This window comes from Oncorhynchus keta, chromosome 12 (genome assembly GCF_023373465.1).
Source record: "Oncorhynchus keta strain PuntledgeMale-10-30-2019 chromosome 12, Oket_V2, whole genome shotgun sequence".
Taxonomy (NCBI): Eukaryota; Metazoa; Chordata; class Actinopteri; order Salmoniformes; family Salmonidae; genus Oncorhynchus; species Oncorhynchus keta.
In genome coordinates, this window is record NC_068432.1 from 26853558 (window position 1) to 27136405 (window position 282848).

The 282848-nt window shown below is 42.6% G+C and overlaps 5 protein-coding genes, 1 long non-coding RNA gene and 2 pseudogenes across 11 annotated transcripts; 6 read left to right on the forward strand and 2 right to left on the reverse strand.

Annotated features, from left to right (window-relative positions):
* Positions 1-14421: 14421 nt before the first annotated feature.
* Positions 14422-16048, reverse strand: LOC118391186 (uncharacterized). The gene is made up of 2 exons (XR_004827091.2): positions 15655-16048; positions 14422-14784 (listed from the first exon to the last, which is right to left on the reverse strand). It is a non-coding gene; the product is annotated as an uncharacterized LOC118391186 (long non-coding RNA).
* A 45135-nt stretch (positions 16049-61183) lies between these two features.
* Positions 61184-81125, forward strand: LOC118391187 (SAM domain-containing protein SAMSN-1-like; annotated as a pseudogene).
* Positions 77498-139595, reverse strand: LOC118391188 (glycerophosphodiester phosphodiesterase domain-containing protein 5-like). Of its 5 annotated transcripts, XM_052457919.1 has the most exons (17): positions 139440-139595; positions 138451-138533; positions 117681-117858; positions 97203-97306; positions 96902-96995; positions 96732-96791; positions 96524-96622; positions 96336-96429; positions 95988-96133; positions 94477-94559; positions 93951-94101; positions 93560-93781; positions 93294-93439; positions 92966-93113; positions 84308-84390; positions 83369-83481; positions 77498-83237 (listed from the first exon to the last, which is right to left on the reverse strand). In XM_052457919.1, exons 3-17 carry the CDS (start codon positions 117798-117800, stop codon positions 83161-83163), a joined length of 1740 nt encoding a protein of 579 aa, XP_052313879.1. In that variant the 5' UTR covers positions 117801-117858; positions 138451-138533; positions 139440-139595; the 3' UTR covers positions 77498-83160. The 5 variants fall into 5 exon arrangements, with proteins under 5 accessions (XP_052313879.1, XP_035638200.1, XP_035638198.1 ...); XM_035782307.2 differs by lacking the exon at positions 138451-138533 and having other exon boundaries at positions 139440-139594; XM_035782305.2 differs by lacking the exon at positions 139440-139595 and having other exon boundaries at positions 138451-138840.
* Positions 139596-139761: 166 nt separating this feature from the next.
* On the forward strand, positions 139762-156425 carry LOC118391190 (serpin H1-like). 2 transcript variants are annotated; one of them, XM_035782308.2, is made up of 6 exons: positions 139762-139877; positions 149201-149286; positions 152800-153420; positions 153540-153638; positions 153773-154005; positions 154454-156425. In XM_035782308.2, the coding sequence occupies exons 3-6, from the start codon at positions 152811-152813 to the stop codon at positions 154754-154756; spliced, it is 1245 nt and encodes a 414-aa protein (XP_035638201.1). In that variant the 5' UTR covers positions 139762-139877; positions 149201-149286; positions 152800-152810; the 3' UTR covers positions 154757-156425. The 2 variants fall into 2 exon arrangements, with proteins under 2 accessions (XP_035638201.1, XP_052313881.1); XM_052457921.1 differs by lacking the exon at positions 139762-139877 and having other exon boundaries at positions 149123-149286.
* Positions 156426-173802: 17377 nt separating this feature from the next.
* On the forward strand, positions 173803-181443 carry LOC118391191 (tsukushi-like). Its single transcript, XM_035782309.2, has 2 exons — positions 173803-174345; positions 179708-181443. The coding sequence occupies exon 2, from the start codon at positions 179716-179718 to the stop codon at positions 180781-180783; it is 1068 nt and encodes a 355-aa protein (XP_035638202.1). The 5' UTR covers positions 173803-174345; positions 179708-179715; the 3' UTR covers positions 180784-181443.
* A 5323-nt stretch (positions 181444-186766) lies between these two features.
* Positions 186767-210579, forward strand: LOC118391683 (alkaline ceramidase 3-like). Its single transcript, XM_035783190.2, has 11 exons — positions 186767-187030; positions 193447-193557; positions 202760-202812; positions 203057-203109; positions 203476-203557; positions 203657-203692; positions 204719-204777; positions 205022-205123; positions 205232-205336; positions 205555-205600; positions 205711-210579. The coding sequence occupies exons 1-11, from the start codon at positions 186928-186930 to the stop codon at positions 205762-205764; spliced, it is 804 nt and encodes a 267-aa protein (XP_035639083.1). The 5' UTR covers positions 186767-186927; the 3' UTR covers positions 205765-210579.
* A 3686-nt stretch (positions 210580-214265) lies between these two features.
* Positions 214266-221039, forward strand: LOC118391790 (protein BTG3-like; annotated as a pseudogene).
* A 13507-nt stretch (positions 221040-234546) lies between these two features.
* Positions 234547-270971, forward strand: LOC118391192 (uncharacterized). Its single transcript, XM_035782311.2, has 21 exons — positions 234547-234698; positions 234889-235133; positions 235506-235654; positions 240032-240160; positions 240477-240638; positions 240814-240949; positions 241113-241246; positions 241442-241601; positions 241734-241837; positions 242057-242152; positions 244229-244242; positions 262244-262375; positions 262638-262897; positions 266684-266832; positions 266958-267083; positions 267205-267366; positions 267674-267833; positions 268337-268467; positions 268755-268914; positions 269042-269145; positions 269237-270971. Exons 1-21 carry the CDS (start codon positions 234597-234599, stop codon positions 269338-269340), a joined length of 2919 nt encoding a protein of 972 aa, XP_035638204.2. The 5' UTR covers positions 234547-234596; the 3' UTR covers positions 269341-270971.
* Positions 270972-282848: the final 11877 nt, after the last annotated feature.

Consider the following 282848-nt stretch of genomic DNA (forward strand, 5'->3'; position numbering starts at 1 on the left):
CATCCCCTCTCCCTGCCTATCTCTCACTGCTTCTCATTCCCCTCTCCCTGCCTATCTCTCACTGCTTCTCATCCCCCTCTCACTGCCTGTCTCTCACACGTTCTCATCCACCACACCCTGCCTATCTCTCACTTCTTCTCATCCCCCTCTCCCTGCCTATCTCTCACTGCTTCTCATCCCCCTCTCACTGCTTCTCATCCCCCTCTCCCTGCATATCTCTCACTGCTTCTCATCCCCCTCTCCCTGCCTGTCTCTCACTCCTTCTCATCCCCCTCTCCCTGCCCATCTCTCACACCTTCTCATCCCCCTCTCCCTGCCCGTCTCTCACACCTTCTCATCCCCTCTCACCCCTTCTCATCCCCCTCTCCCTGCCCATCTCTCACACATTCTCATCCCCCTCTCACTGCCTGTCTCTCACACGTTCTCATCCACCACACCCTGCCTGTCTCTCACTGCTTTATTATCCCTGTCTTTCTCTCTCTTCCTCCTTTCAATTGTCTATCCTTAATCTACAGCATTTGTCTCCCTTAGTGTCTCTCAATCTCTCAATTTTCTTCTCTCTATTTCTCTACTGCCTACTAGCTCTATTTTTCTGCCTTCCCCCCCTCTTCCTCTCTATGCACTACAGTCTATGTCTACATGTGCCACTAAAAAAAAGAACGCGGGAGCAACATTTACTCAACAACCTTTGATACCTCTGTCATCCTTTCATGGCAGGCTCCTTGAACACGTTAGTCTGCTAGTGTTATTTAAAGCCGTGTGCCTGTGTGCGTTCCTCATGACAACATCGTGATGGCACTGATGTGTCTGATACCCCAATGTGTTCAAAGCCCAGAGAATGCCAGAGACACAGAGCAGACATTACAGTCACATTAAACACTTCCCAGACTCTTTGAGCTGTGAAATATCTGACGCTAAAGAAGGCAGCAGCTAAAACAGCGTAGCCTTGCCAGGTGAGCAGCACAAGCCCCTTGATGTATAGGATGCCTCAGGAGTTGCTGCATTTGCTGAAAATTACAAGAGTGTCAGCAAGTTCCAGATGTCAGTTACGCAATGTCTAATTACGTGCATTAACAGTCCAAAACTCGCTGTGTGTATGTATGTGTGTGTGTTTGTGTGTGATTGCGTATGCATTGTCAACTCCATGGAGATGGGATTTCAAACTGACATATTTTTTTGTTTATGGGAAAATAAGTCCTGCTAAATCACCACCGACGAGATGTTTGGGAAATTGGTTTACATTGCACTATTTGCTTTAACATACAGCAAGTCATCTCTCAAGACAGTGTGTTGTGTTGTGTGTTGGTCCTAAACACCCTGTGCACTGTTAACCAACTGCTAGGTTCTCCTTGCTCAAGGGTAGGCCAACTACTACCATCTGGACAGCATTGTCAGCCCCTACTAATCTAACCTACTGTACTGCTGGAGTTCCTACTGCTCGATCAATAATAACAGTGAATAAATGAGAGCTGAGGAAAATAACAAGATTGACAAACATCCTATCTTCTATATAGTATGAGAGGATTTGATCAAGTGTCAGTGGTTAACCGGGGTAAACAAGTCACATGGTTAAGCTCTAGAATATTACTAACACCTACTGGAGCGAGAGGATTAGAACACAATGATACAGAAGATAAACAACCTATAGATACAGTATGAAATCCCATAAATATATAATGAATACAATATTATACATAACTATAGTAAAGAGACATTTAAATAAATTAAAATGGCCCATGCATAGAGAACATGTGTGAGGAATTTACAGGGCAGGACAGAACATCATAAAAGTGAAATGCACAAAGATCTATTACTGACCTTGCTGTGTTGATGACCAAAACCTTTACTTTTGAAATACTGAGTATATGCACAGCCCCAGCGATCGGTTAAACGTCCAGACAGATTTCCAGTAATTGGGGATTGACATCAATAAGGGTGGGAGGTAGCATAGCACTTAAGCACATTGTGCCAGTAACTGAAAGGTTGCTGGTTTGAATCCCTGAGCGACTAGGTGAAAAATCTGTTGATATGCCCTTGAGCAAGGCACTTAACCCTACTTGCTACTGTAAGTTGCTCTGGATAAGAGCATCTGGTAAACGACTAAAGTGTGAATGACTTTATCTCAGAATAAATGCCTGGCTTGGTTCCCAGTTTTCTTTTTCTAACCCTGACCTTTAGCCGTGATGGCTATACCTCCTGCACACAGGAATAGCCTGTGTGGATGATCACAAACAGGATACAACCACCACTTTGAAATGGTAATGGAGAGATAAGTCATCATAATTCATTAACCTCTAAAAGTCTAAGCATATGGAATTGTTTTAAGATGGTCATACCCTGGATAATTGAGTTATTTGATTTGGAATTTTAGGACCCCTTTTTATAAAAAATATATATTTGAAAATGATTTGTTAAAATAATGCATTTGTCCTTTGCTACTTACTATAGCCCATAGAAATGCATTGAATAATACAAATTCATGAATGGTAAAAAATAAATTATAAGAAATCATATTTAGAAGAGTCTGTCCTTTATCTAGGAGATATAAGAAAGCACAAAACTACCTCCATACTTCTATTAGTTTGTACGGGTTTCCCTCAGACGAGTCCCGTGACACTTGTGGGAGTCGTAGAGCAAAACGGAGACCATTGTGTTTCTGAGAGTCTCCCCTTTCCATAATAGTTTGTAGTCCACACTGTTCAGACGCTACAGATGTTTTCGTAAGAAGAACAATTTTCGGGATGTTTCAAGGTCTGGCAAACACCTCTGTAGCTCGGCCACCTTCCACTGCAGATGCGGAAGACATAGGCGGATTGAGACGCAGACCAAGCAAAACTGCTATCTCTAACTTAAACTGACAGATATTGATGGGGATGTTTTTAGTATGTTACTTAGATTGACGCATGGGTGTGTCAATAGACTCTTAAGGATTGAATAGATGTGATAATTTAGTGATAGCATTATGTCTGGTGTAATGAAAACTGTAAATGTCCATAATGATTTTGAAACTGCCTTTTGAGAAGTACATAGAATGCCTCGGATCGGTATCTGTTGTCATAAATTGAAAGGGGAAAAAAGTTTCATAACAGTTTTCAAAAGCACGCCTGCTCTGATCCTATTGTGAAGGCTCTGGTCAACTCTCACGCACACACACACACACAAACACACATGCTGACACTGAAACAGACACAGGATGACGGATCGATTGCGGAGTGACAGCGGTGAGGAAATAGAGAGAGATTCAGGATTTACATCGTCCTCTAACACGCTCATATAAACCCCCCAATGATAAAGAGACTGCACTCTGACAAGGACACACACCCAGCCCTCGTTTGGACACTGAGGAGTTAAAAGATTTGCTGTCTTCTTTTTCCCCCTCTCTCTTCGCTCTTTTTAAAAAAAAGCATATTTCAGCGCAAAGCGAATAACCTTTGTGAATTATTTAGTTTATTGACCTCTTCAGGGATTTAATATGAAGGTCGTTTCCTGATGGCAGAGTGAGTGCCGACGGGGTCCTCAGGTGACACTGGCAAGGTCGCCCGTCTCCCTCCAGTTAATAATATATTTGTCACACGGAGTGTGTTAGCCCCTGACACAGTGCTACTCCCTTTCACTTGATTAGCAGGACCAATAAGGGCTGCCAAAGATAATAAAGGATACACGGGCTTAAGGAGATGTGTTAAATGTCCCCAGCATCTCTCTCTATCTCACACACACCAGATACCTACACACCCACACACCTCTCTCCCCTCCCTCCCCTCCTCTCTGTTCTTGTTTTATTGTTTCCCAGATGAAGGTTAAAGGGAGATGCTGAACAGACAGAACAGCCTTGGGGCCTTGGAGGTACGGCTGAGCCATGGCGCTGGGGTGCGGCTGTGGGCAGGAGGAAATACCCACACTAGCTCAGCCCCTTCAACTCTCTGCTCTCTTCTCCTGTGTGGTGGTGTGTGTGTCAGAGGGGTGAGGCTGCTCTGCCACAGGGCCAAGGGGCCTCAGCATCCCACGCACACAGGGCCAGCAGAGGGGTGCTGGTTCCTGACCGAGCAGTCACTGATAATAATCAAGGAGAGCTATCGAGCCTTATTAGCCCTGCCATTTGGCCAGGATGAAGCGCAGGAGCGAGCCCAGGTGAATTATGGGTGAATGGTGAAATGGTGAAATGGTTTGGGGTAGCAAATATTTTGTGGCACAGTGTCGTAATTAAGTTGGTGCAGATTGAGAGGATGGAGGTGGCGGTAATGGAGGTTTTAAATCTTTTGGGGCGTTTCTGTCTTATGTGCTACATTATTGATTTGATTGTATGAAATCCCAGTGATAATGGAGGATGGGTTTGTGTGTGTGTGTGTGTGTGTGTGTGTGTGTGTGTGTGTGTGTGTGTGTGTGTGTGTGTGTGTGTGTGTGTGTGTGTGTGTGTGTGTGTGTTTGGTTAGGGGACGACAGAGATGCGGGTAGCAGGCTGTGTGCTGCTGTGTGTCTCCTGTTTGTCCTCTGACTGACTGAACTAATTTGCATGACGAGGTCAGACAAAGGTAATGTTTACAGCCATATATGGTTAACACAATGTCTGAAAGGGGGTTCAGGGGGATACAAAACCTAGACGAGATAACTTCAACATAATCATTCTGCAATATTTGACAAAATACATAAGCATGGTTTAATCTTTAAACATAAATAACATGACTAATATTTCCATAAAATTGCATCACACATTTTTATCAGATTAAAGGCATTGTGCTATGACACATAATTAGATGAAATAGCATTAGAAATGGACACTGCAAAATACCTATACTGTTCTATGTTACAGTACGTCAGTGAAAGCATGGGAATGGTATCGATAGCACCCCAAAATACAATTTGGAGACGGTAAGACTAGAATCGAGGTGAGATCTGCATTAGCAAGAGGAACATTAGCATGATCAACTGTATGATCACACTGCAGAAAGACACAGTACATTCTCATTAAACCAGTATGTTTGGAGAGTCTATAACGACCTTCTATTCTTGACCTTCTGTCTATTATCGCAACTACCCACCATCCACAAATCTGTTGATTTCTATCTATAAGTCATTGTTCCTCCCGCAATCATGTCTCTAGCACTACAATTAGGCTCTTAATACTGGACATCATGTTTGCTAAATCCAGATGAACTCAAACCACCAACGCTTGCATAGAACATTTAAAGATGATTAATGAAGACAATAGTGGCAATTATATTAAATACTTTCTTGGTGTCTGGGATAATTAACACTGCTACAGTAGATGTTAAGTACTACAGTACAGTAAGTTGCCTACTGTTCATAGCTATAAAAATGCTTATAGAAATAGTGGTCACACTACCACCAGGGTAGCCTAGTTTAGTTTAGTTTAGTTTATTTTATTTTTACAGGGACAGTGCACATTAATCAACGTTTCAGTAAAAGTGCCGGTTTTAGCCAGCCGGCTAATTTTCAACCGCAGTCCCTGGGCAGGTTATTAAAAACAATTACAATATAGACAATAGCACCATAGACATAGCAACATAGCAACATAGGACAAGCAAGACATAGCATACAGACAGAGCAACATAGAACAAAAAGCAGCAAGACAAAATTCATAAAAGCAACAAAGTGTTTCCATACCTCACAAGCTACAGACAACATGGAAAGCGGCAACACACAGCTAGGGACCATGTTCACAAATCTGATTGACCTTTAGCCATGTCTTCAAGCATTTTGTGAAAGTGTGATATGTGGTGCAGTTATGTGTGTCTGATGGCAGTGTATTCCAGACATGGGAAGCTCTCACAGAGAATGCAGATTTACTAAAGGTGCTTTTCCTTAGGGGAACTATACAGTCACCTCTCATGGCAGACCTTGTGGATCTGCTGCCATATGTCTGGGTTTTCTGTTTAACAAAAATATTGAGTGGAGGGGGAGCCAGGCCATTAAGGATCTTGAATACGAGACATGCGTCGGTGGATTGCACAAGATTTTCCCAACTCAAGAGCTCATGTTTTCTAAGGATGTGACAATGATGATGGCTATTGGGCTTCCTATCAAGCACTTTGAGAGCCTGTTTGTAGACAGACTGAATAGGTTTTAATGTTGTACAGCAAGCTTGGGCCCAACTAGTCAAGCAGTATGTTAAGTGGGGGAGTATCATAGATTTGAAGTACAGTTTTGCTACCTCTGTAGTCAAACAATTTCGTATAAATCGGAAATTAGCTAGATTGAATTTAGTTATTTGAATTACCTTTTTCACATGCTTTTTAAAAGAGAGGTTGGAATCAAGTATGATGCCACGGTACTTAAAATCGGATACCACCTGGAGCTTCTCCCCTGACACATAGACATCTGGCTCAGTAGCATCTGTTGCCCTCTTTGTGAAGAACATGCAAACAGTTTTTTTCACATTGAGATGCAAACACGAGTCACAGAGCCACTTTGTAACCTGGACCATTACAGTAGTGAGTTCTTGTGCAGCTTGTTGTTTGCTCTTTGCATGCACATATATCACTGTATCATCTGCATACATTTGAACTTCAGACCCAGTACATACAGAAGGCAAATCATTAATGTACAGGCTGAACAGGAGGGGCCCCAGTATTGACCCTTGGGGCACGCCCACATCATAGCTACGAGTGGGCGACAGCTCATTGCTCACTCTGACACACTGAGTTCTGCCTTCAAGGTATGATTTCATCCATCTCAAGGCATCAGGGGAAAAGTTGAACTTGGACAATTTTGTGATGAGAATCTCATGGTTAACAGTATCAAAAGCCTTCCTTAGGTCCAGAAACACAGCCCCAACAGCACCCCCTTTGTCCATCTTGGCCTTCACATTTTCCAGAAGAAAGCAGTTGGCCGTTTCTGTGGAGTGTTTCGCTCTGAAGCCAAACTGCATGGAGTGTAATGTGTAGTGGTTAGAGTGTTGGACTAATAACCAAAAGGTTGGAAGTTCAAATCCCCGAGCTGACAAGGTACAAATCTGTTGTTCTGCCCCTGAACAGGCATTTAACTCACTGTTCCTAGGCCGTCATTGAAAATAAGAATTTGTTCTTAACTGACTTGCCTAGTAAAATAAAGTTTTTTTAAACACCTCACTTGACCCTGGCTGACATTAGAACAAAGATGTCTGGTACTACATGTAAAACAAGTATGATAACTATGAGTATGCACGCATAGCCCTACTATTGCATAATTTTGAAGATGAATAATTACATGTCTGGTCAAGCCAACGCAGAGGAAGGATGGTGAGCATGTTTGTCTGTAGTCTATAGACCAGTCATATGCCCTCACTCCTCTCTCTTCTGGGTAACCCCTGCAGTATAGTGGGGCTGGTGAGGCTGGAGAGACTAGAGAGAGGTCACCTGTACCTCAGCAGTGGGCTAGAGAAAGGACACTAATGTAGACAATCACGGACCTCTTCATTAAAGCGGACTGGGGCAGACCTCTAGGGTATGGGTTCCACTTCCAAAGTAGCTCTGCGACTCAAACATTATTTGCAACCAGACAAGCCTATTGTAACAACAAATAAAACAATATTGATTTTGCGGGTGGCAACAGTGACGTGCGTCTTATTGATCAGGACCAAGCACTTATCACTCTCCAGACCTAGAGTGTGCCGGTGTTAAGCGCAGGTCCCAGGTCTTAATTACGACAGTGGCCTTCACAGGGTTCCTGCCCTAATGATGGCCCAATAATACTATTGTGTTTGACCTTATCTATCACCTGCATGGCTAACGCATGGGATCGGATTATTCTCACCCTGCCTGCCTAAGCTGAGATGTTTCTCTTTAACGCTGAACAACTTATCTACCATTTATCCTACTCTGTCCATATGATGGGATTTAATTGTAAGGCTGTGGGTGCTATTGGTCAATGGTGAGAAGTTCACTTGGTGTGTTGTCCACATACCATACGCAGAAACAATATCGTACTATGGAAGCTCTATGGAAAAGTGAAGACATGGTTCTTCTGACATGCATTTTAGGCGTACTGTATATACTGTATTATGCATGCATTTTATTTGCCTCCAACTCATTCAAGGATTTGTCTTTATTTTGAACATTTATTACATTGCTGAATAATAGTGAAGACATCAACACTATGAAAAAACACATGGAATCATGTAGTAACCGAAAAAGTGTTAAACAAATCAAAATATATTTTATATTTGAGATTCTTCAAATAGCAACCTTTTGCCTTGACGACAGCTTTGCACACTCTTGGCATTCTCTCAACCAGCTTCACCTGGAATGCTTTTCCAACAGTCTTGAAAGAGTTCCGACATATGCTCGGCACTTGTTGGCTGCTTTTCCTTGACTCTTTCGGTCCGACTCATCCCAAACAATCTCAGCTGGGTTGAGGTTGGGGAATTGTGGAGGCCAGGTCATCTGATGAAGCACTTGAAGCAATTTGGACTCCAAACCAAAGGACAAATTTCCACCGGTCTAATGTCCATTGTTCGTATTTCTTGGCCCAAGCAAGTCTCTTTTTAGTATTGGTGTCCTTTAGTAGTGGATTCTTTGCAGCAATTCTACCATGAAGCCCTGATTCACATAGTCTCCTCTGAACAGTTGATGTTGAGATGTGTCCGTTATTTGAACTCTGTGAAGCATTTATTTGGGCTGCAATTTCTGAGGCTGGTAACTGTCATGAACTTATCCCTATGCAGCAGAGGTAACTCTCGGTCTCACATTCCTGTGGCGGTCCTCATGAGAGCCAGTTTCATCATAGCGCTTGATGGTTTTTTGAGCCTGCACTTGAATAAACTTCTTGAAATGTTCCATATTGACTGACATTCATGTCTTTTAAAGTAATTATGGACTGTCGTTTCTCTTTGCTTATTTGAGCTGTTCTTGACAAAATATGGACTTGGTCTTTTAACAAATAGGGTAATATCTTCTGTATGCCCCCCCCTACCTTGTCACAACACAACTGATTGGCTCAAACACATTAAGAAGGATAGAAATTCCACAAATGAACTTTTACGAAGGCACACCTGTTAATTAAAATGCATTCCAGATTACTACCTCATGAAGCTCGTTGAGAGATTGCCAAGAGTATGCAAAGCTGTCATCAAGGCAAAGGTTGGCTATTTGAAGAATCTGAAATCTAAAATATATTTTGATTTGTTTAACACTTTTTTGGTTACTACATGATTCCATATGTGGTATTCATAGTTTTGATGTCTTCCCTATTATTTTACAATGTAGAGAATAGCACAAATAAAGAAAGACCCTGGAATGAGTAGGTGTTCTAAAACTTGTGTCAAGGTCACTAGACCTTATGGGAAATAATACTAAGCACACACCATGCATACAACCATTACGTGAAATGAGAAGAAGATATTAGTATGAATTGAACATATTAGATGTGCTTAAATTATTCTTAATGTTCTATTCAAAATTGTACCTATGGGTAATTTCCTATTTTACGTGCATCACAGTATGTTTGTCTAGGAAAACATCATTTGAAGGGATTTGTGAAACAGAGCTACTGGTAGAAGCAGGATGTTGGTCATAAAGGCTAGCTATCACACTAAGAGGAGCATATTGTATGTTAAGGTTCTGCTGTCAATCGCTGAACCTCAGGACCATGCAGGTCAATCAATTTGACCTGCATGGTTCTCTCTCTCTCTCTCGTCCCAGATCACTGGAGGAGTGGAGAAAAAAATCTATAGAGTAAAGTAATCAGTGGGCGGAAGATACAGGGAAGGCCTCAGGGCCGCTTGGCTACCTGAGTTCCATTTCACGCATCAGCAGCTGCAACACAAACACACCACGCTCTCCTCGCCTGTCCTCCCATCTTAAACAACACAAGCAGCCCAGTGCTCTGCCATGCTCCTCACCCCTGTGACCTACTCCTCCCCAGAGGAATCTCCCAGAGCGCACTGCAGCACACCAGAGTCTACCTGTCCCGACGCCCGGTGCCTGTTATTGATCTCCAGTCGAACACACCACACACCCAATACGACAGGCCTCTCTCTATAGTGTACTATAGCACCAAAATCCTGTAACGTCAGAGAGGCCGTGATGCAATACAACTGCCCATCTCCTCTCCTCTCCCACTCCACTGCTGACATCATCAGCTAATGTACATGAGACAATGACTCATCGCATTCAGTTCAATGATGCCTGGTACATCCATGATACCAGAGGTGGGACCAAGTCATTGTTTTACAAGTAAGTTTCAAGTCTTAGCACTCAAGTCCCAAGTCAAGACAGGCAAGTCCGAGTCAAGTCTCAAGTCAAGACCGTCAAGTATCAAGTCAAGTGTCAAGTCCTAAACTTTGAGTTTCGAGTCCTAAACAAGTCATAATGTGCTCTTCGCCAAATGTAATACCATTTCATATTTTTAACAAGGGTAATAGTATATTACATTTACACAAATCATGAATGCTTTTAAAAAGATCTATATATTTATTACTTTCCAAATAAACGTTATATTTCCATGGAAGTACATGGGAGGCCATAAGAAAGACACCCCCCCAATAGTGATTGACATTCGAGGATCGCTAAGGGGCGCAATCAGGCGATGTAGGCTTGTACACAATTGCCCAACCTTACACACTTACACGCTTACACACACACACTCTCTCTCTCTCTTTCTCTCTCTCTGTGTGTGGTTACAGTAGGCTAACGTATGTCAATGGTTTTAGGAAGAGCAGTAACATCAGGCAGGATTTAGGCTACCAACTGCCTAGCCAGTTGTAGCTCAATCTTGGGTGCGATGATCACATTCCCGCACTGACTGAATGTGTTAATACGTTAGCCTACATATTACGCCGGTAAAGTAATAAAATATATAGCTGTCGGCTATATTAGCCACGACTTACCTTTCTTTGTGCAGCTTCAAATGTCGAACAAAGTTGGAAATTGTTGCACCTCCGTCTATAATTTTCTTCCCGCATGTTTTGCAAGTTACAATCCGTTTTTTTGTTGATACAGTGTCATCTTTATATCCAAAAATAATAATTTGGGGTATCATTCTTTCCAAGGGCTCCATCTGAATTCACCCACCGACGTTCCTCTGCACTGCCACGCACAACTTTTTCTCATATGACACAATTTGATTGACTGCTGTCCGATTCAAACTGTAATCCGTTAAATGAAGAGTTGATGCGCTGCAGACTTTTTTAAATAGCACCATTTTTTATGTTTGGGCTTGGGGAGGGTATCAAGTCAGTCATAAGGCTCAAGTCCAAGTCAAGTCACGAGTCATTGGTGTTAAAGTCAAAGTCGAGTTGCAAGTCATCATATTTGTGACTCGAGTCTGACTCGAGTCCACACCTCTGCATGATACTATGAAGGATTGATCTGTGTTCAGTCGTAGAATGTATGCACACATGACTGTAAGTCGCTTTGGATAAAAGCGTCTGCTAAATGGCATATATTATTATTATTGATCACTGAAAATACAGTACTTTAGCACAGAGGCCTCTTAAATTTTTTCTTACCCAGGGACCCGCTCCCAGGTAAACCGGCAACCCAGGTACCCCCATCATATGTTAGTATGTCTTGTACAGAAAGTCTTATCTTCAGGTGAATGCAGACATCATTATACGCACGATAGAACAGCAACATTTTTTAGCGACGTTACTGTTGAGAGAATCTGTCGCACACCCGACAGTTGCTGAGGGGCAGGTGATAAAGAGTAACACTGAAATTAAAAGAAGTCTTCGCACACTCAGGATCTATGCACACTATTTAAAATAAAAAGCTAAGCTTTTGGTCGTCAGACTTTCATCAGAGCTTTTACCATGCTGCACAAAAACAAAGGGACTGGGGGTGAACAGTGGTGCTGTTTCCCCTAATGCAAATTCCATCTTTAAAGTATCACTTGTGGTTTTGAGTGTATTCCTTCTTTCTTGTAGTAAGTTTTACAGTGTGCCTGGTTTTACATTTAGATGACCTAGAAGACCAATGGTGGGTGCAGGGTCACGTTGGGTGGGAGAAGAGGGAGCAATGGCTGGGTATTTGTTTAACAATTGTAAAATGCAAATGACAGTATATCCTGAAGCACTGCTGTACTAACAAAAGACCAAAGGGAGAGGTCAGAAGTGTTTACAAGGGGCCAAGGGAGGAAGAAGGATTGTAGATGGCTTTGCCATTACATCTCAATGAGATGGATTTAAACATGAGGTGAGAGAACCTCAAGATGGGATGGGTCTGTCAATGGATCCTGTGGAACAACAACACACATTGTCTGGCTAGACTGTAAACTCTCCTTCCAGACTCATGTAAAACATCTCCAATCCAAAATAAAATCTAGAATCGGCTTTCTATTTCGCAAACAAAGCCTCCTTCACTCACGCCGCCAAACTTACCCTAGTAAAACTGACTATCCTACCGATCCTCGACTTTGGCGATTTCATCTACAAAATAGCTTTCAACACTCTACTCTGGATGTAGTCAATCACAGTGCCATCCATTTTGTTACCAAATCACCTTATACCACCCACCACTGCGACCTGTATGCTCTAGTCGGCTGGCCCTCGCTACATATTCGTCGCCAATGGCTCCAGGTCATCTATAAGTCTATTCTAGGTAAAGCTCCGCCTTATCTCAGTTCACTGGTCACGATAACAACACCCACCCGTAGCACACGTTCCAGCAGGTATATCTCACTGATCCTCCCCAAAGCCAATACATCATTTGGCCACCTTTCCTTCCAGTTCTCTGCTGCCAGTGACTGGAACGAATTGCAAAAATCGCTGAAGTTAGAGACTTATTTCCCTCACCAACTTTAAACATCAACTATCTGAGCAGCTAACCGATCGCTGCAGCTGAACATATTCCATCTATAAATAGCCACCCAATCTACCTACCTCATCCCCATACTGTTTTTATTTTATTTACTTTTCTGCTCTTTTGCACACCAGTATCTCTACTTGCACATCATCATCTGCTCATTTATCACTCCAGTGTTAATCTGCTAAATTGTAATTATTTGCTCCTATGGCCTATTTATTGCCTACCTCCTCATGCCTTTTGCACACACTGTATATAGACTTTCTTTTTTTCTACTGTGTCATTGACTTGTTTATTGTGTTATTGGCTTGTTTATTGTTTACTCCATGTGTAACTCTGTGTTGTTGTCTGTGTCACACTGCTTTGCATTATCTTGGCCAGGTCGCAGTTGCAAATTAGAACTTGTTCTCAACTAGCCTACCTGGTTAAAAATAAATAAACATGATCTCACAGTTAAGCCTGTTTTTATGTATCTAGACAGAAACTGCCAATAAAATGTAATCAACTGAGCGAATACAATACAAGGGCTGATACGAGGTCGAATTTGGAATGAACTTTAAATAGAACAGTGGAAACCAGGGTTGGGGTCAATTCCCTTTCAATTCAGGCAATTCAGGAAGTAAACTGAAATTCCAATGTTCCTCATTGAAGTGGAATTGACCCCAACCCTGGTGGAAACATCACATGGTAAAGGGGAACTTCACCGCTAGACACTATTTGGGGTGTTTTTCCAGTCTCCTTACATAATTATGAGTGATGAGAGGGTGTTTCAGACATAATTATGCAATACAGCTGTATTTCTGAATTTTTGTGCCCGGATAGCTGTGACAATGACACACCATTGGTTGATTGAGCCTGCTGCCTGATCTAAAAATGAATGGATTCATGTTTTGCTAACTGTCTTTGCTATAGCTAAAATGTACTGTAGTCTAACGTTATAGCTAGTCAGCTAACTAACCGAGCTAGCCTCAGTGCCTTTCATTAGGAGCAAAACTGGAGAAATGTTTGATGGCGGAGAGTAAAGGAATGACTTTGGCTTTATGACTCATATTAGTCTTGGAGTAACTATACCTGTGTGTTGTATCCATCTAGCTAGCTAATGTGTGTCTGTGGGATACCTCATATTTCTACACCAAGCTGCAACAGTAGGAATACAGACAGTACACAACGATTGCCCATGAATGTCTGATAGCGTTTTCATCTTTCTCTTGCAGAAAATATCACTTGGATACAAAGAAGTTGATGACTCTCAAAAGATGTGAAAGGTCCCATAACAACAATCTCCCCTTATATCAAAGTGACTCCGAACACCTCACTGCACCATCCACATACATCATATGAAAGTATTCACTTGGTAGAACTATAATATTCATTATAAGCGTTAGTGGTATATTTTTCTACTACTGTATATAGTGTATGTCATATATTGCCATAACTGTTCCTGCATACTGCTGTGTAAACGCACCTAGGTCTCCAGAGCAAATACACGTCTTGAATACAAGCCTCGGGTACTTATTTTCTATATCGACAGACTAATCTACTGTTTTATTAAAACATGTTTCCTTGGCAACAAATTAAAGATTAAATGATACACCAACCCCTTGCATGATTTGTTTTATCAGGAAGATTGAAGCTAGTTTAACCAAATACATGTCATGAATATCACAATGAATTCATCCAGAAGTGGAAGTCAACACTTTATTGGTTTCTGATGCACCTGGAATTGTTTACTCACTGAATCTAATACATTCAAAAATATTATATAACACCATTATATACATATGTACAAGAGCTAGAAATATCTATACCACAATGCAGTTGTGAGCATACTGGGCATTCTATATTATACTACAACATCAGTCTAACTGAATATGTACGTTGTGTTGCCTGAATGTTCCAGGCAGGGTCCTGAATGTTCTTCAGCTGGTGAACCTCTTCTTGTGTTGGGTAATGGCATTTGGTTTAGCAGGCATTGGCGCGGTGGCGGTGTTCTTCACCACCCACTGCTTCGACCTCTTGCAGAAGCTTTGTATGTACTCCAAGTCTCCTTGAAAGACATGAAGACTTATCATGGGGGTGTGTAATCATACAATAAACCATGTTCATCTCTAAACAAAAAAGGGTACAGTAGACTGGTATGTGTTTTGTTACACACAGTCAATAATGGGGCATTGAGATGGGCTGTTGGCAAAGATGTGAAAAGGTTGAGGGGGGGCTTGACTTGTAGACCATCTAGTCATGTATAGTTGTGTATGAGCACCTACAGTTGTGCTGTTGGGTAGACGAGCACTGCCAACAATAGAGTGAATAGTCTATAAGAGTATACTAACAGCCCCTCTCCCTCATACCAAAGAACTGAATGCAAGGGTGTAAAAAGTTGGAGGGACACTTGTCTTGTAGACAGTTTAGCGTATTGGTAATTTTGTTTTCTCAAGAGGGTATTGTGCTTTCATAAATACCTTTGGCTGTCCTGGCTTGTTTCAAAGTCAGATGATGTTGAGTTTGAGCTTATTCCAGCCTGAAAGTGTTTATCTATCCAACGGGTCCCCCTAATGTCAATAATAATAACAGTAGGGGGGTGTGCTTATTTTTGCCTTGTTTGCATATCCCAACCCCCCTGAGCTTGATGTTATTGCCGCTGCAGATGTTTGATGGGGTGGGACGCTAAATAAAACCCATAATGCTAGTCATGTTAGCCTCTGCGGTAGTTAGCTAGCTAGACAGCTAACGTAACCTAAACGAAGCTAATGTTAGCTTGCAAAGTTTCAAATAACATTGCCAGTTAGCAGCTGGCTAGTTACATTATTATGCTTTGGAATGTCTAGCTAGCGCATTGTGAAAGCTACCGAGCTAGATTTTAGTTTAGATAAACAAATGTAGTTCGATGGTAGTTAACTAGTTAGCTAGATAACGTTACCTCAGCTTGCCTTCTTTTCTGCTGCACTGATGTCGGCTGATCGGATGCCTTCCTCTTTGAAGTGAAGGGGAAATTCACTGGAATAGCATCACGTTTCAATGTTTGACGACATAGCAACCCCATCAGTTGTGACTTCAGTTCCGTTTAGAACTGGCTGAAAGTGCTGGCTACAAAATCAGACATTTTGATTTTTCACCCATCAATTGGATACCCTACTCCTCCACCGGGCGGTCCTCCACGTCCTGAAATCGCTATGAATTCTGGATATTGTGGTTTGCTTACAACCAGTAAATGTAGCTGGCCCGTTTCTACCGGTGAGATGCAGAAATGCTCGTATTTATGTGTAGTGAGGAAATTCAACATTTTCATGACACATCTGATATTTTAAAAACATATCTATGGATTTGATATATAGTGAAATAGAGCAGCGGTGAAATTTCCCTTGAATCATCTACTGACCCTTTAAACCAGCCCATCATCACAGGTGTGACAGAAAGACAGTGGGTCTTTGATCGTGGTTGTCTAAGTGTTTTCTCCTACCTTCTCCTTACAATGTCCTAATGGGGCCTTTATGAGAGGGCAGGTGGACATGACAGGGAGCCCTGTCAATTTAATCCCACTGACTGTTGTCAGGTCAGAATGGAGTTGGTGCTGCTTTTATGAGCAGTTTGACCGCGTGGCTCCTCAGAGTCAGTCATCCCATTCCTCTGTGCTATGGGACTGGGTGACTGGGAGAGCAGCGTAGCCCTGTTCCATGGAGAGGGGTCGGTTGGCGTCAAGACTGTTTCCCAGGATTTGTGTCTGTGGTGGTGAGATTACTACTTGGTGTAGTTTAGTTTAGGCCTTTCTCCGGCTTCAGCAGAACATGTTCCCAAGCGGCTGGCACGGGGTCACCCTGATCCCTGCTCGCCCATTCTCCCCTCCTCCTCCTTCTGCCTTGTTCTCCTCTCCTTTTCTTGTCTCTGTGTTTTTTTGTGATGTTATCTTTTCACTCTCCTCCCACTCACTGCTGTTCCCTGAAGCTGTCTCGGGCTGAACAGCTCATTGTTTTTGTCCTTGTCCTGGTTTAAAACATGGCATGACTAGTCAGGGTGCTTAGCTGTTTCCTACACAGCCCCCTTTGAAAGGAGGATGGGTCAGAAGAAGGCCAATGCCGACATAAAGACAATTCATCCTCTCGCAGCAACACTCAGACTGTATCCTACATGTCCGTGTTCATTCTCATATCAGGACTGAACAATACTGAGCCCTGTTAGCGTGTGATTTATTTGGATCCATTCACTATACATGATTAATCTTCTTACTGTTTGTAAAATCAACAAAACATCCTCCTTTTTATGGATGAGACGCAACATAATGAAACATCTGAGCGTGTGAACACAGAATGGTGATGCAGCTCAATAGCATTTCTTTTTGTATTACTAACGCAGGCAGGCAGCGAGTACTGCGCAGGCATTGCCATGACAAAATTAAACAATCCTCCTTTCAGCTTTGTCTGTTTACATAAGTTGTGTCTCCTTTCAGATGTATTTTTATTCTGATCATGCACATGATCACGTTACACAAATCAAGAAGGAACTCCTTGCAGATGGGGTGATGAAAGCTGTTCTCTCTGCTCCATGGGGGGTGGAGGGGGGCTGAGTGATTGAGGAGAAGACATGTTGTTCTGTTCATCATGAGGGCTCTAAAATTGATGTGCCCTTTTGGCTCTGCCGGCGTGACCTTAAAAATCTGAAACTCTCGACGAGAGGCACGGCCACTGTCTCAGCACTGATCAATCTCCATCCTCTGCTACCCTCAGTTCCCCCTCTGTGCCATTCACACACAGACATCACTACTCAAATAATACAGTTTGTTGGTAAAGCTGGTGGCATGTCATCAATAACAGGTTATAGCAGCTGTCATGAGATCTGTGGAATCAAATTAGCAAGCTTGTTGGAAAGCTATCTAGCTAGGCTGAATTGCCAAATAGCATTATGTTACCTTTGTGTGAAGGTATATCACCATTCCATTAAACATCGAAACGACCCCACTCCTGAGATTGACTGGCAATGGGGATCTGACATTGCAATTTGCAATGACCACATAGGAAGGAGCCGGCTGGAGAAGTATTTGGGGAAATAGAATCTTTTAGGTCATTTCTCTCTCCGGAAAGGAGGAAATGAAACCCTTTATCTACTACGTGCCCAAGAATAATTATATTTTTTTCTCTCTGGCCTTGCATTGCATTGTTACTCGATAATTACCGTGGTCCTTGGAGGATTCTCATTAGGGTGTTGACCTTGAGGAGGCTCATGCAACATTGACATCTTAACTAAAGACCGGAACACTTTTCATTCCATTCCACAACACACAGCGCAGGCAGGGACACTCCGATCACATTGTCCGCCGTGAGCCAACTGGAGCGGAAAAGCCAGTGGAAGTTCAGGAAGCATGGATAAAAAACTCTGAATGTGATGAGGTGCTGCAAGGGCAAGATGTCTTTAACGAGCCCCCCTCCCCCTCCTTCCCCTCAGCCCATTACTTCAACCCCCCTTCACTCCCTGACAGTCCCTAGCTCCACCTCCACACACTCCACATTACTCCCTCAGAACCCATATCTAGCCATTCCTTCAACCTCTGCACCTGTTCCTACCCCCACCTCTATTTCTCTTCTCCTATCCCCCCTCCTTCCACAAATGTGTTGTTCTGTTGTTGCTTTGGCGAGGAGGGACACAGCAGGGGGAGTAATTCTCCCGCTGATACTACCTCCTGACCTTTCATTACACCTAAGGAAAAAAGGGATTTTTCCTTCCCTCAGAAGCGTCACTCCTCATCCGCCATGACGGCTCCTGGTGCATTGTGGATCTGGGGCTGTGTGTGCCCCAGGAGTCGGGGGGGAGGGGTCTGTCCTGTCACAGTGTGGAGCGTCAGGCAGTGGGGGCTGAGGCTGGGGCCAGAGACCTAGGGTGGCCTACAGGCTGACAGCAGACAGACCTGCTACTTGTTAGCTGTAACACCTCTAAGCTGAGAAAGTTGTCAGCCAACAGACAGCATCACAACCGTCAGGCATATCACCTTTCCACTCATCCGACCCCCATACCTAACCCCCTGCAGCATTTGGATGTGCTCCTGCCTAAAATGCGATTAACATCTTCAATGCTGTATGACAATAAACACAGGTGTGATACTCAGTGTTGGGGAAGCTACTCTGAAATCATAGTTACCAAACCAATAATTACTTCACACTGGAACAAGCAACACTAAATCTATCCTTAATTAAAAATATAGTTTACTTAACTAAAGCTACTCTGAAAAAGTAGTTCACCACATCCAAGCTACAAATTGTAAGAACAGATCACTATGAAATCAGAATGTGTAATTTTGCCTATTAAACACAAAAAAATATGTTTCAAGTGAGAATTAGGAAGGTCTGATTCAGAAAAATAAAGGAATTCAGCCATGTTTTATTTTATTTGAGCAAAAAAAGTAGTGTGTAGTTTCAGTAGTTAGCAACATTGCCAAAAAAGTAATTAACTACTGAAAACACTACCTAGATTTGAATTTAGTTCAACTACGACCAAGCTACTACAAAATGTAGTTGAATTACTAGTTGAACTACTTAACTCCTTTTAACAGTATGGCTCTTTGGACACTGAACATGACTGGTCCACTGTACAACACCAATGCAATAAAGAAAGAAAGAACATGATACAATTAACATACCACATCCATGGTGAAATCAAAGTCCAGAGAGTAACCTAACAGTGATATTATTTCATATTCCTATTGTCCAGTAGGAATAGTCCGGTCAGTGAGGGCTGTGGTGAGTTAGATCTTTAAAAGTTTCCTGTGTTCTGTGGTTCATTATGAGTGGATAGGGGGGTCTTGTCAAGTCACAACAACCAACCACAAAGCCTTCACGTGGAAACAGTCAGGCAGCTAATTCCTTAGACCCAACAGAGCACATACAGAATATACTATTTCGCTAGCTCAAAAAACAAAAAGGAGATATATGAATAGACTGTGCAGAGAGACACAAAGGGAAGAGATTGGTAGTAGGACTGACTGGCAAGACAGAAAGTGGCTAGCTAAGAGCATTTGGAGGAGTGCGTGGGCCGTGGGCGAATCAACAGAGCCTGAAATGAGCCAAGGCTGTATATACAGTATGTCACAGTAACAAAAGGGAAGCAACTTCTTCATTTGAGACCCTGTGTACGTAACCCCCCACCCCCTTCCACTGTAGCTTTTACAAAGCCTCTTTTCTGCAGCTTTTCCTAATTTACACCGATCCAGAAGAATGGGTAATTGCTGACCAGAAAACAGGTTTATTTTGCTATCCTATTAAAACATACATGTTGACAATGCTCCACTTTCTGGAGAGAGATGAGCAGGGAGGCAGCACTAATGCTGCAGGCTTCACACATCTCAAAACCACAACGCAACACACAGGGGTGGGACACTCAAAATTAGAACTGGGATCACATCCACATCCGTGGCACAACAAACAGCACTTTGTTTTTGGAGGGAATTGGGCGCTGTACCCCGTGCTCTGGAGTCCTAATTTCCTCCCGGTCCCATAGTAACAAACTCCTTTGTCAGTGATGGAAGCTTTGTAGATATTTACGTGCCAGGGGAAATATAATTCATTTTTTTATTATTCCAAACAATGGGGCTCACGCTGAGTCTGAAATAGGTCACAAATGGATTATCATTTTTTTGTTTGTTTGTTTTTTGACACTACTTTCATTCTTTATTTTTAGATGTAGTAAGGAGAGAGTGTTTCATTATTTTATCTATGACAGAAGAGGCAGCATTGGCCATCAATAAACATTGTTGTTTCAGTTTTTAAATTATACCCGTGGAAAGTCTCTTGAATACATTTGCAACTAAAAAGGTTGCTAATTCCAAACCATATGTGTACATACTGTGTGTGAAAGTGAAGATATTGACAGAGCATTATATTAACCTGGCTTATGCTGATAATTACAAAATATCAACACCTAGCCATATCCCCTCCCACATGGTGATTAAAAAAAATGTTTCCTACTTGACAGCAATGTGGTAATTTTCTAGAGAGTAATAATGAAGGTTTTGAATTTGTCATTTTAAAAATATAAGATGTTACGCTTTTAGTTTGGCACACGCACACATTGAGGTATTCATTGGAACACCACTAACAGAACACTAGACATTAAAGAGGTTGAACGGGATCTTAAGTACAATTAATTGGATTCGAAACATATCATCCGAATTGCAAAAAATAAAAAAGCATGAACATTGAGTGAAATAAAAAGAATACAAATTGTAATAAAAAAGTAAGAATAATATACATATTAACAACTGCAACAGTGATGAATGTCATTGTGGTGGGGGTGGAGTAAAGGTCTGAGTAACGTGGAGGGGGGTCAGCAGGAGAAAGAATGTCAATAGAGGGAGCAGCATGTAAGGCAAGTGAGAGTTGAGGGTGTGGGGGAAGCAGGTAGCTGACTAGTGGTGGCTATTCAGCAGTCCAATGGTCTGAGGGTAGAAAGTATTGGTCAGTCTTTCAGTTTTTTGTCCAGCCTGGTTCCTTCTGAAGTCCCCAATCAGCTTGTTTGTTTTGCTAATGTTGAGGGAGAGGTTGTCAACCTGGCACCACACCGTCAGAGTGCTTACCTCCTCCCTGTAGGCTGTCTCGTCATTGTTGGTGTTGTCAGCAAACTTCATGGTGGAGTTGGAACTGTGGGAGGCCATGCAGTTGTGGGTATACAGGGAATACATGAGCGGTTTGAGGACGCACCCTTGTGGGGCCCCTGTATTAAGGATCAGTGCTGCAGAGGTAATATGGCCTACCTTCACCACCTGGGGACAGCCTGTCAGGAAGTCCAGGACCCAGTTGCATAGGGAGGAGTTTAGACACAGGGCCGTAAGTTTGTAATGAGCTTATATGGCACTATGGTATTAAAGGCCGAGCTGTAGTCGATGAACAGCTTCCTCACATATGAATTCCTTTTGGGTAAGGGCAGTGTGTACTGCAATAGCGATTGAGTCGTCCGTTGATCTGTCAGGGCGGTATGCGAATTGGAGAGGATCGAGTGTGTCGGGGAGGGAGGAGGCGATATGGTCTTTGACTAGCCTCTCGAAGAACTTCATGATGTCGGAAGTGAGTGCTACCGGTTGGTAGTCATTCAGTTCATTTACTTTCCATTTCTTGGGCACAGGGATGATAGTGGGCATCATGAAGCAGGAGGGCTTAGACACCTGAGCTAAGAAGAGATTGAAAATGTCAGAGGACACAACAGCCAGCTGGTCTGCACATGCTCTGAGGGCACGGCTATCGATGCCGTCTGGGCCGGCAGCCTTGCGAGGGTTAACACGTTTGAATGACTTACATACGTCCTCAGTGGAGACTGAGTGTGTAGCCCACGTTGTCATCAGGGGCTCTCCTCGGCAGCACAGGATCCTTTTGCTGTAATCTTGAATAAAAGGTATTTAGCTTGTCCTGTAGAGTGGCGTTGGTGACTGTGATATGGCTGGCTTTCTTTATGTAATCCATGATCGATGGGGGCTCATCCACTTTGTCCCTATACTTGTGTTTTACCATCTTGATCGATCTGTGTAAGTCATATTTGTATTGTTTAACCAAACTATTGTCCCCTTGCCCTGTTTATTAGCAGCATCTCTCTCTTTCAGTTTTCCTACAAGTCTGCTATCAATCCACGTTTTTTGATTAAAGTATGTTTGAAAGATACTATCGGTATAGTGTCATCTATGCATTTTTTGATGAATCCTGTGACTGAGTCGACGTATTCATTGACGTTATCTCCAGAGGCGACCCGGAATATATTCCATATTAGACGTGATCAAACACTTTTCCATGACAACAGAAGTCAAACGGCATCATCTGCTAATCAAAGTTAGCTTACTAAAACACGGACAACATTTTCACAGGACAAATAGCTCACAGTGTAGCAAGCTTTGCTCTTTGTAATTTCTTAAAAGTTTGATTCCCAGGTGAGATAGGATTTCAGCATGTTGTTAATAATGGAAGTGCAGCCACACATTAAAAATGAAGATTAAGAATACAGAGCATTCGGAAAGTATTCAGACCCCTTGACCTTTTCACATTTTCTTACATTGCAGCCTTATTATAAAATGGATGAAATTATATTTTTTTCTCATGAAAATGTATTCAAAGTAAAAAACAGAAATACCTTATTTGCATAAGTATTCATACCCTTTGCTATGAGACTCAAAATTGAGCTCAGGTGCATCCTGTTTCCATTGATCATCCTTGAGATGTTTCTACAACTTGATTGGAGTCCACATGCGGTAATTCAATTGATTAGACATAATTTGGAAAGACACAAACATGTCTCTATAAGATCCCAATGTTGACAGTGCATGTCAGAGCAAAAACCAAGCTGTGAGGTCAAACCAGTTTTCCGTAGAGCTCCGAGACAGGATTGTGTCGAGGCACGGATCTGGGGAAGGGTACCAAAATATGCCTGCAGCATTGAAGGTGCCCAAGAACAACATGGCCTCCATCATCCTTAAATGGAAGAAGTTTGGAACCATCAAGACTCTTCCTAGAGCTGGCAGCCCAGCCAAACTGAGCAATTGGGAGAGAAGGGCCTTGGTCAGGGTGATGACCAAGATCCCGATTGGTCCCTCTGACAGAGTTCCAGAGTTCCTCTGTGGAGATGGGAGAACCTTCCAGAAGGACAACCATCTCAGTAAAAGGCACATGACAGCCCACTTTGAGTTTGCCAAAAGGCACCTAAAGATTTTCTTGTCTGTTGAAACCAAGATTAAACTCTTTGGCCTGAATGCCATGCATCACATCTGGAGGAAACCTGGCACCATCTCTACAGTGAAGAATGGTGGTGGCAGCATCATTCAGTGGGGATGTTTTTCAGCAGCAGCAAATAGGCCGACAGAAAATGCGCTGTACATTCAGAGATGGGGTAACAATCTTTTGACAAGGGGTGTGGGTTTAATTTCCTTGAGTCTATTGATGCACCTGTGATGTGCCAACACACCGGTGATGTAACAACAGTTTGTCTGTAGCGTCCAAACTGTTTGGGCTACAAACTAATAGGACCTCACTGTAGAAAGGGGAGACGCTCACGAACATGATAGTCTTCGTTTTGCTCTATGACCCCCACAAATGTCCAGGGACTCGTCTAAAGGTAAGAGAGTTTTGTGCCAACAGAAATAAGGGGTTAAATATGTGTAAAAAATATATATTTATTTCCTGATTTTTCTTATATCGCTTAGACACTTCAAAACCATATTTGTTATGATCCATTTTTTGACTGTCCTTTTTGGCATTTATGAATGTGTTATTCAATGAGTTTCTATGGGTCATGTTAGTATAGGCCAAATGCTATATTTTATCACATTTTTATTTTTGGGATACCTAAAGGGGTCCTAAAATTTGAAATCAAATAGCTAAATGATCCATTGTATGACATTCTTAAAATAATTCCATATGTTAGCTTAGACCCCCCCCCCCAGCTTGGACTTGTAGGATTTTTTAAAAGCCTAACTTAAATATATTTTTTCTTATAATTTCGGACATTTTGCTAGGTTATTTGTTAGTCAACTTGTCTTAGATACATGCAGCTTCTCTTCTGTCAATACTGCCCTAGAAGACTACAGTACATAAACCATTGCACACCAGAATAATGACATAAATTGATGAATACTTCAAGTTCTCTTTCATCTCTGCAATACCTTTCATCCCCCCCCTAAAAAAAAACGGGAATGATTTTCCATGCAAAATTTCCAAATGACATCAGTTTGAATGGTTTTAAGGAAATTAAAAGCTGTTGGTGGAAGAAGGTGAGGACCAAAGTGCAGCGTGGTACGTGTTCATATTTCCTTTAATTAACTGAACACTACATACAAAATAATAAATGGAAACCGAAACAGTCCCATATGGTGCAAACACTGAAACGGAAAACAACTACCCACAACGGCAGGGTAGCCTAGTGGGAGGCAGGGTAGCCTAGTGGGCGGCAGGGTAGCCTAGTGGGCGGCAGGGTAGCCTAGTGGGCGGCAGGGTAGCCTAGTGGGCGGCAGGGTAGCCTAGTGGTTAGAGTGTTGGACTAGTAACCGGAAGTTCAAATCCCCAAGCTGACAAGGTACAAATCTGTCGTTCTGCTCCTGAACAGGCAGTTAACCCACTGTTCCTAGGCCGTCATTGAAAATAAGAATTTGTTCTTAACTGACTTGCCTAGTTAAATAAAGGTAAAATAAAATAAAATAAAAAACAACCCATAGTGGGAAAACAGGCTGCCTAAGTGTGGTTCTCAATCAGAGACAACGATTGACAGCTGCCTCTGATTGGGAACCATACCAGGCCAAACACCTAGAAATATAACACACAGAACAAAACGTAGAATGCCCACCCCAACTCACACCCTGACCAAACTAAAATAGAGACATAAACAATGAACCAAGGTCAGGATGTGACAGTACCAAGGTGCGGACTCCGGCCGCAAAACCTAAACCCATAGGGGAGGGTCTGGGTGGGCACCTGTCCGCGGTGGCGGCTCTGGAGCGGGAAATAGACCCCACTCCACCTTAGTCTTGGCCCACTTAGGTGTCGCCTTTGGAGCGGCGACACTCGCCACAGACAACAGCCTGGGGACCCTTGCAGCGGGCCCTGAATAGACGGGAGACTCTGGCAGCGTCGGAGTGAAGGGCGACTCTGGCAGCTCCTGACTGACGTGCGGCTCTGGCAGCTCCTGACTGATGGGCGGCTCTGGCAGCTCCTGACTGACGGGCGGCTTTGGCAGCTCCTAACTGACGGGCGGCTCTGGCAGCTCTTGACTGACGGGCGGCTTTGGCAGCTCCGGACAGGAGGGAGAACCTGGAGGGAGGAGACGGAGAGACAGCCTGGTCCTGGGAGAAGGCACAGGATAGACCGGGCCATGGAGGCGCACTGGAGGTCTCGAAATAAGGGCCTGCACAATCTGTCCTGGCTGGATGGTGATTTTAGCCCGGCACGTGCAGGGCGCAGGCACAGGACGCACTGGGCTGTGCAGACACACGGGAGACACAGTGTGCAGAGCCGACGCAGGATATCCTGGCCCGAGGAGATGCACTGGCTGTCTGGAGAGCAGGGCTGGCACCATCCGACCTTGCTGGATGCGGGGAGCTGAGATGTAGCGCACCGGGCTAAGAACGCGTACTGGAGACACTGTGCGCTCCACCGTATAACACGGTGCCTGACCAGTACGATGCCCGCCACGGTAAGCACGGGGAGTTGGCTCAGGTCTCCAACCTGACTCTGCCACACTCCCCGTGTCTCCAAATTGTTTTGGACCTGCCTCTCGGGCTTCCTTGCCAGCCGTGTTTGTGTCGCCAACTCCATTCTCCGGTATCCCTCCTCGCACTGTTCTAGGGAATCCCAGACGGGCTCTGGCACTCTCCCTGGGTCGACCGACCACCTCTCTATCTCCTCCCAGGTTGTCTCATACTCCAGATAGCGCTGCTCACCTGTCCAGGAGTCCCTTTCACCATGCTGCTTGGTCCTTTGGTGGTCGGTAGTTCTGTAACGACCGTTGGTGGAAGAAGGTGAGGACCAAAGCGCAGCGTGGTACGTGTACATATTTCCTTTAATTAACTGAACACTAAATACAAAAGAGCAAGAGAATAAATGAAAACCAAAACAGTCCCGTATGGTGCAAACACTTAAACAAAAAACAACTACCCACTACCCATAGTGGGAAAACAGGCTGCCTAAGTGTGGTTCTCAATCAGAGACAACGATTGATAGCTGCCTCTGATTGGGAACCATACCAGGCCAAACACCTAGAAATATAACACACAGAACAAAACATAGAATGCCCACCCCAACTCACACCCTGACCAAACTAAAATAGAGACATAAAAAGGGGAACTAAGGTCAGGACGTGACAGCTGTGAAACGGCCCAACATGTTTATGATAAGATTTCAGTTTGGCTTGGAAGCATATTTTATGTGGTTGAAATACTAATCAGCTTTTATGATGCTGATTTTATGACACAAGTTTAGGATGACACCGACAGATATGGCAGCTCTGCTTCTAGCTCCTAAGCAACTTCGTAGTATTTTGTTTTCTTTGTGTGTTATTTCTTACATTATTAGCCCTGAAAATGTTTTGTGTTATTACATACAGCAGGAAATAACTTTTGGATATCAGAGCGGCGGTACCTCTCCAGCATTATGACCAGGAGTACTACTTTCCCGAATTGGATCCTTTGTTTGTACCCCCAGGGCAATTGAACTTATCCAGAGGCTACTCCAAAACACAGCCTGCAGAGAAGAGGTATTTGGAGTGGACATCTAGCCCGATTCAGGTGGCGTGCACACCATCCACTGCTTCTGAGTATATTACTCACTAATGTTCAGCCTCTGGATAATAAAGTAGACGAGCTCAGGGCGAGGATCTCCTTCCAGAGAGACATCAGGGATTGTAAAAATACTATTTTTCACAGAAACATGGCTCTCTCGGGATATACTGTCCCCGTCCATACAGCCAGCTGGGTTCTCAGTACATCGCGCAGACAGGAAGAAAGAACTCCCCCAGTAGAATATATATATATAGTAGAAGAAAGGCATGGGTGTATGTTTCATGATTAACTACTCATTGTGATAGCAATGTGATAACAATTGTTCCAGTACGCAAGAAAGCAAAAGTAACCTAACAAAATGACTATCGCCCTGTAGCACTCACTTCTGTCATCATGAAGTGCTTTGCTAGTTAAGGATCATATCACCTCTATCTTACCTGACACACTAGACCCACTTCAATTTGCTTACTGCCCCAATAGATCCACAGACATTGCAATTACCATCGCAGAGCACAATGCCCTACCCCATCTGGACAAGAGGAATACCTATGTACGAATGCTGTTCATTGACTATAGCTCAGCATTCAACACCATAGTACCCTCCAAGCTCATCATTACGCTCGGGGCCCTGGGTCTGAACCCCACCCTGTGCAACTGGGTCATGGACTTCCTGAAGGGCCGCCCCAAGGTGTTGAAGGTAGAAAACAACACCTTCACTTTGCTGATCCTTAGCACAGGGGTCCCACAAGGGTGCGTGCTCAGCCCCCTCCCGTACTCCCTGTTCACCCACGACTGCATGGCCACTCATGCCTCCTACTTAATCAATACGTTTGCAGACAACACAACAGTAGTAGGCCTGATTACCAACAATGACGGGACAACCTACAGGGAGGAGGTGAGGGCCCTGGGAAAGTGGTGCCAGGAAAATAACCTCTCACTCAATGTAAACTAAACAAAGGAGCTGATCGTGGACATCAGGAAACAGCAGTGGGAGTTCGTCCCTATCCACATCAACGGCACTGCAGTGGATCAAATTCCTGACGATCTGAAATGGTCCACCCACACAGACAGTGTGGTGTTCAGGAGGCTGAATACATTTGGCTTGGCCACTAAAACCCTCACAATTATTTGTTACAGATGCACAATTGAGAGCATCCTGTTGGATTGTATCACCGCCTGGTACAGCAACTGCAATTGCAGGGCTCTCCAGAGGGTGGTGCGGTCCTCCCCACGCATCACCAGGGGCATATTACCTGCCCTCCAGGACACCAACAGCACCCAATGTCACACGAAGACCAACAAGATCATCAAGGACATCAACCACCCGAGCCACACCTGTTCACGCTGCTATCATCCAGAAGGCGAGGTCAGTACAGGTGCATCACAGCTGGCACCGAAAGACTGAAAAACAGCTTCTATCTCAAGGCCATCAGACTGTTAAATAGCAACCACTCGTTGGCTTCTCCCCAGTTATGCAAACCTGCACCTTAAGAGGCTGCTGCCCTATATACATAGACTTGGAATCACTGGCCACTTTAATAATGGAACACTAGTCACTTTAATCATGTTTCTATAATGTTTACATATTGTTTTACTCAGTACATAGGTATATACAGTATTCTATTCTACTGTATTTTAGTCAATGCCACTCCGACATTGCTCGATCTAATATTTACTTTTAGATTTGTGTGTATTGTTGTGAATTATTAGATACTAGTGCACTGTTGGAGCTAGGAACACAAGCATTTCGCTACACCCACAATAACATCTGCTAAGTATGTGTATGTGACCAATATAATTTGATTTGATTTGATTGGATGAAGATAGAACCTTTACAGACGGTCCCTAACACGTATTCATTCTCTCAAGATGCTGAAATAAATTAATCATATTCATATTTCTCCACTGTGTTCTGAATCAAAATGTATATTTGGTGTATCATTTTACTGCACGAAATGCTTAATTCTGCGGGAGTTAATATTATATTAGGAGAGATTAGTAGAGTTATGTGAGACGTTATAGACCTACAATCAGTGTACAGATTTCTGTTAACCTAATATTCCATTTAACCCATCTGAACAGTAGGCTACAGTTCCCTTAACGTGCCATATTTGATGTACCCTTGTTGTGACTCTTAAATGTATATAGCGCCTCACTATACTCACACATAACATAGCCAAAACTGGTATCATCCTCTTTTACCACTTCACAAAATCTTTCCCAAACATTACTGTTCTGGCCCTACCTTCTCTTTATTTTCAACACTCCATTTCACAGCTTTCCTCTTACTGAATTCAACGGCATTTCCCTTTTTGCCTCCGTGGATCAAAATGAACTTTTTCTGCCCAAGTTCCCAAAAACATTTGGCTATTGGTGTGTATTTGGTGAGCATACAGTTAGGTCCTGAAGCATAGGCTCACACACTAATGGTAGATACAAATAAATAATGATGTAGCCTAATATTGCCTATAAATAGAAATTGGACAAGAATAATACATATCTGGATTTTGAATGCATTGTTTTCTATTTATTCAACCCGTCCACCCCCCACCAGCCCTTCATCCACACAATATATATGATTTATTATCATTCATGGACTATGTTATAAATGCTCATAAAAGCTTGGTAAATTTGTAGATTTTCCTGTTTCAGAAATATATTGTTCAAAACAAGCTGTTCAGTTACTTGCAGTACTCCCCTCAGTGACGGCCATCAATAGCAGTTCCATCGTCATGGCCGCATAGGCCGTGCGAACATTGATTGGAATGTTTTGCCAGCTATTTGGTGTGAGGAGAAACAGCTCCAATGAAATCGCAGGATTTCATAGCATAAATTATAACAGCACAAATTAACTGGACCGTCAAATGTGTGTCCGTTCAGTCAGAACTTCTGGGTCTCCTCTAGTCTCCCTCCAAATGAGTCTCTCGCACCAGACGGCTTACTTCCGCACGTGAGACTAGATGTGCTCTATCAGGTACTGATGGTGCTAAAGCAAAAAGCTAATTCTAATGAATTTAGAAATAAATGATCTTAATAACAGTCATGGGAGCCTGGGACCTGATAAACAACTATAACTATATCAAACAACAGTCGAAGGACAAAGGGATACACTAGCTAGAATTGGCATGGCAAATTTGGTTGTTTCTCCCCATGCTGTTCATCAGGTTCTACTCTAGGTGACAGGGCGACATTTTGTGTGGACTAAAAAAGCATAAAACAGGATCAAATCAAATCAAATCAAATGTGTGTGTACCAAACTCACTAAAAGTGGCAGTAATAAAGCCTCTCTTGAAAAAGCCAAACCTTGACCCAGAAAATATAAAAAACTATCGGCCTATATCGAATCTTCCATTCCTCTCAAAGATTTTAGAGAAGGCTGTTGCGCAGCAACTCACTGCCTTCCTGAAGACAAACAATGTATACGAAATGCTTCAGTCTGGTTTTAGACCCCATCATAGCACTGAGACGGCACTTGTGAAGGTGGTAAATGACATTTTAATGGCATCGGACCGAGGCTCTGCATCTGTCCTCGTGCTCCTAGACCTTAGTGCTGCTTTTGATACCATCGATCACCACATTCTTTTGGAGAGATTGGAAACCCAAATTGGTCTACACGGACATGTTCTGGCCTGGTTTAGGTCTTATCTGTCGGAAAGATATCAGTTTGTCTCTGTGAATGGTTTGCCCTCTGACAAATCAACTGTAAATTTCGGTGTTCCTCAAGGTTCTGTTTTAGGACCACTATTGTTTTCACTATATATTTTACCTCTTGGGGATGTTATTCGAAAACATAATGTAAACTTTCACTGCTATGCGGATGACACACAGCTGTACATTTCAATGAAACATGGTGAAGCCCCAAAATTGCCCTCGCTAGAAGCATGTGTTTCAGACATAAGGAAGTGGATGGCTGCAAACTTTCTACTATTAAACTCGGACAAAACAGAGATGCTTGTTCTAGGTCCCAAGAAACAAAGAGATCTTCTGTTGAATCTGACAATTAATCTTAATGGTTGTACAGTCGTCTCAAATAAAACTGTGAAGGACCTCGGCGTTACTCTGGACCCTGATCTCTCTTTTGAAGAACATATCAAGACCATTTTGAGGACAGCTTTTTTCCATCTACGTAACATTGCAAAAATCAGAAACTTTCTGTCCAAAAATGATGCAGAAAAATTAATCCATGCTTTTGTCACTTCTAGGTTAGACTACTGCAATGCTCTATTTTCCGGCTACCCGGATAAAGCACTAAATAAACTTCAGTTAGTGCTAAATACGGCTGCTAGAATCCTGACTAGAACCAAAAAATTTGATCATATTACTCCAGTGCTAGCCTCTCTACACTGGCTTCCTGTCAAAGCAAGGGCTGATTTCAAGGTTTTACTGCTAACCTACAAAGCATTACATGGGCTTGCTCCTACCTACCTCTCTGATTTGGTCCTGCCGTACATACCTACACGTACGCTACGGTCACAAGACGCAGGCCTCCTAATTGTCCCTAGAATTTCTAAGCAAACAGCTGGAGGCAGGGCTTTCTCCTATAGAGCTCCATTTTTATGGAACGGTCTGCCTACCCATGTCAGAGACGCAAACTCGGTCTCAACCTTTAAGTCTTTACTGAAGACTCATCTCTTCAGTGGGTCATATGATTGAGTGTAGTCTGGCCCAGGAGTGGGAAGGTGAACGGAAAGGCTCTGGAGCAACGAACCGCCCTTGCTGTCTCTGCCTGGCCGGTTGCCCTCTTTCCACTGGGATTCTCTGCCTCTAACCCTGTTACTGGGGCTGAGTCACTGGCTTGCTGGGGCTCTCTCGTGCCGTCCCTGGGGGGGGCGTCACCTGGGTGGGTTGATCCACTGTTGTGGTCGGCCTGTCTGGGTTGGCGCCCCCCCCCCCTTGGGTTGTACCGTGGCGGAGATCTTTGTGGGCTATACTCGGCCTTGTCTCAGGATGGTAAGTTGGTGGTTGAAGATATCCCTCTAGTGGTGTGGGGGCTGTGCTTTGGCAAAGTGGGTGGGGTTATATCCTTCCTGTTTGGCCCTGTCCGGGGTGTCCTCGGATGGGGCCACAGTGTCTCCTGACCCCTCCTGTCTCAGCCTCCAGTATTTATGCTGCAGTAGTTTATGTGTCGGGGGCTAGGGTCAGTTTGTTATATCTGGAGTACTTCTCCTGTCCTATTCGGTGTCCTGTGTGAATCTAAGTGTGCGTTCTCTAATTCTCTCCTCTCTTTCTTTCTCTCTCTCGGAGGACCTGAGCCCTAGGACCATGCCCCAGGACTACCTGACATGATGACTCCTTGCTGTCCCCAGTCCACCTGGCCATGCTGCTGCTCCAGTTTCAACTGGCCTGGGCCCTAGGACCATGTCCCAGGATTACCTGACATGATGACTCCTTGCTGTCCCCAGTCCACCTGGCCATGCTGCTGGTCCAGTTTCAACTGTTCTGCCTTACTATTATTCAACCATGCTGGTCATTTATGAACATTTGAACATCTTGGCCACGTTCTGTTATAATCTCCACCCGGCACAGCCAGAAGAGGACTGGCCACCCCACATATGCTCTCTCTAATTCTCTCTTTCTTTCTCTCTCTCGGAGGACCTGAGCCCTAGGACCGTGCCCCAGGACTACCTGACATGATGGCTCCTTGCTGTCCCCAGTCCACCTGACTGTGCTGCTGCTCCAGTTTCAACTGTTCTGCCTTATTATTATTCGACCATGCTGGTCATTTATGAACATTTGAACATCTTGGTCATGTTCTGTTATAATCTCTACCCGGCACAGCCAGAAGAGGACTGGCCACCCCACATAGCCCGGTTCCTCTCTAGGTTTCTTCCTAGGTTTTGGCCTTTCTAGGGAGTTTTTCCTAGCCACCGTGCTTTTACACCTGCATTGTTTGCTGTTTGGGGTTTTAGGCTGGGTTTCTGTACAGCACTTTGAGATATCAGCTGATGTACGAAGGGCTATATAAATAAATTTGATTTGATTAAAACAGGATGTATCACAAAGCACGACCAAATTAATTAGCCAGTACAGTAATTTTGAGATACATTAAGAAAGAGTTTGGTCAAATATTTGGTCAAATTAACCAGTTATCTATTTCTAATAAGCTTTCTAGCTAGTTAGCTCCCATGCTAATTTCAAGTCTTTTAAAAAAATATCTGACTAAGTTATTTCAGAATGAAAGTTAACTGGCTAGCGCATCATGCTTTGTGACATTATGTTAGCTAGCTATCCCCAGTTAGCTAAATAATGTGTTTTCACTTATTGCATCTGCATGCTTGTTGCATTCTCACTGGTGCATTTGTTCATTTGTGACATGAGCTAACTGCTAGTTCTAAATAGTATAATCTAATCTGTTCAAAACAGTGGCAGCATGTGCAGCATTGGTCACAGATCGCTTTATGTATCTTCTCAACGAAATGACCAATAGTTCAAAAACTTGGCATCATATTTCTGTCATGCTGCTTTGTTGACAACTCTAACCACCTTGCGCCCCTGATATTGAGTCAATCAGTGGCCGGCACTGCCTGGCAGTGATTGTAATGGCGGTACATGACAGCTATTTGACAAAACCATGAGGCTCTTTAACTTTTTTAAATGACGTACAATACACTTAAATGTTGTATAGACGTCCTTTATCTTTTTCCTGTAAAAGCACATGGATGTGTGTGAAACATATGTGCATGGGATTTTGTCATGTATGTGAAAACGTGCTTCTTGAATTTAATCTAACATTAGTAGCTAGTAGCCTAGTCAAGGTTGCATCATGCAATATTGGCACACTTCAATTGTGACAGACCAAGTGGAACAAAAGTAAACCTTGAATTTGAAGGTTTAAAATATCCCTCTGGTGGCCAAGTTGACCTATTTTAAGAAATTGTTGGTAGATATAAAGTCTAAGATCTTTGATATGCTGATGCGGAATTTGTTACAGAAAATATTCATTACCAGCTGGTCAAGTTATTATAGGGCTAAATGTGCCAGGTTATCTAATGGGAACAGCTTACATGTAGAGTTTTATCACTACCTCAACAATATTATTTGGCTGTTGTGCATTTTGAGACTGAGAAAAAGTTTCAACTTAAATGTCAACTTTTTCTAATGTTCGCAAGTATGTACCCTGTGTTTCTGAGATCACAATGTGCAGAACAAGTGAAGGTGCTTATTTTTCTGCTGCCATAGCGAATACCACTGCATTTCTAACAGCATGGGAACAAAACAAGCAAAACACTGAATTACAATGGCGGGAGAAGGCATTCGCATCTACTGATAGCCTCACAGTATCAACAGACTACAAAATCCAATTACCTTATTCATACATGGATGTAACATTCAAATGGTCAACTCCAATATAACTCTTCCAATAAAAAGTTGCCATAAGAAAAAGTTTTCCCCCAAAAGCTTATCATAAACTGTGGCTATATTTTCCAGGGGATCTGTTTTGAGTCCTACATAAGTCATCTGAACTACAACTCCCAAGGAGAACGGGGATCAGATACAGAGGTCCGGCATCAAAGACGGTGACGCGATTTAAAGAATGCCAATCTATCTTCCCAGTGCTTGCTATATCTCCGTGCCTCATCTTTCATCCTTCTCTCTCCCTACCCTGCTGTTTTAGGCATTCCCTCCATCTCCCTTTCTCTCTCTCCCTCTCTCTCTTTTCGCGTTTCCATGTACCCCACCCTATCCCTACCTCCCTCCCCCCCTTCTTTCTCTTACATGCTGATGAGGCAGCTGTGAGGAAGCAGTGTAATAAAAAGAAGAGCTAATGAAAGGTTGTGAGGGGTCAGCATGCTCACATACCTTCACCAGACAAGGGAATGATAGGTTGACCATTCTAAGGGGACAAACTGTTTCACTTTTTGACTATCCACGTTCAAAAGGTTGCAAGTAAAGGCGCAGGGTCATAACCCCTGGGTTTAGATTCCGAGTGCCCTGTGGTTCAGAGGGGGGTCTCCATCCTGTGTTTGGATGGGTGAACAAAGGCTGCGGGTGTAAATTAACATTTAATCCTCCTTGTTTAACCTCAGTCTCAGGCTCCAGACTCACCAACGACAGTACAGACCATTTGGGACAACAACATTTGATATGATGAATTTTTAATTCTAATTAAATATTGCAATCATGTACAGTAGACAGTTCATGGCCATATTGCAAGTACCAATATACTGAAATATTTCCAAATCACAAGGAATATTTCATTGAATTTTAAGTAGCAAGGGAATAGTAAGAGAACGAATGAAAGCTATCTTGGTTTAGTACTTCAATAGAGATGTAGTGATCCCTAAGACATTAGTAGAGAGCTTAGTTGATTCTTACTACAGCGGCCCAAATAATTAAGCAATATTAAAATTTCATCCACTTAACATCCAACAAAAATCTCACCTGACAGCAAAAATTATTGTTATTATTATTATTTTTCCTGTGAAGTGATTGATATGAACAGATGTTTTTGATTTTAAACTAAACTACTTCTTACAGTAACACAAGTGTCAATGTGTTTTGCAAGTCACAAGACGTGTGTTACATCAGTCATAGTGAGTGGAGTATTGAAAACAGTATGACATTAACCCCATTTCTTCCTGGGTTTTCTTGTGTATATGAGAACTGTGACAGTTCATGCAGAGCTCTACTGAAAAACAGTAGGAGTAACACTGCCATCTTGAGGAAAACAGTGGACTCTGTCCCAAATGCAGCGTGGGTAATGACTTAGAACTCCCAGTAGAGGGCCCAGCAATGCAAACTATCCAGTCCAATATTATATTATGATACTAACAACAGCATGAAATCCATTTTAAATGTAAAGTTATTTTAATAAATCATATGTATAAGACGTCACATGAACAGTACAAACACACAAGAGAAGTCTGTAAGAAAAGCCACTTGGGTTAAATCAATAGACTTGATATACAGTTGAATTAATGTCATAATTCATAGCATTTGTGAATTCATATCTTCTGGCCAGCTGGTTGGATCTCAACTGGAGAGAATAAGTGGATAAAGCAGTAGAGACATGATATATCTGTGTGTTTCCAGTAGTAGAGTAGCCTTCCCCTCCTCCTCTTCCTCCATCTCCTCCACCACCTCAGGATCACGAGTTTGTATTCTAGCAACCCGGATCAAGTTATACACCCTGTGCCAGGGATCAGTCTGACTGAAACAATGGCAGATAACTGCAGGACAGCAGCACACCGTCAGTCTGCAATGCTCAGAGTGTGACGTTGCAGGAATGGATGGGTTTTAACGACTATCCTACAACATTAACTGTAATCCTGAACTGTATTCTAGGCCACTCAGTAGTCACATAGCCAGAAAACATAGCCAATATTGGGTTTATAACTTGGATTTTGCAGTAACTGTTATCTGAACAATGGATGGGTGTATTTATTATATATTTATCCCATTGATCGGGTTCCCGCCTACAAATATCTGGGCATCTGGATTGACAAAGATTTATGGTTTAAAAACATACGGATAAACTAGTTAAAAAGCTAAGATTTAAAGTGGGCTTATTTAAAAAAAAATAGATCTTGCCTCTCCTTTAATTGCAGGAAGTAGATTGTACAGTCAACTTTCCTGACAGTTCTTGATTATGGTGACACAATATACCAGATTGCAGCAGCAACTACTCTTAAACCTTTGGATGCCGTCTACCATAGCGCCATTCGTTTTATCACTGGTGGCAGTTTTAATACTCACCACTGCATTCTGTATCAATAGGTTGGCTGGTCCTCATTAAAGTCCCGTATATCAATTCATTACTCCCTCTTTGTTTACAAAGCCCTACTACACAAGCTCCCAACTTACCTAACTTTGTTGCTAACGTATAAAAGAATGAGCTACCAAACCATTTCACAGGGTTGGTTAACTCTTCAGATTCCCCGGGTCTCCACGGAATTAGGTAAATCCGCTTTTAGTTTTCACGCTCTACATTTTGGAATCCCTTTCAAAATTCATTACATTTGGTTTCCCTGGTGCCACAAGATAATTTTTAAACACCGATGATAAGTTCAACGAGGTGTGCAATTGTTTTGATTGATTGATTTAATAACTTGTTTATGAAGGTCGTGATGTTAGTGATGTTCTAATGTAAATTACTTGTTATTGTATCTTGTTATATATATTTATTTTATTTTACTTTATGATCTAAGGGTACAATTGAAAATGAGACCCTGGTCTCAACTGGGCTCCGCTGACTAAATAAAAGTTAATACATTTACGATGTACATGACATGGAAAACAAATTGCACCTATTCTATTCGAAACTACTTTTAAACCATTAACGTTATACTATGTTATGTGATAGACAGTATATTGTACAGTATATTGCCATGCAGAGAACAAGGCTGCTGCTATGCGTATTGGAGTGAGAGTGATGACAAGGAAGTTTGAGTCTTGCTCCAGTGGACTAATCTAAATCCCCCCCCCCAGTAGGAGCCGAGCGTGAAGGCCAGGACACACAGATAGACATGCAATGCTCAGCTGGAGTCACACACACACACACACACACACACACACACACACACACACACACACACACAGCTCTAATGAATTGACATGCAAGCCAAGCGATACGCCTATCCCTCTGAACCCTGACAAATGCAAGCCTCATACATAACTGGAGAAAAGGTGACATAAGGTGTTTATAACAACTTCATAACTTGCTACATGACACGTGACGTTAGCCCTTTGAGCTAAAGCGTAGGCATCAGCTCTGGGAGCTACGACAAGTCTTCAGGTCTGAAGCGACATATCACACACATAATGTGGTATCAGTGCTGACAAAAGCAAGACGTGTTGTTCTAAATCAGGGATACGCAATCCTAGCGGCGCCTCTCGTGACAGTGAAAAGAAAAAACAATGTTTTAAAGTTAATTTCTTGCAATTCTGCCAATTTTGCCATGGCGTGCAAAGACAATGTTGTGGTCGTTTTTAATGCACGTTTGTTGCAATTCTACATCATTTTACTATGGGACGAAGAGATGATTTTGCAATTTTATAACTCATTTCATGCAATTCTACTCATTTTGCCATGGTGTGGAGAGAAAAGAATTGCAGTTTTACTGCCAATTTCCTGCAATTCTACATATTTTGGGTAAGATTTAAGTGCATTTGAACAGGGTATGGTAGTAAGTGCTAGGCACACCAGTTTGATTGTGTCAAGAACTAGCGTTGAAGTTGGGGTCTTCACGCTCAACAGTTTCCCGTGTGTATCAAGAATGTCCACCACCCAAAGGACATCCAATCAACTTGACACAACTGTGGGAAACATGGGCCAGCATCCCTGTGGAATGCTTTCGGCACCTTGTAGTCCATTCCCAGATGAATTGAGGCTGTTCTGAGGGCAATAGGGGGTGCAACTCAATATCAGGAAGGTGTTCCTAAGGTTTTTTCAACTGTGTATTTTTGCAGTAAAATTACAGACCAAATGTTAATTATGTCTTGGGAACAGGAGTGGATTTCTTTATTTCTTTCATCTTGAGAAAATGAGAATGCATGTGGTGTAGCCCCAAAAAAGTATAGATTGTTCATGATGCATTAATTCTATTGATTTATGACATTATTTTGATGAGCAAGGCTTTATTTAGTATTCTAGAGCATCAAGGAATGACAGAAGAGACGCTGCATGTGTCTAATTATTAACAAGTTTATTAACAAATAGTCTACTTAATGTTGGAAATTATATGCAGAAAAATAACTAGACGCACCCTGTCAAAAGATCTTTCCACCATCCCTGGACAAATTAGGAATAATCTGGATGCTGATTTATTATTCCTCCTTTGTCTTTCATCCAGATGTTGACACTGGTTTTTATCTGGCTATGATAGTGTCTCTGCAACAGAATTAGGTCATGTCTGAGAGAGTTAGAATTATCAGGAATCAAGGTAAGACCCAAGTGCAGACTGTGTGAAGTAACAATGTTTATTGTAACCACAGGGGCAGGCAAACTACAGGTCAAGGCAGGCAGGGGTTGATAATCCAGAGCAGAGGCCAAGGTACAAGACGGCAGGCAGGCTCAGGGTCAGGTCAGGCAGAGTTCGGAAATCCACAGGTTTAGCAAAGGTACAGGACGGCAGGCAGGCTCAGGGTCAGAAACAGACAGTGGTCAGGCGGGCGGGTACAGGGTCAGGACAGGCAAAGGTCAAAAACCAGGAGGATTAGAAAAAGAGAGATGAGGGAAAACGAGCTGAGACTAAATGCTGGTAGGCTTGAACAAACAAGACGAACTGGCAACCGACAGACAGAAAACACAGGTATATATACACAGGGGAAGATAAGCAACACCTGGGGAGGGGGGGGACCAGCACAAGGACAGGTGAAACAGATCAGGGCGTGACAAGAACAGGGATGGGCAACTGGCGGCCAGAGGGCTGCATGGGTTCTCAACTTACTGTTGACAGTTCCAATAATAGAATACACAAGGTGCCATTTCAACATTTGGTATTGTATCAGCAGTCACACAATTAGCCCATGTCAGCAAAATGTATTAGTAAGTTACTCTAGCAGCCAGCTATCTGAACTTGTAGTAGGGATGGTTAAATTACCGACCCTAGTGGGGCCCATTGATCATCAGTAGGCTACATGTGAGGCCTACAGTCCGTACCCAGACTTCAATTCCTATTCCAACTTTTACTGTTTCCATCTGAACTTCAACGGTGATAGGCATACAATGCGAAACTGAGCCTGTGCAGAATGCAAAAAACAACATAAAATGGGATAAGATGTTTACATGCCACAGTACCAGTCTTAGATCAGCATATCCGAGGCTTCTTATTTGGGTTTCTCAACACCAGAATAGAGCTCATTCGGGTTATTGCAAACGGAATATGATGTTTATACGTATCAACTAAATGAATGATACTTGAGTACCCTGAATAATAACGGCATATTGGTGTGCATGTAAACATGGTCAATGATGCTGACTTGAGGCAGATCTGGATGAGAGAATAGGAGGGATGCAGACCAGAAATTCAACACACATGTGCCCACCATATGAGAAATATGCTGAAGTAGTGGGTGATGGAGCAGAACTACAGTTAGAGGACAAGGAGAGGAAGGACTACACAGGGGATAAACACTGAGCCTCACATCTATAATAATACTAATGTTATTTTTCTGAGGCCAACCCTCTCTGGGACCTCTGCTTAGAGCAAATGAGCAATATAGCCTGGTGATTGAAAACAAATATGAGTCCTTGGAATGGAGAAATAATACTGTATTATAAACAATCATATTTAGAGATAGATGGGATTTGTGTAATAAAGATATGGACAATATGGTTGTTTATCTGAGTTTCTGCTGCTCTGGTCAATGGTCCTGCGAATCCCCTCTGAAACAAATAATACTTCAGGACAGAGGCTGAGCCAATGAAGTTTCTTGAATAGTATTTGTGGATAGAAAATAGGTACATTTTTAAATGTAACCTTTATTTAACTAAGCAAGTCAGTTAAAATTAGGAACAACTTCTTATTTACAATGACAGCCTATCCCGGACGACGCTGGGCCAATTGTGCGCCGCCCTATGGGACTCCCATTCACGGCCGGATGTGATACAGCCTGGATTCGAACCAGGGAGTTGTTGTGACGCCTCTTGCACTGAGCTGCAAGTGACTTAGACCGCTGCGCTACTTGGGAGCCCTACTTTGGCAATATGTCCATAACACATTTATTACACATCTATAAGCATTTCATGAACATGTCCCAAACACATTATTAAAGTTGAATTAAATATATCCATAGTGTATATGTGGTGCATTCATGTTATTCTGTGTAAGAGTTCATATTTAGCTATCTTAATAGATGCAATATTAAGATGACAGCGTAGTGTCATCATTATGGCTGTTCTCAAAAGTGTGCTTCTGCCATAACATTGTTAGTTGGTAAATATGCCAAAAGGCCAAATTAAGTTAGAAAAATTATTCTTATACTGTATATAGCCTGTACAGGCCTGTGACTTACATTGTAATTCTTCTCACTGAGGTCAACGGTGCATGAAGATCCCACAGGGTTGTACAAATTAAATGGTGTAATTGAGGGTTGTACGATAACTCTTTCGTAACTCATTAACGGCCCTCCTCCACATCACAGTTAGGTTGGTCATACTGGTCTGTAACGCCAACGTGGTCTAAAGGCAATTTGTATAATTCCTCTACGTAAATCTGTGACACTACATTTAGTATGATATGTTACGTTATGTTACATTATGAATGGAATAGCAGCCATGCAATATCATATGAATAAGAGGATATATAGTATCACAAGTCTTATCTGGTTGTGCAATAGCATACAAATTGGACCACGTAACTTAGCATTGGTCTTGGAGGATGTGTAGTATTGCATGTCTTTATTTGAGACGAGATTGCTTGTTGCACTGTAACAACAAAGAAGAATTACGGATATAATCTACGTTGGCGGTTAGAGGATCTAAAGACAAATGTTAGGAGAACTAAAATAATAAAGGTTAGTTGAAATGGATTAAGTTTAGGGGAAAGGTTTACTAAAAAGTTAGCTAAAATGCTACAGTTGACCCAAACATGCAACTTTTAGATGGCTAGACTGTCCTGTATTACGCCCACCCATCCTCACCGACCAACCTACTTTCATTTCTGTCTCAAGTAAATAGACCATTAATAGGTATCACATGTCTTGGAGGTGCTCAGAAATACGTAAAGTATATTGTAAGGCTGATAACGCACACATGAAGGGTTTATGTATGAATTCTAAGCAGTCAATGTAATGTCATTTATATTTTCCCATTCATAAAGCACACATATACTTACTATGCCAAACATTAGGAACACCTTCCTAATAAAGTTTTCCACAGGGATGCTGGCCCATGTTGACTCTAATGCTTCACGCAGTTGTGTCAAGTTGGCTGGATGTCCTTTGGGTGGTGGACCATTCTTGAAACACACAGGGAACTATTGAGAGTGAAAAATGCATCAGCGTTGCATATCTTGACACGAACCAGTGCACCTGGTACCTACTACTATATCCTGTTTTAAGGCACTTAAATATTTTGTCTTGCCCATTCCCCCTCTGAGTGGCACACATACACAATCCATGTCTCAGTTGTCTCAAAGCTTAACAATCCTTATTAAACCTGTCTCCTTCCCTTCATCTACACTGATTGAAGTGGGTTTAACAGGTGATATCAATAATGGATCATAGCTTTTCATGTCATGGAAAGAGCTGTTTTGCATTTCTGTGTCAATGCAGCATTTAGAAACATGCCTCACTTATCAAAAGGAATATGGGCACAACACAGAATGTTAAAGGAAATATGAATGGCCTTACTGAAGAGCTCAGTGACTTTCCAACAAGTCAGTTTGTCAAATGTCTGCCCTGCTAGAGCTGCCCCAGTCAACTGTAAGTGCTGTTAGGTGAAGTGGAAACATCTAGAAGCAACAATGGCTCAACCGCGAAGTGGTAGGCCACACAAGCTCACAGAACGGGACCACCGAGTGCTGAAGAGCATAGCGTGTGAAAATTGTCTGTCCTAGGTTGCAACACTTACTACCAAGTTCAAAACTGCCTCTGGAAGCAATGTCAAAACTAGAACTGTTCGTCTGGAGCTTCATGAATTGGGTTTCGATGGCCGAGCAGCCGCTCACAAGCCTAAGATCACCATGCGCAATGCCAAGTGTCTGTTTGCTTAAGGCGGAATACAGCTCCTTCAGTGCGGTTTTGGTGCCAGCATCAGTCTGTGGTGGTATGTAAGACAGCTACGAAAAATACAGATGAAATCTCTGAAGGTAGATAGTGTGGTAAACAGCTTATCATGAGATACTCTACCTCAGGCGAGCAAAACCTCGAAACTTCCTTAGATATCGTGCACCAGCAGTTATTAACAAAAATACATAGTCCGCCGCCCCTTATCTTAAAAGACACCGCTGTTCTATTCAGCCGGTACAGCGTATAACCAGCCAGCTGTATGTTCATTATGTCGTCGTTCAGCCACGACTCCGCGAAGCATAAGGTATTGCAGTTTTGAATGTCCCGTTGGTAGTTTAATCTTCCGCGTAGGTCATCCATTTTATTTTCCAAAAATCGCATGTTTGCTAGCAGAATGGAAGGAAGTGGGGGTTTATTTAATTGCCTACTAATTCTCATAAGGTAGCCCAACCTCTGGCCCCTTTTTCTCCACCTTCTCTTCACGCAAATGATGGGGATCTGGGCCTGTTCCCGGGAAAGCAGTATATTATTCACATCGGGCTCGTCGGACTCGTTAAAGGAAAAAAAGGATTCTGCCAGTCCGTGGTGAGTTATTTTCGGTCATAAGAGACAGTAGCAGCAACATTATGTACAAAATGAGTCAAAAAAAAAGTTACAAACAACGCATAGAAACAAACAAAAAAACACAATTGGTTAGGAATACGTAAAATGTCAGCCTTGTTCTCCGGTGCCATCTTCAACTTGTGGCTGAATGGAAGTGAGACCCAATAGCAATGTTCCAACATCTAGTGGAAAGCCTTTCCAGAAGAGTGGAGGCTTCTATCTCAAGGCCATCAGACTGTTAAACAGCCACCACTAACATTGAGTGGCTGCTGCCAACACACTGTCATTGACACTGACCCAACTCCAGCCACTTTAATAATGGGAATTGATGGGAAATTATGTAAATATATCACTAGCCACTTTAAACAATGCTACCTTATATAATGTTACTTACCCGACATTATTAATCTCATGTGCATACGTATATACTGTACTCTATATCATCGACTGCATCCTTATGTAATACATGTATCACTAGCCACTTTAACTATGCCACTTTGTTTACTTTGTCTACATACTCATCTCATATGTATATACTGTACTCGATACCATCTACTGTATGCTGCCCTGTTCCATCACTCATTCATATATCCTTTTGTACATATTCTTTATCCCCTTACACTGTGTATAAGACAGTAGTTTTGGAATTGTTAGTTAGATTACTTGTTGGTTATCACTGCATTGTCGGAACTAGAAGCACAAGCATTTCACTACACTCGCATTAACATCTGCTAACCATGTGTATGTGACAAATAACATTTGATTTGATTTGATTTGATTTGAAGAGTGGAGACTGTTATAGCAGCAAAGAGTTGACCAACTCCATATTAGTGCCCATGATTTTGGAATGAGATGTTCGACGAGCTGGTGTCCACATACTGTTCGTCGTGTAGTGTAGCTAGCATTTCCTCCTTATGACAAAATCGTCATACAACTCATTGTCTATTAACTATTGAAAAGCTGTGATCTAAACATGAATAATTAACATTAGGGTTTATAAGAAATTATACAAATTATGGATTTAATGTCCGTATTTTTAGGGCCCTCATTAATGGTATCATATTGCAACTCATATCAGAATTATGAAAATATTGTATTTTTTCTATAAATTGTCAAATATAATTTCCCCTCCCCAAAAAATAGCCTAAGCGTTAATTGAAACAATAAGGCCCGAAGAGGTGTGATATATGGGCAATATACCACGGCTAAGGGCAATGCAGAGTGCCTGGACACAGCCCTTAGCCGTGGTATACTGGCCATATATCACATACCCAGAGGTGCCTCATTACTATTATAAACTGGTTACCAAGTAATTAGAGCAGTAATGATAAATTGTGGTATACGATCTGATATACCACGGCTGTCAGCCAATCAGCATTCAGGGCTCGAACCACTCTGTATATAGCCTCGTTATTGTTATTTATTGTGTTACTTGTTATTTAATTTTTTACTTTAGTTTATTTAGTAATTATTTTCTTAACTCTATTTCTTGAACTGCCTTGTTGGTTAAGTGCTTTTGTATTTGACGCATGTGACTAATACAATTATATTATATTTTATTTTGTATTTTATTTAACCTTTATTCAACCAGGCAAGTCAGTTAAGAACAAATTCTTATTTTCAATGAAGGCCTAGGAACAGTGGGTTAACTTCCTGTTCAGGGGCAGAACGACAGATTTGTACCTTGTCAGTTCGGGGGTTTGAACTTGCAACCTTCCGGTTTAAATAAATGTTTGGAGAAAAACATCTGCAAAAGTAACCATTTAAACACTTTATCACATATCTTATTATTATCTTATTAAAGTTTGACCAGAAGATCACGACCCCCAAAAATAGCTTAAGCGTTAATTTAAATAATAATAATTAAAAAAAAATCCCCATAACAAAAGCAGCATGAGCTGGAGCGTTCCTTTTTTATGTCTCTATTTTAGTTTGTACTGAACATTATGAAGAGATATTTGTGTATTGTCAGTCCCCGCCTGTACACCCTGTTCACTCATGACTGCAAGGCCAGGCACAACTCCAACACCATCATTACGTTTGCTGATGACACTACAGTGGTCGGCCTGATCACCGACAACGATGAGACAGCCTATAGGGAAGACAACAACCTCTCCCTCAACGTGATCAAGACAAAGGAGATTGTGGACTACAGGAAAAGGAGGACCGAGCATGCCCCCATTCTCATCAATGGGGCTGTAGTGGAGCAGGTTGAGAGCTTCAAGTTCCTTGGCGCCCACATCACCAACAAACTAACATGGTCTAAGCACACCAAGACAGTCGTGAAGAGGGTACGACAAAACCTATTCCCCCCTCAAGAGACTGAAAAGATTTGGCATGGGTCCTCAGATCCTCAAAAGATTTTACAGCTGCACCATCGAAAGCATCCTGACGGGTTGCATCACTGCCTGGTACGGCAACTGCTCGGGCCCCCTGACCGCAAGGCACTACAGAGGGCAGTGCTTACGGCCCAGTACATCACGGGGTCAAGCTTCCTATACCAGGCGGTGTCAGAGGAAGGCCTGAAATTGTCAAAGACCCCAGCCACCCAGGTCATAGACTGTTCTCTCTGCTACCGCATGGCAAGCAGTACCGGAGCGCCAAATCTAGGTCCGAGAGGCTCCTAAATAGCTACCCCCAAGCCATAAGACCCCTGAACAGCTAATCAATTGGCTACCCAGAATATTTGCATTGCCCCCTCCCCCTCTGGAATGCTGCTGCTACTCTCTGTTATTATCTATGCATTGTCACTTTAATAACTACCTACACGCACATATTACCTCAATTACCTCGACACCGGTACCCCCTGTACATAGCCCCATTATTGTTATTTACTGATGCTCTTTAATACTCTCTAATACTTTATTCTTATCTTACTTTTTTGGGGGTATATTCTTAAGAACAAAATCTTAGTTTTCAATGACGGCCTAGGAACAGTGGGTTAACTGCCTTGTTCAGGAGCAGAAAGACAGCTTTTTGTCAACTTGGGGATTCAATCTTGCATCCTTTTGGTTACTAGTCCAACACTCTGTAAATCTACACACAATTATGGGGTATTGTATAAGGATGTATAAGGATGTATAGTATAAGGATGTAATGTAACAAAATGTCGAAAAAGTAAATGAGTCTGAATTTTTTCCGAATGCACAGTAGATATAGGCAAAGAGGCACACAAGACACTACCATGCTTTTGAACTCAGCAAAGCTAAAATATTCATTTTAATTACACAATTAGACAGTCAATTTACCCTATTCACATCCCGGCCGACCCCACAATATCGATTAGCAAAAAAAATGAAAAAAGCATAACTTGTAAATTTGTAAAATACCTTAAAATGAGAGAAAGCTGATGTTTTTTTTTGCCTGTTTGGGTTTACTGGGTGAATTAAATTGACTTGGAGCTCCATACAACAGATCACAAGGTTATGTAGAGAGGAACGTGTCCTATTCATGAATTAGGCCAAAGTAATCGGACAAGCGTCAACATTTAATCCCCTATGCTCACTGTGTAAAGTGTCAATACAGCTACTTCATTACTTGTCACATACACTACACACTTCAGGACATTACTTTTACAGCAGGTTTGACTGTAACCCAAGGTAGGATTTAAGGAGGGGAAAGGGGCTACTTAGTCAGTTGCACAACTGGATGCATTCAACTGAAATGTGTCTACCACATTTAACCCAACCCCTCAATCAGAGGTGAGGGGGTCTGCCTTAATCAACATACACATCATCAGCACCCAGGGAGCAGTTGTGGTTGGGGGTTAACTGCCTTTCTCAATGGCAGAATGGCAGATCTTTCCACCTTGCTTGGGGATTCAACCAGCGACCTTTCTGTTACTGTCCCAACGCTCTTAACCGCTTTGCTATTTGGTAACTGAGAAACTGGTTTTTATATGGGCATTTATAACAGACTTTAGGGGTTTCTGATACTAACCAACCCCAAATATACAGAAATAAATGGTAATACTGGAAAGATCATGCCATTCCAATCACTCAACACAGATTTGACTGAGCACAGAACTCATGGACTGTGTATACAGGAAGCCCAATTCTGATATTTTTTCCACATAAGGCCTTTGTAGTCTGTATGATTTTAGACGTCTTATACTAGGATTTTGCCATTCCAGACAAGTGTCCAAGTCATGGGCAAATTCTTAGGTCGTAAATGATTGTAGGACATCTTGGCTCATTCAGTGTGACAGGGTCTAGGTCTGCGGATTAAGTACCGCTATGTGCAGTTGTAGGCTCAGACCAAGTTCTGGCAGTGTCCGTGCATTATGGCTAGTGTTACGAGCCAATCCCGGTGACTGACCAATAGGAACACGGCCAGCACTGAGTATGCACACAATAATACGACTATTTTGAATAGTCAGATTTACATAATTGTTAGATTTAAACATTTACATGCTGTGCAAGAAGAACGATTTCCCTAATAATCTTGTTCATATGACACATCTCTAATACCTGATGGGATTTTGATAAATGCACAAAATTGCTAATCAAAGTAAATGTTCTACCACAATTACCATTTTATTTTGGGGAAGCCTATTTGATTTTGATTTCCGAAAAGTTTGTATGTGAAAACTTTCTAAAATGCATACTTTCAGTTTTTCCCAACTCGCGTCACTTACGCATTAACAGAGTGAGGCTTGCGCTGCAGGTGCTGGCACAAATACACTGCTGCAGTTGACATAGCCTACGTTGGATAATGCAGCTTCGCAAGCCAATCGCAGAGAACTGAAGGAAATTGTACAATCTGGCCAGGTTGATATCGAGATTTTTAATTTGGTAACATTGCACAGTGTGACATGTAATAATCATACATCTGAATCCGACATAATCCGAGTCTGCAAAGGCCTTAATTGGTCTTTTGACCAATCAGAGCAGCTCAAAAAAATATCTGCTGTAAAAAGATCTGATGTGATTGGTCAAAAGACCATTAGTGGAAAAATGTACCTGCCTTTGTAAATGCAGCCATGTTGATTTATCTATCCGATCTGACCTCAGCAATCCTTGGCCCACAACAGAGATCACATGGTCAAGGAGCAGCACTTAAACCCACTCATGGGTCAAGAAGGACTGTGGTTGGATGGCTTGTAAGCTCCTTCAGACCTCTTTCTAATGGGGTCATGCTGTAATGTGTGCCCCTCCACATCAGAAAGGATCTATGTGGTCACATGTGGACAATTCCATTTTTAGAGCTGATCAGATGCAAAGTTTGATAACAGAATTACAGTTTTGTGCTGTCATTCGGTTACCAAACTTTGCTTCTGCACTGTTCAAGTAAATGTGTTTTTGTAAAATGTTCTGTTAAAATGGTTAACAGTAGTCTTTGTGCATAGAGTTGTATGGTTTGTTTAATTGTGTAATCATTGTCTCAGCATCAAGTCTCAGCATCAATCTGTTACTGTGGAATTTCCAATGGGCATAGCTTTGAACAGGAAACTAGGGTGCATCGTTCTGTTCCTTTATTTAATGAGTACTTGAGAACAGATTTCAGTCTCCTGGCCTGACCTGGCGAGCCGCATCACCCCTAATTGAAAGATTCCAGCACATAACCAAATAACACATCTAGAACTTGCTACCAGACAGTGTACTTTTCTAGCATTACCACATATTTTTGACAACCAATATAACACAGCAACGAGTCATGAAACTTGGCAAATCTTGAATTTTGACCTTGGAATAAATCAGTAATACCCTATGGAATAATCAATAAACCCCAGCATTCAGTGTGTTTACAGTATTGTATCCTTCCAGTCCCTGATCATGTTGCTCTCTTTCCTCTGGTCTAGGAAGGCTCGACAGAGAGCCTGTATGAGCCTGCCCTCAACAAACACCCAGTCATCCATGAAAACAGTAGTAGACACAGTAGCCCATCTTTGAGGGACAGTGTCAAGTGGAGAGGCTCAGATCCATGAACACCCACTGTGAGTTCAACCAGATGTTTAACAAACTATCAATACACTAACTAACTATTGTAACCCAAACCCTAGGCAAGTTGTTGCATATCAATACACTTGCAAGTTTGAGAAAAAAAGACCACCTGTAGTTGACTTTCCAAATAAAGAGGGACCTAAAGTAGTATATAATACCTCAAATCAGGCCAATAGCTTCCAACACACTGACGTTATGGTCTCCAACAACAAAAAACCAGTCAGACACTGCTCGTGACCTGTGACTGCAGTCTGCTGCTAAAGCTTCAGGTCACTGGATGGGTGCCTGAAGACCAACCTTTCTGTGTTAGCCTATATGAACCTCTAGGTTCATCAGGGTATTCTGAAATTATTTCAGCAGACCTACTTGTGTAACACATTATGTGTGCCAAATCTATGCAAAGTTTAAAATCATAAAAAATCCTACAATGTGATTTTCTGGATTTTTTTTCTCATTTTGTCTGTCATAGTTGAAGTGTACCTATGGTGAAAATGACAGGCCTCATCTTTTTAAGTGGGAGAACTTGCACAATTGGTGGCTGACTAAATACTTTTTTGCCCCACTGTATGATGCACCAGATAGATAGATCACCACCCTCCGGTAAGACGGTATATTTGTAAACCACAGCTGGTGCATGAAATCTAAGGAAGACTCAAGATTTTGCTCACTTGAAGTAGAGTATCTCATGATAAGCTGTAGACCACACTATTTGCCAAGAGATTTCATGATTTTTTTTTAGTGTCTGTTTATTTACCACCACAGACAGATGCTGGCACTAAGACCGCACTCAGTCAGCTGTATAAGGAAATAAGCAAACAGGAAACAGCTCACCAAGAGGTGGCACTCCTAGTGGCCAGAGACTTTAATGCAGGGAAACTTAAATCAGATTTACCTCATTTCTATCTGCATGTTAAATGCGCAGCCAGAGGGGAAAAAACTTCTAGATCACCTTTACTCCAGACACAGAGGCGCGTACAAATCTCTCCCTCGCCCTCCATTTGGCAAATTTGACCATAATTCTATCCTCCTGATTCCTGCTTACAAGCAAAAAATAAAGCAGGAAGCACCAGTGACTTGGTCTATAAAAGTGGTCAGATGAAGCAGATGCTAAACTACAGGACTTTTGCTATCACAGACTGGAACATGTTCTGGGATTCTTCCGATGGTATTGAGGAGTACACCACATCAGTCACTGGCTTTATCAATAAATGCATCAAGGACGTCATCCCCACAGTGACTGTACATGCATACCCCAACCAGAAGCCATGGATTACAGGCAACATTCACAATGAGCTAAAGGGTAGAGCTGCCGCTTTCAAGGTGCGGGACTCTAACCCGGAAGCTTACAAGAAATCCCTCTATGCCCTTCGACGAACCATCAAACAGGCAAAGCGTCAATACATGGCCAAGATTGAATCATACTACACCGGCTCCGACGCTCGTCGGATATGGCAGGGCTTGCAAACTATTACAGACTACAAAGGGAAGCACAGCCACGAGCTGCCCAGTGACACGAGCCTACCAGACGAGCTAAATCACTTCTATGGTCGCTTCGAGGCAAGCAACACTGAGGCATGCATGAGAGCATCAGCTGTTCCGGACGACTGTGTAATCATGCTCTCAGTATCCGACGTGAGTAAGTCCTTTAAACAGGTCAACATACACAAGGCTGCGGGGCCAGACGGATTACCAGGACGTGTGCTCCGGGCATGTGCTGACCAACTGGCAGGTGTCTTCACTGACATTTTCAACATGTCCCTGATTGAGTCTGTAATACCAACATGCTTCAAGCAGACCACCACAGTCAATGTGCCCAAGAACACAAAGGCAACCTGCCTAAATGACTACAGACCCGTAGCACTCACGTCCGTAGCCATGAAGTGCTTTGAAAGGCTGGTAATGGCTCACATCAAAACCATTATCCCAGAAACCCTAGACACACACTATTTTTACTTAAATTGCACAGTTTGTTAGGGCTTATCAGTACGCATTTCACTGTAAGGTCTACACCTGTTGTATTTGGCACATGTGACAAATAAACTTGTAGCTCAGGACCTGAAGCAAGGATATGCATATTGTTGATAACATTTGAAGGGAAACACTTTGAAGTTAGTGGAAAAATGAAATTCATTTAGGAGAATATACCCCTCGGATCTGGTAAAAGATAATACAAACAAAAAACATATTTTAAATGCAAGAGGCCATAATATAGTACTGCAGTTTAGGCACAATTTAGATTTTGGCCACTAGATGGCAGCAGTATATGTGCAAATCAGGAGTATTTGTACAAACAAGATGGCGCCGACAGAGATGGTCACCTCAATTAGAGTCCTTAGTAAACTATGCAGTATTTTGTTATGTATTATTTCTTACATTGTCACCACAGAAAATCTTAAGTCTTATTACATACAACCGGGAAGAACTATTGGATAAAAGCGCGATGTCAACTTACCAACGACCAGGAATACGACCAGGAATACGACTTTCCCTAAGCGGATCTTCTGTTTGGACCACCACCCAGGACAGGGTGGTGGTCCATCAGTTATGGTCCAATGGACCTTATCCCAGAAGCTGACTCAAAACAATGGCGCCACAGAAGGGGCAGACAGAGCGGCCTCCTGGTCAGGCTCCTTAGATGTGCACATCGCCCACCGCTCCCGAGTATACTGCTCGCCAATGTCCAGTCTCTTGACAACAAGGTAGATTATATTCAAGCAAAGGTTGCCTTCCAGAGAGACATCAGAGATTGTAACATTCTCTGTTTCATGGAAACATGGCTCTCTCGGGATATGGTGTCGGAATTGTTTCAGCCACCGGGCTTCTCCATGCATCACGCCGACAGAGAAACTCCTCTCTGGGAAGAGGAAGGGCGGGGGTGTATGCTTCATGATTAACAACTCATAGTGTAATCATTAAAACATACAGGAACTCAAGTCTTTCTGCTCACCCAACCTAGAATTCCTTACAATCAAATGGCGGCCATATTATCTCCCAAGATAATTCTCGTCAGTTATCATCACCGCTGTCTACATTCCCCCTCAAGCACACACCAAGACGGCCCTCAAGGAACTTCACTGGACTCTATGTAAACTGGAAACCACATATCCTGAGGATGCATTTATTGTAGCTGGGGATTTTAACAACGCAAATTTGAAAACAATGCTACCTAAATTCTTTAACGCTGGTCTGACCAATCGGAATCCACACTTCATGATTGTTTTGATCACGCAGACTGGGATATGTTCCGGTCAGCCTCATAACATCGATCTATACACTGACTCAGTGAGTGAGTTTATAAAGAAGTGCATTGGAGATGTTGTACCCACTGTGACTATTAAAACTTACCCTAACCAGAAACTGTGGATGGATGCGGCATTCCCAACAAAACTAAAAGCGCGAACCACCGCATTTAACCATGTAAAGAGGTCTGGGAATATACCCAAGAAGGCAAAGATAACTGAACTAAATGACTACCGCCCGTAGCACTCACTTCTGTCATCATGAAGTAGTTTGAGAGACTCGTCAAGGATCGTATCACCTCCACCTTACCGGCCACCCTAGACCCAATTCAGTTTGCATACCGACTCAACAGGTCCACGGACAATTCAATCGCCATCACACTTGCACACTGCCCTATCCCATCTGGACAAGAGGAATACCTAAGGCAGCTCCAAAATGCAGCTGTTTCAGCCTAGCTCAGTGATTTGTGTGGTGGAGGGGCTGCCAGCGAAAGCACACAGAGTAGGCGTTGTTAACCATGTTAATTGGCTCAGGGTTCTGTCACTCGTGGACATTGAGTCACTGCAGAATTTACGGGAGAGCAAGGCTGAAAATTATGGATATACTGACAAGATACATGTCTCTCTGCCCTAACAATGGGAGTCATTGATTTACAGAAGAAGTGCTCATTCAAGAAGGCTCAAGGTCATCAAAATGAAGGCAAATCACGTTATATCTACAGTAGCTTTAATTGGACTGATCATGTCAACATCATACTTTCAGAATCTTAGCTAGTAAGCAAACAGTCATCATCATTAGTCACATTGACAATGTACTGGAAAATCCTTTTCAACCTTGCCGTATGAAGAGAAATTAAAGATAACATTTCTTGGTGCTCATCGGCCATTGGACAGAAACATTACATACCAAGTCAGAAATCGCAAATTCTACATGTTGTTGGAAGGAAGCAGTGGCTAACTGCAAGCGTCGCAAAGCAATCACTATTATGCTTCCCCTGCCAGCGATTCGGTGGAGAGGGTGTGGTTCAAGTCTGGGTTTAAGGATTTAAAACACCTGTCTGAAATGGTCTCAAAACATAAGAATTGTGCATAACATCTAGACAACGCTGTTAAACTCAGATTACTGGGGAAATCAAACGTTGTGGCACAGCTCGACACCCCATCAGAAAGTATTCGCAGTTAGGCTCTACACCCCTTGTAAAGTGGATTAGTGTGCTTCATTTTAAGAAGTTATTTGGCCACTTTAGTTGTGATTACAAACCTCATCAAAACATATAGGCCTATGGGCTATAGAATACATGAGGTGTGCAACTATGATTCAAAAAATAAAATGCATTGTTTCTTATGCTGGGCATCACTCACAGCCTGGCCTACACACAACATCCCATAATGTCAAAGTGGAATTATGTTTTTTGAAATATCTTTGGAATTAAAAATTAAAAGCTGAAATATCTCGAGTCTTTGTTATGGCAAGCCTAATTATGTTAAATTGTAAAAATGTGCATAACAAGTCACATAATAAGTTGCATGGACTCTGTGTGCAATAATAGCATTAAACATGGTTTTTGAATGACTGTCTCATCTCTGTACCGCACGCATAAAATTATCGGAAAGGTCCCTCAGTCGAGCAGTGAATTTCACACACGGATTCAACCACAAAGACTAGGGAGGTTTTCCAATGCCTCACAAAGAAGGACACCTATTGGTAGATAGGTAAAAAAAAAAGCAGACATTGAATATCTATTTGAGGATGATGAAGTTATTAATTACACTTTGGATATTGTATCAATACACGCAGTGACTACAATGATACAGGCGTCCTTCCTAACTCAGTTGCTGGAGAGGAAGAAAACCACTCAGGGATTTCACCATGAGGCCAATGGTGACAATGGTGACTTTACAGAGTATCATGGCTGTGATAGGATAAATTTGAGGATGCAGTTACTCTACAGCACCTACCTAAATTACAGGGTGAAATGAAGGAAGCCTGTACAGACTACAAATATTCCAAAACACGCATCATGTTTGCAACAAGGGACTAAAGAAACACTGCAAAAAAATGTGGCAAAGCAATTCACATTTTGTCCTGAATACAAAGTGTTATGTTTGGAGCAAATCCAACACAACACATTACTGAGTACCACTCTCCATATTTTCAAGAATAGTGGTGGCTGCATCATGTTATGGGTATACTTGTAATCATTAAGGAATGTGGATTTTTAGGATAAAAAAAACCCCGCAATGGAGCTAAGCCCAGGCAAAATCCTATCGGAAAATCTGGTTCAGTCTGCTTTCTACCAGACACTGGGAGATGAATTCACCTTTCAATAGGACAATAACCTAAAACACAAGGCCAAATCTACACTGATGATGCTTACGAAGAAGACAGTGAATGTTCCTGAGTGGCCAAGTTTGGACTTAAATCTGCTTGAAAATCTATGACAAGACCTAAAAATGTTTGTCTAGCAATGATAAACAAAGAATTTGAGCTTAAATAATTTTGAAAAGAATAACAGGCAAATGTTACACAATCCAAGCGTGTAAAGCTCTTAGAGACTTACCCAGAAAGAGGGGTGTGACTACTTATGAAAATGAGATATTTCTGTATTAAATTTTTGCAATATTTGCAAACATTTCAAAAAACTTGTTTTCACTTTGTCATTATGGGGTATTGTGTGTAGATGGTGTGTACAGCTGCAGTGATCGGTAAGCTGCTCTGACAGCTGACGCTTAAAGTTAGTGAGGGAGATATAAGTCTCCAACTTCAGTGATTTTTGCAATTCGTTCCAGTCATTGGCAGCAGAGAACTGGAAAGAAAGGCGGCCAAAGGAGGTGCTGGCTTTGGGGATGACCAGTGAAATATACCTGCTGGAGCGTGTGCTACGGGTGGGTGTTGCTATGGTGATCAGTGAGCTGAGATAAGGTGGAGCTTTACCTAGCAAAGACTTGTAGATGACCTGGAGCCAATGGGTTTGGCGACGAATATGTAGTGAGGCCAGCCAACGAGAGCATACAGGTCAAAGTGGTGGGTAGTATATAGGGCTTTGGTGACAAAACGTATGGCATTGTGATAGACTGCATCCAATTTGCTGAGCAGAGTTTTGGAGGCTATTTTGTAAATTACATCGCCGAAGTCAAAGATCGGTAGGATAGTCAGTTTTAGTTTAGTTTTAGTGAAGGATGCTTTGTGGCGAAATAGGAAGCTGATTCTAGATTTAATTTTGGATTGGAGATGCTTAACATGAGTCTGGAAGGAAAGTATACAGTCTTGCCAGACACCTAAGTATTTATAGTTGTCCACATACTCTAAGTCAGAACCGTCCAGAAAGTGATGCTAGTCGGGTGGGCGGGTGCAGGCAGCGATCTGTTGAAGAGCATGCATTTAGTTTTACTTGCATTTAAGAGCAGTTGGAGGCCACAGAAGGAGTGTTGTATGGCATTGAAGCTCGTTTGGAGGTTTGTTAACCCTCTGAATAGCACATATACACAATCCATGTCTCAATTGTCTCAAGGCTTAAATATTAATCTTTAACCTGTCTCCTCCCCTTCATCTCTCTCTCTCTTTGACTTTCTCGCTCTCTCTCGTGTGTGTGTGTGTGTGTGTGTGTGTGGTGACTTAAAGAAGAGGTCTCAACATCTTGATGAATTTATTTTAACTAAAATGTATATACATTTATGTTGCTGTTGTTAGGTTCTTAACAAACAGAGTTAAAAACTCAAATGGACAACTAGAAAAAGCTCAAACCAAGTTTATTCACCCACTGGGTCAAACAGCTGCAAAGACATGGCAGAAAACACAAGCACATATATTTATAACCTTCTAATTGGCGGGGTCAACTCCTTACACATTTAGAAAACCAATACATCTCTTTTGCTCGACATTAATTTAATTGGTTCTTCTCACTGTTTCTAAAACCATTGTGGAAGTGTGTGTGAGATAGGACTGTAGTAGGAAAGTCGTTGTGGTGGGCCTCTCTGGCCCCCCTCTCAGATCTGTTGATTTGACCTTGAGATGCATTCCTCACTCTTCCCTAAAGTAGTTCCGCAGTCGGCCTGCCTGATCAGAGACTAACAATTTCCTTTTGTCTCCCTCCTTAGAAACATGGAACAGAATAGTCTTACTCTTTCTCTCTAACTCTTCAGTGTTACTCTGTGACTTTCCATATTCCTAGTTCTCATCTAGCCTTCATTGACATTGACCCCAACATATACATTACTTATCCATGTGAAGTAATTAATGAGTTCTAGTATGGCAACATGAATCAGTACATTTCAAGCTAGAATCTAACACTGTCAATTTTGAAAGTTCAGAAAACATTGGCCTACCTCGTCGCAGCACATTTGCTTTGCACTTGCTTATACTAGAGCTAAGTATTAATGATAATAAAAACAAACATTATGAATTTACTGTACATAAATGTAATCATCAAAAAGAAAGGAGGACCAAGGCGCTCTTCATATAATTAATTAAAATGCCTTTATTAGTATGGCAAACAACGTTTTTTTTTTTTAAACCGACGCGTTTCGGCTGCATGGCCTTCGTCAGGGAGTACAAAAAAAAGGAATACAATGTCCTCTTTTGAACAGCTTTTCCAATTAGCCCTAATTGGAAGAGGGAGTGGTTACACAATTGATTGGATACACCTAGTAAGCAATACTATACACATTAAAAGGTGAAATACTGTAGCTATGTTATCATAAATATACAACTTCAAGCTAGAAGTATCAGAACACTAAAAGGTAGTTCTAACCTTAAATATGCCTGGGAGAAGTGTCAAGAATAAGAAAGCAATATATTCCATAGTACACTAGAACACAGCAAAACATGAATAACAACAGTCTAAACATAGCTGAAGGCAATTGAGCAAAATGTCCACTAGATGACAGCAAATTGACTTATCACAACCCTACAGGAAGGGTGAGAAATCCATATCTTCATTTAAACCAGGGTATTTAAATGTCCTTTGCCCTCACATATTCAACTCATTTTTCATTTCTACAGGAATCTACATCGGAAGGCCTGGTACAAGCAAAACATCTCTCCAACTACAGACGCCAGTGTCTCAGGTCAGGCAGTTTCTGTTCCATTAAAAACACCTTTTAAGCCCAAGTCCGCTTTTTGTTCCATCGTCCAGAACGCCACACCAAGAAAGTGAATTTTGATGTGGAGAATCTGTTTAAGGGTAAAATTGACTCCAACCAAACACGACGTAATCTTTCTAAGACAGAACGGGATGCAGTTGAATCATTGTCCAAAAATGAACAGATTGTGGTTAAAAAAGCAGACAAAGGACCAGAGGCCTCATGCTCATGGAAACTGATGGTGTTTCCAGTGGCGTGTCCAGGACATGTTGTATAGGGTGTTTTAGGGGGCAATAACATGTTAAACCTTAATCGATGCAAGTGGGTTTATTTTATATAATGATGATGGTTCAACGCATTAAATGCTTCAGCATCGTCTACTCCAAAGTCCAGCATCCAAACAGTGCACTGTGCACACGCCATTTGAATGGAAAGGGACATCTCTTAAAAACACCATAATTGTAAAAACATTCAGCCTCCAAAGTGTGTGCCAAGGGACAATAGACTTCTATTGCACAAGAGAAAGCATCCAAATGAGGCAAATAGCGCCCTCTGTCTTAAAGCTGATTTAAGCTGTCCGGAGACACTGTATGGAGCAACCTCCCAAATGTTGTAACAATGCGTAGGGCTCCGTATAACTCCGCATTGACATGATTGGTTGATGGTAGGCGAGGGGTGGCCAATCATATTCACGGGGGGGCAACTTGACAACTTGAGAGTACTAGGCATTACATAATGCACACTGATATTATGGACACTGAAAGCCTACCCATATTAATCTGCTGCAGACTGGTGATGCGGAGGCTGACATCTCTGAATCTAAGGGAATGCTGAAGAGGTTCCAGAGGCTAGTGAGAGTGAAGAAGGGAAGCCAGATTGGACTAGATGATGGAAAGACTGATAGACTGATATGGAAAGACTGATAGCAATGAGTTCTCATGGATGCACCTCATCACAAAAAGCACAGACAGAGCTGCCTGACTGCCTCTTACAGAACAGATCTTATGAATTCAAAACCGCTAAAATTCTAGGGTGAACTCTTGTTCACAAAGCTAATGATTTTATCATTCTTTAAAGATTAACTGACGTATCGTCCCACAAGGCCATAATCAGAACCTATGAATGAATAGGCCTACAAAGCCCCTTATTTCTCTTCTTGTCCAGGTCACTTGGCAGACTGTGTTCAGTAATGACAGTCCTGTCATTACCTGCATCGGGCTGGTGAAGAAGACAGAGAAGAAGATCTTTAAGGCTGCCTAACCATCACCATAGAAGCAGCAGACTAAGGAGACCAATGGGAAAGCTGTGGAAGGACCTTGGAGCACTTGGGTTCACAACCACCACTGGGGCCCCACAGAAGTCCCTCCACCCTGGGACCTCCCCTACCACACCTGCCACCAGGCCCCAGGCGAGTCCTGGAACCATGACTTTGACTTCACCCTGCCCCGAGCAACAGCCCGGGACAACTTTGAGAATCTGGTCCAGGACCTGGACAGCAAACAGATACCCCCAGATGTCTTGCTCCAATGGGTGATCACAGATCTTGACATCTCAGAATCCACGGTAAGATACAGTTCACTTAAAGCGGTGTGGCCCAAAATCAGTCCTCGAGTACCCTCAAAAGTACATACAACAGTACAAGCACACCTGATTGTACTTGTCAACTAATCATCAAGCCCTTGACAAGTTGAATCAGGTATTTTTGTCCAGGGCTACAACAAAAATGTGTACTGCTGTGAGAAATCGTGGGCCGGAGTTGGGAAACACTAACTTAAAGGAGCTACAATTAGGGTTGCACAATTCCTGGAACTTTCAATAAATTCCTTGGTTTTCCCAAAATCCCAGTTGGAGGATTCCCAGAATCAGGTGGGAATAAGCAGGAACTCTGTAATCTTCCAACCAGGATTTCTTGAAAACTAGGGAATTTATTAAAAGTTGAAACCCTAGATATGATAGAGGTACTGTGGGACAATGTGGGACAGGTGTGTCCTAAGAAATGATTGCTTTGTAGTGCACACTTAACCCTGACAAATAAATTGATATCCATTTTTATTAAGCATTACGATTTCTATACAAAATAATTGCTGTAACTGAACACTACACAGGGAAAATTATTATTAAGGCAAACTTAAGGCCTGTTTATTTGGTACACCCATCTATTATCGGGTCGGACCAACCTTTGCCTCCAGAACATCCTGAATTCTTTGGGGCATGGATTCTACAGGGTGTAGCGTTCAAACATTGTTCAATGGGTATCAAGGGACCTAATGTGTCCCAGGAAAACATTCCCCACACCATTACACCACCGCCACCAGCCTGTACCATTGACACCAGGCAGGATGGGTCCATGAACTCATGCTGCTTACGCCAAATCCTGACTCTGCCATCAACATGACGGAATAGGAACCGGGATTCTTTGGACCAGGCAATGTTTTTCCCCTCCTCAATTGTCCAGTGTTGGTGATTGCGTGTCCATTGGAGACGCTTCTTCTTGTTTTTAGCTGATGGGAGTGGAACCCGGTGTGGTCGTCTGCTGCAATAGCCCATCCATGGCAAGCACCAACGAGTTGTGCGTTCCGAGATGCCGTTCTGCACACCACTGTTGTACTGTACCGTTATTTGCCTGTTCGTTGTCACATTGGTATGAATGATTCGGGAGAAAGTTTTTTTTTATTTCACCCAAATTATGGCATGCCGAGACCAAACAAACAATACAAAACACAGGGTAGAAAACCAAACAAAAGAGTGAGGAGTACCTCAAATAAACAACACACGCGCACAATGATTAACACACGGGACATGACCCGTAATCATCTGGGAAATCCACAATGGCACGAAAGCCAAAACACACAGCACACGCACCAACGTTCGACAGGACACCGGTAAACCAAGGGCACACTTATACAATTACTAATAACTGGGAATAGGGGCCAATTGTGCATAATGAAAGTTCCAGAGGGATCCGTGACATTTGTGGCCCGCCTGTTAGCTTGCACAATTCCTGCCATTCTCCTTCGACCTCTCTCCTTAACAATGTGTTTTTGCCCACAGGACTTGTTTGTCGCACCATTCTCGGTAAACCCTAGACACTGTCATGCGTAAAACGCCAAAGAGGCCATCTGTTTCATACCACGCGCAAAGTCGCTTAGGTCACTCTTTTTGCCCATTCTAACGTTCAATCGAACAGTAACTGAATGCCTTGATGCCTTTATATAGCAAGCCACGGCCACGTGACTCACTATCTGTAGGAGCAAAACAAAATTGTGAATGGGTGTATATTTTGTATTCATTTAACAATGATTTAACTTAGTGAGGTAATAGAGCTGAAACTGCAATATACAGGATTCGTGGAATTCACCCCTTCCTGTGTTCACCAGTCTCTTGGGCACTTCCTCATCAGTAGTTTTACTGGTTACAGTGAGTTGCATTTAACTTGGTGCGTTGTCAAAAAGTGTCATGTAGGCAGCAGTTTGTGATATTGATTGATTGATTTCATAAAATGATTTTACCATACAACAACAATCCAGCAGTCTGATCAATGAGGCTTTCTTGGTGCACTGAAGATGTTTCAGTTTATGCAGCTTGTTGATGAAACTTTACACCTTCCACCTAAAAGTACAACACATTAATGCCTTTGATTACAGATAAACAGACTGTGTAGATATAGTCACATCCTGCCTGACTTAGAGGAAATGTACCTGCTCTGCACAACTATTGCGGGGTAGGTTGTTGATATGATGATTGGTCGAATAGGCTACAGCACAGTTGATATGATGATTGGTCGAATAGGCTACAGCACAGTTGTTTTTGATCCAAAATAAACAATGTAAAGCGGTAATTCAGATTCAGCACAATGCTTCACAGGAAACCGTCAAACGTCTCAAACAAAGACCCAAAGAGCAAGACAAAACCAAAGGTGAGATCTTTTAAATGTCAGGTTTTTGGGGGGTACAATCTGCTTTTCGATTTGCTACTATCCAATGTAATAACAAAAAAACAATATTTGATATGTCTAACTCGTTGGGCATTTTGCTTGACATTTTTAAACTGTGTGTATTACAATAAATTGAAATGCTCTAAGGCATATCTTTCCAAACATTGGGCTGTATTATGCACATCAAATCAAACTTAATTTGTCATTTGCGCCGAATACAACAAGTGTAGACCTTACCGTGAAATTCTTACTTACAAGCCCTTAAACAACAGTGCAGTTCAAGAGAGTTAATAAGAAAATATTTACCAAATAAACTAAGTAAAAAAGTAAAAAATAATCAAAAGTAACAAAATAACGAGGCTATATACATGGGGAACCGGTACCGAGTCAGTGTGCGGGGGTACAGGTTAGTTGAGGTAATTTGTACATGTAGGTAGGGATGAAGTGACTATGCATAGATGGTAAACAGCGAGTAGCAGCAGTGTACAACACAAACGGGGTGCCAATGTAATAGTCCGGTGGCCATTTGATTAATTGTTCAGCAGTCTTATGGCTTGGGGTTAGAAGCTCTTAAGGAGCCTTTTGGTCCTAGACTTGGTGCTCTGCTACCGCTTGCCGTGAGGTAGCAGAGAAAATAGTCTATGACTTGGGTGACTGGAGTCTCTGACAATTTTATGGGCTTTCCTCTGACACTGCCTATTATATAGGTCCTGGATTGCAGGAAGCTTGGCCCCAGTGATGTACTGGGCAGGATATTAAAGATGAAGATTCACTCAAAATATTTGAGTTCATTATAAAAGCAATACTAGCATTTGCTGCTCTTGCTATTTGACCATTATTTCTATTAGACATCATTGGCTTTCCCCAGTAGGTGACGGTGACTGCAGCCGGCCAAGGTTCACGGTTCAGTAATGGTCGATGGTCAGTGTTGGGCCACAAGCCAGGGTTTAATGTAACAGATGTTGGGCGAAAGCCTCAGAATTAATTCTAATGGGCCGCCAGTGAACAACGGACCATTGCTTTTCACACGCTCTCCATTTTAATGACGATTATCTTTCAATTAGATTATCTTCAATTAGATGACAGGTTTTAGGGAGATCAGGAGGACTGGAATGTGCTAGAACAGTGGTTCTCCCCACACGTCACGTGTATCTCTATGGCCACAAGCACTGACCATGGCACAAACGGTTCACACCCTTTTTGTTGGCGGAGAGATAATTGTACAGGTTTAAAGCGTATTCCCTGCAATTCTATCCATTTTGCAACGGACAGATGTCATTTTCTTTGCCATTTAAAAGCAAATTTCCTGCAATTCTACACATTTTTCCATTTCTTATTAGTGTTCATGTGATATCTGAGTGACTCAAACATGACAACAAAATCAGTGGGTAAAAAAACCTAGCAAAAAAAACTTTACCTGACATGATATAGTTGATCTGATGTTACAAATAGATCTCCAAGGTCTGCAATGACTGACATGACAAGAAGAAAACAGCTGATACACTACCCAATTTTACAAACCTCATTAGCTGCAGTGAAGCTGAGCGCCACTCAGCACTCATCCATTACTATACAGTAGGTCTCAATGCTCATGAGTCCAAACTGAAACTGCAGTTACATCATTAAATCCAACCCTAATCAAATGCAACATTAGATACAATTCAGTACAAAAAAAGATTAAGAAAAATCTATCTTAGTCCGGTGGATAAAATGCCATAATAGAGCCTGATGGTAATACAGACAGTACTATGTAAATACATGACCAGAAGAACAGCAGATTAGATGGTTTACAGGGTTTAGGCCTACAGACATGACTGCTCGGAGTTCTACATAAACACGGCAGCCAGACAACATCTGTTCTGCTGTTACCATCCAAAACACATTTGAATCCGTTAATCTCCCATCTCACCCAGCGCTCCACCAGCTTTGGCCGATTTGACACCAACCAGCCCCAGTGAAGCCAGTGGAAAATGGCGATTCTTCGGTACGTGAAGCATCTGTCTGATTTTGTTGGCTACTTCAACCAGTAATTCCCTATAAGTGACACTGTAAACTTTCTTCATTGTTTCAACATTCGTTTTCGGCATTTGTTGAAACAAAACAACATGTTTCAAGTCAGCGAGGCTGACTCATCTTTTTAATGTTAACACAGAATATTTTTGAAACACTAACTTTGGCCTTTGTATATTGCTGTATCGTAGTTTAAGCATGCCAACTATGTAACAACATGTGTGTGTTAATATGCGTGCAGTCTGCAGAGGGAGAGCAGGTTGACAGTGGTGACCAGACCAGATCAGGAGGTATAGGGAAGAAGTTGAAGGCCATCTCACTGACCATGATGAAGAGGATGGGCAGGAATTATGCCAAAGCCCTGTCAGAGGAAATGGTGAGTGAGCAGAGCCCATTGTGTCATACAGATCAGGCCTCAACATTCAGTGTACCACAGACCTCGGATAAAAGTCAAAAGAGTGAAATGTAAGTTCAACGAAAAGAAAGCAGATGCCCAAATGCAGAGGTATGGGCTAGTATGTAGAAAATACTAAGACCACACAAACTATAGGAACAGAGCAGGAACCTTGATAATACAGTGATAATACAATATAGTGATAATACAATATAGTTATAATACAGTGCAAGGCTTCTCAGGAGGATCCTGAGGAGGATGACAGGCAAAGAAAGGGTTATACTGTAAATTATGATGAACAAGCAGTAACGGTGTGTGGGTAAAATCCCTGGGGAAGCCAAGCCAGAAAAAAAGCTATATTACAACCTATGTGTTGTGATAATTGTGTTGTTCGCTCTGTAACCTGTTAGTTCATATGCCTTGTGACCGTGACATATAGGTTTTAGTCCGAGACATTAAGAAGACACAGTAGCAGAATAAAGTCAACAAAGTATATTGCATGTAACAAACAGTTACATGACCTACAGCATGGTCAAGCAAGATCATGTTTCCAACATTTTCAGACTACTAAATAACTATTGATTTAGAACCATGGAGAGTTAACCCAAGTTACTACACCAAGACAGTCGTGAAGAGGGCACGACAAAACCTATTCCCCCTCAGGAGACTGAAAAGATTTGGCATGGGTCCTCAGTACCCCAGCTCACAGCAGCCGCAAGGCATGAGGTAGGGAGGATGGTCTCGGAGTCAGAGGAGGTGGCAGCGGGACTGTACAGGCAAGAGAGGGTGTCCGGTTTAACATTATTGGACCCTGGGCAATAAGACATTTTGAAGTTGAAGCTGATGAATAACAGAGCCCACTGGGCCTGCCAGGAGTTAAGGCGCTTGGCTGTGCGGAGATATTCCAAATTATTGTGGTCGGTCCAAACCAAAAACTGATGTTTTGCTCCCTCCAAATCAAATCAAAGCTGATTTGTCACGTGCACCGAATACAACAGGTGTAGTAGACCTTACAGCATCGAATAGCCCCCGTGATATGCAACTTTTTAGGGAAGTTAGGAACCAATATACACAGGCTTTTAGGAAAGCTAAGGCTTTTTCAAACAGAAATTTGCATCCTGTAGTACAAACTCAAAAAACATCTGGGACACTGTAAAGTCTATGGAGAATAAGAGCATCTCATCCTAGCTGCCCACTGCACTGATGCTAGGAAACACTGTCTCTACTGATAAATCCACAATAATTGAGAAATTCAATAAGCATTTTTCTACGGCTGGCCATGCTTTCCATCTGGCTACCCCTACCCCAGTAAACAGCCCTGCGCACCCACACAGTAACTCGCCCACACCTCCCCCACTTCTCCTTCACCCAAATCTAGATAGCTGATGTTCTGAAAGAGCTGTAAAATCTGGACCCCTACAAATCAGCAGGGCTAGACAATCTGGACCCTCTCTTTTTAAAATGATCTGCCGAAATTATTGCAACCCCCATTACTAGCCTGTTCAACCTCTCTTTCGTATCGTCTGAGATTCCCATAGATTGGAAAGCTGCCACAGTCATCCCCCTCTTCAAAGGGGGAGACACTCTAGACCCAAACTGCTACAGGCCTATCTATATATTTTCTACCCTGTCTTTCTAAGGTCTTTGAAAACCAAGTTAACAAACAGATTACCGACCATTTTGAATCTCACAGTACCTTCTCCGCTATGCAATCTTGTTTCAGAACTGTTCATGGGTGCACCTCAGCCACGCTCAAGGTCCTAAATGATGTCATAACCGCCATCGATAAGAGACATTACTGTGTAGCCGTATTCATCGACCTGGCTAAGGTTTTCACTCCGTCAATCACAACATTCTTATTGGCATACTCAACAGCCTTGGTTTCTCATGATTGCCTCGCTTGGTTCACCAACTACTTCTCTGATAGAGTTCAGTATGTCAAATCGGAGGGCCTGTTGTCTGGACATCTGGCAGTCTCTATGGGGGTGCCACAGGGTTCAATTCTTGGGTCGACTCTCTTCTCTGTATACATCAATGATGTCGCTCTCGCTGCTGGTGATTCTTTGATCCACCTCTATGCAGACGACACCATTCTGTATACTTCTGGCCCCTCTTTGGACACTGTGCTAACTAACCTCCAGACAAGCTTCAATGCCATACAACTCTCCTTCCGTGGCCTCCAACTGCTCTTAGATGCAAGTAAAACTAAATGCATGCTCTTCAACCGATCGCTGCCCACACCTGCCCGCCCGTCCAGCATCACTACTCTGGACGGTTCTGACTGAGAATATGTGGACAACTTCAAATACCTAGGTGTCTGTTTAGACTGTAAACTCTCCTTCCAGACTCACATTAAACATCTCCAGTCCTCCGGCTTCCTATTTCTCCACAAAGCATCCTTCACTCATGCTGCCAAACATACCCTTGTAAAACTGACCATCCTACCGATCCTCGACTTCGGCGATGTCCTTTACAAAATAGCCTCCAACACTCTACACAGCAAATTGTATGCAGTCTATCACAGTGCCATCCGTTTTGTCACCAAAGCCCCATATACTACCCACCACTGCGACCAGTATTATCTCGTTGGCTGGCCCTCGCTTCATACTCGTTGCCAAACCCACTGACTCCAGGTCATCTACAAGTCTCTGCTAGGTAAAGCCCCGCCTTAACCCAGCTCACTGGTCACCATAGCAGCACCCACCCATAGCAAGTGCTCCAGCATGTATATCTCACTGGTCAACCCCAAAGAAAATTCTTCCTTTGGCCGCCTCTGCTTCTAGTTCTCTGCTGCCAATGATTGTAACAAACTGCAAAAATCCCTGAAGCTGGAGACTCTTACCTTTCACACTAGCTTTAAGCACCAGCTGTCAGAGCAGCTCACAGATCACTGCACCTGTACATAGCTCAACTGTAAATATCCCATCCAATCTACCTCATCGCCATACTGTTATTTATTTATTTATTTATTTATCTTGCTCCTTTTCACCCCAATATCTCTACTTGCACATTCATCTTCTGCACATCCTACCATTCCAGTGTTTAATTGCTATATTGTAATTGTTACGGCTGTGTAAGCAAGGTGAAGTCAGGTGCAGGAGAGCAGAGTAAACAGGCGCACTTTTAGTCCATTCAACAATAGGCACAAAAAATGACATAAGTTCCCAAAAACACGGAACATAAACTATAAAAGTATCGTGCGTAAACATACACCGTTAACAATGAGCAATTACACACAAAGACATGATGGGGAACAGAGGACTAAATACATGTAGATTGATTGGGGAATGAAAACCAGGTGTGTATGGAACAAGACAAGACAAATGGACATATGAAAAATGGAGCGGCGATGGCTAGAAAGCCGGTGACGTTGATCGCCGAACGCCGCCCGAACAAGGAAAGGAGCCGACTTCGGTAGAAGTCCTGACAGTACCCCCCCTTGACGCGCCTCGGGGACGACAACACCGGCCTCGGGGATGACCCGGAGGGCGAGGCGCAGGGCGATCCTGCTGGCGACGGTGAAACTCCCGCAGCAGTTCGGGATCCAAAACATCCGCAACCGGAACCCAGCACCTCTCCTCCGGACCGTACCCCTCCCACTCCACGAGGTACTGAAGGCCCCCCACCCGATGCCTCGAATCCAGGATGGAACGAACAATGTCCAAAGGGGGAGGAGAGACCTCTCGCACCTCAGAATCCTGGAGCAGACCAGCCACCACCGGCCTGAGAGACACATGGAACGAGGGGTTAATACGATAATCAGAGGGAAGCTGTAATCTGTAACATACGTCGTTCACCCTCCGCAGGACTTTGAAGGGCCCCAGAATCTGCAGTCCCAGCTTCAGGGGGAGCAGATGGAGGGGCAGGTCTCGGGTCGAGAGTCAGTCTCACTGCAGTGACGGTCCGTGCTGGTTTTCTGGCGAAACGTGGCTCGTTGGAGGTGTACACGGGCGGCCTCCCATGTCTCCTCCGCGCGCCTGAACCAGTCGTCCACCGCAGGAGCCTCGGTCTGACCCTGATGCCAAGGCGCCAGAACCGGCTGGTACCCCAATACGCACTGAATACGCACTGCATTATTTTTTCTTGGTACATTTTTTTGGGTAAGCCTGGCTTCCCTTCATGAATACATCCATGAATACATGTCACTATGAACAAGTTAGCCTACTCCCAGGCTTTTAGCCCAAAGACCTTGTCGTAGCGGACGGCCTAGTGGTTAGAGCGTTGGGACTAGTAACCGAAAGAACAAGGCAGTTAACCCACTGTTTCTAGGCCATCATTGAAAATAAGAATGTGTTCTTAACTGACTTGCATAGATAAAAAAATAAATACAAAAATGTGAAGACTGTTATATTATCAAATCAATTCTCTATGTGTAATTATTCCTTAAGTGATCAAACTAATCCTGTAATTTAAATTAACTCGGAAGTCGGGGCACCAAGGGAAAATGTTGTTTATAGAGTTTCAATTTCCCGAATATAACTCTTCAGATATTTTATTATCTTATCGATTACAGTCTTCTATTAATGTATTGTTACCTCTTTAGTCTCATTCCTGAAAGTCGCAAACCCTTGGATATCTGCACGAACCCTAAAATAAATAATGAATCAGCGATATACAAATTGGCTTAATTATTTATTTACTAACTAATCAATCGCAGAATTACATTAACACACACAGTAGTTTTACATTGATTACTGACACGATACACTGTAAAGTCCCAAGTGCGCTAAGCCGATATGACGGCTTGGTAGACAAAGAAAAGGGGTGGGGCCAGCTCAAGAGTGGGAAACTCAGAGTGGACCCCCCCTACATACACTACACTACACTCATGGAAATGCTTATACTTTGAACATGAACAACCGCTCATTCAAAAATAAATAGGAATTTACTTATTTATGAGCGTATGCCTTTGTTGTCCCTCTGCGATCGCCGGTCCGTCTGCGTATATACTGTACTCTACATCATCGACTGCATCCTTATGTAATACATGTATCACTAGCCACTTTAACTATGCCACTTTGTTTACTTTGTCTACATACTCATCTCATATGTATATACTGTACTCGATACCATCTACTGTATGCTGCTCTGTACCATCACTCATTCATATATCCTTATGTACATATTCTTTATCCCCTTACACTGTGTATAAGACAGTAGTTTTGGAATTGTTAGTTAGATTACTTGTTGGTTATCACTGCATTGTCGGAACTAGAAGCACAAGCATTTCGCTACACTCGCATTAACATCTGCTAACCATGTGTATGTGACAAATAAAATTTGATTTGATTTTGATTTGATTTGGATAGATTGTTGACAGAAAGTCTCTGGTTTGACCACCAGAGATCAAAGTCTTTCGGAGTTGTAGCTTGTTGTAATGGATATGTCAGAGTACCATTCGGTCGTTCGACCAGTTGCGTTTACCAGACTAAAGTACTTAAACAGCTGCAGCCTGAATAATTGTTCTTTAGTTTGTAGATTTCTTAGCCATATCAACTTGGGAATGATCTCCATGTTCTCTGTTCTTGTTTTTTGGTAGAGTTGCCAACCATTTCAACATGTAGCGACAGCTTCCAAGTTTTCTGGTCACCAGAGTTGTTTGAACCTCTTCACACACTAGCATCACCTGGCATGTTTTGGTCTAGAGTTGTAGCCATTTCAACATGGGGACCCTATCCTATCTAATTTTCAAAATTAGTCCCATACTCAATCAGTAATTTTGTTCAATATTGAGATGTAAATCTGGTAACTGGGAAATATACACATTCAGAGAAACAATTATGTTGTTCTGCTGTGATAGTTACATGACACATTAGTAAGGAATTCGACACGATTGTTCTTTAAGTACCCACGGACAATTTCAACTGGTTGGAATACTGAAATATTGCTACATTATTCAACCTTTTGAGGTTACCGTACTGCAAAGTCTTTCTCTGTGGTAACAAAGGGATTCTCAACCTTCATTTTGGCCCGAGTGTGGTAAAGATTTTTAGGTATTTATGACCTTCATAAACCTTTGGTGGGAGAGAGAGTGAGAGAGAGGGCTATGATCCTCAACCTAAAAGGGAGTGCCGTGACAACCAACATGTCTAAACATCACTGAGTCAAAACAAATCAAAGACTCATTACCACATCACCTGGTCACCAAGCGATTTGTGGAGCGAAAAAAAAGCAACTCTTCTCTCACAGAGAGGACCAGGGAGGTACAGTCAGAGCCTATGATAGATGACACACACTTCCTGGCCATGTCAAGTCTCAATAATAAATGGTAAGGCAGCTCTGTGTGGATTAAGGACTCTTGGCAGAAGAGAGGAGAGGAGCTCTTCTGTGACCTTACATAAACTGCCTGGGATACTGAGCAGCTTTGGCACATGAGAAATTAAACACGGAATAGCTTAGAGCCATGGCCTGACCCAGCCCTTTGATTGGTTTGGCTTTTTCCTGTTCTTCCTCCTCAACTACCACGCTGTGAGATAAGATGAGATGGGGAGTGACAGCATAAGAAAAGGAGGGCAAAGAACATAATAAAACGTGACCTTATCTGTTGTTTTTTACTGTGTAGGTTGACGGGACAGAGTGAGATGAAGAAGGAAGAGGGGATATTGTTAATGGTGTCCATTCATTTCCAAAAGGACACAGAGTGTCCAGTCACTCCCTTGAAAGTCTCTACGGTCTCAACAGTGGACACAGCAATTCCAGTAAGCTCATTGGGCACACAGCCAAGACCTTACTGAACTAATTAAGTTCCCTTTCACTCGCTACTAATGCAATTTTCGCTTACTCTGCATTACAGTAAAGCATGCTACACATTGTGGTTGATAAAAATCTAAGTATGGAACCCAATCCATAGTTGAAGTCGGAAGTTTACATACACTTAGGTTGGAGTCAATAAAACTTGTTTTCAACCACTCCACACATTTCTTGTTAATAAAAAACTATAGTTTTGGCAAGTCGGTTAGGGCATCTACTTTGTGCATGACACAAGTCATTTTTGCCAACAATTGTTTACAGACAGATTATTTCACTTACAATTCACTGCATCACAATTCCAGTGGGTCAGAAGTTTACATACACTAAGTTGACTGTGCCTTTAAACAGCTTGGAAAATTCCAGAAAATGATGTCATGGCTTTAAGAAGCTCCTGATAGGCTAATTGACATAAATTGAGTCAATTGGAGGTGTACCTGTGGATGTATTTCAAGGCCTACCTTCAAACCCAGTGCCTCTTTACTTGACATCATGGCAAAAGCAAAAGAAATCAGCCAAGACCTCAGAAAAAAACAGTAGACCTCCATAAGTCTGGTTCATCCTTGGCAGCAATTTCCAAACGCCTGAAGTTACCGCGTTCATCTGTACAAACAACGTGAAGCACGGGGTTGGCAGTATCATGTGGGGGTGGCAGCATCATATGGGGGTGCTTTGTTGCAGGAGAGGCTGGTGCACTTCACAAAATACATGGCATCATGAGGCAGAAAAATTATGTGGTTATATTGAAACAACATCTCAAGACATCAGTCAGGAAGTTAAAGCTTGGTCGCAAATGGGTCTTCCAAATAGTCAATGACCCCAAACATACTTCCAAAGTTGTGGCAAAATGGCTTAAGGACAACAAAGTCAAGGTAGTGGAGTGGCCATCACAAAGCCCTGACTTCAATCCCATAGAACATTTGTGGGCAGAACTGAAAAAGTGTGTGTGAGCAAGGAGGTCTACAAACCTGACTCAGTTACACCAGCTCTGTCGGGAGCAATGGGCCAAAATTCACCCAACTTATTGTGGGAAGCTTGTGGAAGGCTACCTGAAACGTTTGACCCAAGTTAAACCATTTAAAGGCAATGCTACCAAATACTAATTGAGTGTATGTAAACTTCTGATGAGAGAAATAAAAGCTGAAATTAATCATTTTCTCTACTATTATTCTGACATTTCACATTCTTAAAATAAAGTGGTGATCCTAGCTGACCTAAGACAGGGAATTTTACTAGGATTAAATGTCAGGAATTGTGAAAACTGCGTTTAAATGTATTTGGCTAAGGTCTATGTAAACTTCCGACTTCAACTGTACTAAGGCATGTTGTTGGACCTTAATTAACCCAACAAAGATGCCTGACAAACATAATCACAGTCAAAAGTCTAAACTGTCTATGTTTCACTCACTGCCATACCTTTCATAACTTAAATGTTCAAATCAACAAGTAGGATACTATTAGACCAGCATAAATCCTCATCTAGGAGCAGAAAACTCCCTCACTATGTAGCATGATGTACTACAGTACCCCAAATGCTCTGTGTAACACATTTGGCTTTGTCTTTGTAAATACTGATGTGAGGCCAAACATCATGATGTCGGTCTCCTACCAATCAAACTGTGTTGTGTGCTGCTCCCTAGGTGGGTTGACCAGCGGGTCAGATGGCTTCAGTAACAGAGACAGTCTGAGGCTGGATGAGGTGCTGCCCTACACATGCCAGTTCTGTGGCAGAGCCCGGGTCCACACAGACTTTGTCCCCAGTCCCTACGACACGGAATCACTTAAGGTAATTAGCCTACTTGACTAAACTAGTTGTATCCTGATTCCTGACTGACTGAAATATTGCTGTGAATGTAGAATAATATAACATATTATGATGAATAGTTATAGACTGCCTCTTTCTTAAATGTTAAACCTGTCATTCCACACATCTTCCTGGATTTTTAAACAGTTGAGATCGAGCCAAAGTAGGCTGTGTTGATCTATTACATGTACAGTATTTCTCAAGTAAAAGGACCAATTCTTCTTTCAGGTGGGGGATGTGATTGAGATAATCAGCAAGCCTCCTATGGGTATATGGACAGGCATGCTGAACAACAAGATGGGAAACTTTAAGTTCATCTACGTGGACCTCATAGTAGAGAAGGTTCCTGAACTGCCTCAGAAGATGAGGACACACAGGAGGAGCAGGAGACCCCGTCCCAAAACGCTACAGGAGCTCCTAGAGTGCCTCAATCTGGAGGTAGACTGACTCTCTCTTTCACCCTCTCTTCTCTGTCTCTCTCCTCAAAGTGGTTACAAATAATCCCTCGCGAAAAAAACAGGTTCTCTGAATTCTTTGGAAAAAATCCCCAGATAAATTGCATCTTTAGGGAACAATTTGTTTCCGATGTCAATGTGAATTTATTTGCGTTTTTCATTGCAACATGGCGACTTGCTTACAGATTGGTATTGTTTATTTGTATTGTAGGAGTATGCCTCTTCACTGCTCCTGAACGGCTATCAAACAGTAGATGACCTGAAAGAGCTGAAGGAGAAGTATCTGATGGAACTCAATGTGACTGATCCTGAACACAGACATCTTCTCATGGCAGCCATCGAGTGCCTCCAAGAACCCCAAAGTGAGTTACGGTAGTCTTCCTCCTACTTAAATTTCCAGGTGGAATGCAAAGGGTGGCAGCGTAGCCTAGTGGTTAGAACATTGGACTAGTAACCCGATAGGTTGCAAACCGAAATCCCAGAGCTTACAAGGTACAAATCTGTCGTTCTGCCCCTGAACAAGGCAGTTAACCCACTGTTCCTAGGCTGTCATTAAAAATAAAAATTTGTTCTTAAGTGCCATGCCTAGTTAAATAAAGGTAAAACACAGTTAAAAAAGGCACTTAAGACAACACCTAGGCCTTAGGTGATGCGCAATAGTGTTAGTTCTGACAAAAGCATATGTATTCCGCATATGTATACAGATCTAACTCCCTCACGACGCCAGGACAGCGGAGTCAATCACCACCTTCCGGAGACACCTGAAACCCCACCTCTTTAAGGAATACCTAGGATAGGATAAGTAATCCTTCTCACCCCCCTTTAAGATTTAGATGCACTATTGTAAAGTGACTATTCTACTGGATGTCATAAGGTGAATGCACCAATTTGTAAGTCGCTCTGGATAAGAGCGTCTGCTAAATGACTTAAATGTAAAATGTAAATGTAGATCGCCAAAGCAGGTAAGGAAGGGCATACCATCAGCGGATGTGCTGTATCAGGGCTGTGGTATCAGGTACACAGGTAAAGAGGCTAATGATAACAGGATACCCTTAATAAAAACACATGAGAAAAACACTGGGTTTGTGGACACGTGACATTTCACGTGAACAAATCACATGTGGTTTGCATATACGTGTGAAGTTCCACATGACAATTTTTCATGACAGAGACATGTGGTTTCCCAACATTTCACATGTACTTTTAGAACTGGCAGGATTAGAACCCAGGTCTCCCACAAGTGAAGCCAACGTGTTGACCATTAGACAAAGAGGGTCAACACAAATGTTGAAGTTGCAGAGGGGGCTACCTCATCACATGACCATCAGCAAAAGCAACCATCACAAGTCATGTCTGCTACACTTTCACATGTTCCTTTTTTGCCATTTTAATGTACATTTTAACTAGGGCTGTCAAACTATAAAACATTTTAATCAAGTTTATCGCATGATTTGCTGATTAATCCAGATTAATCGCAAATTCAGAATTTGCACAAATTTAAGATTTTCTTTTATAAAAAAGGACTGTAAGAATGTTAACGTCTTGAGTTTGTTCAGAGTAACATTTAGCAAAATTAGGTTATTTGATGAGCACACTTTCTTTAACCTCAATGTTAACTTGTTTTGAGATTGCATTGTTGTTTTTAGCTGTATAGATTATGTATTTTGGATGTTTTCAGACAATGTGATTAATCACAATAAAATGACAAAGTTAACTTGAGTTAACTGATTAACAAAATGTTTACATGTTAAACATGATAAATAAGGAGTCATCTGAGACGCCATCTTTTTCTCATTGACTTGCATACAAAAGTTAGTTAGCTAGCTACTAAACTCATGTAAATGGTAAAAATCTCACCTTTTTTCCTCACCTTTTTTAAACTTTCATTTTCAATTTATAAGTTATCTCTAGATTTGGAAAATGTAACCTTGCGTTCAAACCGTAAAACAGGATAAAATTTGGAGACACAGAGAGCTATCTTACCTGTTATTTTCATTCGGCATCTTCCAATGGTCACTGACCAACGTATGAAGAAGAGAGGCATGCGCCTGCAGCAGTAACAGTCCAAATGAATGGCTCAGAAATAATAAATGACCTTTAACACACCTGAAATTATAATGCTCAGGTAGGCTAAGTAGTAATGTGCAAGGAGAGTAACAGTGTTTACATTTACATTTACATTTAAGTCATTTAGCAGACGCTCTTATCCAGAGCGACTTACAAATTGGTGCATACACCTTATGACATCCAGTGGAACAGCCACTTTACAATAGTGCATCTAAATCTTTTAGGGGGGTGAGAAGGATTACTTACCCTATCCTAGGTATTCCTTGAAGAGGTGGGGTTTCAGGTGTCTCCGGAAGGTGGTGATTGACTCCGCTGTCCTGGCGTCGTGAGGGAGTTTGTTCCACCATTGGGGGGCCAGAGCAGCGAACAGTTTTGACTGGGCTGAGCGGGAACTGTACTTCCTCAGTGGTAGGGAGGCGAGCAGGCCAGAGGTGGATGAATGCAGTGCCCTTGTTTGGGTGTAGGGCCTGATCAGAGCCTGGAGGTACTGAGGTGCCGTTCCCCTCACAGCTCCGTAGGCAAGCACCATGGTCTTGTTTCACTGCCACATGTGAAAGTGAGAAGTTTTCTTAATCTAATTTGCATTTAAAAAATTTTTTTTTTAAATAAATAAAAAAAATTCACACGTGATTGGGAATTTGGGAACTTGGGAACTTGCAGTTCCACTTATGAAAGTGAGTTTTTCACATCTGGAAGTAAAATGAGCAAGAAAGTGAGTTTATGAAAGTGAGTTTTTCACATCATGGTAGAAGTAGTAAGAAAGTTACTTTTTGGACATGATTGCCAAAAGAAAATAGAGGTGCTCAAAGTTGACCCCATTGCAAACCCCTTGCCTGATGACTCAAACTGAATTATTTTGCTGCTCTGACGTTCGCTACATACAGTGCATTCGGAGAGTATTCAGACCCCTTGACTTTTTCCATATTTTGTTACTTTACAGCCTTATAATAAAATTGATTGCATTGTTTATTTTTCCTTATCAATCTACACACGATACCCCATAATGACAAAGCAAAAACAGTTTTTTTTTTATTTGTAAAAAAAAAAAAAAAAAAAATAGAAACTGAAATATCACATTTACATAAGTATTCAGACCATTTACTCAGTACTTTGTTTAAGCACCCTTGGCAACGATTACAGCCTCGATTCTTCTTGGGTATGACACTACAAGATTGGCACACCTGTATTTGGGGAGTTTCTCAAATTCTTCTCTGCAGATCCTTTCAAGCTCTGTCATGTTGGATGGGGAGCATAGCTGCACACCTATTTTCAGGTCTCTCCAGAGATGTTTGATCGGGTTCAAGACCAGGCTCTGGCTGGGCCACTCAAGCACATTCAGAGACTTGTCCCAAAATCACTCCTGCGTTATCTTGGCTGTGTGCTTAGGGTCGTTGTCCTGTTGGAAGGTACACCTTCACCCCAGTCTGAGGTCCTGAGCACTCTGGAGCAGGTTTTCATCAAGGATCTCTCTGTACTTTGCTTCATTCATCTTTCTGTTGATTCTGACTAGTCCCTGCTGCTAAAAAACATCCCCACAGCATGATGCTGCCACCACCATGCTTCACCTTCGGGATGGTGCCAGTTTTCCTCCAAATGTGATGTTTGGCATTCAGGCCAAAGAGTTAAATATTGGTAACCAGAGAATCTTGTTTCTCATGGTCGGAGAGTCTTTAAGGTGCTTCTTGGCAAACTCCAAGTGGGCTGTCATGTGCCTTTTGCTGATGAGTGGCTTTCGTCTGGCCAATCTACCATAAAGGCCTGATTGGTGGAGTGCTGCAGAGATGGTTGTCCTTCTGGAAGGTTCTCCCATCTCCACAGAGGAACTCTGGAGCTCTGTCAGTGACCATCGGATTCTTGGTCACCTCCCTGACCAAGGCTCTTCCACGATTGCTCAGTTTGGCCGGGCAGCCAGGTCTAGGAAGAGTCTTGGTGGTTCCAAACTTCTTCCATTTAAGAATGATGGAGGCCACACTGTTCTTGGGGACCTTCAATGCTGCAGACATTTTTTAGTAACCTTCCCCAGATCTGTGCCTCGACACAATCTTGTCTCAGAGCACTATGGACAATTCCTTCAACCTCATGGGTTGGTTTTTGCTCTGACATGCACTGTCAACTGTGGGACCTTATATAGACAGGTGGGTACCTTTCCAATCAATTGAATTTACGACAGGTGGACTCCAATCAAGCTGTAGAAAAAACAGGATGCACCTGGGCTCAATTTCAAGTCTAATAGCAAAGGGTCTGAATACTTATGTAAATAAGGTATTTCTGTTTTTTATTTTTAAGAGATTTACAAAAATGTCTAAACAACTGTTTTCGCTTTGTCATTATGGGGTATTGTGTGTAGATTGCTGAGTTAATATATTTTTAATACATTCTGAATAAGGCTAATGTGTGTGGGCGTCGCATAGCTTTTGGCCGGAGCAAGGATTATGCTTTCACGTCAATGATCTAATATTGCCAGAGATGTTTTTCTTGTTCATAATATATGTCGTAGCTTAGATCCTATTTGATGTATTTATTGATGGAGGGTTTCATTCAAATCAAAAGGGGTTCAGTCAGAAAGTAATTGAATTCATATAGAAGACCCAGTAAAGACTGTCTGTATTAACAAAGTAATATCACTGCAAGAAGTAAACTTCAGAATGTAACATTAATTGTGTTCACCTCACAGTGTGTGTAAATAACAGGATATCAGCCATCTTGTACTGGCCATGGATAGCTAAAGATGTGTTATACTAAGCAGTACCAGTCAAAAATTTGGACACACCTACTCATTCAAGGACAATTCTTTATTTTTCCATACATTGTAGAATAATAGTGAAGACAAACTATGAGATAACACATATGGAATAATTGAATAACCAAAAAAGTGTGAAACAAATCAAAATATATTTTATATGAGATTCTTCAAAGTTACCACCCCTTGCCTTGATGACAGCTTTGCAGACTTTTGGTATTCTCTCAACCAGCTTCATGAGGCAGTCACCTGGAATGCATTTCAATTAACAGGTGTGCCTGGTTAAAAGTTAATTTGTGGAATTTATGTTCTTCTTAACGTGTTTGAGCCAATCAGTTGTGTTGTGACAAGGTAGGGGGTATACAGAAGATAGCCCTATTTGGTACAAGACAAAGTCCATATTATGACAAGAACAGCTCAAATAAGCGATGACAGTCGATCATTACTTTAAGACATGAAGGTCAGTCAATACAGAACATTTCAAGAACTTTGAAAGTTTCTTCAAGTGCAATCGCAAAACCATCAAGTACTATGATGAAACTGGCTCTCATGAGGACCGCCACAGGAAAGGAAATCCCAGAGTTACCTCTGCTGCAGACGATAAGTTCATTAGAGTTAAAAGCCTCAGAAATTACAGCCCAAATAAATGCTTCAGAGTTCAAGTAACAGACACATCAACATAAACTGTTCAGAGGAGACTTCACGAATTAGGCCTTCGTGGTCTAATTGCTGCAAGGAAACCACTACTAAAGGACACCAATAATAATAAGAGACTTGCTCGGGCCAAGAAACACGAGCAATGGACATTAGACCCAGTGGAAATGTGTGCTTTGGTCTGATGAGTCCAAATCTGCGATTTTTGGTTCCAACTGTTATGTCTTTGTGAGACGCAGAGTAGGTGAACGGATGACCTCTGCATATGTGGTTCCCACCGTGAAGCATGAAGGAGGATGTGTGATCGTGTGGGGTTGCTTTGCTGGTGACACTGTCTGTAATCAATCATTTATTTAGAATTCAGCTTTACAGCTTTCTACAGCGATACGCCATCCCATCCAGTTTGCACTTAGTGGGACTATCATTTGTTTTGAAATAGGACAATGGCCCAACACACCTACAGGCTGTGTAGGGGCTATTTGACCAAGAAGGAGATTGATGGAGTGCTACATCAGATGACCTGGCCTCCACAATCACCCGACCTCAACCCAATTGAGATGGTTTGGGATGAGTTGGACTGCAGTGTGAAGGAAAAGCAGCCAACAAGTGCTCAGCATATGTGGGAACTCCTTCAAGACTGTTAGAAAAGCATTCCAGGTGATCTGTCATCAAGGCAAAGAATATATTTTTATTTGTTTAAAACTTTGTTGGTTATTACATGATTCCATATGTGTTATTTCATAGTATTGATGTCTTCACTATTATTCTACAATGTAGAAAATAGTAAAAATAAAGAAAAACCCAGGAATGTGTAGGTGTCCAAACGTTTGACTGGTACTGTATACATAATCTATATACACTGCAAATACGCAAAACACTGCTTATAGGCTGTAAAGAGACAGTTACTAGAAGGACATGAAAGGAAAGGCAGAGTCAGGAAACTACATTGAGTGGTGCAAGACAAGACAAGCTATTAACAGGAAATGTCATTTTCAGAGGTAAGACACTGTGGTATGGGCGCTGCACTAGCTTATCTGTCATGTTTTTCAAGCTTATGCAAACCTTTATCTTTTGAACTTCACTTTTCGCTGCGGTAAGCAAATGTAACATGGTCTCACAGCTTTCACAGCCTACATACAGATCAAACATCCAGCTACAATAGGCATATTTCGGGGGTTGGGGGGGGGGAAGAGGAAACTATGAAAAAAGTTATTTCTGCTACTCTGATATTGTGGGAGCATATCTGTGGCCATTACTTTTGAATACAAGTTCTCAAAGCCCCCATACCCATTCCATTCTCAAAGCCCCCATACCCATTCCATTCTCAAAGCCCCCATACCCATTCCATTCTCAAAGCCCCCATACCCATTCCATTCTCAAAGCCCCCATACCCATTCCATTCTCAAAGCCCCCATACCCATTCCATTCTCAAAGCCCCCATACCCATTCCATTCTCAAAGCCCCCATACCCATTCCATTCTCAAAGCCCCCATACCCATTCCATTCTAGGTGATGGTCAGGAGGGAGAGTTAAACCAGGATGCCAAGTCCCTGACTGAGAGTGTTAAAGCGGACCTGACCGACTGCCCCAGAGACTCTGGCTGTTACATCCCTTCGGACTGCTCAGACAACAGCAAGGAGACAGACATCCACCTGCCAGCACTGCACCATCATCCTCCCATGGCTCAGACCTAACCTAAAAATGATTGATGTGGATCAATGCAATTCACCCAGATCGTGATCTAATGTGAAAGCCCTTTTCTGCATTACAAGAGCACTCCTCTTTGCTTTCATACTGCATGTAGTATCTGTAGCCTATGTGGCTGGCACTGCAATTGTTATGCATGAAGCAACTGTACACAATTTCCTATTCTAGTGAGTTGGATTGGCTGCTGGTTTGTAAATGTTAATGATGATGTATCTCAAGCCTTTCAAATCACTGACATTGGACCTGTGAAATCATAACAGTGGGCGAGGCTTTGTTTTTAGGACAATGTGCAATGTCAACTTTACTGTGTGTGGGTGTACAGTACAAGAGGTGCCTGTGGAAATGGGAGAGATTAAATACAGGCAGGTCACCCATGATACAAGTCAGTATTCAATGTCCATACATGTCTGAGGAGGTCGGGAGAGGACGTAGAAACTGGCTCTAGGGGCAACAGTAAGTGCTGTTATCTTTAAGTAGGTATTGTGGACAGGTATGGCAGATGTGCGTAAGCATCTGCCTGTGGCTCCAAAGGCTGCATGTTTGAATCCAGCAATAGAAAGTTGTTTTTGATATTTTGCTTTAAGCCTATCCCTAACCTTAACCCTTACCATAACCATTTGGTGTTAATGTCTAAAATGTAACCTTGGAATTATACAGAGAAGTAACTAAACACTTTGACGTTTGATGTTTGGAATAACTTCAAAATGTGATTAAGAAACATGGATGAACGTCTAATTCTGATGTGCGACTGCGAGAGCTTGTTGATTAAATGAGGGTTTAAAGGATTTTTGTACTGTATCTTACGGTTTTAATTTATGGTATTATTTAACATTTTGTTAAAGTGCTTTGAGAGTGAGTAGCACACTGTCAGTTTCTTGAATGCTCTCCTCCATTAAAGCAATATTAAAGCAGTATTATTGAAACGCAGCTGTTAAATCATTTATGGTGAGAATGGCACACAGGGCACAATCATTTTGGGCTGAAGTTTCGATGAGAAGAACAACCAGCAGAAGTAATGGCAACATATACAGTTGAAGTCGGAAGTTTACATTCACTTAGGTTGGAGTCATTAAAACTCATTTTTCAACCACTCCACAAATTTCTTGTTAACAAACTATAGTTTCGACAAGTCGGTTAAGACATCTACTTTGTGCATGATACAAGTCATTTTTGCCAACAATTGTTTACAGACAGATTATTTCACTTATAATTCACAGTATCAAAATTCCAGTGGGTCAGAAGTTTACATACACTTAGTTAATTGTGCCTTTAAACAGCTTGGAAAATTCCAGAAAATGTCACGTCTTTAGAAGCTTCTGATAGGCTAATTGACATCAATTGAGTCGATTGGAGGTGTACCTGTGGATGTATTTCAAGGCATACCTTCAAACTCAGTGCCTCTTTGCTTGACATTTGGGGAAAATCAAAAGAAATCAGCCAAGACCTCAGAAAAGAAATTGCTGACCTCCACAAGTCTGGTTCATCCTTGGCAGCAATTTCCAAACGCCTGAAGGTACCACGTTCACCTGTACAAACAATAGTACGCAAGTATAAACACCATGGGACCACTCAGCTGTCATTACCGCTCAGGAAGGAGACACGTTCTGTCTCCTAGAGATGAACGTGCTTTGGTGTGAAAAGTGCAAATCAATCACAGAACAACAGCGAAACACATTGTGAAGATGCTGGAGGAAACAGGTAAACAAGTATCTATATCCACAGTAAAACGAGTCCTATATCGACATAACCTGAAAGGCCACTCAGCAAGGAAGAATCCACTGCTCCAAAACCGCCATAAAAATGCCAGATTACGGTTTGTAACTGCACATGGGGACAAAGATCATACTTTTTGGAGAAATGTCCTCTGGTCTGATGAAACAAAAATAGAACTGTTTGGCCATAATGACCAAGGGTGGCAGCATCACGTTGTGGGTGAGCTTTGCTGCAGGAGGGACTGGTGCACTCCACAAAATGCATGGCATCATAAGGAAGAAACATTATGTGGATATATTGACGCAACATCTCAAGACATCAGTCAGGAAGTTAAAGCTTGGTCACAAATGGGTCTTCCAAATAGACAATGACCCCAAGCATACTTCCAAAGTTGTGGCAAAATGGCTTAAAGTCAAGGTATTGGAGTGGCCATCACAAAGCCCTGACCTCAATCCTATAGATTGAGGGCAAAACTGAAAAAGCATGTGCGAGCAAGGAGGCCTACAAACCTGACTCAGTTACACCACTTATTGTGGTAAGCTTGTGGAAGGCTACCCAAAACCTTTGACCCACTGGGACTGTGATTAAATAAATAAAAGCTGAAATAAATGATTTTCTCTACTATTATTCTGACATTTCACATTCTTAAAATAAAGTGGTGATCCTAACTGACCTAAGACAGGGAAGTTTTCTTCGGATTAAATGTCAGGAATTTTGAAAAACTGAGTTTAAATGTATTTGGCTAAGGTGTATGTAAACTTCCGACTTCAACTGTATTACCTGTTAGATACTGCTGCACTGTCTGTCGGATCTAGATGCATAAGTATTTCGCTACACTCGCAGTAACATCTGCTAACCATATGTATGTGACAAGTAAAATTAGATTTGATTTGACAATGCAAGAACAGTTCACTCCCATAATGCAAAATGTCATTCACACATCGATAGGAGAGGACACACATGTTAGTGAATTCAGTCTTATATCATAGTATTCAGAACTCCAAACCATGAAAATCCTCTGAGGGAAAATAAAATAACAGAAAAACTCAACTCAATGTCCAGAGCAGGTCGCTTTTCCTCTGCTATATAAACAAATTATCGAAGAAAAACATCCCATGATCCGTCAGAACAACTTCTAAAAAAGTCACTCCAGCAAGAAGGTCAACAGTCTTCAAAATATTGAACATTCAGAACTTTTTAAAGTTCAAACTTCTGACATGTTGGTAGAAACATCCATGTTTCCAGTAGCAGCCATTGTGATTCTGCCTGTTGCGGTTACCATGTTATGCCGTCATAAGTGTAGCTGTCACAACCAGTGCAGACAGGTACAGAGACAACTCATCCTTCCTGCACATTGGCATAGCCATTCTCATGGTATAGAGACAGTTCATCTGAATGGACCATTGTCCTGGCCATTCTCCAGATAGAGACACAGCTCACTTGTACTGCCCAATGTCATAGCCATTCTCTGGATATAGATGTTCATCTGTACTGGTCACTCCATTACTTACCTCTAAAAAAGGAGAGAAAAGAAGAATTCAAGTTTGACCCTTACTCTTTTCCATTCTTGATTAGGTCAAGTGGGTTAGTTCGACCATGGTGCTGGCAACACACATTTTTTCCCCTTTTCCTGTGTTTTGGTACCTGAGAATATGAGCTTCTCCTTCATGATGTTGACATCCCGGCTGGGCCTGCGCGCCACAGCACTCAGCATGATCTGCTCTGGATTGTAGTTCTGCATGCCACTCATCCTCCACCTGGTGCAGCACAGAGACGCACAGCACCGTCAGACACACCGTTAGAATCAGTGGAGGCTGCTGAGGGGTGGGCAGCTCATAATAATGGCTGAAATGGAGTCAACGGAGTGGTATCAACCACATGGAAACCATGTTTTTGACGTGTTTGATACAGTTCCGTTGACTAGATTCCAGCCATTATTAAGAGCTGTCCTTCAGCAGCCTCTACTTGTTAGAATTGATAAAACATTGATAATTGATGAATACATTAAGACAAATGAAACCTATAGTGTTCACCGAGTTCATGAACATTAGAGCCACACGAGAAGCTCAAGGATAGAAGACAGATAAGACAGAAAACAAGGAAGCAACATGAGCCAGTGAAGTCACCTTAGTTACCTGATCACATGATAGCTGACAGACGCCAGAGTGCAGCAGAGAAACGTAGCATGCAGATCAGGCAGAACAAAGGACAAACAAGGCAAAGAGAGAGGAAGGAGGAAGGGACAAGTGAGAGATAGTGAGAAGGAGAGGAATGGAAAGACAGTGATGAGGAGAAGAATGAGAGAGTCAACAAAGAGAACGCGAGAGAGCAGAAAGGCAGGGCAGTGAAAGGGAAAGAGCAGAAGAGTCAGTTGAGAAGCAGAAGGCTATGTAGCACAAACCTCATCACAGAGATCAAAGTAGACTCAGACCTCTACAACTACACAACAGTTAAACTTTTACAGTGAAGCAGACATAGTATTAATGCAGTGTAAAGTATGCTGCAAATATACAACTGCTCATAGCAAAATGAGAAGGAAATCAAGTTTGATAATAGAATCTCAATAAAACAATGGGTACCTACTTTTGAAAGATGAATATTCCTATAACTATGGCGATGGAGACTAGATCGGAGGTGATCCAGACCAAGCAGTATTTATCTGGGCTCTGGAACAACAAGACAGCCAATGAGAACCAACATCCTCCACCACTAGATGGAAGCATAACCACACAAACATACAGTACGTCTCAGTGCCTCTCATACATTTCTTTTTGCAGAAGGAGCTCTATTTTGGTGGCGACTGGTAAATTCTAATGCCTGAATTCCATACTTTTTTGAGTTTACCTCCCAGATTAGAAAAATGTGTTGTAATATTATTTTATTTTTTATTTTACTAGGCAAGTCAGATAAGAACAAATTCTTATTTTCAATGACGGCCTAGGAACAGTGGGTTAACTGCCTGTTCAGGGGCAGAACGACAGATTTTGTACGTTGTCAGCTCGGGGATTTGAACTTGCAACCTTTCGGTTACTAGTCCAATATCCAATATCTCTTGAGATTAGTTTTATTTACAGTTTTACTGCAAGATATTAATTGCCACAATGTTTGTCTGAAAATTATGTATTTTATTAAAACAGAAAAATTCATTAAATAGCTCACAATTATATTGAAAAATAAATTGAAGGTTTTGTTTTTCCAGGTTTCTATTTTTATTTTTTATTAGAAAAACCATAAAAATGGATGCTCTAAATCCACAACAATGCTTAAACCATATTTTGAAGTCTGGGAAAAATCAAATGAATTTTAAACATGATGCATATAATCATGATATAATTCTTCCAGGTAAGCATAGGCTACTTTGTAGTTAACATTAAATTGACAAGCTTTTTGGGAAAGTCTTTCATCTACCAGAAGACTGTTTTCATTAGCATCATTGCTAACGTCGACACAGAGTGGTATTCTTGTTGCTTCTTTAGAACGTTGCAGGAAATTCAAAATCACTCATGCATTCTGTTCATGTCTTATGATAAACCTGGGCAAACTAATACATTTTCAATACATTTAGTTGATTCACTACTAAGGTCAATACATATTTGAAAATTGTTCAATTCTGTTTTAATGCCTGTATTCCGTGAGGGCCTGAATGATCATATTTGGACTAGAATGAGGCTCTCCAATACCTATTGTTCCTGCAGTGGTGATTCACTATCTTCATCAAATTATTCAATAAATAATCTGCAGACAATCGGCAAAAAGCCTAGGCCTACCAGTAGCCTATGCAAATTAGAGAGCCAAATGAAAGCTTCTCTTTAACCAATGCGATTCATTAGGCTGCACTCACTACCTATGTTTCCATTAACTTGTCCAGTGATTTATTTTTTACATGTAGAAAGTTTGCATAGAAAATAGATACAACAATTGCCTGCTTGGCTGTGTTTCCATGTAACTATCATGTGTTGATAAAAACAGCTGGATGTAATGATGTCATACCAAAAACCAACAGTATTGAATAAAAATGAAGTGGTTGAAGTGTTTCCATTACCCAATTAGGCAAACTGCTCATTAATAAGGGACAGATCTAAATGTACTTTTCCCCAACGTAAAAAACATTTTCACATGACCCTCCCCTTGAACGAAGGCACCGGAGGAGATGGCTGCCGTTTTACGGGCTCCTAACCAATTGTGTGTGTTTTTGCACGTTATTTGTAATTATTTTGTACATAATGTTTCTTCCACCTTCTCTTATCAACGAAAAGAGCATCTGGATATCAGGACAACGATTACTCGCCTCGTACTGGACGAAGATTTTTTCTTTAACAAGTCGAACACAAAGGATTTATTTCAGACACCCGACAAGGCCCAAACCCCCGTCATTGGCATGCATAAGAGACAGAGACATCGGGGACGTAGGTCATGGTTCTTTGTAAGGATCCGATTGCAAGTGAGTACTACCATCAGTCCTATTAGCCAATGTGCAACCATCATCATCAACAAAATGGATGAGCTCCGATCAAGACTATCCTACCAATGGGACATAAAAAACGGTAATATCTTATGTTTCACCGAGTCGTGGCTGAATGACGTTATGAATAACATACAGCTGGCTGGGTTTTCGGTCCATCGACAAGATAGAACAGCTGCCTCCGTTAAGACAAGGGGTGGTCTGTGTCTATTTGTAAAAAAACAGCTGGTGCACAAAATCTAATATTAAGGAAGTCTCAAGGTTTTGCTCACCTGAGGTAGAGTATCTCATGATAAGCTGTAGACCACACTATTTACCAGGAGAGTTTTCATCTATAATTTTCATTTTTTTATTTACCTTTATTTAACCAGGCAAGTCAGTTAAGAACACATTCTTATTTGTGTCTATTTGTAAAAAAAACAGCTGGTGCACAAAATCTAATATTAAGGAAGTCTCAAGGTTTTGCTCACCTGAGGTAGAGTATCTCATGATAAGCTGTAGACCACACTATTTAACAACAGATTTGTACCTTGTCGGCTCAGGGGTTTGAACTCGCAACCTTTCGGTTACTAGTCCAACGCTCTAACCACTAGGCTACCCTGCCACCCTGTCTATTTACCAGCACAAGCTGATGCTGGCACTAAGAATGCACTCAACGAGCTGAATAAGGCCAAAAGAAAACAAGAAAATACTCATCCAGAGGCGGCACTCCTAGTGGCCAGGGACTTTAATTAATGCAGGGAAACTTAAATCCGTTTTACCTCATTTCTACCTATGTTACATGTGCAACCAGAGGAATAAAACTCGAGGCCACCTTTACTCCACACACAGAGATGCGTACAAAGCTCACTCTCACCCTCCATTTAACAAATCTGACCATAACTATATACTCCTGATTCCTGCTTACAAGCAAAACCTAAAGCAGGAAGTACCAGTGACTCGCTCAATAAGGAAGTGGTCAGATGACACAGATTTTTATTTATTTGTTATTTTACCAGGTAAGTTGACTGAGAACACATTCTCATCTACAGCAACAACCTGGGGAATAGTTACAGGGGAGAGGAGGGGGATGAATGAGCCAGTTGTAAACTGGGGATTATTAGGTGACTGTAAAGGTATGAGGGGAATATTGGGAATTTATCCAGGACACCAGGGTTAACACCCCTACTCTCACAACAAGTGCCATGAGATCTTTAATGACCTCAGAGAGTCAGGACACCTGTTTAACATCCCATCCAAAAGACAGCACCCTACACAGGGCAGTGCCCTGGGGTATTGGAATATTTTTTAGACCAGAGGAAAGAGTGCCTCCTACTGGCCCTCCAACACCACTTCCAGCAGCACCTGGTCTCCCATCCAGGGACTGACCAGGACGAACCCTGCTTAGCTTCAGAAACAAGCCAGCAGTGGTATGCAGGGTGGTATGCTGCTGGTTAAATGCTAAGCTACAAGTTTTGCAAGTACTATATGTTATTGGATTCTTATTCTTCCGATGGCATTGAGGAGTACACCACATCAGTTACTGGATTCACCAATAAGTGCATCGATGACGTCATCCCCACAGTGACCATATGTACATACCCCAACCAGAATCCATGTATTACAGGCAACATCTGCACTGAGCTTAAGGGTAGAGCCGCCTCTTTCAAGGAGCGGGACTCTAATTGGGACGCTTATAAGAAATCCCCCTATGCCCTCAGATGAACCATCAAACAGGCAAAGCGTGAATACAGGACTATGTTTGAATAGTACAACACCGGCTCCAACACTCGTTGGGTGTTGCAGGGCTTGCAAACTATTAGGGAAGTACAGTCACAAGCTGCCCAGTGAAGCGAGTCTACCAGACAAGCTAAATAATTGCTATGCTTGCTTCGAGGCAAGCAACACTGAAGCATGCATGAGAGCATCAGCTGTTCCGGACGACTGTTTGATCACGCTCTCAATAGCCGATGTGAGTAAGATCTTTAAACAGGTAAACTTTCACAAGGACGCAGGGCCAAATGGATTAACAGGATGTGTACTCTGAGCATGCACTGACCTACTGGCAAGTGTCCTCACTCATATTTATAACCAGTCCCTGACCAATTCTGTAATACCAACATGTTTCAAACAAACCACCATAGTCCCTGTGCACAAGAACACCAAGGTAACCTGCCTAAATTACTACTGAGCCATAGCACTCACGTCTGTCGCCATAAAGTGCCATGAAAGGCTGGTCATGGCACACATCAACACCATTATCCCAGAGACCCTAGACCCACTCCATTTTGCATACTGTCCCAACAGATCCACAGATGATTCAATCTGTATTGCACGCTAGACTGCCCATTCACACTTGGACAAAAGGAACACCTATGTGAGAATGCTATTCATTGACTACAGCTCAGCGTTCAACACCATAGTGCCCACAAAGCTCATCACTAAGCTAAGGACACTGGGACTAAACATCTCCTTCTGCAACTAGTTCCTGGACCTCCTGACGGGCCGCCCCCAGGTGGTATGGGAAGGTAACAACACATTTGCCATGCTGATCCTCAACATGAGGGCCCCTCAGGGGTGCGTGCTCAGTCCCCTGCTGTACTCCATGTTCAACAATGACTGGAAGGTCAAGCAACTCCATCAACATCATTAAGTTTGCCAACAATACAACAGTGGTAGGCCTGATCACAGAACACAATGAGACAGGCTATAATAGGGAGGAGGTCAGAGACCTTGCAGTGTGGTGCCTTGATAACAACCTCTCCCTCAATGTGATCAAGACAAAGGACATGATTGTGGATTACAGGAAAAGGAGGACAGAAAACACACCCATTCTCATCAACAGGGCTGTAGTGGTGCAGGTTGAGAGCTTCAAGTTCCTTGGTGTACACATCACCAATAAACTATCATGGTCCAAACACACCAAGACAGTTGTGAAGAGGGCACGACAATGCCTTTTCCCCTCAGGAGCCTGAAATGGGTCCTCAGAACCTCAAAATGTTATGCATTTAGACTGGTTGCATCACCGCCTGGTATGGCAACTGCTCGGCCTACAGAGGGTAGGGCGTACGGCCCAGTACATCACTGGGGCCAAGCTTCCTACCATCCAGGACCTCTTCACCAGGCGGTGTCAGAGGAAGGCCCTAAAAATTGCCAAAGACTCCAGCCACCCTAGTCATAGACTGTTCAATATGCTACCGCATGGCAAGTGGTACTGGAGCGCCAAGTCTAGGTCCAAAATGCTTTTCTTTCTTAACAGCTTCTACCCCCAAGCCATAAGACTCCTGAACAGCTAATCAAATGGCTACCCGGACTATTTGCATTGCCCCCCCCACCCTCTTCCACGCTGCTGCTACTCTCTGTTATTATCTATGCAAAGTCACTTTAATAACCTACAGTGCCTTGCGAAAGTATTCGGCCCCCTTGAACTTTGCGACCTTTTGCCACATTTCAGGCTTCAAACATAAAGATATAAAACTGTATTTTTTTGTGAAGAATCAACAACAAGTGGGACACAATCATGAAGTGGAACGACATTTATTGGATATTTCAAACTTTTTTAACAAATCAAAAACTGAAAAATTGGCCGTGCAAAATTATTTAGCCCCCTTAAGTTAATACTTTGTAGCGCCACCTTTTGCTGTGATTACAGCTGTAAGTCGCTTGGGGTATGTCTCTATCAGTTTTGTACATCGAGAGACTGAAATTTTTTCCCATTCCTCTCTGCAAAACCGCTCGAGGTCAGTGAGGTTGGATGGAGAGCATTTGTGAACAGCAGTTTTCAGTTCTTTCCACAGATTCTCGATTGGATTCAGGTCTGGACTTTGACTTGGCCATTCTAACACCTGGATATGTTTATTTTTGAACCATTCCATTGTAGATTTTGCTTTATGTTTTGGATCATTGTCTTGTTGGAAGACAAAAATCTCCGTCCCAGTCTCAGGTCTTTTGCAGACTCCATCAGGTTTTCTTCCAGAACGGTCCTGTATTTGGCTCCATCCATCTTCCCATCAATTTTAACCATCTTCCCTGTCCCTGCTGAAGAAAAGCAGGCCCAAACCATGATGCTGCCACCACCATGTTTGACAGTGGGGATGGTGTGTTCAGGGTGATGAGCTGTGTTGCTTTTACGCCAAACATAATGTTTTGCCAAAAAGTTCAATTTTGGTTTCATCTGACCAGAGCACCTTCTTCCACATGTTTGGTGTGTCTCCCAGGTGGCTTGTGGCAAACTTTAAACAACACTTTTTATGGATATCTTTAAGAAATGGCTTTCTTCTTGCCACTCTTCCATGAAGGCCAGATTTGTGCAATATACGACTGATTGTTGTCCTATGGACAGAGTCTCCCACCTCAGCTGTAGATCTCTGCAGTTCATCCAGAGTGATCATGGGCCACTTGGCTGCATCTCTGATCAGTCTTCTCCTTGTATGAGCTGAAAGTTTAGAGGGACGGCCAGGTCTTGGTAGATTTGCAGTGGTCTGATACTCCTTCCATTTCAATATTATCGCTTGCACAGTGCTCCTTGGGATGTTTAATGCTTGGGAAATCTTTTTGTATCCAAATCCGGCTTTAAACTTCTTCACAACAGTATCTCGGACCTGCCTGGTGTGTTCCTTGTTCTTCATGATGCTCTCTGCGCTTTTAACGGACCTCTGAGACTATCACAGTGCAGGTGCATTTATACGGAGACTTGATTACACACAGGTGGATTGTATTTATCATCATTCGTCATTTAGGTCAACATTGGATCATTCAGAGATCCTCACTGAACTTCTGGAGAGAGTTTGCTGCACTGAAAGTAAAGGGGCTGAATAATTTTGCACGGCCAATTTTTCAGTTTTTGATTTGTTAAAAAAGTTTGAAATATCCAATAAATGTCGTTCCACTTCATGATTGTGTCCCACTTGTTGTTGATTAATCACAAAAAAATACAGTTTTATATCTTTATGTTTGAAGCCTGAAATGTGGCAAAAGGTCGCAAAGTTCAAGGGGGCCGAATACTTTCGCAAGGCACTGTACATGTACATATTACCTCAATTACCTCCACACATGTGCCCTGGCACATTGACTCTGTAACGGTACCCCTTATATATAGCTCTGCTATTGTTATTTACTGCTGCTCTTTAATTATTTGTTATTCTTATCTCTTAGTTTTTCTTGTGGTATTTTCTTAAAACTTCATTGTTGGTTAAGGGCTTGTAAGTAAGCATTTCACTGTAATGTCTACACCTGTTGTATTTGGCACATGTGACAAATCAAACTTGATTTGATGCTACATGCTTGGCACACCTGTATTTGGGGCGTTTCGCAAATTCTTCTGTGCAGATCCGCTCAAGCTCTGTCAGTTTGGATGGAGAGCTTTGCGGCACAGCTATTTTCAGGTGTCTCCAGAGACAATTAAATGGGTTCAAATCCATGCTCTGGCTGGGCCACTCAAGGACATTCAGAGACTTGTCCCAAAGCCACTCCTGCATTGTCTTGGCTGTGTGCTTTGGGTCGTTGTCCTGTTGGAGCGCTGAGTTCCTGAGCGCCTTGGAGCAGGTTTTCATCAAGGATCTCTTTGTACTTTGCTCCTTTCATCTTTTCCTCGATCCTGACTAGTCTCCTAGTCCCTGCCGCTGAAAAGCATCCCCACAGCTTGATTCTGCCACCACCATGCTTCACCGTAGGGATGGTGCCAGGTTTCCTCCAGACGTGATGCTTGGCATTCAGGCCAGAGAACCTTGTTTATCTTGGCCTGATAGTCGGTTATATCATGTGCCTTTTACTGAGGAGTGGCCCCTTTACCATAAAGGCCTGATTGGTGGAGTGCTGCAGAGATGGTTGTCCTTCTGGAAGGTTCTCCCATCTCCACAGAGGAACTCTGGAGCTCTGTCAGAGTGACCATCGGGTTCTTGGTCACCTCCCTGACCAAGGCTCTTCTCTCCCGATTGCTCAGTTTGGTCAGGCAGTTAGCTCTACGAAGTTTATTGATGGTTCCAAACTTCTTCCATTTAAGAATGATGGAGGCCAAGGGGTTTTTTTTCGGGGGGGATTTCTTGGGGATTTTTTTTGGTACACTTCTCCAGATCTGTGCCTTGACACAATCCTGTCTCTGAGCTCTACGGACAATTCCTTCGACCCCATGGCTTGATTTTTGCTCTGACATGCACTGTCAACCGTGGGACCTTATATAGACAGGTGTGTGCCTTTACAAATCATGTCCAAACAATTGAATTTACCACAGGTGGACTCCAATCAAGTTGCAGAAACATCTTGAGGATGATCAATGGAAACATGATGCACCTGAGCACAATTTCGAGTCTCAAAGCAAAGGGTCTGAAAAGTTATGTAAATAAGGTTTTTACATTTTGAATACATTTGCAAAAATGTCTAAAAACCTGTTTTTGCTTTGTAATTATGGGGTAGTGTGTAGATTGATGAGGGGAAAAAAAGATTTAACCAATTTTAGAATATAACTGTAATGTAACAACATTTTCTACATTGCAAAATAATAGCGAAGACATCAAATCTATGAAATAACAGATACGAAAACAGGTTATAGCCAAAAGAATCAAGGCGAAGGGTGGCTACTTTGAAGAATCTCAAATATGAAATATATTTTGATTTGTTTAGCACTTTTTTGGTTACTACATGATTCCATATATGTTATTTCATAGTTTTGATGTCTTCACTATTATTTTGCAATGTAGAAAATGTTAATACATTACAGCTATATTCTAAAATTGATCAAATATTTTTTCCCCCTTCATCAACATAGAAAACAGTAAAAATAAAGAAAAGGCAGAGCTGCTTACCATAAGCCAGATGGGGTAAGGCACCTTGCGGAGGACCTGAGGGGTGTCAGAGGAGACCGAAGACACCCCGCTGCACCACAGCACTGAGTAAAGCCACGGCTCATTCACCGGGTACACCGTCACACTCATGTTGTTTGCCAAGAAGTCCCTACAAAGACAAATAGTTATTGGAAATGCTGGCCTGTGAGTAATACAGGGTGAGGATTTAGATAACATTTGTGGACCTACCAGATAAGATTCTTGGGGCATGTCCGGTTAAGATTGTGGAAGATCACAGCATGTGAAGGGTTAGGGTTAGTGTTTGAGAGTAACAGTAGGTATGTCTTACTGAATGTCCTTGTTGCTGGCCTGTGAGTAGCGCAGGGTCAGGCTGCTGATGCCTCTGTGTCTGAGCTCCTCCACTGACAGCTTCTCCAAGGAGGTCTGCTGCAGCCCCCTGACACGGCCCCTGTCTGTGTCCGGGGTCCATGTCACCTAAAGAGCAATAGGGCACAAGACTCAGGGTAAGAGACTGGACCTGCTTTTTGATTCACACTTTTCTACCAATATTACTAATAAGGATTCAGTGAGACCCATAAACAGAGTCCTTCTCACTCTCTTCTGTGATATCCCAGACCTCTGGACGGCCCACAGGGTGTCCATGATCCAGGTCTTGTAGTGTGGGTGTTCTGGGGGAGGTCTGCGGAGATACAACAGGGCTGACCGGTTGGCCCTGGCAGCCAGACGCAACATCTCTACCAGGCTACACACTGTCAGGTTCCGTATCCGGTTCCGGTCCCTCCCTGTCAGAGACCCAACAGTCCAGAAGGGGTCGTTCTGGAGAGACAGAGAGGGTATTTATTTTATGAGGTGATGCAAAAAAAGATACATTCTAAAATTGTCTCTGTGAAGGGAGAGGGAGAGGTAGACTAGAGAAGGGAGAGACAAAGAAAAAAAGCAATGCAAGGAGAAAGAGAGTGTCAGAGAGAGAGAGAGAGAGAGAGACCTCCAAAAACCACTGCCCCGCATTGAGAGAGCGAATCTCTGTCCAGTTGAAGAGAGAGGCGTCCTTGTGCTGCCTGTCTGGAAAGACCTTGGCGATGTCAGTGGTCCTTTTCAAGGTGCGGTCTCGCATCAGGAAAGGCACCCCGTCCAGACTGGAGGGGAGAGGTGGGACCGCAGACTTACATCACTGAACCAGCAACATATGTCATTCACACTTATGTCACTGCTTTCATAAATAAAGAATATGTTTCTGTGGCAATGTAAGGGAAAAAAAGAGCCTGTAATAAAAGGCCTATAATGCATTGAAAATGAATGGATGTGAGATTAAAATGGTCTTAAAACATGTTAACTATATCAAAGGCAGCGACAGAATGGGGCTCTTTAGATTTGCTCTATAACCATTTAAACCCTGAGATTGTTGCTATTGATTAGTTCCCAGTCTACTGTAAAGAACTCATTGCTCCAAACATTGAGGTGGTAGGGTGGGGTGGGGTAAGGTTATTGGCTGGTCGAGTATGGTTGGTTACCTGACGGTGACGTCGGCCTCCAAGGAGCTAACCCCCTGCTGCAGAGCCTTGTTGAAGGACATCAGGGTGTTCTCTGGAGCCAGCTACAGCACAGGACACAGACAGAGGGACAGCCTTAGAGAGGTATAATGGGTTGTTAGAATCTGATGGTGGTCATTTGATCTAGTGGTGGGTGGCATTATTATTTCACTATTTTAATAAATAGGTAAAAGGTCAGCAAAAGAGGTAATTGTATGTGCGGGAGTTCTCTTTTATCATAAGCTTTTTAAACGTTGTACAAATGGTGTGGTTGGTGAAACCTGTAAAAAAGCCATTGATCTTTCTAGCAAGTGGATAACAGAGAGGCATTTACAGCAGTACACCTCTGACATCATCATTTCAATGAAATGAATCCTCGCTCTCTGTGAAAAAGACAGGTATCTACACCACAACTCAAACCTACTACAGCCGTACAATGTTAGACATACTAATCCACTTCTGAATATATTGATCCTTTGATTTCTCCTGAGGGAAGAGGTCCTTGTCTGAGTTTGTAGAATAAAGCCCATCGAAAGACAGAATAATGAATCTGTCTTGTCCTTTGGGAAGCAGCTTTCAGGCACTGGTCTCCTTCCACAGACAGCTACCATATTACCCACAGCAGGAGTCAATAGAGGCAAGCCCTGACGGGTTGAAAGTGTGTGTTTGTGTTTTTGTGTTTGTGGAGTGTGTGTTTGTGATTTGAAGGCAGGTAGACAGGCAGAGTGTGTGTCTGGGCTACAGTGTGAGTGTGTATTTGTTTAAAGCAAGTGGTCTGGAACAATGTTTACTTACCCAGCTGCTTCGGGACAGGACATTTTATTGTGTTCCCTACCAACAGTAGAAAACAAACCAAACATCTACAATCCTAACAAATATGCTCTCGATCAATGAACCTACTGCTACTCCGTTGGGGGAGGGGGGCAACATATGGAATTGTTTTAAGAAGGTCATACAATGGATCCTTTAGCTATTTGATCTACAATTTTAGGACTACTTTAGGTCTAAAAAATATATATACACATTTCTGATAATATATAGAATGTGTCCTTTAATAAAATACTATAGCCCATAGAAACAAATTGAATAACACATTCTTAAATCACAAAAAAGACAGTCCAAAAATAAATCACAAAAAAATAAGGTATTGAAGTGTCTGTCCTATATCTATACGTCAGGAAATATTTGTGTATAGCCTGCACTCATTACCAGGTCAAGGCAGCACAGTCAGTGCATGTCACAAAGCAGACCTGTTTGAACCTGATTGTGAACTCCACCTATCCAATGAACTGTTTCATTGTCCAGCAAGTAAATAGTGTTCGCTAATGGGGCTCTTTATTGGGGCTCCAAGACATTCAGTACATTCATTACCCTGAAGCAGAACAGCTCTCAAATTGAATGTGATTGTGAACTCCAGCCACCATTATCGCTTATACCCATTTAATAATTAATTATCTACATGAAGAGGCTAGAGAGTAGAGCCATTGCCTTACCATTGGCGCTCCCCGTCGACCAATGACGTCAGGTCGAGATTTGAGGCTGTTCTTGTCCATGATGCAGGGTGAGGAGATGGCAAGGGGAGCCATGTAGAGGGCCAGCAGGACACTCAGGTAAACCAGCAGCAATATCATGTGGAACTCTGGGAAGGAGGAAGACCACAGAGTGAGGACATTAGGTCTCACAAATTTCTGAATGCTGCTGCAGTTATTGTTCGTTATCAAACATCTTAATGGTTATAATGGTTTACAATGATATTAATTATGATGTAATGTAATATGTACAATATTGGTATTATTGGTCAGAGTTACAGTGAAAGCCAATCCTAAGCCAACAACACTTACTGGTTCTCTCTGCACGGACCACTTGTTCAGCAACTAGCCAGCCCAGCACTGTGACGGCAGCCAGAGCTCCTATGTGCAGGAAAGGCCCTGTGGACTGAATTACAACACAGGAAGACAGGAGTTTTATAACCTTGTTTACACACAAACATCTAAAAAAGATCCATAGAGAAATGGAGACAAATAGAGACCTGTAGAGATATGAGGATGATGTCCCATTCGTCCCCCCAGACGTCATCGATAGAGACCACGCCACTGACAGTGGTGATCAAGGCAGCCAACACACCAACCTGAGTTAAAAAACATAATAACAGTTTGATTTGTCCTACACATTCCTATGCAGGGCTAATAGTAATACAGTATTTATTTCCGTAGGTCAGAGTCCATTTGGAAGCCTACCTTGTGGATCCAGTAGAGGTTCAGCTGCTGTCCCAGTGAAATATGACAAAGTGCTAAAATCTGGAAACGAACAGAGCCACAATCAGGTTAGATCATACTGAAAGCTGCTGCAGCAACATGTGCTTTACTGTGTGTATAAGCATATAACCAAACATGGATAACTCACTCACCATTAAAAATGTAATGTAACTAAAGCCAACTGCGGTGGTTGCCAGAATGGGGACAGTCCCGTCCTTCCATTCCCCAGAACGGTTGTATAGTAACCTGAGGATGAGACAACGGGTGGGGAAGGTGAACCAGTGCCTTGACAAGAAGAGGATGAAACAGACAAGCCCTTCTAGGAGATATTGAAATATGCACACATTCAATTACTAATTTAAAACCCTCAAAAGAGAGAGTGCCTCTGAAGGACAGAAACAATGGTACAAACAGCTCACAGTCACTCTGGTAAGGACAAACTGCCCCACTCACCAGTTGAATTGGTTGTAGTCATTGTGGGCCTCCAACCAGAAGTAAGCCCAGAAGAGGAGCAGGGAGAAGGTGCTGCACAAGATGACGAACCATGCACACTCCCACTGGTGAACAAACAACAGACAAGAAGAAGACATTTGTGACTCGTTTCAGGAAATTAGGCATATGTCACACGTCACTACTTCACAGGAGAGTCATTTGAACGTAAACATTTTTTATCAAAATGTTTTTTGGGGGGCAGAAATGCCTTCTGGAACAAGTGAACTTTCAAGTTCCTTAATAACAAACTTGTATTCCATACGTAAATACAAATACAATTGCTAAATGACGAGCCTAGTTGGTTTAGCCTTGGAAAAAGTCAGGAACCTTCTCACTAGCCATGATTGGCTTATAATAATAATAATGGATGGGCTGGATATGCCAAGAGATGAGTTTGGATTGGTCTGCCATGTAGTATGCTTCTGTTTATAATGTGAGTTGCTCAGTATGTGTTGATAGTCCTGTATACTGCGCCGTTTTTTAAATATATAACGTTAGCCATCGAGAACTACAAAGGTTTAGCTACTTTCCTCAACAACATTGATGCCCTGAATTTAGCAGGCGCTATCGACAGATTAGTTGGAAAAAGTGATTTGCTACTTTCTGCACCTGCCATGGTCTGTGTGAACTGGAGTGACTTGACACTAAAAGTGGCAGTAATAAAGCCTCTCTTAAAAAAGCCAAACCTTGACCCAGAAAATATAAAAAAACTCGGCCTATATCGAATCTTCCATTCCTCTCAAAATTTTTAGAGAAGGCTGTTGCGCAGCAACTCACTGCCTTCCTGAAGACAAACAATGTATACGAAATGCTTCAGTCTGGTTTTAGACCCCATCATAGCACTGAGACGGCACTTGTGAAGGTGGTAAATGACATTTTAATGGCATCGGACAGAGGCTCTGCATCTATCCTCGTGCTCCTAGACCTTAGTGCTGCTTTTGATACCATCGATCACCACATTCTTTTGGAGAGATTGGAAACCCAAATTGGTCTACACGGACATGTTCTGGCCTGGTTTAGATCGTCGGAAAGATATCAGTTTGTCTCTGTGAATTGTTTGTCCTCTGACAAATCAACTGTAAATTTCGGTGTTCCTCAAGGTTCCGTTTTAGGACCACTATTGTTTTCACTATATATTTTACCTCTTGGGGATGTTATTCGAAAACATAATGTTAACTTTCACTGCTATGCGGATGACACACAGCTGTACATTTCAATGAAACATGGTGAAGCCCCAAAATTGCCCTCGCTAGAAGCATGTGTTTCAGACATAAGGAAGTGGATGGCTGCAAACTTTCTACTATTAAACTCGGACAAAACCGAGTCCCAAGAAACAAAGAGATCTGTTGAATCTGACAATTAATCTTAATGGTTGTACAGTCGTCTCAAATAAAACTGTGAAGGACCTCGGCGCTACTCTGGACCCTGATCTCTCTTTTGAAGAACATATCAAGACCATTTTGAGGACAGCTTTTTTCCATCTACGTAATATTGCAAAAATCAAAAACTTTCTGTCCAAAAATGATGCAGAAAAATTAATCCATGCTTTTGTCACTTCGAGGTTAGACTACTGCAATGCTCTACTTTCCGTCTACCCGGATAAAGCACTAAATAAACTTGTGCCGTGGCGGAGATCTTTGTGGGCTATACTCAGCCTCGTCTCAGGATGGTAGGTTGGTGGTTGAAGATATCCCTCTAGTGGTGTGGGGGCTGTGCTTTGGCAAAGTGGGTGGGGTTATATCCTTCCTGTTTGGCCCTGTCCAGGGGTGTCCTCGGATGGGGCCACAGTGTCTCCTGACCCCTCCTGTCTCAGCCTCCAGTATTTATGCTGCAGTAGTTTGTGTCGGGGGGCTAGGGTCAGTTTGTTATATCTGGAGTGCTTCTCCTGTCCTATTCGGTGTCCTGTGTGAATCTAATTGTGCGTTCTCTAATTCTCTCCTTCTTTCTTTCTTTCTCTCGGAGGACCTGAGCCCTAGGACCATGCCCCAGGACTACCTGACATGATGACTCCTTGCTGTCCCCAGTCCATCTGGCCATGCTGCTGCTCCAGTTTCAACTGTTCTGCCTTACTATTATTTGACCATGCTGGTCATTTATGAACATTTGAACATCTTGGCCATGTTCTGTTATAATCTCCACCCAGCACAGCCAGAAGAGAACTGGCCACCCCACATATGCTCTCTAATTCTCTCTTTCTTTCTCTCTCTCGGAGGACCTGAGCCCTAGGACCGTGCCCCAGGACTACCTGACATGATGACTCCTTGCTGTCCCCGGTCCACTTGACTGTGCTGCTGCTCCAGTTTCAACTGTTCTGCCTTGTTATTATTCGACCATGCTGGTCATTTATGAACATTTGAACATCTTGGCCATGTTCTGTTATAATCTCCCCGGCACAGCCAGAAGAGCCAGAAGAGGACTGGCCACCCCACATAGCCTGGTTCCTCTCTAGGTTTCTTCCTAGGTTTTGGCCTTTCTAGGGAGTTTTTCCTAGCCACCGTGCTTCTACACCTGCATTGCTTGCTGTTTGGGGTTTTAGGCTGGGTTTCTGTACAGCACTTTGAGATATCAGCTGATGTACGAAGGGCTATATAAATAAATTTGATTTGATTTGACACAACGCTGGCCTAACAAGATGTAGCTACAAAAAAACGGAATTCATTAATGTACACGGGTAAGAGTCTAGCTATATTTTCAGATATTATACGTTTCTAATTTTGTCAGAAAGTTGTTTTAATTGCAAGTTAAAGCGTACTGTTAGCTAGCTAGCGAGTGTTAGCTTGCTGGCTCGCTAGCTAACATTACGTGTATGATCTGTGTAGTAATATTATTCAATCATAAACTATTTCCATTCTTCGTTGTAGCCTAATGTTAGCTACTGTAGCTAACATTGAACATGGTTGGTTAGCTTTAGCTACCTGCAGATTTAGATTACAGCTATGACAATGTTTGTAATGGTTGGTAGTAGTATGAGTTGGGATAATGCCAGTTCATTGTTTAGTTAGCTACATGTTTAAACAAAAGACAAAAGACTACATATCTAAACAAAACACTTCGCCAGATAATTACATGACCCATCAAGATAGCCAGGTGCCCGGGGGTGATTACGGCCATCTATTGTATTTCATGAACATGTGTACAAGTCTAGAGAATAGTGACTCATCCACTTAACTAGATGTGGCTGAGGAGTGGTTATAGCATTTATTTCACATGACCCATCAATTTAGACAAGTGTGTCAGGTAAGCGTAATCTAATAATTCAAAAATATTTATAAAATATTTTCATCTGGACACTTTCTGTTTTTGATATTGTTACTATGCAAGTAGCCATTTCACTGTACTGTTTACACCTTCTGTATCCGATGCATGTGACAAATCAACTTTTTATTTTGTTTGATATCGTGTGTTTACCAGAGACGGTAATGTGAAGAACAACATGACCTGCACCAAAGTCAGATTAGGATATAGGCCAAGGACTAGATCAAGTGTTGTTTTTTTTACCTTGAGTTTTCCTTATTGTAGAATAATACTTTTACCACTTTTAGTCTTGAAATCTTTGGTTGTTTACTAAACTAATCACTCTGTTTAGCAAATGGCCTCACATGTGAATCGTTAAAGAGATGGGTGGAGCTAAGGGTTAACGATGCTGAATGGATTCTCCAGGAGGCATACCAAAACATTCAAGGGCCATTTTTTGGATTCTCCAGAAGGTATACCAAAACATTCAAGGGCTATTGTTAAAAGAAGAATTACTTTCCCATTGTTCTCCAACTGCAGTGTGTTTTACCATTTTTTGTCTCTACTTTTATCCAGTGTAAGAAAACACTATTTCAAATTCTGCTACATAAGACCGAATCGAGGCAATCGGTCACATTTATATTCTATAACACTTTTAACATGTATTTTTTTATTATTTCTTTATTTCACCTTTATTTAACCAGGTAGGCTAGTTGAGAACAAGTTCTCATTTGCAACTGTGACCTGGCCAAGATAAAACATAGCAGTGTGAACAGACAACACAGAGTTACACATGGAGTAAACAATTAACACAGTAGAAAAAATAGAGTCTATATACATTGTGTGCAAAAGGCATGAGGAGGTAGGCGAATAATTACAAATTGCAGATTAACACTGGAGTGATAAATGATCAGATGGTCATGTACAGGTAGAGATATTGGTGTGCAAAAGAGCAGAAAAATAAATAAATAAAAACAGTATGGGGATGAGGTAGGTAAAATTGGGTGGGCTATTTACCGATAGACTATGTACAGCTGCAGCGATCGGTTAGCTGCTCAGATAGCATATGTTTGAAATTGGTGAGGGAGATAAAAGTCTGCAACTTCAGCGATTTTTGCAATTCATTCCAGTCACAGGCAGCAGAGAACTGGAACGAAAGGCGGCCAAATGAGGTGTTGGCTTTAGGGATGATCAGTGAGATACACCTGCTGGAGCGCGTGCTACGGGTGGGTGTTGCCATCGTGACCAGTGAACTGAGATAAGGCGGAGCTTTACCTAGCATGGACTTGTAGATGACCTGGAGCCAGTGGGTCTGGTGACGAATATGTAGCGAGGGCCAGCCGACTAGAGCATACAGGTCGCAGTGGTGGGTGGTAAGAGGTGCTTTAGTAACAAAACGGATGGCACTGTGATAAACTGCATCCAGTTTGCTGAGTAGAGTGTTGGAAGCTATTTTGTAGATGACATCGCCGAAGTCGAGGATCGGCAGGTTAGTCAGTTTTACTAGGGTAAGTTTGGCGGCGTGAGTGAAGGAGGCTTTGTTGCGGAATAGAAAGCCAACTCTAGATTTGATTTTAGATTGGAGATGTTTGATATGAGTCTGGAAGGAGAGTTTACAGTCTAGCCAGACACCTAGGTACTTATAGATGTCCACATATTCTAGGTCGGAACCATCCAGGGTGGTGATGCTAGTCGGGCGTGCGGGTGCAGGCAGCGAACGGTTGAAAAGCATGCATTTGGTTTTACTAGCGTTTAAGAGCAGTTGGAGGCCACGGAAGGAGTGTTGTATGGCATTGAAGCTCGTTTGGAGGTTAGATAGCACAGTGTCCAAGGACGGGCCAGAAGTATACAAGGACTGGTCAAGGTAACTGAATGTCTCAACAGAAGTAGTGTGGTGGGTACCTCGACTTTAAGGCAAAAAGTCCTAAGAGTAAAAAAAAATCTACAACACCTGACCTCTTAAATAAAAATACATTTTCCCCTTGATTGCTAACAGAACCTTCACCTTTTGTCTGTCCTCTGGCTTGACTTGTAGAGTGAAAGTATAGGAAAAGGTTTGGACAGATTACCAGGCATTTCCCCCAAAGTAATGAACTGGATTGAGGGGGATACGACAGGTCAGGGGCCCATGCAGCAGGGCACAACATTGCGGAAGAGCAAATTTCCCAAGGATTATAAAGAATATGGTATCATGTCAGCGCTATTCATGACATCTCTTTCTGCAAAGTTCTACAACGATTGCCTACTGAACGTGGCCCAGGTCAGACCACAGCCAGTTGGAGTTGACCAGTGATCAGTTTTACACCTCATGCTGGCCAGACTAGTGCGGCATCTCCTCCACATCTCCTACAGTCTATTATTAGAGGTGTGTAGATGTGTGGTTAGAGTGGAATACCACATTAACACTTCACACTGCACTCAGAGGAAAGATGAGAAACCTGATCAGAGAGGTCTCACCTTCTGCAGGTTAGAGTTAATGCACAGGGGAGAATGGGAGAGTAGAGGGCTGCTGTTTTAATGAATTCTGGTTTCTGAGGTAACCACCACACTACTTCTGTTGAGACATTCAATTACCTTGTCCTGCACAATACTTTACAGCCTTGACTTGACTGTGTGTGTGTATGTGTATGTGTATGTGTGTGTGTAAGCAGTAAAGTTAGACCCTAGACCTAATGCGACTAAGGTAATAGAGGTAATACAAAGTGACAGTGGGGCAGGGGCTCTGACAAAGTCAGGTTGTAGTATTTAATTGGTCAACTTACAGTGAGCTGAAAGTGCATAGGTGTAGGACTACAGCCACAGTCACATGGTGAATCTCACATTCACTCAAGAACAGTCGGAGGAATCTCTCCAAAGCAGTTTTGGGGTGAAATTAATTTCCGATGCCGTTAATTCCGGAAGTTTGCTAGTGTTAGGAGAGAACCAAGGAGAAGGATATTTTGTACACATTTAGCAGACAACACATTACAGTGGGTGACTCATTCATTGTCACCAAGCTGATGACGTCTAATCCTGACGTACTTCCAATCCCATTACATCCTCCTCCTGAGCACAGTAGCATATGGGCACCCAGAAGGTGTCTGGCCATCCTTCTCCTTCCCTCTCTAACGTCTTCACAGCCTGCTAATTATAACCCTAATAGGCAGTGCTGATCTACCACACTGTTACATCTACTGAGAAGAACACTGATTAAATCACCATGAATGCGCTTAATCAGACAACCCGTATGACTGGTTGGCATTACCGGCAAACCTTCTCAGACAAACAGTTCACATCTCGCTTCTGTATTATAAAGTACACACACACAAGTTATCCTATGGATTTTGCCATATCAGGTCCATGGTACTACATGGAAATATGTACATAAAAAATAAGGTGCAATATTACAATGTGAATATTGATGCTTTGTGCCTCAATAATAACTTGCAACGTATGATTGAGCTATGGATCATAAGATGACCTCCAGCTGGAATTCCCTCCTCACTCCTGCTCAGCATGGGCTGCTTCATGGTGTGCTAGTGTTGAGCGAAAGTATTTCTTGGTCATTTATTACAAAGTTCTCTATTGGCTGGAAGAGCAGGAAAAAGCTCATCTGTTTCTGAGAAATACCAGCCTACCACTAAGTACCAGCAAGCAATGATATACAAACACAGGAGGATCAACTCAGGACTGGGAATCACAGCAGTACGATCTCAATGGCCAAGTCAATATCAGAATGAACTCTAATAAGAAGAGTGAGATAAATAAGTATTGTTAGAGAGCTGCATTTAGTCTGAGTATACCATAGACACACTAGAGTTTGCATACCGCCCAACAGATCCACGGATGACGTAATCGCCATTTCACTGCACACTGCCCTATCCCACCTGGACAAGAGAAATACCTTTGTAAGAAAGCTGCTCATCGACCACTGCTCAGCCTTCAACACCATAGTTCCCTCCATAGTTCCCTCATGACTAAGCTCAGGGCTCTTGATCTGAACCCCTCCCTGTGCAACTGGGTCCTGGACTTCCTGACGGGCTGACCCAAGTGGTGAAAGTAGGCAACAACACCTCTGCCACGCTGATCCTCAACACGGAGGCCTCACAGGGGTGGAAGCTCAGCACCTCTGTGGGGCAATTGCATCGTCCGCAACAGCAGGGCTCCTCAGTGAGTGGTGTGGTCAGCCCAAGGCATCGTCGGTGGCACGCTGCCTGCCCACCAGGACATCTACAGTACCCGGTGTCATAGGAAGGCCAAGAAAATCATCAAGGACCCCAGCCACCCGAGCCACAGCCTGTTCACCCCGCTACCATCTAAAAAGGCGGAGACAGTACAGGTGCATCAAAGCTGGGACCGAGAGACTGATAAATAGCTTCTATCTCCAGGCCTTCAGACAGTCACCACTAGCCGACCTCCGGCCAGTACCATGCCCTGAACCTCAAACAATGTCACTAGCCGTTACCACCTGGTACTCTAAGCTGCACCTAAGAGAACACTGGTTATTTCAATAATGTTTACCTAATGTTTTACCCAATTTATATGTATATACAGTATTCTAGTTATGGCTCATCTATATAACTACTGTTATACAAACCTTTAATATTCACATCGTTAGGTTCTAAATTAACCTATTAAAACTCATGGACGATAATTAAATTGGAGGTGTACCTGTGGATGTATTTCAAGGCATACCTTAAACTCAGTGCCTCTTTGCCTGACATCATGGGAAAATCAAAAGAAATCAGCCAAGACCTCAGAAAGAAAAGAATTGTAGACTTCCACAAGTCTGGTTCATCCTTGGGAGCAATTTCCAAACGCCTGACGGTACCACGTTCATCTGTACAAACAATAGTATAAAGTATAAACACCAGGGGACCACGCAGACATACCGCTCAGGAAGGAGACGTGTTCTGTCTCCTAGAGGTGAACGTCCTTTAGTGCAAAAAGTGCAAATCAATTCCAGAACAACAGCAAAGGACCTTGTGAAGATGCTGGAGGAAACGGGTACAAAGGTATCTATATCCACAGTAAAACGAGTCCTATATCGACATAACCTGAAAGGCCGCTCAGCAAGGAAGAAGCCACTGCTCCAAAGCCGCCATAAAAAATCCAGACTACGGTTTGCAACTGCACATGTGGACAAAGATCATACTTTTTAGAGAAATGTCCTCTGGTCTGATGAAACAAAAATAGAACTGTTTGGCCATAATGACCATCGTTATGTTTGGAGGAAAAAGGGGGAGGCTTGCAAGCTGAAGAACACCATCCCAACTGTGAAGCACAGGGGGTGGCAGCATGACGTCGTGGGTGTGCTTTGCTGCAGGAGGGGCTGGTGCACTTCACAAAATACATGGCATCATGAGGCAGAAAAATTATGTGGATATATTGAAGCAACATCTCAAGACATCAGTCAGGAAGTTAAAGCTTGGTCGCAAATGGGTCTTCCAACTGGACAATGACCCCAAGCATACTTCCAAAGTTGTGGCAAAATGGCTTAAGGACAACAAAGTCAAGATATTGGAGTGGCCATCACAAAGCCCTGACCTCAATCCCATAGAAAATGTGTTGGTAGAACTGAAAAAGTGTGTGTGAGCAAGGAGGCCTACAAACCTGACTCAGTCACACAAGCTCTGTAAGGAGGAATGGGCCAAAATTCACCCAAAGTTGTGGAAGGCTACCCAAAATGTTTGACCCAAGTTAAACAATTTAAAAGCAATGCTACCAAATACTAATTGAGTGTATGTAAACTTCTGACCCACTGGGAATGTGATGAAAGAAAAAAGCTAAATAATTCTCTACTATTATTCTGACATTTCACATTCTTAAAATAATGTGGTGATCCTAACTGACCTAAGACAGGGAATTGTAACTAGGATTAAATGTCAGGAATTGTGAACCTGAGTTTTAATGTATTTGGCTAAGGTGTATGTAAACTTCTGACTTTTACATTTACATTTAAGTCTTCAACTGTATATTACTGAAAATGTAAGAGTATGGTGACTCCCCTACCGGGCCTCAATCCGAGGCCACCAGCAACAATGTCCAACACCCTAACCACTGTCCCAATAAGGGATATCTGAAGGGCATGTGCTTATTGGGCCACTATAGTTAGGCCCTGTCCAGAAGAAACTCCTCCTACCTCGGAACTTATGTAGATTAATCTACTTGATTGGTGTAAGGAATAGATGAATGCAACTTTGATATAAATCTCAGCTCTGTTAAAAGTACACTCAAGAAATTGCAGTTTAGCTGAATTCAATCCCAAAAAGATAATTGCCATGGAGGAGTCCACACTGAAAATTGCAAATAAGACGCCTTAGTCATCACCTTTAGTCAAGTAAATCCTTTTTTCTAATCACTCACAGCCAAAGATATTAACATTTATACTTCACAAAAAAATAAATGCAATATGCAAAGTGTTGGTCCCATGTTTCATGAGCTGGAATAAATTATCCTAGAATTGTTCTATACGCACAAAAAAAAACATTTCTCTCAAATTGTGTGCACAAATTTGATTACATCCCTGTTAGTAAACATTTCTCCTTTGCCAAGATAATCCATCAACCTGACAGGTGTGGCATATCAAGAAGCTGATTAAACAGCATGATCATTACACAGGTGCATTACACAGGTGCATTACACACATTACACACCTTGTGCTGGGGACAATAAAAGGCCACTCTAAAATGTGCAGTTTTGTAACACAATGCCACAGATGTCTCAAGTTCTGAGGGAGCATGCAATTGGCATGCTGATTGCAGGAATGCCCACAAAAGCTGCTGCCAGAGAATTTAATGTTAATTTCTATACCATAAGCAGCCTCCTGTGGGAGCCGCCACCTGCAGTTACCCAGCCACCTCATCTGAGACCAGTCATCCGGACAGCTGATGAAACAGCTGAGTATTTCTGTCTGTAATAAAGCCGTTTTGTGGGCTTTTGATTGGCTGGGCCTGGTTCCTAAGTGGGTGGGCCCATGACTGTTCTTCAGCCCTAATCCTCATACAGTGGGGCAAAAAAGTATTTAGTCAGCCACCAATTGTGCAAGTTCTCCCACTTAAAAAGATGAGAGAGGCCTGTAATTTTCATCATAGGTACACTTCAACTATGACAGACAAAATGAAAAAAAAATTCCAGAAAATCACATTGTAGGATTTTAAAGGAATTTATTTGCAAATTATGGTGGAAAATAAGTATTTGGTCACCTACAAACAAGCAAGATTTCTGGCTCTCACAGACCTGTAACTTCTTATTTAAGAGACTCCTCTGTCGTCCACTCGTTACCTGTATTAATGGCACCTGTTTGAACTTGTTATAAGTATAAAAGACATCTGTCCACAACCTCAAACAGTCACACTCCAAACTCCACTATGGCCAAGATCAAAGAGCTGTCAAAGGACACCAGAAACAAAACTGTAGACCTGCACCAGGCTGGGAAGACTGAATCTGCAATAGGTAAATAATATAATATATGGTAAACAGCTTGGGTTGAAGAAATCAACTGTGGGAGCAATTATTAGGAAATGGAAGACATACAAGACCACTGATAATCTCCCTCGATCTGGGGCTCCACGCAAGATCTCACCCTGTTGGGTCAAAATGATCACAAGAACGGTGAGCAAAAATCCCAGAACCACACGGGGGGAACTAGTGAATGACCTGCAGAGAGCTGGGACCAAAGTAACAAAGCCTACCATCAGTAACACACTACGCCATCAGGGACTCAAATCCTGCAGTGCCAGACGTGTCCCCCTGCTTAAGCCAGTACATGTCCAGGCCCATCTGAAGTTTGCTAGAGAGCATTTGGATGATCCAGAAGAAGATTGGGAGAATGTCATATGGTCAGATGAAACCAAAACATAACTTTTTGGTAAAAACTCAACTCGTTGTGTTTGGAGGACAAAGAATGCTGAGTTGCATCCAAAGAACACCATACTTACTGTGAAGCATGGGGGTGGAAACATCATGCTTTGGGGCTGTTTTCCTGCAAAGGGACCAGGACGACTGATCCGTGTAAAGGAAAGAATGAATGGGGCCATGTATCGTGAGATTTTGAGTGAAAACCTCCTTCCATCAGCAAGGGCATTGAAGATGAAACGTGGCTGGGTCTTTCAGCATGACAATGATTCCAAACACACCGCCCGGGCAATGAAGGAGTGGCTTCGTAAGAAGCATTTCAAGGTCCTGGAGTGGCCTAGCCAGTCTCCAGATCTCAACCCCATAGAAAATCTTTGAAGGGAGTTGAAAGTCCGTATTGCCCAGCAACAGCCCCAAAACATCACTGCTCTAGAGGAGATCTGAATACCAGCAACAGTGTGTGAAAACCTTGTGAAGACGTTTGACCTCTGTCATTGCCAACAAAGGGTATATAACAAAGTATTGAGATAAACCTTTGTTATTGACCAAATACTTATTTTCCACCATATTTTGCAAATAAATTCATTAAAAATCCTACAATGTGATTTTCTCGATTTGTTTTCATCATTTTGTCTGTCATAGTTGAAGTGTACCTATGATGAAAATTACAGGCCTCTCTCATCTTTTTAAGTGGAAGAACTTGCACAATTGGTGGCTGACTAAATACTTTTGCCCCACTGTAGATTAGGGCCTAATTTATTTATTTAAATTGACTAATTTCCTTATATGAACTGTAACTCAGTAAAATCATTGAAATTGTTGCATGTTACGTTTATATTTTTGTTCAATGTCTGCCATGCTTCTGGATGATGTGATGACGCTGCTCGCGCTTGTTCCAGTGCACACTGAGTGCTGGCTATTGGCTCTATAAAGCAGATGGCAACCACCATGAAATGGGGTATGTGAACGTGAGTAAATTACGTTTAAAACAACGGATGTCTATCTTGGACTATAACTCAGGACCTGACCCATCACCTTATGCCATTACTGCACCACAGTGGTAAGAAGTGACATCTCAAAAAACACCAAAACTATACAAAACATAAATGGCTCCTAGCCTCCCACACAAGCTACTTTCTGTCCCTAACACTAAAACTGAAACCAAATAACATAAAACCTAAATAGATTTTTTTTTATAAAACTTAAACTAATTAAAAACTAGTAAACCAGATCTGAAAACTGACTGAAACTAAACTGAATTTTAAATAAATATCTTGAAACTAATAGAAACATATACTAATATAAAAACACAAAACTATAATAACCTTGATGTGCATGTGAGTGACTACATTCTGCTTTGTAAATGGAGAGAGGGAAAGCAGGCGTGCAGCTGTATGTTCCTATTTTTTCCTCTTGGTCAGCACTTCATTAATGCCCCGCTTACACATTCCCTAACTGGCCTAATTTATGGACAACCTACTGGGTCTTTATAGTCTAATGACAAGTCAAGTACAACAGGAGTGTCTGTAATACTCCAGTCTGCGTCACACACAGCTGGGAGTCTGGGTCAAAGCATTACATTAAAACACCCCTTTGACTTCTACACTAAGCTTATGGCTGCCAATGCCTGCCATAAAGCTAAAACTTTACAATGAGCAGCAAAGTTTGATTAGTACTCTTCGCTGATACAGACCACTATTTACAGAACATTGAATTTGACTTGCATTTCATAACAAGACAATAACTGTATTTTGGAAAGTATTATTTTGAATCAACTGAATAATGTCTGTCTGTCTTTCGTTATGTATGTATGTTTGGAAAATTGTTCAAATATTCCTGAGGTGTGATCAGCTTTCAATACAGGATGGGCAGAACTGTGTCCTGCTAGCCATTTAAAAGGAGTTTAGCATTATAGTACACACTGACCTCTATACCTATGCACACTACTTGCAGCATCCCTCTGTAACATTTTACAGAGAGCTGACAGGTATAACACTATATTACCTGTTATAAGCATCTATGAACGATAATGTCTTATTATAAGGCGTATAATACTAGATCTTATTTCTCTCTATGAAGCCTAAGGCAAAGGTCATATACAGGCAGGCTCTTGCCTTGCAGGCTGACTGAAATTGTTGTGCCCCATCTCACACGTGTCAGGTTACTGTATCTCAGTCAAGTTTCCTTTGTCACTGTTTTTTCCCTGCAAGTGATACTGTATGTCTCCTGACTTTGTTTTGCTTACAAACAAGCCTCTACCACTGCCATAATCTCACTAACAAATTTGTTGGAAAATCATCCATCACCCACGGTCTGAATAAGGCAGTTTTTCAGTAAACAGACTTCAGACTAAACTAGCATATGGAATGGATTTAAGATGGTCATACCATGGACCATTTAGCTATTTTATTTAGAATTGTAGGACCAATGTAGGTATAAAAAAAATATACATATAAAAAAAATATTTGATAAATTATACAATTTGGCCTCGTCTTCTATAGCCCATAAACGCATTGAATAACACATGCCTAAATGGCAAAACATACAGTCCCAAAAAAATCATAAGGAATAATATTTTGAAGTGTCTGTCCTATATATAGGAAATAAGAAAGCTCAGGAATATGCACTGAACTAAAATATAAACACAACATGTAAAGTGTTGGTCCCATGTTTGACGAGCTAAAATAAAAGATCCCAGAAATTCCATTTGCATAAAGAAGTTTATTTCTAAAGGAAATTGTGCACACATTTGTTTACATAACTGTTTACATAACTTCCGGCGCCGACAGAGATGGCCGCCTCGCTTCGCGTTCCTAGGAAACTATGCAGTTTTTTTTTTTACGTGTTATTTCTTACATTAGTACCCCAGGTCATCTTAGGTTTCATTACATACAGTCGAGAAGAACTACTGAATATAAGATCAGCGTCAACTCACCATCAGTACGACCAAGAATATGTTTTTCGCGACGCGGATCCTGTGTTCTGCCTTACAAACAGGACAACGGAATGGATCCCATGCAGCGACCCAAAAAAACGACTCCGAAAAAGAGGGAAACGAGGCGGTCTTCTGGTCAGACTCCGGAGACGGGCACATCGTGCACCACTCCCTAGCATTCTTCTCGCCAATGTCCAGTCTCTTGACAACAAGGTTGATGAAATCCGAGCAAGGGTAGCATTCCAGAGGGACATCAGAGACTGTAACGTTCTTTACTTCACGGAAACATGGCTCACTGGAGAGACGCTATCGGAGGCGGTGCAGCCAGCGGGTTTCTCCACGCATCGCGCCGACAGAAACAAACATCTTTCTGGAAAGAAGAGGGGCGGGGGCGTATGCCTTATGGCTAACGAGACATGGTGTGATGAAAGAAACATACAGGAACTCAAATCCTTCTGTTCACCTGATTTAGAATTCCTCACAATCAAATGTAGACCGCATTATCTATCAAGAGAATTCTCTTCGATTATAATCACAGCCGTATATATCCCCCCCCAAGCAGACACATCGATGGCTCTGAACGAACTTTATTTGACTCTTTGCAAACTGGAATCCATTTATCCGGAGGCTGCATTCATTGTAGTTGGGGATTTTAACAAGGCTAATCTGAAAACAAGACTCCCTAAATTTTATCAGCATATCGATTGCGCAACCAGGGATGGAAAAACCTTGGATCATTGTTACTCTAACTTCCGCGACGCATATAAGGCCCTGCCCCGTCCTCCTTTCGGAAAAGCTGACCACGACTCCAATTTGTTGATCCCTGCCTACAGACAGAAACTAAAACAACGCTGGTCTGACCAAGCTGACTCCACACTCCAAGACTGCTTCCATCACGTGGACTGGGATATGTTTCGTATTGCGTCAGATAACAATATTGACGAATACGCTGATTCGGTGTGCGAGTTCATTAGAACGTGCGTTGAAGATGTCGTTCCCATAGCAACGATTAAAACATTCCCTAACCAGAAACCGTGGATTGATGGCAGCATTCACGTGAAACTGAAAGCGCGAACCACTGCTTTTAATCAGGGCAAGGTGACTGGTAATATGACCGAATACAAACAGTGCAGCTATTCCGTCCGCAAGGCTATCAAACAAGCTAAGCATCAGTACAGAGACAAAGTAGAATCTCAATTCAACGGCTCAGACACAAGAGGCATGTGGCAGGGTCTACAGTCAATCACGGACTACAAGAAGAAATCCAGCCCAGTCACGGACCAGGATGTCTTGCTCCCAGGCAGACTAAATAACTTTTTTGCCCGCTTTGAGGACAATACAGTGCCACTGACACGGCCTGCAACGAAAACATGCGGACTCTCCTTCACTGAAGCCGAGGTGAGTAAGACATTTAAAAGTGTTAACCCTCGCAAGGCTGCAGGCCCAGACGGCATCCCCAGCCGCGCCCTCAGAGCATGCGCAGACCAGCTGGCCGGTGTGTTTACGAACATATTCAATCAATCCCTATACCAGTCTGCTGTTCCCACATGCTTCAAGAGGGCTCCATTGTTCCTGTTCCCAAGAAAGCTAAGGTAACTGAGCTAAACGACTACCGCACCGTAGCACTCACTTCCGTCATCATGAAGTGCTTTGAGAGACTAGTCAAGGACCATATCACCTCCACCCTACCTGACCCCCTAGACCCACTCCAATTTGCTTACCGCCCAAATAGGTCCACAGACGATGCAATCTCAACCACACTGCACACTGCCCTAACCCATCTGGACAAGAGGAATACCTATGTGAGAATGTTGTTCATCGACTACAGCTCGGCATTCAACACCATAGTACCCTCCAAGCTCGTCATCAAGCTCGAGACCCTGGGTCTCGACCCCGCCTTGTGCAACTGGGTACTGGACTTCCTGACGGGCCGCCCCCAGGTGGTGAGGGTAGGCAACAACATCTCCACTCCGCTGATCCTCAACACTGGGGCCCCACAAGGGTGCGTTCTGAGCCCTCTCCTGTACTCCCTGTTCACCCACGACTGCGTGGCCACGCACGCCTCCAACTCAATCATCAAGTTTGCGGACGACACAACAGTGGTAGGCTTGATTACCAACAACGACGAGACGGCCTACAGGGAGGAGGTGAGGGCCCTTGGAGTGTGGTGTCAGGAAAATAACCTCACACTCAACGTCAACAAAACTAAGGAGATGATTGTGGACTTCAGGAAACAGCAGAGGGAACACCCCCCTATCCACATCGATGGAACAGTAGTGGAGAGGGTAGCAAGTTTTAAGTTCCTCGGCATACACATCACAGACAAACTGAATTTGTCCACTCACACAGACAGCATCGTGAAGAAGGCGCAGCAGTGCCTCTTCAATCTCAGGAGGCTGAAGAAATTTGGCTTGTCACCAAAAGCACTCACGAACTTCTACAGATGCACAATCGAGAGCATCCTGGCGGGCTGTATCACCGCCTGGTACGGCAACTGCTCCGCCCACAACCGTAAGGCTCTCCAGAGGGTAGCGAGGTCTGCACAATGCATCACCGGGGGCAAACTACCTGCCCTCCAGGACACCTACACCACCCGATGTTACAGGAAGGCCATAAAGATCATCAAGGACAACAACCACCCGAGCCACTGCCTGTTCACCCCGCTATCATTCAGAAGGCGAGGTCAGTACAGGTGCATCAAAGCTGGGACCGAGAGACTGAAAAACAGCTTCTATCTCAAGGCCATCAGACTGTTAAACAGCCACCACTAACATTGAGTGGCTGCTGCCAACACACTGACACTGACTCAACTCCAGCCACTTTGATAATGGAAATTGATGGGAAATTATGTAAATATATCACTAGCCACTTGAAACAATGTTACCTTATATAATGTTAATTACCCTACATTATTCATCTCATATGCATACGTATATACTGTACTCATCGACTGCATCCTTATGTAATACATGTATCACTAGCCACTTTAACTTTGCCACTTTGTTTACATACTCATCTCATATGTATATACTGTACTCGATACCATCTACTGTATCTTGCCTATGCTGCTCTGTACCATCACTCATTCATATATCCTTATGTACATATTCTTTATCCCCTTACACTGTGTATAAGACAGTAGTTTAGGAATTGTTAGTTAGATTACTTGTTGGTTATTACTGCATTGTCGGAACTAGAAGCACAAGCATTTCGCTACACTCGCATTAACATCTGCTAACCATGTGTATGTGACAAATACAATTTGATTTGATTTGATTTGATCCCTGTTAGTAAGCATTTCTCCAAGATAATTAATCCACCTGACAGGTGTGGCATATCAAGAAGCTGATTAACCTGTTAATCCTACCCCCTACTTTTTTGAACATTCTGTTAAAAATTGTGCAACATTTCAGCGTCCTGCTACTCATGCCAGGAATATAGTATATGCATATGATTAGTATGTGTGGATAGAAAACACTCTGACCTTTCTAAAACTGGTTAAATCACGGCTGTGACTATAACAGAACGTCCGTTTCATCGAAAAGCGCAGGAAAATCTGATCAATGAAAATGGGAAAATATATCAATGCGCCACTTGCATGTATCGTTGAATGGAAACCGAATTACCTGGAGCCGAGATTGCAATTCCTACAGCTTCCACACAATGTCACCAGTCTTGTCATTTGCCTGGGCTTTGTTTCTTGGTCAAACGAACAAGAGACAGCCCATTTCTTCCGGTCTCCGACAGGATGTTTTGGTCTTGAAACATCCGGACATTATTTCACGTGGAGCTATTGAATATACATCGCCCCGTGATCAATTTGATAGATTGTTAACGTTTACTAATACCTAAAGTTGCATTACAAAAGTATTTCGAAGTGTTTTATGAAAGTTTATCATCGACTTTTTTAATTTAAAAAAATGACATTGCGTTATAAAACGCTGTTTTTTCCTTGATCACACAGTCTTCATAGATCGATATCTAGGCTATATATGGACAGATTTAATCGAAAAAAAGACCCAATAGTGATGTTTATGGGACATCTAGGAGTGCCAACAAAGAAGATCGTCAAAGGTAATGAATGTTTTATATTTTATTTCTGCGTTTTGTGTAGCGCCGACTATGCTAATTATTTTGTTTACGTCCCCTGCGGGTCTTTTGGGGTGTTGCATGTTATCAGATAATAGCTTCTCATGCTTTCGCCGAAAAGCATTTAAAAAATCTGACTTGTTGGCTGGATTCACAACGAGTGTAGCTTTAATTCAGTACCCTGCATGTGTGTTTTAATGAACGTTTGAGTTTTAACGAGTGCTATTAGCATTTAGCGTAGCGCATTTGCATTTCCAGATGTCTAGATGGGACGCCTGCATGTCGGGTGGACGTAAGAGGTTAAACAGCATGGGTCATTACACAGACAATAAAAGGCCACTCTAAAATGCACACAACACAATGCTGACTGCAACTGGCATGCTGACTGCAGGAATGTCCAGCATGTTCATTTCTCTACCATAAGCCACTTCCAACTTTGTTTTAGAGAATTTGGCCAACCGGCCTCACAACCGCAGACCACGTGTATGGCGTTGTTTGGGCTAGCGGTTTGCTGAGGTCAACGTTGTGAACAGAAAGCCCAATGGTGGCTGTGGGGTTATGGTATGAGCAGGCATACGGACAACGAGCACAATTGCATTTTAACAATGGCAATTTGAATGCAGAGAGATACCATGATGAGATCCTGAGGCCCATTGTCATGCCATTAATCCGCTGCCATCACCTCATTTTTCAGCATGATAATGCATGGCTCCATGTCGCAAGGATCTGTACACAATTATTGGAAGCTGAAAAGTCCCAGTTCTTCCATGGCCTGCATACTCACCAGACATGTCACCCTTTGAGCACGTTTGGGATGCTCTGGATCGATGTGTACGACAGCATATTCCAGTTCCTTCTAATATCCAGCAACTTCGCACACCCATTGAAAAGGAGTGGGACAACATTCCACAGGCCACAATCAACAGCCTTATCAACTTTATGAGAAGGGTGATGTGTCGCGCTGCATGAGGCAAATGGTGGTCCCACCAGATACTGACTGGTTTTATGATCCACGCCCTACCTTTTTTTAAGGTATATGTGACCAAGAAATGCATATCTGTATTCTGAGTCATGTGAAATCCATAGATTAGGTTCTAATGAATTTATTTCAATTGACTGATTTCTTAGATGAACTAGCTCAGTAAAATCTTTGAAATTTTGGCATGTTGCTTTTATATTATTGTTCAGTACATATAAATATATGTATTTCTTTTACACATATTTAACCCCTTTATTTGGAGCACAAAATACTTCCAAACTTCCTGGTACTGGGAGAACACCATCGTGTTTGTTTGAGTCTCATCTTTCCATCAAGTGGTTATATTAATTTGTAGGCCAAACCTTTCGCACGCTACAAACATTTTTGTGAGAAGACTACCGGTCTGTCAAACAGCACTGTAGCTCTGCCACTTTCCACCACAGATGCAGAACGCCAACATAGGCGGAAGCGGTGCCCATATCTCTAGCTGAAACAGACAAATTGTTATGGGGATTTTCTTATTACGTTAATTGGATTGACGCAAAGCAGCCAATCCATAAACATTCAAATGTCAAACAGTAACCAGTTTCTCAAAGATCATTCTGGTTTATACATGTTGATTCCACTTAGATACATGGAGCTAAATCAGGTATGCTGCAGCAATGTTAATGACAGCCTAATAAACAGTCTAGCCCACTTTTTTCCTACATCCTGTACACACAGACACAACACACACACATGCATGCACGCACACACACACACACACAAACACAAAAATACTAATTGTGCTTATGAAGGTCTATCAATCCCTATATTGGTAATTCATCATTACCATTGATGTTTTGCGGTCTCCTGCTGCTCAGTAAATGTCAGATGAGGAGATCCAAAGGGTTTTCTTTTGAGCTCAAAGCATAGTTAAGCAGCATTAGCACAGATTCTCTGTTTGGGCCTCAATCCAAGTGGGAAAATAGATATTATGACTAACAGTCATTCAGTGGACCTACAAGTTATTAGTGATTGGGGGAAATCGATACAGTTACATATCACAATATTATTTTGTAGGTAGCATTAGCTACCGCTATTTGGCTGTACCTGCGCCCAAAACTCCGGTATTTTTCATCCTATAGCTTGTTCTCCATCTTATTTGTTAAATAGTGTGCCCTTTAATAATGTATTTGGCTGATTGAGGACTAGAGTGGTCCTCAGTAACAAGTCCAGACATGTTGCCAGCAGGTGCATTTAAAGGTCAGGACAATCTAGCTCTCAGACATTCCACTGATTTGTATGACAAGAGAATGTACAAATACACCTATCATTTGTCCATAACAGAACATCTTGTGACATTTGCAGAAGTCTTGTCTCTCACCTTGGAGCTGTCGTCATGTGAACGCTGGTAGCGTTTCCAGCGGCAGCCATAGATCCCAGTGAGGAAGGACAAACACAGCTGCTTCTCATAGACCTGCTGCAAGGGTTGGTGCTTCACCATGCTCCTTCAGCCTCGGCTCGCCACCGGTCCGCTAGCATTCCACACTGAACAAGGAAGCCTGCAGGAGAAGAAGACCGAAACATCTTGAAGATAATTAAAAACTGGAGAGATCATTTGGAGAGAATAAAGTAACTTGAAGGAAGATAAAGGAGTGATTGTGTGGAATACCATTTATTATATTTTCTAGCTACTCAACATGCTGACTGTCTTTCCAGTAACTGAACTCCATGGTGATTGTTGTGATGAACAACAGGAACCCTATAAATCCTAAAAACATGCATGAATATTCTGTGCCTTAGTCGTGTAACTGGGGTAGCCGGATTGTGGATCAGTGGATTGGTTTCTTTATCTTTATCTTTACTCATGGTAACTCTTCCATCTGAAGCCTCCAACCATCCTATGATTAATGAGTTCTTGGCAACCAAGCACACATCAGCACATTTCAAAATGGCCTGTTAAAAGAATAGCCTGCTCGAGAAAGAGACCCAGTATATTCAGCTCCCATTTGCCTCATGCTTTTTAAAATGCTGGTTGTCTTGGTTGCGTTTAAAAATGTCCTCTTGGCAAAGATAGCTTTTTCATGCCCCTTTGGAGAACAAGGAAACCTTTCCTCAAATTGCTGACACCTCTGTTCTGGAGTCACTGTCTATCATTTGTTTTATTACTCTCTCGTTCAACATTTTCATCTTGACAGTCATTTAAACAGCAGTATTACATAAACAATACCTTTGAAAGTGTCTTAATGCAACTACTGTAGTATGAACCTTCCTCATGGCTTCATAATACTTAGACCAAAACCATTGGTTGTGTCCACAGTTGCAAAACAAGAATCGATTTTGTGAAACATTGCCCTTCAGTTCTCTTTCTAACCGCTTTCGATGGTGCAGCTGCAGAACCTTTTAAGGATCTGAGGACCCATGACAAATCTTTTCAGTCTTCTGAGGGGGAATAGGCTTTGTCGTGCTCTCTTCACTACTGTCTTGGTGTATTAGGACCATGATAGTTTGTTGGTGATGTGGACACCAAGGAACTTGAAGCTCAACCTGCTCCACTAAAACCCTGTTGATGAGAATGGGGGCATGCTCGGTCCCCATTTTCCTGTAGTCCACAAACATCTCCTTTGTCTTGATCACGTTGAGGGAGAAGTTGTCATCCTGGCACTACATGGGCAGGTCTCTGACCTCCTCCCTAAAGGCTGTTTCATCGTTGTCGGTGATCAGGCCTACCACTGTTGTGTCATCGGCAAACTTAATGATGGTGTTGGAGTCGTGCCTGGCCGTGCAGTCATGAGTGATCAGGGAGTACAGGAGGGGACTGAGCACACACCCCTGAGGGGCCCCCGTGTTGAGGATCGGCGTGGCGGATGTGTTGTTACCTACCCTTACCACCTGGGGGCAAATAGGATACAGTATATACATTTGAAATTAGTAAAGCAATGAGAAACTGGAGAGGTGCCCTGAGATGGTAGGTAAAATATATTCACATTAATTATGAACAAAAAGCTGGATAAAGCAGCCTGGTCCCATAATAAAAGAGTGAACAGCAAAGGACTAGCAAAGGACATTATACTGTATATCTGTAGGACTGAAACACATCATCCATCCTCTGGCAACTCTCTTGATACTGAGGACCAATACCATGTTTTAAATGGACAAAATGACAAATCAATGTCCTTTCAATTCAACACATATCAAGCCAAACCCAACCTCAGCACCCAGAACGAAATCAGCTGAGGCTGTCATGAGAGACGAGGCCTAACCACATGTGATGCACTTTCCAACATTCAATGAAAGTATTAATTACATGTAAAACAGAACAGGATTGAACTTTTTGTCTATTATCTCATCTACAGTGTACTCGGAAAGTATTCAGACCTCTTGACTTTTTCCAAATGTTTTCCTAATCAATCCATACATACCCCATAATGACAAAGCGAAAACAGGTTTTTAGATTTTTATGTACAAATTTATAATAAAAAATAAAAAAGTAATATATTATTTACATAAGTAATCAGACCTTTTACTATGAGACTCGAAATTGAGCTCAGGTGCATCCTGTTTCTATTGATCATCCTTGAGATGTTACTACAACTTGATTGGAGTCCACTTGTGGTAAATTCAATTAATTGGACATGATAGGGAAAGGCACATGCCTGTCTATATAAGGTCCCACAGTTGACAGCACAAGTCAGAGCAAAAGGAATTGAGGTCAAAGGAATTGTCTGTAGAGCTCCGAGACAGGATTGTGTCGAGGCACAGATGTGGGGAAGGTTACCAAAACATTTCTGCAGCATTGAAGGTCCCCAAGAACACAGCGGCCTCCACTCTTAAATGGAGGATGTTTGGAACCACCAAGACTCTTCCTAGAGCTGGCCGCCCGGCCAAACTGAACAATCGGCCTTGGTCAGGGAGGTGACCAGAGTTCTTCTGTAGAGATGGGAGAACCTTCCAGAAGGACAACCACTTCCGCAGCACTCCACCAATCAAGCCTTTATGGTAGAGTGACCAGACGAAAGCTACTCTTCAGTAAAAGGCACATGACAGCACGCTTGGACTTTGCCAAGAGGCACCTAAAGACTCTCAGACCATGAGAAACAAGATTGTCTGTTCTGACGAAACCAACTCTTTGGCCTAACTACTAAGCTTCACATCTGGAGTAAACTTGGCACCATCCCTATGGTTGTGGCAGCATCATGCTGTGGGGATGTTTTCAGTGGCAGTGACTGGGAGACTAGTCAGGATCGAGGGAAATATGTACTTTGCTCCGTTCATAGACATCCTTGATGAAAACCTGCTCCAGAGTGCTCAGGACCTCAGACTGGGGCGAAGGTTCACCTTCCAACAGGACAACAACCTTAAGCACACAGCCAAAACAACACAAGAGAGGCTTCGGGACAAATCTCTGAATGTCCTTGATTGCCCTAGCCAGAGATCGAACTTGAACCTGATCGAACATCTCTGGAGTGATCTTAAAATGGCTGTGCAGCAACACTCCCCATCCAATCTGACAGAGCTTGAGAGGATCTGCAGAGAAGAATGGGAGAAACTCCCCAAATACAGGTGCGCCAAACTTGTAGTGTCATACTCAAGAAGACTCAAGGCTGTAATCGCTGCCAAAGGTGCTTCAACAAAGTACTGAGGAAAGGGTCTGAATACTTATGTAAATCTGATATTGTATTGACAGCTGACCCTTACCTACTGACTCTTACCTTAATGCAAACAAATTTGGAAATTATATATCAGTTTGCATGTCAGCCACATCCCCTTAGTTTTTCCCTACCTCAAGCTGTAAATCAATTTTACACGAGAACATACGGTATCAATCATTGCCAAAAGCTACATTTCCACTATCTCCTCCACCCCGTTGATTTATCAAATCAATGCTACCATGCCAACCTAAACGAGATAAGCACGGAAATATTGATTGGTCTTTTTAATCACACCAGCGGTCCGGGTGAGCGTCAGTGTTCTCTCAGTGAATGGCTGTCAGATGAAGAGATAGAACAGTGACAGGAGCCCATTTCCTGGTTAATCTTCCCAGACAAAGAGAGCAGTGAATTTCCCCCTGTTCTTTATCTCCTAACAGACTGACCGATTCTCAGAACGGAGAGATAGAGAGAGTGAGATTGAAAACGTGAGTGGCTGGCAGCTCCAGCTGTATTATCTGGTTTCCTCAGCTCAGCTGTGTTTGTGTAAAGCTACTGTGCCAGGCCCACTGTTTCCATGACGCTGGAATGAGCTCCTTATCAGCCTTTCACAGATCTAGCCTGGTCCTGGAATAGGGTTTTTCAAGAAATAAGATTGATGCTTTATTGAGTAATGACCATATAAACCAGTGGAGGCTCTTCAGATGAGAATGTGGAGGAGCATTCTCCTCAGTGAATTTCATAAAAATAGTTAAACATTAAAAAAGTATTCATTTTTATAAAAACTATACTAAATATATTCACGTCACCAAATAACTGATTAAAACACACTGTTTTGTAACAGTCTACAGTAGCCTTAACAGCACTTTGTAGGGTAGCGCCATGGTTTAGCCGGAGGAAAGCTCGTTTCCGTCCTCCTCTTGGTACATTGGCTTCAATACAAAACCGAGGAAGCTCATGGATATCACCCCTTCCATAAACTTACACAGTAATTATGACAACTTCCGGAGGACATCGTCCAACCCATCAGAGCTCTTACAGCATGAATTGACATGATGTCCACCCAATCAAAGGATCAGAGAATGAATCTAGTACTGAAAGCATAAGCTACAGCTAGCTAGCACTGCAGTGCATCAAATGTAGTTGACTAAGAGAGAGAAAGACAATAGTTTAACCGTTTTGAACAAATTAATTAAATTGAAAAATGAAGGAGAAGCAAGAGCGAGAGATACATGTATTTTTCTTTTCACTTTGACTTAGCTAGTGAATGCAGCTAGCTAGTTTAGCCTACTCAAAAAAACGGCAGAGAGGGATGCTATGTTAGCTAGCTGGCTATGGCTATCCAACACTGGAACCCTTCCAAGTCAAGGTAAGCTTTTGGTTTAATTCATTATTGCCACTGGGGCCCACAGGTGCAACTGCTAAACTTTTTGCTGACTGTACACTGTACTGCATGATTGTAGCGGGTTTACTAACGAGTTAGTTCTAGTGGCTAAGTTGACTATGAAGTTAGCTAATATAGAGACAACAATGTAGGCTGTGTGTAGCGGTCAGTGGTTATGATATGAAGGTTTGGCTTCGAAAGGTTTTTTCACCTGGTCACAGACAGCTGATGTGTTTGTTGTACACTGAAGTCTACAAGCGAAGGGAAAAGGTAAGAGGAGGAAAGCATGTAGATGTGAGAAGGAATTACACAATTAGTAAAATGAGTATGCTGTTTGTATGTGGCTGCTATGAAAGTGAACTGTGTTTGCGTGTGATCAGGGGTGTATTCATTCCACTGAGTTTGTTGAAAAACATACCTTAAGCGGAAGCAAACAGAACAAAACAGAGATAAACATATACTGAACAAAAATACAAAACGCAACATGCAACGATTTCAAAGATTTTACTAAGTTACAGTTAGTTCATAGGAGGAAATTAGTCAACTGAAATAAATGCATTAGGCCTAATCTATGGATTTCACATGACTGGGAATACAGATATGCATCTGTATTCCCATGACTGTACCAGATAAGGTATCTGTATCTGTACAGACACCATAAGACAAAGGGCTTCACAATGAGCCTCAGGATCTCATTGCGGCATTTTTTGTGCATTCAAATTGCTATTCGATAAAATGCAATTGTGTTCTTGTCCGTAGCTTATGCCTGCCCATATCATAACCCCACCGCAACCATGGGGCACTCTGTTCACAATGTTTACATCAGCAAACCGCTTGCCCACACAATGCCATACACATGGTTTGCGGTTTTGAGGCCAGTTGGACGTACTGCCAAATTCTCTAAAACGATGTTGAAGGTGGCTTATGATAGAGAAATGGAGAATCAATTCCCTGCCAGTAGCTCTGTTGGACATTTTTGGAGTCAGCATGCCAACTGATACTCCCTCAAAACATACTCCCTTGACATCTTTGGCATTTAGTGTGGCCTTTTATTGTCCCCAGCACAAGGTGCACCTGTGTAATTATCATGTTGTTTAACCAGCTTCGTGATATGCCACACTTGTTAGGTGGATGGATTATCTTGGTAAAGGAGAAATGCTCACTAACAGGTATGTAAAATCTCATTCCGCTCAGCCACAAGAGCATTAGTGAGGTCGGACAATGATTTTGGGTGATTAGGCCAGGCTTACAGTTGGCTTTCCAATTCATCCCAAATGTTTCGATGGGGTTGAGGTCAGGGCTTTGTGCAGATCAGTCAAGTTCTTCCACACCGATCTCGACAAACAATTTCTGTATGGATCTCGCTTTGTGCACAGGGGCATTGTAATGCTGAATCAGGAAAAGGCCTTCCTCAAATTGTTGCTACAAACTTGGAAGAACAGAATTGTCGAGAATGTAATTGTATATTGCAGGGTTAAGATTTCCCTTAACTGGAACTAAGTGGTCTAGCCCGAACCATTAGAAACAGCCCCAGACCTTTATTACTCTTCCACCAAACTTTACAGTTGGCACTATGCATTTGGGAAGCTAATATTCTCCTGACATCTGCCAAACCCAGATTTGTCTGTCAGACTGCCAGATGGTGAAGTGTGTTTCATCACTCTAAAGAACGCGTTTCCACTAATCCAGAGTTCAATGGTGGCGAGCTTTACAGCACTCCAGCCGATGCTTGGCATTGCGCATAGTGATCTTAGGCTTGTGTGCGGCTGCTCGGCCAAGAGTTCTTGTGCTGACATTGCTTCCAGAGGCAGTTTGAAAGTCGTGAGTCTGTATTTATTTTTACGCGCTACTCGCTTCAGCACTCGCCGTTCCCATTCTATGAGCTTGTGTGGCCTACCACTTCGCAACTGAGCCGTTGTTGCTCCTAGACATTTCCACTTCACAATAACAACACTTACAGTTGACCGGAGAAGCTCTAGCAGGGCAGAAATTTGACAAACTAACTTGTTGGAAAGGTGGTATCCTAGGACGGTGCCCCGTTGAAAGTCATTGAGTTCTTCAGTAAGGCCATTCCACTGCCAATGTTTGTTTAAGGAGATTGCATGGCTGTGTGCTCAATTGTATACAGGTGTCAGCAACAGGTGTGGCTGAAATAGCCAAATCCACAAATTTGAAGGGGTGTCCACATACTTTTGCATATACAGAGCATTTGGAAAGAATTCAGACCCCTTCACTATTTCCACAGTTATTCTAAAATGGAATACGTTAAAAAACAAAACCTAATCTATTTACACACAATACCCATAATGACAAAGTGAAAACAGGTTATTAGAAAAACAAATGCACATTCATAAAAAATAAAGATGACCTTATTTACATACAGTTGAAGTTGGAGCTTTACATACACCTTAGCCAAATACTTTAAAACTCAGTTTTTCGCAAATCCTGATATTTAATCAGAGTAAAAATTCCTTGATTTAGGTCAATTAGGATCACAACTTTGTGTGAAATGTCAGAATAATAGTAGAGAATGATTTATTTCAGCTTTAATTTATTTCAAGTATACATACACTCAATTAGTATTTGGTAGCATTGCTTTTAAATTGTTTAACTTGGGTCGAACATCTCAGATAGCCTTCCACAAGCTTCCCACAACAAGTAGGGTGAATTTTGGCCCATTCCTCCTGACAGAGCTGGTGTAACTGAGTCAGGTTTGTAGGCCTCCTTGCTCACACATGCTTTTTCAGTTCTGTCAACACATTTTCTATGGGATTGAGGTCAGGGCTTTGTGATGGCCATCCAATACCTTGACTTGCTTGGGGTCAATGTCCATTTGGAAGACCCATTTGCGACCAAGCTTTAACTTCCTGACTGATGTCTTCAGATGTTGCTTCAATATATCCACATAATTTTTCTGCCTCATGATGCCATGTATTTTGTGAAGTGCACCAGTCCCTCCTGCAGCAAAGCACCCCCACAACATGATGCTGCCACCCCGTGCTTCATGGTTGGGATGGTGTTCTTCGGTTTGCAAGCCTCCCCCTTTTTCCTCCAAACATAACGATGGTCATTATGGCCAAACAGTTCTATTTTTGTTTCAGCAGACCAGAGGACATTTCTCCAAAAAGTGCGATATTTGTCCATATGTGCAGCTGCAAACTGTATTCTGGCTTTTTTATGTTGGTTTTGGAGAAGTGGCTTCTTCCTTGCTGAGCGGCCTTTCAGGTTATGTCGATATAAGACTTGTTTTACAGTGGCTATAGATACTTATGTACCTGTTTCCTCCAGCATCTTCACAAGATCCTTTGCGGTTGTTCTGGAATCGATTTCCACTTTTTGCACCAAAGTACGTACATCTCTAGTGGTATGACGGCTGCTTGTCCCATGGTGTTTATACTTGTGTACTATTGTTTGTACAGATGAACGTGATACCTTCAGGCATTTGGAAATTGCTCCCAAGGATAAACCAGAGTTGTGGAGGTCTACCATTTCTGAGGTCTTGGCTGATTTATTTTTATTTTCCCATGATGTCAAGCGAAGAGGCACTGAGTTTGAAGGTAGGCCTTGAAATACATCCACATGTACACCTCCAATTGATGTCAATTAGCAGTGGGGCAAATAAGTATTTAGTCAGCCACCAATTGTGCAAGTTCTCCGCCTGTAATTTCCATCATAGGTACACTTCAACTATGACAGACAGAATGAGAAAAAAAATCCAGAAAATCACATTGTAGGATTTTTAATGAATTAATTTGCAAATTATGGTGGAAAATAAGTATTTGGTCAATAACAAAAAGTTTCTCAATACTTTGTTATATACCCTTTGTTGGCAATGACAGAGGTCAAACGTTTTCTGTAAGTCTTCACAAGGTTTTCACACACTGTTGCTGGTATTATGGCCCATTTCTCCATGCAGAACTCCTCTAGAGCAGTGATGTTTTGGGGCTGTTGCTGGGCAACATGGACTTTCAGCTCCAAATATTTTCTATGGGGTTGAGATCTGGAGACTGGCTAGGCCACTCCAGGACCTTGAAATGCTTCTTACGAAGCCACTCCTTCGTTGCCCGGGCAGTGTGTTTGGGATCATTGTCATGCTGAAAGACCCACGTTTCCTCTTCAGTGCCCTTGCTGATGGAAGGAGGTTTTCACTCAAAATCTCACAATACATGGCCCCATTCATTCTTTCCTTTACACGGATCAGTTGTCCTGGTCCTTTTGCAGAAAAACAGCCCCAAAGCATGATGTGTTCACCCCCATGCTTCACAGTAGGTATGGTGTTCTTTGGATGCAACTCAGCATTCTTTGTCCTCCAAACACGACAAGTTTTTACCAAAAAGTTATATTTTGGTTTCATCTAACCATATGACATTCTCCTGATCTTCTTCTGGATCATCCAAATGCTCTCTGGCACTGCAGTTAAGAACGTCTGGCACTGCAGGATTTGAGTCCCTGGCGGCGTAGTGTGTTACTGTTGGTAGGCTTTGTTACTTTGGTCCCAGCTCTCTGCAGGTCATTCACTAGGTCCCCCCGTGTGGTTCTGGGATTTTTGCTCACCGTTCTTGTGATCATTTTGACCCCACGGGGTGAGATCTTGCGTGGAGCCCCAGATCGAGGGAGATTATCAGTGGTCTTGTATGTCTTCCATTTCCTAATAATTGCTCCCACAGTTGATTTCTTCAAACCAAGCTGCTTACCTATTGCAGATTCAGTCTTCCCAGGCTGGTGCAGGTCTACAATTTTGTTTCTGTTGTCCTTTGACAGCTCTTTGGTCTTGGCCATAGTGGAGTTTGGAGTGTGACTGCTTGAGGTTGTGGACAGGTGTCTTTTATATTGATAACAAGTTCAAACAGGTGCCATTAATACAGGTAACGAGTGGAGGACAGAGGAGCATCTTAAAGAAGAAGTTACGGGTCTGTGAGAGCCAGAAATCTTGCTTGTTTGTAGGTGACCAAATACTTATTTTCCACCATAATTTGCAAATAAATTCATAAAAAAATCCTACAATGTGATTTTCTGGATTGTTTTCTTTTTAAGTGGGAGAACTTGCACAGTTGGTGGCTGACTAAATACGTTTTTTGCCCCACTGTATATGACGTAATGACGCCATGGAAAACACATGCAACACAGCATTTCTAACCCAGCCCACAATGTCTGCTGTGTGGATCGAGCAGTAAACAAGTTGAGCAGTCATTTGAAAGAGTAATAAAATTCAGTGAGACAACTCTAATGCAATTCATTGCCCTTGACAATCAACAGTTCTCTGTCATGAGCGATGTTGGCTTTCCCCGACTGGTCGATCACCGGTACACACTACCAAGTGCGTTATTTTTCAGATGTTGCCCTACCGGAGTTACACAGTGATGCAGAAGTTTACAATTGGTGGATAATGTTAAAAAAGGTTGGAATGTGAAACAATGAAATGGGATATCAGTCTACTCGGTGACATCCACAGAACACAACTGTGAAGAGTTCACGCAAATTTTAGCATTGTAGCTCTAATCGCGAGACTGACTGTGAAATCACCTCCCCAGTCAGCCCATTATGTGTATTGACATTCATATTGCTCTGTACAACTTACCTAAGGATTGGGGATCAATGAAATGGGGTTTCAGTCTACTCAATACATTTTTCCCCAACGTCGTCCTCAGAGGTATCAGACTCCAAAACATCCACTCAGTATTGTTTTTCCTCTGGAATAGTGTTCAATACACATAGGTTGACAATAAATGTGGCTCAATTCACAGTTGTTTCAGAGTCCCGCAATATGCCCACAGTGCAATTCTAAAGTATAATACATCCAGTGTGATTTCAACAGATTTTTGCAAATTAAACAATTATTGTCTTCTGTTAATTTTATATAAACAACATTCCAACCTCGTTTAGCATGATCTATTCAATTATGGCATAATTCTACTATTTGTATTCATTTGTATCACATTCAATTTTAAAGGCTAACCGCAAAGTCCACTATTGTGGCTAATCCTTATTGTGGTTAGCTTCACATAGATGGGTCCGACCACCATTGATCAAATAAGACCTGTCTTATAAATTTGTTTTTTTTAAAGATGACACCAACTGTAGCTATATAGTTTGCTAACTTTACCAGCATCAGAGCATACATATTGATGAATCATTATGACATATGAAATGTGAGTGATAGTGTAATCAATGTGTAATAACTACGTAAAAAATGTATGAACACATTAAATTATTATGTGGCATGCAGTCATATTCAGGTCCTGATTGGTCAACAAGCTTATTTGACACGTCAAATAGTGTTATATACTGTATATATCTTGTGTTTGTGTTATTGGTCAAATAGTGTTATAGTGTTATATATTTTTTGACACACAAAGACCCAAATGGTGTTCCATAGAAATCCTGATTGAGAATGAAAAGACTGAACAAAGCAACAGCACAGCAAGTAAGTGAAAGAAATAAGTTTTGATTATGTTTTTCTGGTAATGGGGACATACGTAAATGACAACAAAATTATTTTTTGGTCAGTGGTGTGTGTGTGTGTGCGTGCGCGTGTGTAACCATTATTTAACTAGGCAAGTCAGTTAAGAACAAATTCTTATTCACAATGACGGCTTACCCCGGCAAAACCCGGGACAAAGCTGGGCCAATTGTGCGCCACCTTATTGGACTCCCAATCACGTCTGGATGTGATACAGCCTGGATTCGAACAAAAGACTGTAGTGACGCCTCTTGCACTGAGATGCAGTGCCTTAGACCACTGCGTCCATATGTTGTGTTAGCTTTTTAATTGTACTAGAATGCAAAAAAAGGCCGCAAGAACGTTTAATATTGGTTATCGGTATTGGTTTAATTTGGCAATGAAAATATCAGATATAGGTATCGACCAAAAATGTCATATTGGTGCATCACTAATTCAGACCCTTTGCTATGAGACTCGAAATTGAGCTCAGGTGCATCCTGTTTCCATTGATCATCCTTGAGATGTTTCTACAACTTGATTGGAGCCCACCTGTGGTAAATTCAATTAACTGGACATGATTGGGAAAGGCACACGCCTGTCTATATAAGGTCCCACAGTTGACAGCACAAGTCAGAGCAAAAACCAAGCCATGAGGTCGAAGGAATTGTCCGTAGAGCTACAACACTGGATAGTTTTGATTAACAGATCTGGGGAAGGGTTCCAAAAAATGTCTGCAGCATTGCAGATCCCCAAGAACACGGTGGCCTCCATCACTCTTAAATGGAAGAAGTTTGGAACCACCAGGACTCTTCCTAGAGCTGGCTGCCCGGCCAAAATGAGCAATCAGAAGAGAAGGGCCTTGGTCAAGGAGGGGACCAAGAACCGATGGTCACTCTGACAGAGCTCCAGAGTTCTTCTGTGGAGATGGGAGAACCTTTCAGATGGATAACCAGCTCTGCAGCACTCCACCAATCAGGCCTTTATGGTAGAGCGGCACAACGGAAGCCATTTGTCAGTAAAAGGCACATGACAGCCTGCTTGGAGTTTGCCAAGAGGCACCTAAAGGATTCTTTGGTGTGATGAAATCAAGGTTGAACTGTTTGGCCTTAATGCCAAGCGTCACGTTTGGAAGAAACCTTGCACCTCCCCTACGGTGAAGCATGGTGGTGGCAGCATCATGCTGTAGGATGTTTTTCAGCGGCAGGGACTGGGAGACTAGTCAGGATTGAGGGAAAGATGAACAGAGCAAAGTACAGATAAATGCTTGATGAGGTCCTGCTCCAGTGCACTCAGGACCTCAGACAGGGCTACGGTTCACCTTCCAACAGGACACCGACCCGAAGCACACAGTCAAGACAATGCAGGAGTGGTTTTGGGACAAGTCTCTGAGTGTTCCTGAGTGACATCTCCGGAGAGACCTGAAAATAACTGACGTTCCCATCCAACCTGACAGAGCTTGAGAGGATCTGCAGAGAAGAATGGGAAACTCCCCAAATACTGGTGTGCCAAGCTTGTAGGGTCATACCCAAGAAGACATGAGGTTGTAATCGCAGCTAAAAGGTGCTTCAACAAAGTACAAAGTAAAGGGTCTGAATACTTATGTAAATGTAACATTTCAGTTGTTTATTTTGAATAAATTTGCAAACATTTCCAAAAAAGTTTTTGCTTTGTCATTATGTGGTATTGTGTGTAGATTAGAGGGGGAATAAACAATTGAATCAATTTTAGAATAAAGAAAAGTCAAGGGGTCTGAATACTTTCCAAATGCACTGTATAGTGTGCCTGAATTTGTCCAATAGAACCTCTCGTTTGCAACCCTATATCAGCTAGATGTAGGCAAGAGTGTGCAAGGCAGTATTGAATTAGTCACTGTCTGTCACCTTGATTACTCCAAATTTTCTCTCGCCCTGTGCACCTACAGTACGTTGTAAACTTTAAATCAGAGCCCTAGCCTAGAGCAGCTCACCATGCTGGGCGAGCTGAGCCGTGGGCACCCTGCCAGAGTCCACACCCTGGACGGGCCCCCAGGAGAGGGTTATGCAGGGACGCCCAGCCCTCCATCACAAGGGAAATATTTTACCCAGGTCAGGTCACCCATCCCCCTATTGACACACTGTGCCTTTTCAGAACAAGAAATCTGATGACAGATTAAATGTTTATCCCTGTTAGGCTGTTCCATTCAAATGAATAGTTGAACACAAAAGGAAAAGCCAGCAGCTAGCTGCAAAAGGAATGAAGTTTTTTAAAAACACTCATACCTTTCAATAAATCAAACTGCCTTGAACAGAGACAAAGTCAGACAGATAATTATTTCTGTCAATATTCCCTTAATGAGTTCAAATCAAATGTTATTTGTAACATGCGCCGAATACAAAAGGTGTAGACCTGACAGTGAAATACGTACTTACAAGCCCTTAACTAACAATGCTGTTCAAGAAATAGAGTTAAGAAAATATTTACTAAACATCTAAATCACATCAAAAAGTAACAAGAAAATGACATAACAATAATGAAGCTATATTTATTTTATTTGACTTTAATTTAACTAGGCAAGTCAGTTAAGAACAAATTCTTATTTACAACAACGGCCTACCAGAGGGCCTCCTGCAGGGACGGGGGCCTGGGATTTAAAAATAAATACAATATACATATCGGACAAAACACATCACAACAAGGAAGACAACACAACACTACATAAAGAAAGACCTAAGACAACAAAATAGCAAGGCAGCAACACATGACAACAAAACATGGTACACACATTATTGGGCACAGACAACAGCACAAAGGGCAAGAAGGTAGAGACAACAATACATCACACAACCACAACTGTCAGTAAGAGTGTCCATGATTGAGTCTTTGAATGAAGAGATTGAGATAAAACTGTCCAGTTCGAGTGTTTGTTGGAGCTCGTGAAAAGAGGAGCAACCCAGGGACCCAGGGATGTGTGTGCTTTGGGGAGCTTTAACAGAATGTGACTGGCAGAACGGGTGTTGTATGAGGAGGATGAGGGCTGCAGTAAATATCTCAGATAGGGGGACTGAGGCCTAAGAGGATTTTAAACATAGGCATCAACCAGTGTGTCTTGCAACGGGTATACAGATATGCACAGTTTACAGAGGAGTATAGTGCAGTGAAGGGACCTACAAGGAGCATTGGTGACAAATCTGATGGCCGAATGGTAAACCGTTCGAGAGCACCTTACCTGCCAATCTATAAATTATGTCTTCAAAATCTAGCATGGGTAGGATGGTCATCTGAATCAGGGTTAGTTCAGCAGCTGGGCTGAAAGAGGAGTGATTACAATAGAGGAAACCAAGTCTAGATTCAACTTTAGCCTGCAGCTTTGATATGTGCTGAGAGAAGGACTAGCCATACTCCCAAGTACTTGTATGAGGTGTCTACCTCAAGCTCTAAACCCTCAGAGGTAGTAATAACACCTGTGGGAAGAGGGACATTCTTCTTACCAAACCACATGGCCTGTTTTGGAGGTGTTCAGAACAAGGTTAATGGTGGAGAAAGCTTGTTGGACACCAAGAAAGCTTTGTTGTAGAGGATTTAACACAAAATCCGGGGAGGGGCCAGTTGAGTATAAGACTGTATCATATGTAAATAAATGGATGAGAGAGCTTCCTACCGCCTGAGCTATGTTGTCGGTGTAAATTTCTACCGTATCAAATGCTTTGGCCAATATACAGGGGGTACCGGTAGCAAGTCAGGTTAGTCGAGGTAAATCCTGGATGTCAGAATGCTTGGCCCCAGTGATTTACTGGGCTGTATGCACTATCCTCTGTAGCGCCTAATGGTCAGATGCCAAGCAGTTGCCAAACCACGTGGTGATGCAAGTGGTGATGTCAGGATGCTCTCGATGGTACAGCTTTCAAACCTTTTGAAGATCTGGGGATCCATGACAAATATTTTCAGTCTCCTGTATGGGAAAAGGTGTTGTCGTGCCCTCTTCACAACTCTCTTGATGTGTTAGGACCATGATCGTTTGTTGGTGATCTGGACAGTAAGGAACTTGAAACTCTTGACCCCGCTCCACTTCAACCCCATCGATGTTAATGGGGGGCCTGTTCAGCCCTCCTTTTGCTATAGTCCACGATCAGCTCCTACATCTTGCTCACATTGAGGGAGAGGTTGTTGTCCTGGCACCACACTGCCAGGTCTCTGACCTCCTCCCTATAGTCTGTCTCATCGTTGTCTGTGATCGGGTCTACCACTGTTTTGTCGTCAGCAAACTTAATGATGGTGTTGAGCGGCGTGCTTGGCCACACAGTCGTGGGTGAACAGGGAGTACAGGTGGGGACTAAGCACACACCCCTCCTGTACGAAGCACGCACCCCTCCTGGGTCTCTGACCATTCTTTCAAAGCACTTCATGGCGACCGACGTGAGTGCCACGGGCGGTAAACATTTAGGCAGGTTACCTTTGTTTTCTTTAGCACAGGGACTATGGTGATCTGTTTGAAACATGTAGGTATTACAGACTCGGTCAGGGAGAGGTTGAATGTCAGTGAAGACACTTGTCAGTTGGTCCACACATGCTTTGAGTACACGTCCTGGTAATCCGTCTGGCCCCGCAGCTTTGCGAATGTTGACCTGTTTAAAAGGTCTTGCTCACATTGGCTACGGATAGGGTGATCACACAGTCGACTGGAACAGCTTGTGTTCTCATGCATGCTTCAGTGTTGCTTGCCTCAAAGCAAGCATAAAAAGCATTTAGCTCGTCTGGTAGGCTCGCGTCACTCGCGGCTGTAGTCCGTATTATTTTTCAAGCCCTGCCACATCCGACAAGTGTCAGGGCTGGTGTAATAGGATTCAATCTTAGTAATATATTGACATTTTGCCTGTTTGATGGTTTGTCTGAGGGCATAGCGGGATTTCTTATAAGCGTCCGGATTAGTGTCCTGCTCATTGAAAACGGCAGCTTTATCCTTTAGCTCAGTATGGATCTTGCCTGTATTGCATGGCTTCTGGTTGGGAAATGTACATACGGTCACTGTGGGGACAATGTCGTCGATGCACTTATTGATGAAGCCGGTGACTGAGGTGGTATACTCCTTAATGCCGTTGGATGAATCCCGGAACGTATTCCAGTCTGTGCTAGCAAAACAGTCCTGTAGCGTAACATCCACGTCATCTGACCATTTCCATATTGAGCAAGTCACTGGTACGTCCTGCTTTTGCTTGTAAGTAGGAATCAGGAGGATGAATGTCAGATTTTCCAAATAGAGGACGATGGAGAGCTTTGTATGCGTCTCTGTGTGTGAAGTAAAGGTGGTCTAGAATTTTTTTTCCCTCTGGTTGAACATGTGACATGCTGGTAGAAATTAGGTAAAAAGGCCAGCATTAAAGTCCCTAGCCACTAGGAGTGCCGCTTCTGGATGAGGATTTTCTTGTTTGCGCATGGCCTTATACAGCTTGTTGAGTGCAGTCTTAGTGCCAGCATCGATTTGTGGTGGTAAATAGACGGCTATGAATACTATAGATGAGAACTCTCTCAGTAGAAAGAGTGGTCAACAGCTTATAATGAGGTATTCTACCTCAGGCGAGCAATACCTTGAGACTTCTTTAATAATAGACATCGCGCACCAGCAGTTATTGACAAATAGACACACAACCCCGCCCCTCGTCTTACCAGACGTAGCTGCTCTGTTCTGCCAATGCACGGAGATTCCGATTCATTGTTTAGCCACGTCTCGGTGAAACATAAGATATTACCGTTTTTAATGTCCAGTTGGTAGGATAGTCTTAATCGTAGATCATCCAATTTGTTTTCCAATGATTGCACATTCGCCAATAATACGGAGGGTAATGTGTGGTTTACCTACTCGTCGGGGAATTCTTCAAGCACTCCTTGGGGTTCAACATACAATACTGCCAATGGTTGATTCAGTTAACTGGAGAAATATCTATAACAAAGCCCTTTAAGCTTTTTGGAATGTAACTTTTACCCTGGGCAGGAAAATATCCCAGGTAGTAAGACTTCAGAGGCCTTTAAGGGATTGCTGCAGGGAGTTTCATAACTGGCGCCTTACTGTAGCTGAGGAACAAGTGTCCCAGGGGCAAACAGAGAAAAGCAAAGCAACCCGAAACAAGACAAAACTAACAAAGCAAAACAACCTGAAACAAGACAAGAGACAGGGCGGTGTGTATCACAAAACAACTGGCAAATCAAATAACAGAGAAGGGCGTAGTCCCCTTTGGGAATTAGTCCTAAATTGTATAAATTGTTAAAAACTAGAGAAACAGTCGCAGGTGTGGGGATGCTGTGCAATGTTGGTTTCTCTATTTTTCCATGGAAAAAGATACAACAATTCTATAAGCCACTGCAAATGTCTGTCAACACACTATCAGACGGCACTGTCTAGTTCCACCTGTGAGAGATGGAGAAATCAGTCTGGTTGTCTGTTTGTTGACCGGAGTGTCTTCAACACCCGTTGTTTTAACGCGTCCCCCTAGCAACTTGTAATAACCATGCAAAAGAGCCACCCAACTGACTGGCCCCTAAATGTCTTGTGACATCTTTCATCAACAGTCTCCTCTCAGCTGTTTGTGGTTATCTGTCCATAGCCAGAGGGACTGAACTGAAGAGACAGGACTTCCTTCCTGTTGGGGTGTCATTATGTCTTTCCTCTGAGTCTGGCTTTCCTGGTCAAAATATCTACCACACTCCATCTCAATCATCTCAAGTTGCTTCCTCTGCTCATCTCCTGTTTGGGTCTGCTTTCTTTGAAGCTACCAACCAACACTGCTACATCTCAATAATCTAAAGTGGCTTCCTCTCCTTGTCTCCTTTTTTAGTTTGCTTTCCTTGATGCTACCTACCAACATGGTTGCATCTTAATCATCTAAAGTGGCTTCCTCGTCTCCATCTGCACTAGTATGAGAAGACAAGCCAAGTAAAATCCTTACAGCAGAGGGACTTGTTTTCTTCTGTCCAGCATGCGGGTAAAGGAGGGGAGACAAGGAGAGTGAATCTGTTTAGATTATTTGAGAGGCTGCCCACAACAACCTGATAAGACTTCTCTAGGTTTCTCTCTCTGTGTCTCACTTCTTTGCCAAATCTGTTCTAGAACCATCCTCTCAGACGATAGCATTGTTCTAGATTTGGCTTCTCAGATGAGAGCACATGTCAAAGTTACCGTTGTCATTAGAATCATCAGCTCATGGTTATTCATAGAATAATCCACCGAGTCTCTGCCATGGATATATATAAAATTAGCTCTTTATATTGGTCAGTGTTACTTATCTCCAGGCTCCCTCATCATTCATTCATTCCCTCATGAAAAATATATTACATTAGTTATTCATTCCTGGATCTCTCATTCAGTGTATTCACCTCCCCACAATAGGGTTTTCATTAGAGCAATGTTCTCATGATAGCTACTCATCAAAGGGGTGGGAAGACATTGAACATTTACTAACACTGCCCTCATTAAAACCATAGGTTCAAATATGACTCCATGTGAAATCAATCATCGCTGAGGTTGCTGGTGCCAGAAATAGACTTTGCTGACGCTGTGTTATGTACCTGACATTATCAGGTAGTGGGTGGATGTGGCTTTAAGCTGATTGAGATGTCCCTTAGTAGCAACGCTGTGTAACCTCTTGGCCTTCATTTGATCATTCATGCAGAGTCTGCCACGTTGAGGCCAAATCATTGTTTCATTAATGATGATTCAGACCTGACAGATAATAACCTCATGATGACGTAGGTTGGGAAAGGCAGGGTAAGATACAGACTGGAAAGTGTTGTTACAAAAGCACTGGCTCTACACTCTTAGAAAAAAACGGTGCTATCTAGAACCTAAAGGGTTCTTTGGCTGTCCCCTGAGGAGAACCCTTTGAATAACTATTTTTGGTTCAAGGTAGAACCCTTTTTGTTCCAGGTAGAACCATATTGGTTCCAGGTAGAACCTTTTCCACAGAGGGTTTTACATGGAACCCAAAATGTTTCAACCTGGAACCAAAAAGGTTCTCCATGGAACCAAAAAGAGATCTCATATGGGGACAACCAAAGAACCCTGTTGGAACCCTTTTGTCTAAAAGTATAGTCTCTCGACCAGATTCTCAAAGGCAAAAATGTCAACTTAATTAACCCAATGAATTAAAATGGAGATCCTAGAGTTGCTTATGACTGAGATGTGCCCTGGTGCAATTTGTTGCTGTGATTACTAGAGCCCATCCCAACCTTCTCTCTAAAACTATTGACGGATCTGGTACAGGACAAAGATAGGAAGAGATCCATATCACAACCTGGTTGGCCAACACCTGCTGAAAATATTTCAGGCAGTCTTCGGGCTCCCGAGTGGTGCAGCGGTCTAAGGCACTGCATCTCAGCGCTAGAGGCTTCACTAGAGACCCTGGTTCGATTCCAGGCTGTGTCACAACCGGCTGTGATTGGGAGTCCCATAGGGTGGCACACAACTGGCCTAGTGTCGTCCGGGTTAGGGTTTGGCCCGGGGTAGGCAGTCATTGTAAATAAGAATTTGTTCTTAACTGAATTTCCTAGTTAAATAAAGGTTCAATAAATATAAATAATAACCTGTCAAAATAGGTCTCAATATTCATTGTATTAAAACACAAAGCTAAATGTGTGCATTCACAAATGTTGATCTTCTCTCAGAAATCATAATCTCTATGACAGGCCCAAGCTAGACAGACAGATAATAGCAGCCCAGAGATGTCTTTGCTGGCCCAATCCTATATGGCAGAGGACCCAAATGTAACTATGAGCCATTTCTTCATTTGGCCTTGAATTTAACTCTCAATCAAGAGATATGAGTTGGGAAACAGTTTGCATAAAGTTGCCCTTCTGCAATCTGTAACTATATAGTCTAATTACCCAGCTAGTACTACACTGTAATTGCAGACACAGTGTATGAAACAACTAATTAAACTAGAATTGAAGCAAGTGGCCAAGTACTTTCTGCATTGGTCACTAGTACAGTTACTGTGTAGTTATTTGGTAATTACGCAAGTTAATTCAATTTCTATTTAACTAGGCATCAGTGCAACTTAATGTAAGGATGACCAGGAATTTTAGGCTACAGTGAGAAATAATACTGTAAGGTATGATGATGTTGATGTGATAGAGAACAAAAATCATATTTAAACTGTCCAGGTCTGGTCAGCCACTGTGAGCTACTTTACCTGTGCCAATTAACATGTTTTATATACATTATACAGATATATATTTTATCTACCCAGTTAGCCAAAAATAAATACAACTTTCTGGTCATCATGGTCTCATTGCGTCTCATGAAACGATAGCAGGGAAACAAGGCACTTCACACAGGTCAAGAGACTATGTGACAGCGATCGGATTATATGAAACGTAATCCGTTAACCTGCGCACAATGTCAACACTCACCTTCCCTCCACGGCGGTGTATCTTCTCCAAAGCAAAACGTATAAAACAGGTTCCTGTCTGTCACAGATATGTTCTTGTGAGATTAGGCTACACCAATACTTGTCCCCTCTTTGAAGTTATTACAGATTCAAACTTCAAATGATACGCAAATGTGTGGTTTCTGGTTATGTTGGCAACCCATCTAATGGCAAAGCATCACACGAATTAAACTAAACGCAGCGAGAATTATATTTCAACTGACAATGTCCGAAGTTATTTTTCCTTAAATCCCAAGAAAATTACTCACAGGACTGTGACTCACCGACACACTTCGCAGATCAGGAGAGAACCTTAATCCATTCGACACGGTGTGGGTGGAGCTACAGTGTATCCTCTGCATTTGCCCTGGTTCGGAGTAGAGGGCGTTAGAAACTAGTGACACAATGAGCATCGGAGGTATGATCAACTGAATCAGGTCTACACGTTGGATAGGTAAATAAAAGTGCACACTGTAAACGTCATATTCCAATAATGACTAAATAACGCAATTATTTTTTCCATAGGTTCCCTACAAGGATCATATTCCTAATCAGGTCCAGATTAATCCAGGCCCGTGGGAGGCCCAAAGAGGCAGCTAAAAATAAAAATAAATGTTAAACTAATACATCAAGAATATAACAGTGAGTGTAAAAAAAACATTACAAACATGCTATTTCCATGGAATAAACTGAGCAGATGATTCCAGGTGAAAACGAGAATCCCTTATTGATGTCACCTGTTAAATCCACTTCAATCAGTGTAGATGAAGGGGAGGAGACAGGCTAAAGAAGGATTATTAAACTTTGAGACAATTGAGACATTGGTTGAGAATGTGTGCCATTCAGAGAGTGAATGGGCAAGACCAAGGATTGAAGTGCCTTTTCACACTCAACAGTTTCCCGGGTGTATCAAGAATAGTCCACTTCACACAACTGTGGGAAGAATTGGACTCAACATGGGGCAGCATTAATGTGAAACGTTTCCAGCACCTTCTAGAGTCCATGCCCGATGAATTGGGGCAGTTCTGAGGGCAAACAATGTACAACTCAATATTAGGAAGGTGCTTTGAACACTTAGTGTATGTATCATATACAGTTGAAGTCAGAAGTTTACATACACTTAGGTTGGAGTCATTAAAACTCGTTTTTCAACCACTCCAACAATTTCTTGTTAACAATCTATAGTTTTGGCAAGTCGGTTAGGACATCTACTTTGTGCATGGCACAAGTAATTTTTTTCAACAATTGTTTACAGACAAATTATTTAACTTACAATTCACTCCATCACAATTCCAGTGCATCAGAAGTTTACATAAACTAAGTTAACTGTGTCTTTAAACAGCTTGGCAAATTCCAGAACAATGCCATGGCTTTAGAAGCTTCTGATAGGCTAATTGACATCAATTGAGTCAATTGGAGGTGTACCTGTGGGTGTATTTCAAGGCCTACTGTCACCACTCGTGGTCGTTGTCACCGGCCTACTAGCTACCACCGACCCCTTTTCTGTTGTTTTTGTCTGATTAGTAACACCTGTTTCTTGTTTAGGTTTAGTTGGGCTTTTAAGCTGCTCGTGGGCCTGCCTGCTCTTTGTGCGGGCTTGTTTCGTTTCCCACTGGTTATTTTGTGTGGTTGTGCTGGTTGTTTTGGATTTTCCCTCCGGACTGTTGCGGTCCTGGTTTTGGGCAATTGTATATGTGCGCCCAGTTTCTTGGTGAGTACATTTTCCCCAGTGCGTAATAAAGCGCTACTCTGTATCTTCTGCCTCCTGCGTCTGACTCCGCACCCACTACGCCCAGTGCGTTACACCTACCTTGAAACTCAGTGCCTCTTTGCTTGACATCATGGGAAAATCAAAATAAATAAATAAATCAGCCAAGAACTCAGAGAAAAATGGTAGACCTCCACAAGCCTGGTTCATCCTTGGGGGCAATTTTCAAACACCTGAAGGTACCACCTTCATCTGTACAAACAATAATACGCAAGTATAAACACCATGGGACATTTAAGTCATTTAAGTCATTGGGACCACGCAGCCGTCATACCTCTCAGGAAGGAGACGCATTCTGTCTCCTAGAGACAATTCGACCACCTGGAATGATGTGTTCCACACAAACAGAACGCTCCAGCGAGCAGAACAACTGAAAACGTGCCACAACCTTCACCAGGGTCTTTTGAATGAAATTGAATCAAACATATTACCATTACGTTGCAAAGTCGTGTATTAACATACACATTCCTATTGCTTTGCAAATCCATTTGCTATTCAGATCTGCCTCCTTATTAAGAAGCTAATCTGATGCTCTTTCTGTTCGGAGAGGAGAGGAGATATTTTATAGTACATTTTTCAAAGGAAATTGATTGATTTGCTGCCACCCTCTACCCCAACCTCTACCCCACCCTCTATCCCAACCTCTACCGCTCAGGAAGGAGATGAGTTCTGTCTCCTAGAGAGGAATGTACTTTGATGCGAAAAGTGCAAATCAATCCCATAGCAACAGCAAAGGACCTTGTGAAGATGCTGGAGGAAACCGGTACAAAAGTATCTATATCCACAGTAAAACAAGTCCTATATCGACATGACCTGAAAGGCCGCTCAGCAAGGAAGAAGCCACTGCTCCAAAACCAACATAAAAAAGCCAGACTACGGTTTGCAACTGCACATGGGGACAAAGATCATACTTTTTGGAGAAATGTCCTCTGGTCTGATGAAACAAAATTAGAACTGTTTGGCCATAATGACCATCGTTATGTTTGGAGGAAAAAGGGGGAGGCTTGCAAGCCGAAGAACACCATCCCAACCATGGAGCACGGGGGTGGCAGCATCATGTTGTGGGGGTGCTTTGCTGCAGGAGGGGCTGGTGCACTTCACAAAGTACATGGCATCATGAGGCAGAAAAATTGTGGATATATTGAAGCAACATCTGAAGACATCAGTCAGGAAGTTCAAGCTTGGTCGCAAATGGGTCTTCCAAATGGACATTGACCCCAAGCATATTTCCAAAGTTGTGGCAAAAAAGGAGGTCTACAAACCTGTCTCAGTTACACCAGCTCTGTCAGGAGGAATGGGCCAAAATTCACCCAACTTATTGTGAGAAACTTGTGGTAGGCTACCCGAAACGTTTGACCCAAGTTAAACAATTTAAAAGCAATGCTACCAAATACTGATTGAGTGTATGTAAACTTCTGACCCACTGGGAATGTGATGAAGGAAATAAAAGCTGAAATAAATAATTATCTTGTAACGATCCTCTTCCTGTGAATGACTGGACCAAGGCGCAGCGTGAGACGTGTTCATTATATTTTATTAAAATCAGAACTGGAACAAAAAATAACAATGAGGAAACAAACATTTCTGTAAAGAACCTAACAATACAGAAAACATAGAAAAATAACAGAATTCCTAGTCACAGAATAAAAGCCTCTCTATGGCCAGGGCGTGACATCTCTCTACTATTATTCTGACATTTCACATTCTTGAAATACAGTGGGGATCCTAACTGACCTAAGACAGGGAATGTTTACAAGGATCAAATGTCAGGAATTGTGAAAAACTGAGTGTAAATGTATTTGGCTAAGGTGTATGTAAACTTCCGACTGCAACTGTATTATACAGTATATACAGTATATATCAGTGTTCCCCAACTGGTGGCCCGTGAGCCGAATTTGGCCCACGGGTGGTTTTATTTGCCCCCTTATATTTTCTGAGCAAAACATACCATGGCAATTTCACTGTTAAATGTATGGGTGTGCTAACAATGGCTGCCAGTCCTGACTGCCATCTATGGATTATATTTCTATGGTTGTTCTCAAGAAAACCGTACAGTTTGGAAAGCAAATGTTTAAAGCTGAAAAGAGAAGACTAATCTGTCTCTAGAACCAACAGAACATTTTATTTTCTCAACAACTCCCAATTTTTAACAGCACTGTTTTTCAAAGTAGCTCATCTTTAGAAAGGCTATTGCCACGATGATGGCATCAGCTGTCACGCCTTGGTCTTAGTGTTTTGTGTTTTCGTTGATTGTTTGGTCAGGCCAGGGTGTGACATGGGTTTGTTTTGTTGTATTTCGTATTGGGGTTTTGTGGATATTGGGATTGCGGCTGAGTAGGGGTGTTGTATGGGCTTGGCTGCCTGAGGCGGTTCTCAATCAGAGTCAGGTGATTCTCGTTGTATCTGATTGGGAACCGTATTTAGGTAGCCTGGGTTTCGCTTTGTATTTCGTGGGTGATTGTTCCTGTCTCTGTGTAGTGTTCACCAGATAGGCTGTAATTAGGTTTCACGTTCTGTTTGTTGTTTTTGTTTTGTATAAGTTATTTCATGTATCGCGATCTCTTCATTGAAGACATGAGTAACCACCACGCTGCATTTCGGTCCGACTCTCTTTCAACAAACGAAGAACGCCGTTACATCAGCCATCACTGTGAGGAGCCTATGACTTAATCTTTGTTATTAGGTGAGTCAGTGCACCATTGGAAATGTTATTTAGTAGCCTATAGTATCCTATATTCAGACCCCTTGACTTTTTCCAAAAGTTGTTATTTTACAGCCCTGTTCTAAAATGGATTAAATCGATTTTTCCCCTCGTCAATCTACACACAATACCCCATAATGACAAAGTAAAAACAGTTTTTTATTTTTTATTTTAGCAAATGTTAAAAAAAATACAAAACTGAAAAATCACATTTACATAAGTATTCAGTACTTTGTTGAAGCACCTTTGACAGCGATTACAGGCTCAAGTCTTCTTGGGTATGACGCTACAAGCTTGGCAAACCTGTATTTGGGGCGATTCTCCCATTTTTAGTCGCTGCACAGCTATTTTCAGGTCTCTCCAGAGATGTTCGATCAGGTTCAAGTCCAGGCTCTGGCTGGGCCACCCAATGACATTAAGAGACTTGCCCCGAAGCCACTCCTGCATTGACTTGGCTGTGTGCTTAGCGTCATTGTCCTGTTGTGAACCCTTTCCCCAGTCTGAGGTCCTGAGCGCTCTGGAGCAGGTTTTCATCAAGCATCTCTCTGTACTTTGCTCTGTTCATCTTTCCCTCGATCCTGACTAGTCTCCCAGTCCCTGCTGCTGAAAAATATCCCCACACCCTTCACCTTCGGGATGGTGCCAGGTTTCCTCCGGACGAGACACTTGGAATTCAGGCCAAACAGTTCAATCTTGGTTTCATCAGACCAGAGAATCTTGTTTCTCACAGTCTGAGAGTCTTTTAGGTGCCTTTTGGCAAACTCCAAGGGGACTGTCATCTGCCTTTTGCTGAGGAGTGGCTTCAGTCTGGCCCCTTTACCATAAAGGCCTGATTGGTGGAGTGCTGCAGAGATGGTTGTCCTTCTGGAAGGTTCTCCCATCTCCACAGAGGAACTCTGGAGCTCTTGTCAGAGTGACCATCGGGTTCTTGGTCACCTCCCTGACCAAGGCCCTTCTCCCCTGATTGTTCAGTTTGGCCAGCTATATGAAGAGTCTTGGTGGTTCCAAACTTCTTCCATTTAACCTCTATGGGATCGGTGTCCATAAACCGGGACGGTTGTCACTAATGTGTCCAATTTACAGTTGCTATTACAGTAAAAAGATACTACGCTATTGTTTGGGGAGTGCACAACAACAAAATACTTTTATCACGTCAACTTGTTTGATACATTCACCTCTGAGGGTAAATAATGTACTTACGTTCAGTAATCTTGCTCTGATTTGTCATCCTGAGGGTCCCAGAGATTAAATGAAGAATAATTTTGTTTGATAAATCAATTTTTATTTTCAAATGTAGGAACTGGGTTCTACAGTTTGAACCCCTGTTGTCTCTGGCCCCACACCCACCCCTAGACATGTGAAGATTAGTGTTGTTTCTGTAGGGAAGCTAATTGTCCATCATGTATGACATTCCTGGATGTGTGTAAACTTACATTTTTCATTACCATAGCATGTTTGTGTGTTCTCTATACTTAGGCACTTGAAAATATATCAATTGACCAATTCGTCACATTTGGGCAAACTCCTGGCAGACTAAAGTGTAGGAATGTAATACTTCTCTGGATCAGTCTGAAACTTTGCACAACCCTGCTACCACCTGGTGGTCAGAATCTACAATTACACAAATTCCTTTCTCTTCAATTTCAAAAATCATGGAACAATTAAAAAAAAATTGAAAACGCATGTTATTTTGTTTTATTATCTTTTACCAGATTTTTTGTGTTATACTCTCCTACATTAATTTCACATTACCACAAAATGCAAAGTGTTTCCTTTCAAATGGTATCAAGAATATGCATGTCCTTGCTTCAGGTCCTGAGCTACAGGCAGTTAAATTTGGGTATGTAATTTTATGCCGAAATAGAAAAGAACGGGTCCGATCCTTAGAATGGTGGAAGCCACTGTGTTCTTGGGGACCTTCAATGCTGCAGATATTTTTTGGTACCCTTCCCGTGCTCTGTGCTTTGACACAATTCTGTCTCAGCGCTCCACGGACAATTCCTTCGACCTCATGTCTTGGTCTTTGCTCTGACATGCACTGTCAACTCTGGGACCTTATATAGACAGGTGTGTGCCTTTCCAAATTATGTGCAATCAATTGAAGGATGATCAATGGAAACAGTATGCACCTGAGCTCAATTTCGAGTCTCATAGCAAAGGGTCTGAATACTTACGTAATTGAGGTATTTCTGTTTTTTCTGTTTTATACATTTGCAAAAATGCCTAAAAATGTGTTTTCGCTTAGTCATTATGGGGTTATTTTGTGTAGATTGCTGAGGATTTTTTTCTATTTAATCCAGTTTAGAATAAAGCTTTAACGTAACAAAATGTGAAAAAAGTCAAAGTGTCTGAATACTTTCCGAATGCACCGTACATGTATATAAAAAATGAAAAGTTCTGGGGCCCATGATTTCTTAATCCGGCCCTGTTCCAAATCACGGTAGTTGGTGATTTTCACTGCTGGATTTGATGTCCATGCCTTAATCGACTGTACTATTTGTGTATGGTACCTCCAGTAATCAGGATGGCTGGCCTACTACAGGTGCCATCAAGCACCAACCCCTGATACAGCTCGGAGGCATTGAGCCAACACCAGGCACAGGGAGTGACTTCCAACCGTATATCTATTTCAGGCCTAACAGCCACAGATTAACTCCTGGCTTGGAAGATGATTGCGTCAATTCCCTCTAATCTTGTGCAACTGACAAGTGAAGTTCATTTACTTTAGCATACTGTACAGTAGGTGACCAGAGACTCTGTGAATCTGTGTCTGTCTCTGAGAGCACTCTGCTGGAGATTGACTGCAATAATTTACAAGGCGTTTTTTTTAGGAGTTTATAAACTGTAACTGTTAATTACTGTTACTTTTAAATATATAGATAGTTTCTAAGTATATAACCAATAGTTGAAATTGTGTGACTGTCATTGGATTTAAAAAAAAACTGATATCTAAATGCTATAATCAAGTGGAGATAAAAAAAAAATATATATATATATATAATAATTGTGCAACAGAGCTCATGGCTGAACATTCCCTAGCATTTGGTAGTCCCTGGTGGTGAATCATAATCGTCTCCTCTCTCTATAAGTCCCTGATCCCTGCTCTGTCATGATCATGGCACATTAGCAGATTTTCATCCACCAGAGAATGCTATTGCCAGCTGTAGCTCACTTTGGTCACTTGAGGGCCTCTCTCTAAAACATTTGTCCAGTTCCAAATGTACACTAGCCCCTACTCCTACGCACAACGCCTGAAAGTATTGTCAATATGTATGTCAGCAATATGACCAAAAAATTACAAAAGATTCTGTATGATACAAATCTTCTACACAAACTCTACTCATTAGTGCAGTGGTCTTCAATCATGGGTCGAAAGACCCACAGTGTGTGCAGGATTTTGCTCTAGCCCAGCAGTAACACACCTGATGTCAACTTACCCCCTGATTAACTGACTCAGATTCATTAGTATGGGGCTGGAACAAAGGTCTGCTCACCTGGCCATGGGTCTTCAGGAACATGATTGAAGAACACTGCATAAATGGGATCAGAATAAACTGTAACAGTATATCTCTGCATACTTCCACTCTTTCCAGACAGGCACTAAACTACTGTACCAGAGTTTAAGTAAATCACATCTTTGAGTGGGTTTGGCAGTAGTTGGTGAGAGTTAAACAGCTGAAGGTTGCATCAGCATGCTTTGCAACATTACTGAGGTCTTACATCATGAGAATATCAGGTCAATTTCTATTTCTAAAGGAAGAAACCGACTGTGACCATGCTTCTTCCTCTTACAGAGAGCTCGTATTTGAGAGAAAAGTCAAAGTTTGCTGAAAAAAGTTCCAAAGAATAAGAAGGTATCTTGAGGATGCTCCTCGGCTTCAAAATATGGATGAGCTATAGGCCTAAGATATGGAAGTTGTCTTTCACTTGATTTTATATGATATACAAAACATTCTCTAAACCCCCTCATAAATTACTTTAAAAAAAAGTTAAGCTGAAGTGCTGAACGAACTGTAGGGTAACTGAAACCAGATGTCTTTGGCAGTTTTTCACATGAATGCTTATTTTTCCCCCTCCATGATCAGCACCTCCATCCCTCTGCTACATGGTATTTCTGGATGTGGAACCAAGGCAGGTCATCACAGGAAGCTGGACAACATGGAGACGGATATACGTTCTGTTCCACTGTCCCTTTTTCCTACTGTTTGTTGATGGGATTCCCATACCGCCATCGTTGCTATTGTTACATGCATCTTGACATGCAGTATTGTGCAGGCAATAACCAACGTGAGCTATTAAGTCCTCAGTGAAGGTATACAATACAGTACAGCATAGGAGGTTGGTGGCACCTTAATTGGGGAGAACAGGCTCTTGTTAATTGCTGGAGCAAAATAAGTGGAATGGCATCAAATACATAAAACACATGGTTTCCATGTATTTGCCATTCCATTTGCTTCGTTCTGGCCATTATTATGAGCCGTTCTCCCCTCAGCAGCCTCCTGCGCAATACAGTCATCTATTAATGACAGAGAACATTGTGTTTCGCATTGCCTATAAGATCTTAGTTGGAGACTGCACTATATAGCCCTTTATATACTGTACACAATTAAACCATTACCACGATTAAACCATTAATGGATTGGTCTGTAAACATTTGTAGAAATATGCAGAAAAGGCACAAGATGTTTAAAGCCATTACAATATCTTATCTTAATATCAATTTTACCATTATGTCTCTCCTACAGATGCAGGATGGATCTTAATTTGACCCGTTTCTCACAAAAGGAAAATAAGCCTGCAGAAACAGGAAATTATAATTATTGTGTGGATTATAATTCATGGGCATTTTTGTAGGGGTTGATACATTTTTTAGTTAGGGCAAAACTTTAGAAGCCTTGAATACACTACAAATGTGCATTTCCAGCTGTGCAGGACATTTCCTGCAACAACAGGGTGACCAAATTGAGATCCTACTTCTGTATCTGCCGTTAATCAGTGACAGTGAATTTGAGTTTAATAAAAAATATATCTGAACTGTATAGATGTTCGAAGTGCCATCTCTTGGCTAGCTGAGCTGCAGCCTTAGCAGCAGAGTTCATTGAAGCTGCCTAGCCCTATATGCACGCAAAACTAAACCAATGCTGCCCTCAGGCAGTATATCAGGCCAACCTATTCTTCTGAGACAAAGAGCCAGTTTGGAATTTAGCTATGTAATACAAAAGCATGTAGCCAAGTGCTATGCTTTTTCATGTTGAGGGTGGAGATGTGGTGTGGGTGAGCGGGGATACTTCTTTTGTACTCAGACCAATGTTGGCTCTATGTAAATTGTCCATTTATCTAAACATCAACAGAACATGTGTCTTATGCATAGCCTTTTCACTCTAGCAGTGCTGAGGCATAGCCAATGTAATGTGACCTAATTTCTAACATGATGTCACAAATCCCTTGGCACCAAACACTGGGCTGCTGTGGCATGTTGAGTGATTTCCTCAACTTTATTGCTGTTCAGCAGAAACACTCCATGTTTTAGAGTGCCTGGATAGATTTTTCGACAGAGAATAATCAGATACACTGCATGCATGTCCACAATGACATGTTGTTCATTTTGGGGAAAAGTGAGTCAGTCAGACACCAGGGGATAATTTAACAATTTGGCATGGCTAGGCAGACCAGGTAGGGGGCTTGAATGGACACATCCTGCATCCCACGCTATCAGTCTCTCAAATCAGACAGACACAGCCACAGACGTGGCACTAAGAAGGGGGAGGAAGAGGAAGAAAACTGTAAAATCTTCAAATTATTATTCTTCGGTCTCGTGGAATTTTGGATTTTCAATGACCTAGTTAGAAAACTTCCCAGCAACTCTGTTTGCAGTAGGTAACCCAAACTATTATTCATTTGATGTTGTTTGCCATCTGCGTCTGACATTAATGTACCCAGCCCGCTATACACTCGTGTCCACCAGGGACCAGCTCATACATAAAGCATCATCCATTCAGGCTGCAAAGGCCTCAATTTCCTCCTTAACTTGATTTAATGTCACACACAAACACTAGGAAAATATGTGTACTGTCTTAAGAAAACACAATTTCCCACCACTATTTTCTGACAATTTATAGATGTTGCACACTGTCTTCAGTCCAGCAGTCTGTTGTTTACCCCTGGCTCAAAGCGGTGTGCAACATCTAGAAGTTGTCAGAAAATCCGAAAATGGAAGTGGAAAATGTTGTCTAATTAAGACAGCATGCATATGTTCCCCGCTTTGTTAGGCAGGAGGGCCATAAATACAAAATAATGTTGCTCTATGATGCATGGTCTAAAACTGTGTACAGTATATTACAGTAGCAACATTTGAGAATACAGAACGATGAACTTTATAGAAACTCTGCCAGATGTCTGTCTGCAGTGTGAATGTGCTTTCAGTGTGTCTCAGGCTTTAGGACCTGGAGGGGGAAAGTCCTACTCACATAGCTGCTCAACAGATACTGTGGGAGTGCCCAGTGCAGCTCACTGTGCATTGAAAATCACTGTACGTCATTAACATTTTTCACTCTCCAACTTCCAGAATATTTCCCCCGTGGTTTGTAGACCAGCTGAAGGATCGTGTGGAAGCTGAGAGAGAAATTAGAGGAAAACTGCTGAAAGAGCCTGGTAAGTTAAAAAGTGTGGGGGGGTGGACTTGTGTTAACTGCAGGAAAACTTCTGACCAGGAATGTGAAAGTCCCTCCATTTCGGGCTTATAACATTATGTTTGCTAATTTAGTTCTGTATTACAATACAGCTTCATGTGATTGAGCATGTGCAGGCCAGTTGAAAGGAAAAAGTTGTCAGGCTAAAACATACTTCTTCCTCCCAACTTCACTGTTAACACTTAATGAATGGGTCATATGACAGTGAAAATGCTATGATGATCAAATAAAGTGATGGTCAATTAACAGTGGCAATGCTGCTTTGAATTGTGCCATGTCTGAGGAAGCCTATCTTATTAGTAGCGGTCCCACCCAGCAACAGACTCTTGTGCTCTTATCTGAGTCTCAGTTGCCTCTGCCAGGGGGCATCTCACTTTACTTGGTCAATTGAACACATGCTGTGTGGTGGTAGAGAGTGTAGAGAAAGTATCAGATAGATTATCAGAAGAAATGAGCTGTGTAATTTATAAACATATGTTCAGACAGATATTAATGACGATGCACGGAACTGTAAACTTTCTCTCACAGTGGTTTCTGTCCAATAAGATGAGACCGTCATTGCCGGTATTTGTACGTGCCAGGATGTTTCTTTGTTATGACTTATAAGGGCATTGAATTACGCCCGATGTCCACCAGATGCATATGCATTTTGTTTTGCCGGATGTCTGGCCCACATTTTCCGTACTTGACACACATGTGTTTCGCTTTTCAACTAGCTAAAACCTAGCTAGTTGGAGTCAGTGTGTTTACCTCCATTTGCACCACCGCATGGAAAAGCAAAGCACAAGTTGAAAATATTGAAAACATGCAGTACACAGACAGTTGTGGACTGCTCCATTCACAATGAAGAGTTTGATGCATCTGGTGGACATGAGGCGTTAGCTTGTGTTGTGATTTGTAATTATGCGTGCAGAATCAAAATAATAGGTCATGCAAATTTAGAATGTACTGAAATAATTTGTAGTTCCAACAAAACTTTTAAGGGCGTCATTGTTACATTAGAGATCAAACTTTCTGTTTAATACTGAAAAATGTGAAGCCTCACGCCTGCTTAAGGTCACTCATTCCAGGCCTCAGAGGATGCATAGCATCCTTTTGTTTAGACTTCATGGCTTAGCCTGATCATGTTGCTACTTGTCTGCTACCGAAAGCCTCCTGCAGGGCAACACAGAGCAGAGAGAGATAAATAAAAAGTGTTTGGTCCCCAAAATGAAGCGAGAGCTTGATTTAAATGTCCATTGTTCTTCTTAAGAGAACTTGTATTCTTTATTCAGTGGCCCTCATTAGTTGCTGTAGAATTATTCCACTGAGAATGTTGGCCACTGTTTCATCTTCTAGTCGTTTTACAGCTGCAGTGTCAACGTGGCTCTTGAGTCTTGCCTTGAATGTCTACTTGGAGACTCTCCAATGGCACGGTCAACCCTGCTCTCAGATTCTCTACCAATGAATTCAGGTCTATAATTACATTACAGACTGCATAATGAAAGCTTAGTATACCACACAGCATGTCCATTCTGCATCATCCAGGTTGAATAAAAGAGAATGTGGTATTCCTCTTGAATCTCAGCGAAGTGTTTGAGAAGTGCATTATCTCAGTAACTTATGCTATCACTGGCAAGAGCAAGGAGAGAAATCAAATCAAATCAAATCAAATTTATTTATATAGCCCTTCGTACATCAGCTGATATCTCAAAGTGCTGTACAGAAACCCAGCCTAAAACCCCAAACAGCAAACAATGCAGGTGTAAAAGCACGGTGGCTAGGAAAAACTCCCTAGAAAGGCCAAAACCTAGGAAGAAACCTTATGTGGGGTGGCCAGTCCTCTTCTGGCTAACACGGGTAGAGATTATAACAGAACATGACCAAGATGTTCAAATGTTCATAAATGACCAGCATGGTCGAATAATAATAAGGCAGAACAGTTGAAACTGGAGCAGCAGCACAGTCAGGTGGACTGGGGACAGCAAGGAGCCTTCATGTCAGGTAGTCCTGGGGCACGGTCCTAGGGCTCAGGTCAGTTGAAACTGGAGCAGGAGCATGGCCAGGTGGACTGGGGACAGCAAGGAGTCCTCATGTCAGGTAGTCCTGGGACATGGTCCTAGGGCTCAGGTCCTCCGAGAGAGAGAAAGAAAGAGAGAAGGAGAGAATTAGAGAACGCACACTTAGATTCACACAGGACACCGAATAGGACAGGAGAAGTACTCAGATATAACAAACTGACCCTAGCCCCGACACATAAACTACTGCAGCATAAATACTGGAGGCTGAGACAGGAGGGGTCAGGAGACACTGTGGCCCCATCCGAGGACACCCCGGACAGGGCCAAACAGGAAGGATATAACCCCACCCACTTTGCCAAAGCACATCCCCCACACCACTAGAGGGATATCTTCAACCACCAACTTACCATCCTGAGACAAGGCCGAGTATAGCCCACAAAGATCTCCGCCACGGTACAACCCAAGGGGGGCAACCCAGACAGGCCGACCACAACAGTGAATCAACCCACCCAGGTGACGCACACCCCCAGGGACGGCACGAGAGAGCCCCAGCAAGCCAGTGACTCAGCCCCGTAACAGGGTTAGAGGCAGAGAATCCCAGTGGAAAGAGGGGAACCGGCCAGGCAGAGACAGCAAGGGCGGTTCGTTGCTCCAGAGCCTTTCCGTTCACCTTCCCACTCCTGGGCCAGACTACACTCAATCATATGACCCACTGAAGAGATGAGTCTTCAGTAAAGACTTAAAGGTTGAGACCGAGTTTGCGTCTCTGACATGGGTAGGCAGACCGTTCCATAAAAATGGAGCTCTATAGGAGAAAGCCCTGCCTCCAGCTGTTTGCTTAGAAATTCTAGGGACAATTAGGAGGCCTGCGTCTTGTGACCGTAGCGACGTGTAGGTATGTACGGCAGGACCAAATCAGAGAGGTAGGTAGGAGCAAGCCCATGTAATGCTTTGTAGGTTAGCAGTAAAACCTTGAAATCAGCCCTTGCTTTGACAGGAAGCCAGTGTAGAGAGGCTAGCACTGGAGTAATATGATCAAATTTTTTGGTTCTAGTCAGGATTCTAGCAGCCGTATTTAGCACTAACTGAAGTTTATTTAGTGCTTTATCCGGGTAGCCGGAAAATAGAGCATTGCAGTAGTCTAACCTAGAAGTGACAAAAGCATGGATTAATTTTTCTGCATCATTTTTGGACAGAAAGTTTCTGATTTTTGCAATGTTACGTAGATGGAAAAAGCTGTCCTCGAAATGGTCTTGATATGTTCTTCAAAAGAGAGATCAGGGTCCAGAGTAACGCCGAGGTCCTTCACAGAGAAGTCCCACAAGAGGTTTTCTGCATTCAAAATACAGGACAAATTTCATTTAATTTGCCTCTAACACATGGGATTTGAGACTCTGTTGCTCTGTAATCGCTATGATAATCCATAAGAAAGTCCACTGTATACATCTAACACCTTTTCCATGTCCCCTCTCAAGTCTCTACTGATATGGTTGACACCATGTGGGTGACTAACCTGGTAGCCATGGCCCTATTGGCCACTGCAGCCTCCGCTGCCACCGCTGCCTCAGCAGACAAGGTCTTGAGCAACCACGCCACCCTGCTGGCTGACAACAGCGCCAGCCTGGCCTTCAGCCTCTACCAGATCATAGCCAAGGAAAAGGACCTGGAGAACATCCTCATCTCCCCGGTGGTGGTGGCCTCTTCCCTGGGCCTGGTGGCACTCGGGGGCAAGGCATCCACTGCCTCCCAGGTCAAGACCGTGCTGAGCGCTAACAAAGTGAAGGACGAGCAGCTGCATGCTGGTCTGGCCGAGCTCCTGGAGGAGGTCAGCGACTCCAAGGCCCGTAACGTCACCTGGAAGATCAGCAACCGCCTATACAGCCCCAGCTCGGTCAACTTTGCAGATGCCTTTGTCAAGAGCAGCAAGAAGCACTACAAATATGAACACACAAAGATAAACTTCAAGAACAAGAAGAGCGCTGTGAAGTCCATCAACGATTGGGCGGCCAAATCCACCGATGGCAAGCTGCCCGAGGTAACCAAGGATGTGGAGAAGACCGATGGGGCCATGATCATCAACGCCATGTTCTTTAAACGTGAGTTCTCTCTTACAAAGGACCAGAATTTTGTAGATGCACTCTTCTCTCTTTCGCTTAGTTTTTTTACTCATTCACATATTTACAGTATAATTGTATTTTACTTTATATCTGAACAGCCCATTGGAATGAACAGTTCCACCATAAGATGGTGGACAACCGTGGCTTCCTGGTGTCTCACACTCACACTGTTGGTGTACCCATGATGCACCGCACAGGTCAGCCCTCATTATAATTTCATAAAGTACCTTTGAACTGAACTGGGGTGTTCTCATTTCAAAGTGAAGGAAGATGTAAAGAAATGCCCTAGAAATGTCTCTTGAGTCTGTATCCATACTGACTGTACCTGCAGGTATCTATGGCTTCCACGAAGACACAGTGAATAAGCTGTTCATCCTGAGCATGCCCCTGGCCCATAAGAAGTCCAGCCTGGTGTTCTTCATGCCCTACCACGTGGAGCCCCTGGAGAGGCTGGAGAAGCTGCTGACCCACAAGCAGCTGGAAGACTGGATGGGCAAGCTAAAGGAGACGGCTGTTGCTGTGTCTCTGCCCAAAGTCTGCATGGAAGTCAGCCACAACATCCAGGTACTGGAAAAACCTAGAGATGACACAGGTCATTGTTTAAAACAACATTTATTAAAAATGTTGTTAACTGTTTATAAGATACACATTTGAATAACAATCATTTTGTTAACTGTTTATGAGATCCAGATTTGAATAACAATCATTTTGTTAACTGTTTATGAGATCCAGGTTTGAATAACATGTTAGGATACAGCACACATCACTGATGCTCTTTTTTATTTATTTATTTTACTAGGCAAGTCAGTTAAGAACAAATTCTTATTTTCAATGACAGCCTGTTCAGGGGCAGAAGTACAGATTTGTACCTTGTCAGCTCAGGGATTTGAACTTGCAACCTTTCGGTTACTAGTCCAACGCTCTAACCACTAGGCTACCCTGCCGCCCCAGGTGGCTGAGAGTTCATGCTTCAAACTCCTTCACAATAAAGATCTCTCTCTCTCTCTCTCAGAAACACCTTGGGGAGCTGGGTCTGACTGAGGCTGTGGATAAGACCAAGGCGGACCTGTCCAACATCTCTGGGAAGAAGGACCTGTATCTGTCCAATGTATTCCATGCCTCTGCCATGGAGTGGGACACCGATGGGAACCCCATAGACATAAGCATCTTCAGCACAGACAAGCTGAAGAACCCCAAGCTGTTCTACGCTGACCATCCCTTCATCTTCCTGGTGAAGGACACCAAGACCAACTCCATCCTCTTCCTCGGCAGACTGGTGCGACCTAAGGGCAAGAAGATGAGAGATGAATTATAACACTTTGGAGTCTTATGCGAAGTGTTTGTGTATTTGTGCGTGTTATGGTGTTTATGTGTCTGTATTTTTCTATTCAAAGAGAGGAAAGGGAGAAAATGAATTGTATGTTTAATACCTCAAGAGTACATTCCCATTTGATCATCAATGTGCCAACATTTGTTCCTGTTGTTCACTATGCATGATTCAGAATGATATGTTTGTGTTGTAAGAAACAAAGCATTGTGTACTCTAACTTCACCTGGACATGGTACTATCATCAAGCCTGGTTTCAAAACTGAATATCGCCACATTTCACAAAAGAGAGTGATATTGGGTTTGGTCACCCTCATGTTTGAGTATTTAAATTAAGATGAGATCACAGGATGGATACTTACATTAACTATTGCTTAAATGTCAAATAAGCATTCCTCTGTTTTCCTCTCCTGTCTCCAGTTGGGATCCCAACTCATTGCACACTCTTTCACTTCACTTTGGATTATAGGCTATTTTTCTGTTGTAGTTGTTTATTTTAATTTCACCGAATCAACATCAACTTACTTTCAATAACTAATTGAACCTTTATTTTACTAGGCAAGTCAGTCAAGAAAAAAATATTATTTTACAATGACAGCCTACCCTGGCCAAACCTAACCCAGACAACACTGGGCCAATTGTGTGCTGCCCTATGGGACTCCCGATCATGGCCGGTTGTGACACAGCTCAGGATCAAACCAGGGTCTGTAGTGACAATGTTAGCACTGAAATGCTGTGCCTTAGACCACTGCACCACTTGGGAGCCCACTCATCCACTTGATAGTCATTCAAAGGTGCTGAGAAAATGGCTACTTTTTGTTTTTTTTGCCAGGATTACCATGTACCTTTCACCAAATATCAAATTGTGAGTTTGTGAAATTTGTGTGGGCTCTTCCAATACCTTTAATGTTTAAAGTACAAACAATTTTTTCACAAGCTTTTTCACAGGTTTACAACCTGGTGCTAGCCTTTTGTTCACTCCCCCAAAGAACATTCATCTATGACCCAAGGGTCACGCCTCTGTCTGCTACTCTGCTTGGCTTTTTACTGATCCACACTGAAGACACTGCACAGCACTCTATAGCTAACTTACTAGTGAAAGAAAAAAAGTATCAGGGATCAAGGTAAGACCCAGATGCAGACTGTCGAAGTAACAATGTTTATTGTAGCAACAGGGGCAGGCGGACTCAGGGTCAGGGTCAGGGACAGGCAGAGTTCAGTAATCCAGAGGTGGAGCAAAGGTACAGGACGGCAGGCAGGCTCAGGGTCGGGCAGAGAGGTCAGGCGGGCGGGTACAGGGTCAGGACAGGCAAAGGTAGAAAATCAGGAGGACGATTAAAGAGAGGCTGGGAAACGATAGGAGCTGACAGGAAAAATGCTGGTAAGCTTGAATGAACAAGACGAACTGGCAACAAACAGAATGAGAAAACAGGTATAAATACACAAGGAATAATAGGGAAGATGGGCGACACCTGGAGGGGTTGTGGAGACAAGCACAAGGACAGGTGAAACAGATCAGGGCGTGACAGAAAGGCCATGTCTGTGGAAGGCTTTTGACTAATCAGTCTTGTCTCCAACACTATCACCTTTTGCCACAATGAGAAATGAGATATTTACAAGTTTCCTCTTTTTCCCATAAAATGGTAATACAAAGAAAGTTGTAATGTGACTTTGTTTGATAGTGGGCTGTGGGTGACTACTAAGATGAAATGATAGCCATAGGTAGTGTGGCTAGCATTTGTGATGTCATGCAAAGTAGCCAATAGGTTTTTCCAACTGGTTGGCTGTAAAGGAATTCTAGCTATGGGGCTTTAAGACTACACAAGGAAGGACAGATACACTATATATAAAAAGTATATGGACATCACTTCAAAATAGTGGATTCGGCTATTTCATTGTATGCTGTAGCGTTAAGATTTCCCTTCACTGTGCATGGTGATCTTAGGCTTGTGTGCGGCTGCCTGGCCATGTAAACCCATTTCATGAAGCTCTCGACGAACAGTCCTTGTTTTGATGTTTCTTCCAGAAGCAGTGTGGAACTCGGTAGTGAGTGTTGCAACCGAGGACAGATGATTGTTACGCACTACTCGCTTCAGCACTCGGTGGTCGCGTTCTGTGAGCTTGTGTGGCATACCACTTAGCAGCTGAGCCGTCATTACTCCTACACGTTTCCACTTCACAATAACAGCACTTACAGTTCATCGGCGCAGCTCTTGCAGGGCAGAAATTTTACAAACTGACTTTTTGGAAAGATGTCATTCTATGATGGTGCCACGTTGAAAGTCACTGAGGTTTTCAGTAATGCCATTCTATTGGCAATGTTTGTCTATGGAGATTGCATGGCGGTGTGCTCGTTTTTATATACCTGTCATGTCAGCAACGGGTGTGGCTGAAAAGCCAAATCCACTCATTTGAAGGGGTGTCCACATACTTTTGTATATATTATTGGACCCAAGTAAGTCAGGTTCGTATCCTGTTGCTCTTGGTAAGATTGCCAGGTCAGCCAATTGTTGGCATTCAATGAGTTGCTCTTATACCTGGGTATTAAAGAGATTCTCATGTACTTTTGTATTCTTTTTAGCCAGTAGTTCTGAAAGTAGTGCTCCCGAGACAAAAGTGGTAACCAAAACTTGCACACTGCGTCAAAAACGAGTATATATGTGCTATATGTCATTGCTCTCTCTTTCACTCTGCTATGTGTGCATCTTGATAGCTGTAACTCAAATGGTGAGGGGCTGAAGCTCATTGGATAGAAATCGAATTGATTGGGGGCTGGCCCACATGGGAGAAAAAGTAGGGCAAATAGCGCATCACAGCTTCCAGAAAAACAGTTGCTTTAAATCTTGGGATTTCATGGCTAATTAAGTAAAAGTTTTTTTCTTATAGATTATACATGTATGAACTACAAATTGAAACATCCAGTTGCCAATGTTCCAGAACATAAAATATATGTTGTTACTGTAGTAATTAATTACACAGGTATAAGAGCAAGTGTTACCCAGTTGGTCAAAGGAGTAAGCCTAAATCTAAATCCATGTATTTTGTCATAGGCTTCATGCATGGTATGCCTATCTCTAATGAAGTGGCACTGTGGATAATTTAAGTATCTCTCACCAGCTAGTGGTTTACATTGCAGGCCTACCAATGGCCGCGCGACAGCTTCATTCACAGAGCGCCCGTGACAGCCGTGCTCCTGCCGTTTTCCTGACACAGCCCAGCCGCCCTTCACCCGCCCTTCTCCCAACCAACGACACTATTACAGCTGCCAGTTGGAGACAAGACGCTAATTTAGCATCAAGCCAGCAGCATGCCTACTACCTGTCACCACTTATTTTTTATATTTATAGATTTGTATTATTTAAGGTACATTGGATGCCATGTCCATTTGAAAAAACGTTGTAAATGATTGTGTGTGTGCAAAACATATCAGATAACGAATGTCAATCGTAGTCACCTGGATCCAATGGTGACGACTAATCAAATGTTATTGTCATGTACTTGTCGTGTCTTGGCTATGCCGGATTAAGTGATATGACATGCTTTTCTATAAAATAATTTCTCTGTAATTAATATTACCTGATTGAACTAATTATGTAAATGTAATTAACTAGAATGTCGGGGAACCACGAAAGAATGTTTATAGAGCTGTTATCTTCCGAATAAACTCTTAAAGAACTGGTAATCTTTTACATCAATAGCATTCAAATCAAATCAAATCAAATGTATTTATATAGCCCTTCGTACATCAGCTGATATCTCAAAGTGCTGTACAGAAACCCAGCCTAAAACCCCAAACAGCAAGCAATGCAGGTGTAGAAGCACGGTGGCTAGGAAAAACTCCCTAGAAAGGCCAAAACCTAGGAAGAAACCTAGAGAGGAACCAGGCTATGTGGGGTGGCCAGTCCTCTTCTGGCTGTGCCGGGTGGAGATTATAACAGAACATGGCCAAGATGTTCAAATGTTCATAAATGACCAGCATGGTCGAATAATAACAAGGCAGAACAGTTGAAACTGGAGCAGCAGCACAGTCAGGTGGACTGGGGACAGCAAGGTGTCATCATGTCAGGTCGTCCTGGGGCACGGTCCTTGGGCTCAGGTCCTCCGAGAGAGAGAAAGAAAGAAAGAGAGAATTAGAGAGAGCATATGTGGGGTGGCCAGTCCTCTTCTGGCTGTGCTGGGTGGAGATTATAACAGAACATGGCCAAGATGTTCAAATGTTCATAAATGACCAGCATGGTCAAATAATAGTAAGGCAGAACAGTTGAAACTGGAGCAGCAGCATGGCCAGGTGGACTGGGGACAGCAAGGAGTCATCATGTCAGGTAGTCCTGGGGCATGGTCCTAGGGCTCAGGTCCTCCGAGAGAGAGAAAGAAAGAAGGAGAGAATTAGAGAACGCACACTTAGATTCACACAGGACACCGAATAGGACAGGAGAAGTACTCCAGATATAACAAACTGACCCTAGCCACCCGACACAAACTACTGCAGCATAAATACTGGAGGCTGAGACAGGAGGGGTCAGGAGACAATTCAATTCTTAATTGTCACCTTATTCAGTCTCATCTGAAGTAATTGAATTCTTGGTTATCTTCAGGAACCCTGGCTAACAAGTTGAGTCAGCAATACCAAATTTGGTTTAATAATTTATTTACTAAATACCTAAACAATCACACAGAATTACATATACACAGGATGGGTCATACATTGATTACTAATTATGTCATAAAAGAAAACGTCCCTAGCGGACAGAACAGATATGACGGCTGGTTACACAAAGAAAGGGGTTTGGGGTTTGAATGAAAGCGTGGGAAGACTGAGGATGTAACGGATGTTGGTGGAAGAAGGTGAGGACCAAGGTGCAGCATGGTAAGTGTTCATCATTTTAATGGTAAAACTGAACACTATCAATCAAGCAAAAAAAGAACAACCGAAACAGCTCCGTCAGGTGTAAACACACTAAACAGAAAATAACTACCCACACCACACAGGTGGGAAAAGGCTACCTAAGTATGGTCCTCAATCAGAGACAACGTTAGACAGCTGCCTCTGATTGGGAACCATACCAGACCAAACACAGAAATACAAAACATAGAACAAAACATAGAATGCCCACCCCAACTCACGACCTGACCTAACAAAATAGAGACATAAAAAAGGAACTTAGGTCAGGACGTGAAAGAGGAACACAGGATTTGGTTTCTGATCGGACCTTGTAAAGCTATGCTATCGTAAATACAGAATCTTATGCATTCTAAATAACCGCCCATTTGGAAAAGGAAAATGCAATAAATATTTACTCTGAGCTGTGCTTCAATAGGTTGGTCGTAGATGGAAGGCCGTGTTGCCCAACAGAGATCTTCCTGTCCTCTGAAGAATGTCTGGTAGAACGGGGGCGTTGTAATACCATCGTGTGTTTGGTAGAAGAGATACTTTGTCCGTCCTTTCCTAGCCCACGTTTACAGCTGCTGCTGCTCACTCAACGGCTAGGAGGTATCACTTCTTTAGTGTATAAGAGTTCAAAGTTCATACCAAGTTGCCATAATTTAAACTGTCGCTGAAGTTGGCTTAGTTCTGTAGTTTGATATTAGCCCTTTTAACGTATGGACCGTTGTCCTCACGTCCTCGGAACACAAATGTAACATTTTCGTAAAGGGCTTAGGTAGTAAGAAGAGAAAGGCGTGTTTCATAGTTCACAACCAATGTCTGTTCACATGGGCGGGGCCACTGAGTTGAGCCTAGTTCACTTGTGAAAACCAATTCTCTCATTTAGAAGCTAAAATTACATTTAATCTGTTCACAAATTGTTTCATATTTAAACATTTAAACAATTGCACAACAATTCCATGTGAATCTGATAACTATAATGTGTAGACTTTCCAAGGTACCATTTTTGTCATCCTATCATCAGTAATAATGTCTCAGATGACAACTGATCTGATATCATATTCTTTAAGAACCAACGCATATTTTCAACTGGTTGGATTACCGAAATATTTTTCTGTTCACCACCCTTTGGATGTTAACAGACTCTGTCTTTGTTTACAAAGGGCTTTCCAAGAGTCACATCTGCAGAGTAGAGAGAGGAAAGGGGGAAAGGTAAACCTCACCAACAGGGCAACGTCATGACACAGGCTTCTCACCAAAGTAACATAGTCATCAAATAAATAACATAGGAAAGCAATCAAATAAGTGACAGAGTAAATATACTGTATAACATACTACTAAAAATACTAAATAAAATAAATCAAGTACAAGAGGCATGCAGAAAAGAAAATAAGATAAAGTAAAATACGATTTTCTTCAAATAGCCTATAGTGATATATTAGACTATGGACATTGTTTGCCCATGTGCATTATGAGTGGAATAAGTTCAGTGCAGTTGCAGCATAGCATTATATGAAAGTATATTCATTAGTAGTACTGGAAGATGACATAACTATTGCAATGGTCCGGTCTACAAAACTGATTTTGGTGTGTATGGAATATAAATAAATGCTAAGAAAAGTTTTATTGCAATTAAAGTCAAACACCAATCTCATGAAATGTGTTAATTCAAGGACTACATTTATTTGTGTTGTTGAGCCTCCGTCCCAGGCTGGATTTTGACTGCGGTCAAGCTATCCTGCAAACGAAAATGATCGCTCAAGCCATCCGCGCTGTAGAATTTGTGTAAGCATGCACTGCACGTTATGGTATCAAGCGTAATATGTTTGACAGAAGAGAGAACCTATTCTTAACAGATTTATTGTCGCCAGATAACTATGTTATGTTGATGTGAAATATTATTTTCTTTTTTCACACTTTTCTTTTGTTTGGTTTCGGTACCAACATGCATCAAATGCTGAAGCACATGCCTCCCAGTCAGTAGTTCGTTTAGACACTATGCAGTGAATATTGGGGGATCTGGGCTTGTTTTCATAATGTCCATGGCATTTCTAGGACAGTGAGATGTGTTTCACACATACAGTGCATTCAGAAAGTATTCAGACCTTCAACTTAACTTTTCCCACATTTCACATTTGGTTATGTTACAACCTTATTTAAAAAATGATTAAATTTTTAAAAATCCTTATCGATCTACACACAATACCCCATAATGACAAAGTGAAAACTGTTTTTTTTAGGTGCAAAGTAATATTTAAAAAACAAACATAAATACCTTAACATTGATCGTCCTTGAGATTTTCTACAACTTGATTGGAAGCCACCTGTGGTAAATTCAATTGACTGGACATGATTTGGAAAAGCACACACCTGTCTAGATTAGGTCCCACAGTTGACAGTGCATGTCAAAGCAAAAACCAAGCCATGAGGTCGAAGGAATTGTGCTCCGAGAAATAACTGTCTCGAGGCAAAAATCTTGGGAAGGGTACCAAAAAATGTCTTGAAGGTCCCCAAGAACACAGTGCCCTCCATCATTCTTAAATGGAAGAAGTTTGGAAACACGAAGACTCTTCATAGAGCTGGCCGCCTGGCCAAACTGAGCAACCGGAGGAGAACGGCCTTGGTCAGGGAGGTGACCAAGAACCCGATGGCCACTCCTTCAGAGCTCCAGAGTTCCTCTGCGGCGATGGGATAACATCCCAGAAGGACAACCATCTCTGAAGCACTCCACCAATCAGGCCTTTATGGTAGAGTGGCCAGACGGAAGCCACTCCTCCTTAAAAGCCACATGACAGTCCGCTTAGAGTTTGCCAAAAGGCACCTAAATGACTATCAGACCATGAGAAACCAGATTCTCTGGTCTGATGAAACCAAGATTGAACTCTGGCCTGAATGCCAAGCATCACGTCTGGAGGAAACCTGGCACCATCCCTACGGTGAAGCATGGTGGTGGCAGCATCATGCTGTGGGCACTTTTTTCAGTGGCAGGGACTAGTCAGGATCAAGGGAAAGATGAACGGAGCAAAGTACAGAGAGATCCTTGATGAAAACCTGCTCCAGAGCGCTCAGAACCTCAGACTGGGGCAAAGGTTCACTTTCCAACAGGACAATGACCCTAAGTAGACAGCCAAGACAATGCAGGAGTGACTTTGGGACAAGTCTCTGGATGTCATTGAGAGGCCCAGCCAGAGCCAGCACTTGAACCCCATCAAACATTATCTGGAGAGACCTAAAAATAGCTGTGCAGCGACGCTCCCCATCCAACCTGATAGAGCTTGAAAGGATCTGCAGAGAAGAATGAGAGAAACTCTCCAAATAAAGGTGTCCCAAGCTTGAAGTGTCATACCCAAGAAGACTCAAGGCTGTAATCGCTGCCAAATGTGCTTCAACAAAGTCTGTGTAAAGGGTCTGAATACTTCTGTAAATGTGAAATCAGGTTTTTATTTTAAATACGTTTGCAAAACTGTTTTTTTAATATGTTTTTATGGGGTATTGTGTGTAGATTGATGAGGGGCGAAAAGCCAATTTCATCAATTTTAGAATAAGGCTGTAACGTAACAAAATGTGGAAAAAGTCAAGGGGTCTGAATACTTTCCGAATGCACTGCAGTTATGAATGTGTCTCCCTCTGCCATATGGAAGAATTGTATGAGAGCAAATGGCGGCAAAAGAGCTGACCACAGAACTTGGAGATATACAGCAGCAGGTAACTTCAATTGTAAACTAAACCACATCCACTGCGCACCTGCCTTTTCACAAAGCGATGCGAAGATATGGGATCAGAGCCTGACAATGTTCTACTTCACACAAAGGTTTGGTGGTTATCGAGGGGGAGTGTTGGAAAGATATTTTGCATTGAGAGAGGAACTGTTTATTTTACAATCAATGTCAAAATAAAAACAAACACCTGGTTGACTTTCTGTGTAAGAAAATGTGTCTCCTTGCCTATGTAACAGACATATTTGGTCAACTGAACAAACTGAACGCAAGCATGCAGGGGAAATACAAAAACAGTCTACAGATGAGAGACCAAATCAGAGTATTCAGATCAGAGGAAATCATTTTTTAAACGCAAACTATGCCCATTTCCCTCGGCTGTGCACGTTTCTTACATAAGACAGCATCAGTAAGTGTCCCACACGAGTGACTGCTCATCTCCAATGCTTGGAAGAACACTTTAGGACCCACTTCCCAATTTGTTTGATCCTGTCTCAGTTGACATGCCGGTAAGTGATCAAGCTGGATGTGACCGAATGCTGCAGACAACGCATTCATGGGTCACAATGCAGAAGTTTTGGTGTCAGACTCAAAGGGAATATCCTGCAGTCTCCCTCTGAGCATAAATGTGGCATTCAAAACAACTGGGAACTCAGAACTTAGAAATCTCAGACTTCCGACTTCAGTGCATTCAAGACAACTGGTGAAAAAACTAGCTTTGAGTGGGAAAAATCATTTTGAACGGTCATCCCAACTCGGGAATTCCAACTCAGGAACTCGGGCCTATTTCTCCAACTTTCCGACCTGAAGATCACTGACATCATGATTTTACCATGTATTTTTCAGCGTTCCCAGTTGTCTTGAAAGCACCATAAAACTCATGGTACCCTTCGTCAGCTAATATCTGTATGAAGCTGGATTCAGTGCACTCGTCTGCATTAAAACCACATTTCCAGGTTAGATGTGACAGCAGAAATGGGGTGCGCACTGTCGACTATGCCCTCTGACTTTGAGAAGGTCTGACGCGACATGCTTCATGCACACCCATCTCATTGGTGATGGTGAGATAAGAGACATTATGTCAGACTAATTTGCAATTGACTGTCATTGCCCCACATTAAAAGTATGTGACGTTGAGCTTTGATAGCCCAGCCCCCAGGACTCTCTCACCATAGCAGACAGAGAGCTGGTATGTTGTTCTCACTGACCGTGTCCGCTCCACATAGGCAACCAGTGCCCTCAGAGAGCACAGCATGTCGGAGGGAGGCCCAGACCCTCCCGCCACTGGGAGCAGACAGGTCAGAATGGATGTTCACATGCCTGTCTGACAGAGCCTTCAGAGGAATGAAGTGTTGGGGCAGAGAGATATATCCCCCTCCAGTAGCCCTCAGAACTTACCGAAAGAGCATGGAGCTCACACCCACCCTCTTCATGGAATTAATTGCTACCAAGAAAGCCACCTTCATAGAGAGGTGTTTCAGGGAGGCAGGCTCCAACGGTTCGAATGGCGGCTTTGCCAAAGCTGCCAAGACCACATCCAGATCCCAGCTCACCACAGAGCGGATCTGGACACAGGCGACGAACCCCATTCCTAAACCTGGAGACCAAGGGATGGTTCCCCCCCTGGCCTGTCCATCCACCCCACATGGCAGGCTACAGTCTCAGTGTAGAGGCTGCTAAGCCCTCATCCAAGTGAGACTTCAGGTATTGGAGGTCATACTGCACCCCACATGGCTCGGGCAGCACCTCAATACCAGTGCACCAAGAGCAGAACAACCGCCAGCGCAACTGGTATGCAGAGGTTGTAGTCGGTGCCCTTGCACTCTGCATGGTGTTCATTACACCCTCCTGTAGTCCTAACATGGACCATTGGTGCAGTGGCCAAGCCTGAGGCGGTGCTGCCTCGGATGCCACAGAGTTCCCCCAGTCTGAGACAGCAGGTCCGGTCTCAGGGGAAGTTGCCATGGTGTCCCAGACAACAGGGACAGGAGAAGGCTGAACCAGGGTCACCTGGGCCAGTATGGGACCACCAGAAGCGATTCTCTGCCATCCTGGTCCTGTCCAGCACAGCCTGGATCAGGGGAAATGGGAGGAATGTGTAAAGCTCCAGTCCTGGCCAATCGTAAGCCAGAGCGTCCAAGCCCAGAGGCCCTGGTGGCTCTGACATGGAGTACCACAGGGGGCAGTGCGCATTGTCCAGGGAGACAAAGAGGTCCACCTGTGCCCAATCGAACTTGTCCCACAGGTGCTCCACCTGGGGATGTAGGCTCCAGTCCAAAGGTGGCGGGCCCTCCCTTGAGAGAATATCCGCGGCCACACATTCAGGATGCCAGGTATGTGCGCTGTGCGTAGAGACGCTAGACATTCCTGAGCCCAGAGAAGGAGATCCCGTGCCATAAGATGGAGGCGGTGGGACCTCAGTCCAACCTGATGGTTGATGTAAGCCACCACTGTGGTGTTGTCAGTTCTCACCAGGACATGTCTTCCCTTCAGATGTGGAAGGAAAGACTGTGGAGCATTGCAAGTTAACACCATGTTTAGCAATTGTTCTCTCTCTTACGTCTGGTCTTCACAAGAGAAGGCAACGGTTGTTTTGTACGGGTATCTTTCATTTATTTGGCGTGGGCTACAGCCAAACAGTAGCCTGTGTGGAGTTGGGTTAATAAACCGTGAACTCGTAAACTCAATCAACTGTAAACAAACATGGCGACGCCCAGTTTCCAATTGGGAAGCTTTTCATGCTCAGCTTGAACTGTTAGCTCATTTTGGGGGGTGGTTGAATGAAGATAAGGCACTGCAGTTGGCTTTTTGCCTCCCGGATGATGCTATGTCCTGTTTGATATTGATTAGCCCCGAGGACAGACAAGATTATGGGGCTTTAGTGGGAGCACTGAGGAGTCGCTTTGGACAGTGTGTACAGCCCGGGCTGCTGCGCTCCAAACTGAGTAATAAATGCAGGTGCTAGCTAATGACATTGAGAGCCTCTCTCTGTGGGCATAAGCTCACATGCCTCCCTCCGTGCAGAGCGAGATAGCACGGGACCAGTTCATCCAGCCGCTCTCTCCTTGACCCAGCTGGCTCATTCTGAGTCATTGCAGATAGCCTTGGAGATGGTTTGAAGAGGGAGCTCGTGTGGGCTGGTGCTTCGTTGGGGTTGCAGGGAAACAGACCCACTAAGCGGGCTGGGGGGCAGAGCAGGCCAGAACCGGAAAAGCCTGCATGGGTGGCTGAAATGACTCAACTCATTCGTGCTGTGTTGCTACATCCTGGTCCCAGGGTCTGCTGGAGGTGTGGCCAGCCAGGCCATCTGCCCCATGTCCCCCAAAGCTCAGGGAAACCGCTCAGGGTCTGCATAGTCGGGGCAGTGCGGACCCCTGGCTCTCTTTCCCAACCACCACCATCTTCAGGAGGAGCCCACCGACATGGACGGGTGAGCAAGGCTCCACATCCCCCAGATGCAGACGAGGGCAAGCGGATGAAACCTGTTGTTGTGGTGGGCCTGACCTGTGTTGGGGACTTTTGTCATGTCCCTATCCATGTCCCTGTCACTGTGGAGGGGGTGTCTAAGAAGGGGGACCGTATCACGCTGGCACGCCAGGAGGCAGCAGACAAGGCTGTGTTGGAGATGCAGCGGGCAGACTTCATCGAGCCCTCAGATGGCCCCTGGGCGGCGCAAGTCGTCATGGGATCTAAGAAAGCTGAGGTTCTGTGCGGACTACAGGCGGCTGAATGAGGTAACCAGGAAGGACTCATACCCCATACCATGTATCGATGAGTCGCTGGACTTCGTTAGGGGAACCTCCTGATGCTCCTCACTAGACCTCTGCAGTGGCTTCTGGCAGTGGCCCCTCTCCCCAGAGGCTAGAGTCAAAACAGTGTTCTCCACTAACCGAGGACACTGGAAGTTCAAGGTCCTGTGCTTCGGCCTGTACAACGCTCCAGCTACTTTTGAGCATTTGATGGACAGGGTGACCTCACCTTGCCCTTTATCCTGGACACAGACGCGAACAATGTAGGCATGGGTGGAGTGCTGGCCCAGGTGGGGCCAGAGGGGGAGAGAGTGATGGCGTACTTCAGCAAAACATTCAACAAACATGAGCGCTGCTACTGTGTCACCCGGCGGGAGCTCCTAGCTGTTGTGGCTTCCATCAAACACTTCAAGTACTACCTGGTTGGCCTGCCCTTTACAGACTGACCACTCTGCTCTCCAGTGGCTCATGTCTTTCAGAGAGCCAGAGAGCCAGGTGGCACGCTGGTTGGAGGAGCTTCAGCCGTACGACTTCACAGTGGTACACAGGGCAGGGTCACACCATTTCAGCGCAGACGCCATATCCCGTCGGCCCTGTACTGCAGAAGGGTGCCGCCACTGTGAGTGAAGAGAGGGCCGTGAGAGAGAGCTGTGTGCAGAGGAGGTCTGTGCCTCAGTGTGTCGGGCGAGCGGGCCTGTCTGCTGTGAGCTGCAGACTGTCGACGTGGCTGAATGGGGGCAGCAGCAGGGACGGGACACAGACCTATATCTGGTGCTACAGTGGGTAGAAGCGCAGCTGAGGCAATCAGGGGAAGAGGTGGCATGCTCTCACTCCCAACCAAAGGGTTGTTGTCAAAGTTTGAGAGACTGATGCTGGCTGATGGCGTGCTACAATGGGCATGGAAGGAGGCAGCTACGGGAGAGGAGATGTGGCAGGTGATGGTCCCAAAAGCACTATGGGAGGCTGTGCTCCAGAGCACTTAATATATAATATAATAATATATGCCATTTAGCAGACGCTTTTATCCAAAGCGACTTACATTCATGTGTGCATACATTCTACGTATGGGTGGTCCCGGGGATCGAACCCACTACCCTGGCATTACAAGCGCCAGGCTCTACCAACTGAGCTACAGAAGGACCGTATGGGGGGGTGGGGACTAGACACTTTGGGGTCACAAAAACACGGCGCTGCCTCAGTCAGGGCTTTTACTGGGGGCAGCACAAGAGGGATGTGGAGGAATTTTGCTCCTGCTGTGACAACTGCACAGCGAGAAAGGGCCCTCCAGGCCACTCTCATGCTCAGCTCCAACAGATCCCAGTTGGGGCTCCCAAGTGGATGTAGTTGGACTGTTCCCCACCACAGACAGTGGAAACCTCTGGATGCTCACGGCTATGGACAATTTCACAAAATGGTCCGATGCCTATGCTCTGCCTGACCAGGAGGCAGAGACCATCTTCGACGCCCTGACAGTGGGGATGTTCAGCAGATTTGGAGCTGTGGAGTCCATCCACAGCGACCAAGGCAGAAACTTTGAGTCCCGTGTATTCGCCACCACGTGTGAGAGGCTGGGTATTCACAAGATCCGCTCTACTCCTTTCCATCCTCAAAGTGATGACCTTGTGGAGTGCTTCAACAAAACGCTTGGACTGGCCATCGTCTCTGCCAAATACCAGCGTGACTGGGACAAGTACCTGTCTATGGTCCTCATGGCATGCCGCTCCGCTGTCCAAGACTCTACCTCCTGCACACTTGCCCTCCTCATGCTGGGGAGAGAGATCCGTACCCCTGCAGAGATGGCGTTTGGTCGGCCCTGGGATAGCCTTCCTGTTCCCCAGGGGCCGGAGTATGCCCGGAGACTCCATTGCAATTTAAGACCATGTTTAGCCATTGTTCTCTCTCTTACGTCTGGTCTTCACAAAAGAAGGCCAAGGTTGTTTTGTATGGTTATCTTTCATTTATTTGGCGTGGGCTACGGCCAAACAGTAGCCTGTGTGGAGTTGGGTTAATAAACCGTGAACTCGTAAACTGTCTGGACAATTGTTCCTTTATGATTTAACCAGGTCATTACAATATGTTTTCATCCGTTAGGTTTATTCCTTGTATTGCTAATAAAAAGATAATAATTTTAAAGCATTTCAAACTGAGGTACTTCTGTCACTCATATTTATTGAGTGTTTTAATAATTTGTATGAATCTGTTGCAATACTTATCATTTAAGTTTAGTTATACTTTCTTTCAAGCGTTGTAAAAATTCTTTATATAACAAACTTCTCCTCAGGGAAAACCAAGTTTAGCACATTTCATCTTTTCATGTATATTTCCATATGTGTTATCGCTTATTTAACCTATGATAATTTGCAAATAAAGTCATTAAAAATCCTACAATGTGATTTTCTGGATTTCTTTTATTCTCATTTTGTCTGTCATAGTTGAGGTGTACCTATGATGAAAATTGCAGGCCTCTCTAATCTTTTTAAGTGGGAGAACTTGCACAATTGGTGGCTGACTAAATACTTTTCCCCCCACTGTATATTATCAAGCATTTCACACGTTATCCAGATACTGACTGTTAGCACTTGGTGGTCTCTAGCAGCTTCCCACAACTATAAGGGCACAGAACGAGACTCAGATGCAGACAAGGGAGACAGATGGTTTGTGTCTCTGATATGTATTAGTATCCAAGAGAATGGTTGTGAACAGGTAAAAAGTTCATAACAAGGCCAGAGTCCAGGAGGTACAGGGTGGCAGGCAGGCAGAATAGTCAGGCAGGCAGGTACAGAGTCAGGGCAGGAAAGAGTCAAAACCGTGAGGACTAGAAAAAGAGAGATAAGAAAAAGCAGGAGCACGGGGAAAAACACGCTGGTTGACAAGACAAGACGAACTGGCACAAAGAGACAGGAAACACAGGGATAAATACACCGGGGAAAATAAGCGACACCAGGAGGGGGTGGAGACAATCACAAGGATAGGTGAAACAGATCAGGGCATGACAACAATAAAGGGCTTTAGGAGAGGCAATTGAACCTGTAGCCATATTACTTCAACAGTATTTAACATGAGATTCTGTCTAATATTTACAGCAATGTGGTTCTGAATGTTAACAGCAACACCTCCACCACTGGCATTTCTGTCTTTTCTGGAAATGTTATAGCCTTGTATTGCTATTACTGTATCATCAAAGGTATTGTCTAAGTGAGTTTCAGAGAATATGAATGTAATCAGTTACTAACAAGTTATTAATTTCATGTACCGTGTTTCTTAAGCTACATATGTTAATGTGGGCTATTTTTAGCACTTTTCTGTGATGCTTGCTTGTTTTCATTGCTTTACTGGGAAGCTTAGCAGAAGTAGATGTTATTTATGTTAGTGCAAGATGAGCTGCACACAGTGGACTTCATACTAGGCTTCACTACCTCAGTGTTAACAGCATAAATCTGGTTCATTGGCACGTGATTGCTGCATGCAATAGCTATAGAATCAGTAGAGGCATTCGGGGCATTTGGAGGGACATAAATTAGGTGTACCAATGCCCCTGTTATAAGCATTATGATGACTCAGTGACACAATGGTAGGGATTAACTGAGCTGGGTTTGGGTCATTGATAAGACAGTCTCAACACAGCCTTATAATGCTGTGAAAGGATCCAGGAACCCAAATGATTTGGGTGGATCCCATCCTCCTAATAAAATGTGTTTTGTTTCCAAAAAGCATCAAAATTGTCAACAAAAGTTACACCCTTTGAGCTGCAATAATCAGAGAGGGAACAAGGCCAGATATGATGAGTCTTAAATTAGTGTATAGCAGAGAGTCAATCAGCTCTTTGAAATCCAGTTTCAACTGTTCAGAGCTGCCCTTCATAATGTCCACATGGACTATGATAGAATCAATGTCCATGTCCTGGTGTAGTACATTCAGGAGCAGCTTAGTAATGTAATTTACTCAAGCTCCAGGATAGGACATTGTCTTTGAAACAGGAACAGTCACATTTCTTACCATGGACCTGTCCAAAATCACGGCTGGCGAGAAGCATGAGAAAATCCACCCACTCCCACGCTTCACAGGATGGTGGAGGTCTCCGACAGATGGAGAAAGCCCGCTCGATTCAGAGCAGGGACGGAAGTTTGCCAATGTCAACTTCGAAATCGTATTGGGAAGGAGTAGGAGTAGGCACAGCGGCCACAGACACTGGTACCCCCAGCGACGAAGGTGCAGGAAGATCAGGCTCTAGGATGGCGAAGCTAGTCGTTGTTTGTATCCACTCCGGGCCTCTCGTTGGGAGTGTAGATTGCTTTGCGGTAGGCCGCTGTCTTCGGCTTCCACGGTTTGGGACATGTAACCATTGTTGATTGCCATGCTCCTCTTGCTGTGCTCTTTTGATTCCGCTATCGCGGTCAAGCTATGGGGGGGGAGAGGCAGGAGATGGATCCCCTGGTGAATGGACTCCAGGCAACACAGGCCAGTCGGATAACAACAAATGACAAGACGGAGATGCATCCAACATGCGCAAACACCTTCCAGCCACCGGCATAGAAAAGGTAAACATTCCACTCTTCGTTTTCCCCAGTTTCTTATGTAGGCTGGCTACCTGTGTGATAAAGGAAGCCACCTCAAGCCTAAGATCCTTGGCAAGCAAATAATTTTCCGCATTGGAACTCTGAGTGATCCAGTTTGCCCTGAAACAAAGCATAGTGGATACAGCTCCTACAGGGCTGGAACCGTTCATTTACTTCTCCAGACAAAGAGGGTTCCGTTGGAAAACTCATCTGGGACTAACTTCGTTAGCTTGATGGCTAACATTAGCAGCTTAGTGGCTCTTTCAAGCAGACTTTAACCTGTCAGTTAAGCAGGATTCCGGGATGAGAAATAGCGGTCCTAGCGGTTATAAGCTAACTGCGCTGAGGAATCCATGTAAAAACAGGTTTGGTATTTATGTGTAACAAATTGGTTATGTTTTAGTTAAAATAACAAATAGAGTGTTTCCAGCATACAGTGTTCAGTTGCGCACTCGGATGGCGTATGATTAGGACTGTTCCAGGTTGAAAAGTAGGAATGGTGTTAGGTTTCCTCCAGATGTAACGCTTGGTATTCAGGCCAAATAGTTCAATCTTGGTTTCATCAGCTCAGAGAATCTTGTTTCTCATCTTCTGAGTCCTTTAGGTGCCTTTTGACAAACTCCAAGCGGCCTGTCATGTGCCTTTTACTGAGGAATGGCTTCTGTCTGGCAACTCACAGAGGAACTCTGGAGCTCTATCAGAGTGACCATCGAGTTCTTGGTCACCTCCATGACCAAGGCCCCTCTCCTCCGATTGCTCAGTTTGGCTGGGCGGCCAACTCTAGGAAGAGTCTTGGTGGTTCCAAGCTTCTTCCATTTAAGAATGATGGAGACCACTGTGTTCTTGTAGAACTTCAATGCTGCAGAAATGTATTGGTACCCTTCCCCAGATCTTTGCCTTGACACAATCTTGTCTCAGAGCTCTACGGAAAATAGTTTTGACATCATGGCTTGGTTTTGCTCTGACATGCACTGTCAACTGTGAGACCTTATATAGACAGGTGTGTGCCTTTCCAAATCATGTCCAATCAGTTGAATCTACCACAGGTGGACTCTATTCAAGTTGTAGAAAGATGTCAAGGATGATCAATGGAAACAGGATGCACCTGAGCTCAATTTCGAGTCTCAGAGCAAGTGGTCTGAATATTTATGTAAATAAGGTGTTTCTGTTTTTATTTTTAATACATTTGCAAAAACAAAAAATAAACTGTTTCACTTTGTCATTATGGTGGTATTGTGTGTAGATTGATGAGGATTTTTTCATTTTTAAAATCCATTTTAGAATAAGGCTGTAACGTAACAAAATAAGGAAAAAGTGAAGGGGTCTGAATACTTTCCAAATGTACTGTATTTGAAAAGGTCCTTTAATTGAGTCTCCAACATGGGATAAATGCCATTATAAACCGGGTAGTTTGGGTCCTGGATGCTGATTGACTGAAAGCCGTGGTATATCAGACAATACACCTCGGGAATGATGCAAAAATACATGTTTACTGTTCTATTCATGTTGGTAATCGGTTCATAATAGCAATAAGGCACCTCGGGGGTTTGTGTTATATGGCCAATATACTGTACCATGGCTAAGGGCTGTATTCAGGCACTTCACTTCACGTCGTGCCCAAGAACAGGGCTTAACCAGGGTGTATTAGCCATATACCACACCCCCTTGGGTCTTATTGCTTATTTATTAAGTATGTCATGTATGTGTATTTTCTAAATTATACATATTTGAAAAAGTATGTTAAACTTTCATTGAGTCTCCAATATGGGATATATATTTTTTGGGAATATGAGATTAATTAATTGTATTGGCAATCTATTTGAATTAGCTCTTCAAATAAAATCATGACCATCCAAATCTTATACATGATTATATTTGACAATAGGTAAATTATCATTAAAAACAATCCAATCATAGCTTTATTAATCAGGAAATGATTTTTATCAAATTTGTGCCTTCATAAAGTGCTGTTTCCTTGCTTCGAGACCGTATTTCTGACCTATTTCAAGAGATCCAAAAGCAATCCTAGTTCTGTGGAATCTCAATCACTGAATAGGATCTAACCGAACTACTGCCTAGGAGGCATGTGCTTCCGCGTGTGATGTATGCTGTTACCGAAACCGAAACAAAAAAGTGTGAATAAAGTCAGTATAATTTGCCTCAATTATTTAAATGAAGTTACTGGGTATAAACATATCACATAATCGTCACACAATTCACTGGCGACACTAAATCTGAAGAGGTTCAGAGATCGGATCGTCTTCCCTGACAAACATAGGTTATTCCTCGTGATACCATAATGTTCAGTGCATGGGCGCATTCATATTCTACAGCGTGGATGGCTTGACGGAGGATTTTTGTTTGCAGGATAGCTTGACTGCAGTAGATTTTGCATCGTGAGCCATGGCACGAGTTTTTCCGCAAAAGTAATCTGAGAAGAACGAGGTTAGAAATAGGTTAAAATGGGCGGCACACTTCTGCTTGCGTGAAAGTCGTTACATGGACTGTACTGGTGAAAAGTTATACGGCAGATGGGGGAATCAGACAAAGAGGAAAACATGTAAACGACAGTCTGTTTTAACATAATACTGTCTCTTGCCATCGCAAAGGGATCTATCTTAACATATCGGCTGAATAAGTGCCACAAACGTGGTACAATTCTTCAAGAAAGGTGAGCAGTTTACATTGCATTCAAATCACCCATAGAATGTGTCCTGAACTTTTCAAAAGACAGTTCACACAACTTTTTTCTGAGGTTATTATGTCTGGATGAAAGTACAATTGTTGTTGACTTTTGAAACATTGTAACATATCACAACGATAACATTGCTGTCTATGTGATTCCTGGCGGACTAAACTTGGTGAAAAAAGATTCTGATGAAGTTCATCAAACTTCCTTCACCATGGAGTGGAGTTTAGTCTGCTATGTGATTGATTCACTGTTGTAGTATAGGCTAATGATCTGAACATGAGAGATTCAAAAGCATACATGGCTAATCAGAAGTCCAATCATGCAATAAATCATTTAGATTTGTTTCGTATCATGTAAATACTTTTATTCAGAACCCCCAAACTTCTCTTTTATTTGATGACCAAAAAGTAACATCCATCTGTCAAGATAATAATACAATGGCCTTTACACACCGTTTGCTCCTCAAAGAAAGGATAAAGGGTGTAGTTTTAGTTAGTGATGCTTTGAACAGTGAAAGCAAAAGGGTGGTGGGTGGTGAGGGTGGTGAGAGAATGGTAGAGCAGAGAAAGGAAAGGGATGTGATAATTGTAGTTGAGGTGATAATAACGGGTCTCCTCTATTTTGGTGAATTATTGGCCAACTCCACATCTGTGGCTGTGAGAGGAGAAATGTTGTCAGGACAGGAAATACACGCAGTATATGCACTCAGTTTCAAATAAGTCTGTTAATTAGTTCATTTAAAAAAACTTCAAAGACAGTGGTGTAAAGTACTTAAGTAAAAAATTATTGAAAGTAGTAATTAAGTAGTTTTGGGGGTATCTGTACTCTACTTTACTATTCATATTTTGACAACTTTTACTTCACTACATTCCTAAAGAAAATGATGTACTTTTTACTCCATACAGTTCCCCTGACACCCAAAAGTACTCGTTACATTTTGAATGCTTATCAGGACAGGGAAATTGTCTAATTCAAACACTTATTAAGAGAACATTCCCTGGTCATCCCTACTGCCTCTGAACTGGCGGACTCACTAAACACATGCTTCGTTTGTAAATTATGTCTGAGTGTTGGACCGTGCCTCTAGCTATCCGCAAATAAAAAATAAAATGGTGCTGTCTGATTTGCTTAATATAAGGAATTTGAGTAGCATACTCAAGTAGGATTTTCTGGGTGACTTTTACTTTAGTCATTTTCTAATAAGGTACGTTTACTGTTCTGTTGATCTAATATGGAACCTAATTAGAGGTCGACCAATTATGATTTTTCAACACCGATACCAATTATTGGAGGACGAAAAAAGCCGATACCGATTAATCTGACTATTTCTATTTATTTATTTGTAATAATGACAATTACAACAATACTGAATGAACACTTATTTTAACTTAATATAATACATCAATAAAATCAATGTAGCCTCAAATAAATAATGAAACATGTTCAATTTGGTTTAAATAATACAAAAAATACAAATAAAAAAATACAAATAATACAAAAAAGTTTTGGAGAAGAAAGTAAAAGTGAAATATGTGCCATGTAAAAAAGCTAACGTTTAAGTTCCTTGCTCAGAACATGAGAACATATGAAAGCTGGTGGTTCCATTTAACATGGGTCTTCAATTTTCCCAGGTAAGAGGTTTTTAGGTTGTAGTTATTATAGGAATTATAGGACTATTTCTCTCTATACGATTTGTATTTCATATACCTTTGACTATTGGATGTTCTTATAGGCACTTTAGTATTGCCAGTGTAACAGTATAGCTTCCGTCACTCTCCTCGCCCCTACCTGGGCTCGAACCAGGAACACATCGACAACAGCCACCCTCGAAGCCGCGTTACCATTGCAGAGCAAGGGGAACAACTACTCCAAGTCTCAGAGTGAGTGACGTCACCGATTGAAACGCTATTAGTGCACACCCCGAGTTGATAGGCTTGAAGTCATAAACAGCGCCTACCATCGCTCAGTCAGACTGCTCTATCAAATCATAGACTTAATTATAACATAATAACACACAGAAATATGAGCCTTTGGTCATTAAAATGGTCGAATCCGGAAACTATCATTTTGAAAACAAAACTTTTATTCTTTCAGTGAAATGCGGAACCGTTGAAAAGTCTAAATATGGCTCTTACATTGTACAACCTTCAATGTTATGTCATAATTATGTACAATTCTGGCAAATTAATTACGGCCTTTGTTAGGAATAAATGGTCTTCACACAGTTCGCAATGAGCCAGGCTGCCCAACTGCTGTATATACCCTGAACGCAAGAGAAATGACACAATTTCCCTAGTTATAAGAAATTCACGTTAGCAGGCAATATTAACTAAATATGCAGGTTTAAAAATATATACTTGTGTATTGATTTTAAAGAAAGGCGTTGATGTTTATGGTTAGGTACATTGGTGCAATGACAGATCGTTGTCCAAATATACAGGTTACCGATTGTTATGAAAACTTGAAATCGGCCCTAATTAATTGGCCATTCCGATCGACCGGTCGACCTCTAAACCTAATAATACTCAAAATAGTTGTATTCCCAATGCAAAATACTAGGTGAATATAGATAGAGCTCATTCAAGTTCCAGAGTTCAGAAAGGGTGAGCTGTGCTTTGTACTGCACACCTGGAGCTCAATGCTCCCCCTTGGCAGGTATTTCACCATAACTCCATTGTCCGGGCACACACACACAAACACACTGCACAACTGATCCCTCCCCGGAGCAGAGGTGGGGACAGGTGTGACCCCTCCGGTTGACATGACACATCTGAGCAGTGTGATTTACCACAGAACACAGGGCCACAAGAATGTTCTGTGAATACTGAATAAACTCGTAGGCCTAGGATTCATCCGCAACATGTCCAATGTGCAAATGTAGCTTCTGAGAGAAAAGGAAGATGGTTGTTATAGTATTTGAGATGGTGTGCCGTAGCAGTTTATTGTACTTAAAGAACGACTGCCCCTAAAAAGCAAATAATTCCTTTGAAAACGGCCTATGTGGAATCGATATGAGTCAGAAACAAAATTGACAAAGTGTAAATAGGATCATTTGGGTCATAAAGTCAGTCTTGTCTAAAGCAGAGTTTGGAACCTCAGTGTATCAGTGAGTAAATGATTACAAATATATAAACAAATCATGGCCCATTTTGCCAAGCTCCATGTGCAATTCGCCCCTCCGCCCACTCTGCTTCCCTTCATTGAATGGGGCTCCGTTGTTTCATCGCCCCCAACGCGTTCCAAGGACGGCAGACTGAAAATCCTTATACGGATTGACCATGCCTGGTGAGTATAACCAGAGATCCTGGAATATAATGACATCTCTGGTATAATTTAGCTAGCTAACGACGTTAGATAACTCTATTGCTGGTTATGTAGTTAGCTGCAGTTGTTCGAGAGATGTCCAGTTTGTAGCCGAACATGCATCATAGAGAAGGTCAGCTAGGGGACCCTCAGACTCACGCAGACATCCCTCGCTGTGAGCCTTCCTATAAATGGAACAGGGAGAACACTTGAATTAGGTTGGTGACATTTGACCTGGTCAAAGGTCAAGAGTTTCGAGGTTTGTCCCAATTCACCTTTGTAACCTAGCCTGGTGGAACCAGCCTGATCGCTGCATTTACCATTCTATTTCACTTCACTGATCATGATATCTAAAGTGAAATAGAAAGGTGAATGCATCGATAAGGTTGGTTCCACCATACTAATCACCATACTAATCATAACCACCATTGATAATCTAATCAGTGTCTTTGATACGGGATCAGAAGCTGATCTATGCTGCCATGCCCATCAATGTGGGACTGAAGGTGATTACTAATAATACAGTACAGCAGAAATTCCAGTATTTGCAACACCCTTTTCATTCCATACGTCACTGATGAACTTTGCCTCAACTCTGCCTAGTTCTACAGATGGAGAGGACTGTAGATGCGTATGCCAGTCGCCAGTCTCGCTCGTTTGATGGGGAGACCATAATTGGGTAGGTATTATCTGACCTGTTCTAACTTTAACATAGTACCAGTTTGTGTGTCAGATATGACCTATCCTAACTCTAATTGGTAATAAAACAGTGACTATGTGTTCACAGAAACATGTATGGAGCCAGCACATACACTTGCAAGATTATGTGATGAAGTCGAGACTGACAGACGGGCTTGACACTGATGTCTCTAAATGGAGATACCTGGCACTCGGCATTAAAATGTTACTAGACACAACTTTTACTTGTATTGTCTTTATTATTACTATTGAATTGAATGGTATCAGTCAATATGGGGAGGGAGAAACCCTGTGTATTCTGCACCAGGATCAGGGAAGGAACTCCTGTTATATACGATACACCACACAGGGCGGTATGACCACTCTGACATGAGAGGTGCACCTTGTTATATTAGCAGAACATCTCTGGTATAACAACTGCAGCTACCTGCTTCAATGGTATTTTGTGAAGGGTTGTTTATTCTACATGGACCTGTTACTACATTTAAAAAATGATCAAAAACCTAAGTTTAGAATATCTACATAAATTCAGCAATTGCATTCTTCTCATATTGCTCTGTAGGCTACTGACCTATTCAAAGCTTCCTCCAGCATATCACCATACATCTGCATGTATATTATTTAACTCAACCTGCAGGAGGTTTGTTTGTGGGGATTGAGTGGGGTGAAACAGCTGCGGGAAAGGTTCTGACAGATGGGTGTGTCTTGATGGCGTGAAGGACACACCCAAGAAACACACACATCAAACCACACCCCCAAGCCGACTCATGTTTGGCTTCTGTCATGGGCGCCAGCATTTTTTGAGGAGCAAGCCAAAAAACTTGGTCAAATCAGTAGGGTTTGCTTTTGTTAATCAAAGGGAATGGGTCATTAATGATGATTTTTTTTTACTAATATGTGTTTTTTTTTTTTTAAATGAAGTGGCTCTAAATGTGGTCCCTCCATGTGTGATCATGATAGATGCATACATGGTGAATGAATGAACACAGAGATGGTTGTATGATTTACAACAGTCAAGCCAAGCCACAGAGAAAGTTATTTACTCTGACCAAAAACCATATCGCAATTTATACTGAAAATATACAGTACTTTCCTCAGTATTTCTCATCTCTCTTGACAACCGAAATAGAAAACGTGTTCATGTTAGTTATCTCTGTGCCTTTGAGCGTATGATTGAACTTGTCCTGAGGGACATTACATTAATTCTAAGAGGAAAAAAAGTTATTATTTGAAGACGTTAATAATATAGGTCTTCTAAATAACCAAATTCTTGATTAGGAATGTAATGAATTCATGAAATGAAAACATAATTTAATCAAACATGTTGCGTCTTCCTCAGGATTTGCTATGTCCAGTTTCCTGGGTGTGAGTGTTTGGTTCTTGCTTGTCCTTCACTATGTGGCTGCAGTGATGGACTGCCACCCGGGTTGTCGCTGTGAAGTCGAGAGCTTCGGCCTGTTCCACAGCTTCAGCCTGACCCGGGTCGACTGTAGTGGGGTGGGCCGTGGTCATGGCCTGGTGGTCCCCATCTCCATCCCCCTGGACACCTCCTCCCTAGACCTGTCCTCCAGCGCCATCCACACCATCGCTGACTCCATGCTGTCTGGGCCGGGCTACACCACGCTGGCCAGCCTAGACCTCAGCAACAACCTCCTCTCCAGGCTCAACAGCAGCATCTTCTCCAGGCTGCGCTACCTGGAGACCTTGGACCTGAGCCACAACACCCTGGAGGAGCTGGCCCCCGGCTGCTTCTCTGGCTTGCCCCTGGCCGAGGTGGACCTGAGCGGCAACAGGCTTCAGGAGGTCAACCTGGAGGTATTTTCCAACAAGGGCCACGGTGCAGGACCTCTCAATGTGGACCTGTCTAACAACCTGCTGAACACTGTCACGACTAGGGATCCACAGGTGCTAAGCCCTCCTAACATTCAGAGCCTCAGTCTGGCAGGGAATCGTCTGAGGGCCGTGCCCAAGCTGCAGGGCCTCCCTCTAAGGTCTCTGAGCCTGGACGGCAACCCCATCCTCAGCATCGAAAGGCACAGCTTCACAGGGCTAAGGGATCTGGCTTACCTGTCTCTCAGTGGACTGTCTGAGCTCACCTCCATCCAGCTCCAAAGTTTCAGTGAGCTGAGCAGCCTGCAGGTCCTGGACCTGTCCCACAACAGCAGGCTGAGACCACTTAACCCTGAGGTGTTTAGCGGACTGGCTGCCTTACAGGAGCTCAACCTGTCCAACTCAGGGGTGGTGTCTCTGCCCAGCAACATTCTCAACCTCCTGCCCAGCATCAAAAGCATCGTTCTCAGGGAGAAGGTAAACTGTTGGAAGACCCATAGACAGGTGCAGTTCCACAGACAGATAGGAGGGCAGTCAACAAGGGGGGAGGAATTGACCTGTGATGTCATAGGAATTGTTTTATGAGTCTGCCGGCCTTAACAGGTTGGTCAAAATGAAGAAGGTGGAGAAGCAGTGAGAGCCTCACAGTGAAATCAGCTTATACAGTAATCACACTATATTTCAAAATTCAGTCCTCAGATTTGTGCATCATCATCAAGGGTTGCACTCAATTTCAAAATATAGCTTTTGTTCCACTGCTTCAAGGGAGTGTGCAATAAAATGCCAGTGTAGAACAGTGGCCATGGGCTAATAAATTATGCTGGCAACTGAACTAACCATCTTGATAGCATGACAACGTGTGATGATTTACAAGGACAAAGTCAGAAATGATTACCTGAACTTGTTTTGTAGTTTTCAATCCCTTTTCTATTTTTTAACAAATTCAACTGAACTAAATAATGACAACTCATACAGTGTTATGATGCATTAATGTCCATCAGACTTATAATGTAATAAACTGTTTTAGAGGGCCTCATATTGTTAAACATTACAACAATTTCTGCTGGCAGATAATACCTTTTGATTACTTGACAAAAAATGTTTTTAATAACATTAGAAATTTGTTTTTGCAACATTTTCTACAGTATTGCCTTGGACATATATTGTGTTGTGTATGAAGTCTGTCAACTATTGTTAATGACTGAAACAGAGACATGTATTTTGAATAAAATGGCTGCAACACAATTTGTTCCACACCCTTTTCTGGTCCTGCAACACAAGGTCCAGTGTGTGACTGATTCACATAAGGTTTGTCTCATTCTGTACAGTCAATAGCACCATGTAAAAAATGTGAACGTAAGAGAGTCTTGTCACCGTTTACAGAGTTGAGGAGCGACTCACCAGTGAGCTGTTATGTGGTCACTGAGGAGGCGTTTTCACATTTTAATTGCACTGTCATGTAATGATGTCACACAGTTCAGCTCTTCTCACTGCTGTGGTTTAGTCACTGGATGTGTTGTGTCTGTCTTCAGATTGTGTTAAGAGCATGTGATAGACCTAGTTTTAGGATGAAATGTGGGCTCAAGACTCAAATGCAGTTCCACTAATGCGGGAAGTGGAGAACGGGGTAATGTAATAGTGAGACGGTTAAGAAAAAAAGACGAACAAGCTTATTCTTGTTATTACCTGTTCTTTGTGCAAATCAGAGGAAAGGTTGAAATAGTTTAGGTTCAAAAACTCTGACCCACTTGCCTCAGTCCAATCTTAAATAAAATCATCTTCACTATTTGGCTTTTGGCTAATAGAAACAGGCAAGCTGGCCATGTTTCACAATCATTTTGACACATCCCCTTAGTTGTAGAGATGAATGAAGAGTTTCATTCCAAAACACCATATATCCATTTTCAGAAATGTTGGTAAATTAGCTTTCATTGTTTAAGGAAATGAAATAGAGAGTGGAAAAAACACAATCTAATCATGGCAGGTTTTACACAGTCAAATGTAACAGATAATTACAATTTTAATAAACAACTGTACAAATGCTATGTTTCTGACACCAAAATGTAAATGTAAAAATAAATATATACAGTGCATTTGGAAGGTATTCAGACCCCTTGAATTTTTCAACATTTTGTTACATTACAGCATTATTATAAAATTGATGAAATAAAAAAATAAATCCTCATCAATCAACACACAATATTTACATAGGTATTCAGACCCTTTGCTAGGACACTAAATTAATCTCGGGTGCATCCTGTTTCCATTGATCATCCTTGAGATGTTTCGACAACTTGACTGGAGTCCACCTGTGGTAAATTAAATTGATTGGACATGATTTGGATGTCTATATAAGGTCCCACAATTGACAGTACATGTCAGAGCAAAAACCAAGCCACGAGGTCAAAGGAATTGTCCGTAGACAATTAGCAATGTCGGAGCAGCATAGACTTAAAATACTGTGAAGTAGAATAGAATACCGTATACACTCATGCAAATGAGTAATGCAAAATATGTAAACATTATTAAAGTGATTAGTGTTCTATTATTAAAGTGGCCAGTGATTTCAAGTCTATGTATATAGGGCAGCAGCTTCTAAGGTGATAGTGATGACTATTTAACAGTATGATGGCCTTGAGATAGAAGCTGTTTTTCAGTCTCTCGGCCCCAGCTTTGTTGCACCTGTACTGTACTTTTTGGCTTTCTTGTGACATTGGGTGCTGTAGATGTCCTGGAGGGCAGGTAATTTGCCCCCGGTGATATGTTGTGCAGACTGTTGCCGTACCAGGCAGTGATACAGCCCAACAGGATGCTCTCAATTGTGCATCTGCAAGATTTGTGAGGGTTTTAGGTGTCAAGACAAATTTCTTCAGCCTCCTGAGGTTGAAGAGGTGATGTTGCACCTTCTTCACCACACTGTCTGTGTGGGTGGACCATTTCAGTTTGTCAGTAATGTGTACGCCGAGGAACTTGAAGCTTTCCACCTTCTCCACTGCAGTCCCGTCGATGTGGATAGGGGGTGCTCCCTCTGCTGTTACCTGAAGTCCACGATGAGGTCCTTTGTTTTGTTGATGCTGAGTGAGAGGTTATTTTCCTGGCACCACACTACCAGGGTCCTCACCTCCTGCCTGTAGGCTGTCTCGTCATTGTTGGTAATCAGGCCTACTACTGTTGTGTCGTCTGCAAACTTGATCATTGAGTTGGAGGCATGCGTGCATGGGTGAATGGGTCATGGGTCATGGGTGAACAGGGACTACAGGAGGGGGCTGATCACACACCCTTGTGGGATCCCTGTGTTGAGAATCAGTGAAGTGGAGGTGTTGTTTCCTACTTTCACCACCTGGGGGGTGGCACGTCAGGAAGTCCAGGACCCAGTTGCACAGGGCAGGGTTCAGACCCAGGGCCCCGAGCTTAATGATGAGCTCGGAGGGTACTATGGTGTTGAATGCTGAGCTATAGTCAATGAACAGCATTCTTACATAGGTATTCCTCTTGTGCAGATGGGATAGGGCAGTGTGCAGTGCGATGGCAATTGCATCATCTGTGGATCTATTGGGGCGGTAAGCCAATTGAAGTGGGTCTAAGGTGTCAGGTAAGGAAGAGGTGATATGATCCTTGACTAGTCTCTCAAAGCGTAGCACTCACTAATGATGACATTAGTGAGTGCTATGGGGGGATAATCATTTAGTTCAGTTACCTTTGCATCCATGGGTACAGGAACAATGGTGGACATCTTGAAGCATGTGGGGACAGCCGACTGGGATAGGTGTAACCGGTGTGAAATGGCTAGCTAGTTAGCGGGGTGCGCACTAATAGCCTTTCAATCGGTGACGTCACTCGCTCTGAGACCTTGAAGTTGTTATTTCCATAGGTAGCGATGCTTCGAAGGTGTCAGTTGTTGATGTGTGCAGAGGGTCCCTGGTTCGAGCCCAGGTAGGGGCAAGGGCAGGGACGGAAGCAAAACTGTTACATAGGGAGAGATTGAATATGTACGTAAACACTCCAGCCAGCTGGTCTGCGCATGCTCTGAGGACACGGCTAGGGATGCTGTCTGGGCCGACAGCCTTGCGAGAGTTAACACGTTTAAATGTCTTACTCACGTCGGCCACGGAGAATGAGAGCCCACAGTCCTTGGTAGCTGGCCGCATCGGTGACACTGTGATATCCTCAAAGCGGGCCATTTTTTTTATAGGTTATCTGGAAGCAAGATGTCGACTTGGCTGGTTTACCCTTTGTAGGCCATGATCGTCTGTAGACCCTGCCACATACGTCTCGTGTCTGAGTCGTTGCAACTCCACTTTGTCTCTATACTGACGTTTTGCCTGTTTGATTGCCTTATGGAGCGAATAACTACACTGTTTGTATTCGGCCATATTCCCAATCACCTTGCCATGGTTACATGTGGTGGCGTATGCTTTCAGTTTTCAGTCATACCCAAGAAGACTCAAGGCTGTAAATGCTGCCAAAGGTGCTTCAACAAAGTACTGACTAAAGGGTCTGATTACTTATGTAAATGTCATATTTAATTTTTTTCTTTCTGATGTTTCCTTTTACATTATAGGGTATTGTGTGTAGATTGATGAGGGGGAAAACATATCAAGGCTGCAACCTAACAAAATGTGGAAACGTCAGGTGATCTGAATACTTTCCGAATGCACTGTATACTGTATATGTATGTAAAACATTTACATTTGAGATTTTAGTCATTTAGCAGATGGCCTTATCCAGATCAATTTGCAGTAAGTGCATTCACCTTAAGATAGCTAGATGAGATAACCACATAGCACAGTAAAATATACAAGATACAAACATTTCATTCCAGATAAACAATGGCTATAAACCCTCCACCTCCCAATCGATCCCGCTCCAGAGTATAGGCCTCGGTGTAGCGCTCATTCCTTCAACGAAAATTGCGAATCCGACCATCACACCTGGTGAGACATAACCACGACTCGTCAGAGAAGGGCACTTTCTGACAGTCATGTCTGGTCCAGCGACGGTGGGTTTGTGGGACGACATTGCTGGTGATGTCTGGTGAGGAACTGCCTTACTGGAGGCCTAGAAGCCCTCAGTCCAGCCTCTCTCAGCCTATTACGGACAGTCTGAGCAGTGATGGAGGAATTGTGCATTCCTGGTGTAATTTGGGCAGTTGTTGCCATCCAGTATCTGTCCTGCTGGTGTGATTTTTGGATGTACCAATCCTGTGCAGGTGTTTTTACACGTGGTCTGCCACTGCGAGGACGATCAGCTGTCCGTCCTGTCTCCCTGTAGCGCTGTCTTAGGCGTCTCACAGTACGGACATGGCAATTTATTGCCATGGCCACATCTGCAGTCCTCATGCCTCCTTGAGCATGCCTAAATCACGTTCACGCAGATGAGCAGGGACCCTGGGCATCTTTCTTTTGGTGTTTTTCAGAGTCAGTAGAAAGGCCTCTTTAGTGTGCTAAGTTTTCATAACTGTGACCTTAGCATGGGAAACCATGTTTAAACCCTTTACAGTTAAAATCTGTGAAGATATTTGGATTTTTTCAGATTATCTTTGAAAGACAGGGGCCTGAAAAAGGTCAGTTTCTTTTTTTGCCAAGTTTATATTGCGTTTTGCAAAAAAAAATACAATAATAAAAAATGTAAAATCGATTAATAAAAAAATCTGAGAACAGTAATATTTTACACATGCATAAGCAAAACAATATCCTCAGTGACACTATGACCACTGGCAAAGTGTTATAATGATCTTAGAGAATTTAAGAATTTTGTTTCCAGCTTAGGCTATTATTTGTATAACTGTTCTGTTTACAGAATAGCTAGATGCCTTACCACACAAAACAATGTCGCTACCCTTGTCATCTCAATGTAATAAACTATCTGTAAACTGGTATTATTATTTTATTTTTTTAAATTGTACTAGGCAAGTCAGTTAAGAACAAATTCTTATTTTCAATGACGACCTAGGAACAGTGGGTTAACTGCCTGTTCAGGGGCAGAGCAACAGAGGCATTGTACCTTGTCAGCTCAGGGGTTTGAACTTGCAACCTTCCGGTTACTAGTCCAACACTCTAACCACTAGGCTACCCTGCCACCCCATACTGGCTAGTATGTCACAGCTTCCTGCATCCTCTATTTGTACGGGTCCTCTAACCCTTTGTCAGGAACAAACCAGTGTATATTTCCCAATAAATAAAATGTAACCACTTTCAAATTCATAGACAGCTATGGATGCAAGGACGGACCGTCAATAATATAAAAATGATAGTTTTAACCATGTTTTGAGGCTATACAGTGTGTGTTTACAGTAAGTAAGGCCTGCATTGTTTACTAACAAAGTAAAACAAGCATATTTTGGGTTCTGATGAGGATGACAGTTGACCGAAGCCCTTGAGGAATTTTAAGTTATATTCTTCAAGAAAATTGTATATAAATCACCAGATTAAAAAAAGATACATGGTAAAATTATAATTACACAGTAATAACATATTAATACATTTAGTACCAGAAAGTGGGCTATTCCTTTGATACATTTATTTTCCAACTAAATATGCAGTAAGGAAATACTGTGGTGCCTGTAGGCATGTTTCTGCAGTAACCTGCCAAACCAAACCTCAACTGTGCTCAGGTTAACTGTAATTGAGGGAATGGAGGGAGCCTCTCAGTCATTAATCCATTAGTAGGCTACTAAAGATTCTGCACTCCTCCCTCACACACACAGCTCTACCGTTCGTTTTTTCCATCATGGCTCCCTCAACAGACAGACTGGGATATTGGGGGCGACCAACCTCAACGCTGGATTGGTGTGAGGAGAATTATGTCGTCTCTTTCTACATCGCAGAATTCTGTAAGTACATCTGACACCATGCGTATGGCTAAACTGGAGTTTTAGGACACGAAAACGAATGCAATAAACACGGATGTGGATCCTTGCAGAAGGCCGTCTCGGAATAGGTAAACATCATGACAACGAGCCTGGTGGTGACAACGACATTCCCTTACGCTCGCGTCAGTAGATCAAGGTGCTCTTATATTTTATCTTAATAGACCTATAACTATAACTGATACATTTTATCGGTGATGTTTTATACCGGTAAGTAAGTTGCGTGTGCGATGCCACGACGCAAACCTGCTGATGACTCAGAACTTCACTTGCAGCTGCAGCACTGCCCTTTCAAGCGCCGTTGCGATTACTGTAATAGGCTATCTAGTTAACGTTATATCAATGAGCTAGCTATACATTGATTCACTGGTGCGTAAAATTTACCGCACATTAAAGTCGCTACAAGACAGCTTCAGCTTCATACTGGGACAGCACAGCCTCTCACATAGACACCCGCAACGTGTTTTATATTAATGATAATTAACCTGAAGACTAAGAGTTCAATTCCAAGATAAAAAAAAAACTGGCTACTCGGCTTTCGTTCTTTTGCAAACCTTTCTGAATGATACATGAGAGCGATAAAAAAAATATGAGTGCAGCAGGCAGCACGAGGCTTTCTGAGGATACAACGCCCATTGACCTGTTCATGGAATTTTGCCAAAATGCACGAAGGTCTGATCTGGCTACAAATGGCACCTCATGATGCAACATTGTACTTAAAGTGGAACTATGTCAAGTGGGTCATAGTTAATTGTGTTGGACTACTGCTCTTTTACCTTTCTCTCTCTCTGATTTACACGCGACTCAGATTACACTGATTGACCCAACACCCCTCCCTCGTCTTTTCTCCTTCATGACCACAGGAAGGTGAAAACACTGGGTTGAATGACTATTTATATGCATGATGCATCATATGAAGAAAAAAAGCCATCGAACTGGGAACTGATAACAGAACACTTACATTGTTCTTATAAATGTGTAGTAACACAGTATTACTAAAGTGACCATGTAAATGAGCCATGGCTAGCTTTTTCAAACAGAAATTTGCATCCTGTAGCACTAATTCCAAAAGGTTTTGGGACACTGTAAAGTCCATGGAGAATAAGAGCACCTCCTCCCAGCTGCCCACTGCACTGAGGCAAGGAAACACTGTCACCACCGGTAAATCTACGATAATCGATCATTTCAATAAGCATTTTTTCTACAGCTGGCCATGCTTTCCACCTGGGTACCCCTACCCCGGCCAACAGCTCAGCATCCCCTGCAGCAACCTGCCAAAGCCCCCCTCCCCCACTTCTCCTTCACCCAAATCCAGACAGCTGATGTTCTGAAAGAGCTGCAAAATCTGGTTTCCTACAAATCAGCTGGGCTAGACAATCTGGACCCTCTCTTTCTAAAATTATCTGCCAACATTTTTGCAACCCCTATTCCTAGCCTGTTCAACCTCTCTTTCGTATCGCCTGAGATCCACAAAGATTGAAAAGCTGTCGCGTTCATCCCCCTCTTCAAAGGGGGTGACACTCTAGACCCAAACTGTTATAGACCTATATCCATCCTAGCCTGCCTTTCTAAAATCTTCGAAAGCCAACTAAACAAACAGATCACCGGCCATTTCGAATCCCACCGTATCTTCTCCGCTATGGTTTCCGAGCTGGTCATGGGTGCACCTCAGCTACGGTCAAGGTCGATATCATAACCGCCAACGATAAAAGACAGTACTGTGCAGCCGTCTTCATCGACCTGGCTAAGGCTTTCGACTCGGTCAATCACCGCATTCTTATCGGCAGACTCAATAGTCTCGGTTTCTCAAATGACTGCCTCGCCTGGTTCACCAACTACTTCTCCGATAGTGTGTCAAATCGGAGGGCCTGTTGTCCGGACCTCTGGCAGTCTCTATCGGGGTGTCACAGGGTTCGATCCTCGGGCAGACTCTTTTTTCTGTATACATCAACGATGTCGCTCTTGCTGCTGGTGATTCTCTGATCCACCTCTACGCAAATGACACCATTCTGTATACATCTGGCCCTTCTTTGGACACTCTGTTAAACAAACCTCCAAACGAGCTTCAATGCCATACAACACTACTTCCGCGGCCTCCAACTGCTCTTAAATGCTAGTAAAACTAAATGCATGCTCTTCAACCGATTGTTGCCCGCACCCATCCACCTGACTAGCGTCACTACTCTCGACAGTTCTGACTTAGAATATGTGGACAAACTCTCAAACTCTCCTTCCAAACTCACATTACGCATCTCCAATCCAAAATTAAATCTAGAATCGGCTTCCTTTTTCGCAACAAAGCCTCCTTCACTCATGCTGCCAAACAAACCCTCGTAAAACGGACTATCCTACCGATCCCTGACTTCAGCGATGTCATTTACAAAATAGCCTCCAGCACTCTACTCATCAAACTGGATGTAGTCTATCACAGTGCCATCTGTTTTGTCACCAAAGCCCAATATACTACCCACCACTGCGACCTGTATGTTCTCGTTGACTGGCCCTCACTACATATTTGTCGCCAAACCTACTGGCTCCAGGTCATCTATAAGTCTTTGCTAGGTAAAGCCCCGCCTTATCTCAGCTCACTGGTTACCATAGCAACATCCACCCGTAGTACTCGCTCCAGCAGGCATATTTCACTGGTCATCCCCAAAGACAACACTTACTTTGGCCGCCTTTCCTTCCAGTTATCTGCTGCCAATGACTGGAACGAATTGCAAAAATCACTGAAGCTGGAGTCTTATATCTCTCTCTCTAACTTTAAGCGTCAGCTGTCAGAGTATTTTACCGACCACTGCACCTGTACACAGCCAATCTGTAAATAGCACACCCAACTATCTCATCCCCATATTGTTATTTATCCTCTTGCTCTTTTGCACCCCAGTATCTCTACTTGCACATGACCATCTGCACATTTATCACTCCAGTGTTAATGCTAAATTTAAATGATTTCGCCTCTATGGCCTATTTATTGCCTTACCTCTCTACTCTTCTACATTTGCACACACTGTACATAGATGTATCTATTGTGTTATTAACTGTATGTTTGTTTATGTGTAACTCTGTTGTTGTTTTTGTCGCACTGCTTTGCTTTTTCCTGGCCAGGTCGCAGTTGTAAATGAGAACTTGTTCTCAACTGGCCTACCTGGTTAAATAATGGTGAAATTAAAAATTAAAAAATGTCAAGCGTTACTGCAACCTGGTCTCAGAGCACTTTTTATTATTCTGTACGTAAATCCGAGATACTCCATTTAGTATGATGTTACGTTTCAAATCAAATCAAATTGTATTAGTCACAATAGTCAAATTAGTCACATGCGCCGAATCACCTTACAGTGATATGCTTACTTATGAGCCCCTAACCACCAATGCAATTTTAAAAAATACATATAAGAATAAGAAATAAAAGTAACAAGTTATTAAAGAGCAGGTATGTATTATTATGGTATGTATTATTTTGGATGTCAAGCACCCATTTCGGATGATATGTTACACATTTTCAAAACAAACAATGTTATACATTTTAGCTAGGTGGCTAACGTTAGCTAGCTGGCTAATGTTGGCTAGGGGTTAGGGGAAGGGTTATCTCAAATGGTTAAGGTTTGGGTTAGGGGAAGGGTTAGCTAACATACTAAGTAGTTGCAAAGTAGAAAAAATTGTAAGCGTTTGAAAAGTTGATAATTAGCTAAAATGCTAAAGTTGTCTGTGATGAGAGTCAATGGTTGGTTTGGCTTTTAAATGGGTCCTAAATTGTAGAATAAAAGGCCTAGAATGTGCAATGTCCTGTAAATTTTATGTGGAAGACCGACAAAGAAAGAGGCCACCACAATGTTTGTGCTATTGTGTGTGTGCTAGAGCTCAGATTTCAAAACCTCAGCAGAGGAGAGCAATAGTAGGTCAGAGTACGTTAAACAGGGTAGGTCAGAGTACGTTAAACAGGAGATTCTCCTCATGTTTGCTAAATTCAACGTACGGAAACGTAAACAGGAATGTTCCTGGCATTTGACTGAATACAGCACCTGCTGTTATTTGATCTGAAGTCAGTCAGCCTAATGTACAACACAAGATTAAGATTACAATCACTTTATTGGTCAATTACACACAAGGTCCAACTGAAATTTGTCAGAATAATAGTAGAAAATGATTTATTTCAGCTTTTATATCTTTGATCACATTCCCAGTCAGTCAGATGTTTACATACACTCAATTAGTATTTGGTAGCACTGCCTTTAAATGGTTTAACTTGGGTCAAATGTTTTGGGTAGCCTTCCACAAGCTTCCCACAATAAGTTGGTTGATTGTCCCATTCCTCCTGACAGAGCTGGTGTAATTGAGTCAGGTTTGTAGGCCTCCTTGCTCACACACACTTTTAAAGTTCTGCCCACACATATTCTATAGGATTGAGGTCAGGGATTTGTGATGGCCACTCCAATACCTTGACTTTGTTGTCCTTAAGCCCCTTTGACACAACTTTGGAAGTATGCTTGCGACCAAGCTATAACTTCCTGACTGATGTCTTGACATGTTGCTTCATTATATCTACATCATTTTCCCGCCTCATGATGCCATCTATTTTGTGAAGTGCACCAGTCCTTCCTGCAGCAAAGCACCCCCACAACATGATGCTGCCACCCCCGTGCTTCACGGTTGGGATGGTGTTCTTTGGCTTGCAAGCCTCCCCCATTTTCCTCCAAACATAACGATGGTCATTATGCCCAAACAGTTCTTTTTTTGTTTCATCAGATCAGAGGACATTTGTCCAATAAATACAACCTTTGTCCCCATGTGCAGTTGCAAACCATAGTCTGGCTTTTTTATGGCAGTTTTGGAGAAGTGGCTTCCTTGCTGAGCGGCCTTTCAGGTTATGTTTATATAGGACTCATTTTACTGTGGATATAGATACATTTGTACCTGTTTCCTCCAGCATCTCCACAAGGTCCTTTGCTGTTGTTCTTGGATTGATTTGCACTTTTTGCATCAAAGTACGTTCCTCTCTAGGAGACAGAACGCGTCTCCTTCCTGAGTGGTATGATGGCTGCATAGTATGGTGTTTATACTTGCGTACTATTGTTTGTACAGATGAACGTGGTACCTTCAGGTGTTTGGAAATTGCTCCCAAGGATGAACCAGACTTGTGGAGGTCTACAATTGTTTTTCTGAGGTCTTGGCTGATTTATTTTGATATTCCCATGATGTCAAGCAAAAAGAGTACTGAGTTTGAAGGTAGGCCTTGAAATACATCCACAGGTACACCTCCAATTGTCTCAAATGATGTCAATTAGCCTATCAGAAGCTTCTAAAGCCATGACATAATTTTCCAAACTGTTTAAAGGGACAGTCAACTTAGTGTATGTAAACTTCTGACCCACTGGAATTGTAATACTGTGAATTTTAAGTGAAATATTCTGTCTGTAAACAATAGTTGTAAAAATGACTTGTGTCATGCACAAAGTAGATGTCCTAACTGACTTGACAAAACTATAGTTAGTTAATTAACAAGAAATTTGTGGAGTGGTTGAAAAACAAGTTTTAATGACTCCAACATAAGTGTATGAAAACTTCCGACTTCAACGGTACATTCCTGATTCTTGTACCTAGATCTGTAAGAATATTATTTTAAGAATCCTTTTCTTTTGTGTCCAACAGCGCAAGCAACACATACAATAGAGCAGCAAAGCTCCCTTAAAGGTGCTATCCAGAACCTAAAAGGGTTATTTTGCTGTCCCCATAGGAGAACCCTTTGATGATCCTGTTTGGTTCCAGGTAGAACCTTATTGGGTTCCATGTAGAACCCTTTCCCAGAGTGTTCTACATGGAACCCAAGAGTTCTTCCTGAAACCAAAAAAGTATTATCCTATGGGGATAGCTGAAGAACTTTTTTGGAACTCTTTTTTTCTAAGAGTGTTGGCAGACGGGTTGCCTCCCACAATGTAAACAATGCGCCACGTCTGAGATTTCCGAGACTAGGCTTCAAGCTCTGGATGCAGGAGGAACAAAGAACTGAGTTAGCCAGGGAGCTCTTTTAGTGTTTTACCTCTTGCATGCTGTATAAGTCCCATTAAGCACCATTCTAATCATTAGCATGTCCATTTCCCATCAGTCTATATGTTAAATGGTTTGATTGTTCCTAACTTGATCACTAACCATCACTGGGTGTGTTGAAATCTTTAAATGAATGACTAAATTAAACTAAATTTACCAGTCTAAATCTTGCTTACAGAATGTAAACACAATTCTTTCTCTAAAACCTTGTTTTCTGTCTGCTAAGAGACACTAGTCATATACACCAAATGACTGTGTTTGTTGTTTGCTGTCATACAGTACATGTTGTATTGTCTTCCGCTGACAGTTGCTCTGTCTTTTATCTTGTTGTACAGGGAACACTGTCAGTAACCTGATTATGATCCTGCCTCCTATCTACGGTGCCATCCAGACGTATAAAGACGGCCTAGAGTACCGCTACGTCTACTCCTTCCTTGGACTGGCAGGTAAGTGTTCCATAGACAAGGAAAGTCGCACACACGCTAGGATCTCAGTTGCAATAATTTAATAACCAATGTTTCATCAGGGTATAATTACAGGTGTCTGTATGTAATCATGGCCGGGTGTGCACGCCCCAAGGTGCTGTATTCAGATATAAATCGAACATATAAAAAGCATGAATGGATAACATACACTCGTAGATCAAATTTCGCTACATAGGCCTACAAACATTTACAATTTGTAGGCCTATGTAACCTAGTTGTATCTATGAACGTATGTTATCCATTCATGCTTTTTATATGTTCTATTTATATCTGTACATTAACCAATTAAATCAGGCCACACCCGGCCATGATTACAGACACCTGTGTGTCCTTTGAAACTATATAAACGAGTGACCCTAAGTGTTTGTCATTGTACCCTGATGAAGACAGCTTGTCTGTCGAGACGTTCTCCTTTTCTTTTTCAAGTGTTCTACTCCGCTAGCCAGGCTCTTGCCTAAACAGGTTTCTTTTGCCTCCAGATTTAAGTGTTCCATAGGGATCTGGAATTATTAGCATGATTGACTCATATCTGATAATACATATATGAGTCAAAGATGTATACGGTTTTCAAAGTAGTAAAAAAAGAAAACAGCAATTACAATTCCCTAAAATGCTTTATTATGTTCGTTGGAGTGTCACCTATGCCCTTATATTAGATATAAAATAAAGCCAATACTTTTTTTTGTGATTCATATGAATGTACCTTAGTAAAATGTAATTCAGTATAACACAAGTGTTTAAAAAAAAAAATAATAATTATGCCCATTTTTCATAATCACAAGGTTATATGTCCATGCTTAGACTGGCAGAAATATAACTACCCAGAAAAAATGACATTCTTTTATGTTGAATACACACATATTTGATGTGTCACGGGTACAATTCAAAGGTTTTTACAAAAACTTCCTGCCTTACACTGAAGAAAATGCTAAAATCTATGAAAATATCATTCATCTTTTGAGATTTGTTTTTTCACTCTGAGTCAACAAAACAAAGTTATTGTATTTTAATAGAAAATACTGCTGTTATACTGTATGACAATATTTTCTTACCCTGAATGACACATATCGCTACGGCCCACGAATATTGATTAAAAGGCATTCCTTCAGCAATAACAATAATGATCATATGAACTATTATGAGTAGCAGCAATAGTATTTTCTTGTAACGATTTTTAAGTTATAAAACTGTGTAAAAAACAGGATAAGATGTTTAAAATGTGCAGGCCAGCTGAACTTTGATCACTTCCATTATAGAGAGAGAGAGAGAGAAATATCCCATACTATGCAACATAGTTCAACTGACACATGAGGTACAATTTAATTCACATAGGATTAATGTTTTACTAGTACAAATTGTTCAGGGGGCTGCTCAAAATAGTTTATTCAGTGGATACTGGAGTTAAGTTCATCACCATATTCATTTGTTTGATTTTCTTCACGGTGCCTCCTCAGATTTAATCTCCATTTTCCCCCCTTTTTCAGCATCAGATTGTGTCATTGCATGGATCGGTGGATGATCAGGATTGACATCCTTCTTTCTTTCTGATAGCTAAAAAACAAAAATGTAATAGTAATGACACTGGCACAGAATAGAATTCACATCCATTAGATGTTATTAGTAGTCTATTAATTGTAGTTTAAAAAAGTTAAATAAACTCCCTCTCCCTTTATCTCTCAAACATGTTTTGTTACTATTTGATTGCTAATGTTAATAATAATCACTTTACTATAATTTGAGCCTGCGGCAACATTTTACGTTGCGTAAAGTTGCATTATTACACAATTATTATAAGATAGTTAATGTTGTAATTATGCATTGTTATTAACTGATATAATCCATCAGTTATACGGTGGTCACTGACCATCTCGAATCCCACCGTACCTTCTCCGCTGTACAATCTGGTTTCCGAGCCGGTCACGGGTGCACCTCAGTCACACTCAAGGTACTAAACGATATCATAACCGCCATCGATAAAAGACAGTACTGTGCAGCCGTCTTCATCAACCTTGCCAAGGCTTTCGACTCTTTCAATCACCATATTCTTATCGGCAGACTCAGTAGCCTCGGTTTTTCGGATGACTGCCTTGCCTGGTTCACCAATTACTTTGCAGACAGAGTTCAGTGTGTCAAATCGGAGGGCATGTTGTCCGGTCCTCTGGCAGTCTCTATGGGGGTGCCACAGGGTTCAATTCTCGGGCCAACTCTTTTCTCTGTATATATCAATGATTTTGCTCTTGCTGCGGGCGATTCCCTGATCCACCTCTACGCAGACGACACCATTCTATATACTTCCGGCCCGTCCTTGGACTCTGTGCTATCTAACCTCCAAACGAGTTTCAATGCCATACAACACTCCTTCCGTGGCCTCCAACTGCTCTTAAACGCTAGTAAAACCAAATGCATGCTTTTCAACCGATCGCTGCCTGCACCCGCATGCCCGACTAGCATCAATACCCTGGATGGTTCCGACTTTGAATATGTGGACATCTATAAGTACCTAGGTGTCTGGCTAGACTGTAAACTCTCCTTCCAGACTCATATCAAATCCAAATCAAATCAAGAGTCGGCTTTCTATTCCGCAACAAGGCCTCCTTCACTCACGCCGCCAAACTTACCCTAGTAAAACTGACTATCCTACCGATCCTCGACTTCGGCGATGTCATCTACAAAATTGCTTCCAACAATCTACTCAGCAAACTGGATGCAGTTTATCACAGTGAACCTTATACCACCCACCACTGCGACTTGTATGCTCTAGTCGGCTGGCCCTCGCTACATATTCGTTGCCAGACCCACTGGCTCCAGGTCATCTACAAGTCCATGCTAGGTAAAGCTCCGCCTTATCTCAGTTCACTGGTCACGATGGCAACACCCATCCGTAGCACGCGCTCCAGCAGGTGTATCTCACTGATCATCCCTAAAGCCAACACCTCATTTGGCCGCCTTTCGTTCCAGTACTCTGCTGCCTGTGACTGGAACGAATTGCAAAAATCGCTGAAGTTGGAGACTTTTATCTCCCTCACCAACTTCAAACATCTGCTATCTGAGCAGCTAACCGATCGCTGCAGCTGTACATAGTCTATTGGTAAATAGCCCACCCATTTTCACCTACCTCATCCCCATACTGTTTTTATTTATTTACTTTTCTGCTCTTTTACACACCAATATCTCTACCTGTACATGACCATCTGATCATTTATCACTCCAGTGTTAATCTGCAAAATTGTAATTATTCGCCTACCTCCTCATGCCTTTTGCACACAATGTATATAGACTCCCCTTTTTTCTACTGCGTTATTGACTTGTTAATTGTTTACTCCATGTGTAACTCTGTGTTGTCTGTTCACACTGCTATGCTTTATCTTGGCCAGGTCGCAGTTGCAAATGAGAACTTGTTCTCAACTAGCCTACCTGGTTAAATAAAGGTGAAAAAAAATAATTAAAAAATACCTTAATTGCAGTGCAATTAAACATTAACTACAGTGTAATAGTGCAATTTAATGTTAAGTGTTATCCACCCAGCTTTACATCCTATTATCCTATTATGTTGCTGACAGTAGCATGAAACCATGAAAACAATACCTTGCTAGTCTTTCCTCCCTAGCAACTGGATCTGCGTGAATATTTTGTCTATGCCGTGCAGCCCTCTCCTTATTATACGGTGGCATCTATATTATAAAGATAATGTGCCTTGAAATACCATCAAATGCCATGAAATAGTTTAAAATGAGAATATTCATTATTCATACAACAAGTAAATATGAATTGCATGATTAAATGTTGTAAACTAGTGAAAACATGGGATAACATAGGAACTGTCATTCAGCATAACGGGTGACATTGTGGTATAACATTAAACTTTTGTTGTGCTGAAGGACAAAAGCATGATACTGAAGGACGCATTTCATACATAAGCATATTTAACAGGCAGTTCATTGGCTATCTATATAAACCTTGACCAATAAAGATTATCCTTACTTTTCATATTTAATATATAGCTTTTTTTTGTGTTGTACTGAAGGATATGTGTTTTTGTTAAAAAGGTTACTAGAGGGTGAAGAGGTGAAATCATCAAATATTTCAGAGATTTACTCACCAAATCACATTGATAAAGGGTCTTCAAGGTGTCTTCTTTGTGATGTCACACACTGTCACATGATTACCATCATGTGATATGCTTTAAAATGTATTTTTACCTTTATTATACTGAATGACATTGATGAAGCGCCAAAGTCCAGACAAAAGTTATTCAAATTATAAAATATTTTTTTAGATACAGTATGTCACCCATTATTCTAAATTCAGAAAAAAAGAAACGTCCTCTCACTATCAACTGCGTTTATTTTCAGAAAACTTAACATGTGTAAATATTTGTATGAACATAACAAGATTCAAGAACTGATACATAAACTGAACAAGTTCCACAGTCATGTGACTAACAGAAATGGAAAAATGTGTCCCTGAACAAGGGGGGTCCAAATTAAAAGTAACAGTAAAGTGTAAAGTGGCTGGTGTGGCCACCAGCTGCATTAAGTACTGAGGTGCATCTCTTCCTCATAGCACCAGATTTGCCAGTTCTTGCTGTGAGATTGTTACCCCACTCTTCCACCAAGGTACCTGCAAGTTCCCGGAAATTTCTGGGGGAATGGCCCTTGTCCTCACCCTCCGATCAAGGTCCCAGACGTGCTCAATGGGATTGAGATCCGGGCTCTTCGCTGGCCATGGCAGAACACTGACATTCCTGTCTTGCAGGAAATCACGCACAGAATGAGCAGTATGACTGGTGGCATTGTCATGCTGGAGGGTCATGTCAGGATGAGCTTGCAGGAAGGGTACCACATGAGGGAGGAGGATGTCTTCCCTGTAATGCACAGCTTTGAGATTGCTTGCAATGACAACAAGCTCAGTCCGATGATGCTGTGACACACTGCCCCAGACCATGACAGACCCTCCACCTCCAAATCGATCCCACTCCAGAGTGCAGGCCTCGGTTTAACGCTCAGTGAAGAGCACTTTTTGCCAGTCCTGTCTGGTCCAGCGACGGTGGGTTTGTGCCCATAGGCGACATTGCCGCCAGTGATGTCTGGTGAGGACCTGCCTTACAACAGGCCTACAAGCCCTCAGTAGAGCCTCTCTCAGCCTATTGCGGACAGTCTGAGCACTGATGGAGGGATTGTGCGTTCCTGGTGTAACTCGGGCAGTTGTTGTTGCCATCCTGTATCTGTCTCGCAGGTGTGATGTTCGGATGTACCGTTCCTGTGCAGGTGTTGTTATACGCCACTGCGAGGACGATCAGCTGTCCGTCCTGTCTCCCTGTCTCCCTGTCTTAGGCGTCTCACAGTACGGACATTGCAATTTATTGCCCTTGCCACATCTGCAGTCCCCATGCCTCCTTGCAGCATGCCTAACACGGAACCCAAACCTGCTGCGCGCATGCGCCATCGTGCGCCATCGTGCATAAATGTATTTTGTTCCCCCACACCAAACGCAATCACGACACGCAGGTTAAAATATCAAAACAAACTCTGAACCAATTACATTAATTTGGGGACAGATCAAAAAGTATTAAACATTTATGGCTTGCTCTTCCTAGCTAATTTGTCCTATTTAGCTAGCTTGATGTTGCTAGCTAATTTGTCCTGGGATATACATTTACATTTAAGTCATTTAGCAGACGCTCTTATCCAGAGCGACTTACAAATTGGTGCATTCACCTTATGACATCCAGTGGAACAGCCACTTTACAATAGTGCATCTAAATCTTTTAAGGCGGGGGGTGAGAAGGATTACTTTATCCTATCCTAGGTATTCCTTAAAGAGGTGGGGTTGCAGGTGTCTCCGGAAGGTGGTGATTGACTCCGCTGTCCTGGCGTCGTGAGGGAGTTTGTTCCACCATTGGGGGGCCAGAGCAGCGAACAGTTTTGACTGGGCTGAGCGGGAACTGTACTTCCTCAGTGGTAGGGAGGCGAGCAGGCCAGAGGTGGATGAATGCAGTGCCCTTGTTTGGGTGTAGGGCCTGATCAGAGCCTGGAGGTACTGAGGTGCCGTTCCCCTCACAGCTCCGTAGGCAAGCACCATGGTCTTGTAGCGGATGCGAGCTTCAACTGGAAGCCAGTGGAGAGAGCGGAGGAGCGGGGTGACGTGAGAGAACTTGGGAAGGTTGAACACCGGACGGGCTGCAGCGTTCTGGATGAGTTGTAGGGGTTTAATGGCACAGGAAGGGAGCCCAGCCAACAGCGAGTTGCAGTAATCCAGACGGGAGATGACAAGTGCCTGGATTAGGACCTGCGCCGCTTCCTGTGTGAGGCAGGGTCGTACTCTGCGGATGTTGTAGAGCATGAACCTACAGGAACGGGCCACCGCCTTGATGTTAGTTGAGAACGACAGGGTGTTGTCCAGGATCACGCCAAGGTTCTTAGCGCTCTGGGAGGAGGACACAATGGAGTTGTCAACCGTGATGGCGAGATCATGGAACGGGCAGTCCTTCCCCGGGAGGAAGAGCAGCTCCGTCTTGCCGAGGTTCAGCTTGAGGTGGTGATCCGTCATCCACACTGATATGTCTGCCAGACATGCAGAGATGCGATTCGCCACCTGGTCATCAGAAGGGGGAAAGGAGAAGATGAATTGTGTGTCGTCTGCATAGCAATGATAGGAGAGACCATGTGAGGTTATGACAGAGCCAAGTGACTTGGTGTATAGCGAGAATAGGAGAGGGCCTAGAACAGAGCCCTGGGGGACACCAGTGGTGAGAGCGCATGGTGAGGAGACAGATTCTCGCCACGCCACCTGGTAGGAGCGACCTGTCAGGTAGGACGCAATCCAAGCGTGGGCCGCGCCGGAAATGCCCAACTCGGAGAGGGTGGAGAGGAGGATCTGATGGTTCACAGTATCGAAGGCAGCCGATAGGTCTAGAAGGATGAGAGCAGAGGAGAGAGAGTTAGCTTTAGCAGTGCGGAGCGCCTCCGTGATACAGAGAAGAGCAGTCTCAGTTGAATGGCTAGTCTTGAAACCTGACTGATTTGGATCAAGAAGGTCATTCAGAGAGAGATGGCGGGAGAGCTGGCCAAGGACGGCACGTTCAAGAGTTTTGGAGAGAAAAGAAAGAAGGGATACTGGTCTGTAGTTGTTGACATCGGAGGGATCGAGTGTAGGTTTTTTCAGAAGGGGTGCAACTCTCGCTCTCTTGAAGACGGAAGGGACGTAGCCAGCGGTCAGGGATGAGTTGATGAGCGAGGTGAGGTAAGGGAGAAGGTCTCCGGAAATGGTCTGGAGAAGAGAGGAGGGGATAGGGTCAAGCGGGCAGGTTGTTGGGCGGCCGGCCGTCACAAGACGCGAGATTTCATCTGGAGAGAGAGGGAGAAAGAGGTCAGAGCACAGGGTAGGGCAGTGTGAGCAGGACCAGCGGTGTCGTTTGACTTAGCAAACGAGGATCGGATGTCGTCGACCTTCTTTTCAAAATGGTTGACGAAGTCATCTGCAGAGAGGGAGGAGGGGGGGGGAGGAGGATTCAGGAGGGAGGAGAAGGTGGCAAAGAGCTTCCTAGGGTTAGAGGCAGATGCTTGGAATTTAGAGTGGTAGAAAGTGGCTTTAGCAGCAGAGACAGAGGAGGAAAATGTAGAGAGGAGGGAGTGAAAGGATGCCAGGTCCGCAGGGAGGCGAGTTTTCCTCCATTTCCGCTCGGCTGCCCGGAGCCCTGTTCTGTGAGCTCGCAATGAGTCGTCGAGCCACGGAGCGGGAGGGGAGGACCGAGCCGGCCTGGAAGATAGGGGACATAGAGAGTCAAAGGATGCAGAAAGGGAGGAGAGGAGGGTTGAGGAGGCAGAATCAGGAGATAGGTTGGAGAAGGTTTGAGCAGAGGGAAGAGATGATAGGATGGAAGAGGAGAGAGTAGCGGGGGAGAGAGAGCGAAGGTTGGGACGGCGCGATACCATCCGAGTAGGGGCAGTGTGGGAAGTGTTGGATGAGAGCGAGAGGGAAAAGGATACAAGGTAGTTGTTATTTTACCTGAAATGCCCAAAGGTCCTCTTCTCCGACAATTATTCCACACATAAAACTGTCAAACGAATCGTTTCTAGTCATCTCTCTTCCTTCCAGGCTTTTTCTTTTCTTCTTGACGTTATATTGCGATTGGCAACTTTCATAAATTAGGTGCTTCACCGCCACTGACCTCGTTCGTCTTCAGTCACCAACGTGGGTATAACCAATGAGGAGATGGCAGGTGGGTACCTGTTTCTACAAACCAATGAGGAGATGGGAGTTGCAGAACTTGCAGCGCGATCTGCATCAGAAATAGAACTGATTTCTATTTTAGCACTTGGCAACGCAGACGCTCGTTGGCACGCGAGAGCAGTGTGGGTGGAATAATTGAATAACATGTGTGGTCAGCCTATAAGGCACGTTCACGCAAATGAGCAGGGACCCTGGGTATCTTTCTTTTGGTGTTTTTCAGAGTCAGTAGTAAGGCCTCTTTAGTGTCCTAAGTTTTCAGAACTGTGACCTTAATTGCCTACCGTCTGTAAGCTGTTAGTGTCTTAATGACCGTTCCACAGGTGCATGTTCATTAATTGTTTATGGTTCATTAAACAAGCATGGGAAACAATGTTTAAACCCTTTACAATGAAGATCTGTGAAGTTATTTGGATTTTTACTAATTATCTTTGAAAGACAGGGTCCTGATAAAGGGACATTTCTGTTTTTGCTCAGTTTATATATTGTTGCAAACACTAACACAATTATGCCATGGGTGTTCATTTATATTTTTAGGATGAATTTCTACATTTTAAAAACACTTTTGTCATTAGAATTTTAACCCGGACAGTTACACTGCAGGACATTTTGACACTTTAAAGCTTGCAAAGCAAATATTTTTGGGTCAAAAGAAGGGTAAGAGTTGAGTGATTTAATATAATATTAATACATATTTATCTTTTTATGTTTGGACACCAAATTTACACGTCTCGTCTTTGACCCTTATAACCTATAGTATAACCTTACAGTCACAAGGATTTGGCAAAGTTAGTCTTGTCCCTAATGTCTTTTAAAGTTAGAGTTTTTTTAGACTGAAATTGCATTATCAAGATGCTTTCCTTTATTTGAAAGATGGGTTTTAATGTCTATGCTTCTTGCTGGTTGTTTGATCTGATCTCTTCTTTTGTTCCAGCTGTTGGCATTGGCTCCTGGTGCTTCCATATGACGCTGCAATATGAGATGCAGGTGAGCTGACTTTTAGTATCTAAAAATAAATCATGATTTGTCAGCATAATGTATGCATCCACCATAGATCACTGTGTTCTCATAATTGTATGGACTTTTTCAGCTGTTAAGGACGTAAAAAATGACACCTCATCATTTCCTGCAGAATGCTCAAACTGTTTTTTAACTCTCCTTATAAGTAAGGTTTGCGCCGACCATTCCATTATACATCACTATCTGTGTCTCTGCTGTCTGTCCCCCGCAGTTGCTGGACGAGCTGCCAATGATCTACAGCACCTGTGTCTTTGTCTACTGTCTGTAAGTACCCAACATAATGAATTTACACTCCAACTTTCACAGTGCCATTGCCATTGAGCAGCCCAGGCCCAAAGCCCACTGAAAGTAATTTGAGGACAGTATACATGTGATCAATGAAAAGTTAATCCAATCCTACAATTGATTTATCCCAAGAAAACACACCTTTTTCATGGCTATAGATGACATGGTACAGAGTTGATGTCTATTGATTCAGTGCCACTTGCACTTCCCCCATTTTAACTGGGTCATCGTTCATCATCTTGCTCTCCATCCCTCTCAAAAGCCTTACTGTATAGTGTATGTCTATAATTACAAATATGTGTTTCATTAGAGGAATGAGAAATTAATTCATTTTTTCTGTTACAGATATGAATGCTTCAAGCAAAAAAACACTCTGGGTGTATTCCCTATCATGTTGTTATTCATCTTCAGTGTCTCAGTCAGTGTGGTGAGTGTCTTATATTTCCCACATAACTGTTTTGTCCCTTTTCATTCCATGACTATATGTCAATGATTAATGTCACTATCTCAAATCTCTTTTCCCCAGGTGTATTTACAATGGAAAGAGCCAGTCTTTCACCAGGTAAGAAAGAGAGTACATTTTCGCTCTTCAGTGAGCATGCTCTTTGTTTGCTTTTAGAGTTTACTGTTTCATTAGTACATATTGCCGCTGGCTAACTGTGGAAACAGCCGGACATGAGGTCCTGTTAGATCCAGTTAGATTGCTATTGTGGCATGTCCGTTCAAATGTCTCTGTTCAGGAATCTAATATTTTGCAGCATTGTCACTTTGGGCTATTGACAATGTCGCTCAACACCTTTTGACTATGGCTCAGTCTGATCTAACAAGTCCAGTATTATAAACTCCTCTCTAGCATACCTCACAATAGTCAGTGAGGCTGTGGATATTGAGAGTCTAGAGAAGCGTCTGTGTTGCTCCACAACAACAGAAACAACGTGACAAAGCAACCTTTGTTTACACTTCAGAACCCTCTCTGCTTACTAAACCCCACCACTCCATGGTGGCACACATTTAGCCATAAACATGCCCACAACAGTCAGTTTTAGCGGACATGGAATTGATTTATTAGATAATTACAAGAAGTAGGCTGCTCCAGCCGTAGACAACATTACATATATTAAAAATAATCGAGGATAAAAACACATTAAAGCCCAAAGGCTTATTTCCATTGTGGTCCTTGGAGACAGTTAGATGGCAGGTGGTCATGAGCTCTATATCAGCATATGTCAGCATATTATTGAAATGGATTCTTACCAAACTGATGCAAGTATTTGATTTGCTACAGTGTACCCATTTAGATACAATACAACAACGGGGAAAATGTATATGTTCCATTAACCGTCACAAAACAGCAGTCTTTATTTGAGCATGGATTTAGCACAACCTGGTGGTTGGAACATGTACATGCTGTACAGTAGTGTTGTCTATCAAGGTCCTTAGTGTTGAGCAGACTGGTTGAAAACATGTGCATTATACACTTCATTTCACCTCTGTTCTGAAAACACCAGGTTTAGGCTACTGTAAAATATGACAGGTCTAGATTTGGTTGCTTTTCAAAGCGTGTTCTTTGTGTGTCCTCACCCCTCAGGTCATGTATGGTGCACTTGTAGCATGCTTGGTGATGCGCTCTATCTTCATAGTTACATGGTAAGTGGCAATGTGGCAGCAGAAATGTGTCCCGGTAGTTTGGGAAATTAACTGAGAGGTCAAGAGTACATTTATTATCCTTACAATGTACATCAATTGTTTAATAGCCACTCACTCACTGGATGCTGCTGGTATCCTGATATTAGTGATTCTGGATGACATTTTCAGAAACTACAGTACAAAGTAGGGCTATGTTATAACAGTGTTTATACATCTCATCGGACTCCATGTGTTTCCATTGCAGGGTGTACCCCTGGCTCAAACCTCTGTGTTACATCTCCCTGAGTGTCTTTCTGCTGGGGTTCATGTTGTGGAACATTGATAATCTGGCCTGTGACTCACTCAGGTAAATGTACAATCAAATGACAAACGCTGCCAACAGAATATGGACATCCATTTGTAGACAGAATCAAAATGTAAAACTCTCTCTCTTTGCTCGCCACTCTCCTTTTAGATCCACCAGACAGAAACTGCCCTCTGTTGTTGGGGCGGTGACACAGTTCCATGCCTGGTGGCACATCCTCACAGGCCTGGGCTCCTACGTACACATTCTCTTCAGGTAAGCCATGAATAGATCTATAGGATTTAAATAGGGTCTGCTCTTTGTATTTGTTCCCACTTAAATTCATTTATGCTGCTTCAAGGACATCGTCATTGTTTAATGAAAAGAATTGACTGGTATCTTGCCTATTTTATGATTTAAGTGTAATGACTGATTAGATGATTCCTACAACAATGTATCACAAAAAAAATCTAAAATGTTCTGTTGTCACGTAGCCTCCAGATAAGGTCAACCTTTCTCAAACACAGACCAAAAGTAAAGGTAAGCGTTCTTTCCTCCCAGTTCTTCAACACATCCCAGTCCTATGCTTGTGTATATGGCACCACAATACCAACACTAACCTAGCACTGGTCTACAATGTGTTCAATCAGTTCCTATGTGGAGTGTGGCCAATGTTGCACATTGAGGCACAAAAGACTAGCTGAGTGACTGGGGACCATGAAGGATGGTGACTGCCATTAAACAGGCATCAGTACAGAGACCTGATCTGCCAGTCTACCAACCCCCCTCTGCTGTCTATGGGACATATGCACCCCACTACCAGAGGGCAGCCAGGCTACACCCCAACCTACCACTCCGGGGACCCTTTGGTTCTGCACTGTGACGATTTGCCAAGTACAGTATAGCACTGAGAGTCTTTATGGAATTATCAGATTTTTCACTTTCATCTATCAACATATAGTTAATTATTAGATTTTGGTGGTGATGTTGTAGTGACATTTTGTTTAAATTTACTCTAACATATTTCTTGGAATATGGATACCGCAATTTTTTTATATATATAAATCATACTAGTGTATCTATTAGAGGTCGACCGATTATGATTTTTCAACGCAGATACCGATTATTGGAGGACCAAAAAAAAGCCGATACCGATTAATCGGCCGGCTAATTTTTTACAATTTGTAACAATGACAATTACAACAATACTGAATGAACACTTATTTTAACTTAATATAATACACCAATAAAATCAATTTAGCCTCAAATTAAATGAAACATGTTCAATTTGGTTTAAATAATGCAAAAAAAAAAGTGTTGGAGAAGAAAGTAAAAGTGCAATATGTGCCATGTAAAAAAGCTAACGTTTAAGTTCCTTGCTCAGAACACGAGAACATGTGGTTCCTTTTAACATGAGTCTTCAATATTCCCAATATTCCCAGGTAAGAAGTTTTATGTTGTAGTTATTATAGGAATTATAGGACAATTTCTCTATACGATTTGTATTTCATATACCTTTGACTATTGGATGTTCTTATAGGCACTTTAGTATTGCCAGTGTAACAGTATAGCTTCCATCCCTCTCCTCGCTCCTACCTGGGCTCGAACCAGGAACACATCGACAACAGCCACCCTCGAAGCAGCGTTACCCATGCAGAGCAAGGGGAACAACCACTCCAAGTCTCAGAGCGAGTGACGTTTGAAACGATATTAGCTCGCACCCTGCTAACTAGCTAGCCATTTCACATCGGTTACACCAGCCTAATCTCGGGAGTTGATCAGCTTGAAGTCATAAACAGCTCAATGCTTGAAGCGTTGCGAAGAGCTGCTGGCAAAACGCACAAAAGTGCAGTTTGAATGAATGCTTACGAGCCTGCTGGTGCCTACCACTGCTCAGTCAGACTGCTCTATCATATCATAGACTTAGTTATAACATAATAACACACAGAAATACGAGCCTTTGGTCATTAAAATGGTCGAATTCGGAAACTATCATCTCGAAAACAAGACGTTTATTCTTTCAGTGAAATACTGAACCGCTCCGTATTTTATCTAACGGGTAAGTCTAAATATTCCTGTTACATTGCACAACCTTCAATGTTATGCCATAATTATGGGAAATTCTGGCAAATTAGACGGCCCAAACTGTTGCATATACACTGACTCTGCGTGCAATGAACATAAGAGAAATGACAAAATTTCTTTTAGCTAAATATGCAGGTTTAAAAATATATACTTCCGTGTATTGATTTCAAGAAAGGCATTGATGTTTATGGTTAGGTACAGTCGTGCAACGATTGTGCTTTTTTCGCTAATGCGCTTTTGTTAAATCATCCCCCTGTTTGGCGAAGTTGGCTGTCTTTGTTAGGAAGAAATAGTCTTCACAGAGTTCGCAACGAGCCAGGTCACACAGTTCCTAACGAGTCATGTTAGTTGGTAATATTAACTAAATATGCAGGTTTAAAAATATATACTTGTGTATTGATTTTAAGAAAGGCATTGATGTTTATGGTTAGGTACACATTGGAGCAACGACAGTCCTTTTTCACAAATACGCACCGCATTGATTATATGCAACGCAGGACACGCTGGTAATGCTAGTAATATCATCAACCATGTGTAGTTAACGAGTGATTATGATCGATTGATTGTTTTTATAAGAAGTTTAATGCTAGCTAGCAACTTACCTTGGCTTCTTACTGCATTCACGTAACAGGCAGGCTCCTCGTGGAGTGCAATGTAAGGCAGGTGGTTAGAGTGTTGGACTAGTTAACTGTAAGGTTGCAAGATTGAATCCCCGAGCTGACAAGGTAAAAATCGTTCTGCCCCTGAACAAGGCAGTTAACCCACCGTTCATAGGCTGTCATTGAAAATAAGAATGTGTTCTTAACTGACTTGCCTAGTTAAATAAAGGTGTAAACTGTTTTTTTTAAATGGCCAAATCGGTGTCCAAAAATACTGATTTCCGATTGTTATGAAAACTTGAAATCGGCCCTAATTAATCGGCCATTCTGATTAATCGGTCGACCTCTAGTATCTATTTTAACATTCAATATAATACCTTAGCATATTCACAAACCATAATAACGTCAGGTATTCTGCATTAGCTGGCTGTATGTCATGGTTGTGTTTAGACCTGGGAACTGTTTGTTACCCATCCATCCTCCTCTGAGGGAATCTGGTCTAGATGATGCAGTGTGTAGGTCACAGACGGGACTGAAACAGGGACACAGGAAAAGGTTTGATATCAATTATCTTGTCCATTTCTTTCCTCTGCAAGGGATTGGTCACACAGGAAAACTCTGACTTCAATATTTGATTTATGCCAAGTGTGGATCTGCATTGCAAAATCTGAAGTTGCTCTGCTCTGTGTTTTTGATGATTTACTTTAATATTATTAACAAATCACAGGGATATGATACAATTTCATCGAAGGATTGGTCCACTGCACAAAATTCAGTACCATTTATATCATAGTGGGAATTCCACATGGTCATTATTTTCATGTGTACTATTACAAAAAAAGTGTATTTCCCAACGCAAAATATCATAAAGGCTTACCTAAAATACATACACTACCGTTCAAAAGTTTGGGGTCACTTAGAAATGGCCTTGTTTTTGAAAGAAAAACACATCTTTTGTCCATTAAAATAACATCAAATTGATCAGAAATACAGTGTAGACATTGTTAATGTTGTAATGTTCTATTGTAGCTGGAAACAGCAGATTTTTTAAATGGAATATCTACATAAGCGTACAGAGGCCCATTATCAGCAACCATCGCTCCTGTGTTCCAATGGCACATTGTGTTAGCTAATCCAAGTTTATAATTTTAAAAAGGCTAGTTGATCATTAGAAAAACATTTTTGCAATTATGTTAGCACAGCTGAAAACTGTTGTGCTGATTAAAGAAGCAATACAACTGGCCTTCTTTAGACTAGTTGAGTATCTGGAGCATCAGCAGTTGTGGGTTCGATTACAGACTCAAAATGGCCAGAAACAAATAACTTTCTTCTGAAACTCATTAGTCTATTCTTGTTCTGAGAAATGAAGGCTATTCCATGTGAGAAATTGCCAAGAAACTGAGATCTCGTACAACGCTGTGTACTACTCCCTTCACAGAACAGTGCAAACTGGCTCTAACCAGAATAGAAAGAGGAATGGGAGGCCCCTCTGCACAACTGAGCAAGAGGACAAGTACATTAGAGGGTCTAGTTTGAGAAACAGATGCCTCACAAGTGCTCAACTGGAAGCTTCATTAAATATGACCCGCAAAACAACAGTCTCAACGTCAACAGTGAAGAGAAAAAAAAAAACAGTGAAGAGGCGACTCCAGGATGCTTGGCTTCTAGGCAGAGTTGCAAAGAAAAAGCCATATCTCAGACTGGCCAATAAAAAGACAATATTAAGATGGGCAAAGGAACACAGACACTGGACAGAGGGCAGAGGAACTACACGTATATGTCTACACTGTATTTCTGATCAATTTGATGTTATTTTAATCTACAAAAAAAATATATTTTCTTTCAAAAACAAGGACATTTCTAAGTGACCCCAAACTTTTGAATGGTAGTGTTTATCAGCACAAGCTTTGATGTTGCTGTCAAAACAAGGAATGAGGGATGAGAAAATAGTGTTTTGACTGACCACTGACCCTGACTAAATAATTTGGAGTGGTTTGTTTTTGGATGGATTTGTCAATTGATATCTATACTTTGTCTTAGCAATGAATACAGGCATCTGCATGTCTGCAATATTTAAATGATTAGCATTGTCCCGTATTATCCCACACACATTTGCCTGAAGGATGACACTTTTGAACCTGTTAGTATCTACTGTACTGCTCAGTTCATGCATATCTTTTCGAATGGCCACTAGATGGCATGGATTGCCATATTTCAGTTTCAGGTTATGTTCATTTGCCAAAGGATCCTGTCCTGTGAAAGGTTTGCCTGCTAAACACCCTCCAGTTTTATTTGCTTAACTCTTACGGGTCACAAATGTAAACATATTGGGGAAATACTGTAGCTCACAATGCAGCATTTTGGGGATGTGGCTATGTGAAACTTCATGTGACTTTGATCTTCAAATGTGAAAATGTAATGTACTTATGTATGGGAATAATATATATGTCTCTTAAGTAATGGAATAACACAGATATGAAGTGAATACAGAGTGTGATACAAGAACCCACTAACCTTATGGATTACCTGAACTGCTACATGCTCAGACATTGTGACACATGCATATCAGTGTTTTGATTAGGGTTACATTCGCATGGTCTTTGTTCTCAAACCTTAGATTAGGTTACAATAATGTTTATATGTTCAGCAGCACCATATGAAGGAGAGATAAGTAGTCATTTAGAAATTACAATGTATTTAATGACCTTAAATCACTGCTTGTAAAAGTTGGAAGGTGGACGGTTATTACTGATAAAAGGCGCCTTGTTTCAAGTGACCTTGATGTTCACGATCAATCTAAACTGCTTAAATAAAATCCCCTGTGTGTTTTAGGAACACTTGTCTACTGTGATAAAGTGATAAAGCCAGTGAAAATAGCTTTTTTTGGATGATGCGATAGACCATGTAATAATCATTCTTAACCTGTCTTGTCTGATGTTCCAATCTACCAGTATAGCTACATAATACATATGTCTTTTGTTTTATGTAATCTGTTATCTAATCGATAGCCAGAAGCTACTGTAGTTGTACATAAATACTCAATCTGATGATTCTGGATGACAGAATCACAATTGTCTATATATTTAGTTTGTTTAGTTGGTAAATGTTCAAACCTAAAACCTGTTATTCATAATCCAAGCTCAGGGTGGGAGTGTTAACAGAAAGACATCTCAGGTTTACAACACACCCAACGCTTCTACAGTAGCATGCTATGCTTGTTTAGTGATGAATACAGTGGAAAAATACTGATCACTAAAGAAACACCCATGAATGATTCATGGTTTTGATACCATGTCTGCCACCACTTTTATATATCTTATCATAATGGAGCATAATTGTAACTAGTCAGACATAGTGTGTTGGGTCATGCACCTTTGAGATGTGTCAGATAGTAGTAGTGAGCTACGTCACTGTTGGTTTACTGCCAATAAAGAGACAGCATATTTACTACAGTAGCATGCTATGCTTGTTTAGTGATGAATACAGCGGAAAAATACTGATCACTAAAGAAACACCCATGAATGATTTATCTGACGCGGGACGTGGACCCCACTCCATCATAGTCTTGGCCCACTTAAGTGGTGCCTTTGGAGTGGCGCCCTCACCGCCGACCTCGGACTGGGGACCCTTACAGCGGGCCCCGAATAGAAGGGATAGCGAGACTCCGGCAGCGCCGGAGTGAAGAGCGGCTCTGGCAGCTCCTGACTGACGGGCGGCTCTGGCAGCTCCTGACTGACGGGCGGCTCTGGCAGCTCCTGACTGACGGGCTGCTCTGGCAGCGCTGGACAGGAGGAAGACTCTGGCAGCGCTGGACAGGAGGGAGACTCTTTATGATTCTCAATCAGAAACAACGATTGACAGCTGCCTCTGATTGGGAACCATACCAGGCCAAACACACCAACCTAAAATAGAAACATACAAAAGGAACTAAGGTCTGGACGTGACAGTGTGTGCGTAGCAGGACATGTGTGTGCGTTTGTTTGTGTGCATGTGTGTGTGGGTATGTGTGTGTGGGTATGTGTGTATGTGCGTCTGTTTGTGTGGGTGTGCGTATGGCTGTGTGTATGTGTGGGCGTGAGAAGTCAGTATAAAATTAATTGTTTTGTATTCTTGACTTTAGAACGTTGTGTGAATAAACCTTTTGACTATTTAGCTGGGCCTCCGTCTGTTTCATTCGACCAGGATCTTACAAATTCTGGTTTGCAGACTGAGAGTAATATAGTTAAATTGGGTGATGTACCTGGAGAACATAATTCTCTTATCAAGTATGCGTTATCCAAGAGTCAAACACTTAATGGAAGGATTCATCTCCCAAAAAACATTACAATTAGTCTTTCATTTGTGTCACCATGCCGTTAGAGTCTGATCAGACAAGTCTGAAAAATGCACTGGATGACAAAAAATACATGACATTTTATTATTATTTTCTACTACAAACCTCATTAAAAAAGGTTCACAGAACTGATATGGAAGTTTTTACAGTTTAGACTCTAGAGGCAAGTCAGAAAAGATCTGTTCCACCAAAGAATTACAACACAGCTAATCTGCCCCAGCTCCTTCTCATCGAATCAACAAGCTGTTCAACACTAAACACACAAAATCACTATCCCATTTTCCCAGCAGGTTCTCTAGGGTTTTTAGGAAATGTGTGTATTTCCTGCCTCAATAATTACAGTAGATTATTTGTTTTCATAGATAGGGATTTTATCAGATTAACACTCAGCCCAAGAACTACATGTCTTTTTGTTTTTAAGCATCTTTGAGATTATTTTATAATGAAAAGTGCTATATAAAATAAATGTATTATTATTGTTATTATTACTCTTAGTTTTGTGAATTCTATGAATTATTTTGCAATTAAAAGAGTTTCTGGGTTCAATGACTGAGAACATTCTTCTTGGGCTGCGAGAATACAAGATTTATCTAACACATTAGATAGTGAAAACTATGAATTAAATGCAAATAAACTCAAGACAAAACCACAAAATACAAGTATTGATTTAAATGAGATTTGATCATGTATCTTGTGCATCTCAGTTTTGTCCCTGTATTTAGTTGAGCAAGTACCAATGCATGTACTGTAGAAGGTATACAAATGTGTGGAAATTAGGTCAACATAAAAAATAAATAAAAAATTGAAGTTTTCGGTAGTGGTAATCAATCTGAAGTACCTGAGCCATTCTTCCTGTGTAATAAACACTCCCTGTTCTGAGACGGTAATATCACTGGGCAGAGCTCTGGACGTGTGCTACCTTTGCACGTCGTGTTTCAGTTAATATGTAATCTAAGAGCTGGGAACAACATGGTGTAGGTAGAATAGTTTCCTCACATAGAAACCTGGGACATACAGTACATTAAATGACATATTATGATTCTCTGTCTCTGCTCCTTATTGATTGTTTTTGTTCTAAGGTTCACATTCATCCCCGTTCTCTCTTGCAACAGATGTTATTTCAATGAAACAGACTAACCTGGATAATTAAAGGTTAAACAAGGCAACAGTAAACATGTCGTCCCTCATGAATGACGCAGCAACCCCCTTGTGCCAATTGAGATATCGTGTGACTAACAGATTTCAGTTAATCACTATATTTCCCACCTTGGGCCAATCAGTGTAATTTTGTAAATGCCGGATCTCTATGGCAAGACGCATAATTCACTCAAGTTTAGTCAAAATCGGGCCAGTACTGTCTGATATATCAAGTGACTAACGTACTAATGGACGGAGACAGATCCAAAGTCCCCTCCCCTTCATCGTGGGGGACAATAAAAATATTTTGTGCCCAAATAGGGTGAAGAGTCAGAAAGTTACAAACTTATTTAAACTCTACAAAAATATAAACGCAACATGTGTTGGCCCCAAGTTTCATTATCTTAAATAAAAGTTCCCAGAAATATTCCAAAAGCACAAAAAGCTTATTTCGCTCAAGCCTGCTGCTTCGCTCAGTTGTGTCTGTTTTTTTTAAAAGTCTTATGTTTTCTATCTAGTATTTATTCATTACACTGTATGTAATACAAAATGTGCAGTATTTTCTGAACAAAATGACATTTGCGCAGGTACATATCTATAGGGGAGGCATGTTCAATGGGAGGCATTGGAACTGTTCCATCAGATGATGCCTCCCCATAAAACCATGGTTTCTCTCTTTTTAGCATTTCAGGCATTGGGTAGGTACACAGGTGCTACTGTAGGCTGCTATGTGACAGCCTGCAGAACAGCCACAGAGCCACTTGTATCCTTAGGGGTTACTGACACAGGCTTAGCGTATACTAAAGGCCAAGCTAACATTTTAATGAGAGCAATACATGCATGATGAAGGCCATTAGCAAAGAATAAGACCCAGCGTTTCCTGTTTCAAAATGATTCAGCATGAGTTGCACAAGACAGTCAACTAGCTATGAGTTTGTTTTAGTGGTCACACGCCCTTGGCTTGGGTTGCATCAGTTTGATTTATAGTTGTCCAAATGTTGATGAGCAGCAATTACGAATTTGGACCATTATTACAGCATATCAGTCAAACATGATGGAAAAGGAGATCGCAGCAGTGGTGTTTTTCCTGAAAAGACTGATCAAGAAGGTGGAAAAGTTGGAGACCCAGAAAGTGGACATGTTTGTGGAGCGGTTGACTGTTGCCCTGCAGGATAATTCAGGGTGCATTGGTAGCCTGACAACCCCAGCAAATGACTTTAGGTGTATTCGGCTGAACAGGTTGCAGAGGGAGGATCCAGAGCTGCTGCGAGCCTGCCAGGAGAGTGGGGTTCAGTACAAGGGCCGTGGCCTGCTCAGGGGAAGTGTGTTGCATATATGGAGAGAAGAAACATGCTTTCAAGGTGGCCAGTTTCTTTGGTGATGAGGATGTGACTAAGAAGGTGACCAGCGAGGTTCCTCCTCAGATGAGTATAGTGGCATCAGGGAAACCCGTCCTCCCCCTACCTTCCCCTAAAATCTCCACACATATCAGGTGATCTACCCAGCTGCTCCTTTGCGGCGTCCTCCAGTGCCCAAGCAGAAGAAGATGGTACCCGGTAAATCATATGACAGCCCTCCACATCCCCCTCACTATGGCTTCAGACCCCAAGGGAGACACACCCAGCCCTTCACAGACAAAATGTCTGGAATCTGCTGGCCAGAGAGGGGGGCATGGGTACTAGGGTGGAACTCCAGGCCTGGCTTACTGTTAGTGACCACTGTAGCAAGTGTTGACATTAGTATTAGCCTGTTCCAGGGGGACAATCTGTCGATGTGCCCTTGAAAGATTTATCTAACCGTAAATCGCTCGGGATAAGAGCGTCTGCCAAATGACTCAAATATAAATAGGGCAGCGTGGGTGAGACAGGTATGAGTCACTTAATGAGAGCTTAACAATTAGGAACTGAGTCATGTCTGGAATACCAAGATTCATAGATTGTTCAAATACACTAAATTACCAAAAGTATGTGTGAGCCATTCTGTGAGCTTGTGTCCACTTCGCGTCTGAGCTGTTGTTGCTCCTAGACGTTTCCACTTCACAATAACAGCACTTACAGTTGACTGTGGCAGCTGTACTGTAGCAGGGCATAAATTTGACCAACTGACTTGTTGAAAATGTGGCATCCTATGAAGGTGCCACGTTGAAAGTCACTGTGCTCTTCAGTAAGGTCATTCTACTACCAATGTTTGTCTATGGAGATTGCATGTCAGTGTGCCTGATTTTATACACTTCTCAACAATGGGTGTGGCTGAAATAGCTGAATCCACTAATTTGAAGGGGTGTCCCATACTTTTGGATATATAGTGTAGTTAATGATAGTTTCCAAGATGGTGGCACAGTAGGACGTTTATATCTATCTTCGTCTTATCCCTTATAAATAGCCAGTCTTTTTCATATATATCTTAATCTCACTTCTATCTACGAACTAAATATACTTTCCTGCAACCCACCTCACCCAATGTGGTACGGATCTGCTATTTTTATTCCTTATAACTGGAACTTCCATCAGGAGCTAGCCAGCTAACTAGCTACTAGTCTTTGTTAGTCACGGCTAGCTGTCCTCGCCTTTTTTCCACGGAATCAGCCAGCCTTAGCTTGGACAATCACCTGCCAGTATGCACCGCACGATATCAACCCAGAGCATATCGGACTGATTCTCTCTACCATATCACCGGATTCCTGCCGCTCTGGATCAATACACTGGAACATTACTCCTAGCTAGCTGCTAGCTAGCTAGCTGCAAACGACTGGCTACTGATAGCTAACGCCTCTGTCCTGAAGTAAGCACCAGCTAGTCTCGAGCTAGGCCCATATACCAACTAATTCTAGGGCTATAATTACCTCCTTTGCCAATCGGCCTGGACCCTTTATTGTCAACATGGAGCCCCGCCGATCCACCATGATTGGACTGCCGACGTGATCGCCTGATGTGGTCTCAACAGGCTATTCTGTTACGATATCGCCGCAGAACCATCCACTAGCCCCGGCCCATTAGCTTTTTCTGAATGCTGTGTCCCCTGCACGCCCAGTGTAGTAGTGAATACCGTACAGCACCCTGTCTAACCTATTGCTACTCTTTTGACCCTATGATCACTTGGCTACACAGCTGATGCCCCCTGGACTGTTTCAATAACGCGGCAGTTCATTTTGTTTACCTGTCGGCCCCAGCCTCGAACTCAGGTCCTGTATGTATCTAACTGCCATTTCTTCTCCATTTACCCGTTGTTGTCTTAGCTCTCCTGATCAACACCTGTGATTGCTTTATGCCTCTCTCTAATGTCAATATGCCTTGTCTACTGCTGATTTGGCTAGTTTTTATTGTTTTATTTCGCTGTAGAGCCCTAAGTCCCGCTCAAATTGCCTTAGATAGCCCCTTCATTCCACCCCACACACGAGGAGACCTCACCCATAGGTTTACCTCCACTGTACTCACATCCTACCATGCACTTGTCTGTACATTATGCCTTGAATCTATTCTACCACACCCAGAAATCTACTCCTTTTATTCTCTGTCCCCAGCGCACTAGACGACCAGTTCTTATAGCCTTTAGCTGTACCCTTATCCTACTCCTCCTCTGCTCCTCTGGTGATGTAGAGGTTAACCCAGGCCCTGTAGCCCCCAGTTCCACTCCTATTCCCCAGGCGCAGTAATTTGTTGACTTCAGTAACCGTAAAAGCCTTGGTTTCATGCATTCATGCATTGGCCCGGCGTCGGTAGGGTTTGGCCGGGGTAGGCCGCCATTGTAAATAAGAATTTCTTGTTAACTGACTTGCCTAGTTAAATAAACATCTCATGGTTTTACAGTGTAGGCCTACGCAAGTAAATATAATATGTTTTTTGTTGTTGTTGAAGTTACTGGTATTTGAAATAAGGTATTCAATATTACAGTTAAGCAGCATTAAGCAGTCTCACAAAGTAAGGGATACGGCTGTTGTAATATCTGTCAGTTTGAGTAGGGGGAAGGTTTGTGACTGGATCGTGTGGATCTGCCACTGACATGGCCTCTCATCTGAGGAGACAGCCATTGCTTTAATCCTGGGATTTCGCAATCTTCTGGGCAAGGATCTGCAGAGGTGGGACTCCAAGGACTGCAAGCCCAGGTCATTGTATGCAGATTCGTAGGAGGCGTCGGTGGAGGCCATGATGATTTTGGTTGAATGCCTTTTGATCTTTTCAAGTCGTTGTGGGCTGTGAAACCTGGGTGCCACACCGGAGCTGCATAATCAAGCGCTGGACTGACAAAGCAGATGTTGACTGTCAGAGGGTGGGTTGCATGTGAAGATGGTTGCATGTCCCATTTTATATTGGCTTGGAATGTCACGCTGAGTGCGTAGGCACTGGATACTACCTCAAGTGGAGCGGTAGCCTCGAGGTTAGGGAGGTGGGCCGGTATTCGAATCCCCAAGCTGCCTGTGGGGACATCTGCAGGGAGTGAGCGAAAGGGCTTGTATATCCTGTAAACTACCTACCACTGTTGTGCTCTTCAGCAAAGCACTTTACACCTAAGTGATCAAGGGGCGCTGCTCGGCAGCATAAAGAATATCTATGCAAATGGACCAATAAAGCAAGTATTGTCTTGTATAGAGAGCATATGGCTGCAATTTTCTTATTTTACATCTTGCTCTACTTGACTTCTACTTAAAGGGTAACTTCAAACCTGTGTACATAGGTGAAAGCTGCATGTTTCTATGATCTGCGGTTAAAAAGATAGACGAAAGGTCCTAAAAAATGCTTTTCTGTGACATCACTGGGCAAGATTAAAAGGAAGAAAAACAGTGATTTTCAAAACCAGGGACGATATTTTCTTGCTCACCGCAAATATCATAGTGTTTGAAAATCATTGTTTATAAAATGTTTCAACTTTTGATGATGTCATCAGGTATAACTTTTTAATGTTATATTTTTTTCTACAAAATATAGAAATTAACTGTTTTCACATAGACTGGAGATAATGAATATGAGGTTGAAAAGTAGGGGAGTTGCCATTTAACTTTTATTTGAGCATAAAACAAGGCTATTTTTGCCTCAGTATGTTTTTCTTTGGCTACAATGGGAAGCTGTGTACGGTTATTGTAACTGAACTTACTGAGAACCACCACAACTACAGACTTACAGTCAAACGGCCAGACCATTCATAAATTACAATTACTGATCTGAAGCAAGGTTCTACTTCACCAGCTCCAAATTCTGCAGTATAATTTAGTTTCATTTGTCAGAGCGATTGCTACAAAATAAGCACAAACATGCACAAATTGGGTACAAGGTACCTTCCCAAACCTTGTTTTCAGAAAAGAACAGGGATGTTTATGAGTCTTGCAAGACAGAGGAGATTGTGTAAATTTATATAACATGTTGGTTGACATCCCAGAGATCAAATTAACTGTGGTGCTGATAGATACTGCTGTGCTGGCAGACACCCCATAACAACTCGATGTCATTTCAGATTTATGTGGCGTAAGTATCCTCACTTTGACAAGACAGGCATCACCCTGATCACCAGCCTGTGGTCAGATATACAGTACCTCCTTACATGGACGGTGCCTATGAAAACATTGAGATGAACAACATGCTGTTTTTCAAAGATACTGGAGCACTGCACAGGAATAATTTGCATCAAATTAACTGGTTGATAACAAATGCTTTGATGTGTCAATAAATATCCTGCTGTTGCAACTCAATAATAGGAGAGTGACAGTAATTGACGAGAGCGTTGAATGTAGGTACTGCATAATGTGATGAATTAACACATGACATGTGTGTTTTTCGTAGTGAATGGGAATTTGTTTCGTAACGTTCATGCTCCCAGTACTGGGCAATGAATCAGCAAAATCTCCTCGAGGGCTACCCCATAAACATCTCAGACTTTGGCTTCCCCTCCAGGGTGAAGGCGATAGATGCTGCACTTCACTTTCGCATTGCCTGCCTCACAGTGTTCTTCACCGGGCACAAGTGCTGGAGGTACTCCTTAGACCTATCTAAGACTCTGCCATAGACTGACTCCTTTAAGACGGGCTCCCTTTAGACTGACTTTACTCCCATGAGACTTCCTCTTTATCTGCCCACTAACATTGTCACATATAATGATTCAACAAATGTGGGTAATGTGTTTATGTAGACACAACATATGCTAACAATTCTGTTGCATCATCTGGAACAATGGATCAAGAAACTGTTTTGCTCACAGAAAACGTCAGTTTATTGTGTTCAACAAGGGGAACCATGTTGGTTTCAACCAGAATGGATATTAGGCTAAATGTACTGTGTATCATGGCAGTTCTGATTCTGAATGATCTTCAGGTATGATGAGGAAACCTACTGCCCAACCATGGCCAGGCATACATACATGACCTGGATGCAGCCATTGTATATGAAGGTAGCTATTGTATATAAATTGCATCCATGAAAATCAGATTCATTTCTACGTCCTCCCCCAAACCATAAATACATACCATAGAACTTGACTTATGACTGATTTGAACGTCATCACACTCCACATACTAAACTATCTGTTTTATTTGCAAAATAATGAATCTACTTCCTCAAGGGGTATGTTGAGTATAGAAATTACCCCAAATGCAAGCATGTCACTGCCATGGGGCCTGCATATGAGTTACTGGACTGTAGACTGTACAGAACAAATTAACGACAACAACACGCTAAAGAGGCTGATATATCTTCTGCTCACTCAAAGCCTTACACGCTACCTGGCTTCACCCCAGAGACGGTTGTCCAAATTAGGGAGGACTCAATAGAGGAATGTAGTCATATGCATGAAATAGATGTGTCATTCTGTTGTGGTGAAAACCACAACAAATTGGTTTACATCATAGGAGACTTACGCCATTCACAGGTTTTCATTAAATAGACTGGGCAATGTCTTTTTACAGTATCCCACAGCTGTAAGCAACCAAATGCTTGTTTTGAAATCCTGGGTTGAATTAACAGGATGCTGTCTGATGAAAGATGTTGCATGATTATGTGATGTGACACTACTTGATAATGATTGCATGTTTACCATATTAATGATTGTCACGTATACTCCCTCTCCGGCACTCGAGGTCACCAAGGCTGCTCATTATTACACACACCTGTCACCATCGTTACGCGCATCAGCGCCTCATCAGACTCACCTGGACTCCATCACCTGCCTGATTACCTTCCCTATATACAGTGGGGCAAAAAAGTATTTAGTCAGCCACCAATTGTGCAAGTTCTCCCACTTAAAAAGATGAGAGAGGCCTGTAATTTTCATCATAGGTGCACTTCAACTATGATAGACAAAATTAGAAAACAAATCCGGAAAATCACATTGTAGGATTTTTAATGAATTTATTTGCAAATTATGGTGGAAAATAAATAAGTCACTCCCTTAGATTATTTTCCTAGGTGTTGTTGTTTCTGTTCCAGAGTTCATGTCTTTACCTTACCTGTGTTTCTTGTTTTGTCCTATGTAAATGTATTTATTAAATACACTCCCTGAACTTGCTTCCCGACTCCCAGTGTAAAGGTTACAGAATAAAGCTACACCAAAGGGAAGCACCAGGGAGTGTTTTTTTTGTTAGTATGGGTGACGTCAGGTCCGGGTGTCGCTACAGGAGCAACTGGGGACGCCTCGGCTGGCTCGTCAGGTTTCCATGGCCAGATAATTTAATGTTCATTTATATACTATAAGCTGCCTCTAATATCAATTTAGATCATTTGTATAGCATTGTAGCTGGGCTCTGCCTGGCCAGAGAGGGGGGCACGGGTACTGAGGTGTCACTCCAGGCCTGGCTTACTGTTTGGGACCACTGTTGCAAGTGTTGACGTTAGTACGGTATTAGCCTGTTCCAGGTTCACTGAGTTGTTGAGGGTAACTAATAGAGCAAGCAATAATTAATGGGCGGCAGGTAGCCTAGCGGTTAAGAGCGTTGTGCCAGTAACTGAAAGGTTGCTGGTTTGAATCTCCGAGCTGACTAGGTAAAAGAAATCCATCAATGTGCCCTTGAGCAAGGCACTTAACCCTAATTGCTCCTGTAAGTTGCTCTGGATAAGAGTGTCTGCTAAATGACAAAAATTAAAATAGGGCAGCGTGGGTGAGACAGGTATGAGTCACTTATTGAGCGCTTGCCAGTTAGGAACTGAGTCATGTCTGGAATACCAAGATTCATAGATTGTTCAAATACACTACATGACCAAAAGCATGTGGACTCCTGCTTGTTGAACATCTCATTCCAAAACCTTAGGCATTAATATGTAGTTGGCCCTCCTTTGCTGCTATAACAGCCTCCACTCTTCTGGGAAGGCTTTCCACTAGATGTTGGAACATTGCTGCTTCCATTCAGCCACAAGATAGTTAGTGAGGTTGTTCACTGATGTTGGGCGATTAGGTCTGGCTTGCAGTCGGTGTTACAATTCCTCCCAAGGGTGTTTGACTGGGTTGAGGTCAGGGCTCTGTGCAGGCCAGTTAAGTTATGCCACACGATCTCGACAAACCATTTCTGTATGGACCTCGCTTTGTGCATGGGGACATTGTCATGCTGAAACAGGAAAGGGCCTCCCCCAAACTGTTGCCACAAGGTTGGAAGCACAGATTTGCCTAGAATGTCATTGTATTCTGTAGCGTTAAGATTTCCCTTCACTGGAACTAAGGGGCCTCGCCCGAACCATGAACAACAGCCTCAGACCATTATTCCTCCTCCACCAAACTTTACAGTTGACACTATGCATTCGGGCAGGTAGCGTTCTCCTGGGATCCACAAAACTCAGATTGATCCGTTGGACTGCCAGATGGTGAAGCGTGATTCATTACTCCAGAGAATGTGTTTCCAATGTTCCAGAGTCCAATGGCGGCGAGCATTACACCACTCCAGTCGAGGCTTGGCATTGTGCATGGTGATCTTAGACTTATGTGCGGCTGCTCGGCTATGGAAACCCATTTCATGAATATTCCGACGAACAGTTCTTGTGCTTTCATAGGCAGTTTGGAAATCGGTTGTGAGTGTTGGAACCAGAAACAAACCCTTTTTACACCCTACGTGCTTCTGCACTCGGTGGTCCCGTTCTATGAGCTTGTGTGAACTTCCACTCAGCGTCTGAGCTGTTGTTGCTCTTAGACATTTCCACTTCACAATAACGGCACTTATCGTTGACTGGGGCAGCTGTAGTAGGGCAGAAATATGACGATCTGACTTGTTGAAAAGGTGGCATCCTATGAAGGTGCCACGTTGAAAGTCACTGTGCTCTTCAGTAAGGTCATTCTACTGCCAATGTTTGTCTATGGAGATTGCATGGCTGTGTGCTTGATTTTATACACTTCTCAGCAACGGGTGTGGTTGAAATAGCTGAATCCACTAATTTGAAGGGGTGTCCACAAACGTTTGTATATATAGGGTAGTTAATGGCTATGATATAACTATTAATATATTTAAGGTTTATATATATTTAAGGTCTATTTTGAATTGTACTCATTTGCAGCTTAAAGCTGAATTGCAGCATACACACATTGTAAAACTACGCTTTCAGGATCTGATCACACTGATCATTTTCTGTAACACTTTCAATGAAAATGCGTCAAAGTATTTAGATTGCAAACACCAGAACATGTTATTGACTAACATTTTTTAAACACATCAACACATGTATTCAGCACAAGGTCACTGGAGGTGTTGTTTTAACACTGTAGGGTGTAAAGCCATATTTTAATATTTGCCAGCATGCCTTTCGAGTGAATGTGAGAGAGACATGGTTGTTGTATTCAATAACTTCTATTCCTGGAGCTAATTATTGGGTTTAAATTAAAAGTAAATCCTTTATGACCAAATATTAAAGATTTCTTAAGGCCTAGTTATCCTCAACATTGTTGTCTGAAAAGCCTTGCTCATGAGCAACATCAGATCTGCAAGTCACAATACACTAGTATGTGTAGTGATTAGTCATTCCAATCCAGCCAGAGGGATAATATCCAAGAATTAGAATATTTCATCAATCAATATCTGCACTCAGAATGACTACTATGATGTAGAATATATTAGACAATACAACCTAAAACATCTAAACAGGAACAACCATCTCAGTAACGGGTGCAATAAATCCAACCCCTACAGTTTGGATTAGTTTAGAAAAATGTAAATTATTTATATTTGTATAGTATGAGGTAAAATAATCAATCAATGTGCATGAGATATTAAAACAAACTATGCAATAAATCCAACCCCTACAGATTGGATTCGTTTAGAAAAATGTAAGTTATTTATCTTTGTATAGTATGAGATAAAATAATCAATCAATGTGCATGAGATATTAAAACAAACTATTCTACAAAACCTGTTGGGAAGTATGATAATGTCGCCCTACCACGTCTTTTTCACTCAGAGAATTAACGGAAATTAACTCAACGTAGTTGAGTAACAACAACACCACGCGATTGAAAAGATTTCTTGAATCAAATGTCCTGTTCAGTTGCGCTGAAATGTAGGTATCCCAGAGATCAAATTAACTGTGGTGCTGATAGATATTGCCGTGCTGGCAGACACCCCAGAGCGATGTCATGTCAGATTTATGTGGCGTAAGTATCCTCACTTTGACAAGACAGGCATCACCCTGATCACCAGCCTGTGGTCAGATATACAGTACCTCCTTACATGGACGGTGCCTATGAAAACATTGAGATGAACAACATGCTGTTTTTCAAAGATACTGTAGCACTGCACAGGAATAATTTGCATCAAATTAACTGGTTGATAACAAATGCTTTGATGTGTCAATAAATATCCTGCTGTTGCAACTCAATAATAGGAGAGTGACAGTAATTGACGAGAGCGTTGAATGTAGGTACTGCATAATGTGATGAATTAACACATGACATGTTTGTTTTTCGTAGTGAATGGGAATTTGTTTCGTAACGTTCATGCTCCCAGTACTGGGCAGTGAATCAGCAAAATCTCCTCGAGGGCTACCCCATAAACATCTCAGACTTTGGCTTCCCCTCCAGGGTGAAGGCGATAGATGCTGCACTTCACTTTCGCATTGCCTGCCTCACAGTGTTCTTCACCGGGCACAAGTGCTGGAGGTACTCCTTAGACCTATCTAAGACTCTGCCATAGACTGACTCCTTTAAGACGGGCTCCCTTTAGACTGACTTTACTCCCATGAGACTTCCTCTTTATCTGCCCACTAACATTGTCACATATAATGATTCAACAAATGTGGGTAATGTGGTTATGTTCAATATAGTCACAACATATGCTAACAATTCTATTGCATCTTCTGGAACAATGGATTAAGAAACTATTTTGCTCAAAGAAAACATCAGTTTATTGTGTTCAACAAGGGGAACCATGTTGGTTTCAACCAGAATGGATATTAGGCTAAATGTACTGTGTATCATGGCATTTCTGATTCTGATTGATCTTCAGGTATGATGAGGAAACCTACTGCCCAACCATGGCCAGGCATACATACATGACCTGGATGCAGCCATTGTATATGAAGGTAGCTATTGTATATAAATTGCATCTGTGAAAATCAGATTCATTTCTACGTCCTCCCCCAAACCATAAATACATACCATAGAACTTGAGTTATGACTGATTTTGAATGTCATCACACTCCACTTACTAAACTACCTGTTTTATTTCCAAAGGAATTCATCTACTTCTTCAAGAGGTATGTTGAGTATATATATTTGACCCCAAATGCAAACATGTCACTACCACGGGGCCTACCAATGAGTTAATGGACTGTACAGGACAAATGAATGACAACACGCTAAAGAGGGGAGATGGCTGATCTATCTTCTGCTCAAAGCCTTACACTCTACCTGGCATCACCCCAGAGACAGTTGTTCAAATTAGGGAGGACTCAATAGAGGAACGTAGTGATATGCATGACATAGATGTGTCATTCTGTTGTGGAAAACCACAACAAATTGGTTTACATCATAGGAGACTTACGCCATTCACAGGTTTTCATAAAACAGATTGGGCAATGTCTTTTTACAGTATCCCACAGCTGTCAGCAATTAAATGCTTGTTTTGAAATCCTGGGTTGAATTAACAGGATGCTGTCTGATGAAAGATGTTGCATGATTATGTGATGTGACACTACTTGATAATGATTGCATGTTTACCATATTAATGATTGTCACGTATACTCCCTCTCCGGCACTCGAGGTCACCAAGGCTGCTCATTATTAAACACACCTGTCACCATCGTTAAGCACACCAGCGCATCATCAGACTCACCTGGACTCCATCACCTGCCTGATTACCTTCCATATATGTGTCACTCCCTTAAGTTATTTTCCTAGGTGTTATTGTTTCTATTCCAGAGTTTATGTCTGTACACTACCTGTGTTTCTGGTTTTGTTCTATGTAAATGTATTTACTAAATACACTCCCTGAACTTGCTTCCCGACTCCCAGTGTAAAGGTTACAGAATAAAGCTACACCAAAGGGAAGCACCAGGGAGAGTTTTTTGTTGGGTGTCCCTAACATTGCCAAACGACAAAGATGGCGCTGACAGACATGGCAGCTTTGCTTCCAGATGAGAAGGAAAGTATTTTTGCGTGTTATTTCTTACATTATTAGCCCAGAACGTTTTATGTGTTATTACATACAGTTGAAGTCAGTTTACATACACCTTAGCCAAATACATTTAAACTCAGTTTTTCAAATTTTCTGACATTTAATCCTAGTAAAAATTCCCTGTCTTAAGTCAGTTAGGATCACCACTATTTTAAGAATGTGAAATGTCAGAATAAAGCAGAGAATTATTTCTTTCAGCCTATACTTCTTTCATCACATTCCCAGTGGGTCAGAAGTTTACATTTACTCAATTAGTATTTGGTAGCATTGCCTTTAAATTTTTTAACTTGGGTCAAACATTTCGGGTAGCCTTCCCCAAGCTTCCCACAATAAGGTGGGTGAATTTTGGCCCTTTCCTCCTGACAGAGTTGATGTCATCTATTTTGTGAAGTGCACCAGTCCCTCCTGCAGCAAAGCACACCCACAACATGATGCTGCTACCCCCGTGCTTCACGGTTGGGATGGTGTTCTTTGGCTTGCAAGCCTCCCTTTTTCCTCCAAACATAACGATGGTCATTATGGCCAAACAGTTCTATTTTTGTTTCATCAGACGAGGACATTTCACCAAAATGTACGATCTTTGTCCCCATGTGCAGTTGCAAACCGTAGTCTGGCTTTTTTATGGCGGTTTTGGAGCAGTGGCTTCTTCCTTGCTGAGCGGCCTTTCAGGTTATGTCGATATAGGACTCGTTTTATTGTGGATATAGATACTTTTGTACCTGTTTACTCCAGCAAGGTCCTTTGCTGTTGTTCTGGGATTGGTTTGCACTTTCCACACCAAAGTACGTTCATCTCTAGGGGACAGAACCCGTCTCCTTCCTGAGCGGTTTGACGGCTGCGTGGTCCCATGGTGTTTATACATGCGTACTATTGTTTTTACAGATGAACGTGGTACATTCAGGCGTTTGGAAATTGCTCCCAAGGATGAACCAGATTTGTGAAGGTCTACAATTTTTTTCTGAGGTCTTGGCTGATTTCTTCTGATTTTCCCATGATGTCAAGCAAGGAGGCACTGAGTTTGAAGGTAGACCTTGAAAAACATCCACAGGTACACCTCCAATTGACTCAAATGATGTCAATTAGCCTATCAGGAGCTTCTAAAGCCATGGCATCATTTTCTGGAAATGTCCAAGCTGTTTAAATTATTTGGGGTACCCCCCTTCTCAATTTCCGCCTAAAGACACACCCTAATCTAACTGCATGTAGCTCAGGCCCAGAAGCAAGGATATGCATATTCTTGGTATCACTTGAAAGGGAACACTCTGAATTTTGTGGAAATGTGAATTGAATATAACACAATTCGTCTGGTAGAAGAAAATACAAGGAAATAAACATACGTTTTCTGTTTTTTATTGTTGTTGCATCTTTCAAATGAACAAGAACAGCCAAACATACAGATAGGATGCTGGGGATGATTTGAATGAAGAACATAAGATAGCAGCAATAGCTGAGCAAAGTTTTAGACCGCTAACTTCAAAAATGAGCGAGCTACATAGCATTGAGCATGAAGTCACCCAGGTGTCCCACACAAATGTACCCAAGTGGCCAAATTCATACAGTGATACATTTTGAAGGAAAGACCTATATACAAATTACATAAATGCTATTCTAACACACTCCACAAAAATATTTTTTAAATAATAATAATAATTAAACAAAACAAGGGTAACTACTTACACATTTTCTATTTACAATATTGTGAAGACCCTCAAGTCTTCTACACAATATTGTGCTGCTGGTGCCATGGCCCATAACAGTCTCTTTCTGCTATGGGCGAAGGTGAAGGGGCGTTTCCTGTGACAAAGGGCACAACGACGTCTCCTTGCTTGTGCCCTGTTTGCCCGGAGGCACATTCATGCCTGCAGAGATGAATCTGGGCAGGTGAACACCACTGTTTGGAGCAGAAGGGACAGAGGTAGAGGGGACAGAGGTAGAGGGGACAGAAGGTGCTGCAGTGGACTTGCTGTAGCTAGCAAGCTCCTGGATAAGCAGCTCCCTGAAGGCTAGCTGTGAGATGCTGCCCACAGCTCTTAGCCATTTCCTTCTGGAGGATGAAGGCATTCACCACAGCAATGTCAATTAAATATTTCTTATACCATTTCATCGTCTTGTGGACAACATTGTAGTATCCTATCAGTGCACCTGACAGGTCCACACCTCCCATGCCCTTGTTGTAGTCCTTCACAGCAGCTGGAATGGGAAAAAATGTTTGTGGTCCATTCCCCGCTTACCGTCCTTCACATGCCTGACAACGTGATTGCCACTGAAGGACTTGTGGATAGTTGTGCACATGACCACCTCTCCGGTATTAATCCATTTTACAAAGAGCAGGCCATCTTCACGAATCCATCACATGGAAACCCTGCTCAGCCCGCTTAGGCATGTCGTTCACCTTTGTTTTTGGAAAGCCCACTCTGTTGGTCCGAATGGTGCCACAAGCCCACACATCCTGCTTTCTCAGCTCTGTAAACAGGGTAGGGCTTGTGTTGAAGTTGTCCACAAACAGCTTTTCGCCCTTCCTCAGCTCTGTAAACAGGGTAGGGCTTGTGTTGAAGTTGTCCACAAACAGCTTTTCGCCCTTCCTCAGCTCTGTAAACAGGGTAGGGCTTGTGTTGAAGTTGTCCACAAACAGATTTTCGCCCTTCCCAAGCAGTTGAAAATCCAATAACTCCATAACGGAATCATAACTCAGTCCATTACCGGTAGCAAAACTGAAAGATTCATCTTGCTAAAGCAACTCGGTCTCGCTTTCTCTATCAATTTCCTCTATAATTTGGGTTAAATCTGTACACCTAGACTTTGTTTTAGCTTTTCCTGATTTATTTGTCATAATATATAATATAATATAAGCTTGCTGAAAATGCTATTGACTATGTACTGCTATGTGTAACACTCGTGGCTCTGTCAAGTAGAATTTGCAATGGCGAATGAACCTCTTTTACGCCAGAGTTTACGACAAAGGCTGATCTTCGAACGTATAACCTTTACATATTGCAGTTTACCTCAGCTCATTGGTTATCTTCCAAGCTAGATTTCAAGATGATCAGTGGTCATTGGGCCAAAATAGTCAATCAACAATAGACCGGTCCTACCATTGGTGCGCAATGAGGTCATTGATTGGTGTCTTCAAATCGGTTTGTTTCCGTCAATACGTCCCGGGAAAAGAACCATCAAGTATGGTTGTGTTAGTAACAACCAGAGGATTGCAATGAAACCAACCAGGACTGGATAAATGTTTTGTTTAGTGTTGTTTAGTGTTTAGTGTGTTAGGCTATATAAATGGATGTTATCAAACAAAACGAACATTCAATGTATAGTTAGGACACTTGGCATTGCCACCAGAGGAAGATCTTCAAATGTAAGCGATTTGTTATTTCTGACTTTAGTGATGGTAATGCTTGGTTGGAAAATACTAGTAATACTTGTGTGTGCGGGGCGCTGTCCTCAGAAAATCGCTTGGTTTGCTTTCGCAGTAAAGCCTTTTGGAAATCTGACACAGCGGCTGGATTAATAAAACGTTCATCTTTTAAATGATGTAAGATGCATGTATTTACAAGAATGTTTAATATAACGAATGGTGTATTTAGAATATTAGCGCTCTGCAGTTTCACCGGATGTTGGCCTGGTGGGACGATAGTGTCTCACCTACCCTAGAGAGGTTAAAGGCACAGTCAACTCAGTGTATGTAAACCTTTGACCCCCTGGTCAATTTGTGGAGTGGTTGAAAAACGAGTTTAATGATTCCAACATAAGTGTATATAAACTTCCAGCTTCAACTGTATAGCCGGAAATAACTTTTGGATATCAGAAATGCTGTAACTCACCAGCATTATGCACAGAAATAACACTTTCCTGAATTGGATCCTTTGTTTGTACCCCCAGGGCAATTGAACTCATCCCAGAGGCTGCTCCATGACACAGTCGGCGGAGAAGAAGTATTAGGAGTGGACTTCTAGTCTGAGGCATGCACACCGTCCACTGCTTCCGAGTATTTTACCCGCTAATGTTCAGTCCTTGGACAATAAAGTAGATTAGCTCAGGGCGAGGATCTCCTTCTAGAGAAACATCTGGGACTGTAACATATTCTGTTTCACAGAATCATGGCTCTCTCCGGATATACTGTTCCCATCCATACAGCCAGCTGGGTTCTGAGTATATCATGCACACATGAATAAAGAACTCCCCTAGAAGAAAAAAGGCGGTGGTGTATGTTTCATGGTGTGATTGTGATGAATTCCTGTCCTTTTGTTCACCCGACCGAGAATGTCTCACAATAAAATGCCGACCGTATTACCTCCCAAGACAATTATCTTTAATTATACTAACCGCCGTGTATATTCCCCCTCAAGCCGATACCACGACGGCCTTAAAGGAACTACACTGGACTTGTGGAATCTGGAAACCACATCCTGAGGCCACATTTATTGTAGCTGGAGATTTTAAAAATCGAATATGAGGAAAACGCTACCGGAGTTCTATCAACACAATGCCTGTAGTACTCGTGCTACAAAAACTATCGACCATGATTATTCCCCCTTCCGGAATAGCTACAGGGCACTCCCACGTTCTCCCTCCATTTTGCTCCTCTCTTCTTATAGGCAGAAACTCAAACAGGAAGTACCCGTGCTAAGGTCTATTCAACGCTGGTCTGACCAATCAGAAATCATGCTTCAATATTATTTTGATCACACGGACTGGGATATGTTCTGGGTTGCCTCAGAGAATAACACTGACGTATATACGGACACGGTGACTGAGTTCATCAGGAAGTGTATAGGGGATGTTGTTCCAACTGTGACTATTAAAACCTATCCAAACCAAAAACCGTGGATAGATGGCAGCATTCACGCAAAACTGAAAATGCGAACCACCGCATTTAACCATGGCTAGGTGACTGGGAGTATGGTAAAATACAATTATTCCCGCTGTAAGGCAATCAAACAGGTAAAACGCCAGTACAGAGACAAAGTGGAGCCGCAATTCAATGACACAAAACGTATGTGGCAGGGTCTACAGACAATCATGGATTGCAAAGGGAAAACCAGCCACATCCCGGCTACCGACGTCTTGCTCCCGGACAAGATAAACACCTTCTTCGCCCGCTTTGAGGATAACACAGTGCCACCAATGCGGCCCGCTGCCAAGGACCCTCCTTACCTGATACCCTAGACCCACTTCAATTTACATACTGCCCCAACAGAGCCACAGATGCACACTGACTTGTCCCATCTAGAGGAGGAATACTTATGTAAGAATGCAAGAATGCTGTTCATTGACTATAGCTGAGCCTTTAACACCATAGTACCCTCCAAGCTCAACATTAAGCTTTGGGCCCTGGGTCTAAACCCCGCCCTGTGAAACTGGGTCCAGGACTTCCTAATGGGCCACCCCCAGGTGGTGAAGGCAGGAAACAACACCTCCACTACGCCGATCCTCAACACAGGGGCCCCACAAGGGTGCGTGCTCAGCCCCCTCATGTACTCCCTGTTCCTCCATGACTGCGTGGCCACGCACGCCTGCAACTCAATCATAAAGTTTGCAGACAAGGTCCCTGGTGGAGTGGTGCCAGGAAAAAAACATCAACAAAATGAAGAAGCTGATCGTGGAATTCAGGAGACAACAAAGAGGACACACCCCTATTCACATCGACAAGACTAAAGTGGAGAGTGAAAAGCTTCAAGTTCCTCGTCGTACACATCACTGACAATCTGAAATGGTCCACCCACACAGACAGTGTGGTAAAGAAGGTCCAACAGCACATCATGAACATCAGGAGGCTGAAGAAATTTGGCTTGGCCCATAAGGCCCTCATAAACATTTACAGATGTACAATTGAGGGCATCCTGTCAGCCAGGATCACTGCCTGGCACGGCAACTGCACCGCCTGCAACCACAGGGCTTTGCAAAGGGTGGTAAGGTCTGCCCAGCGCATCACCAAGGGTACACTGCCCTCCAGGACACATACAGATCATGAAGCACATCAGCTGGTGCGCAATGTCAAAAATGAAAGATCTTGAGGTATTGCTCGCCTGAAGTAGAGTACCTTATGATAAGCTGTAGACCACACTATCTACCAAGAGAGTTCTCATCTATATTATTCGTAGCTGTCTATTTACCACCACAGAACGAAGCTGGCACTAAGACCACTCTCAACCAACTCTATAAGGCCATAAGCAAAGAAGAAAAAGCTCACCCAGAAGTGGCACTTCTAGAGGCCGGGGACTTTAATGCAGGCAAACTAAATCAGTTTTACCAAATTTCTACCAGCATGTCACATATCTATGCATAGTCACGTCACCTCTACCTACATGTACAAATTATCTCAACTAACCTGCACACTGACTCGGTACCCCTGTATATAGCCTCGTTATTGTTATTCTTATTGTTACTTTTTCTAATATTTTTACTTTAGTCTATTTGGTAAATATTTTCTTAACCAACAGTGCAGTTCAAGAAGTGTTAAGGGCTTATAAGTAAGCATTTCACAGTAAGGTCTACACTTGATTTATTTTGATTTGAACCACCCGAGCCATGGCCTGTTCACTCTGCTATCATCCAGAAGGCGAGGTCAGCACAGGTGCATTAAAGCTGGGACCGAGAGACTGAAAAACAGCTTCTATCTCAAGGCCATCAGACTTTTAAATAGCCATCACTAGCAGGCTACCACGCGGTTGCTCAACCCTGCACCTTAGAGGCTGCTGCCCTATGTAGAGAGACATTGAATCACTGGTCACTTTAAATAGAACACTAGCCACGTTAATAATGTTTGCATACTGTTTTACTCATTTTATATGCTTTTCACCCAGTTTAACTTCTCCCTTTCCTACCGCCCGGGTTCCAAGAATGTCAAGCCGGATGCGCTTTCATGCTGCTATAGCCCCACAGCTACTCCCTCGGACCACGAGACCATCCTCCTCACCTCGTGTCTGGCGGCGGCACTCAGCAGGGGAATAGAGAATCAGGTCCGTGAGATGCAGCGTTCCCAGCCAGACCCGGAGAGGGGGCAGATGGTTGTCCCTGACGCTGTCCTCCCCTCGGTATCTGCCACCCGGGCTCCCGTCGGACCCTGGCCTATATACGACAATGCTTTTGGTGGCTTACCATGGTCCCTGACATGTGTCCGCGTTCGTCGACGCCTGCACGATCTGTGTGCAGAATACAACTCCTTGGCAAGCTCTGGCTGTTCTCCTTCAACCACTTCCTGTCCCTCACCACCGTCCTTAGTCACACATATCCCTGGACTTTGTGGCTGGACTTCCCCCATCTGATGGCAACACCATCATCCTTACAGTAGTGGACTGGTTTTCCAAGGCCACCTGTTTTACTCCTCTCCCCAAGCTACCCTCTGCCAAAGAGACAGCTCATGGTGCAGCACATCTTCCAGATCCATGGACTCCCAGTGGACATGGTCTCTGACCGGGGTCCTCAGTTCTCATCCCGGTTCTGGAAGGCGTTCTGCACGCTCATTGGGTCGTCGGCCAACCTGTCCTCCGAGTTCCACCCCTGTCTAACGGCCAGTCGGAGCGAGCCAATCTGGACCTGGAGACAACTCATCGCTGCCTTGTCTCTGCCAAAACCACCACCTGAAGCCAGCAACTCATGTAGGTTGAAGTATGCCCGCAGCACCCTCCCCTACTCTGTCACTGGTCTCTCGCCGTTTGAGTGTTCCCTGGGATATCTGCCCCCGATCTTCCCGGAGGAAGAGGTCGGCATACCCTCTGCCCAGATGTTCGTCCGCTTCTGTTGCCGGACCTGGAAGAGAGCTCGGTTGGCTCTTCTCAAGACCACTTCCAGGTATCGATGACAGGCAGACCACCACTGGCTTTTCACTAGGGATCTGCCCCTCGGGCCCTTTCCCCATCTCCAAGATTCTTAGCCTCTCTGCTGTTCGTCTTCTGCTGCCCCACACCCTCTGTATACATTCCACTTTTCATGTGTCTAGGATTAAACCTATGTCTCACAGCACTTTGTCTCCTGTTTCCAGGCCCACCCCTCTCCTCCGTCTCATCAACGGCCAACTAGTGTACACGGTGAGGCGCCTCCTGAAGGTTCGACCGCGGGGCAGGGGATTCCAGTACCTGGTTGACTGGGAGGGTTATGGCCCGAAGGAGAGGTGCTGGATCCCCGCTAGGGACAACCTGGACCCAGGCATCATCGCTGAGTTCCACCGCTGGCATCCCGGTCAATCAGGTATGCACCCAGGTAGGACACCAGGTTGCTACTGTCACACCCTGATTTGTTTCACCTGTCTTGGTGCTTGTCTCCACCCCCCTCCAGGTGTCACCCATCTTCCCCATTATCTTCCCCAGTCCCTTACGGACTGCCCTGGATTACTGACCTCCATCTGCCCTTGACATTTGTCACTTTGAACTTTGTCTGCATCTTGGTCTTATCCTGAGGTCTGATAATTTAGTTGATTTGACTATTGATTTGATTTTTGTGTCTGAATCAATTTGAGGGTATTTTTTCCTCCAAATTATAGTACATAATGAACAGTTAGATGTAGTGATAAAAAGTACACACTTCATTGGGATATAAAATGATTACCATAACAATCAATGACAAATAACAAATATGACAATGTGTAAATATAGTAGATGAAGGCAGGGTTTTTGTCTTTGTCATAATTCCTTTGTTGTGGAAAATGTATTTGGTGATGTCATCACCTTGATTTCCTTCCTCTTGCTTGATGGAGTGGGTTTTGACAGCGATTACTCACCTGAGACATTGCTCAACTTCCCATGCTGTAAGCATATATAAGACATCCCCTGGCCACACACCACACAAACAAGAAGCTCTCAAGGAAGAAGCATCATGAAGACTTTCAATCTGTGCTTACTACTAGTCAACCTGGCAATAGTGGTTTACTCTTTGCCAATATTGCCACCTACTGAAGAAGATGAAGCCCTTGCAGAGGTATGATTATTGTCAAATATTTTGGAAGGAAGGTCTTTATGGGTTTTACAACTGAAAATATTATGATGGAACAGACGTGTTCATGTAACTTCATATGGCTTCAGTCAGGTTGAATGTGTTATATTATATTCATAACACTGTAGTAAATGGTACTATCATTATAACATCATGCTTGCCGTGTTTTCTGTAGACGTACCTGAAGAAGTTCTTTAACCTGACGGAGGAGACGGGTCCAATGTTCAGACGGGGGCCCAGCCAGCGGAGCAGGAAAGTCAGCGAGATGCAGAGGTTCTTTGGCCTCAAGGTGACAGGAACCTTGGACGCTGAGACCGTAAAGATGATGAAGAAGCCACGCTGCGGGTTACCTGACGTCCAACTCGGCCGATTCACCACCTTCAATAACCTTAAGTGGCCAACAAACCAGCTTACCTACAGGTGAGAGGAGTGAGAAAAACAAGTTGACCATGGTGAGCAAAAATAGGGTTTGTAATGTTAACATTTAGTTATTTGCAATACCAATTAGGTTGTCTGTAAACCTTGAGAAAAACACTAAACTACACCAAACTGTTTGTTGCACTCACCACGGTAGGTCGCTCTGGATAAGAGCATCTGCAAAATGACTCAAATGTAAAAGAAAATGTAAATGAGTCAATCATAAAGGTTTTGTATTTGCAAACATCAAATTATACACAGAGACACTGTGAGTGATAGGCCAAAGTCAGGGTTTGCTTAACAAACCCCCCCAAAAAATTCAACATTGAGAAATATTTTTCTCAATGTTGACTGTTGGTGTATTGTCTTTTTCAGAATTGAGAACTACACTCCTGACATGTCTGTGGCTGAGGTGGACAACTCCATAGAGAGAGCACTACAGGTGTGGGCCAAGGTCTCCCCCCTGAGGTTCACCCGTATCTACCGCGGCACCGCTGACATCATGATCTCCTTCGGCAACAGAAGTAAGAAACTTTTATTTTACACAATGTTAATGTGACCAACTGAAACATAATTCATTAAATATTTAGAAAGTGTAACCTGGAATTACTTGGATGGGATTCTGAATGTTTGTCAAAGCTACAAATAACCTATTATAACAATACTATTGGTAAAAGACCATTGGTCTGATGCACCAACATGTCATGCTGTACATGTACACTAAGAATGTATACATTTAAAGATCCACTCCATATATACACACTACTTTTCAAAGGTTTTGGGTCACTTACAAATGTACTTGTTTTTGAAAGAAAAACACATTTTTTATCCATTAAAATAACATCAAATTGATCAGAAATACAGTGTAGACATTGTAAATGTTGTAAATGACTACTGTAGCTGGAAACGGCTGATTATACATGGAATATCTACATAGGCGTACAGAGGCCCATTATCAGCAACCATCACTCCTGTGTTCCAATGGCACGTTGTGTTAGCTAATCCAAGTTTATAATTTTAAAAGGGTAATTGCAATTATGTTAGCGCAGCTGAAAACTGGTGCGGTGATTAAAGAAGCAATACAACTGGCCTTCTTTAGATTACTTTAGTGTCTGGAGCATCAGGATTTCTGGGTTCGATTACAGGCTCAAAATGGCCAGAAACAAATAACTTTCTTCTGAAACTCATCAGTCTATTCTTGTTCTGAGAAATGAAGGCTATTTCATGTGAGAAACTGCCAAGAAAGTACATTAGTGTCTAGTTTGAGAAACAGACGCCTCACAAGTCCTCAACTGGCAGCTTCATTAAATAGTACCCACAAAACACCAGTCTCAATGACAACAGTGAAGAGGCGACTCCGGGATGCTGGCCTTCTAGGCAGAGTTACAAAGAAAAATACATCTCAGAATGACCAATAAAAATAAAATAATGATGGGCAAAAGAACACAGACACTGGACAGAGGAAGATTGGAAAAACGTGTTATTGACAGACAAATCTAAGTTTGAGGTGTTCGGATCACAAAGAAGACCATTAGTGAGAGGCATAAAAAATGAAAAGATGCTGGAGGAGTGCTTGACGCTATCTGTCAAGCATGATGGAGACAATGTGATGGTATGGAGGTGCTTTGGTGGTGGTAAAGGGGGAGATTGTACAGGGTAAAAGGGATCTTGAAGAAGGAAGGTTATCACTCCATTTTGCAATGCCATGCCATACTCTGTGGACAGTGCTTAATTGGAGCCAATATCCTCCTACAACAGGACAATGACTCAAAGCACAGCTCCAAAATATGAAAGAACTATTTAGGGAAGAAGCAGTCAGCTGGTATTCTGTCTATAATGGAGTGGCCAGCACAGTCACTGGATCTCAACCCTATTGAGGTGTTGTGGGAACTGCTTGACCGTATGGTACAGAAGCAGAGCCCATCAAGCCAATCCAACATGCGGGAGGTGCTTCAGGCCAGGTCACAATTGTAAATGAGAACTTGTTCTCAACTTGCCTACCTGGTTAAATAAAGGTGAAATAAAATAAAAATAAATAAAAGGAAGCATGGGGTAAAATATCTTCAGATTACCTCAACAAATTGACAACTAGAATGCCAAAGATCTGCAAGACTGTAAATGCTGAAAATGGTGGATTCTTTGACGAAAGCAAAGTTTGAAGGACACAATAATTATTTAAATTAAAAATCATTATTTATAACCTTGTCAAAGTCTTTACTATATTTCCTATTCATGTGTCCCTGAACAAAGTGGGGGTCAAAATCAAAAGTAACAGTCAGTATCTGGTGTGGACACCCGCTGCATTAATTACTGCAGTGCATCTCCTCCTCATGGACTGTGCCAGATTAGCCAGTTCTTGCTGTGAGATGTTACCCCACTCTTCCACCAAGGCACCTGCAAGTTCCTGGACATTTCTGGGGGGAATGGCCCTAGCACTCACCCTCCGATCCAACAGGTCCCAGATGTGCTCAATGGGATTGAGATCCAGGCTCTTTGCTGGCCATGGCAGAACACTGACATTCCTGTCTTGCAGGAAATCACACACAGAACGAGCAGTATGGCTGGTGGCATTGTCATGCTGGAGGGTCATGTCAGGATGAGCCTGCAGGAAGGGTACCACATGAGGGAGGAGGATGTCTTCCCTGTAACGCACAGCGTTGAGATTGCCTGCAATGACAACAAGCTCAGGCCGATGATGCTGTGACACACCGCCCCAGACCATGACGGACCCTTCACCTCCAAATTGATCCCGCTCCAGAGTACAGGCCTCAGTGTTACGCTCATTCCTTCGACGATAAGCGCGAATCCGACCATCACCCCTGGGGAAACAAAACCGCGACTCGTCAGTGAAGAGCACTTCTGCCAGTCCTGTCTGGTCCAGCGACGGTGGATTTGTGCCCATAGGTGACGTTGCTGCCGGTGATGTCTGGTGAGGACCTGCCTTACAACAGGCCTACAAGCCCTCAGTCCAGCCTCTCTCAGCCTATTGCGGACAGTATGAGCACTGATGGAGGGACTGTGTGTTCCTGTTGTAACTCAGGCAGTTGTTGTTGCCATCCTGTACCTGTCCCACAGGTGTGATGTTCGGATATACCGATCCTGTGCAGGTGTTACACGTGGTCTGCCACTGCGAGGACGATCAGCTGTCCGTCCTGTCTCCCTGTAGCTCTGTCTTAGGTGTCTCACAGTACGGACATTGCAATTTATTGCCCTTGCCACATCTGCAGTCCTCATTCCTCCTTGCAGCATGCCTAAGGCATGTTAACGCAGATGTGCAGGGACCCTGGGCATCTTCCTTTTGGTGTTTTTCAGAGTCAGTAGAAAGTTCTCTTTAGTGTCCTAAGTTTTCAGAACTGTGACCTTAATTGCCTACTGTCTGTAAGCTGTTCGTGTCTTAATGACAGTTCCACAGGTGCATGTTCATTAATTGTTTATGGTTCATTGAACAAGCATGTGTTTAACACCTTTACAATGAAGATCTGTGAAGTTATTTGGATTTTTACAATTTATCTTTGAAAGACAGGGCCCTGAAAAAGGGATGTTTCATTTTTTGCTGAGTTTATATATACATATTTTATTTCTTTGTTGAAAAACATAATTCCAAGTATAATTAGTAGTCAGTCGTTGAAAAAGTACCCAATTGTCATACTTGAGTAAAAGTTAAGATACCTTAAGAGACAATTACTCAAGTAAAAGTGAAAGCCATCCAGTAAAATACTACTATAAAAGTCTAAAAGTATTTGGTTTTGAATATACTTAAGTATCAAAAGTATATGTAATTGCTCAAATATACTTAAGTGTTGAAAGTAAAAGTTTAAATCATTTCAAATTCTCTATTTTAAACAAACTAGATTGCACCATTTATTCACTGATAACCAGGGGCACACTCCAACACTCGGACAAAAGAAGCCGAAGAAGCATTGTTTAGTCCACCAGATCAGAGGCAATAGGGATGACCAGGGATGTTCTGTTGATAAGTGTGCGAATTTGACCATTTTCCTGTCCTGTTAGTCATTCAAAATGTAAGTACTTTTGGGTGTCAGGGAAATGTATGGAGTAAAAAGTACATTTTCTTTAGGAATGTAGTGAAGTAGATATAAAATATAAGTGAGTACAGGTACCCCAAAAAACAACTTAAGTAGTACTTTAAAGTATTTTTTACTTAAGTACTTTACACCACTGAGTAAAGTACACACACTAAGGGTGAAAAAACAAAATAGTGTTTTTTTTAACACAATTTCTAAATTCAGTTGGTCTGGTGGGTGCACTCTGATATCATTGGCTTCCCCCTTGTTTATGGCAACAACAGAGAAGCAATAGTGGAAAGGCCAACCCCAACTTGTTCCATGTAATTAGGAGCCCTGCACCATCTACTAAAATCACCTTTTGTGAGGTAAATCAGGTGATAACTAAGGTAGGGAGGCTGAAGTGGGTCTTCAAAACTGAAACATGAAAGACGGACACTTAAAGCTCTCAGGATGTTTGAGTAGCAGGGTTAGAAAGGGAGAGCGGGAGATACAGTACCTGTGGAGGATCCTCTCTTTACATTCCTCCTGTCAGAGCACGGTGCAGGTATATTCAGACATTATGACAGTATTCCCTGACTAAAAGCTTTGAAACACCCTACGCCCCATCCCACTTACATAACCAACATCACCACCACTCATAAAAAAAAAAAACACATGACATCAGTATCATATCACTGCTTGTCCCCCTCACTGTAATCTGTCTACAGTTTGACGAGTTGAAAGAGTGTTATTCGAGTCACTTTGCCTTATTACATTGGGCCCCTATAAGTGCATCGGTTTGAGAAACTAACATAAATAATTCTTTTTTTTTATACAGTATGCATTTGTCCTCATCTCTGATGGCTCATACTATTATTTATCCTGTCTGTGTAGATCATGGTGATTTCTACCCCTTCGATGGTCCTGAAGGCACCCTGGCCCATGCCTTCTCCCCCGGCGCTGACATTGGAGGAGATGCTCATTTTGATGATGATGAGTACTTCACCTTCAGCTCAACCAGAGGTGAGAACCTCTATCACAACAATAAATGTGGAACATAACTTAATTTACTACATTACCCTGTTTCAAATGTAGGACAATCCTGGGTGAAGTGTCAGATAGCCTAGCGGTTAAGAGCATTGGGTCAGTAACAGAAAGGTTGCTGATTTGAATAACCAAGTCGACTAGGTGAAAAATACATCAATGTGCCCTTGAACAAGGCACTTAATCCTAATAGCTTTTGTAAGTCGCTCTGGTTAAAAGTGTCTGCTAAAATGTAAATGTCATGAAAATGTCCACAACAGACAGAATAGAAGAATGATATATTTTCATCATATAGGGTACAACCTGTTCTTGGTGGCTGCCCATGAGTTTGGCCATTCCCTGGGTCTCAGCCACTCCAACGACCCTGGAGCGCTGATGTTCCCAGTGTACAGCTACACAGATCCCAGCACCTTCTCTCTGCCTCGTGATGATGTCACCGGTATCCAGTACATATACGGTCAGTATTAAATGATCTTTTCTCTTTCTGACCTGTTTGATTTACATTTATATTGCTGTATTCCACTTCTTTTGACTGACTAACAAAAAGGCTCATGCTAAAAATCTCCAAGTAACTCATTTTATGAGACTTTCCAATATTGGAACCGGAACTAATGAGTATCTGTGTCCTCCAGGCCCAAACCCAGATGTTAACCCCAACCCAGATAAGCCCGACCCTACACCTGTTTCCACCCCTGATGCCTGTGACCCCACACTGGTCCTGGATGCTGTCACCACTCTGCGTGGGGAGAAGATGTTCTTCAAGGGCAGGTACAGCACATCATGTAGCCTAGATCAGATGTTCAGTGACTTATGGTAACCTACAGCTCAGACACAGTCTATGAATGACACTGTTTCCCAGAGAAACAAAATGGTTGCCTTTTAATCTGTGATCCAGAGCTCTAACGTTCTGATGACCTCCCTTCATCTTTAGGTTCTTTTGGCGTATTTACCCTCAGAGCAGCAAACCACATCAGAACCTCATCAAGACTTTCTGGCCTGAACTCCCTGACAACATCAATGCTGCTTATGAGAGCCAGCTATCTGACAGAGTGTTCCTCTTTAAAGGTATTGCAGTCACCAATTGCCTCAAATTAGCCCTTGTATGGCTGTAGTCTCCACATGGTGTCTAGACAACAACTGTGGAGGCTACAGCCATATCAGTGCTAGCCTCACTCTTTGCCTGTAATGAATACTGTGTGAATGCATTAAGCTGTTTAATTGGAGTCATATCTCAGTAATACTCTGTCTCTGTCCCTGCAGACCATCAGGTCTGGGCTCTCTATGGCTATGACATCGTCCCCGGCTATCCCAGAAACCTGAAGAGCTTGGGTCTGCCCAGGACCGTGAATAAAGTTGATGCCGCCCTGTACGATGAACATTCTCGCAAGACCTTGTTCTTTGTTGGCGACAACTACTACAGGTTAGTGGAGTCTAGTATATCAATACAAGCGATGTAATTTTTGGTCACCTTTTCTATGTACTGTATGTTGCCATTATACTGTATTTTTATGTCAAGAGTATCACAATCTCACTAATATTGTTGTTACCGTAGTTACGATGAGGAAATGAAAAGCATGGACAGAGGTTTCCCCAAGCGTGTGGATGAACAGTTCCCAGGCATGACAAGCAAAGTGACTGCAGCCTTCCAAGTCCGAGGTGAGTGCGATACAGCATCTAAGCACACAACTGTGCCAAGTTGTGACAAGCCAAGGAGACGTAAATATACAAAATATTATTTCCTACCTTCTAAAGTATTCATTGAATATAAGAAAGTCCCCTGAATAGTCCTTTTAAGTCATATTTGAGATTTTCTTGAGCATTGATAGTTTGTCAGTGTGGCATGTCGCTAACCTCTCTACCCTATATGGTTTTTAGGCTTCACCTACCTCTATAGTGGCCCTTACATGTTTGAATACAACATGAGGACCAGAAGACAGTTCCGCGTGCTAGGAAACAACTACTTCCTGCCTTGTTAGACCATCGACCATGATGCAACGCTTAAGAAGCAGCCGTGAACAATGATGAATTTAGCCAAATGACAAAGTTGTTTCAAACATGAAGTTGTTGTATTTTTGGGAGATTTTACAGATTTGTTTTCTCTGAAATATTATTGCTATATATCTATTTAAATATATATTTATGTATCTAAATTATTTTATATTTTTCTTGACTAAATAATCTGAAAACATGAATGTTTTGAATATAGTCCGAACATATTTGTATATGTTGCATATTCAAATAAATTCCAAGTTTTTGTGATTCTTTGTTTTTGGCTTTTACTATTATTTTTTATTTCACCTTTATTTAACCAGGTAGGCTAGTTGAGAACAAGTTCTCATTTGCAACTGTGACCTGGCCAAGATAAAGCATAGCTATGCGACACATACAACAACACAGTGTTACACATGAAATAAACAAAACATACAGTCAATAATACAGTCGAAAAATAGAAAACAAAAAGTCTATATACAGTGAGTGCAAATGAGGTAAGATAAGGGAGTTAAGGCAATAAATAGGCCATGGTGGCGAAGTAATTACAATCTAGAAATTAAACACTGGAATGGTAGATGTTCAGAAGATGAATGTGCAAGTTTAAAAAATATATATATTTCACCTTTATTTAACCAGGTAGGCTAGTTGATTTTGCAACTGCGACCTGGCCAAGATAAAGCATAGCAGTGTGAGCAGACAACACAGAGTTACACATGGAGGTTAGAGACACTGGGGTGCAAAGAAGCATGATAAAATAAATACTGTATGGGGATGAGGTAGGTAAATGGGCTGTTTACAGATGGGCTATGTACAGGTGCAGTGATCTGTGAGCTGCTCTGAAAGCTGGTGCTTAAATCTAGTGAGGGAGATATTAGTCTCCAGCTTCAGTGATTTTTGTAGTTCGTTCCAGCCATTGGCAGCAAAGAACTGGAAGGAAAGACGACCAAACGAGGAATTGGCTTTGGGGGTGACCAGTGAGATATACCTGCTGGAGCGCGTGCTACGGGTGGGTGCTGTTGTGGTGACCAGTGAGCTAAGATAAGGCAGGGCTTTACCTAACAGAGACTTGTAGATAACCTGTAGCCAGTGGGTTTGGCGACGAGTTCGAAGCGAGGGCCAACCAACGAGAGCGTACAGGTCGCAATGGTGGGTAGTGTATGGGGCTTTGGTGACAAAACAGATGGACTCAATAGACTGCACTCAATTTGTTGAGTGTTGGAGGCTATTTTATAGATGACATCACCGAAGTCGAGGATCGGTAGGATGGTCAGTTTTACGAGGGTATGTTTGGCAGCATGAGTGAAGGATGCTTTGTTGCGATATAGGAAGCCAATTATAGATTTCATTTTGGATTGGAGATGCTTAATGTGAGTCTGGAAGGAGAGTTTACAGTCTAACCAGACACCTAGGTATTTGTAGTTGTTGGAGGCCACGGAAGGAGAGTTGTATGGCATTGAACCTCGTCTGGAGGTTAGCTAACACAGTGTCCAAAAAAGGGACCAGAAGTATACAGAAGTATACAGAACTATGGTGGACTTATGGTGGAAACATTATGAAGCATAGATGTTCATTTGAACCCTTTTCTGATGAAACCTAAGACAACTTTACCAAACAATTAACTTAAACAAATATACAACCAACATGTGGACATCCCTTCAAATTAGTGGATTTGGCTATTTCAGATAGACCCGTGGCTGACAGGTGTATCAAATTGAGCACACAGCTATACAATCTCCATAGACAAACATTGGCAGTAGATTGGCCCATACTGAAGAGTTCAGTGACTTTCAACATGGCACCGTCATTTGATGGCACCTTTCCAACAAGTACATTTGTCAAATTTCTGCCCTGTTAGAGCTGCCACGGTCAACTGTAAGTGATGTTATTGTGAAGTGGATACGTCTTGGAGCAACAACGCCTCAGCCGCAACGTGGTAGGCCGTTCCGAATGCTTGCTTGGATTTAATTAACTCGCAACTTTAAATAATAAGCGAACAATATAATTATTTTCTTCTCAATCCTTTTTTAATGTTTTTACATGTTGTGTAAATTTCAGTGTGTATCCTGTATGTTAGAGGCTGTATGCAAATTTGCTGTATTCCGCATCAGGACGTCAGAAGCCAGTCATACAGTATAATGGTAACGCATCCTGAGTCTTGCCTGTCTGGGCATGAGTAAAGTAAACATTTTCAGAGAAACCTCTCTCCCCTCGGGCTATTCTTGTACTTTAGCGTGTCCTTCAAAGCCTACTTAAAGTACTTTAGATTGACAGTTGTGCATATCACAGGGCTCTTGGTGTAGGAGTGGGTGTCAGATTAGCTACACGTCATTTGGGGGATTCAGGATTTCCCCCAGTTTTCCAATCCAGATCTAGCAGCTGACTCACGTATTCCCAGCAATACCGTACTTCCCTAATGGCAATGGCCAGCTAAAACACACCAACCTAACTTGCTTTTATTTGTTTGATCACAGAGAGAAGTAAAGTTCTTCATACTTGATTTGAGGTTTTTAACCCTAACCAAATTCAGTATGCATCCGACTTTGGGATACAACATTTACATTCGTCGTTTTGGTTTGTGTTGTAAGTAGGCATTGATCAATGCCAAATGTTAAATTCTTCTTACCATCACAACTAAGCCAATATGACTATGGAGGTAGGCTACACAACACACACTCGTCTTCCGTCATGTTCCATTCATGTCTGGTCTAGGTTATTGGCAAACAGGTAATTCTCATAGGCTCCATTACACAATCGGCTGACCAAGAGTGATATAGCTTTAATTGTTCACATAAAGTAATGACAAATCAAATCAACTTTGTCACATGCGCTGAACACAACAAGTGTAGACTACCGTGAAATGCTTACTTACAAGCCCTTAACCAACAGTGCAGTTCTAGAAGAGTCAACAAGAGGCAACGCATAAAACATATAATAGCAGTTATAGCACAGTTGTAACCTGTGTATTATGAAGTGAAATGTTTGATTAAGCAAGGTAAGCAATTAGACAATTATAAGCGATGAGTCTATAGGCTACACATCAGTCATAATAACTGTATATCAGTGAGCCAAGAATGATGCTTCATGTGCGTAAAGCACCAAGGAGCAATTGCTAAATTGATGAGTGCAGAGATGTCATCAGTGTTCTATCCAAAGCTTCAAAGATTCTTGTGGAATTGTTTTGTCTGTAATACATTTCCAACCTCCAGCTCTGGGAGGATCACTGCTGTCAAACATCTTGTTGTGAAGGGGAAATTAAACAAAGAGATTTATACAACGGCTGAGTCTAATCCTGGATGCTGATTGAGGCGGCAGGGTAGCCTAGTGGTTAGAGCGTTGGACTAGTAACCGGAAGGTTGCAAGTTCAAACCCCCGAGCTGACAAGGTACAAATCTGTCGTTCTGCCCCTGAACAGTTAACCCACTGTTCCTAGGCCGTCATTGAAGATAAGAATTTGTTCTTAACTGACTTGCCTGGTTAAATAAAGGTAAAAATAAAAATAAATGGATTAAAACTGCATTCCAGCTGGTGTCTATTCCACAAATGATGTTGAAATGCCTATTTACTCTTTCCCATCTGAATGCGCAATCCACTTTCTCATCAGCTCAGCCGGGCAATTTATATACTAGATCTACACTGTAGAAACAATGCTGCATTATGCCGCATTTCCTTTAGACTAGCATTTGGTTTTCAACAGCGGAGATTTGTAATAACCTTGCTGTCTGTCTCTGTGACATTTGCAACATTGTTTCAATACTGAAATTCGATCTCCAGCTGTCCTATGGTAATGAGACAGACAGGCTGGCAGCCTTTCTCAGCCAGTCAAAATCATGAATCCGCATCATTTTTATTGATATATATTTTGATATATACAAAGAAATGTCAATAGAAAAACACAAAATGTCATTCCAGCTAAATTAAGTTTAGCTGTGTAGTTGGCTCTCTCTTCAGATCAGCGGCCTGGCAAGAAAGCACATTTCCTATACCAGGTGAAATCGCACATCATTAGCTCATTGTTATGGATGTCACTAGAAAAAAATCACAAAAAAATCACTACAAAAAAATCACTACAAAACTGCATAAACAAACACAAATGCAGCTACTTTGCTGTTATTCTGACTGTGCTGTTGGCTAGGTAGCAATCAAGGGATAAGAACATTGCTAGTGTCACGAATCCCGCTTCCTGAGTCTGTGTTTGCCTGTGTTTCTGTCCTGGAGTGTGTTTCCGGTGTCCTGGAACGCACCCTGCCTGGTTGCCGGGCGAATTAGCTTGTTGGGAGATCGATGTTCACCCGCACCTGTATCCCATCAGTAATCTGCACACCTGTCCTGATCATCACCTCTCCCCTTCAAAAGCTCTGACCTGACATCCATTCCCTGCCGGATCGTTAGCCATGAACAGTATGTTGTGCCCACGAACCAGCCTCCAGTTTATAGAGTTTGTTTTGTTTTATTGTTTTGTACGTCTTGCTTCCCTTTAACTTACCGCTGTTTGTTTTGTCTACAGCCATTCACCTGGAACCCATTCCCCATCCCTGTCTGCTCGTCGCCAGTGTGTTGTTATCCATTGGATCTGCCTATCCACTCCCATCAACCCACCTCCGCTGCCCTCTCCTCCACCCAGAACCCATACCCCATCCCTGTCTGCTCGTCACCAGTGTGTTGTTATCCATTGGATCAGCCTATCCACCTATCGAGCCTATCCCATCAACCCACCTCCGCTGCCCGCTCCTCCACCCGGAACTATCTACCTCCACGTCCTCATTGATTAATAAATACTCACCATCTTTATACTCACCTTGTCCTGGTCTGCTTCTGGGTCCAATTCTGGTAAACCCTGACAGCTAGCCATCATTGGTAATGGAACATTTAGAAAGAACGACTGGGTCGCGTCCATAGAGGGCTTGCAGTTGATATAAAAAGCCTCCTGGTGGCCATGTTGGAAGACCACCGCATTAATTCTTCTGACAACAACAGCCGAGTGGCTACCCCAAACTGCATGACAACAGTGCCTAAAACTAGTTGATTCATCACCATGGTCATCTGTGGTGAATTTGGCTGCTCTAATAAGGCAGGAAAGACAACAGGATTTTTTTATTTTTGACAGATTCCCCACAATCATGAAACACCTTTCTTGACACGAATGACATGACTCAAGAAACGTCACAAAAGCTAAGAAACCTTTCTGTCTGTCAAGACCTGAACCCCGACAGCTGTCAATACATGGTTTGCTAAAATCATTTCATCAATGGTTAGGTCAAGTCTGATCGACTTCGAGTTTAGTTTTCCTGGTATGCTAAGCAGGTGTTAACAACAAGACTAAGTTAGCTCGATAGCTTGTAGTCTAGCTATTAGCATGTGTTGCTTGAGTTTCAAGTTTTGGGGAAGAAATTTTTCCACCTTAAAAATGCCCCTTTATAACAAAGGATTGCATGTCTCTAGCATCACATTTGCAGACTAATGTAAGCCTACTATTATTAATGTGATGAGTAGATTCGATAGTGATCATTTAGGCTATTAATAAGCGAGTAGTGGCATAGGTTTTTAGGCTATATAAGAGATGTGGCCTTTGCTAAACACTTATTGCAATTCTACTACACTTTATCTGACTGTAGTAGAATTGTAGTAGAATTTTAATATGATGGTAGGATAGGCCTACTCTACTAAAACTGCGAACATATCAATAAAAAAATGATAGAGTCTTGAAAGCAACCATGTAATCTAGCCCAAAAAGGGGTCCTGGCTAAAAGGGATCCAGTTTTTTTATCAAATTAATGTAAAACGTTAGGGTTAGCTAAAATACAAAAATCAAACTCTTTTCATAACCTTAACCTAACTATCCTAACCTTAGGATTTTGTGTTAATTTGACAAAAGCTGGGTCCCTTCTAGCCATGACCATGAAAAGGTGAGAAGCAAATTGTAACAGAGACGCTGAGAGTCGAGAATCAGGTGCAGATGAAACATATACTAAAAATAACAAACATGAAACGAGACAACATAATAATAATAATAATATAACAGTATCGTCTACGCATAAGCACAGGAACAATGATGACAAGGAGCGGGCCAGTCCGGGCGGCGAAGTTGGAAATCATGGATGACATTGGGATCCAAAATGTCCTCCACCGGAACCCAACACCGCTCCTCTGGGCCATACCCCTCCCAGTCCACCAGATACTGGAGCCGACACACACGACATCGGGATTCCAGTAGAGATCTGACGGAATAGGCCGGACTCCCCTCGATATCCAGGGGGGTGGAGGGGTTTCGTGGGGTACTGCATCAGCTAGAGGACCAAGAACCACCGGCCTGAGAAGGGAGACATGAAAAGGAGGTGAGATACGGTAGTGCCTGGGATGTTGTCACCATATATGTTACATCGTTGACCCTCCGGAGAACCTTGAACAGTCATGTGAATTGGGGCACATGGTCAGAGACGATGTCGCCTGGAAGGCCATAATGCCAGAAGACCTGCTGGAATAGAGCTTCAGAGACCTGGAGAGCAGTAGGAAGACCAGACAGAGGGAGTAAACGACAGGATTTTGAAAATCTATCCACAACCACCAAAATGGTGGTGAAACAGTCAGAGGAGCGTAGATTAGTAACAAAGTCAATGGGATAGATCGGACTAGGGAAGATGAGGCACGGGAAGAAAAAAGATTTTCCCTGCTGGAGCGTTCCGGGGGGATTTGGTTTGGGCACATTCGGAACAGAAGTTGACGTCACAAGTGACATCCTGAGCCAAGGTGGGCCACCATTATTTCTCAGAGATGGATTGGGTAGTGCGAGAAATACCTGGATGTCCAGCGACAACAGCTGTGTGTGCCCAGGTCAGCAGCCGGTCCCTTATCCCCGTTGGAACATTGAGGTCCTCGGGAGGACAGTTAGTGGGTGCGGGCTCCCTCTCCAGAGCCTGGCGGATGTCCACATCTACATCCCAGACCACAGCAGCTACAACTCGGGAGGATGGGATTATAGGAGCATTATGGACAGGACTCTCTCCCGAATCGTAGAATCAGCTTGGCACAGATTCAGCCTCCTCGCTGTCCGTATGTACTCCAGGTTCCGATGGTTGGTGAGGATGAGAAATGGTTCCTTGGAACCCTCCAGTCAGTGTCTCCACTCCTCTAATGCCAACTTCACCGCCAGGAGCTCTCGATTACCGACGTCGCAATTCCTCTCCGCAGGGACAGTTTCTTAGAGTAATATGCACACGGGTACAATTTCTGTGGATAACCCTGTCTTTGAGACAGAACTTCCCCCACGCCCACCTCTGAAGCATCCACCTCCACCACAAAGTATATCGTGGGATCTGGGTGTTTGACCAATGGGGCGGATTTGAAACGTACCTTGAGTAGACAGAAGGCCTCGTCGGCTGCTGGGCTCCACACCAACCTACGGGGACCATCCTTAAGGAGAGAGTTGAGAGGAGCGGTGGCGGAGCTGAAATTCCTGATGAAATGGCAGTAGATGTTGGCAAACCCCCAAAACTGATGTAACCCCTTTATGGTGCTTGGGACTTGCCATGACCTGACTGCATCTACCTTTTTATTGCCCATCCTCACTCCCTGCGGGCTGATTTGGTAGCCTAAGGAGACAGCCCTCTGATGAAATTGGCACTTCTCAGCTTTGACGAACAGATGGTAAGCCAGGAGATGTTCCAGACACTGAGAGTCAACAACCAGTTGCAAGTGAAACGTTTAAAAAACAACAAACATGAAACGAGACAACATAACAGTAGCATCAACGCATAGACACAGGAACAATGCTTACTGAGGAAAGAACCAAAGTGAGTGACAGACATAGGGGAGGTAATCAGGACCAGGTGAGTATCATGATGACGTTCAGGGGTGTCACGTTCTGACCTTAGTTCCTTTGTTTTGTCTTTTGTTTTAGTATGGTCAGGGCGTGAGTTGGGTGGGTTGTCTATGTTAGTTTTTCTATGATTTTCTATTTCTGTGTTTGGCCTGGTACGGTTCTCAAGGCAGCTGTCAATCGTTGTCCCTGATTGAGAACCATATTTAGGGAGACTGTTTTTGTAACGTCGTTCTTCGTTTGTAGAAAGAGAGTCGGACCGAAATACAGTGTGGTGGTTACTCATGACTTTAATAGAAAAAGTGACACATGAAATAACGATACAAAATACAAAACAACAAACGGAACGTGAAACCTAATTACAGCCTATCCGGTGAAACTACACAGAGACAGGAACAATCACCCACGAAATACAAAGCGAAACCAGGCTACCTAAATACGGTTCCCAATCAGAGACAACGAGAATCACCTGACTCTGATTGAGAACCGCCTCAGGCAGCCAAGCCTATGCAACACCCCTACTCAGCCGTAATCCCAATAATACAAAAAACCCAATACGAACCACAACATATAAACCCAGGTCACACCCTGGCCTGACCAAACAATTAACGAAAACACAAAATACAATGACCAAGGCGTGACAGTTTTCGATTGTGTTTTGTGGGTGGTTATTTTCAATCTTTGTGTGTCTGCACCAGACAGAACTGTTTCGGTTGTCGCTTTGTTGTTTGTTATTCAGTGATCAGATTTTTCATTAAATAAGATGAACACTAGCCACGCTGTGCTTTGGTCCTCACCTTCTTCCCAAGACAGCCGTTACAAGGGGAGCGTAACGATTTATGCCAGGCAAGCGTAATGATGAACCCCAGGACCGGTACCGGCAACATCTACCACCTTAGGGGAGGAGCGGGAGTAGAAATGACACAAATTGTACAATATTATGTCCATATATAGTGCATTCTGGAGAGAATTCAGACCCCTGGACTTTTCCACATTTTGTTACATCACAGACTTATTCTATGGATTAATTAATGGATTAAATTATGTTTTTTCATTATCAATACCCCATAATGACGAAGCAAAAATCTTTTAAATGTTTTTTTAAAACACATTTATAAAAAATAAATACCCTATTTACATAAGTATTCAGACCCTTTATGAGACTGGAAATTGAGCTCTGGTGCATCCTGTTTCCATTGATCATCCTTGAGATGTGTCTACAACTTGATTGGAGTCCACCTATGATAAATTCAATTGATTGGACATGACATAGAAAGACACACACCTGTCTATATAAGGTCCCACAGTTGACAGTGCATGTCAGAGCAAAAACCAAGCCATAAGGTCAAAGGAATTGTCCGTAGAACTCTGGAGACAGGATTGTGTCGAGGCACAGATCTGGGGAAGGGTACCAAAAAATGCCTGCAGCATTGAAGGTCCCCAAGTACACAGTAGCCTCCATCATTCATAAATGGAAGAAGTTTGGAAACCTCAAGACTCTTCATAGAGCTGGCCCAGCCAAAATGAGCAATCGGGGGAGAAGGTCCTTTTTTGGACACCGATTATGGCCGATTACACTGCACTCCACGAGGAGACTGCTTGGCAGGCTGACTACCTGTTACGCGAGTGCAGAAAGGAGCCAAGGTAAGTTGCTAGCTAGCCATAAGCTTATCTTATAAAAAACAAGCAATCTTAACATAATCACTAGTTAACTACACATGGTTGATGATATTACTCGTTTATCTAGCTTGTCCTGCGTTGCATATAATTGATGCGGTGCCTGTTAATTTGTCATCGAATCACAGCCTACTTCGCCAAACGGGTGGTGATTTAACAAGCGCATTCGTAAAAAAAGCACTGTTGTTGCACCAATGTGTACCTAACCATAAACACCGAGGCCTTTCTTAAAATCAATACACAAGTATATATTTTTAAACCTGCATATTTAGTTAATATTGCCTGCTAACATGAATTTCTTTAAACGAGGGAAATTGTGTAACTTCTCTTGCATTCTGTGCAAGCAGAGTCAGGGTATACGCAGCAGTTTGGGCCGCCAGGCTCGTTGCGAACTGTGAGAAGACCATTTCTTCCTAACAAAGACTGTAATTAATTTGCCAGAATTGTACATAATTATGACATAACATTGAAGGTTGTGCAATGTAACAGCACTATGTAGACTTAGGGATGCCACCCGTTAGATAGAATATGGAACGGTTCGGTATTTCACTGAAAGAATAAACATTTTGTTTTCGAAATGATAGTTTCCGGATATGACCATATTAATGACCTAAGGCTCGTATTTCAGTGTGTTATAATATTATAATTAAGTCTATGATTTGATATTTGATAGAGCAGTCTGACTGAGCGGTGGTAGGCAGCAGCAGTCTCGTAAGCATTCATTCAAACAGCACTTTCCTGCATTTGCCAGCAACTCTTCGCTGTGCTTTAAGCATTGCGCTGTTTATGACTTCAAGCCTATCAACTCCCGGGATTAGGCTGGCAATACTATAGTGCCTATAAGAACATCCAATAGTCAAAGGTATATGAAATACAAATGGTATAGAGAGAAATAATTACTAAAGTCCTATAATTACTACAACCTAAAACTTCTTACCTGGGAATATTGAAGACTCATGTTAACTTCTTGCGTCGAGCCATCCCGGATCCGGGATTGTGACTACAGCCTCAAGCCCATTACCATAACGCAACGTTAACTATTCATGAAAATCGCAAATGAAATGAAATCAATATGCTAGCTCTCAAGCTTAGCCTTTTGTTAACAACACTGTCATCTCAGATTTTGAGCAAAAATATGCTTCTCAACCATAGCAAAACAAGCATTTGTGTAACAGTATTGATAGCTATTGATAGCTAGCGTAGCATTTAGCGTTAGCATTCAGCAGGCAACATTTTCACAAAAACCAGAAAAGCATTCAAATAAAATCATTTACCTTTGAAGAACTTCGGATGTTTTCAATGAGGAGACTCTCAGTTAGATAGCAAATGTTCAGTTTTTCCTGAAAGATTATTTGTTTAGGACAAATCGCTTCGTTTTCTGCGTCACGTTTAGCTACAAAAAAAACCTGTATCCACGATTGTGTAAATCTATCCGCAAGCTCATTAGCATAACGCAACGTTAACTATTCATGAAAATCGCAAATGAAATGAAATAAATCTATTTGCTCTCAAGCTTAGCCTTTTGTTAACAACACTGTCATCTCAGATTTTCAAACTATGCTTCTCAACCATAGCAAAACAAGCATTTGTGTAACAGTATTGATAGCCTAGCATAGGATTATGCCTGGCATTCAGCATGCAACATTTTCACAAAAACCAGAAAAGCATTCAAATAAAAACATTTACCTTTGAAGAACTTCAGATGTTTTCAATGAGGAGACTCTCAGTTAGATAGCAAATGTTCAGTTTTTACAAAAAGATTATTTGTGTTGACAAATCGCTCCGTTTTCTTCATCACGTTTGGGTAAGAAAAAAACTGAAAATTAAGTCATTAAAACGCAAACTTTTTTCCAAATTAACTCCATAATATCGACAGAAACATGGCAAACGATGTTTAGAATCAATCCTCATGGTGTTTTTCACATATCTATCGATGATAAATCCTTCGTGGCAGTTGACTTTCTCTTCTGAAGAAATGGAACGTGCATGGACCTAGAGATTACGCAATAATTTCGACACAGAACACCGGGCGGACACCTGGTAAATGTAGTCTCTTATGGTCAATCTTCCAATAATATGCCTACAAATATGTCACAATGCTGCAGACACCTTGGAGAAACGACAGAAAGGGCAGGCTCATTCCTGGCGCATTCACAGCCATATAAGGAGACATTGGAACACAGCGCCTTCAGAATCTGGGGCATTTCCTGTATGAAACTTCATCTTGGTTTCGCCTGTAGCATTAGTTCTGGGGCACTCACAGATAATATCTTTGCAGTTTTGGAAACGTCAGAGTTTTGTCTTTCCAAAGCTGTCAATTACATGCATAGTCGAGCATCTTTTCGTGACAAAATATCTTGTTTAAAACGGGAACGATTTTTATCCAAAAATTAAAAGAGCGCCCCCTATCTCGAAGAAGTTCAAAGGAACCACCAGCTTTCATATGTTCTGAGCAAGGAACTTAAACGTTAGCTTTTTTACATGGCACATATTGCACTTTTACTTTCTTCTCCAACACTTTGTTTTTGCATTATTTAACCAAATTGAACATGTTTCATTATTTATTTGAGACTAAATTGATTTTATTTATGTATTACATTAAGTTAAAATAAAAGTGTTCATTCAGTATTGTGTAATTGTCATTATTACAAATTAGTATATAGAAATCGTCCGATTAATCGGTACCGGCTTTTTTGGTTCTCCAATAATCGGTATCGGCGTTGAAAAATCATAATCGGCCGACCTCTATTGGATTTGCACTAAACAATTTCATATTAGAACAAGGCATTGACAAAATATAGTATAATAATTAGCCTCATACATTGTCTACTGGTATCGTTTTTAAATTGAGAACAATGTAAACAATGTGTGAGCTAAGCTATTCTCTACTTCAGATGCACAACGTCAAGGGGTGCATTGCACATGTCCAAAAGGTTAATGCCATCATACTGTAGGCCAGTGGTTCCCAACTCCGGTCCCCAAGTACCCTCAACAGTGCAGTTTTACTGTAGCCCAGGACAAACACACCTGATTCAACTTGTCAACTAATTATCAGGCCCTTAATGAGTTGAATCAGGTATGTTTGTTTTTCAAGATGAAAACTAGTTCAGCTTGAATAATAGTTAAGTTAACAATTAAGACAAGTTTAAAACACTTAACTTCAACGAATCAACACATATAATGTCAAGGTGTACAAGAAAGCTCACTCACATGTAAAGGTTAGACATTTTAGTTACAAGTAGGCTATTACTAGCAAAGCATAATTTCAGGTGAACAAAAAAAAGTAAATACCAGAGGTGGCCAACCTCACTCCACTAATTCCTGATCTACTGGGTGAGCAGACTTCCGTTCCAGCCCAGCAATAGTACACTTGATTATTAACTAATTATGTTTGATACATTGAATCAGGTGTGTTAGTGCTGGGCTGGAACAGAAGCAGGGTTGGCCTACTCCAGTTGTAATAGGTTTATACATTGTATAACTTTCACAAACTTTGCCAACATAGGTACACATATAATTCATGGTATACAAGAAAGTACCCTATTTCTCTTGGGACATTCATTGGGACCTCTTCATCTACAGCCGGGGACCTCTTCATCTACAGCCAGGGTTACACGGCTCTCTATCTGAGGACAGAAAACATCACAAAGAAACAGGCTGCATTATAGTAAAATTAGACAGCCCTGAATATTATACTGCTCTATCCAGAGTAGCCTAATCTCCTTTCTCTGACAGCTGGAACTGCTAGATAATACTTTCACCCCCTTCCATGGTTGTTAGCTAGCTAACTACCTAGCTAAAGATACATTTAGTTACAACAATAAGTACATCAATATAGCTAGCTAACTAGCTAACGTAAACTCACCCCATTCCGTACAAATTTGCGCAACCGCGACATTCAAACAAGGCTTCAAAGAAAACTAATGGGACTGTAGCGACTGTGTTGACTTCAAAATCTGGGGTGTGAACTACGTTGTGAACTACGTTTCTATTCAAGCGTTGATCTACATGGTAATGGCTCTATAGTATTGGAGGTTGCACGCATAAAGCTACTATTTCTGTCTTACAATCTCTCTCCACCAGGTGTAGCACTTCTCTCATCGTTTACAAACAAGAAATGGACAGTGATGGGGGTAAGGGGGGGATACCTAGTAATTTTTTGCGTCATCACTTTCAAAGCCGCTGTTTACTTCTGAATATCACTTTAGCACCGCCCTAAAAAACAGATTCAAATTCGACACAAACCTTCAAATAGGTATGTAATGACACATTAGATAAACTCTTTATAGTGTTTTATTTACACTTTAAAATCTGATAAGGTGATGAATTGGACAGATCAAGAGAAAAAAAGCAGTTTTTCCACACATCTCTCCTTCTCACTATCACGCATTAGTTTCGCTTCCCCACCCGCCATTTTTAAAAAGACCAGAAGGAGCTCATTGCCTTCTTGAATTTTGCAGAAACGGGCAGCGTGGAGGTCATGACATTAATTTTGTTGGAAAGGGGAGAAATTGTGCTTTACAATGGTGTTGATCTGGAGGTATTACGTTTTTGGGGCACTAAAATAAGGTCAATTGTATGGACCAAAGGCGATGTACAAAAGTGAGTGAGTTTACGTTAATATGAAGTTAGCAAGCTGGTGATATTTAATTCACTTAGCTATGCTGTATGTAAAGTTAGCTGACTACGGTAGCTATTTGAGTTAGCCTGCACACTACGTTTCTGTAGCAAGCTAGCTAATAATACATAGTTTTTGATCATTTTCAAAATATATTAACTTACTTGAATAGGTTTTCTGGGTCCTCAGAAAAAATAACTAATGAGTAATCTTCCCAAAGTTTCTGGTGGTAGCAGAATGCAGCCAGCCATGTGAACGATTGTAGGCAGCCGACAGACTGACAACGGTTTTCCAACGTGGCGTCTGGTGTGATTGCTAGGTGATTTGTGATACAACACAAAAGTCCTCTATAGATAAGTACAATGCTGATTTGTCTGTTTTTTTTTGTGGCATCGATGAAGGTATTTGATTGGGGAATGGGGATACATTTTCATGATGGGAATTTAATTAATCAATAAATGTGGGGAAACAGAAGACCTGCAAAAATAATATGTTTTGTTTAAATTCCCTTGGTGCAACTGCATGGTATTTACAACTATAATGAGTCAAACAGGAAAACGCTCATCCAGAGACGGCGCTGGGGACTTTAAGACAGGGAAACTTAAGTTAGTTTTATCTAATTTCTATTAGCATGTTAAGAGTGCAACCAGAGGAAGACCACCTTTACTCCACACACAGAGACGCACACAAAGCTCGTCCACCATTTGGCAAATCTGACCATAATTCTATCCTCCTCATTCCTGTTTACAAGCAAAAAATTAAAGCAGGAAGCAGCAGTGACTTGGTCTATAAAAAAGTGGTCAGATGGAGCAGATGCTAAACTACAGGACTGCTCTGCTACTGTAGCACAGACTGGAATATGTTCCGGGATTCTTCCGATGGTATTGAGGAGTACACCACATCAGTCACTGGCTTTATCAATAAGTGCATTGAGGACGTCGCCCCCAAAGTGACTGTACGTTCATACCCCAACCAGAAGCCATGGATTACAGGCAACATTCGCACTGAGCTAAAGGGTAGAGCTGCCGCTTTCAAGGAGCGGGATTCTAACCCAGAAGCTTATAAGAAATCCCGCTATGCCCAACGACGAACCATCAAACAGGCAAAGCGTCAATACATGATTAAGATCGAATCGAATATACATGCAATACATCATCCAAATTGCATGATAGTCCATGACTACTGTAAGTGGCTAAATGAAAATGTTCTATTTTTAAAAAATCCTAAAACAACAAATTAGGCCAACTTTATTATAAATTAGGCCATTATCCCAGTCAATCATGAATAGTAATAATTCTTCACATTTTACAGGTGAAACATCCACGCTGAATGCATGCTAACCATTTGATCCCAATCAGTTTCATGAGAATATGCCTTCTGGTTTTCTTGAAAGATGTAAGGGTGGCTAACCAGCTGAACTAACCAAATTTTAGAGCAGATTGAGTGAGACACAGCCACCGCACGAGAAAACAAAAATCTACATTTAAGCACAATCATCCTAAATTGTCATAAGAAATGACATGGTGTTTTTGGTATAACAGTAGCCTGACATTATCATGCTATTCTATTCGGTATGTTAAGTAGAATATGAAAGTGATTTTGTGAGACATAGCACCAGTGGCAATTTTAACATGTAAATCTTGGAGAGGCAAACAAAACATGTTTTTTAGATGCATGACAGCAAAGCCACTACACAACACTAAACAATACATTAATTGCACTATAACGGTGACAAACGGTGCTCACAAACTGTTATGGCCTACATAAAGCTGACCCAACAGCAGAGTCCCAACCGCAGTCCCAACACCTTACCACTGCTACACCTGGCTATTGTCTGGCAGCGAAACAGTTCATTTAGCCTCATTTATTGCCTTTAAAAAAACATAGCTGATATGGCTGACTTACTTAAACATGTGGTTTCTACTGGTAATTGAGATGTACAAACTATGGCATAAAGGGAAGACAAGCGGGTAAGAGGAAATCCGTAATTTCAATTAAGACTATGAGCGAGCAAGGACAGATGTAGTCAATATAACTATTTGTTCAGCACTTTTGAAATGTACAGTGACAGAATTCAGAACATGGGCCGTTCTTACATTATTCTCCCTGTACACCAAGTCAGAACATTGTGTTAAGGTTTTCTTCCGGTGAATGAGAGGTGGACCAATATGCAGCATGGTTATTTCGATACATGTTTAATAAAAGGTAAACACGAACAATACAAAACAAGAAACGTGCCGTGAAAACCTAAACAGCCTATTCTGGTGCAAACTAACACAGAGACAGGAACAATCAACCACGAAACACTCAAAGAATACGGCTGCCTAAATATGGTTCCCAATCAGAGACAACGATAAACACCTGCCTCTGATTGAGAACCACTCCAGGCAGCCATAGACTATTCTAGACAACCCCACTAACCACAATCCCATAACCTACAAAAACCCCAAGACAAAACACACCACATAAATAACCCATGTCTCACCCTGGCCAAAATAATAAAGAAAACCCAAAATACTAAGACCAGGGCATGACAGAACCCCCCTGTCTCCCGGGCCGCACACCTAAACCCATAGGGGAGGGTCCGGGTGGTTGGCTCCGGCGCGGGACGTGGACCCCACTCCAACTAAGTCTCAGTCCGCTTACATTGCGTCCCTAGATTGGCGACCCTCGCCGTCGACCTTGGCCTAGTAACCCTAACCAAGGGCCCCACTGGACTGAGGGGCAGCTCCAGACTGAGGTAGCTCGGGACTGAGGGGTAGCTCGGGACTGAGGGGTAGCTCGGGACTGAGGGGAAGCTCGGGACTGAGGGGAAGCTCAGTACTGAGAGGAAGCTCAGGCAGGTAGATGGATCTGGCAGATCCTGGCTGGCTGGTGGTTCTGGCAGATCCTGGCAGCTCTGGCGGCCCCTTACAGACTGGCAGCTCTGGCGGCCCCTTGCAGACTGGCAGCTCTGGTGGCTCCTTCCAGACTGGCAGCTCTGGCGGCTCCTTGCAGACTGGCAGCTCAAGCGGCTCCTTGCAGACTGGCAGCTCTGGCGGCTCCTTGCAGACTGACAGCTCCTTGCAGACTGACAGCTCCTTGCAGACTGACAGCTCTGGCAGCGCTGAATAGGCAGGAGACTCCGGCAGCGCTGTAGAGGAGGAAGGCTCTGGCTGCGCTGGACAGGCGAGGCGCACTGTAGGCCTGATGCGTGGTGCTGGCACTGGTGGTACTGGGCCGAGGACACGCACAGGAAGCCTGGTGCGGGGAGCTGCCACCGGAGGGCTGGTGCGTGGAGGTGGTACTGGATAGACCAGACCGTGCAGGCGCACTGGAGCTCTTGAGCACCGAGCCTGCCCAACCTTACCCGGTTGAATGCTCCCGGTCGCCCTGCCAGTGCGGCGAGGTGGAATAGCCCGCACTGGGCTATGCAGGCGAACTGGGGACACCGTGCGCAAGGCTGGTGCCATGTAAGCCGGCCCAAGGAGACGCACTGGAGACCAGATTCGTGTTTATGGACATATTCAATCAATCCCTATCCCAGTCTATTGTTCCCACATGCTTCAAGAGGGCCACCATTGTTCCTGTTCCCAAGAAAGCTAAGGTAACTGAGCTAGCCGACTACCGCCCCGTAGCATTCACTTCCGTCATCATGAAGTGCTTTGAGAGACTAGTCAAGGACCATATCACCTCCACCCTACCTGACACAGACCCACTCCAATTCGCTTACCGCCCAAACAGGTCCACAGACGATGCAATCTCAACCACACTGCGCACTGCCCTAACCCATCTGGACAAGAGGAATACCTATGTGAGAATGCTGTTCATTGACTACAGCTCGGCATTTAACACCATAGTGCCCTCAAAGCTCGTCATCAAGCTCGAGACCCTGGGTCTCGACCCCGCCCTGTGCAACTGGGTACTGGACTTCCTGACGGACCGCCCCCAGGTGGTGAGGGTAGGCTACAACATCTCCACCCCGCTGATCTTCAACACTGGGGCCCCACAAGGGTGCGTTCTGAGCCCTCTCCTGTACTCCCTGTTCACCCACGACTGCGTGGCCACGCACGCCTCCAACTCAATCATCAAGTTTGCGGACGACACAACAGTGGTAGGCTTGATTACCAACAACGACGAGACGGCCTACAGGGAGGAGGTGAGGGCCCTCGGAAAGGAAAATAACCTCACACTCAACGTCAACAAAACTAAGGAGATGATTGTGGACTTCAGGAAACAGCAGAGGGAACACCCCCCTATCCACATCGATGGAACAGTAGTAGAGAGGGTAGTAAGTTTTAAGTTCCTCGGCGTACACATCACAGACAAACTGAATTGGTCCACCCACACAGACAGCATTGTGAAGAAGGCGCAGCAGCGCCTCTTCAACCTCAGGAGGCTGAAGAAATTTGGCTTGTCACCAAAAGCACTCACAAACTTCTACAGATGCACAATCGAGAGCATCCTGGCGGGCTGTATCACCGCCTGGTACGGCAACTGCTCCGCCCACAACCGTAAGGCTCTCCAGAGGGTAGTGAGGTCTGCACAAAACATCACCGGGGGCAAACTACCTGCCCTCCAGGACACCTACACCACCCGATGTCACAGGAAGGCCATAAAGATCATCAAGGACAGCAACCACCCGAGCCACTGCCTGTTCACCCCGCTATCATCCAGAAGGCGAGGTCAGTACAGGTGCATCAAAGCTGGGACCGAGTGACTGAAAAACAGCTTCTATCTCAAGGCCATCAGACTGTTAAGCAGCCACCACCAACATTGAGTGGCTGCTGCCAACACACTGACTCAACTCCAGCCACTTTAATAATGGGAATTGATGGGAAATTATGTAAAATATATCACTAGCCACTTTAAACAATGCTACCTAATATAATGTTTACATACCCTACATTATTCATCTCATATGTATACATATATACTGTACTCTATATCATCTACTGCATCCTTATGTAATACATGTATCACTAGCCACTTTAACTATGCCACTTTGTTTACATACTCATCTCATATGTATATACTGCACTCAATACCATCTACTGTATCTTGCCTATGCTGCTCTGTACCATCACTCATTCATATATCTTTATGTACATATTCTTTATCCCCTTACACTTGTGTCTATAAGGTAGTAGTTTTGGAATTGTTAGCTAGATTACTTGTTGGTTATTACTGCATTGTCGGAACTAGAAGCACAAGCATTTCGCTACACTCGCACTAACATCTGCTAACCATGTGTATGTGACAAATAAAATTTGATTTGATTTGAATATGTCAGTAATATGTTGTATAAAAGTGATAATGCCCTCAAAGCCAGCGATTGGAGGATTTATTGGCATGGTTTTCCGGCCAATATATCCTCCAAACTCCGTCCTCTCGGCGTGTTATCACTAAAATAAGAGTTCTGCATAATATGCATATTGTGATCATTGCAAATCATCTCTTTCACAAAACAAAGAATTGTATTCAATTAAAAAACTATATTTTCAGATGCCATATTTATCTAGGATGCAGTTAATCAGAGTACATATTTTTTCTGCATGTTTCAATAAAGTAGCTGATGTGCCATTTGCGGCCTGACAATGAGTGAGGCATCACAAACCAGATATGACAGCCTCACAAGGAGAAGCCCCATGTTTGCATACTTTCTCTTCCTTGCATTAGCAAAGCCAATCCAAATCTTCCCCCAGATCTACAGCACCTGGACTGTCCTCCCCCTCCTTCTCCTCCCACGTCATTGATAACAATCCCTCATTTCCTGAATAGGACCTGCTCAGACAGAGTCTGGAATGCTGTAGTGCTCAATCATGCATGCAGTGCCAGGGCCCTTTGGATACCCTAAACAATTTTTGGGAAATGAGAAACAATCTATCATCACACCCATTCTAATGTGTGGTGCCTGGGATCTGGGCTATATAAGGAGAGGTGCAGAGGGCTTGGGGCAGTCAGACTTTCTCCTCTGCAGTAGAAGGTTACATTCATGGGAAGATCAGTGTTTACCGTGTTACAGACAGTGGCTGCTTTTGCTATTTGTATAGCAGCCCCTACTACAAGTCAAGATGTCACTCTGTCTTCAGATGACCTACAGGCCAGAGCTAAGGTAAACTATTGCTAATTACTGTAGTTCTATATGTGTGTGTATTATTTAATATTTACATATAGTGTACATATTTATCATTGAATGTTATGTTGTTTCTTTGACAACACAATGGAATGTACCAATTGAAACAAACAGTACAGAGACAAACTACCCACGGTTTGGTTGATGGACAATTGTGCATCAACCAAACCGTTAAACTGTACTCGACCACGGACCACTAACTGTCCATTTTTACAAGATTGACAGTTAGCTCTCTGTACAGGCCTATCTATCCCAGTTTTACTCGGTTGCTGGCTCCACCAACTCCATCATGTCCAGGCGAGTGATGATGGACACCCCAGTGGACTCATTTGAGAGAGACCTGAGGAGCATGCAGGACTTCTTTGGGTTGGAGGTGACAGGCAGGCTGGACTCGAACACCCTGGAGGTGATGGCCAAGCCCCGATGTGGGGTCACAGACGTGGCCCGCTACGGACACTTCCAGGGCAAGCCCCGATGGAAGCAGAGCATCGTCACTTACAGGTAGCCTATATACCGGACAGAGACTTCAGAAATTACCAATTGAGTACAAACTACTTGAATCAACTTTGTTTCTACATCATAAAAAAACATAACGTTTAAAAAAATATATATATCAATGTGTTCGTGATGATGTTGAATCAACATGGAAATCTGACTGGATTTTTTAAAAGTCAGCAATGTAAAGACATTTCTGGAATTTTGTATTTTTTCACCTAAGGTTTAGGTTTAGACCTTACAGTGAAATGCTTACTTACAAGCCCTTAACCAACAATGAATTTAAGAAAAATAGATATGTAAAAAAAAAATAAACAGAGAGTAGCAGCAGTGTAAAAGAGGGGTGGGGGTGGGGGGTGTACAACGCAAATAGTCTGGGTAGCCATTTGATTTGCTGATCAAGAGTCTTATGGTTTGGAGGTAGAAGCTGTTAAGAAACCTTTTGGACCTAGACTTGGTGCTTCGGTACAACTTGCCTTGCAAATATTTTCAGTCTCCTGAGTGGGAATAGGTTTTGTCGTGCCTTCTTTACGACTATCTTGGTGTGCTTGGACCATGATAGTTTGTTGGGGATATGGACACCAAGGAAGTTGAAGAGATCAATCTGCTCCACTACAGCCCCGTCGATGTTAATGGGGGCGTGCTCGGTCCTCCTTTTTCTGTAGACCACAATCATCTCCTTTGTCTTTATCATGTTGAGGGAGAGGTTGTATCCTGGTACCACATGGCCAGATCTCTGCCTCATCTTTGTCGGTGATCAGACCTACCACCGTTGTGTCGTCGGCAAACTTAATGATAGTGCTGGAGTCATGCTTGGCTATGCAGTCATGAGTGAACAGGGAGTACAGGAGGGGACTGAGCATGCACCCCTGAGGGGGCCCATGTTGAGGATCAGTGTTGCAGATGTGTTGTTACCTACCCTTACCACCTGTGGGCGTGTCCAGTTGCAGAAGGAGGTGTTAAGTCCCAGGGTCCTTAGCTTAGTGATGAGCTTTGTGGGCACTATGGTGTTGTATGCTGAGCTGTAGTCAATGAATAGCATTCTAATGTAGGTGTTCCATTTGTCCAGATGGGAAAGGGTAGTGTGGAATGCAATAGAGATTGCATCATCTGTGGATCTGTTAGGGCGGTATGCAAATTGGAGTGGGTCTAGGGTTTCTGGGATAATAGTGTTGATGTGAGCCTTTGAAAGCACTTTATGGCTACAGACATGAGTGCTACGGGTCGGTCGTCATTTAGGCAGGTTACCTTAGTGTTCTTGGGCACAGGGTCTATAGTGGTCTGCTTGAAACATGTTGGTATTACAGACTCAGTCAGGGACAGGTTGAAAATGTCAATGAAGACACTTGCCAGTTTGTCAGCGCAAGCTCGCAGTCCTGGTTATCCGAAAGGAAACACTTTGACGTTTGTGGAAATGTTAAAAGAATGTAGGAGAATATAACACAATAGATCTGGTAAAATATAATATAAAAAAAAAATATATATATGTATTGTATTTTCTTTGTACCATCTTTGAAATGCAAGAGAAAGGCCATAATGTATTATTCCAGCCCAGCTGCAATTTAGATTTTGGCCACTAGATGGCAGCAGTGTATGTTCAAAGCTTTAGACTTGATCCAATGAACCATTGTATTTCTGCTCAAAATGTTGTATCAAGACTCCCCAAATATGCCTATTTTGTTTATTAATAACTTTTCATGTTCAAAACTGTGCACTCTCCTCAAGCAATAGCATGGTATACTTTCACAGTAATAGCTACTGTAAATTGGACAGTGCAGTTAGATTAACAAGAATGTAAGCTTCATGCCAATGTCCTGGGAATTTTTCTTGTTACTTACAACCTCATGCTAATCACATTAGCCTACGTTAGCTCATCCATCCCGTGGAAGGGACACCGATCCCGAAGAAGGTTAAGGTCTTACTCATATTGGCTGCGGCGAGTGTGATCACACAGTCATCTGGAACAGCTAATGCGCTCATGCATGTTTCAGTGATCCTTGCCTTGAAGCAAGCATAGAAGTTATTTAGCTCATCTGGTAGGCTTGTGTCACTGGGCAGCTCTTGGCTGTAATAGTTTGCAAGCCCTGCCACATCCGACGAGCGTCGTAGCCGGTGTAGTACGATTCGATCTTAGTCCTGTATTGATGCTTTGCCTGTTTGATGATTCGTCGGAAGGCATAGCGGGATTTTTTATAAGCTTCCGGGTTAGAGTCCCACTCCTTGAAAGCGGCAGCTCAGCCCTTTAGGTCAGTACGAATGTTGCCTGTAATCCATGGCTTCTGGTTGGGGTATGTACGTACAGTGACTGTGGGGACGACGTCCTCAATGCACTTATTAATAAAGCCAGTGACTGATGTGGTGTACTCCTCAATGCCATCGGAAGAATCCCGGAACATATTCCAGTCTGTGTTAGCAAAACAGTCCTGTAGTTTAGCATCTGCTTCATCTGACCTCTTTTTTATAGACCAAGTCACTGGTGCTTCCTGCTTTAATTTGGTCAGATTTGCCAAATGGAGGGCGAGGGAGAGCTTTGTACGCGTCTCTGTGTGTGGATTAAAGGTGGTCTAGAATCTTTCTCTCTCTGGTTGCACATTTAACATGCCGATAAAAATGAGCTAAAACTGATTTAAGTTTCCCTGCATTAAAGTCCCCAACCACTAGGAGCGCCGCCTCTGGATGAGTCTTTTCCTGTTTGCTTATGGCGGTATACAGCTCATTGAGTGTGGTTTTAGTGCCACTATGTGGTAGTATGTAGACAGCTACGGAAAATACAGATGAAAACTCTCTAGGTAGATAGTGTGGTCTACAGCTTATCATGAGATACTCTACCTCACGTGAGCAAAACCTCGAGACTGCCTTAGATATCGTACACCAGCTGTTGTTTACATATATGCATAGGCCCCTGCCCCATGTCTTACCAGAGGCTGCTGTTCTATCCTGCCGATAGAGTGTATAACCTGCCAGCTGTATGTTCTCAATGTTGTTGTTCAGCCACGGCTCGGTGAACCATAAGATATTAGAGTTTTTAATGTTCTGTTGGTAGAATATACGTGCTTTCAGTTACTCCCATTTATTTTCCAGCGATTGAGCGTTAGCTAGCAGGACGATGGCAAATTTTTGCAGATTTTAGCAGATTTTTTAGTGAAATTTAAATTTCCAGCGAATGATGGGGATCTGGGCCTGGTAGGGTGTTCCCCTGCAGCACCATCATATTATCCTTTCGACATACGCCTTGTTTCCTGAATCGGGTCACATTTCAGTGGCCTTTTATTGTCCCCGGCACAAGGTGCACCTGTGTAATGATCATGCTTTTTAGTCAGCTTCTTGATATACCACACTTGACAGGTGGATGGATTATCTTGGCAAAGGAGGAATGCTCACGACCAGGGATGTAAACAAATTTGTACAAAATTTGAGAGAAATAATATTTTTGTGCACATGGATTTTTTTTTCAGCTAATGAAACAACACTTTACATGTTGCGTTAAAATTGTTTGGTTTTTATTCAGTAGACATATGAGCACCGGTGGAATTAGAAAAAAACTGTTACACCAAATCCACACAGTTACACCAAATCCACCTATAGATATTGGTCTTGAAAATGGGGATCGGTATATTCCTACACTACTAAACAGAAGTGTGCTAAGATTTTCAAAACATAGCAAACATAATTGGATTTGCAAGTTATGACACATGGCAAACAAACAGGATGATGAAAAGCCACAACAAGTACATGATGGGCATTCGGATAACCAATACATAATACGATGGTTTCTCCTATTTATTTTCCCAGAATTACTGAGTACACGCATGACCTGAGTCGGCGTGAGGTGGACTCCACCATCGCCCAGGCCTTCAAGCTCTACAGCGACATCATCCCACTGGACTTTAAGCAGATCTACAGTGACACCGCTGACATCATGATCCTGTTTGGAGCCAAATGTGAGTTCTGTTCAGTCACTCCTGTTCAGAGATAGAGTTGATATGTTGAACCACAAGCATGTTTTGTATTTGTTAATTTAAGAGCAATTGTATTAGGAATACTGTTTCTTCCCTTTTTAAACCAGACCACGGTGACTTCTACCCCTTCGATGGGCCGAATGGTGTCTTGGCCCATGCAAACTCTCCAGGAGAAGGCGAAGGTGGTGACACACACTTTGATGAAGATGAGTCTTGGACTCTGAGCCAGAGAGGTACAGGATCAAAGAAACAACACCAATAAACCCTACAGTTGCTGTACTAAAATACTTCAAATCAATTCTGACAGTACCGTCATAGTTTTTACCTAAGCATCTCTCTCTGACTCTACAACAGGGATAAACCTGCTTCTGGTGGCGGCCCATGAGTTTGGCCATGCTCTTGGATTGGCCCACTCACGAGACAGCTCAGCTCTGATGTACCCCACATATCACTTTGTGAACACAAAAGGATACAGGCTACCTGCAGACGACAGGCGGGGAGTACAGGCCTTGTACGGTGAGTGAGTGTTCAGCCCACTGTGAGAAGGTGGCGACAATTAAACATTAAACGGCTACATCAGGGTCCGTATTCATAAATTGTCTCAGAGTAGGAGTGCTTTTCTAGAATCTGCCCCCCCCCCCTATTATTTATTCTTAAAGAGAAAACTGATCCTTTATCAGCTCTTCTACTCAGAGACACTTCGTGAATATGGGCCCTGAACCTCACAGTACTAGGGAAAATGGTACTGTGTATTAACAGAATATCTATTTTCATAACCTAATATTTAATGTAGTCATTGAAACATTACTCTTCAATTTGTAAGGTGTCCGGACAACACCAGGTCAGCCGGAACCAACAAGACCCAAGCCTAAACCAAAGCCCAAACCAGAACCTAGACCAAACCCTCCAGAAAGATGCAACAGGAACCTTGTCTTTGATGCTGCCAGTACCATTCGGAGTGAGCTGTACTTCTTCAAAGATGGGTGAGACAAACACACACTAACATTCTTTCAATAAGTTTTCAAAGGTGCATGAGGAGCAAACTTTGTTTTCGTGTTATAATCCCGTGTATAGTTTGAGGACCACAATGGAAATACATTTTAAAACTTTTGTGTCCTCCTTGATTAATTTACAGGCATTGTACGGTATCCACATGTGTGGTTGTATTGTCTTTTAAAATGGCCAAATAAATAGATACAAATTTAAACCTGAGGTAAGAAGGAGATTCAGGAACACTTGGAGGACAGTGGAATTAAATAAAAAAGCTTATTTATTGCAACAAGTAGAACATGTTTTTTTTATATAGTTTTATAAGTTTAATCAATTTCTTAGTATCATGCTGTAAGCACAATTTCTTTTTAAATGTAGATGCTTCATAGAAAGTGCTGTTGTATATATCATAAAATGTGCAAGGAATCGTCCTATTGTTGCAATGCAAGCAAAGTATTGTCAAAATCCTGAAACACATTTTCGGTTTGTTTATCAGGTATTACTGGAAGAAGAGTGGCTATTGGAATGGAGTAATGACGAAGACAGTGAAGGGAACCTGGCCTAGCATTAGCCATGTTGATGCTGCATATGAATACAAGGGTCGAGACATCGCCTTACTATTTGAAGGTACAGTATTAACCTATGCTAGGCCCAGCCCAAGTTGCCCAACCCAGTAATCCAACAAGTGCACAGTTAATTCTCTTGCTTTAGTAATAGCAGTGGTTAGATACCCTAGGTACTCAATTTTCTGGCACTGGTTTGAGTGGGAATGATAGAGAACCTGCTCTCTCCCATATCTGTAATATACACTGAGTATACCAAACATTCCTGATATTGAGTTGCACCCCCTTCAAACGTTTTGGATACTCAGTGTGTAACGTTCCTAATCTTTTCTCCAACATTTCTTCTCACAGGAAGAAGGTACTGGGGCACCAGAGGCCTTACCGTCCTATCAGGTTATCCCAAATCCATCTACAACTTTGGCTTCCCCTCATACGTAACCAAGATAGACTCTGCAGTTCATGTGGCATCCACAGGGAAAACCCTATTCTTTGTGAGAAACAAATACTGGAGGTGTGTGACAGTCAGACACTAAATGTGGCTAAATATTTGATTAACTAATGGTCTCCTGTTGTATTCAAACTCATATTGAAATCAAATGTATTGCAGTATCCTAAATGTGTTCTGATCTATACCACAGCTTCAATGAAAGGATGAGCACAATGGACCGTGGCTACCCCAGAAGCATCTCCCAGGATTTCCATGGTATTGGCAGGAAAGTTGATGCTGCTTTTGAAAACCATGGTAGGTGGTGGTGACACTGAAGACACAATACAATCAACCTACCTCAAGCCTTGACATGTTGCTAATACATCTTCTGTGGTTTCTCCTTCAGGTTACATGTACTTTTCAGATGGCCCCAGGCAAACCGAATACCACTATCCATCAAAGAAGGTGAACCGTGTCTTGTTGAACTATGGATGGCTGGACTGCTACTAAAAAGAGAATCATTCATCATTTTCAGCTGTACAAAGTATTGATGTTGTCATCAAGAGCTGTGACTACACCCAATTAGCAATATAGTATTTTTCTAGATATATGCACTTTCAAAGATGACTTTACTGATACCAGTTTTGGAACAAGTGCTCAATTTGATCAGAGAACATTATCATGATGAGACCCAGATGCAGAAACAGGAGGCAGATGGTTGAAGTCTTATAATGTTTAATAATCTAAAAGGTGTAGGCAAGAGAATGGTCATGGACAGGCAAAAGGTCAGAACCAGGATTCCAGGAGGTACAGAGTGGCAGAAAGGCTCATGGCCAAGGCAGGCAGAATGGTCCGGTAGGCGGATACAGAGTCTAGAACAGGCAAGGGTCAAAACCAGGGGGACTAGAAAAAAGAGAATCGCAAAGGCAGGCGTACAGTGAAAAAAACACAGGTTTTCGTGGAACATAGAAGACGAACTGGCACAGAAAACACAGGGATAAATACATTGGGGAAAACAAGAGACACCTGGAGGGGGTGGAGACAATAACGAGGACAGGTGAAACTGATCAGGGTGTGACAACATGTCTGAATTTATTGAAATATGTTGAAAATATATTTCTACAACTTGGGAGTGCATGTAGTTCATTGAGGAATATGTGACAGACACAGTCTATTTCATATATTCATAGTGCATTTGCTATGAACAATTGTTATAGGAAATTATGGGAAATGACTATCCCTCCTTGCGGAGGATTTGAATGGGTGAGGGAAGCCTAGATATAGAACATTTCACATGAATTTAAACTATGTCACTACGTCATTAAAACTATCATGTATTTTTTTACTGAAAGATACTGTTGTAAACAGGCCTTCAGGCAGGGAATCTACAACAGTTTGAAACTAGAAAGTTTGAGCTAGTTTATTAGCACTGATCCTAAGTAAAATGGTGGACGCATTCAAACTAGAATTTCTGTCTATGGCGCTTCCTCACTCTCCAACCCATGGAAATATAATACATGTGCTTGACTTGTGGAGCAAACTGACACGAATAGAACATTTAGCAACTCTTCATTGCTTCTTTATTGTTGTTAAACCAACAAGTTTAGTCCAACCGGCCTTTGGCCTTCCTAGGGTCTTTACTGACTGACCTATGAAAGAGAATTTTATTTGTTTTCAAAATGGGACCAATCACAATATTGCCAATCTATTGGTCAGTTCAAAAACCCATTGCCCAGATTTTTGACCCTGATGGGGGCCCAAAGGTGTTGATAGCCTAACAATGAAGAAAACAATTTTATCTAGGCCCTACTTCCACTGTCTTCGAGTTGCTGAATTTTCTTCAATGCTGTCTATGGTTGGGAAGAAGTTTTGATAGCTTTTGATAAACATTCGGATGAGGATTGTAACTCTTTGAGCGGAGTGGCAGGTTCAAGATCATCTCTCTCGGGGGCCAAGGAGCTGTGACTTGTCCATAACTCTGCACGGATCATTCAGGGCACCTTTTTTGACCCCCACCTGGTTAGCTAAAAAAAAATACAAATTATAATATTTTTTGTTGTTACCCGTTTTGCATGTTATTTTGGCATTAATATGTGTGTCACACATCAGTTTGCAAACAATAAAGCCGCATACAAACATGGTCTCTGTTTTGCTTTCTTGAGTAAGGCAGCTCCAAAATGCAGGTGTTTCAGCCTAGCTTAGTGCTCTCTGTGGTGGTGGGGCAGCCAGCAGAAAATACAGAGTGTAGGGGTTGGTAATGTTCTCTAGCTGTGCCGTAATTGGCTCAGTGTTCTGTCACTCATGGGGACACTACGTTTTGAATGGTCATCCAACTCAAAACTCCAAGTCGGGAACTTGGGCCTCTTTCTAGAGCTCCGACATGAAGATCACTGACGTCATGATTTCAACCTTGTTATTTTGAGAGTTGAGCCTTTAAAAAGTCAGTTGTCTTGAAAAAACTATAAATCAAGAGAATGTTAGACTTTGATGACAAAGTTTGATGACATAATTTGCCCACAAGAATGACCGCCGTGTCACCTTCCTGTTCAAGTGAGCACAACAAGATGAGTGCAAAAATCTACTGTATGCTGCTGCATAAACTATGCAATATGCCAGATATGTATACTGTAGCTAAGAAAGTAATACAAAGTGTATTTTGTGTAGTAAGCTGTTAGTAGCCCATGTGCCTCACCATAATAATTTGGTCCCTTTCCCCCTCAAAACGTAGCCTACTGTTCCGACTTGGTGGTGCACATGTAGCCTATAGCCTGTTTTAGAGAAATGTCATCATCGAATAGTGTAAGAGCTTTCATTGTCTGTTTAAATGCTCCCTTTCTTTATCCACCTGACTTGGTGTACAGGGAGACTATTGTAAGAACGGCCCATGTTCTCAATCCTGTCGCTGTACATTTGAAAAGTGTTGAACAAATAGTTATATTGACTACGTCCGTCCTAACTTGCTCATTAATGTCTTAATTTAAATGATGGATGGCCTCTTATCCACTCGTCGTCCCCTTATGCCACAGTTTGTACATCTCAATTGTCAGTAGAAACCACATTTGTTTAAAAGGCACATTTGTTTAAAAGGCAGTAAATGAGGCTAAATGAACTGTTTTGCTGCCAGACAAGTCTACGGTGATAGCCAGGTGTAGCAGTTGTAAGGATTCACTCCATGGTGCTGAAAAGAAAGCTCTGTGTAGGCCAGTTTGTGGGCACCTTTTGTCAACGTTATAGTGCAATTAATGTATTGTTTAGTGTTGTGTTTTTGCTTCGCTGGCATGCATTTAAAACTTTTGTTTGTTTGCCCCACCAAGATTTACAACCTAAAATTTCCAATGGCACAGATATCATTACTATAATAATATTATTTAAGTAAAAGTCAGGAGAGACTTTGCATTGAATGAATGGCAAAGGAATAATGTTCATGAATCATGTCCATTCTTGTTTACTTCAAATGTCTAAAAGAGAGCGCTTTCCTTAACGTGGAACGTTTCTAGAACTACAAGTCTACAATCATATTTTGTCTACAACATCACTGACTACAATGACCACAATGCACATTGACATAACACATTTTCCACACACACCTCTCGCCCTGATTGGTCCATTGGATTGGCTTTGTGCTTGGTCGAGTCCCTTACCGGTGTGTCGTGAGCAACAACAGTGGAATTGGCAGTTTGCCTTCAAAAGAAAAGGCCCTATTGAAACTGATGCAAAAGGATGACATTTTCGAAAACATGCCACAAATGGACTAGTAATGCTAAACAAGGTAGGAATGTTGTTATATAAATTAAACAGAAGACAAATCAGTAGAACACACTGTGGACGTATTTGAACAAAATAACAAACTGAAGAAACCGAAACAGTTCTGTAAGGTGCATAAACTATACAGAAAGCAATTACCCACAAAACACAGGTGGGAAAAAGGCTGCCAAAGTATGATTCCCAATCAGAGACAAAGATAGACAGATGCCTCTAACTGGGAACCACACTTGGCCAAAAACAAAGAAATAGAAAACATAGAAATAACAAAACTAGAATGCCCACCCTAGTCACACCCTGGCCTAACCAAAATTGAGAATAAAAGCCTCTCTATGGCCAGGGCGTGACACTAACAGCCTAACCTGCACCCATGAAATGGTGTATCAGCCCACTCAGTGACACCCACAGAACATAACTATGTAGAGTTTACACACAGGACTTGACTGTGGGAAACCAGGCTCCAAGCTCGAGACCTCCAGTGCGCCTCCACAGCCCAGTGTATCTGATGCCTCTGCCAAGGACAGGACCTCCTGTATGTCTCTCCAGCCTAGCGATTCCTGTGCCTGCGCCCAGAACTAATCCTCCTGTATGTCTCCCCAGCCTGGTGAGCCTTGTGGCAGCTCCATGTACCAGACTGCCCATACGTCTCCTCACTCCAGTAATGATCCATGGCACGAAGCCTTCAGTGATGAGCCATGGCAAGAAGCCTCCAGTGATGATCCATGGCAAGAAGCCTCCAGTTTTGATCCATGGCAAGAAGCCTCCAGTGATGATCCATGGCACGAAGCCTCCAGTGATGATCCATGGCAAGAAGCCTCCTGTGATGATCCATGGCAAGAAGCCTCCAGTGATGATCAATGGCACGAAGCCTCCAGTGAGGGGTCATGGCACGAAGCCTCCAGTGATGGTCCCCATTCCGGAGCCTCCAGTGACGTTCTCCAATCCGGAGCCTCCAGCGACATTCTCAAGTCTGGAGCCTCCAGTGACGGTCTCCAGTCTGGAACCCGCGACGAGGGTGTCCAGTCCGGGGCCCGCGACGTGGGTCTCCAGTCCGGGGCCCACGACATCGGTCTCCAGTCCGGGGCCCACGACGAGGGTGCCCAGTCCAGGGCCCGCGACGAGGGTGCCCAGTCCGGGGTCAGCGACGAGGGTGCCCAGTCCGGGGCCCGCGACGAGGGTGCCCAGTCCGGGGCTCGCGACGTGGGTCTCCAGGCCGGGGCCCGCAACGGGGGTGCCCAGTCCGGGGCCCGCGACGAGGGTGCCCAGTCCGGGGCCCGCGACGAGGGTGCCCAGTCCGGGGTCGGCGACGAGGGTCTTAAATTATTTAGTGCTATCCTTGCTCCTGTTGTTCGAGACCTTAAAGTGTTAGAGAGTGATGGCATTGTGATTCCTTTATACAGTGATCATGTTCGTGGCAGTGTGGTCCATAATAATCTGGGCCTACATAGTTTGTTTGGGCCTGGTGGAGTCTTTTAGCGCAAGGTATTGCTGTAGGTTCGGTCTTGCAGAAAAATATGACTTTCAGACAGAATTCTCTGAAGATTGTGTTGCGAACTAAATACATGCACACTGCTACTCAGGAAATTAATAGGAATTTTTGGTGTGAAGCGTTCGTATTTATTAAACTCTGAGTATTTTCACACAATTGAGAACTTCTCAGTTGATGTGATGCATGATGTTTTAGAGGGTGTGGCCCAGTGCGAGTTGAAGCTATTATTTCTTTATCTGAAAGAAAAACATGTAACATCTGCAGAATTACATTGAAGAATACAGTTTTGATTATGGATTCATGGAAAGAAACAATAAACCAGTGGCTGTGAATTTATCAGAAGGATCAAATGATTTGGGACATAATTAATGCAATTCAGTCATGGTGCCTACTTATTTTGGGGGGTTTGATAACATCTACTGACCAGCACTGGGGCCTACTCCTTTTATTACTTCAAATTACTTCAATTACTTTATTACTGCAGTTAACCCACTGTTCCCAGGCTGTCATTGAAAATAAGAATATGTTCTTAACTGACTTGCCTGGTTAAATAAAGGTAAAAAAAAATAAAATAAAAAATAGTTAAAATAGGATAAAATATTATTTTAACAGGGGATCTCTGTGTTTATTTAAAACATTTGATTGTGGAGCACCACAAACCATTTTAACAGTTTCTTCCCCAGATTTTGTTTTTTACCAAAGCACCATTTTCTAATCCATTATCCCCACTGCATCCAGAATACTGGACCTGTAATTCATAGTTGGTGTATACGGTATGAAAGTAAGCATAATTTTTTTTAAAAACAACTAAAAAATTGAAAAAAGATATTACCAAAACTTTGGCAGAAAAACACAAACTATATGGCGTACAATTGTCAATCCTCAACACTTTTCAGTCAATTAGACATTGCTCCTGGGAAAATGGTGTCTTTGAATATGGTAAAAGGTGGTTCTATGATTGCTATGGCAATGCAAGTGCCTCTTAGCACTCAGGTTTTAAAGATGGCGCCGAAGAACATGGCTGACATTTGACCATTTGTGCAATTTTGTAATTGTTTTGCATTTTGTGTAACTTATTTTTTAACTTATTGTGTACATAATGTTGCTGCTACTGTCTCTTACGACCGAAAATAACTTCTGGACATCAGAAAAGCGATTACTCACCGCGGACTGGAAGAAACTTTTTCCTTTAACGAGTCCAATGAGAAGGATTTCCTGCTTTCACTGGAACAGGCCCAGATCCACGCCTTTTGCGTGAAGAAAAGACGCCGGAAAAGGGGACGCAGATCGGGGATCCTTCTGAGAAGCCGGAGTTGAGCGAGTAAACTCTCAATTCCTTCCATTCTCCTTGCTGACGTGCAATCGTTAGAAAATAAAATTGATGACCTACAATTAAGTTTATCCTACCAACGGGACATTAAAAACTGTAACATCTTGTGTTTCACTGAGACTTTTCCATTCCCTGGCAGAACAGAGAAGCTATCTCTGGTAAGATGAGGGGTGGAGGTGTGTGTCTTTTTGTCAATAACAGCTGGTGCGCATAGTGCCCATGAAACTCATCACTAAGCTAACTCTGGGACTAAACACTTTTCTCTGCAACTGGATCCTGGACTTCCTGACGGGCCGCCCCCAGATGGTAAGGGTAGGCAACAACACGTCTGCCACGCTGATCCTTAACACTGGGGCCCCTCAGGGGTGTGTACTTAATCCCCTCATGTACTCCCTGTTCACCCACGACTGTGTGGCCAAACATTAAGTTTGCTGATGACACAACAGTGGTAGGCCTGATCACCGTCAATGATGAGATGGCCTGTAGAGAGGAGGTCAGAGAATTGGCAATGTGGTGCCAGAACAACAACCCCTCCCTCAATGTGAACAAGACAAAGGAGCTGATCATGGACTACAGGAAAAGGCGTGCCGAACAGACCCCACTTAACATCGACGGGTCTGTAGTGGAACGGGTCGAGAGTTTCAAGTTCCTTGGTGTCCACATCACCAACGAACTATCATGGTCCAAACATGCCAAGAGAGTTGTGAAGAGGGCACGACAAAACCTATTCCCCCTCAGGAGACTGAAAAGATTTGGCATAGTCCCCAGATCCTCAACAGGTTCTACAGTTGCACCATCGAGAGCATCCTGACCGGTTGCATCACCGCCTGGTATGGCAACCGCTCGGCATCTGACCGTAAGGTGCTACAGAGGGTAGTGCGAATGGCCCAGTACATAACTGGGGCCAAGCTTCCTGACCTCCAGGACCTCTACACCAGGCGGTGTCAGAGGAAAGCCCATGAAACTGTTAGAGACTCCAGTCACCCTCTGTAGACTGTTTTCTCTGCTACCTCACGGCAAGCGGTACCGGAGCGCCAAGTCTAGGACCAAAAGGCTCCTCAACAGCTTCTACCCCCAAGCCATTAAACTGCTGAACAATTCATAAAATTCACCACCGGACAATTTACATTGACACACGCACCTCCCCTCGTACACTGCTGCTACTCGCTGTTTGTTTGTTACCTGCGCATAGTCACTTCACCCCCACTTAGTACATGTACAGATTACCTCAACTAGCCTGCACACTGACTCTGTACCGGTGCCCCCTGTATATAGCCTTGTTATTGTTATTCTTATTGTGTTACTTTTTATTATTACTTTTTATTTTAGCCGACTAATATTTTCTTCTTCTTGAACTGCACTGTTGGTTAAGGGCTTGTAAGTAAGCATTAACATTGAAATTGATGACATTTACAATAAATGTTGGACTTTTATCATGTGTAATTGTGTTTATTCACGTACATTTACATTTACATTTACATTTAAGTCATTTAGCAGACGCTCTTATCCAGAGCGACTTACAAATTGGTGCATTCACCTTATGACATCCAGTGGAACAGCCACTTTACAATAGTGCATCTAAATCTTTTAGGGGGGGGGTGAGAAGGATTACTTTATCCTATCCTAGGTATTGACACCAAGTTACACATACATTGACACCAAGTTAAGTAATTGGGTAACACTACTGTGCAGTAGAGAAAAAAAAACAAGTGTCAATTTTAACTCAACTTTGAGAATAGTTAACTCTAAAAAGAGTGATTGAATAACACTGGAGATTGTAACTAAACCCGTGTTAAATATTATTAAATATTACACATTTGTGTGTGAATTTTAACACCAATTTCAGTCAAATTAACTCTGAAAATATGACACTACCTGTAGAGTAACTTTAACACCATGTAGACTGGGACCAATTGTTATCTGAAACGGTGTTGAATTCAACTCTATAGGAGTTAAATTAACACTTCAATTTTTACTGTGCAGCTACGTTTGGCTACACACGGACCATTAGTGGAATTCCCATGACAGAGTAACGCTTAATGTGATTGGATGTTAATTACTTGACTAGGGTGCCTGTATTTGACATTGTGTTGATATTTCGCTGAACACAAGATGGTTTAATTGTATTTTTGGCAGTGAAATGAAGCTACAATGGGGAGAGTTGGGCATCTCCGGCGCGGCCCACGCTTGGATTGCGTCCTACCTGACAGGTCGCTCCTACCAGGTGGCGTGGCGAGAATCTGTCTCCTCACCACGCGCTCTCACCACTGGTGTCCCCCAGGGCTCTGTTCTAGGCCCTCTCTTATTCTCGCTATACACCAAGTCACTTGGCTCTGTCATAACCTCACATGGTCTCTCCTATCATTGCTATGCAGACGACACACAATTAATCTTCTCCTTTCCCCCTTCTGATGACCAGGTGGCAAATCGCATCTCTGCATGTCTGGCGGACATATCAGTGTGGATGACGGATCACCACCTCAAGCTGAACCTCAGCAAGACGGAGCTCCTCTTCCTCCCGGGAAGGACTGCCCGTTCCATGATCTCGCCATCACGGTTGACAACTCCATTGTGTCCTCCTCCCAGAGCGCTAAGAACCTTGGCGTGATCCTGGACAACACCCTGACGTTCTCAACTAACATCAAGGCGGTGTCCCGTTCCTGTAGGTTCATGCTCTACAACATCCGCAGAGTACGACCCTGCCTCACACAGGAAGCGGCGCAGGTCCTAATCCAGGCACTTGTCATCTCCCGTCTTGATTACTGCAACTCGCTGTTGGCTGGGCTCCCTGCCTGTGCCATTAAACCCTACAACTCATCCAGAACGCCGCAGCCCGTCTGGTGTTCAACCTTCCCAAGTTCTCTCACGTCACCCCGCTCCTCCGCTCTCTCCACTGGCTTCCAGTTGAAGCTCGCATCCGCTACAAGACCATGGTGCTCGCCTACGGAGCTGTGAGGGGAACGGCACCTCAGTACCTCCAGGCTCTGATCAGGCCCTACACCCAAACAAGGGCACTGCGTTCATCCACCTCTGGCCTGCTCGCCTCCCTACCACTGAGGAAGTACAGTTCCCGCTCAGCCCAGTCAAAACTGTTCGCTGCTCTGGCCCCCAATGGTGGAACAAACTCCCTCACGACGCCAGGACAGCGGAGTCAATCACCACCTTCCGGAGACACCTGAAACCCCACCTCTTCAAGGAATACCTAGGATAGGGTAAGTAAGGGTAAGTAATCCTTCTCACCCCCCCCCCCCAACAAGATTTAGATGCAAGTGGCTGTTCCACTGGTTGTCATAAGGTGTATGCACCAATTTGTAAGTCGCTCTGGATAAGAGCGTCTGCTAAATGACTTAAATGTAAAATGTAAATGAGAGAAAAAAACTCACCCAAATGTATAGCCCCATTGGAAAATATAAATGGACTGTTTGATAATGTGAATAAAAAATATAGTGTCAGAGGATGAGGAGTTGAGGCGTGTTTACTTCAGCAAAATCCCCCTGAGAGCAATATTCCAAAAAGAGAATGGTAAGTACCATAGTCTGAGTGCATAGCCTTCTGAAACGGTGTCTGCTGCATGTCTGTTGCTACATTACCTGGGATAGAATGGTGAGCCAAGAGGGGATCTGAGTTTACAGAAAGACAAAAAGAGACCAACATTTCAATGTCTGTTTTTTCTAGTATTGGGTTGATAGCCCAAAGTAACTGATGCTAATTGGCCTTCAGATAACTGCTTCATAAATAAAACTACCATGTTTTCTTAAGGACAGAGACTCATTCAAACATTCAACATCATTGGTGTGCTTGAGACAAACCTCTCTGTGTGCAGATTAAGTTGATTCTGATTGGTGATTTGGATTCCAGGCACAGTGACTGTAGCCAATGCCAGCACGCTGAACGACGGGGCGTCCGCACTGGTCCTCATGACAGCCGACGCAGAAAAGAGACTCAACGTCACCTCATTGACAAGGATCCTCTGTAAGGCTCCTACCTCCAATACATGACCCATACTTCAGTTATGCAATACTGTGGCTCGCTGTGTTGAGTTTGTAGGATAACAGTGCAGGAGGATTCCCAGGAACATCCTGAACATTCACCTTAATAACATTCAGAAATGATAATACAACTTAAGAGTCTGTTTGATGTAGGTTGTTGACTTGCAGGACAGTTTTGATATATACTGAACAAAAATATAAACGCACCATGCAACAATTTCTGAGTTACAGTTCATGTAAGGAAATCAGCCAATTGAAATAAATAAATTAGGCCATAATCTACTGATTTCACATGACTGGGCAGGGGCGCAGGCATGGGTGAGACTGGGAGTGGGTAGGCCCACCCACTGGGGAGCCAATCAGAAAGAGTTCTCCGCACAAAACAGCTTTATTACAGACATAAATACTCCTTAGTTTCATCAGCTGTCCGGTTGGCTGGACTCAGACAATCCCACAGCCGTATTTGGACGTGCTGGGCTGGCATGGTTGGTTATACGTGGTCTGCGGTTGTGAGGCCAGTTCTCTAAAAATGACGTTGGAGGTGGCTTATGGTAGAGAAATTAACATTAAATTATCTGGCAACAACTCATGTGGACATTCCTGCAGTCAGCATGCCAATACATGTTCCCTCAACTTGAGAAATTTGTGGCATTGTGCTGTGTGACAAAACTGCACGTTTTAGAGTGGGCTTTTATTATCCCCAGCACAAGGTGCACCTGTGTAATTATCATGCTGTTTAATCAGCTTCTTGATATGCCACACCTGTCAGGTGGATGGATTATCTTGGCAAAGGAGAAATGCTCAATAACACGATTGTAAACAATTTGTGGACAAAATTTGAGATAAGCTTTTTGTGCAGATTGGAAATTTCTGTGATCTTTTATTTCCGCTCATGAAACATAGGACCAACAATTTACATATTTTTGTTCAGTATAGTTTTAAACTTTATACATGTAATATTTCTACCTGCAACTAGACCCATATTTTTATTGAACTTTTATTTAACATGTCAATTACATACCAGTAGTAACAAAAAAATACAAATCAATGAGAGTAAAACATATTTCTTAGAATGCCGCATGGCGCTAATGATTTTTTTACTGTCATTAACCGGTCCGGCTGTTGTGTATTCAACTTCCTGTATTACAATTCGGTCTCGTTAACAAGGTTGACAATAATAACAAAAGCAATATAAATGCAAAACTTCATATCCTTGCAACATGTTGTTTTATTATGATAAGGTAAGAAGCATTACTAAGCCATTTGAGGTATTTCTAAGCAGTGTCCTTCAGAGAACCATGAAGAAATCAAAATGATGGCAAAAATAGTATGTTGCATTTCAGATTTATTTTAGAATGTAAAATGTTTGTCCTGCTGTTGTTGGTATGTTTGTCTTACTGGTGTTGGTATGGTTGTCCTGCTGTTGTTGGGATGTTTGTCCTGCTGTTGTTAGTATGTTTGTCCTGCTGTTGTTTGTATGTTTGTCCTGCTGTTGTTGGTATGTTTGTCTTACTGTTGTTGGTATGTTTGTCCTGCTGTTGTTGGGATGTTTGTCCTGCTGTTGTTGGTATGTTTGTCTTACTGTTGTTGGTATGTTTGTCCTGCTGTTGTTGGGATGTTTGTCCTGCTGTTGTTGGGATGTTTGTCTTACTGTTGTTGGGATGTTTGTCCTGCTGTTGTTGATATGTTTGTCCTGCTGTTGTTGGGATGTTTGTCCTGCTGTTGTTGGGATGTTTGTCCTGCTGTTGTTGGGATGTTTGTCCTGCTGTTGTTGGTATGTTTGTCCTGCTGTTGTTGGGATGTTTGTCCTGCTGTTGTTGGTATGTTTGTCCTGCTGTTGCTGGGATGTTTGTCTTACTGTTGTTGGTATGTTTGTCCTGCTGTTGTTGGGATGTTTGTCTTACTGTTGTTGGGATGTTTGTCCTGCTGTTGTTGGGATGTTTGTCTTACTGTTGTTGGGATGTTTGTCCTGCTGTTGTTGGGATGTTTGTCTTGCTGTTGTTGGGATGTTTGTCCTGCTGTTGTTGGGATGTTTGTCTTACTGTTGTTGGGATGTTTGTCCTGCTGTTGCTGGGATGTTTGTCTTACTGTTGTTGGTATGTTTGTCCTGCTGTTGTTGGGATGTTTGTCCTGCTGTTGTTGGGATGTTTGTCTTACTGTTGTTGGGATGTTTGTCCTGCTGTTGTTGATATGTTTGTCCTGCTGTTGTTGGGATGTTTGTCCTGCTGTTGTTGGGATGTTTGTCCTGCTGTTGTTGGGATGTTTGTCCTGCTGTTGTTGGTATGTTTGTCCTGCTGTTGTTGGGATGTTTGTCCTGCTGTTGTTGGTATGTTTGTCCTGCTGTTGTTGGGATGTTTGTCCTGCTGTTGTTGGTATGTTTGTCTTACTGTTGTTGGTATGTTTGTCCTGCTGTTGTTGGTATGTTTGTCCTGCTGTTGTTGGTATGTTTGTCCTGCTGTTGTTGGTATGTTTGTCCTGCTGTTGTTGGTATGTTTGTCCTGCTGTTGTTGGGATGTTTGTCTTACTGTTGTTGGGATGTTTGTCCTGCTGTTGTTGGGATGTTTGTCCTGCTGTTGTTGGTATGTTTGTCCTGCTGTTGTTGGGATGTTTGTCTTACTGTTGTTGGTATGTTTGTCCTGCTGTTGTTGGGATGTTTGTCTTACTGTTGTTGGTATGTTTGTCCTGCTGTTGTTGGGATGTTTGTCTTACTGTTGTTGGGATGTTTGTCCACAAAGGGATGATGTAGTGGTCTGTCTACCTCTTCAGTAATCACAGAGGGCTTTGCCACAGTTTTTAAATGCATAATGTAATTCATTATATTTGGCTTGCCTTCTGAACACACAGGCAGTGATTGGCGAGGTTTTATGCCTTCCACTTTTTAGATGTGCAGGTTAATGTACGTTTCTATTTTCAGTATTATATGGTTTATTGTGATAAAGATGATTGCATCTCAGACATCTGTCAACACCAATAGGATGTATAGATGATGACAACATTGCTGTTTATCATAAGCATGGCCTTATTTATATTACAGGATATTGGATGACTGTGATATGGAATTTTGTTATCAATGTTCACAATTTTCAATTAATCTAATCTGTCTGCAACCCAGAGTTTGTAAAGTTCTGGTTTAATTAAATGAAACAGACATAATTCCTAGTTTACAAAAGTCAAATCAATGTTTAGTTCATATATACTCTAGTTCATATACAAAGACATAAATGTTATACCATTCTCCTTACTTAGGCACACATGCACACTAACATGAGGAGAGCTATCTTCTTCTCAGCACGGTTTATCACTACCCAGCCCACAGTTCCATTCCCCGAGATTAAGGGAACCTGGAAGGGTACTCCCTGTCGATCCCACGTAGAATGTATGCACACATGACTGTAAGTCGCTTTGGATAAAAGCGTCTGCTAAATGGCATATATTATTATTATTATTA

Bases quoted from the DNA above. Each gene is read 5' to 3' on its own strand.
- LOC118391192 (XM_035782311.2), top strand. From the start codon at position 234,597: ATGAAGACTTTCAATCTGTGCTTACTACTAGTCAACCTGGCAATAGTG. The intron at 234,699-234,888 runs GTATGATTATTG...TGTTTTCTGTAG, and splicing joins AAGATGAAGCCCTTGCAGAG to ACGTACCTGAAGAAGTTCTT. The intron at 235,655-240,031 runs GTAAGAAACTTT...CTGTCTGTGTAG, and splicing joins GATCTCCTTCGGCAACAGAA to ATCATGGTGATTTCTACCCC.
- LOC118391683 (XM_035783190.2), top strand. From the start codon at position 186,928: ATGGCTCCCTCAACAGACAGACTGGGATATTGGGGGCGACCAACCTCA. The intron at 193,558-202,759 runs GTAAGTGTTCCA...CTTTTGTTCCAG, and splicing joins CTCCTTCCTTGGACTGGCAG to CTGTTGGCATTGGCTCCTGG. The intron at 203,558-203,656 runs GTGAGTGTCTTA...TCTTTTCCCCAG, and splicing joins TCAGTGTCTCAGTCAGTGTG to GTGTATTTACAATGGAAAGA.
- LOC118391190 (XM_035782308.2), top strand. From the start codon at position 152,811: ATGGTTGACACCATGTGGGTGACTAACCTGGTAGCCATGGCCCTATTG. The intron at 153,421-153,539 runs GTGAGTTCTCTC...ATATCTGAACAG, and splicing joins CAACGCCATGTTCTTTAAAC to CCCATTGGAATGAACAGTTC. The intron at 153,639-153,772 runs GTCAGCCCTCAT...CTGTACCTGCAG, and splicing joins ACCCATGATGCACCGCACAG to GTATCTATGGCTTCCACGAA.
- LOC118391188 (XM_052457919.1), bottom strand. From the start codon at position 117,800: ATGGTGAAGCACCAACCCTTGCAGCAGGTCTATGAGAAGCAGCTGTGT. The intron at 96,996-97,202 runs GTGAGTGGGGCA...TCTCATCCTCAG, and splicing joins GACTACAACCAATTCAACTG to GTTACTATACAACCGTTCTG. The intron at 84,391-92,965 runs GTAAGCAGCTCT...TTGTTGTTCCAG, and splicing joins CTTACCCCATCTGGCTTATG to AGCCCAGATAAATACTGCTT.
- LOC118391191 (XM_035782309.2), top strand. From the start codon at position 179,716: ATGTCCAGTTTCCTGGGTGTGAGTGTTTGGTTCTTGCTTGTCCTTCAC.